At 44.1% G+C, this 288,358-nt stretch overlaps 1 protein-coding gene across 1 annotated transcript; it reads right to left on the reverse strand.

Moving 5' to 3' along the window:
- Window positions 1–110,087: 110,087 nt before the first annotated feature.
- ACAA2 (acetyl-CoA acyltransferase 2) lies at window positions 110,088–238,610 on the reverse strand. The gene is made up of 11 exons (XM_069219214.1): window positions 238,546–238,610; window positions 238,112–238,317; window positions 204,426–204,592; window positions 184,596–184,724; window positions 180,715–180,831; window positions 174,337–174,484; window positions 152,058–152,233; window positions 135,824–135,953; window positions 131,025–131,095; window positions 111,058–111,212; window positions 110,088–110,656 (listed from the first exon to the last, which is right to left on the reverse strand). Exons 1-11 carry the CDS (start codon window positions 238,593–238,595, stop codon window positions 110,572–110,574), a joined length of 1,434 nt encoding a protein of 477 aa, XP_069075315.1. The 5' UTR covers window positions 238,596–238,610; the 3' UTR covers window positions 110,088–110,571.
- Window positions 238,611–288,358: the final 49,748 nt, after the last annotated feature.

Below are 288,358 nucleotides of genomic sequence, written 5' to 3' on the forward strand. Positions count from 1 at the left end.
TCTAGTATCACTAAGAAAAACAAACTAGGAACAAAGAAAACAAGCACCTTGGAGAAATACAGAACTAAAAAAGATAAAACATCAAATCAGAAGGCTGCAACGAAACTGGCTCAAATCAAATAACATTCAAGACAAACTTCAGCTACGTAAACTTAACAGAATATACAAATCAACAATCAAAAAAGCTAAAAAAAAAGTACTAAGACAGAATTTGAAATGCTATATCTGCAAATAAATAATTTTATAAAATTCTCAACAAAATTTAAAAACCTAACTGCATGGAAGGAACTCCTCCCATTACCCAAGATTTCACAGACAAACTGGCAAATCGTTACACAACCAAGGCAGACACACTGGACTCCTATTTAAAACAAAGGAAAACCACCAGCACCAACCTGTTTCCAAAGATCCCCTCCAAGAGTAGCCAACCCAGCCTCTGCACACCTTCGAACAAATATCACAAATTAAATTTATGGATCTACATCTACAAGCGTTTCACTATTGAAATATTGAGGAAAGATAATATAATGTTATAAAAGTACACAAATAAATTAACGCTAAATACTGTAACTCTTGAAAGCCTATGTTTATACAATACAACTTTAAATCTCAATATATTATATTACTTACACATTTATACCCTTTAATATGCAATCATGTATATATCTATTTACTACTCTAATCCTACTGTGCAACATGAAAAAAAGTTACTCTCTCAAAAGCTATACTCTGTCTGACCATCTCCCTATAACTCTATCAATCTGTCCTCTATCTCCACTCTCTGACTCATCCCAAACCCATTCTCCTATTATGAGCTCCAAAATAACCCTTCCCAGACTCTTCTCTCCTCTTCCCCTGCCGGCTTACCCCAAACCTCAGTTTATGACTATGATCTGCCAAACAACCCTACTAAATTATTCCTCATTTATCTCTCCTCTGACTCATCCCAAACCTCATTTAACCACTATGATCTCCATAATCCCTTTCTACAGACTCTTCCATCCTCCACCACTCCTTTACTCAACCCAAACCTCATCTTACTACTATGATCTCTCAGTTAACACTTCTGGATTCTTTCCTCCTCTATCCGTCCATTATTCTATTCAAACCATCTAACAGACTCACATGTCCTCCACTCAAAGCACTTAATTGCCTCGCCTGGGGTAGTAAGCGCTATGTAAATACAATTACAATTAAAAAAGGATGAGCGGACCCAGCTAGATTCGAAAACATGACCGTAAGGTCATGCTGCAGATCCCTGGAGTGGATGTATTCGTTCACTGAGCCACCAAACTTGCTCCATGTTACTTTTATCCACATAAAGGGAGAATTACTCTGTTCCTTCTTTGTATTCGGTGGGGTGTCCTCTTTACTATTTTCTTGTGAAGTGGTTTTCAGTTGGGTCCACCAACCAGAAAGAAATCTGTGGTACTGGGTTTTAGTTTCCTTATTAAGAGACAACTATTTGTGTGAATTATGGTGAACCTGTAAGTTTGCACAGTATTTAAGGGTGTCTGGTGAGGCTTGAAGGAACAATGTATAGCGTGTGCTAGCTTCTTTTTGGGGGGGATTAAAGAGGAGGCTCATGTCCTGCCCTTTTTATTGTCCTTTACTTTGTGACTGAGATGATTGTGTGCCTTTAAATGGTCTACCTTTGCTGCCCCACACTTCATCTGACCTTTAGTTCACCAACCTACCCAAAGCATTTAAATAACTTTTTCTTTGTTGCTTTTACTTCACCCTACCCTCACTTTGTCTCCTATCCCTAAAACAATACTTTTGCCATCCGCCAAACCTTTAATCTTATTTATACATTGATTACATTTCACTACATCATATTTTATTAATTCCGACCCAGAATTAAATTAGATTAACATTTCCTAAATGATAAAATATAATTCACCATCTTATTCTGACACTAACATTTATCCCAACCAAATTATTTTGGGTTATTTTTATCATAATAAATCAATACCGGCTCCAACCCTACTCTTTTTTAAACGTAGTTTATTGCATTTTATGAAACAATAACAACCATCGATGTAATGAATAACAGCATACATTACGAATTATGATGACAGGATAGTGGTAGTTACTGAAATTGAGGACTAATCCTGACAAGTACATACCTAGGAAAAAATACATTCATAGCATTGAAACATAGTAAAATACTTGTCACAGAGAGGAAGCCTAGGAACAATAAACAATCCCCTCAAAAGTAGTAACCCCCTCCCGCACACCAGTACTACCCTACGAAGACGAGCACGATTCAGCATGTGTAAGAGGTTCACTTTCCACATTGACACTCAGATGGCTATGCACAGATCTTAATAGAAACATAGCTTTAAAAAAGTGTCTTTTTGTGTGTACAGGATGAAATTAATCTCAGTTTTCTTCTTGAGCCTTAAGTTGTTCCAACAGGGTATCCCATACCATAGCTATGGGTTGCTCACGAAGGCCGGGGTACTCCTCCCTAGAGGCGACTGAAGATAACTCCTGATCCTTCCCTAGAGGACCACTGAAGGCTCAAGCCAGATGCGTGACTATGGCTCAGCTCGAGGTCCTCATGGGCTGTGGAGCAGAAAATGAGCCGAGCTTTCATGTGGTTTATCCTGTCACCCCTCACTGTAACGTTGTGAATCGTGAATGAAAAACAAAGCATTCTTGAAACACAAGAACGAGATACCTTTCTTTAAAGGTGGGCATTCGTCTGGTGCCTGGTGCGTGATGCATGAGGCTAGATGTGGGCCGTTTTTACTCGTAATTTTGTCGGTGTTAGGGTCAGCTCAGCGCTGCGCCTTTGAACTCTAGAGGCTGCAGCAGCCACTCTCCAACCCAGCACATATTGTCAGCCGGCCCATTGTCTTTCTGTATAGGATGACAATTAGGCACAACATGTGATGCGCCTCCTTCCCAGTGCTTAATTTGTGAATAAAAACATGCCGGTGCCCAAAGCTCTCCTGTGAAACAGGCAGCTGCTGCAACTCAATATGCGAGCACAGAATACTGAGGCAGCATAATCCTGAAGCCATCTCGGGCCTCTTTAACCCTTTTACAACCACTCCATGCCCCTTCAGCTCACTCTTGCAGCTCTTTGCTTTCTCCCTTGGTGACGCATTTTCGTTTTTCTCTTCCTCCGTCTTTTCCATATGTGTCTTTTGCTCGCAGTAAATGCTACAAGCAGAAAGGTAAGTGCCGGACATAAAAAATAAGTCCCAGTGACCTGCACTAGAAACCACCGGCTCAAATTAAGCAGTCCTCCTCCCATCTCGACCAGGCATGGCCAAACCTTTAGGGCAGAAGGGCCACACCCCCTCCCACCTTTTGCCCCTCATGAAGAGTATCTTTCAGGCTGAACAAAGGTCAGCCTGACAGACACTCTTTATTTTCAGCTCAGACAGCCAGGAGTGAGACATGCGCGATTTGTGCAGACTCCTGGCTGCCTGAACTGAACTTTGCTGGGCTGAGGAGGTCACTGCTCCTATGGGTGTGACCTCCTCGGCTGAGCAAAGGTGTCTCAAGGCCCTCCCCTGGCTGACTTCGACCTGGGTACTTCAGGTTAAAGCCCAGGGCGAGTGTCAATCAGTGACACTTCGTCACAGAGTGTGGTGGGGTCAGCAGTCTCACTGACCCCATCCCACTCTGTGACGAGGCTGGGACTGCCGCCTTCCCTCATTGGCTGACCTTAGAGGCAGCAGTCCCAACCCTCCTGAGACCTTGTGGCTGAAGGTAAGTGTGTGTGTAATGTTTTAAAATTAATGTTTGGTGCGTGTGTGCATGTTTGAATGTTATGAGTGTTGTTAATGGATGTGCGTGCGTGTGTGTGTGAAAGAATGAGTGTGCGTGATCTTTCAAAATGAATGTTTGGTGCGTGCGTGCATGTTTGAATGTTAATAGTGTTAATGGATGTGCGTGTGTGAAAGAATGAGTGTGTGTGATGTTTTCAAATGAATGTTTGGTGCTTGCTGGCATGTTTGAATGTTATGAGTGGTGTTAATGGATGTGGGTTCGTGCATGCGTGTCTGTGTGTGAAAGAATGAGTGTGTGTGTGTGTGCACTTCCTGCCCGCCCCCTCCCTCCTAAAGCTGCCAGCCGCCACTGATCCCGACCTTAGCGTACAACAGGAAAGACCTCTACCATTGGCTTCTGAGCAGCAGCAGAGTTCAAACTCCCCTCGCAAGGGGTGGCATCAGGGGTTTTCGATTGAGTTCCTCTTTGGTCCCCACACTCTCATTCATGGTGGCCAGCAGAGGCATTTTTTTCTTTGTTGCCAAACGTGAAAGGAAACACATGCCTTACTTGTCTATTGCAGATTGGTCAGATAGAGAATGGGTATTGCAAATAGATGACCTCGGCCGATGCTACAGCACTCCAGCCTTTCAGTGAGTTTATATTAGTCAAAGGAGTGCCCCATAAAAAGTACTTATGATTTGTCAGCAAATGTTTGATCATGTAGTCCAAGAAAAAAAGCCTTTTCCAACTACACAAGTCAAACTGAAAGTGTTTATGGCCTACAATTTAATAATTAAGATAGCAAGGCAATTTATTTTCTCTCTACTGCAGCATGTTGGTGTAACCTACACTCTTCATTCTGGGCGCGGCTGACTTAACTATTCGCCTTTCTGAGGTAGAAAAATTTATCACAGAATTAAAAACAACAGTTAAGTTCACTGCTAAAAATGGCAGAAAATGCAGTGGAATATGCCCTATGGGTCAGATGTACGAATTTTTGTTTTGCAACTCTCAGTTTGTGATTCGTTTGGGAATGTTGGAGCACCCTGTTAACGATTCCCAATGTGGTTGTAATGACCTACCTCATCAATATTCATAAGGTAGGTTGCAATTTGCTACACCATTGGGAATGGCCGCACTCACAGGGATGGAGGCCTGCTGGGGACAGGAGACCACCAGGTCTGTGACTGCATTTAAATAAAGCATTTTTTTTAAAATGCAGCTCGTTTTCCTTAAACGAAAATGGTATGCATTTCAAAAAGAAAAATGAAGAGTTTTCTTTTCAATTTTTTAGAGTAGGCAGTGGTCTTTGTGACCACTGCCTGCTCTGAAAAAATATTTTCGTGATTATTCACAAAGGGGAAGGGGTCCCTTTGGAACCCCTTCTTTTTTGCGATTGAGTTACCACTAATTTGAAATTAGTGTTAACTACGATTGTTTTGCGACCACATTCACAGTTGAGAGAGAAAAAGGCAGAAACGGGGAAGATAGGGACTACTGACAAAGAGAGAAAGCAGGGATGAAAAAGACCTGCAAGAATAAGATATGGAGACAGGAAGTGTTAGGTGGTGAAAGTAAGAAGCATAAGAGGAAACCAAAATATGGGAGGGAGCACACTGCCTGGCATACCAGCACACAATTTGCCCAGATGCATTGTAGTAAATGCAGTGCATAAAAACACTCGCTTTAGTTGAGTCTTTAGTATTCACCATTGTTGTTTCAGCCAGTGCTGTGTATCTTTAGACACAGGTTTCAGGATATTTGTTCTTCTTCAGTATAGAATGGCTCATTAAATTTGGGGGTGCTGGTAATGCTGCTCACATTCTTCAAAGGTTTCTGTACTGATCAGAGTGTGCAATTGTGTTCCAATGAGCTCATCGTCCCAGTAACTCAGCAAGGGCCTAATCACAAAAGGGGGGAGGGAGCACACTGCCTGGCATGCAAACACACAATTCACCTATATGCATTGTGGTAAATGCACTGCATGATAACACTCACTTTAGATGAAAGTCTTTCGTAGCCACCATTGATTGACTCCCTTCTGAGGTTTTGGGCTTCCAAGGATGCACCTGCGCTCTTGGGGTGGTATAGAAACTCTAGAAGACTGTGAGCAGCATTGGCAGCACCCCGAGATTTTACTTGTTTCTCTCTGCTGGATAGGGACCAATGTAATGTAATGGGCACAAAAATAACACATCCGAGACAGTTGCGTGAGAGGTTAGAGGAACAGTTCCTGATGCTAATTCACCACTCTCCACCGAATACTGTCACTTTCATTGACACATGCAAACACACTCACACATTTCAATCAATCCCATTCACTTTCAAACACACTTACAAACACATATGTGCATGTACAGAGAAACATCTTTTTACTTACCTTGCTCTCTTTGCAGCAGAGCAGAAATCTGGTGTTAGACATTGGAACCAGCAAGCCATGATTCCCAACGAGGAGCCAGCCAGAGCAGCAAGGGCAGGTTGAAAAGGGAACACACCTCAGTCCCTCTCACAGCTTCTTGATAGGACTGGAAGCACAGCCCTATCAGAAGCTGAGACAGAGATAACCATCCTCCTGCTGCTATTCTGTGTGGCCTATCATTGGCCTCAGGAAGGCACTAATGTGCACCCTGACAGCCACATTTTAGTGGATGTACTGTGCTGCCTGTGGCACGTGCACTATGTCTGCTAAATAAAATAGCTTGTGGCTATGTGAGTGGACTACTGTTGAACTGCATCCCTCAGGCATGCACAATCCAGACATCCACCTACAGAGTGTTGTGTTTTTGCAGCACTCTGTAGTTGGAGCATGCCTCAGCCTTCTCAGTCACCCCCTGTCGTTGAGAGCCTGAAGAAGAGGCCAAGAGGGCTGCCCTGCACACCAGCAGTGCACATGGAAACACAACCAGTGTTATCAATGAGTAATGCCTTCACATGAATAATGAAGTAACAGCCAAAGCAGTGTACGCCTTCTAGCACAAACTAGATTACCACAGTAATAGGTCTTCCTGTTGGAAATAACCCTTTTTTGCAGGGTTAGCCCAAAACATTTTGCCTCTAACCTCCTGTTTTTGACTGTGTGCTTCATTCAGTTTCTGCTGGATTTAGGACTCTGGGTGCTTTACCACTGCTAAGGTGCAAGTGCTCTGTTAGACTTGGCATCCTTGGTGTGGTCTCCCCTAACTTTTTGCCTCTGTTTCCCAGGTTGTTGATGTGTGCTGGACTCTGTGTTTGCTGTTTTTGTTACTCTGGGCACTTTACCACTGCTAACCAGTGCTAAAGTGCAAGTGCTACAATGTAAAATGTATGTGTAATTGGATTTCCATGATTGGCATATTTGATTTACTGGTAAGTCCCTAGTACAGTGCACTAGAGGTGCCCAGGGCCTCTAAATCAAGTGCTACTAGTGGGCCTGCAGCACTGGTTGTGCCACCCACATTAGTAGCCCTGTAATATGGCTCAGACCTGCCACTGCGGTGTCTGTGTGTGCAGTTTTTAACTGCCAATTCCACTTGGCAAGTGTACCCACTTGCCAGGCCTAAACCTTCCCTTTTCTTACATGTAAGACACCCCTAAGGTAGGCCCTAGGTAGCCCCATGGGCAGGGTGCCGTGTATATTAAAGGTGGGACATATACTAATGTGTTTTATATGTCCTGACAGTGAAATACTGCAAAATTTGTTTTTCACTGTTGCAAGGCCTATCCCTCTCATAGGTTAACATGGGGGCTACCTTTAAATATGATTAAAGTGTAGATTACCTTTGGGAGCAGATGGACATGTGGAGTTTGGGGTCTCTGAACTCACAACGTTACAATACATCTTTTAGTCAAGTTGGTTTTGAGATTGTGTGTTTGAAAATGCCACTTTTAGAAAGTGGGCTTTCTCTTGCTTAAACCATTCTGTGACTCTGTCTGTTTGTGGATTCCCTGTCTGGGTCAGTTTGACAGTTGGGCTGTTGCACCTCTCTCTAGACAGTGACACAAAGGGAGCTGGGGTGTAGCCTGCATATCCTGATGAGCCATCTGTGCTAGGAGGAAGGGGGGAAGTAGTCACTTACAGTTGAAAGGGCTGTGCCTGCCCTCACACAATGCAGTCTCCAACCCCCTGGTGTGTGTCTGGGGCCTGGCCTGGGCAAGGCAGGATCTCACAAACAAGAGAGACTTTCCTTTGAAGTAGGCCTACTTCAAAGGCCAAAATGGGTATAAGAAGAGCACCCAAACCCCTGAAAAATTAGATCACTTCTGGACATCAAGAGGAGCCTCTGCCAAGGAGAAGAGCTGAGGAGAAGTGCTGCCTTGCCTGTGACTGTGCTTTGTGGAGCTATCCTGCAGTTGCTTCTTCTGCCTGTGAATGGGGACAAAGACTGGACTTTGTTGTGCATTTCTTCTTGTGAAGAAATCTCCAAGGGCTTGTCCTGAGTTGCCTCCTATTGTTGAAGTCTCAGGGCCATCAAAGACTTCCCCTGCCAGCACCTGAACTCTCTGCTGACACTCCTGCCAAGTGGTGCCTTATCCAGTTCCTGGGCCCTTGAAGGGTGAAGCTGGCAGCCTAAGACTGAAAATCCACGCACAGACCACCGTGTGGGGACATTTTCGATGCACCTTCTGAGACGCAGCTGAGAAACGACGTGCGTCGGCTTCGCAGCTGAAATCTACACTCCACCTGCATCGCGGCTGGAAGATCGACGCAACGCGGCTGGAAGATCGACGCAACGCGGCTGGAGAAACGACGCGCAACACCCGCTGACGGAGGCTGTTAACGTCGCAATCCCACAGAGCGCGGTTTTCAGATACCGTGCGACCGGATTTTCGACACAAACCTCGCTCGGCGTGGAAAACCAACGCAAAGCCTGCCCGGACCCGAGGTGCCTGCCTGTCCGGATCGACGCATCGCTCTCCTGTGGAGAGGAAAAACGATGCATGCCGACCCGACCGGAGGAGGAATGACGCACGGTCTCGCTTTCGAGTGAGAAATCGACGCATCGCTGGTCTTTTCTGACGCACACTCGCCTGTGCAGTGTTATTTTGATGCAACCCATGTACTTGCTCACGCTAACAGTGTTAGCACTGTTTTCTAAGGATTTAAGACTCTTTTTGCTTTTTAACTCATACCTTGACTGGTGTATGGTGGATTTTTGTCGTTTTGGTCTTGTTTTGTTTAGATAAATTTTACCTATTTTTCTAAACCTGTGTCGTGTCATTTTGTAGTGTTTTCACTGAGCTACTGTGTCTGTTGGTACAAATACTTTACACCTAGACTCTGAAGTTAAGCCTGCCTGCTTGTGCCAAGCTACCAAGAGGGTGAGTGGGGGTAAACTGTGGGTGATTCTCCTTTACCCTTACTAGAGTGAGGGTCCTTGCTTGGACCGCCAACCAAAGACCCCATTTCTAACATGCTCCCTCTCTAAATTGTATTGGAGATCGGGTTTTCCATTATTGGCATATTTGATTTACTAATAAGTCCCTAGTAAAGTGCAGTATATGTGCCCAGAGCCTGTAAATGAAATGCTACTTGTGGGCCTGAAGCACTGATTGTGCCTCTCATATGAGTAGCCCTGTAAACATGTCTCAGACTTGCCACTGCAGTGTCTGTGTGTGCAGTTTTAAACTGCCATTTCAACCTGGCAAGTGCACCCACTTGCCAGGCCGACACCTTCCCTTTTACTTAATGTACGTCACCCCTAAAGTAGGCCCAAGGCAGCCCCATTGGCAGGATGCAGTGCATTTAAAAGGACATGTACTGGTCTGCTAGATGTGTCCTGATAGTGAAATACTGCTAAAATCGTTTTTCACTATTGCAAGTCATATCTCTCCCTTAGGGTAACATGGGGATTGCCTTGAAATATATTTTAAGTGTAATTTCTCATTGGGAGCGGATAGAGATATGGGGTTTAGGGTTTCTGAACTCACAATTTAAAAATACATCTTTGGGTGCAGTTGGTTTTTGAATTCTAAGTTTGAAAATGCCACTTTTAGAAAGTGGATATTTTTGTTGCTTAGCCATTCTGTGACTCTGCCTGACTGCTGAATACATGTCTGGGTCAGGATGACAGTTGGGATGTTTGTGTATTCACTATAGACAGCTACACAAAGGGAGTGGATATGTGCCCTGCAGACCTCATGGCCCATCACCAGGAAGACGGGTCTACCTGAGTTACAGTGGTGGAAGAGCTGGATGCTGTAGGAGGAACTGTGTTCTGTCTTTGCTTTGTTGTGCTGGCCTGCTGCTTGCTGCTTCTGTCCTGAGAGTTAAAGGACTGGACTTGGCTTTCTACATCCTGTTTCCAAATGGATTGGACTGAGCTTGCCTCCTATTAAGAAGTCTCAAGGACATCAAAGACTTCATCTGACAGTGCCTGGGCTTTTCTGCTGAGAGTCCTAACTTGCCAAGTGGTGCCAACTCCAGGCCCTCGGACCTTTGAAGTGGAAGCTGGTGATCTCAAGAAGAAAATCCACGCATCAACACAATACGCCGGGAGAATCGACATAGCGCCTGTCTCACGGCTGAAGAATTGACGCAGCGCCTGCCCCACGGCTGGAGAATCAATGCAGTACCTGTCTCGTACCTTCAGAATTGACACAGTGCCTGTTTCACCACGGTCCCATCAACACAGCACATCTGGAGTTTCCGTGCATCGTCTCTGGGCACCAGTTTTTCATTGAACCTGCACCCCACTATGGAACTGGGTCCCTGTGTCCGGAAATCACTGCGTCGCCTTTCCTGCGAGGAAAGATTTGACGCATCACCTCACCTGCCAGTAAGGAACCAACACATCATTTCACCTGTGAGGAAAAAATTGACGCATCACTTCCCCTCTACAGTAAGGTGCTGACACATTGCTTTGTTTTTCCAGTGCCTCACCTCCCCTATGGCCCACATTGTCGTTGTTTTTGATGCATCCCAGGTACTTTGTGCTAAAGAGATAAATCCTTTGATTTCTATGGATTAAGACCTGCTTAAACTTTTAAAAATAGACATTTTGACTTATGTATATTTGATTTTTTTCGTTTTGGTCTTGTTTTACTCAGAGAAATATTGACTGTTTTTCTAAACTGGTAAGGAGTACATTTGTGGAGTTTTCACAGTGTGTGTGTGTGTGTGTGTACAAAAACTTTACATATTGTCTCTGAAATAAGCCTAACTGCTTGAGCCAAGCTACCAAGGGGGTGAGCAGGGATTATCTTAGCTGTGTGACTCTCTTACCCTGACTAGAGTGTGGGTCCCTACTTGGACATGGTGCAAACCACTGCCAACATGAGGCCCCATTTCGACCACTCCCCAACTCAGTTCGAAGTTTTCAACTAGCAGCTTTAAATCCTTTTTGGATAAGCAACCATTTTGTCTTCATCAGCATAACAGTTTCTGAAAATATTTTTTATCAAATACCTCCTCTATTTTGGCCAAACAAACTAAAATTGCTGAATTTCTTTTTGGAAAGAAGCATAATTTTTGCCATCAAAATGCCAGCTTTCACTTGTAATACATATACGGTCCTGGAATGTCATCTTCATCGGACTCACATGTACAAATGCTTCACATGGACAAAATCTGCTTCAAATGCCTGGCGTTATGATCACCACAATGCCAAGAATGCTTATAATATGCAAATAATGCTCACCATTATACCAGTGGGAAGACTTTGCCAAGGCCGGATACTATAACAGCCAAGATGCTCACTATGTCAATCATGGCCATTATTATGCCAGACGCAGGCACCACTATGTCATAGGTGGCGAAAGTTAGGCCAGTTATCTCAGTATTTTAGTGATAGCTGCATATATCCAAACCAGACCAGGAATGCCCAAACTATGTCAAGACTGACAATTATTATGCTACCACCATGATTATGATAGGAACAGGCAATAGTGCCACTGATAAACCCCAGATGATGGAAAGCAACATATACTTTAGGTGGTCCTTGACACCAGGCATAGCTTGCAGAGAGTTATATTGTTTATCAAGGAAAAAACAATGCCAATCACACTTGCAGACAGACACACACATAAAGGTGCACACATGAATACACATAGAGAGACGCAGGCATAGTGAACCTCTGAAGGGGATCACAACACTAAATACAGCCCCTGCTCTCCCCTGTTCCGGAGCTGTTCATGCTCCAAACTCACACACTTTCTGGGTCCTGTAGGCCCACACTTAGGTGACTCCACTCTGGCTCCTGCTGTGACTACTGCTGGCGCTTTTCGTTCCTAGCCCATTGTTCTCAAGGATAGTGTGACTGATTGTTGGGTCTAAACCAAGTTCAATCTCCTTGTGACTTTGCTAGATTGAGATTGGACACATTTGGTCGTCTTGCAGGGCTGTAGGCCAAACAATTGTTTGCTTGTGTCATAGTGTGAAAGCCTTTCATTGGTTTGGCTGGCTATCACTCTAAAGGCCATATGTACGAACACTTTTTCCCATAGACACAGAATGGGTAAAAACCTTTGCTACATCTGGCCCTAAGGGTTTTGAGAGGAGCAATATTGTCTTCTTTAATGTGCATGAATCCTCTAAATGATGTACTGGGCTGAATTTTATTTCAGAGGGTTACCTCAAGAGTACTGGTGAGCTACTAGTAGCTCCCTAGTACACGTTGGAGACCTATATGATCTTGGAACTCTTCAGTAACTAGCGATATCAAGAGGGTACTTTATTACCACTGGTATTTTGCCTCACATCTAACTGCTAACTCTTACTAAAAAACAGGCAACACTTAAGAGCAAAGGAAAAATAGATATTAGTAATTACAATTCTTGCTGTACTCTCTTTAAAGTCTTCTTGTATTTTAGCATAAAGTCTCTTAAGCAAATGGTGTGCTCTCAGAGACATGAAAAAAGACTAGCTGCCAAGGTCAGGCCCGTGGTTGTGGTAATCATGCATATTTTGTACATTGTTTTCATTGGCAGAACCTGCCACCATTTCAAGCATACTATAGAATATTTATATGTAGCATTATACAGCATATACTAGGGGGCATCAGAGCGCTTCACAAATGTGGGAAAAACACCCTGCGCTGTTCATTATAGGATACAGTAAGTTACTGAGGAGGTTTATGTCGCTGAGTGAGTTTATAAGGTCATATAGTGGATTGCATCAGCATTAATATTGCAAAATTAGGGAGTAATATATTTCTTCTAATACAATATGCCTTTTTACTTTCAAATGTTAAAGTGGTCCTTTTATAATCCCAGATAATAACAGTTTTTAAAAAAATATATCACACTTCACTCAAGTTTGATGTGCTATAAATAACAGTATTAGTATTCCCCAATGTAATGGTATTCAGTTACCCAGTTTTGGACGTAGGAAGGATGAGTCCACGCCGCTGGGATTCAGGCTTTTGACTTACGGTTTGCTCTCTGCCCAGCAGTAAGTGTTGAACTCAGTAAACCATCCTGAAATGCATACGTAGGGCTACACTTCTGAAACATTATTTGTGGGGGACGATTTGCTCCATTCTGCCCACCCTCCCCTTCCTTGTTAGCTACCTTGTTTTCACCTTAACCGTAGGGTGATGCTATCTTTTTTTAGAAGATGATAACTGATTTGATTTATGCCTGCTTAGTTACAGAGAACATGGTGACATTTGGTGGGAGAGACTGAAAGCACTTTCCTTGTCCGGAAAGGTTATTTTACACACTGTTGCTCTCTGAAAACAGAGGTCTTGTGAAGTCTCCCACTCTCCGGCTTCCCTGTGCTGTCTGAGTAAAGGCATGGTGACATTACTAGTGGACTGTAATAAGCATTTTCAGAGAACTTGGTTCGTCATTGTCATATTACAGGCTCATTGTGATGGCCTGGCATACTTTTGATTAGAAAGTAAACCACATATTCCAATATGTCATCATTTTTACTTGTAGGACGCTTTCTATAATTTAACAGGTATTCCCACATTGTCCAACTCATTGTTACTCACTATACACCTTAGACACATGAGTATTAAGACCTGGGGCCTGCACAGAATGGGTTAAACTTGTGGCCATCTGAAGGAACATAAGATGGGGGTGTTTAGTTGTTTTTGTCATTAGTAATGACGGCATGGGCTGTAAATAAAGAAAAAGACGCAGCTAGTTTTAATGTCCTATTCATACATTTCCCCTGGGTACCAATATAAGGAAGTTAGGTTTCCTCTATGTCTTGGAACTCATACTAGGGAAAACCCACCATAACAACTGAGTGAAAGCCAAAAGGGACTTTCCTGGATGTGATGTTACTTGTGAATTGTCCGTGCCCTTAATGCCTGGACTAACTGGCACATAGAAAAACCACATGTTCACCAGTCCAAAATCCAAAAGAAACTTTAAAGTGTTCACTCTGGTCTCTTGACAAGAGCCAGAGGTTGGATGTGCCTGGCATTTGCATACCGCTGCAGTTCTTATGAAACATTCTTACAACTAACTTAGGTTTTTAGATTTTTCGTGGGTCCCACGGCAAGGTGCTCGCTTACCAAAACTGGTCTGCCATGTTTCTCTTTATACTGTCATTTCGTCGCAGGGAAAATAATGTCACGTAGCAGAATATTTATTACATTCTTGCATGTGTGTGCTAAAAGGGGGGTTACAACATTATTCCGCAACCATTTCTTTTTTAAATTCTACTTATTTTATTAATTGCAGTTTTGAGTAGTAAACAGAGGGCCAGATGTAGCAATCTTCCAAATTGCGACTTGCAATTTGCGAGTCCCTGCGACTCGCAAATTGCAACTCGCAATTTGGAATGCAGTACGGTGTCTCAGACACCGACTGCGACTCGCTATGGGGTCGCAATGACCCACCTCATGAATATTCATGAGGTGGGTCGCAAATTGCGGCCCCATAGCGAGTAGAGGCACTCGCAAACATGGAGGCCTGCTGTAGTCAGCATACCTCCGTGTTTGTGACTGCTTTAAATAAAGCAGTTTTTTTTTTTTTTTAAGTGGAGCCCGTTTTCCTTAAAGGAAAACGAGCTGCACTTAAAAAAAAAAACCGAAACCTTTAGTTTCGGTATTTTTTCAGGGCAGGGAGTGGTCCCTTGGACCACTCCCTGCCCTGAAAAAATATTTTTGGGTCCATTCACAAAGTGGAAGGGGTCCCATGGGGACCCCTTCCAATTTGCGAGTGGGTTACCATCCACTTGAAGTGGATGGTAACTGCGACTCCATAACACCCCTTCCTATTTGCGAGTCGGAGATGCATTTTGCGAGTCGGACCCGACTCGCAAAATGCATTTCTGCATTCCGGTGAGGCTTTTGCGACTCGCAAACGGCGTTTTTGGCCGTTTGCGAGTCGCAAAACCCTTGCTACATCTGGCCCTAAATATGCTATATGTTAGGGCAGCATACAGCATTGTGCTCAGCAACACCCCCATGCCTGTGTCAATTATATGAAACTGACAGCTACTTTTATGTTACATCTGTGAATATGAGCCTATTCAAACTTAAAGGGTAACTGTGTAATATGGTCCTATATTGCCATTGTAAGTTTCAGGAGCCACCATAAACTATGGGGCAAAGGCTGAGTGGTTTATAAATGTCACCAAAAACTGAAATGTCAATAGAGCACCATATATCACGTTACTGTTTTGTATTGTTATGTTACATCTATATTTTGGGTAGTTCGTTTAAAAAAACCACGTTCTTCAAAGTGCAGCCAACAATGGTTACTGAAAAGTTTTAAAATGTTTGGGTTTTGTTTACATTTTTTAAAATGCATTTTTGTATTTAAATACATTTTTGTAGACTTATGTGATTTTGTAGCTTAAAGCTTTTCCTGCACAGTTAATGGACTTATCTTATTTGCCACATAAGTTCCAAATTTTACAAAAAAATATATTTCTAGCTCCAATGAATGAAAATAATATTGCCATAGAATGGTCTCTATAAATTGTATATTTTGCCATATAATTTGGATAAACTAGTCACAAATAATTTTAGCCTTTCACGTTGCATAATCATAGCAGGCCTGGCAATGGGAAAGTTGTGCAGAGTCATGTGGGGGCTGTCATTATGATGGTGAAATCTATATTTCCCATGGAACCTTGAAACAGTTTCCATATTTCAGAGTTACCCATGAGATATCGATTTCTTTACACCTGCATTTTGTTCAATAAAAGCACCTGCATATTACATGGTTTATAGATTTGCTATTCCAGCAAAAATAAATATGGTCATTAATACAAGTAAAAACATAATATTTATGAGAGGCATAGTAATAACTGCAAAGTCACAGTGCAAAGATCAAATTCCATGTTATTGCCATAGTACAGATTAACTGATTTTAGAAGAGGCTGCTTTATACCTTACAAATTCCATACTATAATCTCTTTGCAATGGAAAACAGCATAAATACTACTTGTGCTTTGGTTATTTGTTTATAATGATACACAAGAAGAACAAAACATCCCATAAACATGATAAGCAGGTGTGTAAAGTGTAAAATACTATTTAATGTTGTTGAGGGTGGGAAGGAGCATCATTACTCGCTTCAGGCTTCATGAATCATACCCCTCCCCACAATCCAGATTAGTATCATATCAAAGATAACCTGCCTTAGCCATATATACCTGCCCATAAAGGGCATTCTAGCATTATAGACAAAATCTGAAGGTTTTGGATTATAACAAGGAAAAGGGCCTTGAATGTCTGGCATAGTCTGCCATGGCACGCTCTAAGACAGTTGGAACATTCCGCCCCATGAGGGTAGAAAGTCCTCATTTATTATTTTTAAATGGTTCTATAGATGCATGGGGGGTTTCAGACCCCCTGCCTCCACAAACCATCTTCACAACTCTTGTGGGGTATGCCAAAGCATACAACTCTAAAACATGAAAATGGGCAGCAGTCAATCTCTAACTCGCCCTCAGCTCTGACAAACTATGGGGCATAATTAAGAGTCCCTAGCACCACCGGAGCGTCACTTTTCGTGATGCTCCGGTGGCTCTATGCCCTGAGCTGTATTTACAAGGTGGCATTAAGCCGCTTTTTGTGGCTTAACGCCACCTTGTAAATATGGCCCCTTTACACGCAGCACTTTGCATGGAAAGGGTGTGCAATGGGTCTTGCTGTGGGCATGCCACAGCAACACTCATTGCATTTTGACATTGCCTCAGATTTACGAGTTTATGTAAACCTGAGGAAGCGCCAAATTCTAACGCCACCCCCAAGGTTGGCGTTACAGTGGCACAACAAGGAGAAATGCTTTCATTTCTCCTTGTTTTTTGGCTCTTTCGATGTGTGCTGCATTTTGCAGCACATATAGAAAGAGCAAATCGCCATTTAAGATTATTTTGTGCAATAAGGTGTTCCTTCCTGCACAAAAAAAATATCCCCCACAACACAGCCATCCTTGCACTATGGTGCAAGTGTGGCTGCGTTGGCACACGGCAGCAAATTTAGCGCTGGCACAGGGGGAAACACAGGTGTGTGCCGTATTCTAGTAAATACGGCGCATCCCTGCGTTTTGAAAATGACGATGGGCGATGCTGCCAATTTTGTCGCAGTGCTGTTCACCATCATTTTCCATTAAATCTGGCCCCATGTTTCTTTGTTTGACAGAGCTGATAGAGACACAAGAGTTGCAGAGAAGTCCATCCTCACTTCTTCCATACTTCTGACACCGTATGCTACGAGAGGAGGGAGGTGGGAATGATCTCTTTGAGCCCTCACTCACATTCTCTGCCACTCTCTTTCCCCTTTGCAATCCACATATCTTGGAGAATCAGAAGAGAAGGGGAGAGTTAGACTGTGAAGTCGGGCATTGCTATGTTGAAAGCATCTGGCCTATGCTAGTGTTCATATTCAGCTACTGCTCAGTGTTCTTTAATGCAGCTTTGAACATGGCAATATGAAATAGAATACTACACTGTTTGTTTGCTTCTGCATATATAGCTGCTAAAGGATTATCCAGAAGGATGGGAATGTGGATTGGGTTATACAAATGTGCTTGATTCTAATGGGCAGTGGAATTATATGATGCTGAGATGTTATAAAGCACAATGGGTTATTGAAGTAAAAAATAAAGCATCTATGAGTTTTTAAGCAGTTTGCATAAAGTTTAAAACCCGGAATATCAACTCGAAGCATACAACACAAACAGTTAAATAATCCTCAAACTAGAAAATTGCATTAGTCTCTGAAAGGAGATTCACGAGCCCTCCTAAAGCCTTTGTCACCACCAGTAAATAATGTAGGTTAATCCAAACTGCTGCTGCAAAAAAAAAAAAAACAGGCTTATATTTAAACATATATGATTTTTTTTTCTCTATATTATTTTCTAGTTTTAGAAGACACATGCACAAAATATACCTTAAACTTACTATTCATAAGTCTAGCGCAATTTACATTTGTCAGCACATTTCTTCTGTTGTTCTGTTATGTAGGTGTTTATGTGCTGGTTAATAGTTAAATAGTTTGTCAAGTGGTACAGTTTTCTGTGATTAAATTGATTGATTGGATTGAAGTCTCCAGTGGTGGGCCAAGGAGGATTGTTGTTGCAGAAGTATTTAAGAGATCACTCTCTTTCAAGAGAATGTTGTATCCAGAATATTTCTCACACGTTCTTTGCAGTGTTGGATATACATTTACTTTTATTTTTATCAGTTTTTGTTGCTCATTTCTTTGCTATTGTCTTGTCAACTTTTTCTTTTTAATACCATCCTTCTGTTGCTGCTTATTGCTTCTGGTGGGTTGCTGCTTTTTAACTTTTGCTAGTGAGTTTTTAATTTTCTTCTTGATATTTATCCCTCTTAGATTTCTGTGTTTGTAAACGTTTCAGATCATGACTTTCTGACATCCTATTAGTTCCATATTTTCTTTAACTCCTTTAATTTACTGGCAGCTGGAAGGTTTTCATTGAAGAGAGTTTTTTGCTCTCAATGGTACCCATTTTTACCTATTAATTTCCAAAACCATGCAATACAATCATGTTGGTGCTTTTAATGATCATATCCATAGTCTTTTTCACAGCTGCACATTGTTTTGTTTACTGTAATTAACATAAAATACATAAATATTTTATTTCTACTGGCTTTGAAACCAGCTCCTATCAATGGATATACCAGATGGAGTTTGGCAGATTCATGACCCCCCAAAAAAATTGGTGGATGGGACATTCACCAATTGTGCGGATAGTCTATATCCTCAGAACTCTAAATGGCCATCTAAGTGTTTGCTTCTTAGCTGATGAAATTTGTATGTGAACCAACCAGGTTCTTGAAAGTGTCATCAGATTATATTTAAAATTAGAAAATTGTTATGTTGGAAGCTCCACTGAAGACAATGAAGTATAAGCTGGTATAAGTCTTCTGGGCCAACATTCCAATGTTTGTCTTTCTATTTCTCCCTTTCAAATTTAGAATATTCGACCATTAGTGGGTAGAATGTTCTAATAACCTTATAGGCCTTCTTCCTTGGGCTTTTCTGGTTGTTAAAGGCGCTCTCCCTTGTTATAGGCTTTTGTCCGTGGCTCGGGCATGGATCTCGGGTTCAGGACCTTTAACAACTGGTATAACCCTTGGCAATGGGCTATAATGTATTCTAACTAGTTCAGGCAATCGTATTATACTGTAATTGCACCAAAAGATAGGATAACCATATTTATTAGACCTGATTAACCAGTTGGTTTGATTTGTAGCTTTACCATAGCAAAGTAATGGTTCTTAAAGTTATCTTTCAGAAGTCTCAAACGTACATAAAATTGTAAGGATAAAAAAAACACAATTTAAAGTTTTACAAGCGTTCACCTCACCAATACATAAGAGAAATTCATTCTGATCTCTAGTGCAGTTTGTAAGATATTCTTTTACAAATATATTTCTAGATTTTATAGGGATCAAAGGAAACAACAAAAATGATAACACCTACTTTAGACCATCTAAAAAAACATATCACATATTCCAGTACGATTGGTTATAAACCAGTCGTACAAGGTGAATGACTTCAATCAGAAAAGACAGGTAAAATTGTTTTTAGCAATGTTATGTTGATTTGCATACCACACTAATCATCGGAGAGGGTATCCAGGTGCTTGGGCAAAGTGTGTAAGTGTGTTGTCCCAAGGTACTTATATGAAGAGTCAGCTCTTTAGCTTCTTGCAGAACTTAGGAAGTGAGGAGGAGGCTCTGATGTCTTGAGGGTTGTCATCCCATGTCTTCACAGTTTTGCTTTTGCAGATGTGGGGAGTGTGTACAAGTGACAGTGGAGCAGAGCATAGGTGTCTGGTGGGTTGGTGAAGGTGCATGTGGCTGTTTAGGTATTCTGGTCCTGTGTTGTGTAGGGCTTTGTTTGCGTGCATGAGGAGTTTGAATTGGCTGTACTAGTGACTTGGGAGCCACTTAAGCTTCCTGAGGTGTGGTGTGATGTGGGTGTGGCATGGAAGGTCAAATATGAGTCTTGTGGCTACTTTCTGGATGGTCTGGAGTCTGTCTGGGAGTTGTTTGGAGATTCCAGCGTACAGAGTGTTGCCGTAGTCCAGCCTGCTTATGAGGATTGCTTGCTGGTGGTCTGTCTGGTGTTCTGATGCAACAATTGAGGATCTTTCACAGCATGCATAGAAAGTGGAAGCAGGACATGCACACTGCGTTGACTTGAGCTGTCATGTTGAGCTTGTCATCTTGGATGATGCCTAGATTTCTTGCATGGTCTGTGGGTTTGAGTGTTGGTCCTAGCTCCAATGGCCACCAGGTGGAATCCCATGGGGAGGTCCTGTTGCCAAAGACCAGTACTTCCATCTGGCTGGAGCTGAGCTTTAGGCACCTGCTTTAAATCCAGTCTGCTACCATGGTCATTCAGTTGGTGAAGATGGTTCTGCTGGTGTTTGTTTTGGCCTTCAGAGAGAGGATGAGTTAGGTGTCATTGGAGTAGGAGATGAAGGTTATGTCTTGTGATCAGATGATGTTGGAGATTGGTGTCATGTTATTGTTTAAAAGAGTAGGGCTGAGGGACGATCCCTGTGGGACACTGTGTATCAGTTTCTTGGTCTCTGATGTGAAGGGTGGCAGCCTCACCCTTTAGGTTCTTCCTGTGAGGAAGGAACATATCCAGTCGAGAGCAGAACCTTGTATGCCAATCTTGTGGAGTCCTCTGATGAGGGCGTTGTGGGAGACAATGTCGAAGACCACAGTGAAGTAGGGCAGGATGACGGCTCCTGTTTCTCCTCAGTCCAGGGTGTTTCAAATGTCGTCAGTGGATATGATGGGTGCTGTTTCAGTGCTGTGGAGCTTTCTGAATCCGGACTGTGTGTTGTCTAAAAAGATTGTGAAGTTCGATGTGGGTTGGGATTTTCTTGTTAATGGCCTTCTCAATCATGTTGGCTGGATAAGGGAGTGGGGGAGGTTCAGATGTTGCTCTGTTGATTTGGATCGGCTGTGGCTTCTTGAGGAGGGAGTTGATTTCTGCAAGTTTCCATTCATCTGGGAAAGTGGCAATATAATAACTATGAAATAGTACATTAAACTGTTAACTGTGCATGTCCTAGTGTTATTGCTCCGATTAAAAATGCATTGATCAGTCATGCTTTCTTTATGTTCTTCTATACATTATGCTACCAAAGGAAGCTTCTATGCTGAAGCAGTTTCAGACAGTCACATAAGATTCTTCCCGGAAGTGGAACATATTTTCCACAGAAGCACTGCATAAGGCTCTGTTGATAGGGTAGATGGCATCAACATGTCATTTGCCTAGGATGGCAAATACCCATACAGTAACTTAAAATCTATTATGTTTTCAAAGCATATGCATGCCATCACCAACATGATGTGCTATGGTGAATACATGCTTTATGAGATCTCTAAACTTTCTGGAGTTTGTAGGTCAGAATATTGCACACAGAAATATAAATAAACATAAATATCAATCCAAAATAGCATTTCAAAAGAAGTTCAAATGGCTGTAGATTTTCTATTATTAACTCAAATGGACAAGATTGTATACAAAATATTTGGGAAACTATATTTTTTGTCAGAGAATCGTCTGACAATGATATTCCTAGAACATGCTAGAATGCCAAAGATTAAATATATTGCCTCTGAATCAGTGTCAAGTGGCAACTGCTTGGACACTGAAGAAATTCTTTATGCTCCTATGGGTAAAGATGAATGTAAACGAAAGTGGCTTAGAGAGAAATGATTTGCACCATACTAGCACTGTCTTGTTATTAAAGTTTTTCTTTCAAACCTACATAATTTTGTCCTTCTTGCTAAGTGTGGCTAGTTAAATGATTAAATGTCTAAGGGGGAAGATCGAGGTAGAACTATATTATCACATTGCTCACAATTGACACATCCAATACTTAGTTTTATTCTGTGTTTACTCACATCTTTGTGGTCGATGTGTTATTAAGTAAATGGATTTTCTGAACTGCACTGTACTTCATTTTGAAACATTTAATGATGCACTTTACTTAGCATTTTCATCTATTAAAATTAAAGACCCTAGAGAGTTGGAGACTGAAATAGTCTCATCCTTTATTACGGAAGATAATTTACGTACTCTAACACACAATTTTGATGATGAGGGAGGATGTGGATTACAAACATTTGAGCATTAAGCTGACTATGCAGATAAAAGAGAAAATATATTTGATCCGAAAGACAAGTAATTAGGTTTTGTAGCACAATATTTTACAGAGAATGTATTCAACAATATAACTATTCTAAATGAAGATGAAATTACATTTTCTGAAGAAGGAAGATCAGGGACCCTAAGAAGACAATATGTTTTTTATACAAAAATATTCTGTGCAAGCTGTCCTATTGCCTATTATTTGCTTTGCTGTTAGATTTAGAATTTCGGATAAGTCACTAGGGGTACTACAAGACTAACTCTGCTGCATTTACCAGTGCCCAATAACATGATTAACCTGTTATTCAAATGTAATATGTTCATAAAAATGTACACAACTATTCCAAAAGTATGAAACTACTGCTCCTATTGAGATGAAAGTATCAGTTATAACACAAAGATATACAGTAACACCCACCATCTAAAGGATCTTACAGAACCTGGTGCTGTTGCCTTTCATGCCAATGTTCCATAACGGAACAGGTAAATACTATGTTTAAGAGGAGAGATTTAATGAATGAAGTGCAAAAACATAGATATGTGATTTACTACTTGAAGAAATCCCATATTCGTGTTGAGGCACAATAATGCATCCAATATTTAAAGGAGGCGAGCGCGAAAGATCCATCAACAGCCTTTTTGGATGTTGAAGCCAAATATATTGCAGACCTCTTGCTTCAAGACCTTCTTTCCTGGGCCACAGAACATGGATTAATCATGATGCACCAAACTGGCTTCTGGCAGGGCTTGAGCACAATCCCAAATCTGATGGCGCTATCCTTAATTATAGAAATAATTTTTCAGAACTGATCCCTATTATATCTATGCTTTGTGGATTTTAAGGCTGCTTTTGACCAAGTACCCAGAATCAAAGAAGAGCTAAAACTTTCTTTCTTGCTGGGTAATACTCCCAAATTTTATGAAAGGCATCCTCCTACTGTGTTCTAATACATGGGTGCCGCTAGAAAATTGGATAAGGAGCTTCTCTTTTGGAAAATATACCTATGTCTGGTTTGAAGCAGGGGCGCGTATCGGCACTGTTATTATTTAACTTATATATATAGATGACCTACCAGGCAAATTAGATAAGATAAGCAGGCATACCCCAAATTTGAGTGGCGAGCCAACACCTTGTCTATTGTATGCTGAAGATGCATTGTTCCTCAGCAAGACCATGACTGCATTGCAGAGACTTCTTGCAAAACTGAGTGAATATTCAGTACAAATGAAATACAAATCAATTAAAAAAAAAAAAATCTTCTAGTTGGGAAGAAGCTAAAGAAAGAACGCAAGTGGTACACTGATAACGAGTTGATAGCAAAAGAATCGGAATATAAGCATTTGGGTGTTATTATTGACAACTATGGAACTTTTCAAGCCCCAAAACCAGTTAATTAAATCCAAAGCAAGCACACTGCTGATGGCATTTCTCTCAACTAACAAGAGTTTGAGGGGAACAACATTGGTACAGGTGGCAAAATTAATAATTGCTTAGCTGTTGCGAACAATAACTTATGGTTGTGAAGCACTGTGTGGCAAAGCTATACGCTTGCTGGACACCACTGTGACAAACACCGACAGAAAACTGGTTAGCCTTCCAACAAAATTATTGTCCACAAAAATTCGCCAGGAATTTGGTATAAAAGGTCATACGTTTGCAGGCCAAGGGATATTTTGAAAAACATGTACAATAAAGTGCATCAAAAGCTGAATGTGGTTCACATTGTCATGCAATATGGATGGAAATAGTTCATTCATTCATTAGCTTTATTTCGGTAAATATAAATACCATAAAAGCGCATCACACAAAAAAGGAACGGCAAGCTACATGATAAACAATTTAAGTCATAAAAGATTGAAAAGGAGAAAAAAAAGAAAAGAGAAATATTTACACATAAGCAGTTCCCTCATGGAAAATCGCACCTTATAGTTATGTAAAAACGCATTATAGGTAAAAGAATAAAATACAAGCCTGGCAAACCATATCAGATAAAAGGGACATTTCGATTTAAAAAATATCTAAGAAAAATAAAAACAGCAGGTAGGGGATGCATCTGAAGCAATAAAAGTTATATGTGCATGCAATGATAAATCCATCAATTGTTGTTTACCACATTCATTGTTAAATTTCCCTCTGCTTTTTTAAGCGTGTTCAATCTGATACGCCAGATTGAGTCTAAATATTTTGACAAACAACAAACCACTAAAACCGATGAATCAGATTTAAAAATTCTCAAAGCTAGCAAGCAGTTTTTAAAACCCTTACTTCTGCACAGAGGAATGATCCAACGGGCTCTTTGTTTGGAGTATGCGGGGCATTGGAAGAGAATATGAGTTACTGATTCTTCTCTAGCACAGCCCATCGGACACATCTTAGAAGAACAACTAAAATTAGGCCATTTATAAGTGAGGGAACGCAAAGGAAGAGAGCCCACCCTGAATCTAATGTATAATGAACGAGCAAACGGGGAAGATACTATATCCATATATTGTGCAAATTCATAATGACATTTAAAATATAAAAAGTTTCCCGTCATGGATGATGACGAGACAGCGGACAGTTGGGAAAGTTGAACATGGAGCCAGAAAGCATCCTTTAGAGTCTGGGTTGCGTTCTTAGGGATAGATAATGGTTCCTTCCAATAGGACCCCAAACCAAGAAGCGAGAGGGTCCTTTCTACATATGCACACCACTTGATTTTGGAGCTAGTGTTGTTGGCCAACAAGTTAGCTAGCGCACATCTATAATGGACAAGAGAATCTGATGACCATAGGCGAATCCAGTACAACAGGGGCTTGAGTGCAACAATCTGGCTGATAGAAGGGAGATTTAGGTCCATGCGTATTGGGAGCATTGGGGTACTGGAAGGAACTCTTAGCAATGACCTTAAAAAAGAGTTCTCCACTTTTATCAAATCATCCAGGCAACAGTGGCCCCACAGTTCAGCTCCATAGATTGCTCCCCCTCTTGCTTGTAGTTTGTAAATTTCTACTGCGGGCGTCATGGCAAAGCTAGGAGATCTAGCTGCAAATCTTGCAATGCCACTCGCTCGCTGTTGCAATCGTAAAGTTGCCTTCTGGATGTGGCGCTGCCACTTGTGCGAGTCTTCTAGTTTCAGGCCTAAATAATCAAAATCGCTGACTCTTTCCAGCGCGGCACCCTCTAAATAGATAGGTCGTCTCATTCTGCCTTTCCTATCGCCAAACACCATGCACTTGGTTTTTAATCGGTTGATTTCGAGCCCATAATCATTGCAATAGTCAATGAATCTTGAAAGCAGGGTTGATAGGCCTGTGGCTGTTTGAGAAACCAGCAGGGTGTCATCGGCAAAAAGAAGGCAGGGGATCTTCTGCCCTCCTATTTTAGGCGAGTCGTTAGAGCACTCCATAAGATAAGGGATGCATGCGTTTATGAAGAGAAGGAATAAGGTAGGGGCAAGAACACAACCTTGTCTTACACCTCGGGCAGTAAGGAATTTTTCTGTTAATTCACCTTGTGGGCCCCATCTAATTCTGCCATAGTTGCCAGTGTAAAGATCCCTGATAATATTTAAAATAGAACACGGGACTCCTATTTTAGACAGAACTTCCCACAGTTTGTGGCGGGGTACTAGATCAAAGGCCGATTTTAGATCTACAAATGCTACATATAGATGGCCTAAGTCAACATCGACAACTTTCCATTTAATAGAAGTAAAACGAAATATCTGATCTAATGTGCTAGTTTTTTCTCTGAAGCCCGCTTGTAGATGATTTAAGATTTGATTTTCAACTAGCCACTTGTTCAGCCTGCTCAACAACTGATAACAGAAAAATTTTTGAAGGTTGTCGAGGAGGCTGATGGGTCTATAATTACCCGGGTTGTTCCTCTCTCCTTTCTTATGGATGGGCACTATAATCGCCTCTTTCCATGAGTCAGGATAAATTCTGCTAGTCAAGATGGCATTAGAAAGTCTGTTAATATATGGGCCCCAGGTGTTCTGGTCCACTTTAAACATATCAGAGGGGATCCCGTCCATCCCAGGGGCTTTTGCTGCTTTCTGGGCTGCAATGGCCGACACAGTTTCGTTCAGTGTAAAAGGGGGCAAGAAAGCCAAAGGCTCGTCAAAAGTTGTTGGCTCCTCCGAAATTATGTCAGAAGTATGACTTGCCGACAATGGTCCATACAATTCCTTAAAGTAGGAGAGCCAGATGTCAGGAGAAATATAAGACTCCAGGTGAGATGCGCGGTTCTGATCACCACAAGAAACTAGGAGCCAGAACCGTTTTGAATCATGGACGGTAGCTGCCTCGAGTAAATTGCTCCATAGCCCCTCTTCGTACTCGAATTTACTTTTGTTGCAAATGGAAGCATAGTGACGTCTAGCAGTGATGATGCCTGATCTGTCTTTGGTCTTTAGCGCGATGGCCAAAGTATTTTTGGCCTCCCTGCACCTCTTGTTGAACCATTTAGTATGTGGTCGAATACAGGAAATAGTCAGTGGCCTTGGACGTTTAGTAAACAACTCTTTCAGAGTTGAAAAAAGGTCCAAATGAAGAGGCAATATTTCTAATGGAGCCAGAATAAGGTTGGTATCAAATAACTGGTGAGAAGAGGTTAGGGCACGCAATTTTCCTTGAAGCTTATTTGATTGCACAAAGGAGTCCCACCTTACTGTACGCTTATTACTGGACAGCTCCATAGCAGTAGAGGAGACAGGGGGAAGTGCGACCCCTACTAGGAGAGAACTCTTGTATGTGATCTGGAGGGGAGCATGATCACTAGTATGGGGAAGACCCACCTCTAAGTCTAGAATATGGTGCCATAGTCTTAAATCAAAAAGGATATAATCCAATTTGTTGCTATATGAGCCCCTGAAGAAGGTTGGTCTGGCCGGAGTGTCCGCTGGAAAGCGGCCATTACCCAAACGAAGGCCATGGGATATCATGAGGTCCACTATCTGTGAGGCCCTAGCGCTTGGTTTATATGAATTTTGCTGGGTAGAATGAAATGGGTAGGATGGAAATAGTTACTTCTGAGTGTACATCTTTGTTTGGAAAACATTTGCAAGCTACATAAGACACCTTACAAGCAAGAGGTCTATGGACCTTATCGGTTTCACTAGTCAAATTTTTAAAAAAATTATTGGGTTAGGCAGCAGCTATAAACAATTGAAGATAAAGACATTTTTTGGAAATACTCACACATGAATTATTCTAAATACCTACACAGTTCCACATACGTAGCCCAGTAGCTCATGAGCTTCTGCTGAATACATCTACCTGTGAATTCCTCATCTTCTAAATACTCCAAATGAGCCAGCATTGGACAAAAAGATTTCTGTTGAATGCAGGCGCATTGGGAGTATTAAAAAAAGGTGAGGAATCCACAGGAAAGCGTTACCGAAGGTAAGTAACTTTTTCTTCTGATGGATGCATCTACCTGTGGGTTCCTCACCTCTTGAATACTCCTAATGCACCAGCATCTGACGGAAATATTTTTGTTGAATGCTGGCGCATTGGGAGTATTCAAAAGGTGAGGAATCCACATATAGCTACTGTATCCACCAGAAAAAGCGTTACCGAAGGTAAGTAACTTGTTCTTCTGTTAGCTCTACAGCTACATATAAGTAGCTCTCCTGTGTGCAGCCCAGTCTACTACGTTAGAAGCTTTTGCTTGGTTGAATTTATATATATATATAAATTCAGTGAAAAAAACCAAAGGTTACAGGGACTTTATAGTTAGGTTCTGAATTCAGTCGTCTAAAACCCTAGAAATTCAGCAGTTACAGTTAGCGTTCTTTCAAGTTCTGGCCATGCACAGTTGTCTCATCAATAATTTTATTGTAAATGTGGCAGTGATAATATGAAAGATGGCACAGAAGATGTCATCAATGATATAATATGTGAAGTAATTAGCTGTGCATGGCGAAGCCACGAGTTATAGTTACCTGAGAGTGCAAGTTATAGTCACTTGAAAGAACTTAAACTGCTGAATTTCTATGGTTTTGAACAAGTCAATTCAGAACCTAACTATAATGTCCCTGTAACCTTTGGCTTTTTTTTAGTGAATTTCTATGTTTTTTTTAATATATAGTAATTTTTATTAGTGTACGTTAATCCAACCACATCCGCGCATGGCTGATGGTTGGCCACAAGGCCTGGCCGAGGCCAACCTCCTATAAGCGCCCAATCTTGCATCATGCATGGCTTTCGCCCATGCGCAGTAGGGGTTGACCGCAATGGCTGGCCTGCAGCCAGTCCCTGTGGCCAACCCCCTAAACACCCAACCCCATGCTGTACACAGAATTCTGACCGTGCCTGGTGGAAGTTGGCCACAACCTCTATGGGTGTGAGAAGCTGGATCGGTGGTGAGAGTGGCTGTCGGAGTCTCTGTCTGGGTGTGAGAGTGCATACATCAGCGTTTTAGTGGGTGTGTCAGTATGTGCGTGGGTCTGTGAGTGGGTGCATGAGGGGGTCAGTGGGTCTTGAGTGGGTGTGTGACAGTCTGAGTGAGTGGGTGTGTAACTGCCTGAGTGGGTCTGTGAGTGGGTGCATGAAGGTCTGACGGGGCTGTGAGTGCGTGCATGAGGGTCTTAGTGGGTCTGTGAGTGGATGCGTTGGTGTCTGAGTGGGTGAGTAAGAGTCTGAGTGGGTCTGTGAGTAGGTGCGTTGGTGTCTGAGTGGGTCTGTGAGTGGGTGCATGAAGGTCTGACGGGGCTGTGAGTGCGTGCATGAGGGTCTTAGTGGGTCTGTGAGTGGATGCGTTGGTGTGTGAGTGGGTGAGTAAGAGTCTGAGTGGGTCTGTGAGTAGGTGCGTTGGTGTCTGAGTGGGTCTGTGAGTGGGTGCATGAAGGTCTGACGGGGCTGTGAGTGCGTGCATGAGGGTCTTAGTGGGTCTGTGAGTGGATGCGTTGGTGTCTGAGTGGGTGAGTAAGAGTCTGAGTGGGTCTGTGAGTAGGTGCGTTGGTGTCTGAGTGGGTCTGTGAGTGGGTGCATGAAGGTCTGACGGGGCTGTGAGTGCGTGCATGAGGGTCTTAGTGGGTCTGTGAGTGGATGCGTTGGTGTCTGAGTGGGTGAGTAAGAGTCTGAGTGGGTCTGTGAGTAGGTGCGTTGGTGTCTGAGTGGGTCTGTGAGTGGGTGCATGAAGGTCTGACGGGGCTGTGAGTGCGTGCATGAGGGTCTTAGTGGGTCTGTGAGTGGATGCGTTGGTGTGTGAGTGGGTGAGTAAGAGTCTGAGTGGGTCTGTGAGTAGGTGCGTTGGTGTCTGAGTGGGTCTGTGAGTGGGTGCATGAAGGTCTGACGGGGCTGTGAGTGCGTGCATGAGGGTCTTAGTGGGTCTGTGAGTGGATGCGTTGGTGTCTGAGTGGGTGAGTAAGAGTCTGAGTGGGTCTGTGAGTAGGTGCGTTGGTGTCTGAGTGGGTCTGTGAGTGGGTGCATGAAGGTCTGACGGGGCTGTGAGTGCGTGCATGAGGGTCTTAGTGGGTCTGTGAGTGGATGCGTTGGTGTGTGAGTGGGTGAGTAAGAGTCTGAGTGGGTCTGTGAGTAGGTGCGTTGGTGTCTGAGTGGGTCTGTGAGTGGGTGCATGAAGGTCTGACGGGGCTGTGAGTGCGTGCATGAGGGTCTTAGTGGGTCTGTGAGTGGATGCGTTGGTGTCTGAGTGGGTGAGTAAGAGTCTGAGTGGGTCTGTGAGTAGGTGCGTTGGTGTCTGAGTGGGTCTGTGAGTGGGTGCATAAGAGTCTGAGTGGGTGTGAGGGTGGGAGAAATTTATTGAAAGAGAGATAAAGAGAGAAGGAAAGAGGAAGAGAGATAGAGAGTTTTCTAGGCTTTGAATGCACAAGATGCAAAGCGGAAACATGCCTATCCATGGAATTTGGACAGGGTAAAGAAGCCTATATCTGTGCATGTACCTACATCCTTTAACTGAGGAATTAAGGGCTAGATGTATCAAGCTCCCGGTTTGCATTTCTTGAGTAGCGAATTTTAAGAAATTGCTATTTAAGAAATGCAAAATGGGATGTATGAAAATTGCGATTCGGGAATAGCGATTTCTTAAAAATCACAATCGCCATTAGTGAATCGCAATAAGGGAATGGGACTCCATTCATCCCTACGGGCCTGCATGCCCATAGGTGTGAATGGTTTTGCATTTCCAAATTTGTGAATTCCTGTTAGGAATTTGCAAATTAGGTAATGCAAATCTCAGGGTGCTGGGGGCCTAAGGCCCCCTTTGATGCACCCCCAAAAAATATTTGTGTACATGTCATTTTTAAAAATGCATTGGTAATGCATTTTAAAAAATTGCACATGCTTACCACCAAACTTCAATTTGTGGTAATTGCATTTCCTGAATGCCAAATTCGCATTTAGGAAATGCATGATATATGTGCAATGGTAATCGCAAATAGGTATTCTCTATTTGCGATTACCTATTTAGGGAATCACAATTTGCGATTCCCTAAATGGAGTCGCAATTTCAGGGAATTGCTATTTTAGCGATTCCTTGAAATTGCACTGGGAATACCTTTCAAACATTCTGAAAGGCATTTTTGCATTCACAAACGGTGAAATTTTGCGATTCGCACCGTTTGCGAATGCAAAAATCTTTTATACATCTAGCTCTAAGTCAGTTGGGAAATAGAGTTATGTTCACATATCAGGTAAGTTCTGTACTTATGTCGGGCAGCTCTTCTTTCTTGCACATGTGATCTGCCAGCTCGTTGTTTGGTTGCCAACAGTAAGCAGTTCGATGGGAAATTTGGCCGTTGGTCCTGTTTGCAACCAGTATTACTTAGAGATTGGGAATGAGGCATTGTCATGTTTTCCTGAACAATAACGATCATCCTAAAGAACCACCACAAACAAGAACATTTGGATAATGATGTATATTAAACATTAGCTAAATTACAATAGGGCGAACATGAATATTCAGTTCATGATATAGAAAACCTTTTCCGGTTTCTATACCTTACCCATTTCCCATTTATTAAGGGATTTCATTTAGATTACATACATGAGGTCTGTGCTAGTGTGATGAAATTAATGCTCATGGTAGGGTTTGGGAAGCATTACCAGACGTCCTGCTTTCCAGCACATTCTTACGGGGACCTTGTTAGCAAGAGATTCCAGTCCCCCACTCAAAATATCAAGACTTATTCGTAATCCGTTTATGGAAATACTCTGAATACAGAAATGTTTTGCTCTTCTGGGGAATAGCCAGTGCTTAATTTGTAAATAAAACGGTGCCGGTGCCCAAAGTCTTCCTCGTAAACATGCGGCTGCAGCAATTAAATGCTGGAGCACGAATACTGAGGCGGCGTGTTCATGAAGCCATCTCTGACCTCTTCAAGCCATTCCCTGTCCCTTCAGCTCACTCTGGCAGCTTTCTACTTTCTCCCTTTGTAACGCTTTTTAGTTTTTCCCTTCCTCCTTCTTTCCCATTTGTGTCTTTTTCTCGCAGCAACTGCTTGAGGCAGAAGAACAAGCCGCGGCCCTCAAAAGTAAGTGCCGGTGCTCAGCACCGGAAACAACAAGCACAAATTAAGCACTGGGAATAGCTGATGTATTGCTAAATCAGTTATTTATACACTGCTGCCTTTTAGCAAATCTATTTACTTCAAAATTCTATTTTGACATTTTCAGAAATCGACTTGCTTATGTCATGATGTTTTCATAAACTTGTGGCTGGGAGATGGGAGCATAGAACATTTTAGTATGATCAGAATGTTATGATGCATTTGATGTGAAGGTTCCATGTAGAGACGGTTTGCTCTTGGCCTCTGCTGTAACTGCTCTGTAATCATTCACTCTGGATGAAACATCTTTTGTGTAAGGGTGGTCGGAATTTTTTATTCCACGGGTAGAAATAGAGGAATTTAGTAATTGCTCATTACTCTTGTAACACGGAATTACTAATAAATTATGCTCCTCTACCGGCAGAATTTGCTGATAATAGTGGCTCAGATAAACTGCACAGGGGCATGGTCTCGTGACACCTGGCTGACAAGTAAAGTTACACTGTTGTTGCTGCACGAGATGCACACACACTGCAGAGGAAGGGGTGGAGGCCCAAACTGCTTATTGGCTCTGGATTATTGGAGCCGGGTGCAGGAGCAACGCAGGGTGCAGAGACAGACAGCGGGAGCATGAGGACCGGGAGCCAGAGTGACACCGCCTGCTCTCTGCTCCTCACGTGGACACAGCGTACCCCAGCACACGCTGCCCCTGGGACAAAAATGACAACTCCTAAGGCCCTCCTCTGGCGACTTTTCCTACTCGGATGCATGCTGCATCTGGTTCAGGGGAAGGAATCCATCATCTGAGTAGGCTCTCCGTGGGTCCCCAGAAACTTGGCCAGTGGCATCAGCTACTTGTAAGTTTGTGCTTCTCTTCCTTCAGAGGTGCTGTGCTCCTGTTATTGCATTCTGTCTTTACTTTCTCTGTGAAGCTTGAGCAATTTACATTTAAGAAGGGCAGTTTCTAGAAGGCAGCAGTGATATGTTCCAAACCAGTGTGTACACACATTTGTATACATAACGTGGTAGGGAAATATCAGAATTATATTATATTATCAGATTGAAGTTTTAACTCATTACTCTAATGCAGTGGTTCCCACCCTGTGGTCCAGAAACCTCTGGGGGCCCACAAAGCCTCCTCAGGGGGTCTGCGACTGCTTAGAAAATGAAATATTAACAGATCAGGTCCCCAGCTTTTAGTAATTACTCAGTGGGAGGGTCCCCGGATTCCAATAATGATTCAGTGGGGGCCCATGGGTTCCAGTAAAGATAAAGTGGGGGCCCACAGAAGTCAAAAGGTTGGGAACTGCTGCTCTAATGCACTATATTTATGTGAATGTGTGTGTATTTCAAAAGATTAACACAGGGCACATTCCAAAGTGAAGCCACTTGGAATATCATCCCTTGAACGGCGCAAGTTGCAACTTACAACAAGTGCAGGTACTTTCACTCCATATTGTCTCACAGGCTCACTTATAAACTCATGTTTATCTAACATCTACACATTAAAGTTGACAGTTGTTGGAAGGGTTCAGTGAAAGCGATTTGCACCTGCCTTGCTTGTTACTACTCAGAGTCTTGACATCCCCCAAAAAAATATCTGGAATCCATTGTTGGATACAGAAACCTGTGCAATACCTTGAGATTGACATTACAGATATTAGTAACTGTGAGATATAGGAGACTTAGGTCCCTTGGAATGGAGCACTGAGGTTTAAAGCACGAATTGCAGCATTGGAAGCATGGATGTATTGTGTGTGGCCTGTAATACTTGTAAGCCACCGCTACCTGATGGGATGTGTTAGCATAAAATTGAATTGTACATTTATTGCTTTGAGACGTCAGCAGCACTCAGGACTTAGAACAACAACATATCACCATCCCCAGTGACGAGAACAAAGGTTGGCCACATATGCTCATTTGCTCTCCTCAGTTAGTACAAAAATCTTCAAAACAACAGCCCATCTCCCACCCCCTCCTTTTTATTTTGCCGAAAGTCCCTCAATCGTTTCCTCCCCCACCGGGACAGTTTTCAAACACTTTCCTTAAGCAAAAGGAAAATACTTTTAGCTGTACTATAAATATCGTGCAACACACCCCAGCAGTTAAAAGTAAAAATAAATCCTTCTAAGTAGACTATTTCAACTGCCTTCGTAGATTGTTTGCTCGTCAATCTATGGAAGTTACCTAAATATATAATAATAACATCTAAAGACATGGGACTGAAACATGTCAGCTGCCAAGTATTGAGTGCGCAGAGTTCCAAGGAATCTCACTGAGTTTTTATTACAAGAACGGAGGCTCCTATTATGCTTCCTTTTCTTGCTTTATTTGAATAGCAGCCAAGATAACATAAACAACAAGAACTACATATCCCATGAATCAAGAAAAAAAGATGTCATTCATGAAGTCATAACCAATAACCAATAGAAAACGCCCAACCCCAATAACTATCTTAACTGCGAACAACAAGCCCTCTTTTCTTGCTGCTCGCAGTCAAGATAAGTTCTATTTTCCCTCATTACATAATCTGTGTCGTGTATTATATGTATTTTGTGTTTTTATGTGTTTGATTAACTTTTAAATTGTGTAATTAGTCGGCTTTCGGTTTTTAAAAAGCGAGCGCATACTTCGCGCTTCGTTGGGTGAGCCGAACGCTCTTCAGAACGTTCGGCTCTCCCGCCTCGCTCTTCTGAGGTACGCGTTTCATTTGAGCGCTTACCTCAGGAGAGCTTGGCTTGCAGCGGCGACGCGTCTCCACGGAAACTTCTCCTTCTTCTTTGGAGATTCCGTGGCTCCTCAGCTGATCACTGAGCGCGTCTGGAGCATTTCAAAGGAATCTGTTCCTGCTTCGAGGGAGGCGAGGAGCGTGCCACGCCTCCTCTAACCTTTTTTGGTGGTTGGGGGAGTGTCATCCATTTTACACTCTTCTTCCACACGCCCACAGCCCAGAATATTTTAACCCCTTTTTTACTGGTTTATTTTTAAACTTCTGACTATCCTTTTCAATTTGTGAGCTTTCTGCCTGGCGTTTTCTTAATTTTTTCTTTCTTAATTTTTTCTTAATTTCTTATCAGACAATGTCTAAAAAAGTGACTGAACATTCTAGTGAGGTTGATATGGATAATTTTCGTGCTGATTTGAATTCTTTTATTCAAGATACTGTTCAGCAGGCTGTGTCAACGTCTATGTTGCATATGTCTAAAAAATTTGAATTATCTTTTAAAAAATTGTCCTCCCAGAATACCAATGTTTCTGAACCAATCAAAAGTAAGAAGCGTACTATTTCTAAAGTTCAAGCAATGTCGAACGCTGACGAGTCTCCCCAGGTTGCTGGTCCTTCCCCCCGTAAGGAGTTTAATACGGTGGAAAAGGGTCCCTCTCCTCTTAATATAACACAGTTAAGGGACACTGATGATGCTATGGAATATGATGATGGGGAAAATGACAATATTCAGGGTTCTGATGATCCCTGGCAAGGGCCTCTGGATAAAAGGCAAAAAATGTATCTTTCTGATTCAAGTCCATCTTCATTTGTTAATGATTTTACTGTTCTTGATGCTCTGGGGGAACCAATGTTTGATCCCACTTTGATACACCATCCAAACTCCACTGAATGGTTCCCGTCTGATCACGTGGCGGAATATGTTTCGCTTCATTTAAGACACTCTTTGAACAAAGCCACGAGAAATAAATTGCGCTCTGAATGTCCCCGTCCCTCCCTTCCGCACAGCATCACTTCCACGCCTGTTATTGATCCTAATATGGTTTTATTTTTCTCTAAGTTTGGTAAGGATCCTAAGAAAGGGGTCGACAGAGCATGGTCCGTTTGCCAAGACAGACTTTTAGACTTGGTTGGTCCTCTGACCAGGATTCTTGATTTGGCTGAAGATGCCAGGTTGGAAGGCTCACAAATTGATCCTGATACCCTTTCTAACTGGGCCCAGCGGGCAATTTGTATTTTGGGCAATGCAAACACAGCTATTTCCCAGGAGAGACGAAAGAGTCTTTTGCTCAAAATGGATCCTAAATTGGGCAGCTTGGCTGCCAGGGAAGAAGGACAGCAAGCTAACGGTCTTCTTTTTGGGGACTCGTTTATTAAAGAACTCAGTAGATACGTTTCTACCTTTGCAACACTGGATAAGGCTCAGGTCTCGATGAAGAAGATTTTCAGCTCCAGGGTTTTTGGCAGGGCCGGTAAAGGAAGGAGCCGCTTTACCGGCCGCTTCACCTCCCGTGGTGGCAGTTCCTTCCGAGGCTCCTCCTTCTACTCCCCTGAATTCAGACCTCAGTTCTATCCTCAAAGAGGGAGAGGGTTCAGGAGCAGAGGTTACCGTCAGAGAGGAGGACAAGTCTCAGGTAAGAGATTTAAATTTTGGCCCTCTTCCTGGGGGAGGTCGATTAGCTCATTTTCTTTCAAATTGGTATCAAATTACCGCGGACCCTTGGGTTCTTCAGACCATTCAGGGGTACTGCATAGATCTATATCAGGTTCCCAGCCAATCTTCCCCACCTCCCCCTCTAAAGTTTTCCCACGCAGTGAAATGCACGACGGGGCTGTGCATGGGGACCTCCGGCACCCCCATTCTGCCAAATTTTCTACGGCGGTGTGAACCGCCGTGGAAAGGTTGGCGGAATGGAACTTGTAATCCGGCGGGCAGCTCTGCTTGCAGCGCTGCCTTGGCAGATTACAACCGCCGGGACCGCCAGGCTGGAGGCGGTCTCTAGCCTGCGTTTCGGCCGTGGTTGGAATTTGGCAGATTGAACCGCCACTACCGCAGCGGTGCAATGGCCACCCCGAGTCTGGCAATCTCAAGACCACCAGACTCAGAATGACCCCCCCCCTCAGTGTGCAAGAGCTATGTTAAGAAAGGATTCTTTATTTGAGTGGACACAAGAATGCGAGAACATGTTCAGAAACATTAAGCAATAAATTGTACAAGTCCCTGCTTTGCAACCATTTGTAGAGGGAAAGCAAACTGTTTGATTCTCAAATTGATGGGAAAAGTGAAAACACTGTTGGGTTTGCTTCTAGAACTCTTCATCAAGTAGAAAGTAAATATTCTGTAAAATAAAAAAGAACGTCTGGTAGTGTTTGGATTGTCGAGAAGTTTAAGTCTTATCTTGGGGGAACCGTTTATCTTCAAAACAGATCATAAACCCTCAGGAGCCATTTTGTCTGGAAGGATGGTGAAGAAATCAGCATTCCACACTAGTTGTCTGTCAGCTAAGTTATTGTAGTTCACTTTTGTTGTGGAGTATATTCCTAGTTTGTAGAGCTGACTGTTTATCAAGATAGCCCACAGAGGAATTTAATGAACCAAATTGGAAAATGGAAATTGAGGAATGTTTTGTAGCAACTGTGGAAGACTCCAGTGTTTATAATGGTGAGAATGACTGGAAAAATTAGGTTGCCAATCACAAAGTTCAGAGAGATGTTTTGCTGTATGTCATATTGAAGGAGAATACTTTGTCACCTAGTTTACATGTTTTTAAAGTGTTCAATGAATTGTTTATGGAAGGAGACAAACTGGTGTGTGGAGATAAATTAGTTCCTCCAGAGTCTTTTAGACAAAAAATCATTGAATTTGCTCATTCTGTACATTTAGGATCAACTATCAGTAAGAGTAAAAGAAGAAGAGACTCTTGGTGGCCACAAATGGATGCTGAGATTGATGACTATGTGAAAAGTCGTGTTAGCTGTAATAGGAGTGATAAAGTACTTGTCACGGAATTCAGAATACCTGTTCAAGTGTGTGAGATTTGGGCAATTCGGTGGGATTATCAGGTGGCTGCTTATGGGACATTATACATATTGCTTTTGATCCTAGTATGAAAATAGGAATAGCAAGTGATGCGATGAGTTTGAGGAGGAATTATGAATCTGGAAGTGATGTGTGTACTATTAAGAGAAACTCATGCATTAAATTTAAGCTTAGGAAATTTAAGGATTTTGTTCTATCATTTTTTTTTGTTAAGGGGTAAATTTTAAAACTAATGTTTTACAATTTACTTTATGATAATTTTTTTATAATTCCTTGTATTAATCATTTTTGATTCAATAGGAAAGAAGTTATTTTTTGTATTTTGTTGTTTGCTTTAAGGGGAAGATGTGCCATTATGTTTGTATAAGGTTGTGGTTGGGATATGGCAGCATGGAACATTCTGGTAAGAACAGAGGGGCATATTTATACTTGTTTTGCACCGAATTTATGTCATTTGTTTCCAAAGCAAATTTGGTGCAAAACTAACCCCATATTTATACTTTGGCGCTAGACCCGTCTAGTGCCAAAGTTATGGAGTTAAAGTCATTTTTAGGACGTGGAAACCTACTTTGCGTCAATGAGATGCAAGGTAGGGGTTCCCATGCAAAAAATGACTATGGCCTTAGTGCCATATTTATCCCCCGTGCTAAAATCACGCACAGGGAGGAGGGGTCAAAAAAATTGTGCAAAGCTTGCTTTGCACCATTATTTAACACCTGGGTCAGGGCAGGCTTTAGGGGACCTGTGGGCATGTTTCCATGGTCAGTGAGCATGGAAAGAGCCTAAGGTGCCCTTCCCTGGCCCCAGGGACACCCCCACCCGCACCAGAGGGACACCGCAGGATGGGGCACCCATCGCAGGTAGGTCCCAGTAAGTATATTTTTTATTATTTTTTTCCCTCTTGGGGGCCCTAACCTGGGGCCCCCTGCATGGCACAGCCCCCAATGGCCATGCCCAGGGGACATTTGTCCCGTGGGCATGGCCACTGGGTGGTGGGCATGACTCCTGTCTTTACTAAGACAGGAGCCATGTCCATGTGGGTGTGCACCAGGAAATGGCGTTACTCTGCCTAGAGGCAATTTGTTTGCCTCTAAACAGTGTAGTGCCATTATTCAGCGCACAACCTCCGGTTTCCCCTACACCCCCCCACCCGGTTAGCGTCATTTACAATGACACTAACCGGGCATTACCGCCGGCTAGCGCCATTCCTGAAATATGGCACCCGGCCGGTGTCCAGGAATGGCTCTAGCCGGTGCTATCCTTTTACACGTAAGACTGCGCTAACGCAGTTTTGCATGTTAAATTATAAATCAGGGCCAGAATGTTATGATCTGTTTGGTGTTAAGTTTCCATGTAGAGACAGTTTGCTCATGGCCCCTGCTGTTGCTGGCCTGCACTTTGGCCCAGATTTATACTCTGTTTGCGCTGAATCAGCGCAATAATTTTTTAACACTAATTCCGCGCAAACCTAACTCCATATTCATATTTTGACGCTAGACTAGTCTAACGTCAAAATATCGGACTTAGTCATTGTTTGGATGCGTGAACCCACTTTGCATCAATAAGATGCAAAGTGGGCGTTCCCATTCAAAAAAGTTACTCTAAGGTCCTAGTACCTTATTTGTCCTTGCGTGCAAAAATGGTGCACGGGAGGGAGGCGGGCCTAAATAATGGCACTAAGCTTGCTTAGCATCATTATTTAACGCCTGGGTCAGGGCAAGTGTTAGGAGACCTGTGGGTCTATTTCCATGGTGGTACACCATGGAATAAGTCCACAGGTGCCCTCCCCAGGTCCCAGGGACACCCCCACCCACACTAGAGGGACACCGGAGGATGGGGGACCCCATCCCAGGTAAGCAGGTTAAGTATTTTTTTTTAACATTTTGTAGGTGCCATTGGGGGCCCTGAAATGGGTCACCCTACATGGCACTGGGTGCAATGGTCATGCCCAGGGGACACTTGTCCCCTGTACTGGCCTTGGAGTGGTGGGCATGACTCCTGTCTTTTTTAAGACAGGAGTCATGTGGTATGGATGTTTTTGTGCCAGGAAATGACCCTAGGTTGGTTAGTCATTTTTTGGACTCTAACCCGCCTAATGTCATTTTTTGGTGCAAAACCCTCTTCTCCCATACTGCCACCCCCACCCGGTAACATTTTCCATGACGTTAGCCCACCCTTTGCACCGGATTGCGCCATTCAATGTCTTTGACGCCCACCTGGCGTCCTGGAATGGGGAAAACAGGTGATATACTGTTTGACTCAAAACTGCATCTATGCAGTTTTGTGTCAAAAAGTATGAATCTGGGCCTTAGTCTCTCTGAATAAAGCATCTTTTTTTCATCACATTGTGGTGGATCTCGGTCAATTATTTTGAACAACTATGATGAGAGGTTCAGGACCATGAATATTCATCAGTTAGGGCACCTATCAGGCCTTGTACACCATCCTGGGCCACTCTTTACAAAAAAGTAAATAGTGACAGAGTGTGCCATAACTCAGGAACACAAAATGTAGAAATGCAAATTCTAAATAATGTGACACCGTTTCAGACCATACCTTTACTAAAAGCAACATGTAATAATGATGGAGAGATAGAAATTAGAATGAATAGACATATGAATCCATTGATATGTGTGGAAAGAATGGAGATAATGGGTGAATGTTTTTAAATGGGCAAAGTGTCTACCAAAACAGATGTTTCATTCTTAGCTGCTCAACAACACTTTCTATATACTTCAAATGTAAAGTAGCCTCATATAATAAAATAAAATTAAGGAAGGGTTATTGGGGTTATTGCCATGTGTATGCAGTAAAATGCAACAGACTTGTCAAATGGGAACAAAGTACAATAAAGTACCTAGAAATTTCAGAGATGAAGAGTGTTAGACTAAATCCAGGTTCAAGATATAAACCTTAACACTCATAATATGGCACTAATAAATGTGATACATTGTATAAACAAATATTCTAGTGACTGCAATGTCCATCCAGTTAATCCAAGTTGAAACCAGGTATTAGTAGTGTATATTTCAGAACTAGTAGGAAGTTCCTGCTTTGTTGATACTGGGAAATCATCATTTGTATGTGAATTCACAAGCCACTATGAGAGAGATTAATGCATGCTATTGTATTTGCTATTACCAAGAAAATAAATAGGAGCCACTTTCTCCTCTTAGCGAATTTAACTCAGTTGTCTGTGTTTTTTAAATCACTATGTTGCCCTCTGGATCACTGAAAATGATTCCATTGCAAGTTGTTTCAATGTGCCCGAGTTTTAAAAATAAAGGGCCATATGTATGAACACATTTTCCCATAGACACAGAATGGGCAAAACCCTTTGATACATCTGGCCCAAAGCTCTTTAGTTAGGTAATCGTTATCTCCTAGCCTTGCAATTCTTTCAACATCCTACGGTCTTTATTCTGAGAGCCCTTGTGATACATTGCAACAAAATCCATAGAAATCTTGCACAGTTAAACTTCAGCAGGTTTGACTTGCTGAAAATTATCCGGGGATTTTGACTTATCAAATTCAAATTTGAGGCATGTGTGTTTACTTTTGCAAAATATATTCATAATTACATGTTAAATAATGCAAGCTGTTATCTCTATCCGTAAGGAATTCAGTGTTGTATGTAATCATCAAATTACGATTTCATGTTAACTAAAATAGATTTCTGCTAACCATTTTGTTTAAAGAATTTTCATCAATATTGATACATGAAGGTGGGCTTTTATGTGACAGTCACTAGTTGCTTGAGAAAATTGTTCCTTGAGTTAATGCTAAAAGCCATGCACACTTCTAACTTGTTGCACACTTACCACACAAAATACTAAAGCACACAAACAGCAGTCTACATTTTGTTGGTAAGCATTCTATATTATTGAAAAATATGCATGCTTACATCACAGCTCCGGCTGCCTTCCTAATAAATATGAGGACATTCATTTGAGCAATAGGAGCATGCACAACATGAAAGAAATTCATGCAGGTTTGTGCTCTTGGTATAAGCATGACTAATATTATCTTGGAAGGGAAAGATACTTGCATTGTTTTTTTGGATATAGCACAGGTGGGGATAAACCAAATGGTCAAGTCCTGGAATGCATACCACTGACACATAAAGCATAGTACGTCTATTAATTGTGAAACTTATCTAATATTATTCTGGTTGCTGTACACCTTCACTTCCTTTACAAACTTAGCATTCTTAGGTATGTTTGGGATGCATCTAAAAGTGTGCTTGTATATGTGTTAATATCGTGATATGATGATATCAGTAACCCAGTCATACCATTCAGTTTAGCTTTAAGTGTTTGGGCAAAACACATCTTTTTACATATATCAACAGTAAATAAATAAAAAATAAAAAAGATTTGTATTCATAACAATCGCTGCATACTAAATGACGATTACAAGAAGAGAAATGCATGTTAGATATCATTAGTGATTAAGGATATACTAAATGAACACTTAGAAAACAAGACTGTGATTAGCAGTATGTTGCTATTCACCACAGCCCAGTAGCATTTGAACTGTTTGTATTCAATAAAGGTTCTGCACTGTAAAAGAAGATTTGAAAAAAGTATTTTCTTAGTATTCCATTAGTGTTCAAGAAGTATCCCTAACAGGAGGCTTCATACACTAGCCTTCAAAAAAAGAATACCATTGAATACTAAAAACGACAAAGTAGTCTTTGAATGCTATACGAAAACAAGTTAAATACTAGGGCTCAGTTTTACCAACATTTGGTGCGACACAGCAGGACAAGACAACTCGCTGAACCGCATTTATGAAGATATGGCGCATTCCTGCTCTCACTCTGCGCTGGCGCACAGAGTGCTATCTAGCACTAAAGCAGGCACCCTTGTGCCATGGTGCAAGGGTCCCTGGGTTACAGGTAAGATTGTTTTGTGCAGTAAGGGACACCTGCAGAGCCATTTTCCTTTGCAGCACATGTACAAAGAAGAAATAACTAGGGGATATAAACATATTTCTCTTTGTAACACCTCTGTTGGAATGGCGCAGACTTTTGCCAGATCAGGCACATTCTAGCTGCCTGGGTCTTTACCGTCTGTGGAACATGTCAATGGATTTCTGTGGCAGCCACGAATAGGTGATACTTACAGCAGTCAAAGGGTGCCATTGCCAAAGCGCATGTGAGTTCGATAGTGATCAGTCTGATGGAGGGCGGAACTTTTTAAAGGCAGGAGAGCTGAATGTTGAATAGGCCTGGGCGGAGTTCCGTGTCCGCAAAGAAACAAAAAAAGAATCAAAGGACATGTCATAGGCATGGAGTTATGTTTAATCCCTTCCATCATCAGGATTATAGTTGATCCAATTCACGGAGAGGAAACTCTCCTAACAGCCAAAAACGTCATCCAAGCATGAGATGACATTAGCTGGTTTTCAAGCTTCTTTAACAGCTTAAAGTGAATATGTGTGTCACAAGCAAAACAGACAAAAATGACATCAATGGGAAGGTTGGAGACTTTCTTCAATGCAGTTTTATTTCAGAAATATATATTTCAATATGTGAAACTTTAGCATGCGACTTTCTTTTTTTTGGTAATCCATGCTTTTTGTCTGCACATACCAGTGTTTCAGTTGAGGCCACCAACTATCCATCCTTAGAGTCTGTTTGTTGTACTTGCTCTGCTCCCACAAATCAAGCTAACATCAACCTCCTTTTTAGCTTCCAATTTCAAACTCCTTCAATTTCACAGAACTTTTTAACATTTCAAATTTTGCTTTTGTATTACAATTTGAGATATATAGCAAGTTAATCCACATCGCCATAATCATAACCAATGAAGCACTTACACAGAAAAAAAAATAGTAAGCATATATTAAAAACATCCTGTACGTAGAGTTAGTTCCCCCCATCAAGCTGTGATATGACTCTGAAAGTGCCCGCAACATTGATCTCAGGGCATTGCCCCCAGTGTACCCCTCCCATCGACATGGGGCGACCTCAGTCAGACTCCCCTGTTGATAAGTCCGACAGGCTCCCCAGATCCTGTGATGTTTGTTGGAACATCCTCTCGTCAAATGTACCTCCCTCTCCATAAGTGTATAGTGGTTCATGCCCTGACCCTTATGGTCAGGGTCGCTCTGAAGATCCACCTGCTGGCTATGTCTCTCTTAGCAACCATGCAACCAATCCCCAACACCATACGCTCACCTCTGTGGCCGCCCTCTTTTCTACCAGTCCCAGTAGTGAAAGTTTGTGAGTGAGCTGCCCTGGTCTACCCATTACCTTCCTCATTTGCTGCCCAACCAGCTCCTAGTACTGCACAACTCTGGAATAGACCCATGTGTAAGAAGCTCCTTCTACCCTCAGTGTACCTGGGGCAACCCGGCCCAACCGACTGTCCATTTTCCACATGAATTGTGGGGTGTAGTAGGTCCTATGCAAATAGTTTAATTGGATGAGTCAGAGGCTTGCAGAAATCGCAAGGAACCGAGGCACCATCAATGTCTCTCCCCAATCAGCATCTTCCAGGGTCCCAACATTTTCCTGCCATTTTGCTCTTGCACAAGCCATCAAGTTGGGAGCATTAACTACAAAGAGTCCCGAAACTCCATGTGTTCCAATGGACTCAATTATCAATCGGGTCGAGTCCCAAAAGAGGACTAGCAAGTCTCTGCAGAGAATCCAACATACTACTTAGTTGCAGGAACCTATAGAACTGTGAATTATGCAGCTCATACTGCTCTTTGAGTTTCTCAAAAGACCACATGTGTGAAACTGACCACACACTGCCCAGCCTGGAAAGTTCTGTAATATTACAATGTCTAAAGTCACTTGCCCTGTTCCACTGACAGTGCGCAGATAGGAGCTGGCCGAACCGCTCCTAGTGTGCTCCTCAGCGCAGCCCAGGCCGGAATCAGAGCGCGATCGTGCAGCCTCACCAGTCCCGCCCCTCTCTCATCAAGCCTTTCGCCCCTCCTACCTTCCTGCTAGTTGACACAGGGGCCCCTGTAGGCTCTTGCAGCGCACCTCCGAGGAGGGGTGGGGGGGTCCCACCGGCTTTTCAAAGGCCAGATGTTGCATCAGGACTCGGCTGCACCCCTACACTTGCCTTAGGTAGCACAATCCACCTCCTCTGCAGGAGTATTTCCTGCTAACTGCTTGCTCGTCACCGGAGCCCGCCATGTACACCACTCATCTGCCTGTATGCCCTATCAGGTCCCCCTGATGTCTTCTAGCTGTGGAGGAGCACTCGCCAGCCCGCCACTCCTCCCTCAACTTTCACAATATGGGAGCGTCCGCCATTTTAGGCTGCTAAGCCACACTACCCTACCATTTTGCTTTTATTATGTGTTAATTTGCTAATATTATTTAATTTTATAAACAGTTCTAGACCCTAACTTAAGAGCCAGTCAGAAGTTTTTTTTTTTTAAACTAATTATAAAAAGTCCTCTCAAATCAGCAGTGGAAGGGTACACCTCATGAGCAAGGTAAAGAAATCTCCAAAAGCAGAACACACACGGGATTAGGGAAGAAAGCCATCACATAAGGAGCAAGGAACTGGGACAGACAAGTCAGCCATCCAATCATGTGCAAGGGACTGACCCAAAGCCCACTCGGTCTACATATTATTATAGAAAAATGGTCCTTAGAAACAGTAGGTGAGAATACAAAAAATTAAAAAAATAAAGTGGTAGCGTTCTTTTTCTGTAACACAAGAATATTCCAAACAATTGAACAGGAGAGCTGGTAAACAAAGTGGCTAGAGCACTCAATTCTGGACCAGCACCTGTGAAACAAAATCTGTCCCAGAATAACAAGCAGGGCCGGCTCTAGGGCAGTGTGACTGGTGCAGATGCACCGGGTGCTGACCTGGAGGGGGAGAGCACTGACCTCAGGGTTTAAGCACCTGCTGCAGAGTTTCTTGTGCTTTGAGCTTTAAGGCAGCAATAAACATTTCAAGATAACTCTTGTGATTAATGTTCCTGCTAGAGAGAAAGCCTAGTGGCAGTTTTGACGCCATAAAGTAGCACAAAGGGTTCACATGCCTGCTAGAAAGAACAGATCAGTATTTTATGAGGGCCGCTGAGTTTATTAGTAATGCCAGCAGCTACCAATGCTTTAAAACAAATTAAATGCATATGTGAGAGGAGCAATTGTGAAATGAGGGGCACTTTTGCCAGGTGATAGTGAAGGAATCCAAGCAGGGGCGTAGCTTCAGAGGGGGGTGGGGTGGGATGTTACACCCCACCTAATACATTTATAATCTGATAAATAGTTGGATAGAGATGCTTTCAGTCTTCTATGGTGACGTGCCTGTCAGATTCCTCCAGTAATGTTTACATACACACAGACAAAAACGCACACACGCATTCTCCCTCTTTGTTTAGAAAGTCCTTGAAAATGTTCCGTGTTTTCAAAGCATTGTGTTTTTTCTCACTTAGCTAAAGACGGCCCTGATAACAAGAATATTTCAGCAGGTCTGTGGAAGAGCATGGATGTGTAAGGGTTACAGGTACAGTCGTGCGCAAATTATACCAAAAACAGAGTTACCTTTTTTAATCCCAAATTGCTACGCGGAGTCGCATTGCGTTTGTGCGCTTCTCAGTACGAAATCGTTAGTGTGGACTGGGGAAGCGAGACAGAAACGCTCCAGGGCAATTTGGGTTTAGGCCTGATTTACACCTACACTTACGGTGGCTCTTACGTTTTATATTTCAAGGATAACGCGGAGGGGACGGGAGTAGCAACGCTAATTACGTAGACACTGCGAGATAAGAGGGAGCAACTTCGTTCCTGGTGCCCTGATGCGCTCAAGAGCACCTTGAGTTCATTGATGGTTTATTTTAGGTGGGTAGGGTCTGCCACCTAGTGGTTGAAAGTGAGATTAACCAAATGCAAGGTTGACTAGGCGCAGATGAACGTTTCAAGGAAAGTACTGTAAATAAAAGTCGTTTTAGCGTCAGGTAGTTTAAATGTCCAGTAGCCTAAAATCTTAGCCTCTTGAGTTCAGTTCACAGATTGGATAACGAGATAGCTAAATGCCTTCCACCCTGAAACAATGCTATATTTGTTTTCTTTCACTGTCACTAACACGACGAATGATTTTGCCCTTTCCTATTTTTTACACTAGGGAAATCTCTTAACAGGGACCTGGAATGGTAAAATGTGGAGTTGGCAGATGGTTTAGTGACTTAAACACGAACTGCTGACATGAGGTTTGACCAACAGGTCTCACGTTTCAGGCATGGCAATGGTACCTCTGCTGTGTACCCTCCCAGTGACGTACGATTTGTACCATTAAATTGCCAATACACTTGATCCTCGTTTCCACTTGGAGCCAGTGAGATGCTTTAAGTGCTGGTGTGCAGGACTCCTTTCTGCCAGATCAGGCACATTCTAGCGTTACAGTCTCTGGAACGTGTCAATGGATTTCTGGGGCAGCCACGAATAGGTGATTTTTACAGTAGTCAAAGGGTGCCATGGCCAAAGCTCATGTGAGTTCGATAGTGATCGGCTTGATGGAGGGCGGAACTTTTTAAAGGCAGGAGTGCTGAATGGTGAATAGGCCTGGGCGGAGTTCCGTGTCCGCAAAGTGACCAAAAAACTCTGCCGTGCTACATGGAGTTCTGCAAGTGGCAAAGTCCGTTAAGTAGCGCCGTTCTTGCTGATTTTTTGCGCTGGGTGTTTGTCCTGCACTGTAAAATCATGCAACTGGCACCAGGCGCAGCACAAGAGGGTGCGTTTCTTTTCTGCCACCAAGTAGACCTTCTACTAGAGCAGCAGCTTCCTCAACAGGAACAAAGGTTTCTCAACGCAAGAAGTAGCGACCATCTGACTGCCTGTGTTGAGAAATCTTGCCAGAAGGTGGTCTGGAGTAAGTTTTTCCTCGTTCCCGGTCGCCAACTTAACTTTAGCAATGTAAATGAGTAAAAAAAGTAAAAAAACTCAGAGCGGCGCGGAGTTCACCGCCCACCCCTAATGTTGAGCTCTTTTGCCACGGCATTGTTTTGGGGCACCCCTCGCCATCGTAGATTATCTCCAGGTTTCTTTCTTGAAACTGCAGGGCGATCCTAGAATCGAAGGACATGTCACAGGCATGGAGTCAAGCTTAATCCCTTCCATCATCAGGATTATGTTTTGGTCCATTTCAGGAAGAGAAAACTCTCCATCAGCCAGTAGCGTCATCCAAGCACAAGATGATATTAGCTGGTGTTTAAGCTTCTATAACAGCTTGAAGTGAATTTGTGGGTCATCAGTGTGCCATTTGGAATTTCACCTGTTTCTGTTTGAGGAGCTGCAGAAAATGCTATACATGAAAACTGAAAATGTACATACGACACTGTACACAGTACTTAATTTGAGCCGGTGGTTTCCGGTGAGGGGCACTGGCACTTAGTTTTGAAGGCCGGCACTTATTATTCTGCATCAGGCAATTACTGCCAGCAAAAGACACATATGGCAAAGAGAGCAAAGAAACACAGAAAAGCGCAAAAGGAGAAAGCTGCAAGGGTGAGCTGAAGGAACAGGAAGTGGCTATAAATGGAATAAAGAGGCCCGAGATGGCGCTGCTTTAGTATTCTCTGCGCGCACATTTAAATGCAGCAGCGTGTTTCGGAGGAGAGCTTTGGGCACCGGCATGTTTTTATATACAAATTAACCACTGACTGTACAGGATAATTCAACTGATTGATTCTTTTTTTTTTAGTGTGAATAGATCCAGACCAAGACAGCTCAAGTCGTGTTTGTAGTTTTCCAGACTTTCCTGGGGTATTATGTGGCCTAGAGAATCTTAGCTGGTGGAGAGGTCTTGAAGGCTAAAGGCTGTTCTTTTTCGTAATCCATGCCAAAGATTTTATGTCATACACATCTCAGGGGGCCTCTGGACTGTCAGGGACTGCTGGCACCAACCATTATGGTGGAGGTCGTTTGCAACTGGTGCCCGGGAGTCCATCCTACTATGGCTCTGCTAACTGGGCCAAGTTTAAAGTGAAGTTATAGTGAACTTTGGTAATTAAACCCCCCAAAATGCTCACAAAAATTCCGAAATTCTTTTTAAAACAGTTAAAATTCAGAGTTACAACTTAAAACTGAGAAACCACTAAAATTCTCAATACATTTTATTACCGAAGTATATTATTTTTGAACATTACAGTGGGTCTATAATGTAATATTTGTTCAAGGTTTGTATAATGATCTTATAGGTATCTGATGCACTTTCTGAAATGCGTACGTTAAATGAACCCTATGTAGGTGTTCTTACTTATGGTAGTTTGACTATTTTTTTTCTAGAATTCATCAGTGAATGTATGACACTAATATGCTAATATCACATGATAGTGCTTCTAAATCATGGTGTGTATTTTACTACTAACAATAGTCTGTTTATATTGTTTGGTTTACAAAGGTGTACTAAAATTGTGATCCGTCACAATACTGGTATATGTGTGTTAAAACTAACTTTAGTTCTGATAAAATAGTAGAGGATCTATAAGTAAAGGAGACTTACATTTTTATAACAGTGGATACAGTATTAATACATGATTTAATAAAAGGCAAATTAAGTTGTTCCCACTTCACTTATTTGTGTGAAAGCAAACTATCATGCGGAAGCTAAACAAGGTATCTGTCTGGCAAGCACTGTGGAGATGAGTAAAAAAGCAACCAAAGTAATTAGCAAATAACGTTTTGACACACTGGCCTGACACACTGGCCCCCCTCTCGACCTGCTTAGCACATCTGCTTACTGCACTGGGCTTACTTTGCTAACAGCCTGCCAAAGTCATGCAGATTAGTTAAAGACCACCACAGCTATTAGCTTGTGAGATCATGTATGCACTGTGTTAACACTCCCCTCTTTTTGGATGGAGCTGCATGAAGCTTGACATACCCAAAGATAACCAAAAATGTTAAATGTCTGCCATATTTCATATGGCTTTGTTAACTGGTGCCATGGTTATTACCAGGTGAACATTTTCGACTCCCCTTCTTTTAATGATGAATCTGCAATTTTACAATAACAAGATTAAACTAAACATTCAGAGAATGTGTCAACTTTCTTTCAAATTTGTCCTAACATTATAAGCAAATCAAAAATCAACCTTTCCAATGGCAAACCCATCTCTAAAATGTAACCTCTGCATGCCCAGATCTGACCATTCTTTAAATGCTCATTTCTTGAAACTACTGAATAAATGTTACCAAACCAAGTAAAGAGACTTCCTTGAGTAAAGTTCTACAGGCATGCAAGTTTGGTGTAATTCAGTTCAACTGTTTTTTTTCTGTATTGAGGAGCAAAGACCCCAAGACAAAATTATTTACCTGCAGCAACAGCCTTTCTGGTGGATACTCCATTTACCTGCAGATCCTACACTTGTAAAATAATCCCTGGTGTCAGAATGGATCCGGAAACTTGGAAGCCCTCACGTTGCAGGTGGGGGCACTGGCTTCGTATTGACTCCGGAGTGGCATCAGACTACGTCACCAAAGTCATATAGTGCCACCCCAGTGCAACAACATCAGTTTCCATCTACTTTTTTTCAAGCATTCAAAGCGAGTAGATGGACTGGTATCAAGAGAGTAGTGCAGACCAAATTAAAATATTGGGATCTTACTAAACTTTCCCTATAACACAAACAAACAGAGAGGCGGAAGGGTCAACAAGGAATCTGCAGGTAGATAAAGTATTAGAAAGATCGTTACTGGAGGTAACTGGAAGAAGGGAGGATAACTCATCAAGTATGCCTCTGGGGGGTCCTAAATTTGAGTCACTGCCCCTGCTAGCTATCCCTGAGGTCCTGTCTTTACTTCAATTAAAATCAGGCTCACCGCTAGATCCACTTCCTTCATCCAAACTCTATCTTTTGGACCGACCTACTTAAGAGTAGTTGATCTACTCAACTCTTCACTGCGTGAGGGGTTTATCCCTCCAGCTTGGAAATATGCCATGGTCCTACCACTTCTATAATAATAAAATAAAATAAAAAACCCAGCCTCAATTCGAACAAATGGTTTTAATACAGACCGATTCAATGCTGCCCATCTTCTCCAAAAACTTGGAGAAGCATATGAACTCACACCTTACAACCTTTGTTGAAGAACAAAATTTGCTCTATCACAGTCAAGCTTTAGGGTAGGGCACAGCGTCGAACCAACCCTCGTAGGAGTCTCTGAACATCTGAGATGGCTCCTGGATGAGGGCGGTACAGTCGCACTGATCTTATTAGATCTCAGCACAGCCTTCGACACTGTGTCCCATACCATCCTCCTGGAAAACCTGACGACATTGGTGCTGCAGGGCAAAGTCCTGGCCTGGATGAGTTTCTGGACGGTCACTTATTTCAGGTCTTTTAAGCCAGCGCTAGATCAGCACCTTATGCTCTTACTGCTGGTGTCCACCAGGTCTTGGCCCTAAGCCCGATGCTCTTCAACATATAAGTACATCCTTTAACGACATTGTGGAAAGCTGCAGGCTAACTCTTCTCGTACGCATATGACACACAAGTCATTTTCTCGCTGTCATCGGCTCATGGATACAGCAATGGAGCATTAAACAGATGCCTCAGCAGGATTTCTACCTGGATGGGGAACAACGCACTCAAGCTTAACAGTGAAAAGACCAAGGTTATTGTTCTTGAAGAAAAAAAAGAAAGGTTATGGGGCCCTCAGCATTGGCTGGAAGCACTTAGAATCCTTCCGGTTTTGTCATCTAAGATAAAGAACCTTGGCTTCTGCTTGGATAAGAAGTTATCAATGAAGCCACAGGTAGCGAAGGTGACCTCCACATGCTTGCGATGCTGAGGTGTGCTAAAAAGGTCATTGGCGTTATACCACTGCCTGCCCAGAAAAACTGGTTCAAGCCTTGATTCTCTCGAGAATCGCCTATGGATACACCTTACATATGGGAGCAGATAAGGCAGCTATTCGGCGTCTACAGGCAGTCCAGAATGCTGTGGCTAGGTTGCTCTATTGCTTCTCGAAATGTGCATCAGTTTCAAACCTATCTGCAAGCTCCGTTTGCTGTCTCTGGATAAACGAATATGATTCAAGGCCTTGAGCTCTATGCATAACGCCAGATACAGGGCAGGCCCAAAACACATCCAACATCTGGTGGTGCCATACCAGCCTGTGCTCATGCTCCGATCTGGAAACTGGTCTCTCTGCAAAGTGCCTAGAATAGATCTGGCATCCACGGGAGGCTGTTCATTTGCCTACTTGGGCCCGAAGCTTTGGAATGACCTCCCGTAAGCCCTGCGGAGCTGTACCTCACTCTCTGTGTTCCATAAACACCTTAAGATCTGGTTATTTTAACATAGGGGGCGATTCATTCTACCTGATCTAATGCCAGGAAACAATGCAGGGTAGCTGCGCAATTTATAAGACGTAATAATAATTATTTTTCTTATGAGTCTAATAAATACTTCTACCTACATATTCCTTGTCTGTAGAATAGATTCCAAAGCAGTACCTTCCATGGAGGAGGGTTGACGGATGGTTAAATTAGGAAATCCTGAGCAACATATTGAGCATAGTGGCCATCTCAATGCACTTTGGAATCCACACATTAATAAATTAGTGAAAGTGCGCAGGGATGCTCAAGTAGCTGCCTTGCAGATCTCTGCAATCAGGATTCCTCTGGCAAAAGCAGAAGTTGTTGATTTGGCCCTGGTGGAATGGGCACTGATCCCTTCCCGTGATTCATACTTGCTCAAAGCATGTCATGTCTTCATTCTGAGGAAAACCAAAGGCACAGAGTCCATTTCTGTACCACTTTCCCATGAAGAGCTGGCCATCCAGTCATAAGTCCTTGGTGCTGTCTAGGTAGTAGTGGAACACCTGCCTATGATCCACCCTATGCAAACACAACCTCGTTTGTGGGATGGGACGGGGGATAAACAGTCTGATGGGTAATGGACTGACTCAAATAATAAGTAGCCACCACTTTCGGCATAAAAGCAGCCCTGGTTCACAACACCAATCTGTAAGGGAAGAAAAGAAAAGTTAAAAAAAAAAAGGTGACGGGTGGACAGGAACTCGAGGCCTGCAAGTCACTGACCTGTCTGGCCGAAGTGACTGCAACTAAAAATACCAGTTTAACCCCTTCCCTGCCAGGCCTTTTCCCCCTCAGGTGCCAGGACTTTTTTTCAGCTATTTGGGGTAGTTCGCCCTTAGGCCCTCATAACCTTTTGTCCGCATAAGCTACCCATGCCAAATTTGCATCCTATTTTTCCAACATCCTAGGGATTCTAGAGGTAGCCAGAGTTTGTGGGTTCCCCTGGAGGAGACCAAGAAATTAGCCAAAATAAGCAAAGAGTTTGTTTAAAAAAAAGAAATGGGAAATATAGGGCTGCAGAAGAAGGCTTGTGTTTTTTCCCCTAAAAATGGCATCAAATGCTAAAAATGGCTAAAATCACCATCTTCCCAGTTTTCAGGAACAGGCAGACTTGAATCAGAATTCACATTGTTCAACAGAATTTTGGCATTTTACTGGGACAAACCCCTTTTTTACTATTTTTTGTGCTTTTAGCCTCCTCCCAGTTAGTTACAGAAATGGGTGTGAAACCAATGCTGGAACCCAGACACCTAACATTTCCATAAAGTAGACAAAATCCTGAATTCAGCAGGGGGTCATTTGTGTAGATCCTACAAGGTTTTCATACAGAAAATAATAGCTGAAATAAAAAAATATTGAAATTGAAGTGAAAAAACAGCCATTTTTCTCCACGTTTTACTCTAACTTTTTCTTGTGATGTCCTGCAATATACCATTATGTCTACTGGACTCTTCTTGTTGTGGGGATAGATAGGGCTTGTAGGTTAATTAAGAACGATAGGTACCAAGAGCCAATAAATGAGCTGCACCTTGCAATGGGTTTTCATTTTATACCAGGTATACAGCAATTCTTTTGGTGAAATATAAAGAGTGAAATTTAGGTATCAAGGAAACCTTTGTATTTCCAAAATGGGCACAAGATAAGGTGCTGAGAAGCAGTGGTTATTTGCACATCTCTGAATTCTGAGGTCCCCATTCTATGATCCACCCTTTGCAAACACTTAACCTTGTGAATTACAGGGCATTTCTCAAATAGACGTCTTTTTTACACACTGTCCTACATTTAGAAGGAAAAAATGTAGAGAAAGATGAGGGGCAATAACACTTGTTCTGCTATTCTGTGTTCCCCCAAGTCTCTTGATAAAAATAGTGCCTCACTTGTGTGGGTAGGCCTACTGCCTGCGAAAAGAAACATCACATTTTTTACATTGAAATCTGACATGTTTTGGAAAAGTGCCTAGATGTGGATTTTGGCCTCTAGCTCAGCTGGCACCTAGGGAAACCTAGCAAACTTAAACATTTTTGAAAACTAGACACCTAGGGGAATTTAGAATGTGGTGACTTGTGGGGCTCTCACCAGGTTCTGTTACCCAGAGTCCTTAGCAAACCACAACATTTGGCAAAAAAAAACCTTTTCCTCACATTTCGGTGCTGCAAAGTTCTGCAATCTGAGAGGAGCCACAAATTTCCTTCCATCCAGCATTCCCCAAAGTCTCCCGATAAAAATGGTACCTCACTTGTGTGGGTAGGCCTAGTGCCCGCAAAAGGAAATGCCCCAAAACACTATGTGGACACCTCAAATTATCAAACAAAAAACTACCTGTTTTTGCGGCGGGCTACTGGTGGGAGGGGTTGGGGGGGGGAGGGGGCTACCTGCTTTTTTGGTCATGGGCTCAGCAGCCATCTAGGGAAATCTACCAAACCCAAACATTTCTGAAAGCTAGATACCCGAGGGGGTCCAGGGAGGTGTGACTTGGTTGGATCCCCCAGTGTTTTCTTACTCAGAATGCCCAGCAAACCTCAAATTTAGCAAAAAAACAAAAATTACATTTTTCCCACATTTATGTGTGGGATCACCACAACGGCACAAATTTCCTACCACCCAATGTTCCCCTCAGTCTCCCAATAAAAATGATACCTCACTTGTGTAGGCGGCTCAAGTGCCTGTGACAAGGAAGAGCCAAAAATATGTAAAAAATAAGTGGGAACAAAAGTGGGTCGAAAAGGGCAGTTTGAAAGGCTGAAAAGGGCTGACTGGGGGACGAATTTTGATCAGTATGGATGCGACAATGCTGGGTAGTGGGAATTTTGTGGATTCCTGCAGATTCAGGAAGGTTCCATCACAAAAAATGTGGGAAAATGTGTGATTTCAAGCAAAGTTGGAGGTTTGCATTGAATTGTGGGTAAGAAAATGGTGTGGGGTGCATGTGAAGCACACCACCCTGGACTCACCCAGATGCTTATTTTTTTAGATGTGTGTAGATCTTTCTACATGACAGCATCCCAAAATCCAAAAAGTGTAGCCATCACAATTCCAAGTGGGACGATTTTGAGAGTTAGACAAGCACACATGTCCCAAGTGTAAAACCAAAACCCAAAATAACCAAAGGTCCTCTTGCTTGCCGTGGGATAAGATGATTGAGTGTGCGGGTGGAGAGCTGAAAGACTGTTACCCCCTTCAGTTGGAGGGGGGCATAATCATGCCCATACTGGTTGGTGGCCACCACCCGTTATTTTATTTTTTTAATTCCCTGGCATCTAGTAGGCTTTCGGACTCCCTCCCCCCCGTGGAGAGGATCAGGGGGAAAATGCCCCATTTATTTGGGGTGGGTGAATGGTCATCCCCACACTCTTTTGTTAAAAAAAAAATCTTCCCTGGTCTCTGGTGGGCTTCCCCTAATAACAATGGGTCGGTATGTCCCTGGAGGGGGAGAGGGGTGCAAAAAAGGCTTAATGAAAAATTGTCCCCCAGGGGAGCAACCCTTGCAAAAGGTGGGAGTGTTGGAGGTCGGGTGGAAGGAGAAGCGATTCCCCTTCCATCCCTGCCCAGGGGAGGGGGGTGTGAGACTCTTGGGGGGGTTGGGTGGAGGGGGGGAGCGCTAGTGCTTCCCCTGAGGGCCCATTCCTGGACGAGGTGGTTACAGCACAGCAGTGGACGTAACAACCTCATCCAGGGCACCAGAGGGGTTAAAAATCAACATTCATATCCAGCAACAATGCCAAAATTAGAAAAGGTAGAACAAGCATAAGGTCCCACAGGGGCACAATAAAGAGTTGGTGGATAAAGATTATTCTACTCCTTCAAAAAATACATAAAAATATGGGTTTGAAAAGGGAAGGCTGGTATGGAAGACAAAGGAACGTCAACAACACAGCATAATACCCTTTAACGGTGCAGAGTGAACACCCCCTCTAAGCCAGGGAGAGTGCAAACTGCAAGTCCTGGGACAACTTGTTCCATCTCCCAGAATGACCTGGTTGAGTGGAGGGGTGATGAGCTGACAGAATGAAGTCAACCGCCTCTATTGACACCTGGAAGGAGGTCATATGTCCTCTCTCAATATCCAGGCACAATGGTGAAGGCCTCCAAGAATTGGATACAGTACCATTACCTCCGCAATGGTGGCAGAGGCGATCGGGTCTGAATGGCAAGTTGAGCATGGGACATACAGAGAAGCTCTGAAGGTCTGCATATCAAACCCTTCTTTGCCAATTTGGGGCAATAAGAATGGCATGGGTCCAGTCTTGGTGAATCTGTCTCTGAATTCATGGAATCATGGATATTTGAGGGGCCGGAGGGGCAGTGGAGGGAGTTTGCGTAGTGCAGCTGAAAGTGTCACCTCAACTAAAACGCATATCCCAAGCCATCTTTCAACTAATATTGGGGGCACAGTAGGGTAGGCACTTAGGGGGTCATTCTGACCTTGGCGGTCCATGACCGCCATGGCGGAGGGCGGCGGAAGCACCGCCAACAGGCTGGCGGTGCTTCCTGTGCGATTTTACCGCCGCGGTCAGAAAAGGGGAGCCGCCGGTTTCCCGCCGGTTTCCCGCTGGCCCAGGGAATCCGCCATGGCGGCGCTGCTTGCAGCACCGCCATGGGGATTCCGACCGCCTTCCCGCCAGCCTGTTTCTGGCAGTGTCCACTGCCAGAACCAGGATGGCGGGAACAGGTGCCGTGGGGCCCCCTAACAGGGCCCCACAAAGATTTTCACTGTCTGCTCAGCACCCACTGCACCCGTCACACCCCTTCAACTCCGCCGGCTCCATTCCGAGCCGGCTTCATTGTTGAAGGGGCTGTCCCGCTGGGCCGGCCGGCGGTCTTCTGGCGGTCGCCCGCCAGCCCAGCGGGAGAGCCGGAATGGCCGCCGCGGTCTTTTGACCGCGGAGCGGTCTTTCGGCGGGAACCGCTTGGCGGGCGGCGACCGCCGCGGTCAGAATGACCGCCTTAGTTTTCAGTAGAGGCTGACAAGTACACCGGAGGGGTGCCCCACCAGAGAAGGATGTCCTAATCTACATAAAATAGAAGTTGCCACTCGTGATCGGCAAGATAACACCAGCTCAGGATGTCAGCTTGGACATTCAGAGACCCCGCTAACTGATCAGCATTCAACCAGATTCTTTGGCGGTGCACCCAGGACCATAACCTCAACACTTCCAAGCAAAGGGGATGAGACCCTAATCCCTACTGCGTGTTCACATACCACATCACTGTTGTATTGTCCGTTAATATCTGGACAGATCAACTTTGGATGCAGGGGAGGAATGCTCAGCTGAAATACCCACAGTTCTAGCAGCTTGATATGAAGCACCTACTCTTCTGGAGACTAGAGGCTTCTGATCTCCAGATGAACCCCCCACCCACAAACTGAAGACATCTGCCACTACCCTAGCCACAGTCAGAGGGGAAGTGAAGATCATCCAGTAGCATAGGTTCACCTTGCTCCCAACAAAACAACTTCTGCTGCAGCACTGGGGGGAATAATGAAGGACTCCCACAGATCTCCCCTGTACTAGAGCCACTGCCTGCGGAGAAAACACTGCTGGGTCCTCATATGCCAAAATGCTATCGAGGTTAGGAGAATGCACGTAGCTAGTAGACTTAGCAGTCATCAAGACTGGAATTCTTGCACCCACTTGGAAGAAAGGAACCGTTTTCTGGATAGTCACAATCTTCTGAGTCTAGAAAAGGCACAAAGAAGGGAGGTGTCTACAACTGGCCCTATGAAATGGAGTCCCTCTGAGGGCCTCAGATGAGATTAGGACTCAATAATTGAAAAGCCCAGTTCAAACGGTAGCAAGACCGTCGACTGCAGATGGTGCAAAACAACCTCTGGCGACCTGGCTTTGATCAGCCAGTTGTCCAGATACAGAAAGGTTGAGATGCCTGATCTTCTGAAACTTACTACAACCGACACAATCAACTTTGTGAAGACTTGTGGTACTGAAGTTGAACTAAACAGGAGCACTTTAAACTGGTAGTGTGTAAAACTCACTACAAAGTACAAACACTTACAGTGAGCCGGCAGAATCGGAACGTTGAACCAGGCATCCTGTAGGTCAATATACACGATCCAGTCTCCAGCGTCCAGCACCTGTAATACTTGAGCTATGGTTAACATCTTTAACTTCTCTTTCATGAAAAAGAAATTCAAACCCCTAAACTCAAGAATAGGATGTAGATATCTTGGGAAACGGGCAATAACAGGAGTAACATCCCAGTCCCTTTTCTTGCTCTGGCACTAACTCCACAGCTCCTTTCTGTAGTTCTGCCATCTCTTTTTTTTTTTGCAAGCTGGAGAAGTGGCCTAAAGAACAGAGGAAGGCAGGAGCAGGATGAGGGATTGAGCCTCAAAGAATGGATGAGTATAACCTTTTTCTACAATTTGGAGGATCCACTGGTCCAAAGTAAAGACCTTCCAGGCTGGAAGAAAGGAGAACAAGCAATATCCTACAGGCTCTGAATGGGTTCAGAAAAGCAAACTACCGATGGCGCAAGAGAGGAAGAGGCAGCCTGCTGGACGGATACCCGGATTTTATCTGCGGCAATGCCCCTATATTTCTTTGGCCAGAGGATTGTGTTGTTGCTGGTTTTTAGGCCGACAGGGATGTTGCTGGTGAAAGGAAAATCATCTTGAGAAGCTGTGAAAATGCCAAAACAATAGCTGAATCCCTGAGGGACAGGCTGTAGCCTTGAATCTCTTCAAAGCCAAATCAGCCTTCTCTCCAAAACAGGCATGTCCTCTCAAGTGGGAGATCCATCAGATTGGATTGTACACCGGTGGAAAAGTTAAATGTTCACAGCCGGGCCTGTCATTGTACAGTGATGGAAGTGCCAAGAACACCTGCCACTGAGTGGGCACTATCCAGTCCCAAGTTGATGTGGTATGAGAAATTATTTCCTCCTGAAAATGTGTCCCCATATATGGAACATGCCGTATAGCCACCTGGGCCAGGTCCCACAGAGCATGGGTATACAGTACCAGGAGGCAGGTGGCATTGAGGAACTTCGAGGCTATGTTACCCACAGAGAGGGTTTCCTTTCCCCAGGCCTGCAGGAACTTGGATTTCCCTTCAGCAGGAACCCCTGGGAAGTTGGAAGCAGATGGCCCTGAAGAACCACAGACCTGGCTCACTAGGTTTTCTGGTGACAGGTGCGCTAAGGGGAAGAGAGGAGCACTTGGGGTAGGTCAGTATACCACCAGTCTATTGACTGCTGGGGCAGACATAGGCTTCTCCAAAGCAGCAATGACCAGGTGAAGCAGGGGCAATACAGGCTCCACAGTTGGTACTGCTGGAAGGAGGACCTTACTGAGTAAGTTTGTCTTCACTTTCACCATTTGGAGCTGGAGTTCCAGGACTTTAGCAGCCTTAGTCACTACAGAATGGAAGGACATCACTTGTGGCATAGAGCAGTGGTTCCCAAACTGTTGTCCGGGGACCCCTGGGGGTCCGCGAAGCCATCTCAGGGGGTCCGCGAGAGCCTAGAAAATTAAAAAGTATTAAAAAATATTGACAAATTGGGTCCCCAGCTTCCAGTAATGACTCAGGCGGGGGTCCCCGGATTCCCATGATGATTCAGTGGGGGTCCCTGGGTTCCATTAATGTTAAAGTGGGGGTCCACAGAAATCAAAAGGTTGGGAACCACTGGCATAGAGGGTTCAGTGAGAAAGTCTATCTCAATTTTTGGGGAAGTATCCAGCCTGCTTGCTGAAGACAAGCCTGTCAATCTGTAAACCTGATCATCCCAACTGTTATCTCCTGGAGCATGTAAATTTGAGGGGTCAGAGTAAGATCCAAACATGTCAATAAATCTCTGCTTGTATGCCTCTCTGCCTTGCATGAGTCATCTGGTCTGTAGTGCAGCTTGAGAGAGCAAGGCTGGAGGTTGCAATGGTGGCAGCATCAGTTGTAATGGAGCCAGACTTGAAGCAATAGGATTTGGCATCATATATAGAAGCACAAGAGAGAATTAAGGATCGGAATGGCACCGGAGCCAGAGCCAAGGGCATGAATATTGGTAAGCCAGACACCACCTGAAAACGCACTAGGTGGTGCTGAGGCTCTGGTGAAAATGAAATACATGCCATCGAGAAACAGGCTGGTCTGAACCTGGAGGCAGGAACTCTGGAAAGGTGGCTGTCTATGTTGGATATTCTGGGTATAAGGAACCTGGTGCCAATGGATCCAGGAATGCTGGTGGTGGAGCCCATGGAGATCGAGGTAACTCCAAGCCCTGTGGTGTCACTGGCATTGTACTGTTCAGAGAAGGACAAAACGGCTTCATAAAGACCAACTCTGGTTCCAACTATGAGCATCATGAAGGAGCTGGAGCTCATCTAGATGACTTACCTTTGTGTGTTTCTTTTACTTCTTTCAGTGTGAAGATGGGTGACCTGAAGTTCTGCCTCAAGCAATGACCGCTACACCTTTGATCTTGAGCAAGGGCTGTGAAGAGCTTGGCCTCACGTTACTTGATGACCTTCATTTGCACTCTGGTAGGAGTCACAGGAGTGCAAATCATGAGCTGACCACAGACACCAGAGGTACAGAGTGAGGTCAGTGACAGATATACATTCTTTTCAGGCAACATGAAAGGCTTGGGCACCTGCTGGACTGAGGAAGGCGTTCCCTGGCACTAAGTTGAGGACCGCCTCTAAAAAGTGTTAGATTTGCAGGGGCTGGACGTGGGATTTTGGGGAGTTGATGGTGGGCCCTAACGTGCAAAGAAGGTCTATTGTGGCCTGGGTGTGAGCCAGGCACTGGTGCTGGGTTATGCTCTTTATTAGCCAGTCGTCCAGGTAAGGGAAAACGTGGACTCCATCGTGGCAGAGGTGCGCGGCCACAAGTGTAAGACACTTGATGAGCACTTTGTGGGTGGTGGCAACCTAAAGGGCAGCCCTTTGAACTGATAATGTTGATCACTTACCTCGAACCGGAGGAACCAATGGTGAACAGGGTTGAAAAAGGATGCAAAAGCAGGCATTCTTCAGGTGTAGGGTGGTCATGAAGTCACCTTGCTGGTGCAGTGGGATGGAATCCTGGAGTGTGACCATGTGGATATGTTTGATTAGGATGTACTTCTTGAGGGGCCGGAAAACAAGTAAGGGCCTGAGAGAATTATCCTTCTTGAAAACGAGGAAGTACACCCTCTTGCCTTGCTCATGGAACGGCACAGGTTCTATAGCTCCCTTGAGAAGGACAACCTCTACTTAGCCTCGAAGGAGGCACTGATGTTGAGAGGAGAGGGTGGGTGCTTGCGGGTGCGGTGGTGAGCTCCAAACAGTAGCTATGGTGAATGAGATTTAGGACCCACTACTCAGATTATTTTCACCCACTGGAAAAAAAACATTACAGTTGACCCTGACAGATCCGATGGTTGTCGTGGGGGAACAAGTAACTCAATGTTTGTTGGGGGCCGCACCTTTGGTGGTGCTACCCTTGCCTCTGCCCTCGTAGCGCTGAACCCTGTAACCACCTCAGAAGACACAGGGAAAGACCTGCTGAGGTTGTTGCCTCTGAAAGGAGGCGGAGCCCTTGGGAGAGGGGGGTCTTGGAACTTCTACCGCACTGAGACCAGCGAAAGGAACCACAGGCAGATGGTGTCTGTAAGGCACTCATGGCCTTTGCTGTATCTGTGTTACTTTTTTATGTCAAGCCTAGGCAGCACGTATGCGCTGTCTGCATGCTGTATTCACTCTATGGACTTTAAACCACGCCCGGAATTGCCATTCTTTCTTCGTTGGACTTATCTAAAATGCTTCCTTTTAATTGGTGCATTTTTCTAAATGTCCCTCTCTTTGCACACTTCGCTCCTTCCAAGGCGATTTCACTAAGTGAACACTTTTGTTGGCCATCTCACTACATTCAAGCTTCTTCCTGTTGGAGCGTGAGATGGCCCCTCCACCCGGCTGTGCATTACAGCCATAGTATACTTTTGGTGGCACTAAGCGGCGTGGATAAACTTCAGGATCGTCTCTAGTCAGCCACCAGTGCGGTGTACATCAGCAGCACACCCACAACATCAGCAGCGGCCAAGAGTCTGAAGGAAGAATAGAAATGTTTGATCTGTCAGGATTCCATCTAGGACTGCAGTTGTTGGTTGGGATATTTTACCAGATTAGGTTCGTCCGGATTTGATGTGGGCTGAGGTATGTTTTATTTAGTAGTTTGACGTCTCATTGGCAGTATAGATTATCAGTGGGGGAATGCATAATTCTTTACCTAACTTTCTTTTCAGACAAAAAGAGAGTAGTTTCTCATTTATATCTCAGGTCTTCAATTAAAAGCTAGAGTGGCACTGCAGTGTATGAATGCTGAGAGCTATAGCAGCACCCTGGTATTAATAGACAGTTGTATTTTCTTGACACACCTGTTTAGGCATTGGTGCCCTATGTTTTGGGCTCCTGGTGGGCATACTTTGCTGGACCGGAACAGGGTAGTTGCAAATGAAGCAGTCCCTCTTTCACACTTGACCACATTCTGCGATCTTCGTGAATGTGTCTACCTTTCTACCTCCGGTGCCCTTATTTGTAAAATTGGAAGACGTTTTGTGTAAGGCACAAGTAAACTAAGGTAGGTAGGCCATTTTGATGTTGGAATTACATTGGCTTGCACGAGGCAAGTGTAGATACTGCCCGGTCGCATTCATGACAATTAAAATGTATCTCACTTTGGGTGAGATTAAAAGAAGTAGTTGATGTGTTCTTTAAAGAGGGCGAGGCTGATTTGACTAAAAGACAATATTAATTGATCAATGTATGAATTTGTTATTTATAAGCTAGGCACAAGTTTGTCAGTGCTCAAAAATTTATGTTTACAGATTACCTCCGGCTTTACTCTGTGGGTTTTATAATATTTTTTCAATTGTTTGATAGTCTTGTAAATAACACCTGCACCTGGTTTAATTTGGATCGAGGCCATGGTCGACATTTTCACCATCCTCTTGAATGGGTGATATTCCCCATTTCTTCCGTCTTGAATAGTTTTTAAACGTTGCTGTGTGTACAGCTGTAAAGTGCTGCAGGCAAGAGCCGGCGTTAGAATGGAGTTAAGGCATCTACCGTAGCCACCCATTGTCAAAGGGGTTCCATATTTGTGGAATCAATGGCCCTGGAAAGAACCAAGGGTTGAATGGGCATCCTAGTTGTGAAAGGATCGGCACTGTACAATTGGCGGTGTGATTCTACCTTCCTGACGGACGCTGGTCTACGGGGTGAGTTTACATAAAGGATTTGGTAGGGCAGCAGAGGCTGTCTGAAAGGAAAGGGGGTGAAGTAGTGAAGTTGTGTCTGTGTGTGGATGGGCTGGGTGTGCATGCTCTGGAGTATTGATGCTTGGGAGAATGCGCTGATGCATGAAATGTTGGCGTCTGTGTGTTGGATAACGCTGCAAACTCGCCAGAGGTCGAAAGCAGGTTTCTTGCCATCGGAATCCACCGTTTCATTTTCTGGGGCTTTATTCAACAAATCGGTGCATTTTGGGAGTTTTAGTCCTAATCTGGCTGCTTGTCATCCCTTTTTATTTAGAAGGCAGGCTACAGCCATCCCTGCAAACCCAAAGCCCAAATATTTATCCAACTTACCCAATGCTTTAAGGAAGCCGCAGGGTGATCAATTAATTTTAAAGGTGAAAAACAGTTCCACCCGAAGGAAGATGATTACCAACAGCCCTCTGAAAATCACAGAGCACCTTGAAATGCATGTCTGAATTTCAGAGTTATTGGACCGACAGCAGCTCGCGGCAGCTAGATGTTTGCTGTTGGGTAAACATTTTGTTATATTAAGCCTGTCCTCTGAGCCCCAAAAATCATTCTTTTATTACATTTATTTCTGTTAATGTTGAACTGGGTCTACGACCACAGGTATTTCCACGATGCTCTACAAAATATCTTGAACCTTGGCAAAGCCAATAGCCCAAAGCGAGACCTATTGGCAATGCCAATGCTTGTTCTTTTTCAGCACCTGGTCCACCTACGGTCCAAAAAGGTGTGCCTCATCGAAGGGCAGGCTGAAAAGATGCTGCTGGACCTCTGTCTCTGACGTATAAGCACACTGGAGATGATATTGTGCGCTGCGGGTTAACAGTGTCAAATGCACACCGGATGGTGGTGTTGGAGATGAGCTTACCCTCTGCAACAAGGTCCTTGCCTCATTTGCAGTATTGGTCAGGGAGGTGTTGGAGAAGCTCCTCCATTTCACCCTAGTGGGCCCTGTCATAATGAGGGAGCAACCCAAAAGAGTTGGAGAAATGCCAATGTGTGGCAGACTGGGCAGCATTGTGCTTACCAGCAGTCTCTCTTTTTACTCTCCTGTGCGGAGGATTTGGGGGGGAATGAGCAGCGAGGGGGGGGGGGGGAGAGTATCCCTGGTGCACTGGGCGTTTGCACACTTACAGGCAGTGTGACCCACTAAAGAGTCTGGTGGTAAATGACCACTGATGTAAGCAATATCTGAAGGGGATGTGTTGTACTTTTTGTCTACTTAGGGTGTAACTACCTGGGCTTTGACTGGCTCCTTGAGTACATCAGGAGCAGGTTCCAACATGCCTTTGGGCATGGGGAGGTACTGCATGGAGCACGGAGTGGAGGATAGAGTCTCCATGAGGAATCATCATCCTCTGGGTTTTTGTGCATTTCCACCTTATGGTAGGCGGCCGCCCAGTGGACTGTGGAGAAGCTCGTGGTAGGAGGTGGCTTCAGTCAGGTGGTGATGGAGGGAGCAGTGTACAGACTGGTCATCAAGTGGATGGGGCTCAAAGGGCTGGTCATAAGGGTAGTGGGCAGAGCATGGACTATGTTCCCACAAACCCAGAATGTTGTGAACCTCTGCAGAGAGGGATTTAGAGGGTCAAGAGGTGGTAAATGTGGGAGAGGGGGCAGGTCTGGAAAAGCGAGGGGAGGAGATTTTGGTGAAGGTTGAGGAATCAGGTGAGGGCTGGTAGCCTTTTTGTGTCCCTTCTAAGTCTTCACTGAGACTGGACATCTATAGTTTCCTCAAAGATGAGAAAGAGAGTCCTTTGGCTTCGGACGGAGCAAAGCGAGAGTTAAAACTGTGTGGATGAATATGGATTTGCTTTTATCAAGCATGTAGTTCCTCCTGCAGCCACAGGAGAATGGGCTGCTCCTGGTTTTAGCACCCAACAGAAGACAGCGTCCGATGCGGCAAGTGTTTCGGCTCAGAGGAGGCCTTGTGCACCAAGGGCTTGGAGTTTCAAGCGGTTTTCAACAAGGACTTCAGGTCCGACAAGGATTTTTGATGTTGGCGCAGAATGGCATGGCTTCAGCGCCACTGGATGACTCAGAGCCGGCTCAGATGCATGGTGGCCCAGAAGCCAGGTGTCTGTCTTCAGGACTCAAAACCAGACCCCTCCCCCACCCCCACGGTGTTGCTCGGCTTGTGTTTGATGCCAGGGTGGGCGGGGAGAGTGGGCAGTTTTACTCACAGCAGTTGCCTTTGATATTTGCCCCAGAAGAGACAGTAGTTTCTCAACCTCCGCATCGGAGCAAGAGTAGACTTAAGCCTCCTCTGCAGATGTTCCTGGCTGAGGATGGCCTTCGATGCCTCTTTCGCCAAAGAGATCCGAGTGTCATTGCTTTGTCTGTGTGCCATGGATGCAGACCAGAGGCATCTAGTGTTTGGCTCAGAGTGTTACAAGTTGTTTTTCTTCGAAGAAGTCTTTTCTCGAGTCACTGGATCGAGTGACTCCACCTCTCGGTGATAGTGCGCATGGGCATCAACTCCTTTGTTAGATTGTTTTGCCGCAGAAGGGTATAGGAAGGAGTGATAGAGTGAAAGAATGTAAATGAACAACTAAATGTAATAAGTAAATAATATGTCCATGCAAACGTAAATATATATACATATGTACAAATAAGTACTGCAATGACTACAGTCTTCCAGGGTAAGTGACCTTTTCCGTTAGGTGGCATGTGTAGCTGCAGATACACATGCTGTGCATAGACCAAAAAGCAGTCCTCCTACCAATAAAGCGGTGGCTAGCCTGTAGGGGTTGAAGTGATTTGAAATAGTGTCTTAAGTACTGCTTGACCAACATTGGCCTGTTGCTTTGATAATACAGCCACACAGTAATGTTTTGTGAATGTTTGTGGTGTGGACCATGTGGGAGCTTTGCATATGTCTGCCATTGGTACGTTTCCTAAAAATGCCATAGAAGCACCTTTTTTCCTGGTGGAAGGTGCTTTTGGAGTTATCAAAAGTTGCTTTTTTTCTTTAATGTAACATGTTTGAATACATCTCACAATCCATCTAGCTAGTCCTTGTTTTGAGATAGGATTACTTTTATGTGGTTGTCGGAAAGCAACAAAAAGCGGTTTAGTTTTCCTAAACTCTTTTGTTCTGTTAACATAGTACATTAGAGCTATTTTAAGGTCAAGTGTGTGAAGAGTTCTTTCCGCAGTTGAGTCTGGCTGTGGAATGAAGACTGCCAATTCCACTGATAGGTTAATGTGAAAAGGAGAAACTACTTTTGGCAAAAGTTTCGGATTTGTCCTAAGTACAACTTTATATTTGTGTACTTGGAAAAATTGTTCCTCTAGAGTGAATGCTTGTATTTCACTCACTCTTCTTAATGAAGTAATTGCTACTAAGAAAGCAACTTTCCATGTGAGAAATTGAATATCACATGAATGCATGGGCTCAAAAGGAGGTCCCATTAATCTTGTGAGTACAATATTGAGATTCCATGGAGGAACTGGTGGAGTTCTTGGTGGAATAATATGTTTAAGTTCTTCCATTAAGGCTTTTATGACAGGGACTCTGAAGAGAGAAGTATGTTGTATGGTTTGTAAGTACGCTGATATAGCCATGAGATGAATCTTAATAGAGGAAAAAGTTAAATTTGCTTTTTGTAAATAAAGCAGGTAACATACACTCTCTTGTATTGATGCTTTAAGTGGATCTATATTTTTGGGTTGACAGTAGTAAACAAAACGTTTCCACTTGTTTGTATAGCACTGTCTAATTGTTGGTTTGTATGCTTGTTTTAGAACTTCCATACATTCTAATGGAAGTTGTAAATATCCAAACTGCATGACCTCAGGGGCCAAATTGCTAAGTTGAGTACATTGGGATTGGGATGCCTGATTTGACCCTTTTTCTGCGTGAACAGATCTGGTCTTTTTGGAAGTTTGTGATGGGGTCCTACTGACAGATCCAGAAGTGTTGTGTACCAGTGCTGGCGTGCCCACATGGGAGCTATGAGTATAATTGTGACAAAGGTGTAACGCTGTTTGTTGACCAGAAATTGAATTAATTGGGGGGGGGGGGGGAGCGTAGGCAAATATCCCTGACCAGTTGATCCATAGAGCATTGCCCTTGGACAGAGGGTGTGGGTGTCTGGATGCGATGTTTTGGCATTTTGCGTTTTCACTTGTTGCGAAAAGGTCTATGTCTGGGGTTCCCCACATTTGAAAGTACTTTTGAAGTACCTGTGAGTGAATTTCCCATTTGTGTATTAGTTGCTGCGTCCTGCTTAGTAGGTCTACTAAGTGGTTGTGTATCCCTGGGATATATTCCGCTAGCCAGTAAATCTGATTGTGAATTGCCCATTTCCATATTGTTTGGGCTAGAAAGGACAATTGGGATGAATGTGTTCCCCCCGTTTCTTCAGATAATACATTGATGTCATATTGTCTGATTTTTATTAGCCAATCGGCTAGATAAGGGAAGACATGTATGTGTTGTCTTTTGAGGTGAGCTGCTACTACAGCTAGACATTTTGTGAAAACCCTTGGAGTTGTCGTTATGCTGAAGGGAAGTACTTTGAATTGGTAGTGTTTGCCCGCTATTACAAATCTTAGGTATTTGCAGTGAGCTGGATGTATGGGAATATGGAAGTAAGCATCTTTTAGATCTAAAGCAGTCATGTAATTGTGTTTTTGTAGTAGGGGAATTACATCCTGTAGAGTGACCATGTGAAAATGTTCTGACGAGATGTATAGATTTAGAAGTCTGAGGTCTAGTATGGGTCTGAGAGTACAATCCTTTTTTGGTATAAGGAAATAAAGTGAGTATAGTGAGTATACTCCTGTTCCTTGTTGTGATATTGGAACCCTTTCAATTGTTCCTTTTAGTAATAGAAATTGTACCTCTTGTTTTAGCAGAACATTATGTTCTGGAGAGAGTCTGTGAGAACGAGGGGGAATGTTTGGTGGAGTAGAAATGAGTTCTAAGCAGTAACTTGCGGATAATTGAAAGTACCCACTGATCTGTGGTGATGTTTTGCCAGTGAGAGTGGAATTGTTGCAGTCTTTCTCCCACAGGAGACGGGTGGGATTGTTGGATGTTGAGGAAGTCATGGTTTTGGAGGGAGTGGTGACACTCTTTGAAGTATTAAACTTTCCTCTGGCTCTAAAGTGTTGGCCTCTGTAAGAGCCTCTAAATGACCCTCTTGGACAATACTGCTGTGTTTGTTTAGGATGAGAGGTGGAAGCCTCTCTAGTTTGGGGTTTGAAACCTCCCCTAAACTGTGGTTTGCAAAAGGAATCCCAAAAAGGTGTTGTATATAGGGCTCCCATGGCTTTTGGAGTGTCAGAATTCTTTCTGAGTTTTTCGATAGTTATATCTACTTCAGGCCCGAATAGATGTTCTTTATCGAAAGGCATGTTGCACTGCCTGCTGGATTTCGGGTTTAAACCCGAAGGATCTTAGCCATGCATGCCTATGAATTGTTATGCTAGTGTTGATACTTCTTGCTGTAGTATCAGCTGTGTCACGGGTATATTCAATTTGATTAGTGATTGATTGTCCCTCTTCAACAATTTGTTGGGCTCTCTTTTGATGCTCTTTGGGTAAATATTGCAAGAACTCTTGAATTTCATCCCAGTGTGCCCTGTCATACCTTCCTAACAGGGCTTGGGAATTAGCAATACACCATTGGTTAGCTGCTTGTGTAGATTCCCTTTTACCCGCAGCATCAAACTTCCTACTTTCTTTGTCGGGGGAGGAGTATCCCCTTAAGACTGGCTATTAGCCCTTTTCCTTGCAGCAGTAACTACACTAGAGTCCTGTGGTACTTGTTGGGAAATGTAGACTGGGTCGGTTGGCGCAGGCTATTTTTTAGCGATTCTTGGGGTTAAAACCCTAGCCTTGACTGGTTCCTTAACCCTTTGGGTGCAGGCGTCGGCCAATGGCCGACGCCCGCACTACCTCCCTGGTGCGGATCACAACCAGTGGGCGACACCAGGGAGGGGGTTATTAAATCCTCGGGTGCGTCGCATCAGAGGATTTTTTATAACCCGGGAGACACAGAAGCTTTTCCGTGCCTACCCCGGCCTCCCCTCCCACCCCTTTGTGACGTCAGCAATTGCGGACGCTTCCTGCTCTGATGGGGAAAACAGCCCCAAACGGCCTTCCCCATGTTCGGGAAGGCCTCGTAAGAAAGGGGGGACTCTCCCCTTTCTTACGAGGCCTTCCTGAAAGTGTTTCCTGGCCCCCGATCAGAGCACAGCTGCGATCGGGGGCCAGGAAACACCACTAGACACCAGGGATTTCACTTGGGGGGGGGGTCGCCACCCTCGGAAAACGGGCCCCCCCCGGGGCAAAATTTTATTAAAAAAAAAATACAAATAAATGGACAGGGGGTTGCCCGTGGGCAGGGCGACCCCCTGTGGGGGCAATATTTATTTTTAGTTGTTGCAGGGTTTCCCTGGGGGCTGCGATCGGCCTCCAGGAAAACCAGACCCACATATAAAAGTGATATATATATATATATATTTGCCACCAGTTGTCTTGCAGTTGCAGCTTGCATCTTCAAAGCAATGCACATACTTCAACTGACGCATTTCAACTGTAGCTTTTAGGCAGCAATAAAGTCAAGTAAGTATTGTGATTATGTTCTGCTACAAAAGGGTCAGACTTTTGTCTAGTGGCAGTTTTAGTGCCATAAAGAAGCGCAGAAGGTTTATATGGCTACTGCAAAGAGCAAATCTGTATTTTATGTAAATAGCTGAGTACATTAGTAAAGTCAGCCATTACCTGCGCTATAATACAAATGAAATGTATGTGCGGGATGGAGGGCGGCTATGGAGAGAAGAATGGCACTTTTGCTGGGTGGTAATGAGGGAATCCGAGGAGGAGGGAGTGGGTGCACCAATAATGATTGTTGGACTGGGCGCAGGAGGTGCTAAAGACTGTGACGAATGGTATGTGACAAGGTGTTTTTTGAGTGTCTTGAAAGAACGTGCTGATTGAGGGAAGAAGTGCAGGTAAAATGGCCTCTACTGTTGCACGTATCTCACACACACCATCGATTTTGTGACTGTCTACGTAGGCTAGTGTTTTAGAGCAACAGTTTAGCCAATAGCAGAGATGGCATCTTGATGGATGACTGCTGCCGTCACTCGGGTTATAGAGGACAGTTCTGACATAGGATCAGATACTGAGACAGCAGCTGAGGGATAGGACAATGGCGCAGACTCTGGGAGTGATTTTTCAGTCAGAGGAGTCCCATTCGATAACTCCTCTTCCAGTAAATTATGAGGGAGGTGATAAGGACAGTCCTGCTGTCCCTTCGCAAGCACAGTCTGTGCAACGGGGTAATAGTGGGTTAGGCGGGCAGATCAATGCGGCGGCAATCAGAGAGAGAGAGAGAGTGCTCTCTTGGGAGCTCCCTAATTTAGTTCAACCCCAAATTCCTCCGCCCAAATCGTATTGTGGAAACATCAAAATTATCTATTGCAAAACAAACTGGTTTTGTAAGGCAGGCACCTGTGTTTTTGGTCCTGTGTTCGGCGGCCATATAGTGAAACACACTAAACCCATACATTCCTGAAAACTAGACATTCGGAGGAGTGCACAGAGGTGTGATTTGTGTGGATTCCCCAAAGTTTTCTTACCCAGAATACCCTGCAAAGCTGAAATGTTGATTAAAAACTCTATTTTTCTCGCATTTCTGTCACACAAACTACAGGAATATGCTGGGATCCACAAAATTGCTTCCACCCAGTGATTCCTCACCTGTCCTGATAAAAACACTACCCCACTTGAGTGCCTACACCTAGTGCCTGCGTCAGGAATGGATCAGCCAAGGGTCAACAGCTGCCTCATGTAAGGACCAACATTGACCGTTGTGTGATCTATTCCTGTCGCGGGCACCAGGCCTACCCACACAAGTGAGGTACCATTTTTATCGGGAGACTTGGGGGAACGCTGGGTGGAAGGAAATTTGTGGTTCCTCTCAGATTCCAGAACTTTCTGTCACCGAAATGTGAGGAAAATGTGTTTTTTTAGCCAAATATTGAGGTTTGCAAAGGATTCTGGGTAACAGAACCTGGTCAGAGCCCTACAAGTCACCCCATCTTGGATTCCCCTAGGTCTCTAGTTTTCAAAAATGCACAGGTTTTGTAGGTTTCCCTGTGTGCCGGCTGAGCTAGAGGCCAAAATCTACAGGTAGGCACTTTGCAAAAAACACCTCTTTTTTCTGTGAAAAAATGTGGTGTCTCCACGTTGTGTTTTGGGCCATTTCCATTCGTGGGCGCTAGGCCTACCCACGCAAGTGAGGTACCATTTTTAATCGGGAGACTTGGGGGAACGCTGGGTGGAAGGAAATTTGTGGCTCCTCTCAGTTTCCAGAACTTTCCGTCACCGAAATGTGAGGAAAATGTTTTTTTTTTAGCCAAATATTGAGGTTTGCAAATGATTCTGGGTAACAGAACCTGGTCAGAGCCCCACAAGTCACCTCATCTTGCATTCCCCTAGGTGTCTAGTTTTCAAAAATGCCAAGGTTTGCTAGGTTTCCCTAGGTGCCAGCTGAGCTAGAGGCCAAAATCTACAGCTAGGCACTTTGCAAAAAACACATCAGATTTCAATGTAAAAATGTGATGTGTCCATGTTGCGTTTCCTGTCGTGAGCATTAGGCCTACCCACGCAAGTGAGGTACCATTTCTATCGGGAGACTTGGGGGAATACAGAATAGCAAAACAAGTGTTATTGCCCCTTGTCTTTCTCTACATTTTTTCCTTCCAAATGTAAGACAGTGTGTAAAAAAAGACGTCTATTTGAGAAATGGCCTGTAATTCACATGCTAGTATGGGCACCCTGGAATTCAGAGATGTGCAGATAACCACTGCTTCTCAACACCTTATCTTATGCCCATTTTGGAAATACAAAGGTTTGCTTGATACCGATTTTTAACTCTTTATATTTCAGCAAATGAATTGCTGTATACCCGGTATAGAATGAAAACCCATTGCAAGGTGCACCTCATTTATTGGCTCTGGGTACCTAGGGATCTTGATGAACCTACAAGCCCTATATATCCCCGCAACCAGAAGAGTCCAGCAGACGTAACGGTATATTGCTTTAAAAAATCTGACATTGCAGGAAAAAGTTACAGAGTAAAACGTGGAGAAAAATGGCTGTTTTTTTCAGCTCACTTTCAATATTTTTTTTATTTCAGCTGTTATTTCCTGTAGGAAAACCTTGTAGGATCTATACAAATGACCCCTTGCTGAATTCAGAATTTTGTCTACTTTTCAGAAATGTTTAGCTTTCCGGGATCCAGCACTGGTTTCAAACCCATTCCTGTCACTAACTGGAAGGAGGCTGAAAGCACGAAAAATAGTAAAAATGGGTATGTCCCAGTAAAATGCCAAAAGTGTGTTGAAAAATGTGGTTTTCTGATTCAAGTCTGCCCGTTCCTGAAAGGTGGGAAGATGGTGATTTTAGCGCCAGAAATCCTTTGTGCATGCCATTTTCAGGGAAAAAAAACACAAGCCTTCTTAGGCAGCCCTTTTTTCCCATTTTGTTACAAAAAACGAAATTTCCACTGTATTTTGGCTAATTTCTTGGTCTCCTCCAGGGGAAACCACAAACTCTGGGTACCATTAGAATCCCTAGGATGTTGGAAAAAAAGGCCGCAAATTTGGCGTGGATAGCTTATGTGGACAAACAGTTATGAAGGCCTAAGCGCGAACTACCCCATATGGCCAAAAAAGGGCTCATCACTAGGGGGGGGGGCAGCAGCTAAGAGGATAAATATATCTTCAGCATGTCTAAGCATACCAGGCAGCATTGGTAAACACTGGCATTGTGAGTGGGTGGAGGATAATGTATTAAAAAGAAAATTCTCCTCCAATGATTCTGCATGCATCTGAATCCCATGGTATGCAGCTGCCCTAGAAATGACCTGAGTGTAAACTGTACTTTCCTCTGGTGGTGAAGGTTTGGTAGGTTAGAGATCTGGGTCATTTGAATGTATAGGATCTAGGTCATACAAGTCCCAGGGGTTCAATGCATCTCCCTGTGAGTAGGTGTGGGAGTGTGATGGTGAGGGCAGTGATGGTGGGGTAGTAGGTGGTGGAGAAAAAGAAAGCTGTCTACTGTACATAACCTCCAGGATTGGTTGGATATCAGAGTCCTCAGATTGATACTCAGATGGTTTTATGCCTTTAGAGGATTGTTCAGTAGTTGTATTTGCTATGTGCTTTAGACAGCTCGAAAGTCCTGTCTCTTCTGTGTAGAAGGATTTTTTCAGCTCCGAAATGGTACCTAATTTTTTCAGTCCTGAAGATATCCAGCTGAGATTTCAGCTCCGAAGCCGGACGTTGTATTTTCGACTCCGAAGAGTGTGGACGTCGGCTCAGCTCGGAGGTGCTTTTTATCAGTTTTCCCAACTCCCGCACCGAAACAGGCGTGGCCTGTTGATGGGGTGACTTGGCCTTTTTCGGCACCGAACCCGCAGGTCAGTCGCCCAAAACTTCTTTTGGGTGCAACCATGGCTTTCTGGCAGTGGTGCACCCAAGGCCTTAATAAGTTTCTTGGTAGTGGGCTTATGGGCAGGTGAACTCACATGCTGTGCCGCTGTGATAGGTTGGCTGTCTACATCTGAATCTGCTTCAAAGTCTGTGTCCTGAATCGAAACCGCCGCCTGCTACTTCTCTAAGGTGTTGGTGGACTCTATATTTTGACGCCATTTTGAGTCTTCTTGCTCTTCGGTCACGCAATGTCTTTTTCGACCAAAACGCCCGACAGCCTTCACAATCTTCCTCTCAATGTTCTGGAGAAATGCAAAGATTACATACCACGTGCTGATCAGTGTAAGGGAATTTCGCGTGGCATAGAGGACAAAATCATAATGGAGTCTGATCCAACATGCTATGGCGTGGTAAAGTAGGGCACAATCGCCCAAAAGGGCGTTTTCTTGATCCCAACGGTACTATCGGATCGATTGCAGATGGAAAGGCAATCGAAACAATACAGAAGATAGAATAAATTGAATATAAAGTTTCTGAATCGAAAGTCTCGGAGCAAGAAGAAACACATCCGAACCATACGGCAGAAAGAAAACAATCTAACAAAGGAGTTGATGCCCAAGTGCACTGTCACCAAGAGGAGTCACTTGATCCCGTGACTCGAGAAGACTACTTCTGCTTCGAAGAAAAACAACTTGTAACACTCAGAGCACAACACTAGATGAAAGAATATGCACAGCATGTGTATCTGCAGCTACACATGCCACCAAACATACATATATATATATATATATATATATATATATATATACACACACACACATATATATTTTAAATAGACTTGCAGGTGTCAAAATACCACAGCATTGATGGGAACTTTTCTTCTTTAATTTCTCAGCTTTATCGGAAACAAACACTGGACAAACTAATAAGCATATGATTTCTACCATCCAAGACACTGAGTTACTTTCACTTGTCTATGTAGAAAAGAGTGTGTGATACCAAGACATATACAACAAAATAGAGGGTAAAAGTGGTTGCAGCATTGCACTGTCTTCCTTGGCGGATTCCCATAACACCCGTCACCAGGTAACGTTTTAGATTTGTAGGTAAAAAGTGGCTAACGTAGTAACCTGGTGTTCCACCTATTATGCAAAATAAGTTACTTACCTGTAACTGCAGTAACTTAATAAAGCAATATATATATAGATATACACATATATATATGGAAAATGTCACTTACCCAGCGTACATCTGTTCGTGGCATGTTCCGCTGCAGATTCGCATGCTATGCATAGTCTGCCATCTAGTGTTTTGCTTGGAGTGTTACAAGTTGTTTTTCGAGTCATGGGATCGAGTGACTCCTCCTCTTCGGCTCCATTGCGCATGGGCATCGACTCCATGTTAGATTGTTTTTCCGCAGAGGGTAAGGTAGGAGGGATAGAGTATAAAGAAAAGAGATGTCCATTCAAATAGAATATATATATACATATATATATATATATATGTATATACACATATGTACAAGTGAATGTTGAACTTAAATGGCTACAGGCTCCCGGGGAGGTGGGAGGGTGCATGTGAATCTGCAGCGGAACATGCCACGAACAGATGTACATTTTCCATTTGATGGCATGTGTAGCTGCAGATACACATGCTATGCATAGACTACAAAGTAGTTTTTCCTCCCATAAACGCGGTGGTTAGCCTGTAGGAGTTGAAGTTGTTCGAAATAATGTTCTTAGTACAGCGTGGCCCACACATCTACACAGTAATGTTTGGTAAATGTATGTGGTGTTGACCAAGTAGCTGCTTTACAAATTTGAGCCATTGGTATATTTCCTAAGAAGGCCATTGTAGCCCCTTTTTTCCTTGTTGAATGTGCTTTAGGTGCAACTAAGAGCTGCCTTTTGGCTTTAATGTAACATGTTTGGATGCATTTTACTATCCACTTTGCTAAACTTTGTTTTGAAATGAGGTTACCAGTATGTGGTTTTTGGAACACCACAAATAAATGTTTAGTCTTTCTAAATGATTTTGCTCTATGTAATACATTATGGCTCTTTTAATGTCTAATGTATACAGAGCTCTTTCTGCCACAGAATCTGGCTGTGGGAAGAAGACTGTTTGATTGATATGAAACGGTGATACAACCTTTGGGAAAAATTTAGGGTTAGTTCGAAGTACGACTTTATGTTTGTGTACTTGTATGAATGTTTTTTTAATACTGAAAGCTTGGATTTCACTAACTCTTTGCAATAAAGTAATTGCGACTAGGAAGGCAACTTTCCATGTTAGGTATTGAATTTGACACGAGTGCATAGGTTCAAATGGTGGGCCCATAAGTCGTGTGAGCACTATGTTTAGATTCCTCGAAGGCACTATTGGTGTTCTAGGTGGGATGATGCGTTTCAACCCTTCCATGAAGGCTTTGATAACAGGAACTCTAAATAAAGAGCTGTGCTGTATATTTTGCAAGTATGCAGAGATTGCAGTGAGATGTATTTTTATGGATGAAAAAGCTAAGTTTCCTTTTTGCAAATGGAGCAAATAACATACAATGTCTTGTATTGATGCTGAAAGAGGGGTAATTTGTTTAGATTGACAGTAATGCACAAATCTTTTCCATTGGGTGGCATAGCACTGCCTGGTAGTGGGTTTTCTTGCTTGTTTAATTACTTCCATACATTCAGTTGGTAGTTGTAGATACCCAAATTCTATGACTTCAGGAGCCAAATCGTTAGATTGAGTATGTTGGGATTTGGAGGCCTGATCTTCCGTTTGTTTCGTGTTAACAGATCTGGTCTGCTTGGGAGTTTGATGTGGTACTACTGTCAGGTCTAAAGGTGTTGTGTACCAGGGTTGACGTGCCCATGTTGGCGCTCTGAGTATCAGTTTGAGCGTGTTTTGACACAGGATGTTGACTAGAAATGGAATGAGCGGGAGAGGGGGAAAAGCGTAAGCAAATATCCCTGACCAATTCATCCATAGAGCATTGCCCTCGGATAGGGGATATGGGTACCTGGATGCGAAGTTTTGTCATTTTGTGTTTTCGCTGGTGGCGAATAGATCCATGTCTGGTGTTCCCCAATGTTGAAAGTATACTTGAAGCATTTGAGGGTGAATCTCACACTTGTGTGTTTGTTGATGATCTCTGCTGAGAACATCTGCCAATTGATTGTGTATCCCTGGAATGTATTGTGCTACCAGGTGAATTTTGTTGTGGATTGCCCATTGCCAAATTGTTTGGGCTAGGAGGGAGAGTTGGGATGAATGGGTCCCTCCTTGTTTGTTTAGGTAATACATTGTTGTCATGTTGTCTGTTTTGATAAGGTTATTCTTGTGAGTGAGAAGAGGATGAAAAGCTTTGAGTGCTAGGAATACAGCTAGCAACTCTAAGTGATTTATGTATAACTGTTTGTGCTTGGCGTCCCATTGTCCTGGAATGCTGTGATTGTTGAGGTGCGCCCCTCAGCCAATCATTGATGCATCTGTTGTAAGTATGGTCTGAGGCACGGGGTCTTGAAATGGCCACCCTTTGTTTAGGTTTGTGGAATTCCACCACTAAAGGGACATGCATGTTTGGCGGTCCATCAACACTAGATCTTGAAGTTGACCCTGTGCCTGTGACCATTGCTGTGCAACGCACTGTTGTAAAGGCTGCATGTTTAGTGTTGCATGTGGGACAATGGCGATACAGGATGCCATCATGCCCAATAGTTTCATGATTAATTTGACAGTGTGCTGTTGGGCTGACTGTATTTGTGGCAATATATTGCGAAATGCTTGTATTCTTAGTGGACTTGGGCTTACAAGCGCTGTTTGCGTATTTAGTGTTGCCCCTAAATATTGTTGAATTTGCGCAGGTTGTAGGTGTGATTTTTTTGGTAGTTTATGGAGAACCCTAGGTTGTGTAGGGTTTGTCTTGGTTTTGACACTGTGTATGACTGTTGGATTTTATTAGCCAATCGTCCAGATATGGAAAGACATGAATGTGTTGCCTTCTTAGGTAGGCTGCAACTACCGCCAGGCATTTTGTGAATACTCTGGGAACTGTTGTTATTCCGAAGGGTAATACTTTGAACTGATAATGCTTTCCTTGAATCACAAACCTGAAATATTTTCTGTGCGCTGGATGGATAGGTATGTAAAAATACGCATCTCTGAGGTCTAATGTTGCCACGAAATAGTGCTGTTGAAGTGGTGGGACAACATCCTGTAGTGTTACCATGTTAAAATGTTCTGAAAGGATGTAAAGATTGAGGGTTCTGAGATCTAATATTGGCCTTGAGGTTCCGTCCTTTTTGGGAATGAGGCAATACAGTGAGTAAACTCCTGTTCCTAGTTGATTTTGTGGGACTGGCTCTATTGCTTGCTTGAGTAATAGAGATTTTACTTCCTCTTACACCAGGGCGATATGTTGTGTAGAGAGGTTGTGTGGTTTTGGTGGAATATTTGGTGGAGTTTGTGCCAATTCTATGCAATAGCCATTGCGGGTAATTGATAATACCCAGTTGTCTGTGGTGATGGGTTGCCAATTGTTGTGGAACGTTTGCAGTCTTCCCCCCACAGGTGAGGTGTGAATTGGGAAGGGATGGATCAAGTCACTGCTTTGGCTGTTGTGAGGCTTGTTTTGTTGAGTGATAATTTCCCCTGCCTCTGGGGTACTGGCCTCTGTAAGTGCTTTTGAAACTACCTCTTTGATATTGAGGTTGGTAGGCCAACTTTATTTGTGAGGTGGATGCCTCAGGTGTTTGGGTTCTAAATCCACCTCTGTATTGGGGCTTACGAATGGATCCCCTGTATTGTGTTGTTTATAAAGCACCTATGGCTTTAGCTGTGTCCGAATCTTTTTTCGTTTTCTCAATAGCCGTGTCTACCTCCGAGCAAAAAAAGCTGTTTTTGGTTAAACGGCATATTGAGGACAGCCTGTTGTATTTCAGGCTTAAATCCTGAAGATCTAAGCCATGTGTGTCTTCTTATGGTGACAGCAGTGTTGATTGTTCTAGCTGCTGTGTCTGCAGAGTCTAGGGCTGGCTTGATCTGACTGTTTGTGATAGCTTGCCCTTCTTCAACTATTTGTTCCGCCCTCTTCTGTTCTTTGGGGAGATGTTGTATTATGTCTTTCATCTCATCCCAGTGGGCTCTATCATATCTAGCCAACAATGCCTGAGAGTTGGCTACCCTCCACTGGTTGGCTGCCTGAGATACCACCCTTTTGCCCACAGCATCGAACTTTCTGCTCTCCTTGTCTGGTGGGGGTGCATCCCCTGATGACTGCAAGTTTGTTCTTTTTCTGGCTGCGCTTACCACTATAGAGTCCGGAGGCAATTGTTGTGTGATGAAGGCAGGATCAGAGGGAGGTAGCTTACTTTTTTTCTCCACCCTAGGAGTAATTATTCTAGTCTTAACTGGCTCCTTGAATATTTGGTCTGCATGCTTTAACATGCCTGGGAGCATGGGAAACAACTGATAGGTGGTATGTGTAGAGGAGAGTGTATTAAAAAGGAAGTCATTCTCTAATGGCTCAGTGTGCATGGAGACATTGTGATAGGATGTCGCTCTAGCTATGACCTGAGTGTAGCCTGTACTATCCTCTGGTGGTGATGGCTTAGAGGGTTAGCAGTCTGGGTTATCTGGAATGGGATCTGGATCATAAAGATCCCATGGATCCACATTGTCGTGCTGTGAATCAAATGAATGTACAGGAGATTGCACAGGAGTGGGACTAGTAGTGGGAGAAATAAGCAAATGAGGAGACTGAGGAGGAGAAAATTGAGGAGGTGGAGGTTTCTCTTTGGTTTGTGGCACTTTAGCTGGTGGCTGAGCAGTGTCCAGTTGTTCTTGAAAGGCTAATTTCCTCTTAGGCTTTAGAGGAGGTGCTGTTATAAATCTGCCAGTGTCCTTGTGGATGTGCATCTTGGCTTGCCTTTCATCTATTGCCTCCATTTGAGAGTGTTCCTCAGTGATTTTATGGCTTTGTCTGAGTACTTGTTCCTCCGTATAAATTGACCTTTTCGGCTCAGAAGCTGTTTTTTTCGATATCGAAAGGCTCGGGGTGGATGATGGCCTCGGCCCGAAAACGATTTTTGAGGTTTCGTCTCAAAGGATCGATGCTTGGTGGACTCGGAGACAGAGCCTCGGCTCGAGTCCGAAGGCTTGGGTGGCGTAGCCTTTTTCGGTGCCGAAGTTGTGGGTTGGTCACCAAAGGTCTTTTTACGGGTCGAGCCATGACCTTCCGGCAGTGGCATTCCCAAGGCCTTATGTTTGGGCTTGGCTGGGACAGGGGCAGGCGTACTCACGTGCTGTCCTGTCGTGACTGGTCTGTCCTCCTCAAACTCCTGCTTGGAGTCAGATCCTCAAACGGAGACAGCCGTGTGCATGATCTCCTCCTCTTCGACGTCGAGACGTTCGGTGCTCTTGGATGCCATCTCGAGTCTCCGTGCTCTTCTGTCTCTGAGTGTTTTCTTGGAACGGAAGGATCTCCAGGCCTCACAATTTTCTTACCGATTGTCTGGGGAAAGGAAGAGATTACAGACGAGATGTTGGTCTGTGAAGAGAAATTTTGCGTGGCACTGAGGACAAAAGCGGAATGGGGTCCAGTCCATGAGGCTTCCACGCGGCCAGCCTGACCAGGCCAGAGTTGGGCGCCGGCGACCCCAAAGGCGAGAAAAGATGTTTGACCCGACGGTACTGAAGTGTCGATAGAAGATAGTACGCGATCAAGACAATACCAACGAGAATTAGAGAGTTTTAGAACTTTTCTGACTCGAACTATCAGAGCGAAAAGAAATACGTCCGACCCCGATGGCGGAAAGAAAACAATCTAACACAGAGACGCATGGAGCCGAAGAGGAGGAGTAACTCGATCCAGTGACTCGAAAACACTTCAAAGAAAAACAACTTGTAACACTCCAAGCCCAACACTAGATGGCAGACTATGCATAGCATGTGTATCTGCAGCTATACATGCCATTGAACATATATATATATATATACACACATACATATGTACATAAGTATGTTTGTAACTTAAACGACTACAGGCTCCCGGGGAGGTGGGAGGGTGCATGTGAATCTGCAATGGAACATGCCACGAACAGATGTACACTGGGTAAGTGACATTTTCCGTTTGGTGGCATGTGTAGCTGCAGATACACATGCTGTGCACAGACTACAAAGCAGTTTGTCCTCCCATAAAAATATCTGTGGTTAGCCTGTAGGAGTTGAAGTTGTTTGAAATAATGTTCTGAGTACAGCTTGGCCTACTGCGGCCTGTTGTCGTGATAAAACATCTACACAATAGTGTTTAGTGAATGTATGTGGTGTAGACAAAGTAGCTGCTTTACATATTTCAGCCATTGGTATATTGCCCAAAAAAGCCACTGTAGCACCTTTTTTCCTTGTAGAATGTGCTTTAGGAATAACTAAGAGCTGTCTTTTGGCTTTAATGTAGCATGTTTGGATGCATCTTACAATCCATCTTGCTAAAGCTTGTTTTGATATGGGGTTGCCTGTATGAGGTCTTTGGAAGGCTACAAACAGTGGTTTAGTCTTTCTGAACGGTTTTGTTCTGTCTATATAGTACATTAAAGCTCTTTTGATGTCTAATGTATGTAGAGCTCTTTCTGCCACATAATCTGGCTGTTGGAAGAAGACTGGTAGTTCCACTGTTTGATTTATATGAAATGGTGATACGACCTTTGGAAGAAATTCTGGGTTTGTTCTTAGGACAACTTTATGCTTGAATTTTTATTGAAGAGACTGCTAAATCTGATTTTTGTAAATGAAGTAAATAGCATACAGTGTCTTGTACTGATGCTAAAAGAGGGTCAATATGTTAAGACTGACAGTAATATACAAATATTTTCCATTTGTTTGCATAGCACTGTCTAGTAGTGGGTTGTCTTGTTTATTTAATAACTTCCATACATTCTGATGGTAGTTGTAAATATCCAAACTCTATGACCTCAGGAGCCAAATTGATAGATTGAGTGCCTTGGGATTGGGGTGTCTGATTTGGCCTTTGTTTTGTGTCAACAGATCTGGTCGGTTTTGGGAGTTTGGAATGTGGTACTACTGACAGGTCTAACAATGTTGGGTACCACGGTTGACGTGCCCAGGCTGGTGCTATGAGTATCATGTTGAGTGAAGTTTGGCGCAACTTGTTGACTAGAAACAGAATCAGTGGGAGAGGGGGAAAAGCGTAAGCAAATATCCCTGACCAACTGATCCATAGAGCATTGCCCTTGGATAGGGGATGTGGGTGTATGGATGCAAAGTTTTGGCATTTTGCGTTTTCGCTTGTGGCAAACAAATCTATGATTGGTGTTCCCCACTGTTGAAAGTATTTTTGAAGTACTTGAGGATGAATCTCCCATTCGTGTGTTGGTTGGTGGTTTCTGCTGAGGATGTCCGCCAATTGATTGTCTATCCCTAGAATGTATTGTGCTACCAGGTGAATTTGGTTGTGGATTGCCCATTTCCAAATTTTTGTGGCTAGAAGGGATAGTTGGGACGAATGTGTTCCTCCATGTTTGTTTAGGTAATACATGGTTGTCATGTTGTCCGTTTTGATAAGAACATTCTTCTGTATGAGAAGAGGTAGAAAAGCTTTGAGTGCTAGGAAGACAGCTAATAACTCCAAGTGATTTATGTGTAGCTGTTTGTGTTTGGTATCCCATTGTCCTTGAATGTTGTGATTGTTTAGGTAAGCTCCCCATCCAATCATTGATGTATCTGTTGTAATTATGGTCCTAGGCACAGGGTCTTGAAATGGCCACCCCTTGCTTAGACTTGTGGAATTCCACCACTGAAGGGACATGCATGTTTGGCGGTCTATCAACACTAGATCTTGAAGTTGACCGTGTGCCTGTGACCATTGTTGTGCAAGGCACTGTTGTAAGGGCTGCATGTTTAGTCTTGCGTGTGGAACAATTGCAATACATGATGCCATCATCCCTAAAATCTTCATGACAAATCTGACAGCGTACTGTTTATTTGTTTGTATTTGTGTGATTACATTTTGGAATGCTTGTATTCTTTGTGTATTTGGACATGCTATCGCTTTGTGAGTATTTAGTATTGCACCCAAATACTGTTGTATTTGTGCAGGTTGTAGATGTGACTTTTGGTAGTTTATTGAGAACCCTAGTGTGTGCAAGGTTTGCATTACGTAATTCGTATGGTTTTGGCATTGCGTATGACAGTTTGATTTTATTAGCCCATTATCTAGATATGGAAAGACATATATATGTTGTCTTCTTAGGTAGGCTGCGACTACCGCTAGGCACTTTGTGAATACCCTTGGAGCTGTTGTTATTCCAAAGTGTAACATTTTGAACTGATAATGCTTTCCTTGAATGACAAACTGGAGATATTTTCTGTGCGCAGGATGGATGGGTATATGAAAATGCGCATCTTCGAGGTCTAATACTGTCATGAAATCATGTTTTTGGAGTAGTGGGATAACATCCTGTAGAGTTACCATGTGAAAATGTTCTGACAGGATGTAAAGATTGAGGGTCCTAAGATCTAATATTGGTCTGAGGGTGCCATCTTTTTTGGGAATTAGGAAATATATTGAGTAAACTCCTGTCCCTATTTGAGATTGTGGTACTGATTCTATTACTTGTTTGAGTAATAGAGATTGGACCTCTTCCTGTAACAGACCGATGTGTTCTGTGGATAGTTAGTGTGACCTTGGTGGTATATTTGGAGGAGTATTAATTCTAGGCAATAGCCATTGCGGATAATTGATAGTACCCAATTGTCTGTGGTAATGTTTTGCCAATTTGTGTGGAAGTGTTGTAGTCTTCCCCCACAGGAGAGGTGTGGAGTGGAAGGGAATGAGACAAGTCACTGTTTAGGGTGCTGTGGAGGTTGCTTAGAGGTCTGAAATTTCCCTCTATTTCTGGGGTACTGTCCTCTAATTGAGCCCCTAAAACCACCTTGTTGGTATTGTGGTTGGTAGGTTGGTTTTGCCTGTGATGTGGATGCCTCTTTTTGTGGTCTGAACCCACCTCGAAACTGAGGTTTCTGAAAGGATCCCCTGTATGGTGTTGAGTATAGTGCACCCATTGTCTTTGCCGTGTCTGAATCCTTCCTTAATTTTTCTATGGCTGTGTCAACCTCTGGCCCAAAAAGTTTATTTTTTATTGAATGGCATATTTAACACAGCCTGCTGTATTTCAGGTTTAAAACCTGAAGATCTGAGCCATGCATGCCTATGTATTGTCACTGCAGTATTGACACTTCTAGCAGCGGTGTCTGCTGCATCCAGGGCAGATCAAATTTGATTATTAGTAATGGCTTACCCTTCTTCCACTACTTGTTGTGCCCTCTTCTGGTGTTCTTTGGGGAGATGCTTGACTATGTCTTGCATCTCGTCCCAATGGGCCCTGTCATATCGAGCTAACAGTGCTTGTGAGTTAGCTATCCTCCACTGATTTGCTGCCTGGGATGCAACTTGCTTCCCTGCAGCATCAAATTTTCTGCTCTCTTTGTCAGGTGGGGGCGCATCTCCTGATGACTGACTGTTCGCTCTTTTCCTGGCAGCACTACCAGAGAATCTGGAGGAACTTGATTGGTTATGTAATCAGGATCAGAGGGTGGAGTTTTATACTTCTTCTCTATCCTGGGTGTTATTATACATGCCTTAACGGGCTCACTAAATATTTGATCAGTGTGTTTTAACATGCCTGGGAGCATGGGAAGGCATTGGTATTTTGAGTGTGTTGAGGATAGGGTGTTAAACAAGAAATCCTCTTCCAGTGGTTCCGTATGCATGGTGACCTCATGGTATGCTGCAGTCCTAGCTAAAACTTGATTGTACACAGTGCTATCCTCAGGTGGTGAAGGTTTAGAGGGATAGCTGTCTGGGTCATTGCTAGGGATGGGAACTGGATCATAAATGTCCCATGGATCCCCCATGTCCTGTTGTGAGTCGAAAGAGTGAGTGGGTGACTGCACTGGTGTAGGACTAGTAAGAGGAGAGGTAGGCAGGTGTGGAGAGTGAGGAGGAAAATGAGGAGGAGAAGACTGAGGATGTGATGGTTTCTCCTTCTGCTTTGGCACTTTTGCTGGAGGCTGCATAGTGTCCAATTCCTCCTGAAAGGCTAGCTTCCTCTTTGGTTTTGGAGGAGGTGCTGTCTGAATTCTGCCGGTTTCCTTATGGATGTGAATCCTGGATTGCCTTTCATCCATAAGTTCAAGGATTGGTTGTACTTGATACTCCTCTTCAGAGGTTTTGTGGCTTTCTTTAAGTTTTTTTGAAAGTCCATGTTCCTCTGTGTATGCTGGCCTTTTCGGCTCCAAAGCAGGCTTTTTCATGATTGAAAAAGATGACACTGTTGATGCTTTCGGGTCCGAAAGCGATTTTCGAATTTTCGACTCCAAAAAATGATGTTTGCTGGAGTCGGACGCTGAGCCTTTTGTTGCCTCCGATGTTTTGGGAGGAGTGGCCTTTTTTGGTGCTGAACTGGTAGGTTGGTCACCGGTAGTCTTTTTTCGGGCCGAGCCATGGCCTTCCGGTAGTGGCATACCCAAGGCCTTATGTTTTTGCTTTTGTGAGGGTACAGGGGATGCGTACTCACATGTTGTCCCGCTGTGACCGGTCTGTCTTCTTCTGATTCCTGTTTGGAGTCGGAACCTCGAACCGAAACCGCTGTTTGCATGATTTCTTCCTCCTCCACGTCGAGATGTTTGCTACTACTCGACACCATTTCAAGTCTTTGTGCCCTCCTGTCTCAAAGAGTCTTTTTGGAACAGAAGGATCGACGGGCCTCACAATTTTCTTCCCGATGATCCGGGGAAAGGCAAAGATTGTAAACGAGATGCTGGTCGGTATACGGATATTTTGCGTGGCACCGAGGACAGAACCGGAATGGAGTCCGATCCATGAGGCTTCCACGCGGTCCGCCCAAATAGGGCACGCGCACCCCAGAGGGCGAGTAAAGTTGACTTCTCCAACTGTACCGTTGTGTCGATGGAAGATGGAAACCCGATCGATACAATACTGACAAAAAGAAACTGTTTTCAAAGTTTTCCAAATCGAAATCTCAGAGCGAGAGGAAACACGTCCGAACACGACAGCGGAAAGAAAACAATCTAACAATGGAGTCGATGCCCATGCGCAATGGAACCGAAGAGGAGGAGTCACTTGATCTAATGACTTGCAAACACTTCGAAGAAAAACAACTTGTAACACTCCGAGCCCAACACTAGATGCAGAAGTAATGCACAGCATGTGTATCTGCATCCTCACAATTTTCTTCCAGATGGTCTGGGGACAGGCAGAGATTACAGACGAGAAGTTGGTCTGTGTAGGGAAATTTTGCGTGGCACCGAGGACAAAAGCGGAATGGGGTCCGGTCCATGAGGCTTCCACGTGGTCTGCCCGACCAGGCCTGAGCTGGGCGCGGGCACCACGAAGGGCGAGTAAAGATGTCTGACCCGACGGTACCAAAGTGTCGATAGAAGATGGTACGCGATCGAAACAATACTGACGAGAATTAGAGAGTTTTAGAATTTTTATGACTCGAACTATCAGAGCGAAAAGGAACACATCCGAACCCGATGGTGGAAAGAAAACAATCCAGCAAGGAGTCGATGCCCATGCGTAATGGAGCCGAAGAGGAGTCACTCGATCCCGTGACTCAAAAACACTTCTTCGAAGAAAAACAACTTGTAACACTCTGAGCACAACACTAGATGGCAGACTATGCATAGCATGTGTATCTGCAGCAACACATGCCATTGAACATTATATATATATATATATATATATATATATATATATATATATATATATATATATATGCAAAAAAAGAGAATAGAGAACTCTGGGTAGTTCCCAAGTTTAGGTGGAGAGCAGCTCTAGTAAGGAGCACCCTGCAACACCAGCGACACTCTAGATTTGCTCACCTCAAATGTCTGTTTATCTAGCAAAGTTTTTAAGCATTGGATCAGCACAGTGCTATCCACGCCAAGCTAGATAGTGACAAAGTCTTTTGCCATTTGTACAGCAAAGTCTTTAAGCATAGGTTTGACACAGTGTCAACCTTGCCGAGCTGTAAAATGACAAAAGCCATTTACCACTCCAGGCAGAGTATTACAGCTTTGGACTGGTAAAATACCATCCAAGCCAACCTGGAATGAGTAAAAGCAACCCCTGACACGTGTTTCGCTCTCATTAGAGCTCATCAGAGAGGTTTAGCTTTGTCCAGACACAAGGGAGCACCCAGTATAAGTCAAAACAAATCCCTTTCAGGGTTAGAGTGCCGCATAAATTATGCAAAAAAAGAGAATAGAGAACTCTGGGTAGTTCCCAAGTTTAGGTGGAGAGCAGCTCTAGTAAGGAGCACCCTGCAACACCAGCGACACTCTAGATTTGCTCACCTCAAATGTCTGTTTATCTAGCAAAGTTTTTAAGCATTGGATCAGCACAGTGCATCCACGCCGAGCTAGACAGTGACAAAGTCTTTTGCCATTTGTACAGCAAAGTCTTTAAGCAGGTGAGCAAATCTAGAGTGTCGCTGGTGTTGCAGGGTGCTCCTTGCATTACATTGGCTTACTGGAACACCCTTATAATTCCCTAGTATATGGTACTGAGGTACCCAGGGTATTGGGGTTCCAGGAGATCCCTATGGGCTGCAGCATTTCTTTTGCCACCCATAGGGAGCTCTGACAAATCTTACACAGGCATCCACTGCAGCCTGAGTGAAATAACGTCCACGTTATTTCACAGCCATTTTACACTGCACTTAAGTAACTTATAAGTCACCTATATGTCTAACCTTTACCTGGTAAAGGTTGGGTGCTAAGTTACTTAGTGTGAGGGCACCCTGGCACTAGCCAAGGTGCCCCCACATTGTTCAGGGCCAATTCCCCCGACTTTGTGAGTGCAGGGACACCATTACACGCGTGCACTACATATAGGTCACTATATGTAGCTTCACAATGGTAACTCCGAATATGGCCATGTAATATGTCTATGATCATGGAATTGCCCCCTATATGCCATCCTGGCATAGTTGGCACAATCCCATGATCCCAGTGGTCTGTAGCACAGACCCTGGTACTGCCATACTGCCTTTCCCGGGGTTTCACTGCAGCTGCTGCCAACCCCTCAGACAGGCATCTGCCCTCCTGGGGTCCAGCCAGGCCTGGCCCAGGATGGCAGAACAAAGGACTTCCTCTGAGAGAGGGTGTTACACCCTCTCCCTTTGGAAAATGGTGTGAAGGCAGGGGAGGAGTAGCCTCCCCCAGCCTCTGGAAATGCTTTCTTGGGCACAGATGTGCCCAATTCTGCATAAGCCAGTCTACACCAGTTCAGGGGACCCCTTAGCCCTGCTCTGGCGCGAAACTGGACAAAGGAAAGGGGAGTGACCACTCCCCTGACCTGTACCTCCCCTGGGAGGTGCCCAGAGCTCCTCCAGTGTGCTCCAGACCTCTGCCATCTTGGAAACAGAGGTGCTGCTGGCACACTGGACTGCTCTGAGTGGCCAGTGCCACCAGGTGACGTCAGAGACTCCTTGTGATAGGCTCCTTCAGGTGTTGCTAGCCTATCCTCTCTCCTAAGTAGCCAAACCCTCTTTTCTGGCTATTTAGGGTCTCTGTCTCTTGGGATTCCTTAGATAACGAATGCAAGAGCTCATCCGAGTTCCTCTGCATCTCCCTCTTCATCTTCTGCCAAGGAATCGACTGCTGACCACGCTGGAAGCCTGCAAACCTGCAACATAGTAGCAAAGACGACTACTGCAACTCTGTAACGCTGATCCTGCCGCCTTCTCGACTGTTTTCCTGGTGGTGCATGCTGTGGGGGTAGTCTGCCTCCTCTCTGCACTAGAAGCTCCGAAGAAATCTCCCGTGGGTCGACGGAATCGTCCCCCTGCAACCGCAGGCACCAAAAAGCTGCATTACCGGTCCCTTGGGTCTCCTCTCAGCACGACGAGCGAGGTCCCTCGAATCCAGCAACTCTGTCCAAGTGACCCCCACAGTCCAGTGACTCTTCAGTCCAAGTTTGGTGGAGGTAAGTCCTTGCCTCACCTCGCTAGACTGCATTGCTGGGAACCGCGACTTTTGCAGCTACTCCGGCCCCTGTGCACTTCCGGTGGAAATCCTTCGTGCACAGCCAAGCCTGGGTCCACGGCACTCTAACCTGCATTGCACGACTTTCTAAGTTGGTCTCCGGCGACGTGGGACTCCTTTGTGCGACTTCGGGTGAGCACCGTTTCACGCATCCTCGTAGTGCCTGTTTCTGGCACTTCTCCGGGTGCTACCTGCTGCTAAGAGGGCTCCTTGTCTTGCTCGACGTCCCCTCTACCTCCTGGTCCAATTTGCGACCTCCTGGTCCAATTTGCGACCTCCTGGTCCCTCCTGGGCCGCAGCAGCGTCCAAAAACGCTAACCGCACGATTTGCAGCTAGCAAGGCTTGTTGGCGTTCTTTCGGCGGGAAAACACTTCTGCACGACTCTACAAGGCGAGAGGGATCAGTCCTCCAAAGGGGAAGTCTCTAGCCCTTTGCGTTCCTGCAGAAACCGCAGCTTCTTCAGTCCAGTCGAAGCTTCTTTGCACCCGCAGCTGGCATTTCCTGGGCATCTGCCCATCTCCGACTTGCTTGTGACTTTTGGACTTGGTCCCCTTGTTCCACAGGTACCCTAGATTGGAAATCCAGCGTTGTTGCATTGTTGGTTTGTGTCTTTCCTGCCTTATTCCCCTATCACGACTTCTTTGTCCTTTGGGGAACTTTATTGCACTTTGCACTCACTTTTCAGGGTCTTGGGGTGGGCTATTTTTCTAACCCTCACTATTTTCTAATAGTCCCAGCGACACTCTACGAGGTCACATAGGTTTGGGGTCCATTCGTGGTTCGCATTCCACTTTTGGAGTATATGGTTTGTGTTGCCCCTATCCCTATGTGTCCCCATTGCATCCTATTGTAACTATACATTGTTTGCACTGTTTTCTAAGACTATACTGCATATTTCTGGTATTGTGTATATATATCTTGTGTATATTTCCTATCCTCTCACTGAGGGTACACTCTGAGATACTTTGGCATATTGTCATAAAAATAAAGTACCTTTATTTTTAGTATAACTGTGTATTGTGTTTTCTTATGATATTGTGCATATGACACTAAGTGGTACTGTAGTAGCTTCACACGTCTCCTAGTTCAGCCTAAGCTGCTCTGCTAAGCTACCATTATCTATCAGCCTAAGCTGCTAGACACCCTATACACTAATAAGGGATAACTGGGCCTGGTGCAAGGTGCAAGTACCCCTTGGTACTCACTACAAGCCAGTCCAGCCTCCTACATTGGTTGTGCAGCGGTGGGATAAGTGCTTTGAGACTACTTACCACTCTTGTCATTGTACTTTTCATAAGAGAAAAATATACAAAACAAGTTCAGTGTATATACACATTGCCAAAAAGTTTTGCATTTCCTCTTTTCACTCTTTTCTAAGTGCTGAAAAGTACTTCTAACTTTCTAAAAAGTTCTAAAAAGTTTAAAAAGTTTTTTTTCCAGTCTTTCTAATAGCTCTGACAAACTTTTTTCTCTTTTTCTATCACTTTAACTCTCTCTAAAAATGTCTGGCACAGGCCAAAATGTTGATCTGTCCAAACTTGCATATGATCACCTTAGCTGGAAAGGAGCAAGGAGTCTCTGCATAGAGAGAGGTTTGAGTGTAGGGAAGAATCCTTCCTTGGAACTGTTACTTAACATGCTTAGAGAACAAGATAAGGCAAGAAGTGCCCCATCTGTTGAAAAAGTAGCTAATGGTTCCCAATCTGATCCAGGGACTCCCCCAGGAAAAGATTCAGGAAAGAAACGTCCTAGCCTGCCCATTACTAGACAGTCTAGCATAGTTGGTAATGATGTTGAGTCCCACCATACAAATAGTGTTGTCTCACATCATAGCAAAAGCACTTATTCTCACCACAGTGGTACTGATGTTTCTGTAAGCCAAGCTGTTAGGGTGCCCTCTGTAAGGGACAGGTCTCCTTCTGTCCATTCTCACCATACTTCTGTTTCAAGGCATGTCCCTCCCACCCACCCTGATGACAGATTGTTACAAAGGGAGCTCAATAGATTGAGAGTGGAACAAACCAGACTGAAGCTCAAGAAGCAACAGCTGGATTTGGATAGACAGACTTTAGAAGTAGAGAAGGAGAGACAGAAACTGGGTTTAGAAACCCATGGTGGCAGCAGCAGTATTCCCCATAGTCATCCTGCAAAAGAGCATGATTCCAGGAATCTGCATAAGATAGTCCCCCCTTATAAGGAGGGGGATGACATTAACAAGTGGTTTGCTGCACTTGAGAGGGCCTGTGCTGTACAGGATGCCCCTCAAAGGCAGTGGGCTGCTATCCTATGGCTATCATTTAGTGGAAAAGGTAGGGATAGGCTCCTTACTGTGAAAGAAAATGAAGCTAATGATTACAAAGTTCTTAAGAATGCACTTCTGGATGGTTATGGCTTAACCACTGAACAATACAGGATAAAGTTCAGAGAGACCAAAAAGGAGTCTTCACAAGACTGGGTTGATTTCATTGACCATTCAGTGAAGGCCTTGGAGGGGTGGTTACATGGCAGTAAAGTTACTGATTATGACATCCTGTATAACTTGATCCTGAGAGAGCATATTCTTAATAATTGTGTGTCTGATTTGTTGCACCAGTACTTGGTGGACTCTGATCTGACCTCTCCCCAAGAATTGGGAAAGAAGGCAGACAAATGGGTCAGAACAAGGGTGAACAGAAAAGTTCATACAGGGGGTGACAAAGATGGCAACAAGAAGAAGGATGGTAAGTCTTCTGACAAGGGTGGGGACAAATCTAAAAATGAGTCTTCATCAGGCCCACAAAAACACTCTGGTGGGGGTGGTGGGCCCAAATCCTCTTCTAATCAAAACAAGGAAAAGAAACCATGGTGCTATTTATGTAAAATAAAAGGCCATTGGACAACAGATCCCAGTTGCCCAAAGAAAGGCACCAAGCCTCCTACCACTACAACCCCTACTGCTACACCTAGTGTCCCTACTAATAGCAGTGGTGGTGGGAGCAAACCTACTAATAGCCAATCCAAGGGAGTAGCTGGGCTCACTATTGGTAACTTAGTTGGGGTTGGTCTTGTTAGGGAGACCACAGAGGCTATACTAGTCTCTGAGGGGGCTATTGATTTAGCCACCTTAGTTGCTTGTCCCCTTAATATGGATAAGTACAAGCAGCTACCCCTAATAAATGGTGTTGAGGTTCAGGCCTACAGGGACACTGGAGCCAGTGTGACTATGGTGATAGAGAAACTGGTCCACCCTGAACAACACCTACTTGGTCACCAGAACCAAGTAACCGATGCTCACAACAACACACTTAGCCACCCCATGGCTGTTGTAAATCTCAACTGGGGGGGGGGGGGTTACTGGTCCAAAGAAAGTTGTGGTAGCTTCAGATTTACCTGTAGACTGTCTATTAGGGAATGATTTGGAGACATCAGCTTGGTCAGATGTGGAGTTGGAGGCCCATGCAGCAATGCTGGGCATCCCAGGGCATATTTTTGCTTTGACAAGGGCTCAGGCCAAAAAGCAAAAAGGACAGGGAAGCTTGGATCCTGGAACAATGGACCAAGTGCTCCCTAAAGCTAGGGCTAGTAGAAGCAAACCACTTCCTACTATCCCTCCCTCTACAGTGGATTCAACTTCTGAGGAAGAAGAATTCCCTCCCTGTGCAGAACCTACACCAGAGGAGCTTCAAGCAGACACTGCTGAACTTTTGGGTGAAGGGGGGCCTGCCAGGGAGGAGCTGAGTGTGGCACAGCAAACCTGTCCCACATTAGAGGGTCTCAGACAGCAAGCTGTCAAACAGGCTAATGGGGATGTCAGTGACTCTCACAGAGTTTACTGGGAGGACAACCTCTTGTACACTGAGGCAAGGGATCCTAAACCTGGAACTGCCAGGAGATTAGTGATCCCTCAGGAGTACAGAAAGTTCCTCCTAACTCTTGCACACAACATTCCCCTAGCTGGGGACCTGGGACAAATGAAAACTTGGGACAGACTGGTTTCATTGGCCTAGGATGTCTGAGGACACAAAAGAGTTTTGTAAGTCCTGTGAAACCTGTCAAGCCAGTGGCAAGACAGGTGGCACTCCAAAGGCACCCCTTATTCCACTGCCTGTGGTTGGGGTACCCTTTGAAAGGGTAGGGGTTGACATAGTTGGCCCCCTTGACCCTCCTACTGCTTCAGGCAATAGGTTTATCTTGGTGGTAGTGGACCATGCCACAAGATATCCTGAAGCAATTCCTTTAAGGACCACTACAGCACCTGCAGTGGCAAAGGCCCTCCTAAGAATATTTTCTAGGGTGGGCTTCCCAAAGGAAGTAGTATCAGACAGGGGAAGCAATTTCATGTCTGCATACTTAAAGGCCATGTGGAAGGAGTGTGGTGTGACTTACAAGTTCACTACACCCTATCATCCACAAACAAATGGACTGGTGGAGAGATTTAATAAAACTCTCAAAGGCATGATTATGGGTCTCCCTGAAAAACTCCGCAGGAGATGGGATATCCTGTTACCATGCCTCCTTTTTGCCTATAGGGAGGTACCCCAGAAAGGAGTGGGCTTCAGCCCCTTTGAACTTCTTTTTGGACACCCTGTTAGGGGTCCACTCACACTTGTAAAGGAGGGTTGGGAACAACCTTTAAAAGCTCCTAAGCAAGATATTGTGGATTATGTACTTGGCCTCAGATCAAGGATGGCTGAGTACATGAAAAAGGCCAGTAAAAACCTTCAGGTCAGCCAAGAGCTCCAGAAGCAATGGCATGATCAGAAGGCTGTTTTGGTTCAGTACCAACCAGGGCAGAAAGTGTGGGTCTTGGAGCCTGTGGCCCCAAGAGCACTCCAAGATAAATGGAGTGGACCCCACATAATTGTTGAAAAGAAGGGTGAAGTCACCTACTTAGTTGACTTAGGCACTGCCAGGAGTCCCCTTAGGGTGCTCCATGTCAATCGCCTGAAACCCTACTATGACAGGGCTGATCTCACCCTGCTCATGGCAACTGATGAGGGACAGGAAGAAGACCGTGATCCTCTACCTGATCTCTTCTCTTCCACAGAACAAGATGCTCTTGTGGAAGGTGTAGTTTTGGCTGATTGTCTTACTGCTGAGCAGAAAGACCATTGCATAAACCTCCTAGATCAATTCTCTGAACTCTTCTCTACTGTGCCAGGTACCACTTCTTGGTGTGAGCACACTATAGATACTGGAGACAGTTTACCTGTCAAAAGTAAGATCTATAGGCAGCCTGACCATGTCAGGGACTGCATAAAGCAAGAGGTGCAGAAAATGTTAGAGCTGGGAGTGGTTGAGCACTCTGAAAGTCCATGGGCTTCTCCTGTGGTACTTGTACCAAAACCCCATTCCAAAGATGGAAAGAAGGAAATGTGGTTTTGTGTAGACTATAGAGGTCTCAACCTTGTAACCAAAACTGATGCTCACCCTATACCCAGGGCAGATGAGCTCATAGATACACTGGCATCTGCCAAGTATCTAAGCACTTTTGATTTGACTGCAGGGTATTGGCAGATCAAATTGTCAGAAGATGCTAAACCTAAAACTGCATTTTCAACCATTGGAGGCCATTACCAATTTACAGTAATGCCTTTTGGTTTGAAAAATGCACCTGCCACTTTTCAAAGGTTGGTGAACACAGTCCTGCAAGGGCTGGAAGCTTTCAGTGCAGCATATTTGGACGATATAGCTGTCTTTAGCTCCAGCTGGGATGATCACCTGGTCCACCTATGGAAAGTTTTGGAGGCCCTGCAAAAGGCAGGCCTCACTATCAAGGCTTCAAAGTGCCAGATAGGGCAGGGGAAGGTGGTTTATCTGGGACACCTTGTTGGTGGGGAACAGATTGCACCACTACAGGGGAAAATCCAAACTATTATAGATTGGGTTCCCCCTACCACTCAGACTCAGGTGAGAGCCTTCCTAGGCCTCACTGGGTATTACAGGAGGTTCATTAAGAACTATGGCTCCATTGCAGCCCCTCTTAATGACCTCACATCCAAGAAAATGCCTAAAAAGGTATTATGGACAGCAAACTGTCAGAAAGCTTTTGAGGAGCTGAAGCAGGCCATGTGCTCTGCACCGGTCCTGAAAAGCCCTTGTTACTCTAAAAAATTCTATGTCCAAACTGATGCATCTGAATTAGGAGTAGGGGCAGTCCTATCACAACTTAATTCTGAGGGCCAGGATCAACCTGTTGCTTTTATTAGTAGGAGGTTGACCCCTAGAGAAAAGCGTTGGTCTGCCATTGAGAGGGAGGCCTTTGCTGTGGTCTGGGCTCTGAAGAAGTTGAGGCCATACCTGTTTGGCACTCACTTCATTGTTCAGACAGACCACAAACCTCTACTTTGGCTAAAACAAATGAAAGGTGAAAATCCTAAATTGTTGAGGTGGTCCATATCCCTACAGGGAATGGACTATACAGTGGAACATAGACCTGGGAGTAGCCACTCCAATGCAGATGGACTCTCCAGATATTTCCACTTAGACAATGAAGACTCATCAGGTCATGGCTAGTCTTATTGCCCTTCGTTTGGGGGGGGGGGGGGGGGGGGGTTGTGTAGGAAAGTACCATCTTGCCTGGCATGTTACCCCCATTTTTCACTGTATATATGTTGTTTTAGTTGTGTGTGTCACTGGGACCCTGTTCACCAGGGCCCCAGTGCTCATAAGTGTGCCTGAATGTGTTACCTGTGTAGTGACTAACTGTCTCACTGAGGCTCTGCTAATCAGAACCTCTGTGGTTATGCTCTCTCATTTCTTTCAAATTGTCACTGACAGGCTAGTGACCAATTTTACCAATTTACATTGGCTTACTGGAACACCCTTATAATTCCCTAGTATATGGTACTGAGGTACCCAGGGTATTGGGGTTCCAGGAGATCCCTATGGGCTGCAGCATTTCTTTTGCCACCCATAGGGAGCTCTGACAAATCTTACACAGGCCTGCCACTGCAGCCTGAGTGAAATAACGTCCACGTTATTTCACAGCCATTTTACACTGCACTTAAGTAACTTATAAGTCACCTATATGTCTAACCTTTACCTGGTAAAGGTTGGGTGCTAAGTTACTTAGTGTGAGGGCACCCTGGCACTAGCCAAGGTGCCCCCACATTGTTCAGGGCCAATTCCCCGGACTTTGTGAGTGCGGGGACACCATTACACGCGTGCACTACATATAGGTCACTACCTATATGTAGCTTCACAATGGTAACTCCAAATATGGCCATGTAATATGTCTATGATCATGGAATTGCCCCCTCTATGCCATCCTGGCATAGTTGGCACAATCCCATGATCCCAGTGGTCTGTAGCACAGACCCTGGTACTGCCATACTGCCTTTCCCGGGGTTTCACTGCAGCTGCTGCCAACCCCTCAGACAGGCATCTGCCCTCCTGGGGTCCAGCCAGGCCTGGCCCAGGATGGCAGAACAAAGGACTTCCTCTGAGAGAGGGTGTTACACCCTCTCCCTTTGGAAAATCGTGTGAAGGCAGGGGAGGAGTAGCCTCCCCCAGCCTCTGGAAATGCTTTCTTGGGCACAGATGTGCCCAATTCTGCATAAGCCAGTCTACACCGGTTCAGGGGACCCCTTAGCCCTGCTCTGGCGCGAAACTGGACAAAGGAAAGGGGAGTGACCACTCACCTGACCTGTACCTCCCCTGGGAGGTGCCCAGAGCTCCTCCAGTGTGCTCCAGACCTCTGCCATCTTGGAAACAGAGGTGCTGCTGGCACACTGGACTGCTCTGAGTGGCCAGTGCCACCAGGTGACGTCAGAGACTCCTTGTGATAGGCTCCTTCAGGTGTTGCTAGCCTATCCTCTCTCCTAAGTAGCCAAACCCTCTTTTCTGGCTATTTAGGGTCTCTGTCTCTTGGGATTCCTTAGATAACGAATGCAAGAGCTCATCCGAGTTCCTCTGCATCTCCCTCTTCACCTTCTGCCAAGGAATCGACTGCTGACCGCGCTGGAAGCCTGCAAACCTGCAACATAGTAGCAAAGACGACTACTGCAACTCTGTAACACTGATCCTGCCGCCTTCTCGACTGTTTTCCTGGTGGTGCATGCTGTGGGGGTAGTCTGCCTCCTCTCCTCACTAGAAGCTCCGAAGAAATCTCCCGTGGGTCGACGGAATCGTCCCCCTGCAACCGCAGGCACCAAAAAGCTGCATTACCGGTCCCTTGGGTCTCCTCTCAGCACGACGAGCGAGGTCCCTCGAATCCAGCAACTCTGTCCAAGTGACCCCCACAGTCCAGTGACTCTTCAGTCCAAGTTTGGTGGAGGTAAGTCCTTGCCTCACCTCGCTAGACTGCATTGCTGGGAACCACGACTTTTGCAGCTACTCCGGCCCCTGTGCACTTCCGGCGGAAATCTTTCGTGCACAGCCAAGCCTGGGTCCACGGCACTCTAACCTGCATTGCACGACTTTCTAAGTTGGTCTCCGGCGACGTGGGACTCCTTTGTGCGACTTCGGGTGTGCACCGTTTCACGCATCCTCGTAGTGCCTGTTTCTGGCACTTCTCCGGGTGCTACCTGCTGCTAAGAGGGCTCCTTGTCTTGCTCGACGTCCCCTCTACCTCCTGGTCCGATTTGCGACCTCCTGGGCCCTCCTGGGCCGCAGCAGCGTCCAAAAACGCTAACTGCACGATTTGCAGCTAGCAAGGCTTGTTGGCGTTCTTTCGGCGGGAAAACACTTCTGCACGACTCTACAAGGCGAGAGGGATCCGTCCTCCAAAGGGGAAGTCTCTAGCCCTTTGCGTTCCTGCAGAAACCGCAGCTTCTTCAGTCCAGTCGAAGCTTCTTTGCACTCGCAGCTGGCATTTCCTGGTCATCTGCCCATCTCCAACTTGCTTGTGACTTTTGGACTTGGTCCCCTTGTTCCACAGGTACCCTAGATTGGAAATCCAGCGTTGTTGCATTGTTGGTTTGTGTCTTTCCTGCCTTATTCCCCTATCACGACTTCTTTGTCCTTTGGGGAACTTTAGTGCACTTTGCACTCACTTTTCAGGGTCTTGGGGTGGGCTATTTTTCTAACCCTCACTATTTTCTAATAGTCCCAGCGACCATCTACGAGGTCACATAGGTTTGGGGTCCATTCGTGGTTCGCATTCCACTTTTGGAGTATATGGTTTGTGTTGCCCCTATCCCTATGTGTCCCCATTGCATCCTATTGTAACTATACATTGTTTGCACTGTTTTCTAAGACTATACTGCATATTTCTGGTATTGTGTATATATATATATCTTGTGTATATTTCCTATCCTCTCACTGAGGGTACACTCTGAGATACTTTGGCATATTGTCATATAAATAAAGTACCTTTATTTTTAGTATAACTGTGTATTGTGTTTTCTTATGATATTGTGCATATGACACTAAGTGGTACTGTAGTAGCTTCACGTCTCCTAGTTCAGCCTAAGCTGCTCTGCTAAGCTACCATTATCTATCAGCCTAAGCTGCTAGACACCCTATACACTAATAAGGGATAACTGGGCCTGGTGCAAGGTGCAAGTACCCCTTGGTACTCACTACAAGCCAGTCCAGCCTCCTACACCTTGTAATCATGTCTCAGACCTGCCACTGCGGTGTCTGTGTGTGCAGTTTTAAGCTGTAAATTCGACTTGGCAAGTGTACCCACTTGCCAGGCCTAAACCTTCCCTTTTCTTACATGTAAGGCATCCCTAAGTTAGGCCCTAGGTAGCCCCAAGGAAAGGGTGCAATGTAGGGTTAAGGTAGGACATATAGTAATGTGTTTTATATGTCCTGACAGTGAAATATTGCTAGGTTCATTTTTCACTGTTGCAAGGCCTAGCTCTCTCTTCGGTTAACATGAGGGCTACCTTTAAATCTGATCAAAGTGTAGATTCCCTTTGGGAGCAGATAGACATGTGGAGTTTGGGGTCTCTGAGCTCACAATTTAAAAATACATCTTTTAGTAAAGTTGGAACAGGGGTTTTCCCAGAGAACGAGGTTGGGGCAGGGGACGATACAGAGGCAGGAAACTAGTACGTTTCCAACAGGATGACCATGGAGAGATTCAAACCGGGAGACAACACTACAGGTTGTGAATTTATCGAACCTGATGGTGAATTTATCAGTCCATCAGTTATCACTTGAGGAAGAACAGGTTTTATCTAGAGGATTGTCATTTGTGCCTACCAATTTACCTAACTCCTTTAATCTTAAAATGGAGTTACATAAGTTTTTTCGGAAAGTCAGACTTAAGTACTACTTTAATAAAAGAAGGCCCCCCTACCTCTGTAACCTGTATGCAAACACCGTCTACTTTTACTCATCCTGCTCATTTGATGTCACATAAAATCTTGACCTTTGAACAGGTAGTTATGAGATGCGATGAATATGATCTCCAAGGAGAAATATGTTAAGTATAACATCACTAAAAATGAGAAGGATGCACTATGCAATTTAAAATCAAACAGGGAGATAGTGATCAAACAGGCGGATAAGGGAGGAGCGATTGTTGTACAAAATACCAATGATTATAAAGATGAAATCCTCAAACAACTGGCAGATCCAGGTAGCTATGTCAAACTAGAACGCGATCCGACCAGTGAGTTGAGAGATTTGATTAAGAGGGTCACTGATGAAGGGCTTATGTTGGGTTTTCTATGAGATTTGGAATATGAGTTCTTGAATAAAAAGAATCCTCGTACCCCCTACGATTTATACACTTCCTAAAATCTATAAAAATCTCTCTAAACCACCAGGCCGCCCAATTATATCAGGGTGTGGCTCTATTCTTGAACCAGTTTGTAAATATGTGGATTTCTTTTTGAAACCTTTAGTACCTATGACTGAAGCTTACCTTTAAGATACAATGGATACTATTAAAATGATTGAGAATTTACAATTTGATAGTCAAAAGCAAATTTTAGTGACAATGGACATTGTTTCATTATATACCAACATCCCTAAGGGACATGCTTTACAGGTGAATGAAGAAGTTTTGGATGGGAGGTCACAGCCATCTCAAGTACCTACTAAGTTCATCTTAGAGCTATTACATATAGCTATGACTAGAAATTTCTTTGATTTTCAGGGAGATTTCTATATGCAAACTAAAGGTGTCGCTATGGGAGCAACTTTTGCACCTGATGTAGCAATCTTATATATGGATAATTTTGAACAACAATTTATCTTTGACAGGACTTTACCTTACTTTACTCAGATAACTTTATGGAAACGATATATAGATGATGTGATAATGATCTGAACAGGGACCCAAGGTGATCTATTGAGGTCCCATAAATGGTTAAATGAGAGATCACATGACATTCAATTTACTATGCATTGTAGTCCGTCTGAGATAGATTTTTTGGATGTAACAATTAAGGTGGAAGATAACCGACTCTACACTTTGTTATATAGGAAGCCAAGTGAGAGGAATTCCCTTTTACAATATACAAGTCATCATCCCCATAATTTGAGGAATAATCTACCATATGGGCAATTTCTCCGCCTTAGAAGGAACTGTTCCCGCAAACAAGATTATTTTGAAGAATCTGAAGACTTGTTTAATCGCTTGATAACACGCGGTTATCCTAAAAGTATAGTAAGGAAGTCACGCAAGAGAGCTTGGTTTTGTCATAGAGACATCTTACTTGAACCAAAGGCACGCACAGATAGGGACAGTAACAGGTTGATGTGTGTTACAACTTACTGTACCAGAAGTACTGAAGTCAAAAAGATCATCAACAAACATTGGAATCTGATTGCAGACGAACTTGAAATACAGGCTTCCCCCATGTTTGCGTTTAAGAGAGGCAAGAACATCAAAGACTGGGTGGTGAATTCTCTGTTAGCAGACCCCCCCAAACCCTCTTTGTTATCAATGTTCAATTTACCTAAGATTGTGGGTCATTTGAAATGTGGGTCATGTAAAGTCTGTATCCAATGTATGGAGATGAAAATATTCAGGCACAATCGTGTAAATGTACAACTGAAAGAACATACCAACTGTAACAGTGTGAATTTTATTTATCTAATCAAATGCCCTTGTGATTTGATATATGTTCGTCAAACTAAACAAAAGATTAAGGTACGGATTCTACAACATTGTAGCTGTATTAGATGTAAAATGCAAGGTGCGCCTTTGGTTGAACATTTGATTGCATTGAATCATCCAGTAGATTCCTTAAGATGGGGGGTGATTGATAAGATCATAGTTAACCAGCGAGGAGGTGATGTGACTAGCATATTGAATCTACGAGAAGGATACATTTGTTTGACTCTGTATCGCAGGGCCTTAATGAATATGAAGAGATAGCCAGACAGACTGCAAGTCTAGCGAATGGCTGGAGGGAAGTCATTTTTCTTCTTGACATTTTACGTGGGGTACAGCGTAGCCACTATATGAGATTTATAGGACTATAAGGATGATGTGCCTTATTTTGTCCCTAGTAATTGTTACATTGATATGGTGAGTTATAAAAAGTGGGATCTGTTAAGAACTAATTATAATATATTGAGTTTTGGTAGGATCAATGGAAATCCACTTTTGGTTTGTGACTATGGCACATAATGACCATTTAGTAGATCTCTCCACAAGTAATATGTGGCCATATACCAAATCGACTTTATGTTGAATAATATGGCATTAGATATTTTTTTGCTTGTCTGTTGCTGTGCAATGATATTATGCCTGGAGGTCACCTTACGTTTTCCCGTGATGGATGTGGTACAACAGGGCATAATATGTATCAAATGATCATTGCCCTGTGTCTAAGCATAGGTATATATATATATTTTTAGGGCATAATTAGAGCATGTTTTTTCTCCCGGCTCCGTTTGGGATGTGTGGGTACCTCCTGTGTTAAATTTATTGGCGTCTCTTTGCACGAGGCTTCCTCCCCTTTTGAGATGAGGCGATTTGTGGCCCCGTGTGAGGGCTTGATGGCGAACGGGAGTTGAATATTTATTGATTCCTTCTTCCCGTTGCTGCTAATGTGGTTGGCTTTGGTGTGATGGTGATTGTTTCGATGAGACCGGATATGACAGAATCTACAAGGAAGTTTACTCGTTGATTGGCGTTGCGGAGTCTGTGGAAACAGTCGGACCAGAGTGGAACAACCACTTTGGTCTCATTGCGACATTTGTGCTCCGACGCGATCGGCTAAACCGGAAATGACGGGAATCTACAGGGATGTTTACTCTGTTTTGATTGGCACTGCGGGGTTTGTTTGAACAGTCGGACCAGAGTGGAACTACTACTGTTTTTCCACACCTGTCCGGCATTTGTATGTAAGTAAGCTATAAAAACGCGGAGGTTTTGCTACCGCGCTCATTGATGGATTCTGCAATATGAAGAGAAGCACAAAGTAATTGGAGATAAAAGGTACTGGGTGTTTTTAAGTGATTGGGTTTGGAATGGAATATTTTTGTTAAGTTAGTCTATTTGTTTTCTCGGGAGATGAATAACAACTAAGTAACTTGATGGATGTATGTAGATACAGATTCTCTAATTTACATTCTCCTAAGAGAAAATAAATATTTCTTGCATATATGGGTTATTTGTTATGGCTTGTTGTTTTTAATGGTTGGTTGTTGTGTTTTTAAGGATTCAATTTTGAAGAGTTGGTGTTAACATGAAGAAAGAATATCCCCATGTGTTTGGGGTAAGAATTTTGTTATGGCGAAAATAATTATATTGACTAAAATAAAAAAAGGTTTGTTTGCTATAGAGGTATTGTTTGTATGTTATAGATATAAAGGCGTTGTGGAGTTTAATTGAAGAGGATTGTGGCCTTAAGAATTGAATGATAAGTGTAAGTATGTTTATATATAGTGTACAGCAGTATTGTAATTGTTGGATTAGGGTTACGTTTTTATTAATTATTTTTGTTTGGATTATTTGTAGTGGTCCCCTATCTTTTTAGTCCTGATGAATACCCGTATGTGAGCCCGGAACTAGCCCGACAGCCAGAGGGGGTCGAAACGTCGACGATGATGTTAGAGCCTGAATGTGTTCGTTTTTGTATTGGTTCTTTAGGATAAAAGAAGGACTCTATTGGGGATTTATTACTCTTACAATTGTATCAAACGATTCAATGTGTTAAAAGTTGAACCAACAGGCTGTTTTGTAATTCTTGTTTTTATTGGTTAGGTGTGAGATTGACCTTCTTCTTGAACACGCGCACTGTTTCTTTTGACACTTGTTCTGTCCTTCTTATTTTTCTGATAGCATATTCATCTCAAAATACCCCTAATTAATTTTGTATGTAAATAAAATAAGTTTATTTAATTATTGTTTTGTGATGCTGCATTTACATTTTAGTGTTTTCTATGTTAGATTTGGTCCAAGAGTGGGCAATATAGTCTGTTGACCACGCTTTTACAAAGTGAGCATTTTCTTGCTTAAACCATTTCTGTGACTCTGCTTGTTTGTGGATTCCCTGTCTGAGTCTGTTTGACAGATGGGCTGGTTGAACCTCTCACTAGACAGTGACACAAAGGGAGCTGGGGTGTAGTCGGCATTTCCTGATGAGCCATCTTTGCTACGAGGATGGGGATGAGTGGTCACTCACACCTGAATGGGCTTTGCCTGCCCTCACACAATGCGGTCTACAACCCCCCTGGTGTGTGTCTGTGGCCTGGCCTGGGCAAGGCACGATTTCACAAACAAGTGAGACTTTTCTTTGAAGTAAGCCTACTTAAAAGGGCAAAACGGGTGTAAGACGGGCACCCAAAACCACAGACTTTAGAACACTTCTGGAAACCAAGAGGAACCTATGCCTGGAGAAGAGATGAAGAGCTGAGGAAGAAGAACTGCCCTGCCTGTGACTGTGCTTTGTGGAGCTATCCTGCAGTTGCTGCTTCTGCCTGTGGTAGAGGACAAAGACTGGACTTTGTGTGCCTTCCTTCTTGTGAAGAACTCTCCAAGGGCTTGATTTAGAGTTTGCCTCCTGTTGTTTGAAGCCTCAGGGACAGCAAAGACTTCCCTCTGCCAGCACCTGGAGCCTCTGCTGAGACTCCTACTCTGCCAAGTGGTGCCCATCCAGTTCCAGTTGACTTGTGTAACGTGGATTTTTGTTGTTTTGGTCTTGTTTTGTTTAGATAAATATTTTCTATTTTTTCTAAACCTGTGTTGTGTCATTTTGTAGTGTTTTCATTAAGTTACTGTGTGTGTGTTGGTACAAATACTTTACACCTAGCACTCTGAAGTTAAGCCTACTGCTCGTGCCAAGCTACCAAGGGGGTGAGCGGGGTTTAGCTGAGGGTGATTTTCTTTTACCCTGCCTAGAGTGAAGGCCCTTGCTTGGACAGGGAGTGACCTGACTGCCAACCAAAGACCCATTCCTAACACTGGTGATCAACGGTTGGGATTGGACTTGTATTTGTACTGGACATACAGTGATTAAGTGTAAACTACTGTTTTGAGTGCAGACCACTACGTGACCACATATTACTTGTCTTGTGATTTTTGCTTTTTCTTGGATTTTTCCCTACATCCATTTTTGTGGTAATCTTTGATTGACTTCTGAAGTTCATTGCACTTTTGTTGACTTTTCATCATGTCCCAATCTGGAGATGCATCAGTTGGGGTTGTTTTTGACTTGGAGAAATCAGAGAGCTATACAAAGGTTCAGTTGAAGCAGTTCTGTAAAAAGTTTTGACTGTCCCATAAAGAGCTCATCCAAGAAGGAGGAGCTGCAAAAGGCGCTGATGGCCCGGGTGACAGTCAAAAAAGCACTGAAGGGCACACAGAGGATGAGGAGGAGGAAGAGCATTCCATACACAAAGGTATTGTGGGTGGGCCTGTTATGTCCAGGGAGAGGGTCTCCAGGGCAGGTAGCAGTGTCTCACCTAAGGGTCTGACCCGTGAAGAATAGCAGGACAGACCGGCAGAGAGGGAGCACCAGAGAGAGTTGGAGAAAATGAGGATGGCCATAGAGGAGAAAAAGTTGTTGTTGGCTCATGAGCTCAGCTTAAGGGAGATGGATAAGAGGAGCCAGTCTAGTAGGGATGGTGGCAGCCACATCACAGTGCAGCCTGAGAGGAGAGTACACATTCCTAAAGATCTTGTGAAGGATTACAAAAGGGAGGATGACATATACTTGTGGTTCAAGGGCTACGAGTCTGTTCTCCACATGAACTGGGTCCCTGAAGCGCATTGTGGGTGGGGGTTTGGGGGGGGGGGGGGGGTCTGTGGAAGCACTTTGAGGTAGAGGGAGGGATACACTGACAGCCTTAGGGGATGCTCAGAATCTCACCTACACTATCATGAAGGATGCCCCACTCACAAGATATGGTCTCACCCCATAGCAATATAGGGATAAGTTTAGGTCCTATAAGAAGAAGGAATCCCAAACATGGTTGGAATGTGTTGATTCTTTTTGCAGGTCACTGGATGGTTGGGTGAAGGGCAGTAAGGTAACAACGTTTGAGGGGCTTTACAATCCGATTGCTTGGGAGCACTTGTATAGTTTATGTTTTCCAGAGCTGCGCCAGCACCTGATTGACAGCAAGATGATTGATCCCAGGAAGATTGCACAGGAAGCGGACCACTGGGAGAGCACCAAGGTCCAAAAGAGGTATGGGGATACCACGCCAAGGGTGGGCAGGCGCCCTCTCAGAAGAAAGGGGAGGGGGTAAGGGTAAACAGGGGGAGTTCCCTAAAGGGCCTTAATCTGATTCCCAGCCCCCCCAGTGAGAAGAAGCCATGGTTCTCCAAAGGGAAGCCAGTGGCAGGGGGTCCCACACATGAATGTTATGCATGTGACCAAGTGGGTCATGTTAGGGGGGGGCCCCCAAATACCCCAAGAGTACACCGGCACCCACTGGTGCGCAGCCCCATTGTTTGGCTAGTGTAGCGCTTGGGGAGGAGTTGGTTCCAGGTGGGTGGGAGCCAGCTGAGATGACCATCTCACTAGGGGACAGTGAGATGGTCCAGGAACCCTCGTGCCTGAGAACACTAAAAAGTTGGTACAAATACTTTACACCTAGCACTCTGAAGTTAAGCCTACTGCTCGTGCCAAGCTACCAAGGGGATGAGCGGGGTTGGGTGAGGGTAATTCTCTTTTACCCTGACTAGAGTGAAGGTCCTTGCTTGGACAGGGGGTAACCTGACTGCCAACCAAAGAACCCATTTCTAACAGTCCAACAGTTGGGGAGTTCACATGAGCTGTTTAGTGCTATGTAAGTAGAAACTTTAGATATCACTTGATACCTAGATTATTAATAGACCTCTCGGCTGGTGATGTTGAATTCAGGAGAAAAGTCTGAAGTATTATAGGCTCATTGAGGCAAAATCTGAAGGAACCATGGGAATAAATCTGTGGATTGGTTCGGAGAAGAACTAAATTGCCTGTGAGACGCAGGAAGGCTTTTGTGTTGAGAAAGCCTGCATCTTCTCTACCCTACTTTTCGAGGTGAGCGACAGTAACAAGACGACCTTCAATGAGAGAAATAGTAGGTGTGCTCTGACAATGGGTTCGAATGAACTCTTCATGAGTTGAAATAGAAGTTTGTTCAACTGCCAGTACGAGGAAGCAGCCCTTTCTGTAGGAAAACACTGAATAAATCTTTTATGAATTCTTTGATGATTCTGCAAGACTAGAAAGTAAAAATGTGATGAACAGCTATATCTTGATATTGCTGTAAGCTGTACCTTAACGGACGCATGTAACAACTGTGACTGAGCTAGTAATAGGAGATAGGATAGTTATTTGCCAGATTATGCTAGTAGGGGATGCAGGTTTGATTTTCTGGCACCACAGGCAGAAACCTTCCCATTAACGTTTACGTGTCCTTATCGTGGCCTCCTCCTTGACTTGGAGAGAATACACCTGCCGTTCTGAGGAATATTGAGATCTTTGGATTTATGTAATTTAGGAGCTGTGCGCCTAGGAGGAGAGAAGTCAGGTCAGGATGAAGGGCCTGGCCTCAGTTTATCATCAAAGGTTTACAGAATGTTGGTAGGTGAATGTGGTTGTATATTCGGATAGCAGGAGAAGCTCAGTAAACCAATGTTGAACAAGCCACCTGGGGGCTATCAGGACAAGACAACACTGCTTTGCCTTCGTCCTGGTGAGAATCTTTGGTATTAAAGGTATTGGGGGGAAGGTAGACACACATCTGGAGCATCTGTTAAGGCATTCCACCAAGATCCAGGATGTGGATGCCAACTTGCATAGAACTGGCATTTGCCGGTGTTGTTTGTTGCAAAGGGATGTAGAGACAGTTTGCCCAGAACAAGAAGATCATGCTTAGAGCCAGTGATCAAATTCCCCTTCTTGGAGGCGGTTCCCAGTTTTGTTTAGCATGTCTGCTATGAGATTTCTAGTCCAGGGACTATGTTCAGCCCGAAGTGTTATCCTGTGTGTCATTAGCTGACACCAAATTTCCTGGTCTTCCTTGGACAGTGCCAAAGATCTTGTGCCGCTTCGTTTATTCACGTTATTGCATGCGGGTAGTACTGTCCTTGAGAACTAACACCAAAGACTCTGCTACACTGGCAAGAAAATTTGGAGACCGAACAGCTGGCTTTGAGATCTAGTTGAGTGATTTGGATGCTCTTCTGGAGCAGAGATCACTTTCCTCAAATTAGAGGTTCTGTAGAGGACTGCTACAGCTTTCCATGGAAGTATTTGTAGTCTGAGACTACCAGACTAGAGCTTCCATCACCTATGTGAAAATTCATCAGGCCCTGACATAATTTGTCTGATTGAATCTACTGTTTTTGTAGCTGCACCTGTTAGGCATTCATTTTCAGGTGTACAAGAGGGATCCTATTGATCGCCAAGGACCTGACGCCCAAAAGCTAATTGAACAGAAAGTATCTTCTTTGATGGAGGAGTTGATTAGCTCTGATAATTCACAAGGAGACAGCCTTTGAAACAACTTTAGGAAAGCCTCTGTGGCCTTGGACTCCTGAAATGCTGTTGATGCTTTTATCAACGAGTTGTCAAAGTTGGGGAAACCCTTCTTGAAAAAGCTGATCTGAAGCCAAATGGAAGAACTGTGATGAGTGGGAATGCAAAAACAAAAATACCTGTGCTGAACGAGACCATATAAAAGGATTGTTTCCAGAAATACTTGTTAATTTTTGGAGGTGTATGATGGATGGACACTCCTCAGTTTTCTGGTTTAGGAGGCAAAACCAAGAATAAAAGCCTCTTCTTTGCGGAGAATGTGGGTTTCTCTCTATGGAACCTTTGATCAGAGTAGCTAGCACTTCCTTCCGAAGGTAGATGGCAGAATTTGGGTGAACTGCTACATATATCATATGTGACCAGATCCAGGACTTATTTGTCTGATGCTATTTTTGCCATAGATGACAACATTTTTGGAACGTTTTTTCCCACAGGATGGTGTTATCAGCACCAAAAAGTTGTCACTGTAGGTAAGCTAGCCTAAGTGCTACTGATAGAGCTGCTAAGTCAGATACTTATCAATGGATAATTATCTTTTTTGGGTCTCTCTAAAGATTGTTACATTTGAAATTGTAATGCCCCAAAAGATCATGCAGTGTTGAGGGTCACCGTTGACTGTATGCAAACAGTTGTCAACATGCATGGCATACAGAGCGTCGGCATGGTACTATAAAATATTAGATATCTTTGTACTTCAAATTTTTTAATAATGTGGCCTTGATCCGTAATATCCAAGGACCACTGACCCTGCCAGTTGTGGGAACACAATTGGAGCTTTATCTATAGCACAGTCTATGCTGACATCTCACTCAACTACAGGAGCATATTTCTTTTCCATCTTCTGGCAAACATTTTTATTTATGTGGCCGTGTCTGACCACACCTGGTGGCTATACCTGCCCCATATTACCAGTGAATTGGCACAAACTAATTTCTTGTTTGCTATAGGAAACTGGAAGAGTTTGGTAGCTCGCTTCGAAGGGTATGGAAACCCCCAAAATAAATCTGGTGAGGAAATCCACCAGTTGAGGCTCTAATCTGTTCTGAAGCTCTAGTATGAGATACACGGACCTGACCCATGCTCTTCAGTTGGAGGCGGAGTGGTGTAATTGCTCCATATATTGCCCCTCAATAAATTGACTGTTGAAGACATGCTCATATTGGTACCTCAATGCTGGACACCAAATTATTCTGGATTATGGGTGTTTTGCTCTTGTTGACAATTTCTTTTTTTTTGTCTTAATTTGTATTGCGATCAAGTTTGACGAGGCAGATGTAAACGACTAGGCTCATGTTGACAATGTTTGTTGTTGATGAGGCCTTTGCCGCAGACGAGGCCTTCGTAGAGGATGCAGTCATAGACAAGGCCTTCGTCGACAAAGCATACAGAGACAAGGCCATCGTAGATGTGGTTCCGTAGACTAGGTAATTGTAGGCAAGGCCGTAGTAGTAGACAACCATCAGAAGAGACTGTTGCAGATGAACATCGTAGATGAGACTGTCACAGATGACTATCATAGAAGAGGCCGTCATATATGACCATCGTAGACGAGGTTGTCATAGACTGGCATCATAGATGAGGTTGCCGTAGGCAACCGTCATAGATGATACTGCCATCATATATGAGGCTGTCAGACAACCGTCACAGATGAGGATGTCGTGGATGACTGTCTTAGATGAGCATCGTGGAGGAGGCCGTCGTAGATGAGCAGCGTAGATGAGGCCGTCGTAGATGAGCATCGTAGATGAGGCCGACTTAGATGAGCATCGTAGATGAGGCCGACGTAAGCGACCATCGTAGATGAGGCCTTCGTCGATAACCACCGTAGACGACCACCATAGTGCCAGGGTTAGAGATATGAAACAGGAAATATAATCTTGGATGATCCAAAAAGAAGTAAAAGCTGAAGAACTGAGCAGAGCTCAAGGAGACTCCCTTCACACGACGTGCGGTAGAAAATCTGAGGGACTGAGCCTCTGTTGGGAGTGTTCTTGAGGGTGCCATCACCTTATTGGTTATAGTTCAAGTTTTGTCCTTTATTAAAAAAAAAAAAAAAAAAAAGGACATGGATAGGCTATTAAACTGACCTTTTCATTCCCATTATAGCCTATGATAGTGATATAAATACTGCTTTATTAAGTTACCAGGGACTCCCATCTCGACAACTGGGAATGATTCAAGCATGTGAATCTATGAAAGATCCAATACTGGATAAAAAGCAAAAAATAAAGTAGGCATCTTATCTAGATAAGCCATGGTGCCCAGAGACAGTGTATATCACCAAGTAGACGATCTGAGGTGAGAACCTTTATCGGTGTAGATTCAAAACAGCAAACCCTATATGTGCAAACAGCCCCAGGGTAACATGTGGCACATTAGAAGTGGGCTTCTTACCTCTTGCTTTCTTTCCATCTTCATGGCAGTTCACATAAGCATCCCTCACAGAAACAACAGTGCTTTGGAGTCTACAAACCAACAGAACCAGCACAGACCAGCAGAACCGAAGAAAGTCATCCTCAGTTGCAGCTGTCCACAATTATCCAAGTACTGAACATAAATAATTAGAAGTTTTCAAGAAGTAAAGTAGAATAGTTTGTCAAATATTCTCATGTTTTAATCTTAAAAGTACCTTAATTGAGGCATTTTTTTTCTTTCACAGAGAAATTATGTGATCAATTTTGCAGACATAACACTAACCTGCTTCTGAAAAACTACGTACGTTTAAGAAGCATATGCAGTTGTACAGGTAATATCAGCTACCGCCGTTTTAAGGTTTGCATTAGTTAGGCACTTTTTGCAAGGTAGGTTTTTTACCAACCTAATCGTAGACACACATTTTGGAAGGGGCTTGGGCTTGAAATCGGACTGCAGATTGACGATTTTTGAAAAGGCACATGTTTTACACTTGCTTTCTTCTGGTGTATTAACGTAATTACACATTTTTTAAGGCTGTGTGTACAGACATTCCTTCATCGTTAATACTTCGCTTTTTGCCCGTCTCCAGAACTGCCAAAGTTTTTCAACAGCAGCCAAGTAGGAGGCGCAGCCAAGGCAGGCTTTTGAGGTTGTCCATCCTTTATGCCGAGGCTTCAATGATTAAAGCGATTCCTTGGCCACCGCCTATGCAAGCGGATCCTACTGCATACTTTCCACCACGACGTCTAAGGAAGAAAGCACAAGGAGAGTTACTCACTACCTCTTTGCTTGTTAGGCTCCATGAGGAAGCCATTATAGACTCTGCATGGTCTTTAAGAAAGCACATTACAGATCTGCTATAGAGACCTCCTCCTTGTGAACCAAAGCAATGTCAGCAAAGCAGTAATGCACAGTTTTCCATTTTAACCAATTTAGCTATCCCCTTGTCCTACTTATTCAGACACATGCTCAATCCTGTTAAAACATTAAGGCAATGCCTTCTGGGAGCAATGTGGTGCACCATCTACAGGGACCGAAGAGCGTTCTGGTGCCAATCTCACCTCACATCTGTTGGGACAACAGGCTGCAACTAGAGGCATGAAGTACGGCAAAGCTCTGAGTCAGTACTTCACAAATGCATACTGACCTTAGCTCATGAACAAGGTGAGCAGTAATTCTTGATCCCGATGCTCCTAGTGGGTGACCCAGCGCAATCGCACCTCCACTGACATTGGTCTTTTCAGGGTCTAGACCTAGATCCTTCTCAACAGACAGATACTGTGGGGCAAAAGCTTCATTTACCTTCAAAAGGGAGAAAACAGCATTAATTAAAAATATATATATATATATATATATATATACCACTTTACTCACTAGGAAAGCCAACAATGGTTTAGTATGGAGTAACTGGCTTGTCGTACTTTTATATCACCTCCTTATGCACAGATGAACGATCACTGATGTAACATGTTGGTTGTATATTAGAGCTTATAACTGAGATTCTTAAAACCAGCCTCTTTCCGGAGATGCTAGAGTGCAGGGACAACGAGCGCACCTCTTCATAAGCTCTTCACCCCTTACTCTATTCGCTGTCAGTTACACCATACATTCCAGAAGGACACACTGAACCTCCATCTCTGAACTAATGCAGGGACTCTCAAGTTCTATTCGGGTTGCAGCACGTCACTGGAGTCTTAAGATGTGGTCACAGTAGTATTTGGACCACAACAAGAGTGTATGAATTGTGAGTGAAATGTTACCTATCAGAAGGCCCAGCACTGATGCACCCATCCCGCTGAGACAGAGAAGGTAAGTACCCAGGGCGGATTGCAAAGAGGGGGAATTTGTGGATGGTGTCTTGTGCATGTGCTTGCTCTGCATATTCACTTAGGGGAAACCCTATGCTGAGATTAGCAGAGGGTCACTCTGGATGTCCTTATTCCAGTCCTCACATGGGCTGATAGGCTAGTCCTGTTGCTACTTGTGCAATAGTTTGGCTCTTGCAGAACTGTCAGACAGGACCCAAGTCTTGATGTGTGTCAGGGGGCTGCTTAGAAAGTGTTCTTGTGGGGACTGACAAATATAAAACTGTAAATGTAACTTGGACTAATGACCTCTTAGGAGAACCAGGACGCCCATCTTGAAAAGGTGGAGGGCCATCCAGAACTGACTGCTCAAACATCCAACTCTACTTAAACCCAAGAAACCGCCACGCAGCCCCAGACACCTTAAAATAGTCAGATATATCAAACTTACAAAACAATAGTTTTTTTTGTTTTTAAAGAGCTAGACTCACAAAAGAACGTGCTAACATCATGTCTGACAGGTAGGACGTCTATTTGTTGCATGCATGGAATGTCTCTCTACTCCACTCAGTCTTCAGCCATTTCTACAATGCTACTTTTATCTAGAGGATGATCACTCAAAGCCTCATGAGATCAAAGAGTCAGGACACGAAAATCGTCTGGAATAATTTTCACTCCACTACAGATTGGGGAAAATAGCCTAAGAATCCTAGACTCACTCTCCAGCATTAAGGACCAAGGTGCAAATAACACGCATCAACTCACCTGAGCACGAGAAGGCATATGACAGAAGTGAAAGCATTTAAAATGTGACTGACGGACCCTGGCAAGACACTTGCTGAAACGAGCATTTCCTAATTAAATAAGTTTTGTTTTGCTGAACCCTCCTCGGAAACCAGGTTATTGGCAAAGACTTATCTCTCCTGGATTTTGGAAATAATGATGCTTAAGCAAGTACACTAGTACTTGTTTCTCTCTTGGTTGGAGCCTGCATGGTAAGTAATGAATACATAATGACTTACCTTACTTTGGTGCCGTCATCCCAGGCCTGCCCACAAATAAGGGGAATTACTACTATTAAGCCTCATTCAGTATTTTGCCAGGGTGAGGACCATCATGTTATGCATGCCAATACGTCTTGAACTACCACCATAATTGAGTGACCAGCACTATAGCACCTGTGGGTGTTACAGAAGCCCACAGTATGTCAAGACATACCACCATTGTGCCCTTGAGTGCACAACATGGCAACAATTACCACCATACTGCTAGAACTATGACTGCCATGTATGCCCACATTATGACGGGAATTACTATCAGTGTGCCAAAATGAACATTACACCAAGGGTGGGCACCACTGCGCAAAAAATGCCTCCGATAGGTCAAGAAATAAAACCATAATACGGCATCCATTATGCCAAAGTGGTGACTAATGGGCATCAGTCCATGGATTCCCACAAGTTGCCAAAAATACTAATACTGTGCCAGGGCTAGTGTTTTACCAGTGTTAAGCACCACGCCACAGAAGCCCAGAAGTAACTAAGAATTACTACCATTATGCGAGGGCAGGCATTCATCGTGGGTGTGCAATCCTCTGTTCACCTAGGAAAACCGCTGGCCCCTGCAGAAGAGTGGTGATTCTCAGCTAACACAGGCATGTGCAGACTCAAGAAGTAAAGCACAGGAAGTGGGAGTGCAGGATTCTCTGCACAGCAAAACACAGCCACCAACATTACATGTGTTTTACACACAAGAGACACCAGAAATGTAAGCTTTCCTCACACACAACATGGGAACAGCAGTGAAGGGGGAGTACAAGCTTCCCACAAGCAGATACAGCACAGACCGCAGTTTAATTTATTTACAACACAGGTACAGAAATACGCAGTGCAAGCTTCACTCATACACAGATTGGGTACAGAACAGAAGGCAGAAATGCGAGCTTCCTTAAACGTCATAAAAAGGATTGCAACCTTCACTCACAAAGCAAGATCAGGAACAGTTGACTTAGCAGCAGTGCAGCCTCCAGTCACACACAGGCCGGTGCAGTACAGACGGCACCACCACAAAGCGCATTCACATACAGACATGGATGGGACGATTCAAACACACACAGTGTAAGCATATCATGGAAAGAACCGGTGCAGGCTTATAGAACGTATAGCCTGGCCAGCAGCAGTACACAATTGTCACACAAACGAAGACGCAGGAGCAGTGCACGAGCCACGTCACAACACTCACCGCCAACAAAACAGGCAGAGCAGAGAGCAGCAATTCAAGACCCACTCACACACAGTGAAAGCACATCCTGGCTGCCCTCGCCCAGCAACCGAGGCAGCCGAAGTGGAAGAGGTGTATGAGCTTGCTTTAACAGCAGGAGAGAAATGAAAGAGCAGGTAAAACACGACCAGATTCTTGTCTAAGAAAGTACAGGGGTTTAGAACGTGCACAAACGCCACTGTGTGCACAAACGATGAGCAGCATTTTCTGCCAGTAAGAGGCGTGTTCCCAATGAGTGAAACTCACTGCCGATGTAAGCAGAGAGAAAAGAAATACGCTGTTTCATCCTTCAAGGTTGCAGAGCAGAATGTGATGGCGATTGGCGGCACAGAGTTCAATGGTTAAATACAGGTTCATCAACAGGCCCATGACAGGTAAAGCACAGACCGTGTCAGAGCAAGCTTATTTTATATACAGAGCAATAACAGAAGCCAGAGGTAGTTCAAGCTTCTCTGTCACCCCTCCGCCCCAGACAGCAATGCCATTGTATCTCACAATACAGGCAAACAGCAGAGGCAGAAGTCCCTCATGCACAGGGCAGCTACGGTGCAGACCACAGTACAGCAAGCTCCCATCAGACCCAACAGCATGTCCACTCGCTAAAAGTACATACACGTGAGAGAAGCCTTAACCAAGGCTCAATGTGATGGTGGGAGAAGCCAACTGGCTTTAGGAGGACTGGGGCGGGGAATAGAAAAGAGCAAGCCCATTGGGCCACAATCTGGGATTGCTCGGTGTTGTGGTGCAGAAAATAGGTATCTTCTGCAGGAGTGAGGGCAAAGGGAGTATGAGCTCACAGAAGCAGTAGGGGAGTAGGGAATAGGCAGGCAACATGAAGAAGCACCCACCTCTCATACTTAGGGTAGATGTGTAGACAACTACAGACTCACTCTAGATACAAGTTTTTGATATACCACAATTGCTCTGACATGAATGGTTGTTCGTTATGGGACTGTCAGATCTTGATAGCCGCCCTCCACTAGATCATGCTCTGAATCTGGATACGATGAGAGAACCGGCTGTCACGGTTGAGCCTCCCTATAAGTCGCATACAATGTAAGCTGTAGCCATTGTAGACACGAGTGTGCAATGTGTTTATATGTAAATTACAGGAGTATACATCTACTGGAGATGCTTTGTCTGATTGTTCCTGATTATATATGAAAAAGCATAACTTAATATTTAAGGGTAAGAAAACCCTACACACTGTGTCGCCTAGTACTGTACCAACTAAGTGTTCCCCATCACACAGTGGCACCTGTATTGATGGGTCATGAAGTACCTAGTTTGCGAACGTCCCTGCACATTGCTAGGCCTTTGCCCAACCCATTACTGTCAGCCACTCCCGCAGCATACGGCTTTCGACTGTGCGCATCAGTGGCTCGGTAAAGGGTTGGGCTACGGGACATTCCACAATACTACTCGTCCATAGTCCACAATACCAACACACATGCACTATGTACATAATACCAATACAAATAACAAAAAATTCTCACCCATCTCTACCTCACATATTCCAAGCAACTAGCTCACCAACCACACGGTCCACATACACACAACATATGTCACACACCCGCTCATCATCCTTGCAGAATTCACAGCCAAAAAAAACGGACCCTCATGAACCATCACCTCTTATCCATACCCCTTCCATCTTTAACTTACGCAAAAGAAGCCCACTTATACCACTTCATAATCTTGCATCCCTTCCTATTTTCTGACGTCCAAACAGGATTCTGTACCAGTGAAGGCACTGAATCATCCCTAATCCCATCTGGGATGACCTCAAAAACACAGTATATCAGAATGGAGATGCAGAGTTATTTCTCTTCGATCTTTCAGCTGGCTTCAACACAGTTGATCCTGGCACACTAATGCTAAGACTCAATGAAGCAGGCATAGAAGGCACTAGTTTCACATTTGTCTCTGCATATCTACAGAATAGAACAAGTAGGATCGATACCCTTCCTTTCTCATAAAAACCGCAAACCATAAAAGCATAAGTCTCTCATGGCTCTATCATCTCACCCAGCCTTTTTAGCATCTACATGAAATCCCTACTAGAAGTGATTAATGATTTTGACTTCATGAGCTATGTGTAGACAACACACAGATACATCCTAAATTGGCAAGCCCAAAGGACACTGGAAACTCAAAAATGTCCAGTGGTAACATGAAGCCACCTCACACTGAACACCTCTAAAAATGAAATACTCACCAGTGGCGAATGGAAAATGTATGGCCATCTCTGGTCTGACCATCTAGGACTACTATCAAAAATATCCAAAGAGATAAACAATGAAATTATCGTGGATTCCAAGCTCTCCATGAATACCTAAGTGCTTAAGCTATCCAAATCAAGTTTCTTATCATGAAAACACATTTCCCAAACTTAAGATTTGGACACAAGGTCCAAACAACCATCTCTATCGTCCTATCAAAACGACATTACACTAAAGTTCGGTCTACATCATGGCTCACCCTTATCAACCACGAGAAGTTTCAAATAATTCAGGACTCTGCTGCCACACTACTCATTCATGTAAGGGCACAATCCCATACCCTCACCTGCCAAGGGCCTTCACTGGTTACCAGAAGAACCTTGTTCAAGTTGCTTTGTATCACCCACAAGACCATGAGGGCCTGATTCTAACTTTGGAGGACGGTGTTAAACCGTCCCAAAAGTGGCGGATATACCACCTACCGTATTACGAGTCCATTATATCCTATGGAACTCGTAATACGGTAGGTGGTATATCCGCCACTTTTGGGACGGTTTAACACCGTCCTCCAAAGTTAGAATCAGGCCCTAAATGTCAAAGGACCACTTTTTCATCAGAAAGACAAACACAAAATACATCCAAAACAGGAACCTACGTGCTAAACTGGCACCTCATCTCAAATCTCAGGATATAAGAAACAAACCATGGGTGGAATATCTTCCTCTGTGTTTGCAGACGAACTATAGAATTAATTGCAGCCAAAAATAAGGTCCACTGAGAGCCATCTCCAAACCAGAAGACTAGTCAGGAGCTGGCTCCTGCGTAAATGATCACAATACTCACAATTTACAGCAATAGAATAAACAAGACATTAAAAAAACAAAATATCTGTACTCAGTATAGAACAATGCATGTATATTTATACCGTACACATTTACGTACGTCTATGTATAGAGACAGTAAGGAGTATGCATCTTTGTTTTTTAAAAAAAAGAAAAAAGTAGGTCTGCTATGTATGCAGCAATGTTTGTATAATCATGCTTTATGTAAATATGTATATCTGGATTTGTAACTACTGTTATGTGCATGGATATGGGTTTAGTCTTTAGGTATGCATGCGTGTTTGTGTGTGTGTGTGTGTATAATATATGTAAATATATCTATGTGCATACATATATATTTTTAAAAATGAGGACTAAGACTGCATGCATGCATGTTTATACATTAGATGGACCACGATGCCAATGATGGACACGGAGTCGACCAATGTCACCTAAAGGCACACAAGGGTACTGCCTAAATAAAAATCTTTGGATCCAGACTGACGCCTGGAGGAAATTCTAAGGTAAGGAATCTGCAACTAGAAGTCTGTATCAGATGTGTAGGGCAACCCCAATTTTTCTAAGTGGAGTAGATACCAAATTATGCCTTGTCAGTGCAGGCCTAAGAGGGTTTGTGTTTATGTACTTTGTAGTACAGTATGAATATGTCCATGTTCTCTTGAAGTAGGTCAATTTAAAAAACTCCAGGACCTCAGGAACCAAATCAGCAGGTTGAGCTGTCTGGGGTTCGAATGGCTGGCTTTGCTGTGGTTTTGTGTGGGAAGGTCCAGCATGTTGGGGAGCTTCTTGTGAGGGGTGATGGACATTTTCAGAAGGGTTGAGAAACATGGTTGTGTGGCCCACATTGGAGCCACCTGAATGAGGGTGAGGGATGTTTGCTTGAGCTTCCTGACTATGTACTTTATCACTTGGAGCAGAAGAAAAAGAGTATGTAAAGATCCCTGACTAATTTATCCAGAAAGTATTGCCCATAGACCGAGGTGAGGAAACCTAGCAGTGAAGTTTGGACATTTTTCGTTTTCCTGTATGGAGAAAAGGTCTCTTTAGGGTACCCCATTTCTGAAAGTAAGGGAGTATGACTTGTGGGTGGAATTGTTGCTGTGCAATGCTGAGTAGGTCTGCCAAGTCGCTGCCCAATTTTGGATGCTACTTTGCCAGGAGACGAACTTGGTGATGGATGGTCCAGCACCAGATTTGCTGCACTAGCAAGCACTGAGACAAGTGTGTACTCCCTTGTTTCTGAAGATTGAGACAAGGCAGTCTTTTTGTCTGTGCACATAAAACGTGCCTCGCCTTGAATCTGTTGAAGAAAGGCTTTGAGGGCTGGATGAATGGCTAAGAGTTCCAAGTGGTTGATGTGAAAACTGCTGATGAGGTAGCCGTTTACTGTGGACTATAATGTAGTTAAAGCATTCTCCACAGGGGGCTAGAATGTGTCTGTGGTGATGGTCACCTGTGGAACTAGGTCTATGAAGGACGTGCCCTGCAACAGATTGTTGCTGTTCCACAACTGAAGAGAGTGATGGTTGCTGGCCTTACCAATACTAGATCCTCCAACTGACAGGTGACCTACTGCTTGAAAGGCACTCCTGAAGTAGGCACATATGGAGGCTTGTGTGGGGCACTATGGCAGTGCATGAGGCCATCATTCCCAGAAAGCACATCACTATGCGAACTCGTAGTGAAAAGAGTGGCTGAAAAAGAGGGGAAAGTTGTTGAAATGCAGGCACCCTTTAGCACGGGAGAAGGGTGTTCCCAAGACTGTGTTTGGACTAGCTCCAAGTGTTATTTGGTGGCATTCAATGTGAACCCCAGGCTGTGCAGAAGGGAAATTGCAGACTGACTGTGGGTTAGGCATTCCTGTGTACTTGCACTCTTGATCAGCCAGCTGTCCAGGCAGGGAATGATGCGAGTTCCTCCCCTCCTTGGGTGAGCAGCTACCACCACTGAACATTTGGTTATCCATGGTTGCGCCTAAGGGTACTATCGTGAACTGGTAGAGTTAACCACTTACCATAAGGCGTAGGTAGCACAGATGAGCTGATGAAATGGGATGTGAAGGTAGGAGTCCTTCAGGCCAACTGTGACCATAAAGCCACCTTTGTGCAGCAGCAAGTGACATCCTGTAGAGGGACCATGCCAAAATGTTCTGGCAGGATGTATCTGTTGAGAGGATAGAGGTCGAGGACTGGTCTGAGAAATCTGTCCTTCTTGGGGAAAAAAGCGGTATAGGGAGTATGCAACCTTGTCCTGGTGTTCACAGGTCCCTAGCTCAAGGGCTCTTTGAGTAGGAGTGTCTGAACCTTCTCTTTCAATATTATGAGATGTTCTGGGCCGAGGGCGCGGTGTGAGGTGAGACATTTGATGAGGTTGAGATGAGCTCTAGGCAGCGAGGAACTCAATGATGGCTAGGACCCATCTGTCTGTGGTGATCTCCTCCCAGTGGGGAAGAAAGCCCTGATATCTTTGCTGGAAGGTGTTGTGGATCGGTGGGGGGGTACACAGGGCAGTTCAGTTCTTTGAAGTCGAGGCTCCCTTACTGGGAGTACCTCTGCCTCAGTCTTTGGAACAATTTCCCCCCAAAGGAGCACCATGAGAAGCGTCTGCCATGCTGCTGGAAAGAACCTCGCCACTGGTAGGACTGGGTTGGTTCTGGGGAAGTGGCCTTGGATACAACTCTAGCCTCCTGCTTTTGAAAGGAGACCCTGCCAGAAGGAATCTGGAGGGCACCAAATGCCTTAGTGGTCTCTGTGTCCTTAATTTTATCAAACAAGGTGCCTAACCGAGGGCCGAACAGGTGACCTCCATTTAATTGTAAGCTGACAAGGTGCTGTTGCACCTCTGCCTTGAACCCAGAGACAGAGGCAGGAGTGGTACCAGAGGATGATGTGGGTTTCACTCCTCTAGCTGTTGTATCACCTGGTCCTAGGGCACACCTAATAGTAGCACTGGAGATGGAATTCCCTTCTTTAATGAGTTCCTTCCCCTTCTTCCGATATTTGTCAGGGAGGTGCTGCAAGAACCCCTCCTCCTCCCAGTGAGCTATATCATAATGAGAAAGGAAACCTATGGAACTGGAGATGTGCCAGTGCTAACCACACCCACAGCACCACCTTTCCCTGCATCATCAATACACTTGCTCTCCTTGTCGGGAGGCTGAGCCTCACCCAGGACACTTTTCCTAGCAGTGCTGACAACAAGGGAGTCTTGGTTGGACAGGACCCCTAATGTGCAGCAGGTCGGAGGGTGCTGGCTTATACTTATTCTCTGTAAGAGGTGTGAGTACCCGGGATTTGAACGGGTCCTTGAAAACATGTAGGTGGCATACTCTGTCTTTGAGAATGTCTCCACTAAAAGGATGTAGAGGTCCAACTTTATGGTAGGTGGCCACTCCTTGAATAACACACTGAAACATTGTGGTGTCATCCTGTGGAGAGGCCCTTACTGGGACGTGTTCTTGATCTGGGTCTGTCTGAGGGTCCATGTCATAATCCTCCCAAGAATCTTCAGAGGGGCCAGGTTAGAATGGGACAAAGCCCTCATCCAGGGAATAGGGTCTAGGACCGTCAATGTCGGAGTATCACTCTGGTGATCTCTGAAGGGAAGTCATATGAGGAGAGGGTGGAGGCGGAAGAGGAGTAGCAGAAGTTTTGCCTTTAGGCCTCTTAAAGAGCACAGGAGTGCCTGGTGGCGAGACTTCCTAAAAAGCCAGCCTCCTCTTCTCTGGCAGGGTCTTCTCTGAAGGCAGAGATTTTAACTTTGCATGGGTGGATGATGATTCTTCTGTCTTTGGTCCACCTCCTGCTGCTGTATAGTTTCTCAAGGATTAGGCTTTTATCGACTGGGCTTTTTATCGACATCGTGAACAGAGGGCTTCAGAGCAGACAGTGGTTTCAGCCTTGAGGGTGGAGTTTGATTCGAGGGTCCAACATGAGACTCCGCAAACCCAAGGCCTGACAAGGGTCGAGTCTCCTAGAACAGTGTTGCTTCAGCACAGAGGCCTTGCTTCTGTGTTGATCAGCGCTCACAGTCGGTGGTGCACAGGAATGTGGTGGTGGCTAGGCACAAGGTTTGACAGCTGTCCCCCCAAGGGGCGGTGCTCTGCTTCGATGTGCGGCTGTTTCTGGTCTCTAGAGGAAGCTTGGATGTTGACAGCACTTGCGAGGCATGTTCTTCAAATGAGGGCCTCGGACTCACCGAGGTGGATGGTGCATTCTCTGGGGACTCTTCTTTAAGGAGCTTTATCTCCTCTGGCTTTGAGGCTGAATGGATGATCTCGGGACTGGGCTGGCATGCTGAAAAGTCAGATGAATCTCCAGAATCCTTTTCTTCAGTGTTGAGTAGATCAGCCTCACCGAAGACATCCAGCATTTCAGAAGAGGACTTATAAATTCTGCTCTGGGCCCATCGTCTATCCGGTCATTGATGCATGGGTTTCCTGCTGTGGAGAATGGTATTTAGAATGGCACTGCAGGCATCTCCTAAAGAGTGTCAGGTCCAGCATCTCAAGTGTGTCCTAACTCTACGAAAGGGTGCTGGAGGATGCAGTGGCCCGAAGGGCCTTGAAAGCAGAGAGGCCAGGTTGCTCAACAGCGATGACCTCAAGGAGTACAGTAGCTGCCGCAGGAGTGAAAAATGCGTTGATGAGTCTTCTCGTGAATACAATGGACTATAAGGCTACAAGAGGCAAAGTGCAGGCATTTTGCGTTTCTGTGGTGCGAAGAGGCCTATTTGAGGGAACTCTCCTCTGTGGAAGTATGGGAGGAGGACTCGGCAGTGGAGTTTACACTCGTAGACTGGTTGCTGCATCCTGCTGAGGTCTGCAAAATCGTAGTATGTGCCCAGGAGGCATTCCGCTAACAGGTGACTGTTGTGATGTACAGCCCCTCTCCAAATGGTCCGTGATAGACAAGATAATTGTGAAGACCGTGCCCCCCACTTTAGTTTTGTACATAGTACAAAGCCGTAATATTGTTTGTTGCACTAGGACAACCTTGTGAATGAGCTGAGGTAGGAATGCTTTTAATGCTAGGTGAACTGCTTGAAGCTCGAGGTAGTTGATATGAAGACTTCTGTGCTTGGCGTCCCAGAGACCCTGCACTGTGAGATCCTTCAAATGTGCACCCTGTCCCATGAGTGATGTTCCCATTGTGACAGTGATGTGGGGAAAAGGGTTGAGAAAAGGCTGCCTTTTTAACAGGCTTTTGGTACTCCACAATTGCAGAAAGTAATCAGTTTGGAGGTCTATCAACATTATACCTTGTGACCGAGATCGCTGTTAAGCTAAACATTCCTGTAACAAGCGCTTAGACGCATGTGTAGTCAGGCATGAGAGTACTATTACAATGTAGGAGGCATTCATCCCTAAGAGGTGCATAACTGTCTTCACTGAGTCTGAAAATGAGGTGACAGTGTCTGAACATTATGGGTTCTTACAAAACTGGGATAAGCTAATCCTATTTTTCAGTTTAGAATATCAGCTAGATATGGCTGAACCTGTAAAGGGTATAGGTGGGACTAGGTATTGTTGATGGTAAACCCCAAGCGGTGGAGCAGATGTATTGTAATCTGAGTGTGTTGTTGACACTGTTGGTGAGTTCTGGCTTTCATCAGCCAATCGGCCAGATATGGAAATACGTGGAATCTTTGCCTGTGTAGATGGGCAGTTACCACCAATAGGCACTTGGTGAATACTCAGGGTGCAGTAGTCAAGCCAAAAGGGAGGACTTTGAACTGATAATGTTTGCCACTTACCACAAACGTCAAATGTTTGCAATGAACTGTGTGTACTGGTAAATGTAAATAGGCGTCCTTTAGGTCTAGTGTAGCCATAAACTCATCCTGTTGGAGAAGTTGGATCACGTCTTGTAATGTGACCATGTGGAAGTGCTCTGATAGAATGTTCTCGTTCAGTGGCCTGAAAATCAAGGATTGGCCATGTTCCGTCTTTTTGGGTATTACAAAGTATAGAAAGTAAACTCCTATGCCCTGGAGTTGCAGAGAGACATGTTCTGTAGCTCCTTTGGGAAGAAAAGCTTGGAATTCCTTTGTGAGCAAAGTTTCATGTTTCAGTGATAGCCTGTGAGGTGGAATGATATGAGTCGTGGTAGCGCGCTCCAGACAATCACCATGTTGGATAATGGGTAACACACACTGGCCATATTTAATTGCTTGCCATGTAGGTAGAAAGTCCTGTAATCTGCCCCGACAGGTGTTAATATGATCGGAAGTCAGGTGAGGGAAGTCAATGTACCTTTGGCATTGTTGCTTCTGTAGGAACCACGTCAGTGGCCCATGAGGAGGCACTTTGACCCTGCTGACATTGACAGGAGGTGGATGAGTCTGAAGTCACCTTTGAGCACCCACGATAACCAAGATGTTGAAAGGTACCCCAAGGAGCAGGTGTCGAAAGGGCCCCCACTGCTTTCGCCAACTTTATATCTTTTTTTTTATCTTTTCCAATGTGGTACCTTCTTGGGACTTAAAGAGATGTTCCTTGTCAAAGGGCATACTAAGTACATTATGTTGTACTTCTGGATTAAGTTGAAGTTGAAGTGAAACTAGTGCTGGAGGTGGTGGTGGAGATGGAGGTGGTGAGGCTGTGGAGTGGGCAGATGGCTGGTGGCCTTGTCCACTCTTCTGAAGTTTTGGAGGAACCAGCTGTAGGAAGTTGGCTCTGTATATACTATTTCAAAGTAAGAAATAGTGTGCACAGAGTCTAAGGGTTCCCCTTAGAGGTAAGATAGAGGCAAAAAGAGAGAATTCTAATGCTCTATTTTGCAGTAGTGTGGTCGAGCAGTAGGCTTATCAGAGGGTAGTGTTAAGCATTTGTTGTACACACACAGGCAATAAATTAGGAAAAGACAACTCCAGGCCAATAGGTTTTTATATAGAAAAATATATTTTCTTAGTTTATTTTAAGAAACACACGTTCAAGATTTACAAACAATACTTTAAATGAAAGGTATTTCACTCAGGTATCTTAGGAACTTTGAATTATCACAATAGCATGTACAGTCTTGGCAAAAATGGCAATAAGCTATTTCAAAAGTGGACAGTGCAAAAATCAACAGTTCCTGGGGTAGGTAAGTAATTGTTAAGTTCACAGGTAAGTCAAACACTTACAGGGTTCAAAGTTGGGTCCAAGGTAGCCCACCGTTGGGGGTTCAAGGCAACCCCAAAGTTACTGCACCAGCAGCTCAGGGCCGGTCAGGTGCAGAGGTCAAAGTGGTGCCCAAAACACATAGTCTTCAATGGAAATAGGGGTGCCCCGGTTCCAATCTGCCAGCAGGTAAGTACCCGTGACTTCAAAGGGCAGACCAGGGGGGTTTTGTAGGGTACCGGGGGAGACACAAGCAGGCACAGAAAGTACACCCTCAGCGGCACTGGGGCGGCCGGGTGCAGAGTGAAAACAGGTGTCGGGTTTTCAATAGGAATCAATGGGGAGACCCGGGGGTCTCTTCAACGATGCAGGCAGGCACGGGGGGCTCCTCGGGGTACCACCACCTGGGCTAGGCAGAGGGTCGCTCCTGCACTGGAGTTCGGTTCCTTCAGGTCCTGGGGGCTGTGGGTGCAGTGTGGTTTCCAGGCGTCAGGTTCCTTGAAGCAGGCAGACGCGGTCAGGGGGAGCCTCTGGATTTCCTCTGCAGGCGTCGCTGTGGGGGTTCAGGGGGGTCAACTCTGGCTACTCACGGGCTCGCAGTCACCGGGGAGTCCTCCCTGTAGAGTTAGTTTTCCGCAGGTCGAGCCGGGGGCGTCGGGTGCAGAGTGGAAAGTCTCACGCTTTCGGCGGGAAACGTGTGGTCTTTAAAAGTTGCTTCTTTGTTGCAAAGTTGCAGGTTTGTTGAACAGGCCCGCTGTTCTAGGGAGCTTCTTGGTCCTTTTAGATGCAGGGTAGTCCTCTGAGGCTTCAGAGGGCGCTGGACCCTGAGGGATGCGTCGCTATTGCAGTTTCTCTCAAAGTGGGGAGACAGGCCGGTAGGGCTGGGGCCAAAGCAGTTGGTGTCTCCGTCTTCTCTGCAGGGCTTCAGGTCAGCAGTCCTTCTTCGTCTTCAGGTTGCAGAAATCTATCTTCCAAGGTTCTGGGGGCCCCTAAATACTCAATTTAGGGGTGTGTTTAGGTCTTGGGGGTTAGTAGCCAATGGCTACTAGCCCTGAGGGTGGCTACACCCTATTTGTGCCTCCTCCCTGAGGAGAGGGGGACACATCCCTAATCCTATTGGGGGAATCCTCCATCTGCAAGATGGAGGATTTCTAAAAGTCAGTCACCTCAGCTCAGGACACCTTAGGGGTTGTCCTGACTGGCCAGTGACGACTCCTTGTTTTTCTCATTATCTCCTCCAGCCTTGCCACCAAAAGTGGGGCCGTGGCCGGAGGGGGTGGGCATCTCCACTAGCTGGGATGCCCTGTGGCGCTGTAACAAAAGGGGTGAGCCTTTGAGGCTCACCGCCAGGTGTTACAGTTCCTGCAGGGGGAGGTGAGAAGCACCTTCACCCAGTACAGGCTTTGTTACTAGCCACAGAGTGACAAAGGCACTCTCCCCATGTGGCCAGCAATATGTCTGGTGTGTGGCAGGCTGGCAAAACTAGTCAGCGCACACTGGAAGTCGGGTATGTTTTCAGGGGGCATCTCTAAGATGCCCTCTGGGTGTGTTTCACAATAATATGTACAATGGCATCAGTGTGCATTTATTGTGCTGAGAAGTTTGATACCAAACTTCCCAGTTTTGAGTGTAGCCATTATGGTGCTGTGGAGGTTGTGTATGACAGACTCCCAGGCCATATACTCTTATGGCTACCATGCACTTACAATGTTTAAGGTTTTGCTTAAACACTGTAGGGGCATAGTGCTCATGCACCTATGCCCTCACCTGTGGTATAGTGCACCCTGCCTTAGGGCTGTAAGGCCTGCTAGAGGGGTGACTTATCTATGCCATAGGCAGTGTGAGGTTGGCATGGCACTCTGAGGGGAGTGCCATGTCGACTTAGTCATTTTCTCCCCACCAGCACACAAAAGCTGGCAAGCAGTGTGTCTGTGCTGAGCGAGGGGTCCCCAGGGTGGCATAAGACATGCTGCAGCCCTTAGAGACCTTCCCTGGCATCAGGGCCCTTGTTACCAGGGGTACCAGTTACAAGGGACTTACCTGGATGCCAGGGTGTGCCAATTGTGGAGACAAAGGTACAGGTTAGGGAAAGAACACTGGTGCAGGGGCCAGGTTAGCAGGCCTCAGCACACTTTCAAATCATAACTTGGCATCAGCAAAGGCAAAAAGTCAGGGGGTAACCATGCCAAGGGGGCATTTCTTTACACCAGCATGTCCAAAGCCTCTTGAAAAGTGAGTCTCCTTTTAGATGGTGGTGGAGGCTTTATGAAGGATACATCCTGTGTGAGGCTGGGTGTGGATTTGTTTTTGTTGGAGTCTATGAAGAATGGACTCTACTGATGAGTCGGAACCAAGTTGGAACTGTGGTTCTAAGGTTTCGGATCTGACCCAGGTTTCATTTGAGGCATCGAGGTGGTAGACATCGACGGCAGTGGTGGGCTCGGCACTGATGGTCAAGTAGGCTCCGGCTGTCATTCCAGGGCCCAAGTGCCCGATGCCAATTGGAGTTTTAGCACCAAGCCAGAAGGCAGTGCGTCCGAACTAGTTGCTCAGTGCCAACTATGGCCGGAAGGAAAGGGTGAACTGAGGGCCTCCGATTGTGGATCCACAGGGGCAGAGTTTCTCTTGGAGGGATCAACACAATGTAGGGGGAAGGGGTTACTGTACTCACGGATTGTTGAGCTGATGTAACGTCATCCATTTCCAAATCAACCTTGAGGTCAGAATTGAAACAGCCCTCGATGTAAAACGCCTTTTCCACAGCTGGAGGAGGAGGGTGGCCTTCCTCTTCTTCAGGATGATCCTGACCGAAGATTTCTGGAGTGTTGCAGATGGATCTCCGCAACATTTCCAGGCGACACGCTTGACTGTACCGAAGAGTTTTCTTTGAGCGGAAGGATTTACAAGCATCACAATCCGCTTCCTTGTGTTCAGGTGACAAACAGGTTACAGAACAAATGCTGGTCGGTTTGGGGATACTTTCTGTGGCAACACAGGCAGTAACGGAAGGGCATCTGTTCCATCTAACATATGAAACAAGAAAGTATACACAGTTCCACTAAAGAAGCAAGTTCCTATGATTCAAGAGTTCCTGAAAATCAAAATTTCTTGGCACATGAGCCCTCACTCACCGTTTGGTGACATGCTTCATCTTTGGGCTATGCTCCTCGTCAGGCCGGCACTGCAATGCCTGACAGGCCCCACACGGGGGCTCTTTGCCGGAGATCTTTTGATGATGAATAATAGCCGGTCAGTGTGTGAACTGATGTAGGATTGGTATGAAAAAAGAAAAAGTGCTGTTAAAAATGACTAGAGGTGAAATGTAATTTATTAAAGTATCTGACCTCTGTCATGTTTAAAAACAAAAGTGTGGGGAGGGAGTAGGATAAGGTCTAGTCTCCCCAAAACAAGAAAAGTGTTGGTAGCGGTCACTAAACCTCTCAATTTAGAGTGTAGTGAATATAAGTACAGGCTCACTGTACTACTATTAAATCTAGGTCGACATGCTTCTCGCTTTTCAGTCTATAAGATCGAATGCGATTCCTCAGGACCAATAAACCTACCTAATACTGAAGTTGTATGGAACCCATAATCGTGTAATGTCACGTTAGGCAGGAACCTAGAATATAGGAAACGAAAAGATAAATCGTACATAGATACAAAAACTTTTAATAGTGTGCAGTGTGTAAATACAATTAATCAGCACACATGTGAAATCTCCCCTTTGTGATGTGCATATAAAACAGGTGGATAAAAAAAGCTGCTAGTCGTCAAATGTGCTTACCCTCCTCATATTAGTGGACGGGCCTCCCGGGTAAGGCACCAAGCTTGTGTGGTCCAGCACGTTATAAATGTATAGATATAAATAGAGTAAAACTGGTTAAGTTATAGCAGTTATAGGCATGTATTGTGTAATTAGATAAAAAAACTACTGAGTTAGGCAAAAAGGTTGGGTCACACTCCTAAAAGCCATGTATTTATATGTAATCATTGTCCCAGAACAAATTCTCCCACAAAGAGTATATAAGCATGTCAATTGTCATACCGATATACTCTGTGTAAAGTTGGCAATGTATTATAAGGGAAAGTTCGTCATAAAGGAAAAAATGTCCGAGCTAATTCGCCAGCTTTCAATATGCAGGTGCCTCAATATAGAGAGTCTCAGTTTACAGGCAAGTGAATCCCTAAGTGAAGTACTCTTAAGAGAAATGTAAGTAGAATTACGACCAGCGGTTAAGTGTAGCTACAAGAGCGCGTTCGGTTAAACATTTGGACCGCGTTACATGATTGCAAAAATAGCGCGTCACAACAATGCCTTCCGGCCGATCCCCATACTTCCGGGTGCATCGAGCCGGGGTAGGTGAAACTGCCAATGTTGGAAACTAGCTAAGTAAGTGATTGCATAAGTAATGAACGCCAGATTACCGGGACTCTGTTCCTGGTATCCGGTTATTCTTTCAAACCTTGTTGCGACGCAATATCGAACATGGCTGGACTAAATCAATATATTTAGGTTCATGATTGTGCCCCAATCTGACCATGGGCACCACCAGCATGCTGTTCACGTATTCAATTTGCAGGGAGTAGAGCAACCCAATCCCCCACTCCCCCAAATTAAAAGACAAATAAATAATTAACACTATAATTCCTGGAGTTAATATATTAACATGACCCAAGAAAAGTTGATAATATTTTTCAGCATGTCCAGAGCTGAAGTTTTTCTTCTTCAGCTTGGAAATGCAGGGGCCCCCTGTAGTTGGGCTAATGGCTCAATTATGTGCCTTGAAGTGTAAAAGAAAGACCCCCAACACATTTACTGTCTAGACACAGAAATTCACCAGTTATACTTAGCAGAGTTAACTATAACTAATGCTCGCCATTCACTGCTTCTCACCTCACATATTATATCACTCATGACATTCTCTGGCAAGCTTCTTTTGTACATGTTGCACTATATACAAGGGTATAGAATTAAACCTATGAAAGTAAGTGCAAAATAGCTCAGAATAATACGAAGCATTATTTCTGCCATTATACATACAACCCCCACAGGTAAAGCAAACTTGTGTCATGTGTAACGTTGTCCCAATAGCGCACACTTCATGGGTAGCCAAGTTCATGTTGAACATGAACCACAGTTAGAAGGGGAACGGTTCCTGGTCTTAGTGTCCAATCTGCATACATCTGTTCAGGGAAAACCAAGTTTTTACAGATACAGAAACCTTGTTGCATAACTAATACCCTACTATGGACAGTCTTTGCCTGTATCAAACCCCAGATAGTCACTGAACCTACACTGAGAAAAAGAAACGGATAGAAGTTGAGAAATAAGTATTGTCAATAACACCGTTTACTCTATGAAGAGACTTTACTCAGTATCACACTGTTTGCAGACTCTGTATCACATTGTTTGCAGACTCTGTATCACACTGTTTGCAGACAGTCAGATTCTCATGATAAATACACCACAGGGTATTAAAAGGTATCCATTAGGAATAGTGTACACTGTATGCAAAACTTGTCCAAAGAGCAACCGTTCACTTAAATAACCAAGGCCTGAAGATGCTAAAGATCATACTACCTGCAGCCTTCATACTGTGGTGAAAACTTTGCATAGCCCATTTTCTGAAGCAAAACAAGCACATGTACATAGGTTGGTACCTGGTGCACACATCATCTATGTTAATTGTAAATTGTCATGCTGAGACTATTTTGTCTAATAACGTAAGGCTGTTTACAATGCTTATGTTGCACCTAGAATCTTTGCCCTGCTGGAAACATTTTGTGCAGTACTAAAAAACTTGTGCTCATTATGCCAGCACTAAAAAGGTCTGTCCACCTATGCACCTGAGATTTAGACTCCAGGTGGGGGGCCCAGTCTACAGTTATCCGTCACCAGTGCGTTGAAAGTTCAAAGTTTATCAAGTGTTACAGAGGGGCGGGTGTGAACTCTTAAAGGGAAGATGAAAGAGCTTAGTAAATGATTTAGGGGTATAAACCAGGTAAACCTTTCATGTTCTAGAATTTCCTTTAATGTAGTATTCTGCATGCCTGGTGGAAATGCATTACTGAAAAATGGAGTAGCTTCCTCAAACCGTCTTTCACTGAGCAGGCAGCATAGCGATCCCCTTGCCCAGGCGACTACAATGAGTGACGGCATCCACTTTCAAGAGGATGTCCATGGGACCCCACTTACAACACCAAGAAGGCTGCCTTTAGGGACGTACTGACTGCAGAGTCTATTTTGTGGTGCACAGTCCGTACGCCTCCAATGGCTTCTCTGCCAATGAACCCCCATAAATAATATACAATTATAGTATAAAGTTTTACATGAATTAGTAGGCACATTTTGGTATGCCCATTATTTGAGAATCGTGCTTGACAGGAAGCATCTTTCGCCAAGCCTAGGTGTTTTGATAGCAACTCTTACTGGAGAATGAGAAGTTGGGCTAATACCTCGATATAATGTCAAAGGTTTTAGATGGCTTTCCGCTCCTTAGGAAGTATAACCAAGCACTGGAATCAACAGATGATCACAGGATAGAGAATTTCTCACAGCAGATGATGCTGCAACCTCATTTATGGCATATGTAAAGATTCAATACTATTTGGGAGATAATATAAACAGTTAACAGGAGTATTACTTTCAACGTTTAAGAGAATGTAATTGTTCACCAATCACACCAAATGTTTAACTTCCAGTGAGGAATTGTAAACAGCTTGCCTGAACAGCAGCAGAAATTTAGATTAGATGCCAGAGACAAACACCCACTAAAGCTCAACATTGATGCAGCTGCTCCATATTGAATACAGAACTCTTCCATAAGCTTACAAATGTAACAAATTAATGTACACTTTCTTACCTCTACCAAGTCCATGTCTTTCAGAGAAAGTCCTGCTTTCTTAAGAGCTCCATTAATAGCTGGTACTGGACCTAATAAAAGGCAGGTTTAGTCATTTCTAACTATTCTGGATTTTTTTATCCATTCTAAAACATATTTCTTTAGCATTCTGTAATTAATATCTATAAACGGTTTATAACAGGGCTGCATGCTGGCACAGATTCTGTATAAATATTTGTGCTGGACTTTCCAGGCCCTTTTCTGGATGGTATAAATCCACCACATTTGTGTAACTCTCGATTTAAAGATCTAGAATGTGTAACTGACTGTAATCATGCACAGGATAGAAAAAATAGTTTAAAGGCATCTAAATATCCTGAAGGCCTATGGTAACAAAATCGAACCTGGTTGTTGTTTACCTACATATGTCAGTTGATAAACACCAAGTAGAATTTGTGATAACGATAGAATACATTCAGAGGCTAAACAAAGTTTATTTTAACATTCACATATCCATAATCTGAGCATAGGAAGCTAATTTTCTCGTACAACCTTTGTATGAGACATTGGGTGAATCAAACCTGCCCTTAATAAGATAATGCAATATAATTCATGAAACATGTTGCATTTGGCTTGACTTTCAGTACAAGTTCCACTGTTATGTCCCCATCTTCAAAACGTGAATTTACTGTGGCAGAATTTAATTTTCGGAACCAGAAGGGCCACCTTGAGGCTGATGACTGTGGTAATATGTATGCATAAAACATATGACGTGTGTGCTTCCTAAATCAGCAATATCTCAGAATGGTGATGGAAGTATTGAAAGAAATGTGATACTCTGTGGAACTGCACTCTTCCACTTTATTGATAAGGTTAGAGATAAGGACAGTTTAAATTTACAGTCAAATGGAATCTGTGAAGGTTAGTAAACCCATGATCGGTTTACACCGCTACATCCAGGAGAATTTCTGAAATACAAATATAGGCAGCCTGAGGGACATAATGTGTCCTTCAGGGTGTGTTAGATTCTCCTGTCGGAAACAGAATGCTACAAGTGCATTTAACAGATGCAAATACTCTTTAAATGTTATTCGGGAACCTGTCCTTATGAACCTGGGTATTTTGACCAAGACTGGGAAGGCTTTCAACCCTCAATCGCACAGGGCAGGGGGCTTTTAAAGTCTGCATTGCAAATGCTCGCTCACGCCTTAAAAACGCGCTACACATCTTTCAACATTTCACAGTCATGAACTTAGACTCCTTGTTTCGCACTGAAACACAGCTACATCCGAAATAGAATAAGGGTTTAAGTCAAGAAGTCCCTCCTGGTTACATCATCTACAGACAGGGTAGACTGGAGAGTTTAGGTGGAGCAATTACCAGTATAGTATGGCGCTATTTCCTTGCTCCACCATTCACCACAACCACCTGAAGGGAGCAGAAAGTTTGGGTGCCTGCATGTTTCTGGGGTCCAAAAGCTCATTTGCAGAAGTTCTGAGAGATCGTCCGCTGGAGTAAGCAGTCGAACTGCTATTTCCTTGGCAGCTTTAAAATACGCAAATTTTACAGCACTGGGTGATTTCAGTCTGCACGTGGAATCAATTACAGATACATTAGGCCAGGCTGTAGTTGACTCCTGCCAGGCACTTGGATTGCAGCAATTTGTTTCAGACGCTACGCATTAGGACATACATTAGATATTATCTTCTCTAATCTCCCTTTATTATTAGTGAGGAAGACTCTTCTTGTTTGGTCAGACCACTTCCAACTATTTGCGACTATAATGGTGGGGGGGGGGGGCAATGCTGCTATGAGGAAGCGGGGGGAAAGGGGCAAAGCATGGGGGAAAGCTATTCCTATTATTGGTTCACCTCAAAGCTAATTATTCTCAAGAAACATGTTAAGCAGCTGGAGAATAATGGTGCTCAAATTATTGTCAGACCAATAATGAACGTTATAGGTCAGCACTGAAAGATTACCATAGGGAAATTATGAAAGCGCAGCGCACATCCTATAGGATCTAAATCAACAGAGCTGAGAACGTCCCTAAGGAGATCTTTAAAATCAGCTAACTCCTTATGAACCCAAAGGCTATTACTCTGAGCATACCAGCCTTGTGGATATTTGTGAAAAATTTGCCGTTCTCAGGCTAACTTTTGCCCTCCTGCTTACCTAGCCTCTTAAGCTGAAGTTATATTGCCTTTCCTCACTAAGCTTTTTAATAGTTCTGTTGACTTCGCAGTGGTGCTCCCTAGATGGAACAGAGCAAAAGTACTTCCCTTGCTGATAAAAACATTTTGCTGACCACTCGATCGTACACATTATCCTCCCCATCTTGCTCCTGCCTGTGCAAAAATGCTGGAAAAGTTGGTCAATGATCACTTCTATGGTTTTTCGAAAAGAATAATCTTTTACACCATACTGAACCAAGCTTTCATCAGCAGCAAAGTAACGAGACAGCCCTACTTGAGGTATCTGAGATAATTAAATTTACTCTGGATGAAGGTAGAGGTGGCACACTTAAAATGCTCTATTTATTTGAGGCATTCAATACCATCTTGCATCCAATTTTCTTCAAACGTGTAGAGGAGCATCACAGCCCAGGCCTTGAGGTAAGTCAAATCTTTATTTTTATTTTTTAGAGGAAAGAGAGCAGGATATTTGGCTGGCGTCCTACAAGTCGCTCACAAGTAATGAAGGTTTGGGGTGCCACAGACCTAGTCACTCAGCCCCACATTATTTAACATCTATGACAAGCCTTGCTAAACTTCAGCAACGGCTCCTCTGCAATGGTGGAAGAGCGTCGCCCCACTAGTTCGGAGCCAGCAGCTGAAAAATAAAACGATAATAAAATATTGTTTTATTTTTCAGCTGCTTGCTGAGCCAGAGTGGACATGGAGAGGCGGGTCCAGGCTATAAGAGGGGGGAGGAGGAGTGGAGTGAAGTCCCTGGAGTGCACTTAAAAGTCAGTTTGGCCGGCTGTCTTAGGTCGGCAAAACAGACATACACATTTAGGTTTCTCCACCCCAGCTGTGTTGCACAGCCGGGTTGGAGAAACAGTACAGACTCCCATGCACTGTCAAGCCGCTCAGACCAATCCTGGTGCTGTTCTCATGCTAGGTATAGCATGAGAGCAGCACCAGGATTGCGTGGGGAGTCTCGGGAGAGCTGTGCTGGTGTCCCAGGAGAGAAGAGGAGCGAGGCTGCTGGCAGTGTCAGGACACTTTTTTTAAAAATTATTATTATTTCCATAATCTCCTTCCTCTGCCCCCAGTCCCTGAGATTTGCGACGGCCGCCACTGCTAAACTTATTGAATGCTTTGGGGTGGTCACTATCTCATATGCTGAGCTATGATGATGAAACCCACATGCTCTTGACATTTACTCCCAACTTGACAGTCACATTCTTCACCGTTCATTCATGCCTGGCAAACACACGGCATTGTAAATGGCTCTCTTGTAGCAGGTTCAATGGTGATCAAACAGATTCTTCCCTTCAAGCATGTAGGTGTACAGGGGGTGTAGAGCTGTAGGGTTGAGGGATTTTCAACCTCCCCACCACCAACTTCAGTTACTAAGACTCTTGAAGGCAAATCTGACAACAAGCTGGATTTTCACTTTCAGATCCTTTCGGCAGCCGGGACTTGTTTTGGCATGGTGCGCTCAATTAGAACCTTTTTAGGTCTTCTTCCTCTGTCTGCTGGTCGGACAGTTTCCCATCCATCAATAACTGCCATGTGGGATTACGGGACATGCTTGCAAAAACTAAGTCTTCACGCAGGTAAGAGGAGATACGTTTATTCCAGACGTGACCGGGAGGGAGACTCTCTGCAAATGCCGAGCTCCTCCGTTCCAAGCCCCCTGTGTCTCCTAGAATCCTCACACATTATTCTACAGCACGAGGCTTTATCGACATAACATAAATAAAGAACATTAAAATGCTCTACTTGGGGCACCCCTCTTATATGGTTTAAAAGCCTACAAACTTTACCAAATGTGGTGGCATGCCTGTTTCTGGACAGGAATGGGTTACTAGATTTTGTTATGAATTACACAGGCTCCCTCTTAAGAAAAGGATCCCCTTCAAGGCTTTGGTTTTATAATACATGGGGCCTTCTATAAACATGGACCTCAACATTTTATATACAGGATTCACCAATATCACCCTTCCCTCTGCTCTTGGTGTTTGTGTGTGTGTGTGTGTGTGTATGTATTTTTAACATAAAAATGTATTCTCTGTCCACTGGCCATGGCAGACCGTATTCTAGTGAATTGCATTTTGATATGGACAAAACAAATGTGATGCCCTTCATCTATACAGATTAAGTGTGTATTGATTACTCTCACCTAATTAAAATGATTCCTTTGGATACAGTGAAACTGCTTTTAAAAAACAAGTGGCTGGTAAGTAGGTACAATGAGAAGATTACTACGAACCACAATCGGTATTGCTTTTTAGTCTATGAGAAATTCTGAAATATAAAAAGTACGGTTTCTCAAATTTTACATTCTTTTTTATATTCATGTAACATGGTACATGGTGCCAAAAGGAACCTTAAGAACGTTTTTAGTGCTTCTGAGATGGGTTTGGCAACTGAAACAGTCTAGTTGCACACAATGTAACTCTCAGGAATATCAAGTAGTGAATTACAAAACTGGTGGTGATTACTGCAAGAATAATCACCAATATCTTCACCATCTATCAAATGGATGTCATAGAACAGAATTTATAAAATCCTTGGAGCAGAGAACGTCACCTCTGTTTATTCACATTACTACTATTGTGTCTCAATCGCAATTATATTCCCAATAAAACTTACCAATGCCCATGATATTTGGGTCACATCCAGACACATGATAGGCTACAATTCTAGCCAAAGGAGTAAGTTTATGCTGCTTAATTGCTTCTTCACTGGCTACTATGACCGCACCAGCTCCATCAGACACACCCTAAAAATTAAAAGATAAAGTTAAATATTGCAAACAAGTAACTTAACCGAAAGCATTTATTTCATAGCTAAATAATGTCAGTCTACCAGTACATGAATTATTAAAGGAAAATGTTATTTACCTTGTAACATTCTGTTCGTAGCATGTAGTGCTGCACAATCACATGTCCTGCGCACTCCTGCCATCTAGTGTTACCACTGGCAATTACTCTAGGTAGTATTCCAACCCACTGCTGTTATGGCCACTATGTCTTCTCAGATCAGACCCAGCCATATACAAAGTAACCTTGGCCCTTTCCAATACAACAGCCCGGCACAGACTGCCAAGCCAGTTCCTCTCTGGACTGTAAAGCAAGCAAGCCAAGACTGGTTTCTCAAGACTACTAGACAAATGGTGTCTACAAGCGAGTATAAAAAAACAGAACAGCCTTTGAGGAAATGAGTCCTGATGGTACAAAGTAGAAACAAATTTAAGAAATTAAAACCACAGTTCTGCATATATTAAATTTGACATAAGAATGGAATTTGAGCAATAGTTTAGGCCAACCATGGTCCATATATCCCATTACGAAATTCTCATTAATTTAGTTCATTGTTTACAGAATCTAATAAATAGATCCTTTTACATCCACATGTTTTCAATATACGCCCAATATTGCCCCCATGGTGTATTGATGGTCTTTTTCTATTACCAACCATCAAAAGTCCTCTGGATAGAGGTTAGTTGCCATGAAGTGTTCCACTAGAAGGGATCCAGGTATTTCACATCAAATCCTCTGACACTGCTGAAGGATATGTAGTTTACGTTATGCTATATTGATTTGCTTAGCGCACTAAATCACCCAAAAGAGTATCCAGGCGTTGGAGCATGTGTGCAGTTTTGAGGCCCTCAAGGTGCTTATATGAAGAGGCAATTCCTCAGCTTCCTAAGGAACTCAAGAACTGAGAAGGAGGCTCTGATGGGTGGAGGGAGGTTGTTCCTTGCCTTGGGTGTGGTGTCAGAGAATGAGTGACCTTCAGTTTTGATTTTGCAGATCCAGGGAATGCGTGCGAGGGAGTGTGAGGCACAGTGTAGGTGTCTGGTGGGTTGGTGAAAGTATGCAGCTGTTCAGGTATTTTGGTCCTATGTTGTGTTGGGTTTTGTATGTGTGAGCGACAAGTTTGAAGTGGATGCACTTATTAATGGGGAGTTAGTGAAGCTTCCTGCGGTGCAGTGTGATGTGGGTGCATCGTGGGAGGTTGAGTATGAGTCTTGCCACAGTGTTCTGGATTCTGTGTAGGAGTTGTTTGGAGATTCTGGCTTAGAGAATATTGCCATAGTCCAGCCTGATGGGGATGAGTGCTTGCTTGAGGGTCCATCTGGTGTTCTGAGGCAACCATTTGAAGATCTGTCACAGCACGCATAGGATGTTTAAGCAGAAGGTGCACACTGTATTGACTTGAGCCAGTCATGTTCAGCATGTTGTCCAGGATGATCCCTAGATTTCTTGAGTGGTCTGTGGGTGTTGATCCAAGCTCCGACGGCCACAAGGTGGAGTCCCTTGGGGAGATTTTGATGCTGAATTCCATTTTGTCAGAGCTGAGCTGCAGGCAGTTGATTTGCATACAGTCTGCTACCATGGTCATGCAGTTGGTTCTGATGGTGGTTGTTTTGCCTGTCTAGGATAGGATGAGCTGAGTGTCATCACCATAGGAGATGACTGTGATGTCTTGTGATCGGATGATGTTGTTGAGCAGTGTCATGTATATGTTGAATAGGGTGAGGCTGAGGGACGATCCTTGTGAGACTCTGATTATCAGTTGTAGTTGTAGCCTGACCATTTGGGTTCTACCTGTGAGGAAGGAACAGATCTATTTGGGAGCAGATCTCGTGAAGTTTTCTGATGAGGGTGTTATGGGAGACAGTGTCAAATGCCGCAGAGAGGTCAAGCACGCTGAGGGGCGTCATTTATCCTCGGTCCAGGATGATTTGAATGTTGTCATCGGTGGCCACGATCAGTGCTGTTTCAGTGATGTGTTTTTTTCTGAATCTTGACAGGGTGTTGTCTAGCAGATGGTGAAGTTCGAGGTGGGTTGTGAGTTGCTTGTTGATGGCCTTCTCAATCACTTTGGCTGGATAGGGAAGCAGAGAGATGGGTCAGAAATGTATCTCTAGGGTAAAGTGCAAGTTATAGTTACTTGAAATAATTAACTATAACTACTGAATTTCTATGGTTCGGTACTAGTAAATTCAGAACCTAACTATAACATCTCTGTAACCTTTGTTTTTTTCGATGTTTTTTTAACAATTTGTAGTAATTTTAATTACTATACGTTATTCCAACCACCACTGCATAGTTACCTCCCAAACCCGTGCTGCTCATGGCCTTCACCATACACAGCGGGAGTTGGCCACAGGGCCTGTTTGTCACTGGATCTTTGAGTGGGTGTGTGAGTGTCTGAGTGGGTCTGAAAGTAGGTTTGTAAGTCTGAGTGGGTCGAGTGGGTGCATGAGTGTCTGAGTTGGTGTGTGACTGGGTGCATGAGAGTCCGAGTGCATGTATGAGTGAATGAACCAGTATATGAATGAGTCTGAATTTTTATTTGCATATTCTCGAATATCCAAGGATTTTGCGAATATTCACAAATATCGCGCGTGGTGACAAAAACCCATAATATGACCCTCAAGCACCCCTATATCACATCCCTGGGGGTCAGGGTACTCCCACCCTAACCCTTTGTGTCACCTTGAATTTTATTTTTCAGCCCTGGGGACCGTGTCCTGTTACTCAAAATGGCGGGCACAACTTCCTGGTTAGATTGCAGGCAGTCAATCACAGTATTCCTGCTGTTGCATGCATCTGCAAATTCACCAAGATAATCTTGAAAAAGTTGCAATGGATCCGCCGCTCTAAATACACAAATTTATTTCCCCAAAAATATCTTTAATAACTACTGAACGGATTTACACCAAATAAGCGAAAGCACAATCTGCATACCAAAGACTAGATTACTGTCAAATTTGGTATAATTGCGTCCAGTGGTTCGGGCTGTAGTTGTGTTCAAGTCCTATGGAAATTAACATGGGAAATGCTAGTTTTTTTTTTTACTCCCCGCCCTTTTTCTGTGGCCCCGCTTGACGTATCAACCTATCAACCTGAAACTTTCCATACGCAACAAGAATCACAGCACACTTTTTTTTTCTTTTTTTTTTTTATTAATTTCGTGAAGATTTGTGAAACAGTGCCAAAGATATCAAGTCAAAAAATAATTTTTCTATTGAAACATGGTCCTAACTATAACTATCTACTGGTGACAAGTAGGTAATACATATAGATATGTAATTCCTGTGGTTGTTTTTTTTTTTTGTTTGTTTTTTTTGTTTGTTTTCTGTTTTTTTTACAGAGTATCACAGAGGTCCCTTTGACCCCGAATCAACTTATCTGTGGGTAAGTAAACATTTGGGCTTAAGGCCATTACAGTTGTTTGTTGATGACCACTTTAATTTTCACAGGGCACTTGATGGTGGTCTTTTTGGGCAAACAGGCAGTGATCAAGCCCCTTAATGATACTCATGAGTTTACACAATATGCCCATGTAGCCTTCTTACTTGCCCTTTGGAGGCAAGCCCCTGCATACTAATCAGCTAAAATTAACGTTGACACTTAGACACCATTTACATTTTCTTTTAACATTTCTTGTCCTAAAGAAGATCCAGTTCTCCAATCATCCCATGTAGGTCGAGATAGCGATGCTAATATAACTAGATGCTTGTTATTTACATAACACTACTCTGAGGGAAACCTTTGGTTTAACTGTTCTTTTTTCACCTCGATGACCACTATGCCACAGCACCAACATTACTCATATCATGGGGCCCCATCATGTACTAAAATAACAAATAGATTTCTTTTCTGTACAAGGCCTATATTTTGTGTGTATATGCACTTCATACTTTTAAGATTAGGACTTTCCCAAGATCACTTAATGATTTATAAATTGTTTCCTTAAACATTATCCAAAATAATCATTTTATTATATATCATCATTGTATTCCCAGATTCTGAGGATCATTAGGTTAATCCAGTGTCTTAAGGCTAGTCTCTAAAAAAGGAGCACCAGCTTTCGCAATGCCCTCACTTGCTCTTGGTTGGGGTAGGCTTTCCCCATGACAATTTTATAACAGTTTCTAAAAACGGCTAGACCTGCTGGGGCTGGAGAAGGGATTTTAGGCAATGATGGTGAAACCTAACTTGTGCAAAGAAAAACAAAAAACAGTACTGTCTGAGTGTGTGCTACGCATGACTGAGTGCAGAACTCGTATCTAGGGAAGCAAAAACCAGCAGAAAATGGAGACAGTGGAGTATGCAGAAACTTATTTCAGTAGCATTTTACAGCAGTGGCTAAGAGGTGATTACTTGAGCGTTCTGTGTTGGTCAGGGAACTTGATTATGTATTTCCTGCTGCAATCAATGCTATTCTACCCATGAAACTACTACTTTAATTTTCCAAGACCAATAATCTATTGGCTGGGGTGATATTTAAGTATAATGTGGTCTTATAAGCATCATCTCCAATTTTACTTTTGGCTCAGACCATGTTGGACCATCAACTTGTTACATAGCCTAGGTGACCGTGATTTATACCCACGAACAGCAGATAGCACATTCTCCTGCATGGTCTCTGATTTCATTTATGTTTAAGTGGAAAGTTGACAACTAGGGCCAAGCTTTTGTTAGAACACACCCATGCCACCTTAGAACTGAACATTGTGGTGTGACAAACCTTCTGTAGTACGCAGTCAAACCAAGGAATGCCCCAACTTGGGTCTGGGTGGTTGGAGCTTCCCAGTCCATAATTGTCTGGATCTTGGGTTGTAGTGGTTGAACTTGGCCTCCACCTACAAGGTGACAAAAGTATACAACCTTGCCCTGCCCTATCTTGCTTGCCTGGGTAGTGAGGGTTGTACTTCTCAGTTTTTCAAGAACCTTGCCAAGGTGTATCAGGTGATCCTGCTAAGTGGAGCTAAAGACTGCAATATCATCACAATATGCTGCACTAAAGGCTTCCAACCCAGCAAGGATTTTATTCACAAACCTTTGAAAGGTGACAGGGGCTTTCTTTAAACCAAATGGCATAACTGTGAACCAATAATGTCCTTCTGAGATTGAGAATGCTGATCTTTCTTTTGCTCCAGGGGTCAGACCAATCTGCCAGTGCCCTGATGTCGAATCAAAAGTACTGGGGAACTTGATTGGACCTAACCAGTCAATAAGTTCATCTGTTCTTGGGATAGGGTGTGTATATCTCTTGGTGACAGCATGGAGAGCCCAATAGACCACACAAAACCTCAGATCTGCTCTACCTCCCTTGCAATTAAGTTTGTGGACTAAAACCACTTGGCTGGCCCAGGGACTGTCAGAGGGCTCACTTACCACTAACACCAGTGTAGTGCTTACTTCAGCTCCTTCACTTGGTCAGACTATATTTTGGTTTTGACAGGCAGATGGCCATCAGTGTCTACATAATGGAAACACCAGTCTGACCAGGGATGAGGGAAAAGAGCTCAGCATAGTGCTGTAGGACTTGCCTGCAGTCAGCTTGCTGTTTGGCAGTGAGGGTGGCTGAAAAGACCCCTCCATCAACTGACCCATCTTTGAGACTCTCCCTGACCTCCTCTCCCACAGCCCCACTCTCTTCTTCCTGATCCTCATCAGTGACCATCAGCATGGCCACCTCAGTCCTGTCATGGAAGAGTTGTAGGTGGTTCACATGGATGACCCTGTGAGGGTTCCTGTGAGTGCCTAGGTCAACGAGATAGGCGACCTCACTTCGTCTCAAGCATAGGGTAAGGGCCACTACATTGGTCCTGGAGTGCCCTGGGAGCCACAGGCTCAAGTACCCACACCTTCTGCCCTGGTTGGTACTCCACCATGGCAGCCTCTGGGTGCATGTATTAATAAATCTATCATCAATGAGGGTTTAATAATACAAGATGTTTGCTACCAAACATCTCTCTTTTCAGTGAAGCCATCAAGTAGCTGGGAACCCGTATTGACCAGTGTTCAGCACATGTACTTAAAATGGCTTCCCCGTTCACTCACTATGTATGAGAATTTAGAACGACAGCAGGGACATATTTGCTAATGCAGGTATGACTTCACATGCAACGTAAGGCACCCTGCCTTAAGGCCTGCTGTAGGGGGACTTACATAAATTACAAGCAATGTTTATGGGACATGGCACACAGACTGTGTGCCATGTCTTGTTTTTACTTTTAGCTGCACCAAGACACGCAGGCTGCAAAGGCAGTCTGCACGTGATAGGTGAGGGGTCCCCAAGGGTGGCACAATACATACTGCAGCCCTTGGGGACCCTTCTTGGTACCCATGCCCTAGGTACAAGGGATACCATTTACTAGGGATTTACTGGGGCCAAAGGTGCTGCCAATTATAGAGCAATTGCACAGTTTTAGGGAAAGAGATCTGGCACGGAGGACCTGCTTAGCAGGAACCCAGTGCACTTTCAGTCAAAACTGCATCAGGTACCAGGCAAAATGTGGGGATGGCCATGCCAAAAAGGGGCACTTTCCTACACTTAAAACCTGAGGGATCACCTAAAATAGATAGTATATCTTCAAGAATTAAGTTTCGATATCAGCAAGGCAAAATCAGTGCCAAGTACAAGTCAGCAAATATAAATTTTGGATTTTCAAAAAAATTCAATATTAGTCCAGTTGCAACTTCCAGTCACAAAAATAAAATTCCCCCAAGAAGCAAAACATGGATGAAATTACTTTAAGTCTATTAGCTCTAATTCATCGATCAAGGCAACCTTGCTGGGCAGTCTCCAACAAACAGCCCACCAGAGGCTGACGATACATCTTCTCAGTGGGCTCGCTTACTTAAGCTCTGATTGAAGTGTAGGAAGACAGCAAAACAGGACATCTGTTGGTGGATGGAACACATGGAGACCTACAATGACACAGACATTTTTGGACATGCTCAGCAAGTTTGAAACCAGCAGATGGTGCTAGAATTCCAGATGCAACTCCCTCTCTACAGGAGTTTGCTGGATGTGCGAAAGAGCTTGAACTCAACATAAAATGCCTAGAATTACTGGCAGGCTCCTTCAGTATCAAAATCTTATCACCTTAGAAGTCAAACTGTTGCATCCTCTTGAGGCTGGCCAATGGTCCAGCTGTCGAATATATCAAACAGAGAGGCACAAGGTTCCAAATCCTGATGGAAGACCAAGCCGGATTTCTGCCATTATTGCCTCCAACATCGCTTACTGGTTACAGCAGAATATCATCCTGGTCAAATAAATCTAGCAACAGATTGGAAAGCTCTATATCTGAGAGAGGGCAATGAGAGGCTGCTGAATTTTCAGATCTTCCAGGTGTTAATGAAAATATAGGTGCCGTGTTTGAGACTCTCCTAAACTCACAACTTTTGTCATTCTTCAGTTGGTGATCAGACCTGAAAGCCCAAGCAATGGATGTGTGGGAGTCAATAGTATGTTCTTCCTTAAGTCGTGTTGATCTAAAGAGTGGCATTGCAGACTAGATGGCAGATCTAGACCCGGTGACCCCAATTTGGAAAGAACAGCATTGTTTCCCAGTTCTCCTGGCGATATTATGGACTCCCCTTATTCCAATCCCTATTTTCCGCATAATCGATTTGTTCTAGTGGGACACTTCTATCTATTAGTGGGGCAGGTCTGCTTAACCTCTTCACTTGGGGGAGTATTTGTGGGGTCAATGGCAAATGCGAGGACTTTCAGAACAAGCTGTATTCTAGATCAAACAATTCTTAGCTATTGGTACTCAAATAATATTCTTCGCCCTGGAAAAGAGGAGTATGCTGGAGTGTTGAACATGGTTTGGATGCTGTGAAGGCACATGTGTCACAGGTCATAAACTTCTATTAATTGGCATCAGAAGGTCTAGCATACAGAAGCATGAATGCTTTTAGATTGGACATTTTTGACAGGGCATCTCCTGTTAGCAAACAAGTCAACTGGTGAACATCTGTTTGCAAGCTGCTTAAAAGAACTGGGTTGTTATGATCCCCAGAACAAGGTAGTCAACATCATGTGATGTCAATGTAACTCTGAGGCTTCTTGAAACATGCTTGCGAATTAGGATTTAACAGGCAAGAAGCTAACCGCTTGATGATGCTGTAGTGTTTGGAGTCAGCTGAAGAGTATCCAATATCAAGGCACTCGACTTAACAGGTGCAGTATATTTGCCAGAAGGCATCTCTTTTAGAGTTTCACAAAAAACTAAAAGCTAATTCTAATTCTAATAGCATGATGTCTTCTTGTCTTAGGCGTGGTGCCCTGCTGCTCACTCTGAGACCAGTTTGGGCTTATTCGAATATGGGTGGGTACTGTAGGGCTACAGTTTCCTTGGGAGATTACCACAACACAGGACACCGTGTTGCTTTCACTGTGAAGAGGAATCCTTGATGATTAACACCAAGAGTTCTAGTCCCACTGGGCTTATCAGGATTCAGGTAGTGAGGCAAGATATGTGTATATGAAGGAAGGTATGTAGAAAAAGCCAATACCAGTCAAGTATGATGGAGACCACATAGTTCAGTGTACACACAGAGGTCAATGGATTCTGGAATCATACATGAAGGACAGTGGGTATTTATTCAAGGGTGACGATGGCAGTTCTTCCACAGGGGTACAGTTAAGGTTTGTCCCCCTGAATACAGATCAATTCCCACAGTCATCCGCACAAGAGGGGGACACTTTGGGTGCCCTCCTGAATTCAGAGCCCAACACTGATGTCTCAAAGTAAGTTACATAACAAAGCCCTTAGCAGGTAAGCAGGATTATCAAATTCACATGCAGGGATGGAAAAATCACAGGGCTTCCCAGAAACACTCAAGGCCAGAAAGGAATAATTTCACAAACCCATAAGAGTAGTTGTGTACCAACAATATGAAGACTTTACTTTTATAGCTTACTGGGCTTGTAAGAAACCAAAGAAAGTTAAGGTAATGATGTAGGCGTTTTGAAGAGCTAAATAAATCACTTTGCAGCACTTTGTTTCGGATATTCAGAACTAAGCCAAACATCCTTGAGTTTGTGATGGTAGGCAAACTATGTACCTAGAGGTCAGTGGAAGGAATATGGGAGGTGTTCTAATATTGATTAAAAAGAGTACCCCCTTGTAAAAGATGGTGAATTCAAAGAATTTCCTGATATTCGGCTGCCGCTATCCAAAGCTACTATGAACCTGGGTCTACGCTTTGGTGAATCTCTTATGGATCAACAGCAACAAAATTGTTTTTTGTGACATAGCTGGGAAATTTAAAAAATAAAATAAAAATAAGCAGCCATCAATAATTGCAGGGCACTTCAGTGCAAGACTCTAAAATAATATTTGTATTTGGAATATTCTGGAAGTTGAAATAGGGTTCAAACTAAATCATTTGCTCCCAGTGAGTTGATCCCCAAGCAAAAGACACAAATGATGGGAGAAAATGTTGGCATCCTTTAAAAATCAACAAGTGTTTAGGCTCTGAATGGGCGGTCTGCTGGAGACCTGTAGGTCTGGACTGAACTGCTCCATGATGCATGTTGTCATATATCTTTAATAATGAACATGTGAAAGTAATGAAATATATTCACCCATACTTATAAGTCATGCACTGAGGAGTGGTGTCATGATTGGAGGCAATGTCTGCGCCATCTTCTCTTGTCAAAGCTTCCCAAAGTAAAGGCAGTTCCTTCCTGTAGCCAATGTCTTGTCACTGAAGGGAGGAAAAAGCCAAGCAGCATAGAAAAATCTCCAGCCAGACAGGATAGCAAAGGCAGAGAAATGTAGAGGAGCTTGCTCCACTAAACCATATTTTCACTTCAACGTTGGGGCCTACAATCTCATCTACAAGCACCCATGTGTGGACTTTAGAAATGTTCTTGTTGAAGTCATCCAGTTTTGTAAACCATTTGATGTAGGAGCCAACAGGGCAGTTGCATTGATGTAGAACAGGAATATGTATATTGTGTTATTCGGATTGGATGAGTAAACACTTAATTTTTGTATTATCTTCATAGAAATCTGTTAAGCATAATGTAAACTGCAAAGCAGGTGGCATACCTTGTCTTACCCTTGTATTCAGGGAAAATGTAAAGTATCATGTCAGTCCTAAGTAATAAAGCAGCAGAGGTATACTAATAAAGCAGTTCACCTAGATAAAGGAAATTAAAAATTGTCCTTAGGTTACCGAGTATCGGCCAAAGCACTTTCCAAATTGGAGTCACCAGGTCTAGATCTGCCATCTGTCTCCTGGTCTACAAGGGCACCTTTGGCATCAACATGAATGGGGAAAAGCATGCTATTGACTCCCATGCATCCATCACTTGGGCTTTCAGGTCTGGTCTCCATCTGAAGATGGACAAAATTTGTCAGTAAAGGCAAGAGTCAAACACGGCCCCCATATTTTCATGCCTGTGTGAGTCATAAGCTTGTGACAAGTCTAGAAACTCCAAATTTCCAAATCCACGCTTTTCCCTGGTTCATTTATCAAGAACTGCTGGGAAGACTAGGCAGCAGTCATGTGACAACGACCTACATCTAAAGCCTGGGTCAGGAGGTTGAGCAGGCTGGGTCCTATGCTTATATGGCGGTCACATTCTTCAGTACTGTCAGCTTGGATTCATATGATAGGAGTGCATGTAAGAAGGCACTTAGATAATGGAGGGGGGCTAAGATGTATTTACTACAAACATGAAGGTAAGATCAAATTTCACACTAATGCCTTCAGATATTCAAAGTGAAAATAGTAACAGTAATAGCTGTCTCTAAAAGGCAAGTGGTATGAGGCCATAAAAAAACTGAAAATGAGGCACACCACAGCAAAACTTTGAATCTTTTTATACAACTGGTGTTGTGAATTTTTAAAGCATTGAAAATTTCGAGTACTTTTAATGGTCAAACGACTACCATTGCAGTCAATGGGGAAAATCACAGTGTGCAATCGGTCCCTTGTGGGGGAACCGACTTGGAGTTAAGGTCTTGCAGGTCGCTAGACCAAGCCTCAACAGTCAGTTTCTAGTTACCTTGCCCAGGGAGTCCTGGTGCAGAGGTGCACTGGCTGTCCTTGGTGCTGAAGGGATCCGCAGGCACAGTCAAAATTGCAGCACTTGACAAAAACCCACCTCGGGGTGGAATCACACTCTAACCTTGGAAAGTAGAGGCCTTTAGGGTTCCAAGATGTGGATTCCACAGCTGGAACTTCACCACCATGTCTAGTGGCTCTGGGTGCAGAGGTGGCCTTGCAGCTGTCAATCACCAGACTGGTCGTACAAAGATGCTTTGCTGCTCCTCTCAAAGTCGCATTCTTCATTTTGAAAGATTTCAGGAGTGGGGGGTCATTGGCGTTTTCGGTCACTATGCTGTGAACTGCTCTGGAGTCGGTGATGTCTGAGAAGCAGTTGGTTATCGGGCTGGCAATAGACTACTCTTGGCAGCGGCAAAAGCAGTCCACGGTTACTTCGTCGGCAGCAGGTCATCCAGAAGAGGGTAGAGGCTCGAAAGTTGGCGAGATCCTCACTACCACTCCAGGGGTTTAGGTCAAGGACTTTCTTTGGGCTCAGTCGAGAGGCCCAACAGGTAGCACTTCTTGTGACGCAGCATGATGATCCTTCTGTAGGTTGCAGGGGACTGGTTCCACCAGTCAGGGAGTCTGCTTTAGTTTCTGGCATCCACTGGAGTCGCTCTTGTTGGGAGCAACGACTTTTCACCATGGGTGTAGGAAGCTGGCCTGTTGTGGGGTGAGCACTTATGGTGTTATCACTTTATACCAGGTCCAGGTATCCCCTTATTAGTGAGGTGTAGTCCGTGTCTAGGAAGACAGGCTATCTAGAAGTAGCTGTGGATGAGCAGCCAAGATTTATCTAGGAGACATGCAAAGCTTATGCAATACCACTGTAGTCACACAGCACTTACACACATGAAAGAACCACACAGTGTTACAAAAATAAAGGTATTTTATTTAAGTGACACAATTACTAAAATACTATATAGGCAAAACCCAAACTGGAGGTAAGTATAAAACACTATTATATGTACAGTAACAGTCAGAAATTAGCATAGGATGCAGTAGAAAACAGTAAAAGCAAGACAATACTGAAGGCCTACATGGGGACCAAACCATATACTAAAAGTGAAATGCGAAAGTTGCCCCCCCAGCCCGCAAGGAAGTGGAATCTGTAGAGGGGAGCTGGAGGGACCAGGAAACCCAGAAGGTAAATACCAGAGTGCCCCCTAGCGACCAAGATAAAAGAGGTAAGTAACTGGTTCTCCCCAAACCCACCAGAAGGAATTCAGAGAAGGATAATGCAAGACCCAGACAAGACTGCAAGAAACCAAAGGCTGATCATGGAAGAGGAAGACCTGGAAAAGAAGGGGACCAAGTCCAGTTCACGTTGAAGTGTCCGGTGGTGGCAAGAGCCACTACCCACCCATCTATGGATGCAGGACCAGGTCGACGGTGTGTGAAGACAGTCTGTAGTGCAGCACTAGAGCATCTTAAGAGTTCCTTGAGCGATGCAGTCGACGTCCCACGCCGGAAGAAGGATTGCAGTCAGTCAGTGGTGTGGAAAAAACACCAACAAGCCTTGGCAAAGGCAAATGTCATAGACGAAGAAAAGTGGAGCTGCCGGGGGACCAGCAAGGTCCAGGGGGACTCAACCCACTTAGGGGAGTCCCCGGTGGCCCTCAGCAGTAAGGAGAGTCACAGGAAGAGGAGGCAGCCCCCACAGGCAGGAAGTACAGGAGTTGGGGTGAGGCCCACTCAGCACACCTAGAAAGGAGCCCCACGTTGCAGGAGAAGCACGCAGAGTGCTGGGACTACAAAGAGCCTTTAGGTCCCTTGGAGGAGATGCCAACAAGCCTTGCTAGCTGCAAAAAACGATGTGCACAAGGGTACTGTCCTGCGTGGAAAGGCAAAGATTTACGGTCTCCCAAGTTCAATAGATGAGAGAGAGGACCGAGGGGACCATTCCAGACCACCACCTGTGATGCAGGATCTAAGCAGCTCTGGAGGAGAGAAGACCCAAACAGCCTGTCATCACTGCAGTTGGTGCCTGCAGATGCAGGGGAGTGGCTCCTTCACTGCAAGGGAGATTCTTTCTTGCTTCTTCGTGCAGACTGAAGACTTGCCACCCTCAGAAGATGCACAGCTGGGGAAAGGTTGTAGTTACTGGAAGGAGCCAGAGAAACAATGTTGCAGAGCATTCTCATCGCTGTAGCTGCAAATTGTAGGCACCTGTGAAATCCACTTACAGTGTCTAGAAGTCAAAGTAAACGTTGCACAGGAGTCCGGCTGGAGTCTTGCACGTCGAATCTGAGGACCCACCCAACAGAGAGACCCTAAATAGCCCTTTAAGGGGGACTGGTCACCTAGCAAGGTACCACCTATCAGGAGGGGGCTGTGACGTCACCTGCCTTACTTGCCCACTCAGATACTCCCAGAGGCCTCTTCCCACCTTGGATTAAAGATGGCAGAATCAAGTGGCCACCTTGAGGAGCTCTGGGCACCACCCCTGGTATGGTGATGGACAGGAGAGCGATTACTCCCCTTTCCATTGTCCAGTTTCGTGCCAGAGCAGGGACTGGAGGTCCCTGAACCGGTGCAGACTGGTTTATGCAAAGAGGGCACCAAAAGTGTCCTTCAAAGCATACCAGTGGCTTGGGGAGGGTACCCCTCCCAAGCCATGTAACACCCATTTCCAAAGGGAGAGGGTGTTATCTCCCTCCCTAATGGAAATCCTTTGTTCTGCCTTCCTGGACTTGAGCTGGTCAAGCAGCAGGAGGACAGAAACCAGTCTAAGAGGTGGCAGCAGCATGGGCTGCCCAGAAAACCGGTAGGAGCAATGCTGGGGGACCTCTAAGGAGCTCGAAGAGTGCATAGAATCATACAACCAATACTGACAATCGTATTGGGGTATGATTCTGACATGGTTGATACCAAACATGTCCAGGTTTGGAGTTACCATTACGTAGCTGGACCTAAGTAGTAACATGTGTCCAGTACACGTGTAAAATGGCGTCTCAGAACTCACGAAGTCCAGGAAAATGGAGCTGGAGTTCGTGGGGGCACCTCTGCTCATCTGCTAGTCTTTGGGAGGAGAGGGGTGCACACATCATGAATAACTCTTTTTCCCGCCTGCCCGCTTGGTCAGGGCAGAGAGGTCATTGTCCTCGAGTGGTGGGGACAAGAGATTACATATCAAGGGTGGTGAAGCCTTTGAGGTTCACCGCCCTTATTACTGTAAATACTAGCCATGTTGGGAGGGTGGAGGTGTGATCTCACTTTCTGCCCAGGTCCTTTGTCTCCGTCCTGGGGGAAGTGTCAGCATGACCAGCAGGAGGACAGACTCTTGTCTTGGCGGTAAATAGCTCAGGAGAGCCTGCCAAGGCAGGGGAAAGCTGGTATCCTGGTGGGAATCCTCTAAGGATGCCACCAGGGAACAGGATAGTGAACCCTGGGCACGAGAATCGTGCTCAGGGTTAAAAAGCACATAGTTTGACACCAAACACAGGGAAAATCGGCCAAGCCACCATAAAAGCTGGGCATCTGGGACTGCCCGGGTGCCAGCCCATCTTATCCTATGGACCGTCAGTCATTTTCGGCAGCATTACGTTTTGAATGCAGCCACAGGGTCATATATGCTTGTGCACATATGTCCACACTCCTAACACAGTGCACCCTGCCGTCTGGGCTATAGGAGGCCTGTCTTGGGGGTGACTGACCTGTGCTATGGGCAGTTCAGGGACTCTGCCTGCACCTGGTGTGGGCAAAGTTGAACTAGAGCAGAAAATCTGCTCGTGCAGGCCAACATAGCAGCTCCACAGGCTTTACTTTTACATAGGTCAAACAGGGTGGCGCAATCAGTGCTGCAGCCCTGGTGACTCCTTTACCATCCCTACCCTGGGTACCAGTGGTACCGTTTACTAGGACCTTACAGCGGTGGTAAAGCCCTTGTCAACTAGGTTTGCCAAATCTCAGTACAATTTAAGGCAAAGAGCACTGGTACCGAGTCTGGTTAGCAAGCCTCAGTACACTTAAAGGGCAAAAGCAACAGCATCCCGCAGTTAATAGTGTGGGTGGGGGAGTGGAGTGCGGAACCATCCAAAAAGGAGACTTTACAACAGCAGTTATAAACGCAAAAATCAAAAATATAAAGGGGTTTCCATGAAATGTAGAAGAAAAAATGAGATTGCAATAGGGCTTTCATTTATTCTAATCCCATCTGATAGGTGCAGATGAAAAATACTCTTTAAGCTGAAACATTTTTGTATACCCTGAAAATGAGAGACTAACTCCAAAGCACACAGCTGGGACAACATCAATCACCCCAAACTATTGTGCTCTGGGTGTAGTGGAAATCCTAGAATGTTTCCTACTCATCTGTCCGTATTCTTCCAACCTGAGGGCCATCATGATTTAGACTAACTGATGCAGACATTAGCTGTATAGAAACAGCTTCCTCTATGATTTAGGGCAGTAAAAAACAAAATATAACTGTTAAACCAGCAGAAGTCACTAAGGTAGCACTGACCACAAGGGAAACACTTGCCCATCAATAGCACATACCAATGTGGCAGACGCAAATGCTAAAAATGACTTTCCTAGTGCCGACCTAAAACAAAAGTGAGTAAATAGGACAAGGAACATGCAGTGAGTTATGGCCTCAACAGCTACGAGGCAAACATATTATGCCTACTCTCTAAATTACAAAACCTTAGCACAGAGAAATCTATGTTACACAGACATATGTTGAGCATCTACAGCTCATAGGAAGACAGAGCAATCCAGCAGGAGTAACTGTGTATACTGCGTGATGCTAAAGCAGAGAGATTTTAAAATGTAATATTTTTGTCTGGAGAATTAAGTAATGCATATACATAATTTACACTTAACTTTCTTCGTGCCCATCAATGCTGGTGGGGAAATAGGACATGCTGGTGTGAAATAGGAGATAACATCGCATCAAAAGGCAAGCAGATTGCAATACATATGCAACATCTAGATAACTATAATCATTTCAGCAGTAGAGAGGAACAGCATTAATGCAAAAACCCAATGTATTCAATGCTTACTGAAGCGTTGCCAGCAGTGACGGTGCCATCTTTCTTGAAGACTGGAGCTAGCTTTGCCAATTGTTCCGCTGTGACCTGCGGTCTGGGGTGCTCATCCTGCTCGACTTTTTGGGATCCTTTTTTTGTTTTAATTTCAATTGGAGCCATCTCAGCATTAAAGTACCCTGCGTCATTAGCTGCAACACAAACGCATGGACTACTCAAATCCAAAAACAAAATAATGAACTGAACATACACGTATGGAGGTGTAAACTTGGTGGTTTTTGACCGAAAACAAAAGCAACATTCTGAAGTCCACTGTGTCTGTGATAAGTTCTAACAAGCATTGGCATAGCCAATAGGTCTCACCTTTAGATGTGATTGCATATTTTTTTTGTTATTGTTGTGTATTAATACGACATATTCAATTCTAATGTTATTTATGCATGTATATGTTTAAGCTTTGTTGGCGTGTGGCACAGTGTGTATGGTGTATTATTAAATAAAAAAAATGTCTTGTTTTTTGTTAAATGTTTTATTTTTCTAGTTTTGTTTTTAATTCACTTCTTTGGTATTTGTAAGCAATGTTTTTACGTTATTATTTACAATAAACACACAATAAACACATTTGTACGTGTAATTGTTGAGAGTGTTTTCAAAGCCTAAGAGTGTAATTTCTAGGATTTAGGCAACCTTTAGCCCTTCAAAAGAAATGCAGAGAATCGCACCTTTTGTAACAACCCGGAGCCAAGATGTAGCAGCACCAGGAACAATTATTTAACCGCACGTATCCACCATCTTTAAAATACCTTTAATTTCTTCATTAAAAATGCATGTGTGTGCAATGCTTAATTTGTGCTTGTTGATTCCGGTGCGGAGCACCAGCACTTATTTTTGAGGGCCGGTACTTATTTATCGGTCTTAAGCATTTACTGTGAGCAAATGACATGCGGGAAAGACAAGGAAGAGAAAAACGACAAAGCGTCACAACAGAAGAAATCTACAGGAGTGAGCTGAAGGGGCAGGGAGTGTCTTTAAATGGATTGAAGAGGCCCGAGATGGCTTAGGATTACGCCGCCACAGTACTTTGTGTTCGCAGATTTAATTGCAGCAGCCGCGTTTTTAGGAGGGCGGCTTTGGGCATCGGCACGTTTTCATTTACAAATTAAGCACTGTGTGTATGGCTTTAACTGATATTCTGTTATCTGTCTATAATCCCAAAATATGTTTGTTTTAGAATTAAACAAATATTAGCCCTTTTCAATGTAAATATAAACCCCTCTGCCACAACTCGCACTTGTAAAATAACGTGTCCAGAAAAGTAAAATCGCTATTCCTGAAAAAGCTCAATTTGCATTAACCTGTTCTGTGCCTTGGACGAGGTCACCTCGTCCAAGGCTACAGTTCCCGTGTGCCTTGGACGAGGTCACCTCGTCCAAGGCCCGGGAACTGGGGGGGGGAGCGCTAGCCGACCCCCCCCCCCCGGCAATCTGATGATGTCAGCGCGCGCACAGCACGCCGACGTCATCAAGTGTTGCCGGGACGCGCTGGAAGCCATTTGCTTCCAGCACGTAGAGGGGAAAGGAGCTCAAAAGGTGAGTCCTTTCCTTTTTGGGGGGGAGGGGAGGGGAACAGACACGGGGGGAAGGAAAGGGTTTTTCCTTTCCCCCTGTGCCTGTTTTCACTAGATTCCTGCTCCACGATCGCGGGCGAGCAGGAATCTCCACTAGACACCAGGGATTTTTTTTTTGTAAGTTTCTTTTGGGGGCGACCCCTTGGGCAAGAGTCACCCCCCTGGGGGGCTATTTTTTTAGTATTTCGCCCCCCCCCCCCCCCCCCCCGGGGGCAGATCACCGATTTTTTGGCCGATCTGCCCCCGGGGGGGGAGGGGGGAATCCACTAGATACCAGGGATTTTGTTTTTATTGTTTATTTTGGGGGCAACCCCTTGGGCAAGGGTCGCTCCCCTGGGGGGCTATTTTTTTTTTCTGTTTCGGCCCCCCGATGGCAGACCAGCCACGTTTTTGGACGATCTGGCCCCCGGGGGGGTCGAAGCACACTAGGCGCCAGGGATTGTGTGGTGTGTGTTTGGGGGCACCCCTTGGGCAACGGTCACCCCCCCAAAGTGGGGAAAGTTCATATTGGTCATCTTTGCCCCCTTTGGGGGCAGATGGGCCTATTTTTGTAGGCCCATCTGCCCCCAAGGAGGGCAGAAACCACCAATACGCCAGGGATTTTTTTTATTTTCCCTTTTTTTTGTTTTGTGCTGGGGGGCCCCCTTTGGGAAGGGTCGCCCCCTAAAGGGGGCACAGAGGTGTTGCCCATTTCTGCCCCCCTTGGGGGCAGATTGGCCAATTGTTTTACGCCCATCTGCCCCCGAGGGGGGCAGGATCCACTTAGGTACCAGGGACAATTTCTAAGTTCTTGGTGGTGGGGTGTTTGTCAACTGGCAAAGTATTTGTATTTGTGATTATAACAATGTATTTCTTCTTTTTCTTCTAGTTCAACGCTTTTGCTTCCTTTGCTGTGGATCCTTGCGGTTTTGGCATAAGTTGTCCTGCGGTTTTCATAGTTGCATGTTTTAGGTAAGTGAAAGCAATTTACTCCAAAGGAGTATTGTTGACATGCATGAATGACATGTTTGTAGGTGGTGTACTAAATGCAGTATTGTGTGTGAAATTGTCCTTAGATTTGAGCACAATGATATTTGTGTTGTCATATGTCTAATTTGCTTTTTTCTTTTTAGTGGGATATCACTGATGATTGCTGTGTCTGTGCAGAGTAGTTGCTTGGTGAGTAGCTTTTTCAGGCAAGTGAGTGATATAGTTTTTTTAGTACATAACTCTTAGTGATAAAGCTACACTTTGTTTATTACTTATTTTAGTGCTAGTTGTTGGCAATCCATTTGTTGTTAGTGAGGATCATGGCTAGCCGCAGAGTGACCGCTCAGCAGGTTGTTCGCATGCTCTTTGAGTCGTCTTCAGACCATGATTACGAGACTGACTCTGCATCTGAGGCAGAGGAGGAAGCGGGAGATTCTGGAAGTGAGTTTTCTGTCCGAGAGTATTCTTCTGATGAGGAAGCTACTCTCAGTGCAGATGAAGGGCCTGTTGTAGAGGAGGACATTGATGTGCCAAGAGTGCAGCAGCCTGGGGCTGAAGGGTTTCCCATTAGAAGACCTGACACCAGGATTGCCCCAAACATGGAGCAGCCACAGTTACCTGCATTTACTGGTCTCCCATGGTGTAGAGTTAATACGGAAAACTTTTTGCCTGTCCATTTTTTTCACTTGTTTATGGACGATGTCTTTTTGGAAGAGATTGTGGAGCAGACTAATTTGTATGCAGAGCAATATTTGCGGGACAACGCTGCCAGACTTAAGCCTCAGTCTAGAGCTACTCAGTGGGTTCCCACATATCTGGAAGAGATGAAAAAGTTTTTAGGTTTGTCTTTTTTGATGGGGTTGATCAGGAAGCCGTCACTGGCTTCTTATTGGTCTACTAGTCCCTTGATGGCAACGGCTATATTTCCTGCAACTATGACACGTAATCGCTATTTGCTTCTTCTTCGTATGCTGCATTTTGTAGACAATGCTTTAGCCTTGCCACGAGATCACCCTGATTGTGACCGTCTTTTTAAGATTAGGCCTGTCGTTGATCATTTTGTAGATCGGTTTTCAGAGGTCTATGTTCCAGGCAAAGAGATAAGTGTGGACGAGTCTTTGGTCCTTTTCAAGGGGCAATTAGTTTTTAAGCAGTACATTCCTAGTAAGAGGGCACAGTATGGGATTAAATTGTATATGCTGTCAGAAAGCAGTACAGGATATGTGTATAATTCCCGGGTCTACACTGGTAGAGATTCCAGTATTGACCCTCCTGGTTGTCCGGCCACTTTTGGAGTTAGCGAAAGAATTGTGTGGGAACTTGCTAGACGGCTGTTTAACAAAGGTCACCATTTGTACGTAGATAATTTCTACACTGGAGTGCAGTTGTTCAAGGAGTTGTTTAGAGTGGACACTGTTGCTTGTGGCACAATCCATTCTAACCGGAAAGGCTATCCAAGGGAGCTTGTCTGTAAAAAAAACTTGAGAGGGGACAGTGCAGTGCCTTGCGGAATAATGAGCTGCTAGCTCTGAAATTTTCAGACAGGAGGGATGTGTACATGCTATATACCATCCATGATGAGAGTACTTACCCTGTGACGGTTTGGGGTCAGGTTGCAGAAGTGCGCAAACCTGCGTGCATTTTGGTCTACAATAGGCACATGGGTGGTGTTGATAGAGTAGATCAGAGGTTGGAACCTTACACTGCTCTTCGTAAGTCTTACGTGTGGTATAAAAAGTTGGCCCTACATTTATTTCATTTGGCAACTTTTAATGCCTTTATTGTATACAAGGATTGTTCACCTGAGTCAAGGATGACATTTGTTAAATTTCAGGAGTCGGTGATAGAAAGCCTTATTGTGGTGGAACCAGTAAGAGTTCCTAGAGTAGAAGTGGTGGAGGATGTGGCTAGATTGAAAGATCAACACTTTCCAGATCACATTCCTCCCACTCCCAAAAAAGACTTGCCCACAAAGAAATGTAGAGTATGTGCCCGGAGATTAATCCGGAGGGAGAGCCGGATGTACTGCCCCGAATGCCCTTCAAAGCCTGGGCTGTGTGTGCCCAGCTGTTTTAGAAGTTACCACACAAGGAAAAACTTCTGGGAAATACCGTGAGCGTAAGCGGTCTGTTTTATATTTTCATATGTTTCACGGTTGGCATCTCTGTCATGTATTTAGTTAGAGCTTTTGTGTTTGTAGTTTTGTGCTTATTTTATAATTAGTTAGTGGTTTCTTTGTTGTTTATAAACAACAAAAAAAGTGATGGCGGTGTGCGTGGGGTGGCGCTTGGCTGGCGGTGTGCTTGGGGTGGCGCTTGGCTGGCGGTGTGCGTGGGGTGGCGCTTGGCTGGCGGTGTGCGTGGGGTGGCGCTTGGCTGGCGGTGTGCGTGGGGTGGCGCTTGGCTGGCGGTGTGCGTGGGGTGGCGCTTGGAAGGCAGTGTGGGTGGGGCTTGGAAGGCAGTATGCTTGGGGTGGGGCTTGGAAGGCGGTGTGCGTGGGGTGCCGCTTGGCTGGCGGTGTGCGTGGGGTGCCGCTTGGCTGGCGGTGTGCGTGGGGTGCCGCTTGGCTGGCGGTGTGCGTGGGGTGCCGCTTGGCTGGCGGTGTGCGTGGGGTGCCGCTTGGCTGGCGGTGTGCGTGGGGTGCCGCTTGGCTGGCGGTGTGCGTGGGGTGCCGCTTGGCTGGCGGTGTGCGTGGGGTGCCGCTTGGCTGGCGGTGTGCGTGGGGTGCCGCTTGGCTGGCGGTGTGCGTGGGGTGGGGCTTGGAAGGCGGTGTGCGTGGGGTGGGGCTTGTAAGGCAGTGTGCTTAGGGTGGGGCTTGTAAGGCAGTGTGCTTAGGGTGGGGCTTGGAAGGCAGTGTGCTTGGGGTGGGGCTTGGAAGGCAGTGTGCTTGGGGTGGGGCTTGGAAGGCAGTGTGCTTGGGGTGGGGCTTGGAAGGCAGTGTGCTTGGGGTGGGGCTTGGAAGGCAGTGTGCTTGGGGTGGGGCTTGGAAGGCAGTGTGCTTGGGGTGGGGTTTGGAAGGCGGTGTGCTTGGGGTGGGGCTTGGAAGGCGGTGTGCTTGGGGTGGGGCTTGGAAGGCGGTGTGCTTGGGGTGGGACTTGGCTGGCGGTGTGCTTGGGGTGGTGTTTGGCTGGCGGTGTGCTTGGGGTGGCGCTTGGCTGGCAGTGCCAGCCAAACACCAATCCACACTCCCATCAGCTGGTGTGATTCTTGTATCAGGCATGTGGATGTATGTAAGTGAAGGGCCCTTGAGTGGCGCGGTCTGTCGATGTGAGTGTTGTAATGTGCTGGGCCCGTGGCTGGCGGTGTGAATGGTCTTGTGCGTGTCATGTATGAAAGGTGTGTGAATGGACTGTAAAGCGGTTGGTGCCTTGTCGCTGCTTTACAGCTCACGAGCTGTGAGTCATTGGTTCAGTTTTTTGCCTTTCAGTTATTAACAGTGCATTTCATTTTTGTGAAATCTCTTGTTAATAAAATTTGATCCACTGAACCATCACTCACCCTCGTGCCAAATCCAACCAGTATGTGTGGTAAAAATGACAAAACCTGCTCCGCTGTAATCAGGCGTCGCAGCACACCTGTGACACGCTAGGTGCCTCGGGTGGGACCCCGATGACGAAGCATGCCACCAACTTGGTTGGTGGGTGAGGGGTCTTTTTCCCATAACCTAAATGCGTTTTTCACAATTTTAGTGTTTGGCACATCAAAGACGTATGTGAACACATCAAAATGATATTACAAAACTACCTGTGTTTGGGGGGGGAGGGGGCACCTATGTTTGAGGTCCTGGGTGCGGCCTTCATCTAGGCAAACCTACCAAACCCAGACATTTTTCAAAACTAGACACCCCAAGGAGTCCAGGGAGGTGTGGCTTGCGTGGATCCCCCAACATTTTCTTACCCAGACTCCTCTGCAAACCTCAAAATTTGCTTAAAAAAGCCTATTTTCCTGACTTTCGTTTGTATGATCACCGCTCCAGCACAAAATTCCTACTCCCCAGCGTTCCCCTCAGTCTACCAAGTAAAATGACACCTCACTTGTGTGGGTCCCCAAAGCAGAGTCAGTCTAAAGATGTATAAAAGAATATGTCCTTATAAACTCGCTGTGCTATCCCCTCTATCTCTACAAGTTGTGGGCCTTATTCTGTTGCAGGCACCTGGCCCACCCACACAAGTGAGGTATCATTTTTATCGGGAGACTTGGGGGAACGCTGGGTGGAAGGAAATTTGTGGCTCCTCTCAGATTCCAGAACTTTCTGTCACCGAAATGAGAGGAAAAAGTGTTTTTTTAGCCAAATTTTGAGGTTTGCAAAGGATTCTGGGTAACAGAACCTGGTCAGAGCCCCACAAATCACCCCTTCCTGGATTCCCCTAGGTCTCTAGTTTTCAAAAACTGCACAGGTTTGGTAGGTTTCCCTATGTGCCGGCTTAGCTACAGGCCACAATCCACAGGTAGGCACTGTTTTCTATGAAAAAATGTGATGTGTCCACGTTGTGTTTTGGGCCATTTCCTGTTGCGGGCGCTAGGCCTACCCACACAAGTGAGGTATCATTTTTATCGGGAGACTTAGGGGAATGCTGGGTGGAAGGAAATTTGTGCCTCCTCTCAGATTCCAGAACTTTCTGCCACAGAAATGTGAGGAACATGTTTTTTTTAGCCACATTTTGAGGTTTGCAAAGGATTCTGGGTAACAGAACCTGGTCAGAGCCCCACAAGTCACCCCATCTTGGATTCCCCTAGGTCTCTAGTTTTCAGAAATGCACAGGTATGGTAGGTTTCCCTAGGTGCCGGCTGAGCTAGAGGCCAAAATCTACAGGTAGGCAGTTTGCAAAAAACAGCTCTGTTTTCTGTCAAAAAATGGGATGTGTCCACGTTGCGTTTTGGGGCATTTCCTGTCCCGGGCGCTAGGCCTACCCACACAAGTGAGGTATCATTTTTATCGTGAGACTTGGGGGAACGCTGGGTGGAAGGAAATTTGTGCATCCTCTCAGATTCCAGAACTTTCTGTCACCATAATGTGAGGAAAATTTGTTTTTTTTAGCCAAATTTTGAGGTTTGCAAAGGATTCTGGGTAACAGAACCTGGTCAGAGCCCCACAAGTCACCCCATCTTGGATTCCCCAAGGTCACTAGTTTTCAGAAATGCACAGGTTTGGTAGGTTTCCCTAGGTGTTGGCTGAGCTAGAGGCCAAAATCTACAGGTAGGCACTTTGCAAAAAACACCTGTTTTCTTTCAAAAAATGGGATGTGTCCACGTTGTGTTTTGGGGCATTTCCTGTCGCGGGCACTAGGCCTACCCACACAAGTGAGGTATCATTTTTATCGGGAGACTTGGGGGAACATAGATTAGCAAAACAAGTGTTATTGCCCCTTGTCTTTCTCTACATTTTTTCCTTCCAAATATAGGAGAGTGTGTAAAAAAGACATCTATTTGAGAAATGCCCTGTAATTCACATGCTAGTATGGTCACCCCGGAATACAGAGATGTGCAAATAACCACTGCTCCTCAACACCTTATCTTGTGCCCTTTTTGGAAATACAAAGGTTTTCTTGATAGCTATGTTTCACTCTTTATATTTCAGCAAATGAATTGCTGTATACCCGGTATAGAATGAAAACCCACTGCAGGGTGCAGCTCATTTATTGGCTCTGGGTACGTAGGGTTCTTGATGAACCTACAAGCCCTATATATCCCCGCAACCAGAGGAGTTCAGCAGACGTAACGGTATATTGCTTTCGAAAATCTGACATTGCAGGAAAAACTTACAGAGTAAAACGTAGAGAAAAATTGATGTTTTTTTCACCTCAATTTCAATATTTTTCTTTTTCAGTTGTTATTTTCTGTAGGAAACCCTTGAGGATCTACACAAATGACCCCTTGCTGAATTCAGAATTTTGTCTACTTTTCAGAAATGTTTAGGTTTCTGGGATCCAGCATTGGTTTCATGCCCATTTCTGTCACTGACTGGAAGGAGGCTGAAAGCACAACATTTTTTTTAAATGGGGTATGTCCCAGCAAAATGCCAAATTTGTGTTGAAAAATTTGGTTTTCTGATTCAAGTCTGCCTGTTCCTGAAAGCTGGGAAGCTGGTGAGTTTAGCACCGCAAACCCTTTGTTGATGCCATTTTCAGGGGAAAAACCACAAGCCTTCTTCTGCAGCCACTTTTTCCCATTTTTTTTTAAACAAAACTAAATTTTCACTGTATTTTGGCTAATTTCTTGGCCTCCTTCAGGGGAACCCACAAAGTCTGGGTACCTTTAGAATCCCTAGGATGTTGGAAAAAAAGGACGCAAATTTGGCTTGGCTAGCTTATGTGGACAAAATGTTATGAGGGCCTAAGCGCGAACTGCCCCAAATAGGCAAAAAAAGGCCTGGCACAGGAGGGGGAAAAGGCCTGGCAGCGAAGGGGTTAATATTAGCTGTGAACATATATTTGTTTTATAAACATACTCTGTATTTGCTAACTATTTATGTCCAAAAAAAATCACTTCAGCAAGTGAAACAGCTGTGCACACTTATTTTTACAACATTTTATTAGAATAAAATGGCCAGCTAACGATATACAAAATGTTCTACCTGTTACAGTTGATACACAAAGTCTGTTTGAAATGAAAATGTAAATAAACATTTGTTGCGAGAATTTTCAAAGCACTAGAGTGTAATTTCTAGGCCTTAAACAACCTTTAGCCCTTCGAAACAAATGCACGGAATCACACCTTGTGTAACAACCCGGCGTCAGGATGCAGTCATAAATGGCCATAAAGGAAGAATCCTTGCAGTACTGCTGTGAAAGGGGGGTGCTTCATGACTTAAAAGAAAAACATTAACATACCCATAAAGATTACTATCACGCTTACAAGCAACAATTCTGTTGTTGGCAAATACAAAGCATGGGCGCCAGCGCTATAAAGACTCAAATAAATAGCTAAACGACAATGGAGGCGCTGTGTAGGATACAAATAGATACTAGGCCTTAATTTGAACTTAGTTTAAATGTACAGCGTGCAGGTAAGTATTTCTTTAAACATAATCTTACAAAATGCAATACTACGCTGGTTATTACCCCCACACCCGCCCACTTCTGAACACAAATTTGCTTATTACTAGACCCTGTGAAGACCATACTTTTTATTAAAACATCAGCTAAAAAGAACTGCACCTCAATAAAGGCAACTGCCTGCGTTTGTTCCGTTTAAAAGCTGTATCCTAAAAGGACACTATTGTCCACAAGCTGTAAAAAAATCCATATGTGAGTGAAAGATGTAAAAGGAGCTGAAGCCTTCGTGCCAACCTCAGTAAATGGAAAACAGTATATGAATATGAAACACATGAGTTATGTTTCACAGCTTTCTCCTCAAATACACTAATTCGACCACAAGCTGTAAAGAAGCCTTTAAATAAACTATGCAAGTGTATTTAAGCAAATAGCGCCATTAAACGTGAGAAGAAACATAGCAAGCGCACTGAACGCTTTAAAAAAAAAAAAAAGTTCCGAAGCTCGAAGTAAACTAAAAAGTAGCGCAGGACTACAAGTCCTAGGGCGATACTCCATGGGAGTAAACAACTTCCAAAAGGAAACCCAAATGAACCACTAGCGAGCAAAATAATTCAAGAAGACAGCCCATGAACTAATCCATGGGTACTCGCAAACATTTTCCCAGGGGCCACAAAGTTTGGTCTGTGGTGCGACCGAGGGCCGCATTGATGCTAGCAGCATGCGGATCAAAGGGAGGAGGGGGCTCTGGATGGGGAGGGGTTGTGGCGTTATGGTGGCAATAGGGGGCAGCAAAGCATATAGATCTAGTGGCTAAATCGCGCAATGTGAAACCAGAAAACCTGGCATTAATCCCAGCTTCCCAACCTTACCAAACTGTGTGATCCTATTCAATTGTTTTATTTCACTTTCCCTTCTTTTTTTTCATTATTGTATGTAGGAGGACCTCACAATGCATGACTTTGGCATGTGCGCTGTGCAAACCATTCTCCTGTGTTTGATTTAATAAACTATAAAGTTGTTCATGTATAATAGCAAATCAGGCCAATCAAAGAGTGCAGATAACAACTGACTTGCCTCTTAGTTCACTATTGGCATTGTTATGAAGGTGGGGATGAGAATGAATGTTGGGGGTGGGGGAAGAATGAAAGTTTCTGAATTTATGTTTGAAACCTTTGTTTTAAAAAAATAATCCTCCATGCACTGTTAGATTAAATGGTTCTGTGTGTAAATGAAATACACGTTTTGATGTTTTTAAGAACACTTATAGACATTTGCTGCAAGATTTCTTAAAGAATGAAAGTGTTCCTGCAGTTAAAGCAAGGCAGGATAAACTCCTTACTTTCTTTCCTTATCTTCTATCATGTTTAAATAAAGTGTCCTCTGTTAAATCCAGTAAACAGCAGCCTAGTGCTACTGCTGCTCTGGGGGCCGCATGTAAAGGTTAAAAGGGCCGCATGCGGCCCCCGGGCCGTACTTTGAGTATCACTGGACTAATCAAAAGCAAGGGGAGGAGTCACAAGCACCATACTGAATACAACAGCGCTGTCTAGGCTCGACCTAAAAATCAGACCACATGATGCCCACCACTATTCTGGGTCAATAAGGTGTCTTATTTCTCACAATGCCACTATAAATGGCAATTCAGTCGCAAGTAAGAAATGTTCAGTTTGTCTGGGGTAACCAGCTAATAACGCACCTCAAACAACAAATTTGAAATCCTACTTTTGTGGGTAACAATATCAATCGACCAAGTATTTCCGATCATTTCTGACAGAGCAGCAGAGTCTTAAAAAGGTTCCAAAAAGCTGGAATACTTTACATATCAACCTGTGTTCTCTTTGAGGCATGTTTTCAAGTATTAGGAACCTAAGCCAAGCAACTGGTGTATTAAACTTTATGTTTGAATAACTTATAGTTCTAACAGCTAAACTGTTTTTATTGCCAAAAACTGACAATTGTGGTGGTTACAGACGTGGCACCGGTCTCCACAATGTTTGATAAGCCTGGCTGTTAAGATCTGAAGACTGGATCCAGATATGTTGCTCTTATGTTTCTTTGAAGAGTAAAGAGTGGATGATCAGCCTACCAGATACCTTTACAACTGCTCAATGCTACACCAAGACAAGTTATTTCTAAAACTAACTTTAATCATGAGATTCTTGCAAATCATAACACTATACAATATCCACGGTCACAAATGAAGGTCTAACAACTTTGGCCCTTCTTACTTAATTACAATGATATCAACGATGTAGCAATACGCAACACTAGAAGACATGGTCAAACAACTATTGCAAGGGTATAGATATTTACAGGTGACACGAAAAACAATCACCATCATAGTGTCATCCGCTCTTTTAGTAAAAGGGGCAGCTTAAGTGGACGTATCAAAAACACTCACAGAACAGGGAAGTAGGAGCAAGATATTTTGCTTACTTATTTCACAGTGCAGGACAGTTGTGGCAATACATTTGACACCAGTCTTCAGAATATTTGATCTACCTGTCAGTATGTTATAGGATTTCTGAGAATATTGACACTAGCTCTCGGGTTTGTTTCATCTTAAGGTCTGAAGACCAGCTTCTCATGCTCCACGACAACTGTACAACTGCAAAAAGAATTCCAAAAGTGGACTAATCTTCTGGGACCAGTTAAATCGATTAACCTAATGTCTCCAACACTTCTGACTATACAGTCACCAAAAAGCAATATTCAGACCGAGGTACTCAAAGGAGCCTGAGGGAAGGCAGCGGGGGCATGAAGCAGCAGGAAAACAAAGGTCCTACACGAAAACAGATCTTTTAACACGCCCACCCTCCTGCACAGCTGAAACTAATCCCCCTTCTCTTCTGGGTCAGGCAACTGCCCCAAACTAGTGGGGCTGCTAAACAGGGAGAAAGCCAATTACAACTCATAATTATCCTTTACAAATAATTCATTTGCAGATGTAAAGTTTTGTTGGTGTGTGAGAAATAGTGTCAAGGTAACTCCTGACTGGACGCTGCTGATCAGAACTACGCAGACAGGGACTCCAACCCCCAGAACCCTCAACAAAAGCAAAGGCCATAAAGCACTGCGCTACACCTGCGGAACGGGATGCTGCTGATCAGGAAGGGGCGGAGAGGAACTCCAACCCCTCACAATCCTCGGCAAAGGCACTGAGCACTTACTGAGCGCCCAGAGGTGCCATAAAGCATCGTGCTACACCTGCTGTGCAGGACGCGCTCGGGTGAAGACCGGGCCAAGAGCAGGCCCATCTGCAGACAGAAGAGGCTGGGCTTGGCTAACCCTCTTGGTTGAGTGGCATTGAGGATTGTGGACTTTGAGAAGATATTCATTATTCCATTTTATGTTGCCCGCTACTGATGACTGTAGGAGTAATCCTATTGACAACACAGTATGCCGAAGGCCCTCAATGGTAAACGTAAGCCTGCCCTTAGAGCTATACCCGGCCCTCAGAGAACAAGCATGGATAATTTTTTAACAAGGGCAGATGGCATTATAGACAAGGAGATTGAGTTGGCAGAGCGCTGGCTCTCCCTTGCTTCACAACCTTCTTCCCCACTTCCCCAAGAGATCCGGGGGCTTCTCCTTCCTGTTTAGATGTTGCAGTGTCTATCTTGCAATCTGAAGGAGCTTCGGAGTTGCCCTCAGCCGACGCTGCCCTACCGGGGGCCTATAGGAGCACCCTTGTGTCATAACAGGCACAATCACAAGTCCCTGTCCCTTTGGAGCCGGAAGTTGTAATTGTTGCCCCTAAACCTAGGACGGACGACGATTTGCAGGGACGGGGGGTGGGAGAAAGCGGTAGGAGCCCAATAGAACACTGAAGCGCCAAAGGCTTAGCATCACCCACACCGCCAGGCAGAAGGATTAATCAAAGGGGGATGAGCTAGCACCTCTGCCTGACCAGGGCCTCTTGATCGACCAGCTGAAAGATATGATACACACAGCCCTGGACCTAAAATTGAAACTGCTTGCAAGCTTGTGGATTATCTTCCTCTTGCTCCATGATAATGATTGGATCCAAGAACATGGAGCAGAGGGTAGTCAATGAGGCCCAGGCATCATGTGGGACTAGTGCTGTCCATCAGTCCTCTGGGAATTCCCAATCGAGAGGAGGGAACAGGTCTCCTAGTGCTAGTAATGGGTCCAATGAGGGCAGCCACTGGAAATTACTTAACGCTCCTTCTACTCTCATAACTAGGGATCCAGAAGGGAATCTCATAGGTATTGCTTGTGTACAAGAACCCCTCCTGATCGATTCGCCTGACTTAATGGGTATCAAGCTAAAGTTTCCCAGGGGCCTGTCACTAGTTCTATTGAATGTATATGCTTGCTCTATGCCAGCTAAGTGCGATTTGCCAGTTCTAAGTTTGTTAGACAACCTAGTTGGGACCTATAAACAGGACGCCAAAGTAATAGTGGCTGGTGTTTTTAACAATTCATTTGAGCCTTGTTATTGTACTTAATTTGGTAACAGAAGAAGAAGTTGAGCACTGGGGAGTCCCACATGTGGCAGGCAACCCGGAGAGCTACTACACCAATGCAGCCCTGCAAGTAGCCTTTGTGGTGATTGCACATAGTTTGCGCGCTTGGAACAGGAGAACTAGATCAGATTCAACCAGAACGTTCACATTCAAAAGAGGCTGCCAGAAGAGTGTCATTGATTATGTGCTGGTGGGTGTTCGGTTGTGGCCGGACCTTAGCGACATGAGGGTGATGAGTACTACTGTTAGTGATCATAAGCGCTTGGTTACCTCTTAAAAGGGGAGAACAATTCTTTAGGACAACCTGTTTAAGAGTTTGCAGTATTGCCTCACCCTATTGCGACAAATAACTGCAGTAGAGTAGTGTGGCCTAGTGTTATGGCGGACCAGGAACTGCATGCAGAGATCTATCAACTCTTTGTCCGATTCCTGTCGTAATTTGAAGGAACTTCTGTGGATCCTGACCCTATGTTGCGTACCCACCAATTATATTCCAGCCATAGAACTGACCTTCCGTGCTGGGAAGCAGTTTGGTGAGAAGAGGCCCTATGGAGTGGGGATACTCCCAGCTCCAACTGAGTCACCGGGAATTTCCGTTTTTTATCTGATTTTACTGTTAATTCACTGGTTGTACTTACTAGTTAATCCGCAGGCTTTAGGAGGCGGCGAGGGTTAGGCAATTAGATATCAAAAACCCTGCCAGTCTTGTCTTAGCCAGTCAGGTGAGATTAAATAGAAGACCAAAAATGTAAGAAATAAGTGTTTTTTTAGGGATTAGTCACTGTTTTTTCATCCCGTGTTTTAATTTATATAATTATCAGCACTGGGCGATAAAAACGATATTTGTATATTGGGTTTATTGAATTTTAATGTTTTGAAAGACTATATTCAGATCCCTAGGAGTTCGTTTTAAAAAGTCTACATCGATTGTATTTCTGCATGATTTTATGTAATTACTTTTTTATGTGCTTTTATGGCCGTATGTGCCGATATAAAGATCAAATTCAAGTCCTGACCGGAATTAAGACGAAAGGAACTCATCATCTAGCAAAGATTTCAATATTAATAGTCAATAGTACATGAACTACATGGATTTAGGAGGGACTGCAATGAGGAAGGCCTCGTACGTGTGCTAACTTAGTCATCCAGGAACAAAAATCACAAGTGACAGAGTATTCACTCTGAGAAAGAATTCGAAAAGGCAAGCAAAAAATGTACTAAAAATAAATAAGGGACAAGCATTTGAACTGCCAGACACTGCCCCAACGAAAAGGGAATTATTTTCCCATGTTACACATGGAAGAAGGTGGATGTAAAAGCACATTAATTTTAACACTATGCAGCAGTACTTTGACCAAATAATTGTGTTCCGCTAGAAAGGTCAGCTGTTACCCAAACAACATTCAACTGATACATCAGAGGAAACAGGTGGAAAGAGCATATACCACAAGATCAGTAATAGAATAAGAGTCCAGTTCTAAACAGGTCCAAGAAGCCACGAGTTTAAAGTATAAAGTACATTTTTGAAATTATCCTTTATTCTTTTCACAACAGGCTGAAAGGTACAGCAAACACGTTTTATCCCAGAAAATAGAAGTGACTTCTTCAGGGCTAGAGAAAACACTTCAAATCAATCAGTTCTCATGATTTGTAATGCTGTACATGGCATTTTGTTAATGTATCAGTTCTCTGTCTCATTTTCAGACAACGTCCCCATCTCATCAGATACTGGTACAAACACTTTTTAAGTTGATATCTACAAACACTAGTCAAAAAGGCTTTTGAAACACGCCATGTTGCTACAGTAACACATCAGTTTGGCTTTCTATAGAGCAACTTGTGTGTGTAGATATCAAACAGCCAAAATATATCAATTGTAATCTTAGTTTGCCTTCACTGATCTTATCAGACTGACAAATAGGTGAAAGCAATACTTTGTTGGTAAAAAGTCCAGGATTGGAAACGTGTTCATTGTGAACTTAGGCGAGGCAGTCACTCTAGTGGGATCCTCCTGATGCCTGTTCTACAATATGTCCAATTAGATCTTTTCTAGAGGTGATTGTTGTGTTACATATTTATTGCATTCTTCTACAAATTTGGACGCAACTACTTACTTGAATTAAGCATTGTAGGAAGCTAGCTCCTTATATGGTAGATCAAAAGGGATAGACCATGCTAAGAGTCCAGGGGTTCCCTTACTAGTGGACAGGGGCTTGTTTTTGCAATCCCAAGGTGCTCTTTTAAGGGGTAGTGTGGTCGAGCAGCCTAAGGCTTACCAGAGAAGCGTGTTAGACATTTATCACACGCACACAGTCAATAAATGAGACACAAGCGCTTGTTGTTGTTACCTGGAAGGGGGACTAGGTCTATCAGCGATCTCTGGGCCCTTTGTATCCCCAAACCTGCACTGGATTTGCTGGCCCCGCAGGACTTCCCATGGCACGGGACCCACCCAGGCAAAGCCCGGGCCCGTCCTGCACCAGTCAGCGCACGGAAGAGGCTGAGCTGAGACACACCTCTAACATTTGCCGTAAAAGAGCAAGGAAGACTAAAGCCTGTATGGCCCTTTACAGTTTTGTGCAACTGCTGTGAGTAACTCCAGCTCACACCTACTTGGTAGAGGAGGTTGGGGCACAGCATCGGATTACTGAGAAGTATAAAATTCTGTACTGGGCGCAATTATTCCTCCAAAGGGGAAACGTAGGTCAACTACCTGTCTGAAGCAGCCTCGTACTAACACCTCGCTCAACGGCTTTTTATAACAAGGCGTGGGGCTGATTAGCAAATAAATCAAGCTAGCAGAACAACAATAATCTCTATCCACACCGCCTAGCGAGGTGTGCCTACTTTCGTCTGGGGGGAATCCTGATGCAGGAGGTGAGTCATGTAGCACATTGATTCTAACCCGCTGTTACCCCTCAAGCTATTTTTATCCAGGTGCCTAGTGCGCCGTTGGAGCCTCATATTGTTATTGCCTCCCTGGTGGGTACCGGTTCTAAAGGGAAAGGGGAAAGGAAAAGAACAGAAGAGTGCCACAAATCTAAACGCCTGCGGATAGCACCCAGGAACTCCCAGGGGGACACAGAGTATCGACTTAAGGACATGGTTGAGGCTATGCTGGGTACAATTTGAGGTCAGTTTAATAAGTGAACTGGAGGCAAAGCTGACTCCCATCAAAAAGCGTCTCACCACCATTGAAGTTGCACTTGGAAAACTAAAGCCACCTGTGACACCTCCTACAATGCCTATGCTTACCAATATGTCCGCTCTACCTACTACAATGTGTAATCCCCCTGTGCCTACACTACCAACAAGCAGGGTTGATTATTGCATGGAGAACTGTTCCTTATTTAGAGTTGGTGCTCCCCCTTTACCCTCCAGAAGTAGGGAGCAGAAGGACCCTCAGCTGATTCGGGAGGAGGGGGGGGGGGGGGGGTAAAGCAGGGCAAGGGGGCAATGAATCTAGAGAGGATAGAAGTTCTGGCCAAAACCAATTATCAAACTCCGTAGTGCTCGATCTCCCACCCGAGGCATGCCCCTATGCGGTAGTGATATTCAATGTATCCCCTCTTCCCAGGAACACAATTGAGTCGTCTCCCAGTTAATGAATAAGGAACTTTATTGGTTGCACAAAGATGCTAGCTTCCCATTCCTAATGTCCCTAAGTATATTTATAGTCCAAAGGGTAAGGTGGGTTGGTGCATTGCCAAAGAGTTGTACAGGGGGATTGCATGATCGTAAATTTTAATTTCCCCGCTATTGTCTGCAATATTTTTGCTAATTTCTTTTCAGGTGGCAGCATCCAGGTGGGCGTGTCACTCAGTCAACTAGACGTTTTCTGTCCACCACAGAATCATGTGATTATCCCTCTATGCAATTAAAAACAGAGGAGGGCCAATACTGAGAATGAAAGCAGAGGTATCTGGCTGAGGAGACTACCAGGGTGAAGAAAGGTCCATTCTTCCCTGTCTGAGGACGATTGACTCACCTGTTTTGGCCTATCTCACATTGCATTTAAGGTGGATTTTGGGCAACCCCGCAGGCAACAACAGCTGGCAACTATTGCATGTTCAAATTTGGTTACACTTGGCGCTAGCTGAGATTCAGAATCCGCAGAGCCTCATACATCTGACTGATGTAGACCTGGCCCCGTGACAGGGTCTGCTGGATTTTTGAAAATTTCTAGTATGGACAGCTCAGAGATCTTTAGTGGTGTCATCTTCTAGGGAGGAGGGGGGGGGGGTCAGTTTCTCACCAGTGTTACAACTGAGGGCTCTTTTATCGTGCCCATACTGGGAATTAAGGAAATGTGAATATTCTAAGCTGGAAAATCGCAGGGGTTAGGTCCACAATGGAAAATCTATCATGGGGGGGATTCATTGTTAAACATCCAATATGTCTATTTCAGGAATACTGGGCCGTACTTGCAATATATAGGGGTGGCTACAAGGGTTTCTGGATCTCAGCTAGCGGACCGGGAAGGTTGCTTGCGTGGGTGAGCGTATCTCTTTGTTGCCCTGTAGCTGAACTCAAAGTGGATTCCAGAGATATCTAAGGATTTTTTCACCCCACCTTAGGGCGCACCTATTGCATTACTAAACATCTAGAATAGAAGCACAGGGAAAAACGGTGTGCCTCCTACACTGCATATATTGGATAAGATCTTGGCGGACCTTTCTGGTTCCCATTATGCAACAGTCTTGGGCGACTTGAATCTAACCCATGAACTTAATACTATATCGCAGGATACATCCGGGTATCCCAGAGTTGAGAGGCTCCCCAATTTTTTTTTTATCTAGGGCTGCTCTACAGATGCAAGATATCACTTTAGTCCATTGACTGCAAGCATATAATGGCAGGCCGCCCTTAGACGCTACACCTGTCCCAACATTTAGGCGGGGGGCTTATGAAACCCACACTGACTACATTCTGTTGGATATCAGAATATGGAGGCATATGTGAACATGACTGTAATCCCCCGGGGAGGAGAGTGCTCACTACCCTTTAGTGTTGTGAGCCCACAAATTAGGAACACTAGTTCCTCCAGTATCTACCGGGAGTTAATCATAACTTACAGGTTACCAATAACTGCAGGAACGTGAAGTGGGAGACTGTAAACTGTTCCCCAGAAGTTACGTCACATTTGTATTTGTAGCTTACTGTACACATGGAAGCTATGCAGGACAACTGGGGGGACAGCGAGAAGATCATGGTGGAACATCTAAAGTTTTACAATAGTTTGAGGGACCTCTTTGTATCAATGAGCAGCACCACAGGATGCAAAAGCACGGATAGTGGATGGTTTAACGACTCCTGCAGGAAGACTAAAAGTAGCCTGTTAAAAGCAGTTAAGGGCATGAACACAAGGGAGAATAGGGTGGCTAGAGAAGAGTACAGATGGGAAGTGAAACAAGCAAAGGTAGCTTAGGAAAACACATTTTGGGATGAGATGTTGCGGGTATCCTCATCTAAAGATTCCAAAAACGCCCGGCGGCTAAATCAGTATCGGCAGTGGGGACTCCCGAAAACCGGCAGGATCCTGCATACTTCCCTGTGAATGGGTGGTCCATTTTGGCAAACTGTATTCAGGTGCACCAACCTGTGAGTTGTCCCCAGAAGCATCTACATCTGAATTTTCATCTCTTCCCTTGGTTGGAGGAGCATAGTACTTTACCAAAGTTTTCCCTTGAAGAGAATGCTCTGGCAATCCAAACATTAAAACAAGGGAATGCGCCTGGCTTGCATAAAATTCTGGGCGATCTTTATGATCCCAACAGCAGTATCTGGGTCCCATATTGTGAACATCATCACAAATGCATTTGTCACAGGCGCGCCAATCCTGCCTATATGGAGAGGGGCTGAGATTGTGCCTATTTTCAAGAAAGGGAACCCTGGTGTCCCCTCAAACTATCACCCCATCAGTCTTCTGGATTATTTCCCGCAAGTCTTTTCTAAGCAGATTCTTGAACGGCTAATGGAGTGGATGGACAAAACTCATGTACTATCCAATTTGCAAGCAGGGTTCAGATCTTCAACCAGCTCCAGTGATCAAGTATTTTGCTTCTTGCAGATCATATATAGGACATTGGATGTAATGGGCGGTGATCTCTTTGTGATATTTGTTGCCCTCCGAGCTGCTTTTGACCTGGTGCCAGGGGAGAAGTTGTAGATGACTGTGAGAAACAGGGATTCTAGGATAACTGCTAAGAATCATAATTCACCTCCAGGAAGGAAACTTTGCCAGAATCTGCAGCACTAAAATGGAATTAATTGACCCAATCCCAGTTAAGAAAGGTGTCCATCAGGGATGTGTTCTGGCCCCTACCTTCTTTTTAATGTATATTAATAATTGCCTACAGTATTTAACTAACTGTGCCAATGACTCCTTCGTTTGCGAGGCAAAAAATTCCAGGCCTCTTTTACGCATGCAATGCTCTTCTCCTAACTAAAACCAGGACAGGTATTCAGAACTTGGTTGATAGCTTCTGTGCATTCTGTAAAGATTATAGTTTAGGGATGAATGTTGCCAAAATGAAGCTAACGAGGGGCAGTCACCTACTATAATTGCACATCACAAAGGCTCTGCCTAAGCACGGTCACAAGGTTTGACACTGGTCTTTTGTAATCTCTAGATAAGCTGGTGCCAGGACAGCAAGGAAAGGGATGCTCAACACCTCAGGGGGGTAGAAACCTCTAGAAGCTTCCTCTACTTCAAAATGGGCATCAGGTATGAATAATGAACCCTTAAAATCCAACTCTTCAGTACACTTCTGGAATGGTGGATACTCTGCCAGGAAAACTGAATGCTGTGCTACTGAAGGAACTGCCACTCTGCTGCCCGGAAGGACTGCTGCCCTCTTGCCTGGGTGAGAAGGACTGGACATGCAACTCTAAACCCAAGACCCCAGAGTGACTCCAAGGGCTAGCTGGTTGGCCTCCTATTCAGAAGCCTCAGGGACACAAAAGACTTCCAATAACCTCGAACCCAGCACCTGGACTCTGCCATCTGAGTCTTTCACTACCAAGTGGTGCCACCCCAGACCTAGACCCTTAGAAGTGGGCCTGCAGGTGCTCTGCCAACACATCTGTGGATTCAGCAGACTTGATGAATCTCCTTTGTGGCACATCTCCTGCAGAACTGGAGCATCGCCTTTGCTGCTTGACGCATCGCCATCAGAAGAGACACATCGCCCCTGCTGGGCGCTCTTCCCCAATACAAGGACTTTGCACTGCCTATTGCAGCCCATCAGAACTGCTGCAGAGTAACACATCTCCACGCAAGGATATCACACTGCACTTCACATCTCCCCAGAACTGCTGTTGCACAACATTTCCTTGCCCGTACCTCGCATCACTTCTGCTGCGTGACGCACCCTCAAAGTGGGGTCTGCATCACTTAGCAACCAGGATTAAGGTACTGTGTTCAGCAGACCTACATGGGTCCCTCGCTACTTTGCGGTCGGCCTCAAATTGTAACTTTGCACCAGTCTGCTGTGACCAGATAACCACAGTTGGCGCTTTGTGCTTTTTCACACTATTTTCAGTTAAATCTTTCAAGTTGCATATCTCCACTTCTACGGATTGGATTTTTGTCCTTTTGGTCTTGATTCATTTAAACTTGAATCTATTTTTCTAAATTGGTTTGGGATTTTTTTCTTGTGTCGCGTTTTCACTTTATTACAGCTTGACGTGCAGCATAAATACTTTACTCATTGCTTCTAAGTTGAGCCTGACTGCTCTGTGCAAAGCTACCAGAGGCCTGTGCACAGGTTAATTTGGGGTTTGCTTGTGACTTCACCCTGAAAAAGTGACAAGGATTTTGTTTGTTGCTTGAGTAGGTTTTGAACCAGCAACTCAATTTCTTACACCAGGAAAAGATATCTCTTCCTTCCCAACTCATTTTCTTCCACAAGTTTAGAGTCAATTTGACTGGCGCACTGGTTTGGAGCACAACACTTTTCTCCTGGAGTATGCCCAAATCTTAACATGTTTAGGTGCACAAGCTACTTTTCTAAAGTGTGACACATTAGTAAACACTACAGAATTGCATTGATTGAGTTCTCACTTGCTTTCTAGCTTTCTCACTTGGTACAAGTTCCTGAAACGAAGAAAAATTACATTTTACACAGTCTAGATGACAACATCAGTGTAAAGGGAAACCAGACAGAACACACAAAATAACAAAGGGCAAACTCCCCACATCTGAATGCTCACCAGCTTTCCATCTTTGCTGTGTTTTCAGTGCATATCTGTCACAATCTTCTCTGCTGATCTTGTATTTTTCAGCCAGGTTTTCAGCAGTGACACCCATTGGGGTTTTAATATGTAAATCAGTAAGGCCGGCCCACAAAGTGTCTTCCAACTAAGTAAGGAGTAAAGCACAAACAGATTTGTGTCCTTAATCCACAAGACAAACCACCAACAGTTTAAATTTGATTCCGAAAGAATAAACAGGATTTTGAGAATAACTCAAGCATATGTTCATAAGGGTAAATCTGTAAATGCAACATTAATTGAAATAATAAAGGGCAAGAGTAAAGTAGAAAATTACAAGAGATTTCTAGGTTTGTATTAACGAAGTGTAATAAAAGGCAAAAACGCATTCAAAAGCAAGTCAGATTGTCTGCCAAATGTATATATTTTTAATACGCCACTCAGCCACCCCTGTGTACAGTTATATATGGGTATGGCTACAAAGTGTCACAAGTTATGTGTAACACATACAAGTTGTTTTACGCTTTTACCTAATTAACCTGTTCATTCTGGCTTTCTTTTACCATTATAATTAAGGGATTAGAAGAACCAGCATGCAAAATGCTAAAACACCAGGACGAGGTAAATAAGTTTTTATATATATATATATATATATATATATATATATATATATATATATATATATATATATATATATATATATATATATATATATATATATATAAGTTATGCATGTGTGCCCCCTAAGTGTTTTGTTGAATGCATAGGTGCCTGAGCTTATGGTTGTATGTGCATTATCAAGATATATGGATGATTGGATTTAAGTATTGGTTTGTGTGTATATAAAACTTGAAAATGTGTTACTTTGTCTGCAAAAATAGGTCCAAGCACACATGCATATTGTACGTTTGTGGGAGTATGCACTAAATAAAAGTTAAGCCAAGGCCTCTGGTTTTCTCAAAGCTTACTCAGGATTGAAATCTCTGGAGGCATTGGAGTCACTCTGCTTCTTAATTTAGAGCAAACTCAGGAAACAATACCACCACATGATAACATTTTCTACACTTTATATGGCCCACCATTTCTGATTCCCTTAGAGGGTGCTAGTGTAAGTAAAATGGATTATGTGGAAATAGGAAACTTAATACAAGGCAAATATGTTTCCCTGTGATAATCCAGACCTGAGTAGATATTGTTCTGTGGGATACAAATGCATGTGCACAGCAGAAGAGGTGGCATGATGACTGGAGGGTTGAAATATATACGATACACCAACAGTGCCCTACGGCAATGAAGCACATGCGTGGCCAGCCCTATAGACCAAATGCATGAAGAGCAAAGTTTGTCAATTAAATACTACAGCTGGGGCACTTTAAAACACACTTGCCCACAAAAGGTGAACATATTTTTTTATTATAAATGTTTAAGGGCTTTTGCCATGTTACCGTACAGTATGTATTCAGCTAAACTTCGGACAGTCTGACTTTGGCTGCATTCACAAATACAAATGCAAATACAAAATCCTATGACAGAACAGGAATAAGTCATAACTACAGAAGTGGATACGTACGTGGGAAGAGTTGGTTTAATCTGGACATATGAAGTTATGATAGGGCAGGAGTTAAAAGTTCACAATTTATGGTTTGCCTTGCCTTCTGTGTAAGAGGTGGCTGCGATAAATGGGTACAGGAGCGTGGTGCTAAATACTGCTAGTTATATGGTGGCGGTTTCCATGCCCACATCAGATGACCATGCTGTCTATTTACTCCTACTCAGCAGAATGGACTCAACTGAATCCTCTTTCGGGAATTTCACTAATGCTTCCTATTATCTACAGGACTGCTAGGTACAATGCTTATGAACACATTTGCAGATGGGTTTGCAACTAGACTTGCATGCACCATGTCTTCCAGCACTTCTGGCAGCGGCGTGGTGGGAGTTATTTTATCACCAGTGTGATGAAGCCCACTTCCCTTTGCTTGGTGTGCCTGAGGCACATGGAGCCTTTCTCACTGGTAGTGGGGCGCCCAACTTCCTTTCATGAGATTTTGAGAGCAGATGATCTGATAGAGTAAGGGCCCTTCGGTCCCAGATCTCCCTCGCTCTCCAGGTCCATATTCTGCAGAGATGCCCATCGTCACTAAATACTGGACAAGTATTCAAGATAAAGTGGCAAGGTAAGTAGGAATCTAATTAAATTCTCAAATATCCACAGTAATATTGGGTATGTGGGAGACAGGTACATCAAACTATTTCTGTACCAATGTGTAGTGGTGGCCAAGAGGGACACTGTGCTGAAATAAGCTAACCCAGAACTACCAACAATTAGACAAAGGAGAAGTAATATGGGAAGTACCTAGCAGCAGAAATGTAGTACACACTGGGAGGGGCTTCCCCAAATATTTCTGAAAAGGTGTGGGGCACTTGGATAGAGCATCACAGGTTATGATAGAAATAATTTGATGTGACTGAAACTGACCAAAGAGAAATATCATTTATACAATAGGCTCAGGTTAAGGGTGGTTTCCAAATATGGCTATGAAATTAATGCGCTGTAACTATTAGGCCACATGGAACAGAGGGTCTATCTCGAGGTCACTATTACAAAAATGCTTACTAATGAAAAATTGTCAAAGTGACAACTGCACTACCCTGTATATTTCTCCCTAAAAGCAGGTAGCAGTGCAGGTCCTGCACCTGGGCTCACGTTTGCAATGCTTCATGAAGCTAGTGTGAATGAAATGGAGTTTCATCCGCTGAAACAGAAATGCATGAGAGAACCACAAGCCAGAAATGCTTTTGAAAACCTGGCATGGCATTTTGGGAAAAGAATGCGTGAATCATGCCAACAGTTCTTATATCATGAACAGAACTCCGCTGCCTTTTGGCTAGGTTCACTCTATAATCACTTACAAAAAACAAAGGTTACAGGGAAGTTATAGTTAGGCTCACATTATAAACATACAAGACCACAGAAATTCACCTGTTAGAGTTATCTCAAATAACTATAACTCATGCCCTAAGGTAACTATAACTCGCGCCCCTGCTGTGCACAGTTTTTTCATCAATAATGTACTGTAAATATTTCATTGATTTTATCAATGATGTTATCAAAGAGGTCACGAGTGCCGTAATTTGTGGGGTAATTATCAGTGCATGGTGAGGGTGTGAGTTACAGTGTACCTTTGGTGTAATTCCGTTCAGCGGTTTCGAGTGTAGGTGTGTCTAAATACCCAATGGAAAAAAATAATGAGGGATAACGTGTTTTGGGAGCCCCCCCCACCACCTTTTTCTCTGCCCCCACTTGATGGATCACCCTGCAACTTTTAAGACAGCAGCTGAATTGATCAAAGTATAGGTTTTGAAAAATTCGAGAACATTCATTAAGCAACACCAAGTTTATTGGCAAAACAAAAAATGCACACTCTATGGAAACTACGTCCTAACTAAAACTACCTAGTGGCGACCACCACTATATTATTATATATATTTAGTAATAGAATGATCTCAAAGTGGCACTACTGACATTGTATGCACTGGCCTTGTTTCTGGGCATACTCGTCCCACTTAGGGCATCACACTGAAGTATATAACAACTTGATGAACGGGATGCTTGCATTATTCGAATCCACAGACGTGAATTCTGTGCACACTGGGACACTGGAAGCAAGCTATAGTGGATTGATGAGCCCTAATAAGGGCAAAACATGTCTTGGGTTGCTTGTGTTCCAGTTCAGGGAGGACATGGCCTGTCAGTTCAAGCTGGACTGTCCCTATTGGAGCAGGGTCGAGAATTACTTCCATTGGGCTGGGTTCAGAAAGAGGCAGCCTGGAGTGCAAAATAATGATGAACTGGGATGCAGCCTGATTAATAATCAGTAGCTGAGATTAATTCAAGCATTCCCTCCATCACTTTTTGTATGTGTTACTGCTCATAGTGAGAAGCATCTTGCAGGACAGCATTCCATATATTTCTAAACCGGAGTACTATCCCAAGACTAGGGATTGGGACCTCATGTTTATGAGAGGAGGTTAGGTTGAGCGATGCCTGATGCCTGATATTTCACATTCATGCTCTCAGGAAGTAATGAGGTAGGCAGGCGAGCAGGATAAATTTGATCACCTGAAAAATGTGATCTGAAATCTTTTTTTTTTTTAAATATACACAAACTTAATTCATTGTAGAAGATTGGTTAAAAACATAAAACCATGTCTCTCTGACAATCAGCAATCAAAGTCCTCAAGTTTCATCTAGGAATTGTATATTAGCTAAACAAATACGTTTGTATGTCCAACCTAACTAGGCATGTGCAAAACTAATGTCATTTGTTGTAGTATAATTACATAAAATCACACATATTTATGCAAAATGCATCTTGCACTCAATTACCAGAACACTTTGTTTCAGAAAACCTTCAATACAAAAATTTAACTTTGAGCAGATTTTTGCTCGCTCCCATTCAAAACACTGTTGTTCGCGTTCAGATTTATAGTCTTGAGGTCGAAAATGACCTTAACAGTCCCCTTGGGTTAAAAAAAAAATCTATCTGAAATGTTTGTTGACCGCTCATGTTAAAGAAACTGGCATCTGCATTTAGAACTTAGTTTTGTGCTAAAAAATTACCTGAACGGTCTAGTCGGATAAAACATCTACCTTAAATGCTGCTCGCATTCAACAATTACCTGAACTGTACGTCTTGAATTAAAACTTCTCACCAAAATTAAGCGCTGTGGGGTGAGCTTGGTAATTTTATGTAAATCTTGTTGAGCGAAATTACCAAAATTATGCCTGCATAATTAAAATTTTGCTCAGGCCTAGTTTTGACACCAAGTAAAGCATTTTTCATTCCAGTCTCTAAAGGCAACAGAATTCTATAATTACAAACTTGGACAGAAAATCTTTAGTCCAGTAAAATCAGGTGGTTAGGGAGCCTAAATGTTCTTGCCAGGATGGAAGGCAATATAGTTTATCATGAATATAATGAGGGTGTTCCTTGCATGCTCCTGTGTGCCAATTATAGTAATTCGTAAAGAATTCATCTATCCACCAAGAGGCAGTGCAAAGACTCACCGCCCCATTTATATACTATAATAATTGCTTATCTTGAACACCATGCGAGTCATGCTGTTCTGCATCTGCTGACGCAGGGCTATTTAAAATTGACAGAACTTCCATATAGGAAACTTGTAAAATCCAAAATTGAGTTGATTTCAGTTTCCACTATTGCTTGATTGTGAGTTCTATTGATGAAAGATAAGCCATACTTTAAATCGAATGAACTAAAAAAGCATGAGTTTTCAACTGAAATGATATGTGCATCAAAGATTGTTTCTGAATTCCAAATTACTCTCAACATAGAAAGAATACCAAAAATATCAGGTGTCAGATGTCATATGCTTAGGTAACATATCTGCTGAGTGGCAAGCAACACCAACTTGGTGCCCTTCTAATTTCAAGCTACTGTGGTTCGTCCATATAGTTTTTAGTATTTGAAAATCCTTATGCCGCCCACTGATCCGCAGACAGACATTGCCATATTAATGATAGTTTACACCATCAGCTCATATCAATCGAGAAAAAAATTGAATGCTTCAACTATTGATCATTAATTTGGTTAGTACGCTCTACTTCCCTACAACTGTGTGCCTATCAAGAGTTGTCACCATGCAGAAAAAAACCTAGTTTGATTAAAAAACAATTCGAATTGGAGTTATGACATTATTGGTAATGAAATATGGTAATCAAAGCAATAGCTCTTTATTACTTACTCATCTCAGCCCTTACATCATGAAGTTCTATCAAAGAAGAAGCTACCGATATCGATCACCCACTAACATTTCTAAGGAAAGACCAAGTCCAGAGACAAACAAATTAAGGACTGTAAGCAGAAGGTCAATAAATCCTAAAGCCAAAGCAAGTACTTGAAGTTCAAAAATCATAAGGCACAACAAGTGATTCCAGAGGAGCAGGCCCAAAAGAAGGAAAACCTTCAATACCTGACCAACATGAGGCAACAGGAGTGTTAAGGAAGAAGGCAGCTACCAGACAAGCAACCAGCAACAGATGAGGGAAAATAAACCTAAAATAACTACAACATGGTAGCAAAAGGGCCTCAAGCAGAGGCAGACAGATCTCACCCAAAGCATAAATGGCATCATCAACCACAACTCAAGAGGGCATATGGGAAAGTAAGCGTATTGCCAAACTAGACGGCCAGGTAAGCATGGTAGGTAGATAAAAGATATGAGTTTAAAGTCATTATGTGTATTTCATACCAAAAAAAAATGGTTCTTTTCCTCAAATGATGTGAAATGATGTGCACGGATTCTTGAGCCAAAGTTTGACAAGCAATCAACTTGAAGAGAAAAAGAACAAACCTTCTGGTCCTGTCCAAATTTTGTCCCAAATCGGATGTTTCGGACAGCATATGGAGCCTGGCTCATACTTTCAGATCCGCCACACAGAACCACCTCCGATTCCTTAAGGCAAATTTCCTGAAGAAAAAAAAAACGGAGTCCAAACGAAGACACGTTACATTTCATCGTATTGGTATATGAACAGGAACGAATGAGCACAAAGTCAGAAAATCCTGGAGCTACTTGTATCACATGCAAAGCCACAAATATTAGAAGGGAGGTTTGCATTTTGTTTATATTAACATAGGAAAAGAAATTAAAATAAAGGATCAAATGAATTAGTTACACCCAGGCTAATTCTGCAGTTTAAAGAAGAAGAAAGTTAACTGGCAAAACAACAGCAAATGCTTTCTCTGTACCACCTACTGGTCGTATAATGTGTTTTTTCACTGACTTGACAAAGGAGATTCAGGCTGTACAAATATATTACAAATCTGAAAATCTCAGGAAGGTAAATACTTGCGCCACATTGTGCTACAATCATGCGCGCACACTACAACAGACTACCTGCAATGCTGCTGCTCTTAAAGTATCAACCAATCAATCATATCTCCTCAGACCAGTTTCATGCGTCTGCAGGAACATTAGTTCTCCCGTTGATGACAGGCAATACATTTTTTCAGCAGGGACTGTGATGTTTCTGTTCCCATTACAAAGAAGTCATTATATTCTATCACCAGGGCCATATCTACCTTTAGATTTGCTTAACATCACTGAGTCGCATACAAGTTTGCCACTGTCTACAAGCAAGTTGATCAAGTGATGTATTCACGTAATTAATTGTAATGCACATCTCAGAAGCTGTGAACTAGCCTGCAGCCATCAATATATCCAGGTGCGCAAAAAGAAAAAACATTGACATCTTGGGACCCAACAATGCAGCCTGGAGTGAGTATCAAGGGAGAAACGATAAAGCACATTGACTTTTCAGAGACAATATTGTTTAAATTATGTTCTGGAATTTATGTAGTTCATACTAAACCAAGGGAGTCACAGGGCTTCAACAGAAAGTAATATTTTATAAAGAAGTGATATAAGTGAGAAAGTACAGCATCCATGAACAAAAAATAAAATCAAAGACACAAGCAAAATTGAGTTAGAATGAAATTGATACAAATGATCTGTGTTAGTCATGTCTACAAAGAAGAACTTTTTAAGACAGGGTAAGATGGAGTCAGTTTAAGCCAGGTGGCAGTGCATTCCAAATCCTAGGTTGGTTTCCCGCACATACTTGTTTAAGAGTTGATTTATTCTTGAAGATTATTACTTTCTGATGCTTCCCAGACCTCAAGCACCACTAGATATTATAGGTTTGGGTGTAAGCTACTAAACGCAATTTTACATTTGTATATTCAGCCCTACAAGCTGCAACCCCTCGAAATGGTTGTGGTCAAAAGAGTCGAGTCCCCCAGGGCTCCTCCCTCAGTCCAACCCTGTTCTATGTTTACATGGCACTTCTCGCCCACATAATAAGAACCCTCAACATCAACATTGTCTGCTACGCCAATGACACTCCGCTCATCCTCTCACTCACGGACATGAACACCACCAACAGGAACAACTTCACCACCTGTACATTGGGCAGAGCAAACTGGATGCGAGAGAACTGTCTCCAACTCAATATGGATAAAACAGAGATCCAGATCTTCGGAAATAAGAATTCTCCAGGGACTTCTTCTGGTGACCACCTGACATGGGCCCAATGCCAGCTCCATATATCACACCAGAAACCTCTGCATCATCCTGGACGACAAGCTCTTGATAAACAAGTCAATGCCATTATCGCATCCTTCTGCCACATAAGCAGAGTGCTTTGCAATATCTTTAAATTGCTCCCCACGCAACCAAGACACACAGTCACCCAGGGCCTCACCATCGGCAATGCTCCACACATCAGCATCTCCAGCCATCTCATGCAAACACTCCAAACTATCCAGACCACCTCTACCAGTCTCATCCTAAACTTCCTCAGAAGCACACACATCACGCTCCGCCTCAGAGAACTGCACTGGCTACTCATCCAGAAGTGCTGCTAATTCAAGCTTCTCGCCCACTCCTACAGAGCCCTCCACAACGTAGGACCAGCCTGCCTCAACGACCGACTCCAGCTCTACCACTCCTCCAAAAAGCTACACTACACTTCTCTCTCCCTCTCTCACACATGAATCCACTGCATCTGCAGAAGCAAGACAGGAGGTTGTGCTTTCTCCATCACAGCCAAAAGCTGGAACAAACTACCTCTACATATCAGGACGACCACTCCTCTTCCCAACTTCTTCAAGAAGCTGGATGTTCAACTAGGAGCACATCCAGACCTATGCTATTGCTCCGGCACCTTCATACCCTCACAGGTGGTAAGCTTTGGTACTTTTTTTCTCTCCCTCCACTATTTGTCCCTTTGTCACGTGAATGCCTAATGATGCCACACTGTAACACATATGTACCATTTTTAACTGATTTATCAGGTTATTTTTGAAACAATTATATTATACCTTAGCATTTCAACACATCCTGCTTTTACTGTTATTCAGATGCATCCTTAAAAGAAAAAAAAAAACTCAATAAACAGATTCAAACAAACAAAATTGATTTATTTTTATGTCGACTATTCCTGTATTGTTTTTCCTTTCTGCTATGAGAATGATCAAGTTATGGAGATGGAGAAATTTCCTCCAGCTGCATTCTGCAGCTCTTAGATTCTTTCATTTACATTTGACTTTTCAGAGACGAGCAGTGGGCTGAATTAGAATGCATTGTGAGGCGAGAACGCTGGCGGAGCAATATGGCATATGTTACAGAAGGCAATTATCAGAGGTGGATCTTTGAGTTATATTGAATAAAATAATATTGTCACTGTGTCCATCCCAGGTGTGCCTCACCTATGAAGGTTCATCAAATTCTGGTACTCATATTCCAAAGGATAGAGATACAGCTGGGATATTGCAGAAGATACCCAACAGCCTGCACTAAAATTTCAATAATTAGTGATACAAGAAATTCACTTTATAGAGAGGGCGTCAGACATTTAAATGTGTTTGGAGTAAAAATACATTCGAGAAAGCAAGCAAATTTTGGCATAGCTATAGTCCTAGAACCAGAAGCCATGGGATAAGTCTGTTAAGTGAAAGATTCAGGGAAAGCATACCAAACTCATTAATATAATTAAATTGTGTCTAGACCACACACAGGATGGTAACTGCAGAATGAGGGAGGCTCTCTATTATGTCAGTATAAAAACCAGAAGTAAGCAGTGTCCGTGGCCGTACATGAACAGATATGTAGGGAAGTAATTGCTGCTCTAACTCATTGCAAAAACAAACAGGGACCCTTGTTGAACTTTACTTTTGCAAGTCAATGTATAAAAGCAACGTTTTTTTTTAAAGCAGGTACCAGATTATTGTGTTGTAATACAGTTTAAGGTCCACATCCCAGGTGAAAAACAAAGTTGTCTTGGCTATGTTACAAACCAATCCAGTTTTACTAAGAAACACAAATTCCAGAACTATATTTTCCTACCACACCATTACAGTACGTAGGATTCAATATTATGATCCATGCGCCATCATCTACATTCATATTTACAAATCAAGGGCCAATATTTACAGTTCTATGATAAAGCCCAACCAGGCATAGAAGAAATACATGAGAAAAAAAATAAAACATACTAAATCAGTCTACATCCCTAATGTAGGACGATGCAATGGTACCCAATTTCATAGTTGATAAATGCCTGATGGCAGTCTTTCCATCCTCAAAAATATCAGGTTTAAGGAAATCAAACGATAGGCTCTAAGGCCGAGTAAAAGACAACTGCAGAGCTCCATGAACAAAAAATCTTATACCTGGCATCCATTAACAATGGACTGGAAACCAGACCCACAGAGTCTGTTAACGGTGAGGGCAGGAACAGGGATAGGCAAGCCAACCCTGAGACCGACGTGCCTTGCAATGTATGCAGCATCCGAGGAACTCTGGAAGACAAAATGAGACACAATTAAGCTCCACTAAAGCCAGAAAACATTTCCTGCAGTTAGAAGATTTGGATATGCTCTCTGATTCGGCATATTAAAACAAATAATATATAAAACTCTGCTTTGCACCACGATCTCTACTCAACAGCTGCAAATTAATTAAATGGATATTTTGACAATTAGCAAAATATTTCTATTGTGAGTCCCTCTCACAGGAACAAGACAAACACCCTTGCTCGTCCCGATAGAAGGAAAGTCGTACCCTGGAATATAAACTGTTGGTGCTCTGCCTCTGGTTGCACAACAATCACCTGGTCTTCTCAGCTGTCAAGACTAACCTTCTGAGATGTGCAGATTGAGCAACTCAAATGTAGTGTTGCCAATGTTTTTATTATTGTATATATAGCTACATGTAGGGACTTTTGGTCTGTTAAACTGCCAGTCACACTTACCGCACACAGCATACAGCAGTGGGTCAGACCACTTCAGCCACTGCTTCTCCTCTATGAGAGATAAAGCATTTAGCCTGTGTACCAGAGATCTGGATTTCATTGGCTATTGAGTGCCTGAAGCCCTGTTTTTGTGTGTGTAAATTTGGTGCTGAAGTTACAGTGTATGCAGTTGTTACTGGAGGCAGTCGTGCTGTTGTGTCGTGCACTACAGGTGGGATATTGTTAAACAATGTATTGCTTCTAGCTGCTTTGTAGACTGTGTGCTGTGAACATGAAATGTTATTTGCAGGATTGCTGTACTTCATGATTTTTCCCGATTGAGCCATGTAGGTGACTTAAGCACCATGAATCTTAAAATGCTATTTTATTAATTTATGCGAAGAACTGTATTACTATACTTTACTTAAGGCTGCCCTCAAACTATTATTATTCCCTCCTCATCCTTTTTATGAATCCTCCAAACACCAGCCATTTTGAAAGTGACTTGTATTTCACGTATCACATTGTAATGTAGCTGCCTATATGAGGATTGTGATCGTTGTCTCCCCTTCGACCACAATACAGAACACAACATGATGTCTTGCCAAATGTAATTTTACCTGTAAGATTATATATTAATACTACTGTTGATGTTGTGGAGATGCTTGTTATGATGACATAGTAATCCAACTGATGTCCTGCTGGACTTGATAAGAATGTCACTGAATGAATTGCTTAACCTTTCCTTTTCTTTTTCTCCTTCCTTTCTCCCCAACCAGAGAACTTTATCACATTTACATCTATTACGTTTCCTTTTGTTACGTATACCAGATCTGTCTCTGTACAAATTTACCCTCCTGTTCTAATGCTTGTTCGTGTCAAATGTAATGACCACAATGTTATTGCAATTTGTTACTTTATCCTTTTTTTATGGTTAATGTAGAACGCACACAAGTGTTGCTTGAGAACTCCTTGCTAGGTTACATGATTACTGTATGCGTTTCAATATAAATGCAATAAAAACTGATTTAAAAAAAGAGGATTGTGATGTAATGCCTCAATTACTCACTGGTAATCTCCCTTACTCTGATTCTTCAGATAAAGAAGAACTGGAGTACTAAAGATTACCAGTAAGCCAAACATTTCCTCCACACTCCTCTCTAGGCCAGTTCCTTACTTGAAGGCGCATATACCCAAGAAATATGCCCTTGTTTCAGTCTGACCTACCTCAAGATATACCAATATGACAGACAACCCAGGAGTTCACAAAATCTTTCCTTTTTATTAAAACACTCCCAAGTAAAAAAACAAACATCATACTATCAAACCTTTATGAAGAAGCTACTTTAGATAGAATCTTCAAACCGGAGTCTAATGTATTTCCATGGGCCAAATTCAAGCTATAATGTGAAATACATGTAGGAGAGTAAGCACAATGAGCAGTTACGGCTATATCCAGAATGGAAACCACAAGCCATTCTGCCAACAGCCAGACATACTCCTGGTACAATGGGCTTGCACTGTTTCAGGGAATTATTTTCCAGAATGCAGGTAAACCAAGGAAAAAATTGTCTTAATCAGTCTACTTAGCATAGGTGTAAAATACTTACAACCTTTCTTTAGCAGATAAACTATTGTGAGATTACCTATATTCAGCTGTACTACAAATATAAACCTTTAGAGTTCTTAAAACATCTAAAAGACAGAGCTTAGAAACGGAGTCAGCAGAAGAACTGACACAAAGTTAGGAGGATAATTTCCTGATCCCTGAGAAAAGCTGAATTTAGCAAATTCCATGAAAAATAAAGAATATGAATCTTTGGTCTCAACAGATCAAACCCCTTCAAAGTCTTATTAGAAGGGAAGGGACTCTGGAGAAGATAATTCACTACAAGAAGATGATATGGCCTTAACAGCGGACCACTGAAGCCTCAAGGTAGCTAAGTACAATTCTTGTCAAATCTATGCTGCTAATTTGAAGAAAATTTACTGGCGAGTGATTATTAAATCACACCACTGGTGATTATAACATTTTATGTAGTCCCCTTCTAAGCCCCGTACTACCTGGGAAACAGAAAGACCCTCATGTAAAAGTTCCCTCAACTCCAATGTGATAACTTCAAGCAACATAGGGTGACAACGGAATTGCTGGCTGAGAGGTAAGGGTATAGGGGACAATGGAAGAATCCACTAATTTTCCACTGAAAGGAGCATAAGATTGGTAAACCAAGTTCTCGAAGGACAAAAACAGGCCACAAGTTCCCTAGGAGTCTTTTCCAGAGGTATACAGAACAGACTTCAGCCACAGATTCCGGAGAGAACCAACCTCCATAGCTAGAGGACTGCAGAACCTTGAAAAGTACAGCATAAGTAGGATACTTCTCTGGTCTGCAAACAGCCCACACTGAGGCAGAAAAGAACGGATAACCTAGTCCTGGCAGCAAGGAAATATTCTGCTCATATGATCTGCTTGTCTATTGAGTATCCCTTGAACATGAACTGCTGTAAGAAAAAGACTCTCCTCGGCCCAGGAGCAAATCTGGTGATCTAACCAATTTAGGGCTTGAAGCCCTATGTCAAACTAATGACTTAAATATGTGTTCATCACCATGTTGTCTGTGTGTAAAATGAGAGCCGTAAGCCTGAACTGATCCGAAAAAACCCGAGCTGCCATCAAGCCCCACCAATTACGGTTTCATATATGCTGTCCAAAGTCTCTGGGCTGACGGGACCCCCAGAACTGCACTGTCGGTACGAAAATTTCATACGTCTTGGCGAATGGGGACCAATGATGAAGGATGTGTAGACAGACCTGGCCCGGGTGCAAGCATGCCCATGGAATGCTGAAGCATGTTGCTGCCTAAACAAAAATAGAGGAAAGGAATTTTAGAATGCTCTCCTCTTTTTTTTCAAGTTTTCATGGTGAGACCTCTGTTATGAGGGCCTAAGTCCTAAAAAAAAAGAAGTGGGGGGAACTAACCTAGTTAGGCAGTATGCAAATGACATCATGGCACGTGCTATCACAGTGCATGATGCCATGACATGTGACAGTGCACGTGAGGGGATTTCACTGGAGGTGACATCGGATATTAGGACCTCACACGTATGTTTATCAGGAATGTCATGAGCGCATTGAAGCACATTATTAGATTTCACAAATTCGATTTTCCATCGGGCTGTACCAAAAAAGTGGAGCAATTCCGCTGCAAAATCTGGGCCTAACTAATACATTTTTTTTTTTTTAACCCTGCCAAAAAGATATTGGCATCGAGGAGAAGCATGGTAGTAGATCTATTCTGCTTAAATTGGTTGCAAAGTCTGCATTTAAAAATATTCTATGAGGTTAAGGCATCTGCTGAAGAGGTGTCCAGGAAATCTCAAGGAATAATGGTGAGATAACTCTGGAGGTTAACACATTTGTTAGAGAGATGTGTTTTATGCAGTCCCAGATTTTAATCAAACTACGATTGAAAGTTAATGTCTCCCGCAAAGCACATCATGTAACATGCAGATGATATTTATTTTTTTAGCAAATAAGTGGGTTTCTGCTTTGAGCACAGAGATCCTTTTGTTACTTGCAGTTCATAAATTGTAATCCTTCTAATATAGAAGTGTGAGCTATGGGGAACATGTGCCTCCCACACCTTGTAACCCTCCCTTTCTTATGTAACCCATCTTGTACATTGATTTACACACTTACCTGATTTATTGTCAATGTTTAATGTGTATGTTTCGTAAAGCGCTCGGACACCCTGAGTTGGGATGAGTAGCGCTATAAAATAAATAAAATAGCGCTATTTAAATTGTTATTTGTGTACTTACTGGGACAGACCGGCACATCTGACAATCTCACAGTGCATGCACTTATATGCAGGGACTGACACCTCACCTCCTCTGGGGTAGTAAGCCTATATAAATGCATCTCTCTCTTAAGTACCTGTGAAGAGATAAGAAGCTGTGTACTTTTGTTTCCTCCTCTGTTGCATTTGCATTTAAGTGAAAGGGATGCATTTGCATTTAAGTGTGAGGTTCCAGGACCGGTCCAGTCAGGATACTCGATCAAAAGAAAGCCTGATGGCCCTCTTAACTTTGGCCTTTATCTTCGGGCCCAGCTGGAGGTGAAAATAAAAAAGCCCCACTGGTTGCGTACATGTTGATGCTGGGAATGGAAAGCAGACAACATGCAGGTGCTGCTGATTCTGGTGCTTGAAAATTACACCGGGACAAGTTCTGCATATTTCTGTAGGGCCCAACTTCTTGGAGGGGGAGGGGTTGGGGGAAGGGAGGGAGCATCCACCCTGCAAAAATACTGGGTGGACACCGTCCACCTGCGTCGACCCCCGACTCGTACCCTGACCATTATCCTCCAAATTACCATATTTCCTTGAACCCAAAGCTGTGTCCTTGCTAGCGCCTCTGCTTTTGGCATTGAAAGTTTTAAGTGATTTTTCAGCTTTTACTTCTGAGCTACAGGAAGGAACACGTTCCCCAGATCTGTCCTGAACCAATATTCTCCATGCTCTGAGAAGAAGAAGAAGAAGATGGCCTTTCATCTAACTGATTAGGTACCCAAACTCCTGGAAAACCTGAGTTATCAAATTGGTGTCTTTTAAAGTCTGGCAATAAAATGGGAAACGTATAAAAAGATCATACAGATAAGGATGTACTTTCAACCAGTGGCTGCGAAGATAGGCTATCATCATGGCCAAGATCTTTGGGAAAACATCTGGTGCGGCCTTCAGCTTAAAGGGGAGCACTCAATCTGCCAGTGCTAATCCCCTACAGCAAATCTAAGGTTCTTCAGATTGGAGTCTGCTATTGGTACATGTAGATACCAGGGTTGTGGAATTCCTATCGCCCGACGCCCGGGACATCTTGTTTGGGGTCAAGGGCAACAAGTTTTTATGTTTACTTTGTCCTTGGGACAAGTAGGCCCAACCCTCTGCAGCACAAACCCTTTGGCTGCCTGTTTACAGAGAGTGGAACTCTCTGCAGTTGAGGTAATGTTTCCAAAAGATAATGCTGTTCGAACTTGTATTTATGGTTCATTATTTGAAAGTCTTCATTATTAGGGTGAGTGCTGTAAATAAATGTTTTAAGGTCACACTTCACTACTGACGTTGGTTCCAGTACAAAAAAAAAAAAACATGTATACACATGTTTGAAAAGTTTAGGCTATGAGGCTAAGTATAATGCTCCCAGAATGCTCTCTGATTAGATGCAAATGAAGTGTCATTTAGTAAAATGTGTTGATGCATGCTAGTATTTCCCAAAAATATTTCTAATTGAAAATCAGTGTAACCATTTTCAACACGATTATGGGAAGCATGAAAATAAACAAACACTGACAAAGCCAACTGATCTGACATTTTTCTAAGTCTTTCAGTTTCATCAATGCGTGTCTTGTTTTGACATGGCTTTTGTAACACTTTATTGTTGTGGGAGCTACCAGGCCCTCAACATTGTAACAAACAATGGCAAAAAAAAAAAAAAAGTTTTTGAACTCTAAAAGCACACGTTGCCACCAGTGGCATAACAAAGGCTCCGCAGCCTCCCTCCAGGGGGCCCCTTCAGCACAGCACCTGCCCTGAGTGGGTCTGGAGAGGGGGGCTCCTCCATGTTCTGTGCAAAGGGGCACCCTCCAGTTTCGTTACGTCACTGATTGCCACTGTAGTTCCCGACACTGAACAAAACGACTGTGTGCCAATATGCTCCTTGTGGAAGAGCAGAGTGCGATCACTCACAGTAAAGCCAGCCGAAAGAGAGAGAAATAGAAGTTTAATAAAAACAAAATGTCTTTGTTAACACCAGACCTAATTAGGGACCAAGACCCACATGTAGGTAGCTTTTTTGCATGTCGCAAACAGCGACTTTCTCTGTTTGCGACGTGCAAAAAGCACACTGCGATGCACAAACCCAGTTTTGCGATTCGGTAACCTGGTTACTGAATCGCAAAACGGGTTTGCGACCCCTTCCTAATTGCGACTCGCAGTGCAATGTAGGATTGTTTTGTGACCGCGGGCGCAAACCAATCGCAGTTTGCACCCATTTCAAATGGGTGCTAACACTTTTGGAAAAGGGAAGGTGTCCCCGTGGGACCCCTTCCCCATTGTGAATGTCACTGTAAACATTTTTTCAGAGCAGGCAGTGGTCCTGCGGACCACTGCTTGCTCTGAAAAAATGAAACAAAAACGTTTCATTTTTCGTTTTTGTAATGCATCTTGTTTTCCTTTAAGGAAAACGGGCTGCATTACAAAAAAAACTGCTTTATTGAAAAGCAGTCACCAACATGGTGGTCTGCTGTCTCCAGCAGGCCACCATCCCTGTGAGGGCCGCCATTCGCAAGGGGATCGCAAATTGCGACCCACCTCAAGATTATTCTTGAGGTGGGCATTTACGAAGCCCTTGCGAATCACAGATGGTGTCAGGGACACCATCCTACATTAGGATTTGCGACTCGCAAATTGCGAGTCGATCTGACTAGCAATTTGCAGGTCGCAAATCTGAACCTACCTACATGTGGCCCCAAATTCTTAAAGAAAGTCACAAAAGTGCACCTATGGTATCTGCCGTACCCCTATAAAATATTTGTGAACTGTATTTTAGCATGGGTAAATACGCATGTGTAGATTTGCTCATGTGAAAATCTATTGAGCATTTGCAAGTTCATTTTCCCTCCAGCCACTTTCTTCCCAACCCTGGAAGAAGTTCTAATTCTGCCATTGTCAGGAGTAAATGTCCAACCTTTCTTATTATGGGAAAATATTAGAGAGAAGCTGGTGAAAATCTTGCAGGTTAGTAGGTTTGCGGACTCAAAGGCATTCCAGTCCTGGAACTATTGCTTACTGCTTCCTCCAGCCCCAGTATGCAGATCTGCAGAAAGGTGGCAAAATAAGGAAATTGCTACAGTAGGGATTGAAACTGCAAGTATTCAAGCCCTACTATGGTAGTAGCCCTGGCATAATCAGAGAGGCTATTATCCGAGCTCTTACATAATGAGATTGCTGCTATAATTTGTTGCCACACTACATGGCACCAAAGGGACAAGTAGATCTTTTTACAGGACAAGTAGATTTGAGAAGCAACCTGTCCCCTGGACAAGTAGATATTTTAATAAATTCCACACCCCTGAGATACGTACCATGCAAGTCTATCTTGACCAGAAAAATGTCCTTTGTTATCAAGTGAATCCCCGGTTGAAGTGCACTCATTGTTGACGGCCTGAAAGTCTATAATCATTTTGTGATGCCTACTAAACCAAAAACACAATTTAATACCATCCTGACCTCTCCTGTGGTGAAATTAGAAGAATGGCTTGTTTCCTCATCAGGGAGATGCACTATCCTGTAAAGCTTACCGAGTTCTGGTGCACAATCTGGGAGCCTGGAAGGGTGGGGAGAAAGGTTATCTCATCACCGGGTTTTTTGCCAAAATGGGAACCCAGAAGGGTGGAGAAAAAAAATCTTCCTCATAAACTGAGAAACTATGTCCAAGGCCCAACTGTTGGCTGTCAGACCAATCCACCTCTTTGGAAACAAAGCAAGGCATTCCCCCACTCATTCTTAATCCTCCATGTTCTCAGCACAGTCAGGGACACAGTGTAGGAGTCTCTCGACCCCCCCTCCCCCTCGAACCCTCCTAGATTGACTAAGCCATTGCCTTGAATGCCTTTTGGCTGAAAGTGGGATCTGTTAAATGAACAATCTTACTTTTTGAGTTGTCCCTCTTAAAATGAGTCTTACTTTTTTCTTTTTTTTAAAACGAAAAAAAAAAAAGAAAAAAAAAAGTGGCATCGCTGCACTGATGCCATGGCTGATGCTCAATGATAATCACAAACGAAAGCGGAGAGAAACTTTGCTTGCATCTCATTGTGGGCCTGTAATTCAGAAATAGCCAACCCCACTACAATAATTTAATATACAGTCTGGAAATCCTTAACATGGGACTGGGAAGCATAACTTTCACATCTCATAAATAAGCTTATATGAGCATAAGCTCTGTTTAAAGCATTTTTAGCCTTTTTATCCTCTGGGTCCAATATAGGTCCTCTGTCAAAAGAGAGGGCTGACCCACCACAATGGCCAAGTGAGGATCTATGAAAAGGGATTTGACAAGAAAATATAAAGTGCCCATAAATCTTGGAACATACATTAGCAGAAGCCCCCCATTCTCTCTTTAGAAATCGCAAGATAGCTGGGGACAGCAACCTAAGGAAAAGCAGGTCCCTGTAGCTGGCAAAACTATCTCACATTAATACCAGATTGCTGTTCTTCTGTAGGTAGTTGACAATTGAAAGAAAGGTATGAAATCACTGGTTCAGGTTCCTCCTTCTGTATCTATTTCCCTCTAGGAGCAGTTAAGAAAAGTCCAGGAGTAACAAGAAGGTGATGAGGAAACTGAAAAGCGAGACTCAACCAAGACAACAGAAGAATGCAGACATGCACAAAACCTCTCTATCTATCAAAAGCATCAGACAGGGAATTAACCTTTTCATGACATCTCCTCTCAGACACAGTGATAACAGTGAGCTTCACCTGAGCTTGCCTCTTAACACTAGGGGTGCAATTCTTCTCAAGAGACAGGGGAGAATAGTGATGATTCTGATGCATGCACTTGCCCACCTTACTCAAATGAAACAGACCAACAGATTAAAGATGCAAAAAAGGAAGCCTTTAAATAATAGCAATGGGTATCAAGGATCAAGTGCAGCACACTTCACAAATCACTTGCTTTGTTTTTTTATTTTCTCTTTTAGAAGAGCCAGGAACAATAAATGAATGAATAAAATGCTGCAAGACTATGGTGTGTGTTAACCCAGGTAGGCAATTACAGAATGTGTTTTATTTACATGTTCTGCACTTTTTTTCTCCTCTTGATGAAACTGTCATGCTACCACCAGAAACCTACTGCTCTACGCAGGCTTCCAAGGAATTGCAGCAAGGGGGTACAAAACAGTTTGCAGTAACCTACTGCAGACTAAAGAGAGTCAGTCCCGCTATGTGGACACACTGAACCTCTGAATTACTGTAAATGCAGATGAAGGATGAGCTTTCACCCAACCAGAGTCCAGGACCCACACCCATCCTGCGAATCCTTTACTGCAGTCATAAATGCACCAATATCATGAGCACTTCCATCTTAATAACAAGTCTAACAAAATCAGAGGCTCTGGGAATCATCTTAAGTAAAGAAAGTTTAGCCAAGTAGACAAAAAGTGCCTTTATAACTTAAAGGGACGTAGCAACAACTATGTGTTCACAGAAAAAGAAGAAAGTTTGGGGAAGGTAGTGAAGGATTGACTGCTTGAGACTTCTTCTCATTCAAGTAAAGAATGGAACAAAGAATTGCAATTCACGTGTTGTAATTATTTATGCTTAAAGGTTCCATGTGTTCATTAGAGACTATTTATGGCTTACTTTGATTCATTCCTACATGCGTCAATTTTAATAACAGTTTTGTAAAGGACTATATCTAAACGCCGTTGAATGTTTTCATTACACAATTTATTTCACCTAATTTACTAACATGTGGAAAGATAGAAGCCGTACTTTCTCTTGCCATGAATAAAACTCAACCTCCTGTACCCAAGATTACAGAAGGGCGATACTGTAGTTGGCTCTGCCATGTCGCTAGTGCCAAAATATTGCCCCATTGATTTCATGATCAGCTCAAAGCACTTTTACAACGTATGTCCAAGTACTTACTTGCACTAAGGTTTAGCACAAATAGGAGAGCAGACATAAGATAAATGCTTTAAGTTTGCTTTAATCTTCTTCACAGTGTCATAACAAAATCTTTGTCTGTTTTTTTGTTCTTACTGTTATAAATGCACATGGTAATGCGACAATGGTTGCATTTGCTTTCAATAACACCAGTCCCCAGACAATTAGAACAAAAGTAGCGATTCTTTAAAACATTACACCATTGTCTGTATACCCCATAAGAAATGGGCTTGTGCTATCCTTCTCCCTGAAAAGTGAAAAATAAACGGTTTTCTACACGTTTATGATCATGTACATACCCACCTACATTGATTTTTTTTTTTTTTTTTTTTTTTTTTTTTTTTAACATAAAAGGAGTTTTCATACTCTTCACAAGGCACTATGCTGTTATTTAGGTTTGTAACATGCCTACTATAACATTTTGCTCTTGAACTTTAGTTTACTTTGTGCAGTTCAACTTTGTGTTGTTCCCGCCCTCGCTCTGCATATGGAGGCCTTCTCTGAGACAGAGCACGCGCGGTCTCTTACAAGACATTTTATTAACTGAAAGGAGTTTGGAGCCCGCCCACTGCTTACCATTCCTTGGTTTCACTGTCGCTCTTATTTGCTGGCTCCTGATTGGTCAGCGCATCCCATGTTCAGTTTCTCTTTGTTCATTTCCTCTTTTCATAGAGCATGGACCAAATACTGATTGCTTCTTTTTGGTTAGCATGCTTACGCTGAGAGTGCTAGGATTGAGGGTTCTTTTATTTATTTATTTGTCTAACTTTCTTCCTTCCCGTCATTCTTGTTGTTTCTTGTTCCTCCAATCCACTTCCTGCGATAGCATGAGTTGTTGGGTTGTCTTCCGTCTGGTTTTGCTCCACACTGTTCTTGTCACCGCTAGTTTTGTTCCGTTTTTGTTTTCACATACTTTTTCTATGCGTTAGTGCAGCATAACACCACCAGTAGGCAGCATCACTGACAAGTTGTTAGAGGCGCATTGTGCTATTGCTATTAAGTAATCACTTGTTTATTTTCTAAGAAAGGGATTTCTTGGTACACGTTTCATGATTTATAAAATGTCTTGGGCAGGATTACCATGTTTTATGAAAAACATAGTATGTTTGAAATTGGTTTGTGTTTGCACAATTACATGTTAGAGCATTTAAGCATGAAAATGGCACACTGTAAAGCATCTTTCTGTTTGCTTGGATGCTTCTATAACGCTTCCTCTATTAGCAAAATATGTACATTGTAAAAAAGATTACCATATTATACAATGACAGGCCAGACCACAGAATACTATACAATTAGAGTCCATGCCATACCACACCATACAATAAGAGGCCATACAATGACAAACCATACCATATAATGCCAAGCCACACCATAACATAATAGACGACATGCCACACTATACTGCATATTGACTGGGCATACCATATACAATGATAGCCCATACCACACTATACACGATGACCTGCAATAGCGTACTATACAATGAGAGGCCATAGCATACAATTTCATGACAGGCTATGTCATATTATACAATGACATATCATACCATAATTATACAATAACAGGCCACACTATACCATAAAATATGACAGGCCATACCATACTGTACAATACAATGACGGGTCATACCATACAATGACAGGTCATACCATACCATCCACTATAATGACAGGCTATACCATATCCTTCTATACAATACAATGACAGACCATACCACACAATGATAGGCCACACCATACTATATAATGATGAACCATACTATATACCACAGAATAGAATAGAAGGCCATACCATCCCAAACTGTACAATGACAGGCCATAACATACAATATATACTACACTATACTAAACTATACTACACAGTGACAGGACACACAATATAGTTGAGAAGTTGGGTTGTTGGTTGAGGAGGGAGGGAGTCCTAAAACAACAGCTACAATTCTAGTCTGAGTGAACAACAAAAAGTAACTACATCAACCTGTGCTTGACCCTCTAGTAGCTTGGGACAAAAGCAATCAGGTTTAGCTTAAAAGCAAAGTTTTTATGCAGCACTCAAACAGTAATAAGGTGAAAACATAAGAAAAGTCCCAAACCATTAAAAAAAAAAAAGTACATTTTAATAAATTATTTGGCACTAGAAACAACAAAAAATGTAATCATTAGAACTGAAGATATACAATTTTAAAGATATCACATAACTATAGGACCTAAAAGCAAAAAGCTTAATTCTCTGTTATCTGGTACTGCATGACCAGGTGAAAGTCACAAGTTCAGGTCGACCGTGAGCGCAGACTGGATACAAGAACCAGGTAAGTCCCGCTGAATAAGTTACCTTCTGAAGTCTAGCGTAAAGATTTCTGGTCACAGTGGAGAGGGCCGCAAGGAGCAGGGAAAGCATCACGGATGGTCGTCGCTGTAGAGAGAAGAACATGCTGGGCATTGAAGAGGGTCATCTCTATAGCGCCAAGAACCTTTCTGGCGTCACAGATGGTCATTGCAGGAGATTCACTTTGGCAGTCACTGTGGGATATTGATGCTGTAGTGCAAAGTACAGATCTCACAATGCCGGACGTCATTGGTGGTCGTGGAGGTTGGCGTGGGCAGCAAGCTCTTAGCATTGGTGGTCATGAAGAACCCAAAACATCAGGATTTCTCATTTTCTTCAAGGAGGAGCTCAAATGATGCCACACCAAGGGCCCAGGACATGAGGAGCACCTCTTGAGGATAAGGAACCCATTCCAGCAGAAGCCAGCAGGATTCAGGCAGGTCCAGTCGCAGGTTCAATGCAACAGGTCAGGGCAGTTGCAGGGAATCCTCTGGAGGTTGTTTTGTCCGTCAGCTGACTCTTGAAATCACTTCAGCCTGGGATGAAGATCGCAGGCCACTCTTCCTTCTCAGCAAGCAGGGCAACCTTAAGCAGTAGGGCGCCTCCTTCTGTAGTTTTCACAGGTCCAGGAGTGCACTGAAGAGTAGGACTGAGGTCACAGCCTACCAAACACGGCAGCTGTCTGGTCTGCTAAAGATATCTTGGGGAGTTTCAGGGGGGTTTGACCTGGGAATGCATTCTGCCCTCTGCTCTGAGGTTTGTAACTCACGCTTTCTTGCTTTCCATTTGTGGGTCAGACTCTCCAGGGTTACTTAGTCCCTCCTGTTGCCCAAACCTTATTAACAGTATTCTTCCAAGAGCTCCCTTTCTGTAAACAGGCCTGTAAATCTTGTTCTTATCTTGTCACTTTTGCTGTCCTTTCAAAGACAGAAGTCAAGCTGTGTCTTTCAGAGAGCTGTTTATTTTGCTTTTCACTGACTTTAAAGTGAGTGCGTTTATAGGAATGAGGAATGCAGATTACACTTCACATAGAGTCCGCTTGGGCCCTTCTTATCCTCCATTTACAGGCTGTACATTGACCATCAAATAGCACATAATGTAAAATGTGGATGAAAGATTTATTTATTTTTAGGCAGCGAGATAAGTGACTTCCCCAGAATCACAGGATGTTGCAGCAGCGACATCGTCCCTGCTTGTTTATTGTACAGTATTGTGATACAGGACATACCACTGAATGGTTTATAGTCAGGTAGCAGGGTGCACCATGGGAGATCTAAATCAGTCCCACCAATTTGCTTTATTGAGTCGTTAGATAGTGTGTACTGCCCCTCCGAGGCAAATGAACGTTTTACAGTCGGTTAAGAAGGTGCTTCATGAAAGACTTGTATCTCTGTCCGTTTGGGCTGCTCCCAAGCATTGTATATGCATGGTGAATAGTAGCAGGCCAGTCCTTCCTTCGCATGCACCCAATAGAGGCAGCTGGGCATACGTCCTGATCTACCTTTCTTGTGCGTCTAGTGCATTTTGTCCCCATCATAGATCAGCAACAGCAGCACATTTTTTCTTTTTTATAACTGTTTGACACTGTTTATTTTAACAAGAATAATTGTAAAATAAAAAAAGGGAGCAGTTAATTTTTATGAATTTTGAGTCATTTGACTGATTTTCTCTGTGTTCATGTGTTCTGCAAAGTTAATATTATGCAACACATGCTTAATGGACTTAAAACTTCAGTGTGGTTTTAAAATCCAAGTCATAGGGACCATGCACCAATTCCAGGGCCCCATCTACTGCCTGCCATCCCATCTCTTAGCATTCCCTTTTCACCTTCACCAGAGAGGATAGAAACCTGCCCTGTGGTAATAAGTTCAGCACACATGAACCTCAGGAGTCCTCCTTCAATGCGGTCTTTGTATCAGGTATGGATCTTGACTCTTTGGCTGCATAAATCTGCTCTTTATTCACAGCTCTGCTGGTAAACGTGGTTAGGGGAACACGAGAAGCACGCAAAGTTTTACTGATCTGCACACATCCTGCCTCTGTCATTCAGAGCACTTGCACTCAGTCCGCTGCTGTTTGCTGGTCAGTGCGGATTTAGCCAAACATTAGTTTGCCACTGGACTGTGGCTGTCATGATGCCAGCAGCACCCTTGTAGTGCCTTACTATATAGTATTCGGGAAAACTCTAATTTAACGATAGTTATTTGCTATACCAACTAAAATAGAAAAATTGTAGCATCAGCAATATTTTAAGAACATACATTTTGACAGGGTGTGCTTTTACTTCTTACGGAGTAATAAACGCACTCTCCGTTTTTTTTAGGCTGTTCTCTCACAGCCTGCGTTTTTGTAATAATTAATGGTTAATGATCTTTTATATTTATTTCATTTTTTTGTTAGGTACAGTACATTAAGGAGAATGTTGGGAGCTGCGAGAGCCAGATTACAGACATTACAGCTAAACATGTTAGATTCAACCCGTCGGAACATAAGCACATCTTGGTGGAAAATGTTCAGTTTGGATGGCTCTGTAGGATTTTAGTAGCAGATAGTTTAAACAGCGTGCCCTGGAAACCAAGAGGTATTTGCATGAGAGTGTGGGATGATTGCTGTTTCGCCCTGGCACAGCGAAAGTGTGATGGTGGCTTCTCAGCACATGATTGTTGAACATGTGCATCATGCAGTATTGTGAAACAGGACGTATGAGTGAAAGTGACCTACGGCCTTCACTTTCTTAGCACAGGAAAGTCACTTAAAAAGCACTGAAAAATACAATAGGTCTCGCCTATGCAAGAAATATTGGTTTTGCAAATGTTTTAGCCATGTTACACACCAGCGTTGCTACCATACAACATGGCTGGAAGTAAGAGGAAAAAAAGCGTTACGGCACGGCCAACATTTAGCACATCACAGCGCTTTTATTTTTTATTTTTTTTTACTTTCAGCTACTAAAGAACGTGGCTAAAAACATTGACAAATCCAATAGATCTTGCAAAGGCAAGACCTATGGCTTTGCCAATGCTTGTTATAACTGGTGCCCACTATTAAGTGGGAGAAGCTTCTGGAGTTTCCTCCTAAGGCGGTGTCTGAAATTTCCAGTCTCCCTGTCCTGGTTCCAGTCTGTCTAGTGGCACAATAGCTAGTGTTACATCATGAGTGAGATTTTTAGATGCAAGTCTGGTAAGTAACAGCTCCGCCCCATGCCTTTTTAAAGACAGGATGGCCCATTCTGCCAACACCCAAACTTTATAGTTATGGTGTCAGTGAGGAATACAGAAGGGCCAACTGTCAAAGACATCTAGGTATGTGACCCAGGAATAGGTTGCAGGTACCAAATAGTTAGGACAAGAAACTGTCAACTTTCCTAAAGTGGCATTTTCAGAAAAGCAACTTAAAATCTGACTATCATTAAAGAGGGTTTTAAATTATAATTCCCCAGACACCAAATATGACATTTCTACCTGCTCCCACACAAAAGTTATCACTTACTAAATATAATTAAGATAATCTAATGTTATCTTATTGAGAGATAGACCTTGAAGCAGTGAACAACAAATTCAGGAGCTTTTCATTACCAGAACATGTAAAACCTAAAAGTACATGTCCAAATTTTAAAAAAATACAATGCATCCTGCCTGAGGGCTGTTTAGGGACCACCCTGGGGGTGACATATGTAGTACAAAGGAAGGTTGAGGCTTGACAAAAGGTTTATTTTGCCTGTTCGACCCAGTAGTTAAAAACTATACACACAGGCTGAAATGGCAGGCCTGAGTTATGTTCAAAAAGACTACTTAAGTGGGTGTCACTATCAGTGCGGCAGGCTCACTAGTAGTGTTTAATTTACAGGCCTTTGGTGCATGTAGTACCGCTTTACTAGGGACTTATAAGTAAATTAAGAGTGCCAATTGGGTGTAAGCCAATTTTACCATGTTTAAAGAAGAGAGAACAGGTACTTTAAGCACTGTTTAGAGGTGGTAAATCACAAAGTCCTAAAAGTCAACAAAAACGTGTTCAGAGTTCAACAGGGTTCAGGTAAAAAGTTTGGAGAAGAACCCACAAGTCCAACATCATACCATACTGTACCATACGACAGACCATAACATACCATACAATGACATACCGTACCAACAGGCCATACCAAAAAAATAACAGGACATACCATACTGTACAATGAGAGGCCATATCACACTACAGAATGACATACCATATTACAGAATGACATACCATACTATACGACATACCATACTATACAATGACATACCATATCATGCTACACAATGGCAGGTCACCCCATAAATCTTATATGACAGGCCATACCATACTATACAATGACCGGCCATAGCATACCACACAAAGTACCATATCATCTCATACAATGACATGCCATACCATATGGTACTATAAAATGCCAAGTCATACCATAAAATGACAGGTCATACCATCCCATACAATGGGCAGGCCACACCATTCCATAGTACAGAATACAATGACATATCATAACATACAATACATTGATGGGTCGTACCATTCTATTGAATGACATACCATACCATATAATGACAAGTGATACTATACAATAACATACCAAACTATACTATGACAGGCCATAACATATTACACCATTCTATGCAATGGCAGGCCATACATACCATGCCTTAGTATACAATTACAAACCATACCAAACTATACTATGACAGGGCAAACCATACAACAGGCGGTACTATAGTCTTACCATCCTATACAATGAAAGGCCATACCATAAAATGACAGGCCATGTCATACTATACCATGCATACTTTACTACATTAGAACAACGATGCCATTCCATACTACACAATGACCGGCCATAGCATACATACTATAGAATGACAGGCCCTGCCTTTCCATTCCACACTAATCAATGACAGGCCATATCATATACCATCACAGGTCATACCATAACATATAATAATGACAGGCCATACCATCCTACAGAATGCCATATCATACAATACCATGGAAGGCCATAACAAACTATGCAATGACAGCCATACCATATAAAAGACACCATACCATTTTATACCCTATCCTACCATACAAAATCTATCATACTACCATACTATTATATATATTCACTGAAAAAACAAAGGTTACAGTGACGTTATAGTTAGGCTGACATCTCACCTGTTCAAAATCATATACATTTATCAGTTACAGCTATGCTTCTACTTAAGTAAAAAAACTAGAACTCGTTACTTTCCAGCACAAATTATAGTTTCTTCAGATAAGTACAACTATAAATATATCTATAATTGCTGAATTTGTATGGTTTTGTAAGGGTAAGACGTCAACCTAACTATAACGTCTGTGTAACCTTTAGTTTTTTCAGTGATAGTCTGTGTTTTTTAATGTGAAGTAATATCTACTCACCGCACGTTAGGCTGTGAGGGGGTTGACCGCAGGGTCTGGCCTATGGCTAGGCCCTGCAGCCAACCCTCTCTCAAGAACCCAAACCCATGCTGCACCCAGTAGTGGGTGTTTTTTTTTCTCCTTAGGATCCGCTTTTCCTTTGTAATTTTATACTAGGGGTCACGCCGAGCCCCAATGTGGATCTGCAAATTGGACAAAAAATAAATAAACTAGGCAATTTATTTCCCATGAGGGGTCCTTACTCCATGTGTCCTATGGGGTCAGGATACCTGTATCCTGACCTTCTTATGTGCTTCTGCACTCTTGTTTTCTCACCCCCCAGCCGATGTGAGAAACAAAACAGCAGCCGCAGCTTTTCTGTCCGGTTGCGGCCAGACAATCAGGAGTTTACTTTTCCCACGGTTCCTCCCTGGGTGGATCCATGGAGGATCCACCTGCCTATGTAGCTATATTTTTTAACCTTAAATAACTAACTCTAAAACTACTGAAAAGATTTACATCAAGTTATAAAAAGCACGCTTTCTGGACCAAGATCTAGCTTTCTGCCGATTTTGATGTAATTACATTCAGCGGTTCGGGCTGTAGTTGTGTTCAAAAACTGAAAAAACCCACAGACATAGAATGGGGAAAAGAGTTTTGGGGTCGCCTCTTTTTCTCAGTCCCCACATTACAGATCACCCTGAAACTTTCAAGAAATTAGCTAAAGTGAATGTCGTATTCGTTTTGAAAATTTCATGAAGAGATTTCAAACGGCGCCAAAGTTATTGGCAAAACAAAAAACGCCCTGTCTTTGGAAATATTAGGTCCTAACTCGGACTATCGCCAGTAGGTTTTATATACAAAATTTGTACAACATGGCTAATAAACATTAATAAAGTGATAGATCTCGCTTAGCCCAGACATATTGGCTTTGTTAATGCTTGCTCTCTTTATGACCCACTTTTCCGCCACTATTATGTAGTAAGGGGGCTACCTACAGAGTGCATCTTTTTATTATTTTTTAAAACAACACATTGCTTTGTCTGATGCCATCATGTCTTCTTTTTGTCCATAGTGTGGGTTACTTAGCACCTTCCTACTTTTTTTAAACATGTAAATGCTACATTTTCACCATTTATGAGAAGGGTAGTTTCTTTCTGTATGATTTTTAGGAGTCTGTTTTCGGGCTTCTGCAGTTCCCTAATGGTTCTCTTAAGACATCTCTGGCATACTGGCATTTTCGGATGATTTGGCTGCCCAAATGTATAGCGTGGTGTACATTTTCTTAAACATCAAATTAGTGGCCTTTACCCTTTGCAGCCATAGTATTTCTTACTCAGCCACCTTGCTGTGAATATGAGAGGTCATTATTTCTTCATTTATGTAAAATATTTCTGTCCTTTATGTCTTAGCCACCTAATTACAGATACTAAGTGCTGTGAAAAGTTTCAAAACACCACATCTGTTAAGTTGCCTACTTCATTACCTTCTGCAGAAGCATTCATATTGTTTGAGGGAGTAACTTGGGTGGCATACTCCACATCATAAGAAGAGCTCTAACTATTTAGTCACTTTGTTTATAGATACCGTACCCTAATAATCTGTGGGTCAATGGCCCTCCATTCTCACACCCCTCACTGTGCAGTGCATCACTGCGTCCTTGATTGGTTTGCAATACAGAAATACCTTTCCTTACTAAGTGCATGTACAATTTATACATACATTAAAGAAAAGAAAGAAAAAAAAAATATATATATATATATATATATATATATATATATATATATATATATATATATATATACACACACATACACACACACACACATACCTACCTGCATTACATTACCAACAATGATACTGTCCACCATTTCTGGAGCCACCTTGCCAGCAGACAGTGCAGCTTTTGCAGCAATTGTGGCCAGGTCAGTGGCTGTGTAGTCTTTCAGAACTCCCCCATAAGCCCCAAAGGGTGTCCGCTTGGCAGATACAATAAAAACTCCTATAAAGGAAGGCAAGTTAATAATTACATTATGAAATTCGCACACTCTTATTAATAAATAGTCTCAGTATTTTCTAATACTGACTTCTGTAGCCACATAAAAATGTAAAGCTGCATGTCATTGCATTAAGTTAAATTCCCACCTAGTTGGACCATAATCAAAAGCACTAAATACATCAAACAAGGAAAAGCACCCATTTGTAAAGCATTTAGTGTAAAAGATAATTTAATGATACAAGTAAAGATCTTGGTTAAGACCATTTCTTAAAAATAAAAAAAGGTAAAGTCTGTATTAACCCAAAAGCCATTAAAATAAAGTGTATCAGAACTAATTTCCCACCAAATAGGTTTAACCCAAAAAGTTGTGCTATATAAAAAAAATCATTTAAGACACGAAAAAACTAATTTGTTAAACTAAAAACTACCAATATGTCAAGACAGTTAATTGTTTCTAGAAAGCAATTCATATTTTTATTTAAAATTAGTTTTCATTTAGTAAGTTTCTTAACTTGGGGCTTTAGATAAAATGCGGACGTGGAAGTATTTTAGAAAATGCATTTTGAAGGAGAAAATCGTATATGTTTTCCAAAAGTGCAGATTTATATAAAAACAGTGTTATTTCTACTAACAATGCGTAATCATTAAAAGTAGTTGCATTCATTAGAAAAGAAAGTTTTACCTTTCAAGCCCTAAAGCTCGGGTGGTTTGGGCAGAAGCCTCTGCGGATGATGCCTGAACTAAAGCAGTGCAACGAGGACATTGGATACAACTTAAAGGCTGCGATTATAATCAATAAGTCTTAACATGCGACAAATTTGGCCTCTTTCAACATAGCCAGAGATGTTAAAGAGGAGCAACCACTGGGCACCGTAATGTACGTAACGCCCACGATGTACAGGCTAAAATACTAAGATTACCCAAATTTTGCTATAAATCACAGTGATCCTGAATATACAAGGGTTTTAAAAACACCCTTAAAGGCTCTGCTGCTCACTTGGGACAGTGCTTACTCCACTCTTCCCCAACTCACTGGGGATGAGAGGCAGCTCTGAATCCACCCAAGGGATCTGCACAGTTGTCACCTGGCCAGAGGGCTCACACATTTCAGATAGAAGGTGCTCACTTCCACAAACACATAACACCACACAAAGGTTGACAATATTACCAGCCTGAGAATGAACTGATAGCAGTTTGCCTCCCTGACTCCCACACTGCCTAGCTAACAGAACTTATCATTCAACTTTCTCACAGGCGTTTGTGAAGTGATCAACAAAACTGAGACCAGAGGGAGAATAAAAACAAAAAGGCTACCAGTTACATAAAGAAAACAAGGGTAAATAAACCAGGCCCCCCACAAGTGCTGAAAGAAACAGCCCATTGAAACATCAGAATGGTCTGGGAGCTGGGCATCCATACACAGAGTTGATTCTGCAAGCACTTGATGACAACAGGGCTGCCACAGAGATGAATACTGGTCAAAAAGATGGGTGTTGCTCTGTTGTGACATGGCTTGCAAAATGTAGTGGATCAGGTTGCAGAGGACCTTATCTAAGAACTGGCGGATGGTGTGAGAACTCCACAGAAGGCATTGCAATAGGTAGCCGCAACATCCCAATCTCTAGAAGAGGAAAAGGGGTATGCATGCTGAAATAACCAGTGTGTAGTGGGTATACCAGAAGAGACGGAGGGAAGATGCCATACAATTTACCAGAGAACTAGCTTTGTACACTTGTACCAGCTCATGACCTCATCTCATGCGTCACTGTTGAACAGGTCCATGGATTGTTAGTGAAGTGGCCACCAATAGATGTCCTCCCTTGCAAACTTCCTTAAAACAGAGACACGGTCTCAAAGGCTGGCCCCACGCTTCAAGCATTGTGTGTCATGTTTATCCTGAACAATACCAAACTCCTACAAAAGAAACAAAAATCCCTTGATGAGCTCAAAATAAGGAGGGTACCAATGAGGGTACCAATGCCCTTGGAATACATGCTCCTCTTCCCTCCTGCCTCAAAATCCTGCACAATTCCAGGACTTTCTTTTTAACATCCACATGGCAGCATCGGATAGTGTGGCACAGTGCAAAGTCCAGATACTGCCAGAAGGAATTATTCAGACAGACTTGAGAACTGTAGACCACCCAAATACAACGTCAAGGGGACAACGCAAGAGAGCAGGACAACATTTCTTACACTGGGACGGCAGCACTTGGGAATCCATCTTATGGAAAGATGGAAAGAGGGTGCTATGGTCTTGCTTCTGTGATGCCAGTGCAGACACAGCTATTCAACAGAATGTGTGTTCTTTAATGAGCACATAAACACTCATACCTTCATTAATATAATGTTTCTTAGTGTGCCCGGAATTGAGGGCCGCCAGACTCCAGAGCGGAGAATGTGGTAAAGCTACTTCTGTGAGTGGGCAAGGGACTGTAATGATAAACCCTTAGGTAACTGGGGTATTCTTGAGTGCAGCAGAAAGCGTTTTCAACAAACGTGTGCATGCAGCAGCGTGTCAGTACTCAAAGGCTAGTGAGCGAAAGATGGAACCTTACAGGAGCCATCTTAGTGAGTTACATATTTGTTAAAGAAATACATACGCAAAGCTTAATGTATTTAGGAAACTTAATGCATAAATTTATCTCAGCAATCCATTGTTATAAAACTATAAAAAAAAGGTGAAGAACAGCTTCAAAGTTTACCTGGAAATGTTTATTAAAAAGGAAGAACAATAGTTGAATTAAAGAAAGTAAAAGTGACCACAGGATAGGTCGTACGGTTTAGTACTTACTGAAAGGACCTAATAAGCACAATAATTACAAGAAAAACTACAACACAAGGATAGAAAATTGGGCTACACAGGAGTGCAAAGGCATAGTGTACAAGACGTCAAAAACTAAGAGCCCAAATAATGACGCTTGAATAACCAACACAATGCAACCTGATAAACTCAAAAAATTCGTAACGGCAAGCCAGGGAATGCACAGACTAATATGAGAACGAAAAAAGAAAGGTAAAACGCTCTCTGTTCAAAATGTTCTCCCGGGCCTCTCACCGCTAGCCATGATTGTTCATGCTCTTTGATGCAGTGGCTTTTTACGATTTTTTCACCTTTGCAGTTCATTTCAATTATTCTTGGGCTACCTTGCTACTTTAGTACATGCTTCACTTTTTCCTGCTACATCAAGTCCTTAATCTCAGCACTGTTTCACTCACGGGTGGCACCTTATTTTCAATTTATGAGTTTATTAAAAAAAATAGGTTAATATCAACTTTTGTACATTTGGCTTCATGTTGTTTTTCCCCTTGTAGACAACCAGGTACTGCCTTTAGAAGTACTTAGTATATACTTTTTGATCCAGAGTCGTAAAAGTCTTAAATGGTGATATCTCTCACAAACAATGTTGAATTCTCTATGCAGCGCTTTCTTTTTTCTGATGTTCGGTTATTGTAATGACCTGTTGAATCATGTAAGTTTGATTCGCCCTGGAAAATATGTCAGCTGCAAAAGAACTGGTTTATCATTTAATAAACAACATAATTTTGTTGAATTAGGATTTTAAAAAAACATTGCTGCAATTATTTTTTTTCGCCATCTTTCTGTGTAAAATCCATTTGCACTTCTTTGAGCATGTTCTTTGCACATTACACTTGGGACACTTTTTCAATGCTGCTTAAAAAAACCAACCATTAAATACTGAATATATTGTACTATCCTCCTTGGGACATATTTCTCTATATGACTATGAATTACCTTATGTCATGCCAAATTTATGATTTTTGCTTTTGAATAATACCTTTGAGACATTGTTTTTGTTGCCAGATCTAGGGCAAAGTTACGGCGTTCCTTGGCATGGTAAGGCTGCAAAACAAACACCATTATTGGTTGGTACTGTACTAGCTTACCTCCAAATTGGCAGATTTTCAGAGATGGGATATCATAGACATCTCAAGAATCAGAGCCAGAGGAAGAGGGGAACATGACATTTTTAACCAAATGCAAGACATGCATGATTTGCACTTCTATCAGACGTTCTAATACCTGCAACTGTGATATGCTCTGGCAATATGATCAACAGAATGGTCTAGTATACCAGAGCTGTCCCTCTGACCTCCCCCATCAAATAATATCAGACGAACTAAGCCGCTAAAAAATAATAAAACTGGATGTGAGACAGCCTTAAAGGTTCATGGAAAATGGATTTCGATGCAATGGTCAATGTCTACCTGGAGGCTGTCATGGTGCATCCAAGAATAGCAGTGATAAGGGGCAGGCCTATTACCAATTGAAATGAAAATTCTGCACAGAGCGTACTACAACAGAGGCATGCTGTACAAAATAGGCATGGTGACAAATGTGCTTGTGAAATGTGAAGAGGATGAGGGCAGGCTTCTGCATATAGTTTGGGGATGTAGCATTATCGAAGGATCATGGACTAAAATAGTGAATGCACTCTCAACTGTGTTAGGTACTAGTCCCATTGATTTCATAATTGATCTCAGTATTCCCAGTGAAATAACTGTACCTAAGAATAAACTCATGCTCTGTTCCCTAGGAGGAATAATTGCAACACAAGATACTGCATGAGAATTGGGTAATCAAATTAGACCTACAAAGTTGAAGCAGTGCAAATACATGGACCACCGGGTATAACCACTTAAAAAACATGATAAATGTAAATAGACAACTATGGAAATTCATGATAATAAGGAGGTCCATGGAGGAATCACTGGGAATTTAATACCCCTGTGGGCAACGTGCTCCAACTACCCAAACTGAAATAACTTTTATATCACTGGGGATGCAACAAGTGGCTTCCATCTCTGGACTGTAAGCAGGTAGAAGAATAATTATCCTTGGTTACTTTGCTCACATATGTAATCTATGCCACTGGATTCAAGCTAGCCTGGGTGATGAAAGGTGATACCCTGAAACCGGTCCCAGGATGCTTGTTTCCGGTCCAGGGAGGACCTGGCCTGGCAGTTCGGGCTGGACTGTTCCCATGGGGAGCAGGGTCAAGACTAATTTGCATATGGCTGAGTTCAAACTGGGGTGGCATGGTGAGCAAAATAACTGATGGATTAAACCCAGATTTGTAACCAGGGGTGAATGTTTGATTGGTTCTGCATTCCGTCCATCATTTGTGTTTGCTTTGCTTTTGTTGCCATAAGTGCGCCGGGTATGCCCAGACGTGGGTCCCGGGCTTACTATGCCACTGGATTCAAGCTAGCCTGGCTGATGAAAGGTGATACCCTGAAACCGGTCCCAGGATGCTTGTTTCCGGTCCAGGGAGGACCTGGCCTGGCAGTTCGGGCTAGACTGTTCCCATGGGGAGCAGGGTCAAGGCTGGTTTGCATATGGCTGGGTTCAAACTGGGGTGGCATGGTGAGCAAAAGAATTGATGGATTAAACCCAGATCTGTGACTGGGGGTGAATGTTTGATTGGTTCCGCATTCCGTCCATCATTTGTGTTTGCTTCACATATGTACTCTAATCAGAATTGCAGTGAACAATATAATGCTTCAATCTGTTTCGGTTGTAAATATTTTTTATTTTGTGCAACAAAAAGAAAAAACTATTTGAACACAGAGGGGCTATTTTTTAAAATAAATTTACACAGAGGCTAATGTACATCACTACATTTACTACAAAGTGTTTACTTACATGTCTCCAAACTCCTGCATTCATAGGGATGGAGCTAAATTTACGAGTGTACAAATTACTACTAGTAAACCTTCACACTGTGAAACTGACATGAAAAAGGCTGGCAGAGAACCAGGCTGTAATCAGCAGGGCCCTGGCGGACTGCAACCTGAAACTGATGTCAGCCCGTTGAGATCACTGATCCCAGCGGAGACGTACCACCTGGGCCGTCATGTGGCAGTTGGACCACCACAGCAGCGGCAGTCCAACTGCCACGCGGGTCTGGTTGTCCTAGGGCCTCCAGACTTGTAATTAGGCCCATAATCTTGGCTCTCCAATTTATGGGATGTGTTTAAATTGAATGCACCACATTTGAGCTGCTGGCTCAATAATGCTGAAAGCAATTGTGCCATAAATGGCCTCAAATGAGACATTGGTTAAAAGTGCTTACTGCTACCTCTAGCAAATGTAGTGGTCTGGTAATCATGAAAAAAACAATTCTATATATTGCCTTGGCTACATTTAAGCAAATGGTTTACTAGAAATGTAAAGAAACAGCAGAAAACCATCATGATGTGGACAATACTCTAGACAACTGGGATTTGTGGAAAGCAAGCTCTCTAACATATTTTGCTTCATTTCTTTTGCCAAATGCTGCATGAAAAGTAAGTAGACTGCAGGCCTAACGGCTGTAGACACAATAAACAAACAGTGAATGTAACTAACTGCATTCTGTAGAGATGTAATGTATTACAATGTGCAAATAAAATGAGAATTTATATTCATAACAGTCGATCATTATTCTGCCATGCTTGACAAAAGTTTGCAGAACTCAGCTTTGTATTAAATAAACACTGCCTCAAAAGCCGAATAACAGACGTAGACATGATTGTGTTGATATCTTATTTCACACTGCTTGACCACGATAGATGTTGGTGGCCTCCACTGAAGTATTTCATAAGAAGATGGCAAAAAAAGTTGATAACACTTTGTTTGGAAAAGGTCAACTAGGAAGAAGCCCACATAAAATGTATTTCAGATTTCATTAGATACCTAGTTACGTAACAATAACTCTTCTTTCAATGGCAGATATTTAATACAGAAGATGGGATGTGCAATGAGAACAATGATGGCACTACAGTGTTCCAACCTTTTCATGTTATCAGACAAAAGGACATCCTTTCTCAGGCACCAAATTAAAATAACATACTGATCTACCTCAGTAGGTAGAACAGGTACTTAAGTAATTAAGATGTTCGATCCTACTTCCAACCACACCATAGAATATTGTAGGATCATTCAGCTCATGGACTTCACCATAATGACACAAAAGATGATAGATATGTGGGAGGCCCAAAAACAACATATCCATAATAGGCATACATGTGCCTTAAAGATAAAGAAAAATGATGTGCTTTCACACTATTCCTATGGTTGGAGGAAAGGACAAAACACCAAAAACTACTTTCACTTTGTTTCCACACGGACACTTTTACAGACAAATAGACACAGAATGTGACTGTGCACTGACAACACCCAGACAGAATTTTATTACAGGGCTGAAGGGTCTTATAATGCAGCTCTTTTCCTGCTGTTTAGTTAGATCCCACGTTAAAGCATAACATATTTCCAACAATCCTGCTTCCTTAGGTAGGAAGTAACAGAAAGGGAAAAAACACACTCAACATATAAAGAGGGGCAGTCCATGATCAACTGATCCCTTTTCTTGCTGCTAATTAAGTACTTGAGCCTTTCTACTAAACGCAAATAATACAAAACTCATACTCGTTCTCTCCCGGACAAGACCCCCCCAACACCAGGACCAAGTTCACTGCCTACATGACAAAAGTCGCTAACTGGATGAAAGCCAACAATCTAAAGCTCCACTCCGGCAAGACTACAACTGGTGCCTAGCAGAACTCAGACCCACACCCAGAACTCACACCAGGAACCTCAGAATAATCACTGGCAGCAAACTGGACATGACTGCACAAGTTAACACAATCACTGCAACCTGCATCCACACTCTGACAATGCGGAGGAAGATCTTCAAATGGTTCCCATGCAACACCAGAAAAACTGTCACCCACACTCTAGTAACCAGCAAGCTAGACTATAGAAACAATCTCTACGCTGGATCACCAAGCAACTCATTAGAAACAGCCTGGTATTGGCAAGGCTGGCAATCGGCCACAGGCAGATGGGCCTGCAGTTGAGGCCCATTGGTGGGCGTGTTTCTGTTGGTGCCCCTCTCAGTCTCCACCACAAGGGCACAACTACAAAGGCTGTAGTTAAAGCCTTTGCATACATATCTATGAGCCCCACATTAAGGTCAGGCTGCTGCACTGTCAAAGGCAGAATGCCAATGGGCTGCTCCAGCTGCCACAGCATGAGGTGTGCATGCCCTTTGGCTCCTTCCAAGTGTGACAGAGTCCTCAAGGAGCTGCTGATGAGAAACCATTAGCATTTGTCTGCAGCGGACTAGGGGAGAGGACTGGGGAGGGCTATGGGGACCAGCAGTAGGAGTATCTTCAGTTATTTTTGTCTCTCTCCCTTGCTTGGAACAGGCAGCAATAAATCAGTCTCTGGTACTCTCCTTTGCCTGCCAGAAATCAATTACTGTAGTCAATAGGGAGAGATTGTGGCCTTAGCCCACTTTGAAACTGAGATACCATATTTGAGCCCCAGCGTCAGCTTAAAGTCCTGTGATTCTGGTCAAATCACATAATTTACACAAGCCAAAAATATATATCTCTGACTGTCTAATGTTATCAGGTGCTTATGTAAAGCACTTTAATGTCTCTGCCCCAATTTGGTGTTATATAAAACTGCATGTATTTGAGAAAATTGACACTATATTTTTTCCCTCAATTTTTTTTTATTGAGTTTCACAGAATATTGTAAGCGAAGCATAGAAACCATTAGTCACATACAGAAGCTAATAAGTCCAGTGTCTTATAGAATTGGTCTCAATACAATGTACTTCACGATGCGGGGAGTAGCACCACACATACTACCACACTATCATGTCAATGAATTACTTTTAATTATATAACAAACAAAAAGAAAAATACAAGAAGAAAACTAGTATGAATTGTGTATCCATATCAAACGTTTTCAGGAGGGTAGTACCCTCCAGGCAGTATGGAGGGTTTTTCGTCGCGGTGGCTGGGGGCATGGCATACATCTATTGAGTTATAGATTTTAGGTCAGGAGGAGATACACTGCTCTTGTGCGTGTGGCGCATAAAAGGAGCGGTAAGCCCTTTGAGAGAAACTGTACCAATAGTCCCCATATATAATCAAAACCGATATCGGATATGAGTTCCATGGGGAGGAATTGCCAAAGACGTGTGCGCCAAAGGACAGTGGAAGAGTAGAATGGGAAATCCCAAAATGTCCTTTATCTGTGCTAGGACCTTGGCCCAAAAAGGCTGTATCGTTGGGCAGTCCCACCATTTATGTTTCAAGCCGCCCAAGAGTCCACACCCCCACCAGCAGAGATCAGATGTGTTTGGAAATATTTTCTGAAGCTTTGCTAGATTTAAGTACCACTCAAAGCATTTTTTAGTTGGCTTCCCATAAGCCAATGGAGCGACCGAACCTGGGGATGTCTTTCTAGAGTGTGTGCCATTGTTTATTAGTGATGGACAGTTCTAGTATTCGATCCCTGTGAGACATGTAAGGTAAGTTGTGTACATTTGCAGTGGAGGCTAGGAGGAAGTACAGAGATGAAATACGTACTCAGATGGTCCCAGGTCTCCGTACAAATTACTCAGTAGGCAGCAGGTATCTAGTGCCAGCTAATCTCATGACTGGTTGTAATACCCGGTGTTTAAGTTGGGTGTAATGGTATATTTCAGGGGGTGGGGGGGTGACAGAAGGAATTAAAGCTTGGACAGCAGTTCTTAGAGGTGAGTATATTCCACCCATGAAACAGGTCGGATATGGTGAGGCAACCACCTTCCTGCCACTAGTCAAAGGGGCCTAAGACGGAGGCCGGTTTAAAGGCTGCATGATAATGTATAGGGGTGTAGGGAGAGGGTAACGTCATCAGGCCACGCGTCTTTTGGACACTGTGCAAGTCAGTGTGCTCAGATATGCATTACAGGGGTCTGTAATTTTTTGGTTTCCACAGGATGTCCCATATTGTGCCGCCTTCCACCACTCCATCCATGTGGATCCAATGTTTATCCGTTTGCTGATGGACCAGTTTGATATAACCCTCAATTGTGAGGCCTGATAATAAAGAGGGAGGTTTGGAAGTGCAAGTCCTCCAGCTGATCTAGGTAGGGTCAATATTTTGTGTGATAGTCATGCCCTTTGGGACTGTCATATAAAGATTGTAATTGATGAGCTGACATTGGTTGAAAAACTCTATGTCCACTTCTATGGGTAGTCCATGAAAGATATAAAATTTGCAGGAGCACAATCATCTTTACGGCGTCGATACGGCCCAACCAGGAGAGGTATAACGGGCCAATTTTTTAAACATCTGCCTTCAATTGTTTAAGCAGAGGGGGGAAATTAGCTTCATATAGATCAGTCACCCTAGGGGTAACTTTGATCCCCAAATACGTAATTTATTTCTTTACCCATTGAAAGGGGAAGGCTGGTGCAGTATTTTCCATATCATGAGTTGAGACCATCAGGTTAAGAAGGAAAGATTTATGTAGATTAACCCAGAGCCCTGCGACTGCCTCATTGTTTGAGTTCTGATTGGAGGGCCTGTGAAGAGATAAGAGATAACAGATTAAGTTTATGCTCCTCCTAGCCAAATGTCAGGCCTTGAATAGTAGGGATTTCTCAAATCTTACCAGCTAATGGTTCAATGCGAAGGGCAAATATTTGTGGGGACTGAGGAGGGATCCCTGTCGTGTACCGCACATCAGGTGAAAATAGTCTGAAGCCGTTACTAGACCTGCATGACGAGTAACTTTAATAATATACTCGAACTAACTATAATGTACTTGACGTGTAAACGGGTCTCAAATTGTGTGATCCTAGGCAAATAATTTATTTTAAAGAGTCGCCTTATCCTTCATTCTCACATGAGTGCACCTTCAAATATGTGAGTTCAGCATTTCTGCTGCACAAAAAAAAACTTGTTTGCTTAAATATACTAAGGCCCAGATTTACAAGTGGCCTGTGCGCTACTGATGCGTCACTTTTCTTTCTTTTTTTTTTTTATTTTTTTTAAATACGCATTGGCGGCACAGGTGTAGGAAAGTACCATCTTGCCTGGCATGTTACCCCCATATTTCACTGTATATATGTTGTTTTAGTCTATGTGTCACTGGGACCCTGCCAGGCAGGGCCCCAGTACTCATAAGTATGTGCTCTGTATGTGTTCCCTGTGTGATGCCTAACTGTCTCACTGAGGCTCTGCTAACCAGAACCTCAGTGGTTATGCTCTCTCTGCTTTCCAAATTTGTCACTAACAGGCTAGTGACTAAATTTACCAATTCACATTGGCATACTGGTACACCCATATAATTCCCTAGTATATGGTACTGAGGTACCCAGGGTATATTGGGTTCCAGGAGATCCCTATGGGCGGCAGCATTTCTTTTGCCACCTATAGGGAGCTCTGACAATTCTTACACAGGCCTGCCAGTGCAGCCTGCGTGAAATAACATCCACGTTAGTTCACAGCCATTTACCAATGCACTTAAGTAACTTATAAGTCACCTATATGTCTAACCTTCACCTGGTGAAGGTTGGATGGAAAGTTACTTAGTGTGTGGGCACCCTGGCACTAGCCAAGGTGCCCCCACATCGTTCAGGGCAAATTCCCAAGACTTTGCGAGTGCGGGGACACCATTACACGCGTGCACTATACATAGGTCACTACCTATGTATAGCGTCACAATGGTAACTCCAAACATGGCCATGTAACATGTCTAAGATCATGGAATTTTCACCCCAATGCCATTCTGGCATTGGGGGGGGGGGACAATTCCATGATCCCCCGGGTCTCTAGCATAGTACCCGGGTACTGCCAAACTGCCTTTCCGGGGTTTCCACTGCAGCTGCTGCCAACCCCTCAGACAGGTTTCTGCCCTCCTGGGGTCCAGACAGCCCTGGCCCAGGAAGGCAGAACAAAGGACTTCCTCTGAGAGAGGGTGCAACACCCTCTCCCTTTGGAAATAGGTGTGAGGGCTGGGGAGGAGTAGCCTCCCCCAGCCTCTGGAAATCCATTGATGGGCACAGATGGTGCCCATCTCTGCATAAGCCAGTCTACACCGGTTCAGGGATCCCCAGCCCTGCTCTGGCGCGAAACTGGACAAAGGAAAGGGAAGTGACCACTCCCCTGACCTGCACCTCCCAGTGGAGGTGCCCAGAGCTCCTCCAGTGTGTCCCAGACCTCTGCCATCTTGGATTTAGAGGTGCTGGGGACACACTGGACTGCTCTGAGTGGCCAGTGCCAGCAGGTGATGTTAGAGACTCCTTCTGATAGGCTCTTACCTCTCTTGGTAGCCAACCCTCCTTCCTTGGTAGCCAAACCTCCTTTTCTGGCTATTTAGGGCCTCTGCTTTGGGGAATTCTTCAGATAACGAATGCAAGAGTTAACCAGAGTTCCTCTGCATCTCCCTCTTCACCTTCTACCAAAGGATCGACCGCTGACTGCTCAGGACGCCTGCAAAACCGCAACAAAGTAGCAAGATGAATACTAGCAACCTTGTATCGCCTCATCCTGCCGGCTTTCTCGACTGTTTCGAGGTGGTGCATGCTCTGGGGGTAGCCTGCCTCCTCCCTGCACCAGGAGCTCTGAAGAAATCTCCAGTGGGTCAACGGAATCTTCCCCCTGCTAACGCAGGCACCAAAAGACTGCATCATTGGTCCTCAGGGTCCCCTCTCAGCCTGACGAGCGTGGTCCCTGGAACTCAGCAACTCTGTCCAAGTGACTCCCACAGTCCAGTGACTCTTTAGTCCAAGTCTGGTGGAGATAAGTCCTTGCCTCCCCATGCTAGACAACATTGCTGGGTACTGCGTGATTTGCAGCTGCTCCAGCTCCTGTGCACTCTTCCAGGATTTCCTTTGTGCAAAGCCAAGCCTGGGTCCCCGACACTCCTTCCTGCAGTGCACAACCTTCTGAGTTGTCCTCCGGCGTCGTGGGACTCCCTTTTGTGACTTCGCGTGGACTCCAGTTCACTTTACTTCCAAGTGCCTGTTCAGGTACTTCTGCGGGTGCTGACTGCTTCTGTGAGGGCTCCCTGAGTTGGTGGGCGCCCCCTCTGTCTCATCCTCCAAGTGGCGACATCCTGGTCCCTCCTGGGCCACAGCAGCACCCAAAAGCCTCTACAGCGACCCTTGCGGCTAGCAAGGCTTGTTTGCAGTCTTTCTGCGTGGGAACACATCTGCAAGCTTCATCGCAACGTGGGACATCCGTTTTCCAAAGGAGAAGTCCCTAGCTCTCTTCTTTCTTGCAGAACTCCAAGCTTCTTCCATCCAGTGGCAGCTTCCTTGCACCCTCAACTGGCATTTCCTGGGCTCCTGCCCACTCTCGACAATGTCGCGACTATTGGACTTGGTCCCCTTGTCTTACAGGTACTCAGATCCGGAAATCCACTGTTGTTGCGTTGCTGGTGTTTGTTCTTTCTGCAGAATCCCCCTATCACGACTTCTGTGCTCTCTGGGGTAGTAGGTGCACTTTACACCTACCTTTCAGGGTCTTGGGGTGGGCTATTTTTCTAACCCTCACTGTTTTCTTACAGTCCCAGCGACCCTCTACAAGTTCACATAGGTTTGGGGTCCATCCGTGGTTTGCATTCCACTTTTGGAGTATATGGTTTGTGTTGCCCCTATACCTATGTGCTCCTATTGCAATCTACTGTAATTCTACGCTGTTTGCATTACTCTTCTTGCTATTAATTACCTAAGTTTGGTTTGTGTACATATATCTTGTGTATATAAAACTTATCCTCATACTGAGGGTACTCACTGAGATATTTTTGGCATATTGTCATAAAAATAAAGTACCTTTATTTTTAGTACTTCTGTGTATTGTGTTTTCTTATGATATTGTGCATACAGGGAGTGCAGAATTATTAGGCAAATGAGTATTTTGACCACATCATCCTCTTTATGCATGTTGTCTTACTCCAAGCTGTATAGGCTCGAAAGCCTACTACCAATTAAGCATATTAGGTGATGTGCATCTTTGTAATGAGAAGGGGTGTGGTCTAATGACATCAACACCCTATATCAGGTGTGCATAATTATTAGGCAACTTCCTTTCCTTTGGCAAAATGGGTCAAAAGAAGGACTTGACAGGCTCAGAAAAGTCAAAAATAGTGAGATATCTTGCAGAGGGATGCAGCACTCTTAAAATTGCAAAGCTTCTGAAGCGTGATCATCGAACAATCAAGCGTTTCATTCAAAATAGTCAACAGGGTCGCAAGAAGCGTGTGGAAAAACCAAGGCGCAAAATAACTGCCCATGAACTGAGAAAAGTCAAGCGTGCAGCTGCCACGATGCCACTTGCCACCAGTTTGGCCATATTTCAGAGCTGCAACATCACTGGAGTGCCCAAAAGCACAAGGTGTGCAATCCTCAGAGACATGGCCAAGGTAAGAAAGGCTGAAAGACGACCACCACTGAACAAGACACACAAGCTGAAACGTCAAGACTGGGCCAAGAAATATCTCAAGACTGATTTTTCTAAGGTTTTATGGACTGATGAAATGAGAGTGAGTCTTGATGGGCCAGATGGATGGGCCTGTGGCTGGATTGGTAAAGGGCAGAGAGCTCCAGTCCGACTCAGACGCCAGCAAGGTGGAGGTGGAGTACTGGTTTGGGCTGGTATCATCAAAGATGAGCTTGTGGGGCCTTTTCGGGTTGAGGATGGAGTCAAGCTCAACTCCCAGTCCTACTGCCAGTTCCTGGAAGACACCTTCTTCAAGCAGTGGTACAGGAAGAAGTCTGCATCCTTCAAGAAAAACATGATTTTCATGCAGGACAATGCTCCATCACACGCGTCCAAGTACTCCACAGCGTGGCTGGCAAGAAAGGGTATAAAAGAAGGAAATCTAATGACATGGCCTCCTTGTTCACCTGATCTGAACCCCATTGAGAACCTGTGGTCCATCATCAAATGTGTGATTTACAAGGAGGGAAAACAGTACACCTCTCTGAACAGTGTCTGGGAGGCTGTGGTTGCTGCTGCACGCAATGTTGATGGTGAACAGATCAAAACACTGACAGAATCCATGGATGGCAGGCTTTTGAGTGTCCTTGCAAAGAAAGGTGGCTATATTGGTCACTGATTTGTTTTTGTTTTGTTTTTGAATGTCAGAAATGTATATTTGTGAATGTTGAGATGTTATATTGGTTTCACTGGTAATGATAAATAATTGAAATGGGTATATATTTTGTTTTGTTAAGTTGCCTAATAATTATGCACAGTGATAGTCACCTGCACACACAGATATCCCCCTAACATAGCTAAAACTAAAAACAAACTAAAAACTACTTCCAAAAATATTCAGTTTTGATATTAATGAGTTTTTTGGGTTCATTGAGAACATGGTTGTTGTTCAATAATAAGATTAATCCTCAAAAATACAACTTGCCTAATAATTCTGCACTCCCTGTATGACACCAGTGGTATAGTAGGAGCTTTACATGTCTCCTAGTTCAGCCTAAGCTGCTTTGCCATAGCTACCTTCTATCAGCCTAACCTGCTAGAAACACCTCTTCTACACTAATAAGGGATAACTGGACCTGGCACAAGGTGTAAGTACCTCTGGTACCCACTACAAGCCAGTCCAGCCTCCTACAACAGGCTGCTGACCCATATGTACAAGGCCACGCAAAGCAACTTTGCTCGGCTTTACATGACCTTGCAGATATGGAGTAAGGCACATAAGGCAAGTTGTTGCATTGTCTTACTTTGCACCAGGGAGGTGCCTTCATGGGTTTTGCGTGGGTGTTCCTACACAAAACCCAAGATTTTGACGCTTTCCTAGATTTACAAGGTTTTGTAAGTCTGGGAATACGTCAAAAACTTACACCACTCCAAGGGTGGCATAGAAGTGGCGCAACAGGGAGAAATATCTTTGTTTCTCCTCGTTTTTTCCTCTTTGTATGTGTGCTCCAGTTTGAAGCACACATAGAAAGAGGAAAACTCCTCTTGGGTTAGCTTTTGTACTAGAAGTTGACTCTTCAAACACAAAAAGAATCGTCCCCGCACCGCAGGCACCCTTGCATCATGGTGTAAGGGTGCCTCTTGGTGCACAACAGCAATTTGTGTGCCAGTACAAGGGAAAAGGACAGGAATGCGCCGTATGTCAGAGATACAGCACATTCCTGCTCTTTTTTTTACTTTTTTTTTAAACACAGGGCAGCGCAGTAAGAAGGCTTGCACCGCTGCCCTGCACCAAAACATTGTAAATCTAGCCCTAAATGTTTGCTCCATGTATAATAAAAATCTAGCCCACATGGCTTGCCTAAGTTTTCTAATAGTATTGCCTTAAGGGCAGAAATATTTGCCAGTTTATGTTTAAACAGCCACTTTCAATAAAAAAAATTACTAAAGCATAATGTGGTAGCACACTGTGATTTACAAACAGTAAATTTCCAAGAAATGTCCACAAACCTTCCCACTAACTTGCAGCTTTACTGATAAAGCTATGTAGTGTATTAATAATCTGTGAAAACTGGGTTTCAGGAAACATGTTTATCATTTGCACATCACCAATTAAAGTTTTCCTAATTGTTTTCAACCTGTTAAAATAATTTTCACACTAAAGAACAAAAAATGGTCTTTGATAGCTACCAACATGTATTTTGAAATGTATGTACAGTTGACTTAGCTATATAAATGTTGCATATTAGGAAAAATCCACCTAGCCTTTCATTTCACAGTTTTTACAGCAGGTCAGACATGTCCCCCTACACATTCCTGACATTTTAGTAAAATGTGTTGATGCATACTAGTATTTCAAAACCATATTCATAATGGAAACTCTGTGTAACCATGTTCAACAAGATTTTGGAAAGCATGAAAATAAACAAGCACTGGCAAAGCCAACCAATCCGACATTTTTTGTGGGTCTTTCGGTTTTGTCAATGAGTGTTTTGTTTTGACATGGCTTTTGTAACACTTTATTGTTGTGGGAGCTACCAGGCCCTTACCATTGTAACAAAAGTGGCAAAAAGAAAAAAATATGTTTTGGTCTCAAAGAGCACACATTGCCACCAGTGAAGTAACAAGGTCCCCGCAGCCCCCCTCCAGAGGGACCCTCAGCATACCACCTACCATGAGTGAGCCTGTAGAGGGGGGACTTTGCTGGGTGCCACCCACCCCAAAGTTTGCTTATGCCACTGACTGCCACAGTAGTGCCTGGCACGGAGCCAAACTACTTTGTGTGCCAATATGCTCCTTGTGGAAGAGCAGAATGTGATTACTCACAGTAAAGCCAGCCTGTAGTGAAAGAAATAGAAGTTTGATAAAACCAAAATGTCTTTGTCATTATCAGACCTAATTAGGGACCTAATTCTTAAAGAAAGTCAAAAAAGTGAACCCGTGATATATGTCTTTGAATTTATGGCTTCAAAAGAACATACAGAAACAGGCCAGGAAATCATACTCCTAGAAAATATTTGTGAACTGTATTTTAGCACAAGTAAATATACAAGTTCACTATCCCCCCCAACCACTTTTTTCCCCCCAACCCTGGAAGAACTTCTACTTCTGCCAATGTCAGAAGTAAATTCCCAACATTTCTCATTATGGGTAAAGATTAGAGGAGAACTGGTGAAAATCCTTAAAATATGCAAATTTGTAGGTTTGCAATCTCAAAGTCATTCCAGCCCTGAAACTATTGCTTAGTGCTACCTCCAGCCTCAGTATGTAGATCTGCGGAAAGGTGGCAAAATAAGGAAATTGCTATAGTAGTGATTGAAATTGTAAGTATTCAAGCTTACTATAGTACTAGTCCTGGCATATTCAGAGAGGCTACTACCATCACCGCACTACATGGCACCAGGACAAATAGACTTAAGAAGCAACCTGTCCCATGGACAAGTAGATATTTTATTAAATTCTACACCCCTGCCGTATGATTGAGAAAAATCAGTCCCCAAAACCAAATTTACAAAGGGTTATGAAATAGAAAATGCCAGTCCACTCGGTTGAAGGTTTTCTCTGTGTCCAACACCAATAATACCGCTGGTATGCACTTTTTTGTTTGTCTTTTCAACCCGATAAATCACCCGCCTTGGGTTATCGTGGGTTTGCCTTCCCATAATAAAGTCCGGTAGAATGTCCTCTAATCTGTGGGGCAGTATTTTAGTGTACAATTTAGCATCAAAATTAAGCAATGCAATCGGTCTACAACAAATACACAAGTGGGGATTCTTCCCTGGCTTTGGCCACCCATAGATGGAGTAACAACAAGGGCGTCCACGACATGGTTGAAGAGAGCAGTCAGGTATGGGGTTAAGTCAGCACTAAACGTCTTGTGGAATTGTGCAGTGAATCTGTTGGAACAAGGCGACTTATGGAGCTTAAGAGAATCTATGGCAGTTTGAACCTCTTCCGCCATTATGGGGGATTCCAAAGAATCCAAAAGGGATGAGGCAACCTCCGCAAGTATGCCAAGTGTTCATTATCAAGGGTTGGTTCTGAGGTATAGAGGTACTAGTAGAATTCTCTAAATGCCTGGGCCTTCCCCTCCTCAGTATTCCGGATCTCCCCTTTATCCTCTAACCTGTAGAATATATTCCTTTTCTAGCTTAACCCGCAGTTGCCTCACTAACACTGCACCTACTTTACTTCTTTGCTTATATGTAGTTCTCTGGAGGCGCAGCAAATGCAGTTCTGCTCTATTAGCGTAAATAGCTTTAATTTCCCCCCCCCCAGAGTGCTGTAACTTTTCTTTGAATGGATAAACTTGGCAAAGCCTTGTAACCTTGTTCAGCGAAGGGGCGTACAGTTTCTAGAGCTTGGTGTTCTTGAGAGATTTGTTGAGTGAGGGTAGTCATCAGAAATATACATTTCCCCTTCACCGCTGCTTTAAAAGTATCCCTGGTGATTGAGGGGTTTGTATTTTTGGGTTTGTTCAGTTGGAAATATTCCCTGATAGGCTTGCACAAGTCATCTCTTAAGAGACAATATCGGGTGAGCGCAGTAGGGAAAACCCACCTCCTGATAGAGGGGTTCAGACTACTGCAACTCAGCACTAATTCCACTGGAGCGTGATCTGAAATAGTAATAGGGTGGACAGTGGCCGCTGTGATGGCTTGGTGTAGCGGCTGACTAACGAATATGTGATCCAGTCTAGAATAGGTGAGTGTGTGAAAAAAGGTGTAATCTTAGCAGTGGGGTATAAGGCCATCCGTGCATCTAATAAGACTAACTGGCGTAGTGCCGTCTTGGTACTCTTATGGAAGATACCCGCTTAGGATCAGTAGGTGAAAGTGCTGTCGCGGGTGGGGTCCAAAATAAGGTTGAAGTCTTCCATTAGTAAGATATCCCCTTTGGCAAAACCACCCAGCAGTTTGAGAGAGGAAGACAGGAAGTCAGATTGTCTACAGTTGGGGGCATACATGGTTGCTATGGTGCAGAGGCGACTCTTTATATAGCCTTTGACCATTAGCAGACTCTATTTTTGTCCGACCCACTGCCTACAATTTGAAATTTTAGGGAAGAATGATAAAGAAGGGCAACAACATTGTGTTTGGTTGCGGCTGATGATCAATATATCAAAGGATACGATTTATGTTTCAGCCTTTGGTCCTCACTTTGCTTAAAGTGCGTTTCTTGTCAGGTTACTAAGTCAAACTGTCTATAAAGGATATATTTCCAGACTAGTTGGCATTTATTCCAGGAATTTAAGCTCTTAGTGTTCCATGATATGTCGCCAATTATCATTTTCGAGGTGGATAAATAGGGTTCCTAGTAACCTGCCCCTGGACATCCTTGAAAAGAAAAAAAAAAAAAAAAAAAAAAACTCAGATTTATTCCAACTTCCCCCCGTCCCAGCCCTCCGACCAAACACCTCCTGTAATGACAATAGCATAAAACCATTCACATAGTAAACTAAAAAACAGTAAACGATTTGAAAAAGGGAGTATAAATTCCCCAAACCAAAGAGATATTGCACACATCTCAATGAGTGAGGTGTAGTGGACACAATTCTGCTAGTGTTCACTACAAATTGCCTGAGTGAGGCATTGTTGTCTGGTCCTCAATGACGTGGGCCCTATGGCAAGGGAGCTGAGGTATATGAGGGATTCAAAATATAAAGATAAATCTCAACTTATAAGTAGCAAGTTGGACTGTCATAGGCATGAGGGAATACACAATTTGTAAGCATCAATCGCAAGCCTTTAGACATTAAAAGTCCGGGGTAAACCATTGTCCCCCCCAGAGGTTTTTGTGAGACATCGGGGAAAGCAGTATTTCGGAACCAGAGATCAATGTTTGGTTATTCCGCTTTCCCTTCCTTTTTGACTGCCATGCATGGACAGAAGCCCTGACCCCATCAGACCAGGAAGGCGCTCTACCCCGTAAGGCCAGAGTTGAATCATCTGACAGGTATAGGCCCAACAAGGAGGCGGCCTCTCCGAGCTCTGTAAAGTGGTGCAGTTTGTTGTGGAAGTCAAATGTGATGCCAAAGGGTTAAGATCAGCGATATTTAATGTATTTTTTCCGCAGGGCTTCATTTACTGGTCTGAATTGCAGACGTCTTGCTAGGGTGGCGGGTGAGATGTCCTGGAAAAGTGAACATGTTGTTCCCTGAAAGGAGACAGGATCTTTCCGCATAGCTCACTGAAGGATCAAATCCTTAGTTTTGTAGGAATGAAGCTGGACGAGAATGTCTCTGGGTCTTCTCCCACCTCTGCAACCCTACGGCACCACTATGTGCACCCTCTCTATCCGCACCTCTGGTTGTTCTGTGCCCAAGAGCTCAGAGAAAATGCCGGTAACAAAAGCCTCCAGGTCAGATCCCTCGATACCCTCTTCAGTCCATGAATTCATGTATTGTCTCTTCAAGAGTGATTCTCCAGAGCTTCGCATTTTTGTAAGGCTGAGCGTAGCTGAGATTGGAGATGTGCTGTGGAGTGTTCAATCGGCCCTAGGCATTGTTCTGGGTCTTTATGTTTGGTGTCTAAGTCCAGCATCTGGGCCCCAGCGGAATCTATGTCAGTTTGAAGCGACGCTAGGCAGGTGCCTGAAGGCCTCAACCGAAGCAGCCATGTCCACCATGAGCTCATACTCGAGCTCTTTCTTAAAGTCTTGCACAGAGGCACATAGATCTTCCTGGGTGAGCACCATTGTTGTCTCAGTTAAAGTGAGTGACCTGATCTCGGGGGTCCACTGTGGCAAAATAGTTGGACACTTCATTGCTCTGGGCTTACTTAGGCGGCATAGAGGATAGGTTTGTGAGTTGGGGTAGGTCGGACTGAGCTTCTGTCATTGGCGCCTCAGCTGAAGGAAAGCAGGGCAATAGTGATACACCCAGGTACAGCTGTCACAAAGATAGATATCAGAAGCAGTCATTAAAGCAATTCACTTCTGCAGGCAGGATCCTCTGGATGATCCCCCAGGGCTTGCAATCCCCAGGCCTCCCTTCCTGGCACTACAGCGAGAACACTGCGCCAAAATAGACCTTCCAGTGTGAAGACCAAAGTGCCCGAACTGCAGTGGGGCCTAGCTGCTCCAATCACTGTTGTAGTGAAAATGTGGCACTGGAACTCTGACAGTTGAGGGGGAGGAACTCACTAGGCCCACTAGTTATCAGAGTCCAGTCTGTGCCAGATAAAAAGAAAAAAGACTGGGTCCTCAAGGTTGGTCCATGGGGAATTGTCGACCCAGGCACATGGCGTTAAGGATGATTCTGCAATTTTATGTCCTCCTAGAAACAACCCCAATGGGGCACTCATTGCCTCTTGAGGGGTGGGGGTGGAGTTTAGTCTATAATCTTCTGATCCCCAGGAAAGGGGCTTGACTTCAACAGATCCCTTGCTCCTGCATTTCCCTAACAAACTCCAGATCAGGATGCAGCTGATGGGCGCCAGACATTGGTGAATCTGCAGGTTACTACGCAGAGCCTCAGTTGATCACATCCACTCGGCCATGACATGATGGTTTGCCACACCCCCATCAACACAATATATATATATATATATATTTTTTTTTTTTGTTGTTGTTATTTTTGCATGTACACACGAACATTGTTCCCTTTATTTGAACTTACGTGATGTTAGCAATAAAACAACAATATATATATTTTTTTAAAACACATACACCTTTCACCAGTATCTGAGCACAGGAGGGCCTCTCAAGTACTGCAAAAAAGAAATATGTAAAAGCTGTGTGCGAGTGTAAAAGTTAGTCTAGGACAGTGCCATTACCGCAATCAGTTCCAACACTTAGCTCCGTGATCCTAACCAGGCAGTTTCAAGCAAACAATTACGATGTGCAACTGTGGGCTACTTTTGGTTTGGCTGCCCGGGCCTAATTATGGCCCCAATCCAACCCTGATTAGAAGACTGCAAATCATCCACAAATCGGCAGCCAGACGCATTCTCAACCTCCTACACAGAACTCACATCACACCACGCTTCAGGGAACTACACTGGCTCCCGATACACAAATGCACTCAATTCAAACTCCTCTCACACATTCAAGGCAATACATAACTCAGGCCACACCTATCTGAACAGTCTCACAAACTTGCACCAACCACCAGACACCTCAGCAGGACACCTACTCATACCCATGCAACGCACACACAGAACCAGATCAAGAGGATAGGCATTCTCTTACGTCACTCAAAAACTGTGAAATGACCTGGCACTCCACATCAGATCCTTCTCTTCTCGAATTCCCCAAGAAGCTGAAGATCACAGCTTTTCAATTAACCAACAACAGGCAGGGCTTGGCTCAGCACTAGGATATCTCAGGGATGATAATGTGCTTTACAAACACACACATAACATTTTGCATTTTTACTTATTATAGGGGACCGCTACACTAACTGTGTGTTCCACAGTTTTGTGGACTTGATAGAGGCAGAGAACCTACTGAGGTTCCAGTTTCTCACAAATCACATCACCTGCTAGAACTCAAGTACTCTCTCCGCACAAATGATCACACTTAACTCCTAACAATGAAACCCAGAGCAAAGAATCTGAAGTAAATGCATGGTATGGTTTCCTTAAGAGGAGATACCCCTAAACCCAGCTGAGACCAGGAGGCACTGCAATAACAAACACCACCTCAACAGGTAGTAACGTCACAATTAATTTTGATGTGATTAAATTAAAAGAAAGGAAGCATCAATAAAAAAAGATTGTGGTTATATTTCAAAAACAGAACTTAAAGGCAATCTCAACATTGCTTTGCAAATGTGCAATATATAGAGAACACACAGTGCTTGTGAAAAAACGGCACAAGAGAAGCACATGAAAAAAGTGCAGATAACAGCAAATGGACAATGGTTTTAACCAATATTAGACATTAAAATAGCAATTAGCCGCTTTCACAAAATCATGTTTTAAGTCTGAGCAGTGAATTTGCTGTATTTTGTAGACGGCATTTTGGTCTTTACAATTTGAGATCATCATCAGGACAGAAATGCACATACACAATTGTTTGCGATAGGAAAGAAGGAAAGAAAGATGTAAAATGAAAGATTAAAATAGGCCCGAATAGAAAAATAAGTCATAATGGATGATATCCTGTGGTCAATATCTGGTAGCAGTTCCATTTCAGGAACCATGTGCCAAACCCTGGTGAGACCTTCTCAAATAAGGTAGTGAGTGGAGCAACAGTTAATGTTATTCAAGTAAGGGATGGCAACAGTTTCTGAAAACAAGCACTGGCAAAGCCAATAGGTTTCGCCTATATAAGAGCTACTGGCTTGGCAATGTGTTTTTTTCCATGTTGTACACCAATGTGGCTGCTGTTTAGCATGGCTAAAAGTTAGTGGTGTGAGGTGTCAGAGTGGAGCAGAAGTGTAGTTTGTAGAGTGTATTTGTTGGAGTAGTGTCAGAGTGAAGTAAAGGGAATAGAGTGTCATCAAGCGGAGTAGTGGGGAGTAGCGCTCAGTGGTTCGGTGGCAGAGAGTTTCTTAGTGTAGTGTCGGAGTGGAGTGGTGCAGAATAGGGTGGAGTGAGTTGGAATTGATTGAGGTTGTCTGGTGGGTTGAATTGGAGTGCAGTGGATGGACTGAAATGGGATGAGGTGGATTGGAGTGGGGTACATTTGAATGCATTGGGGTATGTGGACTGTATAGGAGTGATAGGGGTGGCTTAGAATGAGGTGGATTTGACTGGACTAGAGTGGGGTGGATTGAAATGGGGTAACATGGATTGGACTGAACTGAGATGTGGGTTGGAATGGGGTAGAGTGGGGTGGATTGAAATGGGATGGGTGGACTGGGGTGTAGCTGCTTGGAGTGCATAGAATTGGAATGGGTAGACTGGATTGAAGTAGTTTGCACTGAGGGGGCTGATTAGAGTGGGGCAGGCTCTACCCTAACAAATGTTCACAAGTGGTTCATTCTTTGTGTAATTAATTCTAAAAAAAAAATTCAGGTTTCCCATACTAGCACACAGTAGAGAGAGAGTATAAAATCAAACATCCTGCAAAGCACCTCCTTTTTCTGTGCTTGGAGCAATATAAATAAATGTGCAGTGGATATGGGGTGAACTGTGTCGTTTGTGGCAGAGGTCGGTTTAAAAGCATCACAGAAGATGGTAATGAAACTAATATGTAGTGCTTGGTAGTTATGAATGAAAAGTAGCCTGTCTCGTAATTGAGTTACGGTTGGACGTGGTACAGGGAGGGCACCTGAGTAGCTGTGTAATCAGCCTGGAACTGGATTATATACAAGATGGGAGGTATGGTGCAGAGACATTTCCTGGCGCAGGAGTGTAAACAGCAGGCTTAAATGATTAGCATTTAGGGCATAACGCAACGATTAACACAAAATATTCAAAGCCAATCAATCAGTAAGCAAAATAGTCACGAGTCAAAATGGTAAAGTGGTAAACACTTGCTCATTAATCACTAGCATGACCTTATGCCTACAATCACAGGACTGGAAGGGTTAATGGAGGCGTCTCAGGTTTTAATCAATGTGCTCTCACTGGGTTCTACAGTTCAGAGGAAGAATGTTAACCTGGTTTAACCAGGAACAATCTAGAATAGTGGTTTCCAACCTGTGGTCCAGAGACCCCTGGGGGTCCACGAAGCCTCCTCAGGGGGTCCGCGACTGCTTAGAAAATTAAATAATATTAACAGATTAGGTCCCCAGCTTCCAGTAATAACTCAGTGGGGGGTCCCTGGATTCAAATGATGATAAAGTGGGGGTCCCTGGAAGTCAAAAGGTTGGGTACCACTGAGTTCTAGAACAAACAGCTTCTAATAAACAAGTCAAAACGTTTTAGGCCCATTAAGACTCGGAATCCCTAGGCGCTCTATTGCATTCGAGTTTCAGCACTACGTATGATAATTTCACATCTACTATCAGCCATACAAAAATTCTAGATGTATATTAACAATAGATTTCACAAGCACTGTCCGGGCAAAACCTAACAAGAATTTGCAATGCAAAAGGTCTTGCATTTGCTTGAGGTAGAGCTATGGGCATTGTAAATACATAAATGGATTTTTCTTGCCACATAAACTGGTCAACCCTGCCTCATAATTTCATCTTTTCCTGCAATATAATTCCAGTGGCCCTGCATATAAGCAAAGCACTTCCATGTACCTTCTGTCTCTATCTGCAGCAAAAAATTTATATGTTACCACTAAGCATCCTAATTTAAATCTGTCTTGCTAATTCCGATAGAATACCACACCGCCATCAGAGTTGCTGGCTGGCTTACACACTGACTATAATCAAGGTTTTTACAAGTGTGGCCAATGCGGGGTGTGTAAATGGGCTTGGCATGGTAGGAAAGAATATGTTGATCGGAAAGGTAATAGCTGCAAAATAAGATCATACATGACGTGGAACAAAGTTTGTGATATACATTATGTGCAAATGTGAACGCATATATGTGGGCAGTACAATTTGTCCTTTGAGAATAAGAATTGGTGAGCATCCGAGAGCGATGAAACAAAGTGATGATAGATATCCAATTGTACAACATATACAGTCATGTGTAACACAGAACATATATGATAAAGTAAAATTCTTTGGTTTGGAACATATTCCTGTTGACCCCAGGGGAGTTAACAGAGAACTGCATTTGAGGCGCAGGGAATCATTATGGATTATGAAATTACAAGCAGTGGAGGACGGTCTGAACTCAGACCATAAGGTAGAATATTTTTTGGGATTATAACAGATAATTTTGGAAGGAGGAACTGTTGAAAGCTATATCTCAGTGAACACGGAAAGACAGGATCTAATAGAACAAATTAAGGAGTAGTATGGACAATATGATGTTATGTAGGGTACATGCACACACGTTTATAATGAAAATTATGCAGTTTAAATTAATAATACTATATACATACATATATACATTGCGCCGTAACTTGAGTGGATATAGAATATGAATTTGGTATCATTACTACAATGGAGAGGCTATGGAACAGGAAGTACATTTTGTACAATAAAAATTGAATATGTGTGAATCTTTATCATTAGCTACAGGATGAAGAGGATTTGATATGGATAAAATGAATATTTCTCTACATCATTCATATACCTGAGTGTAATAATCAGATTTACTGACTTAACAGCTATAGCTTGAGAGAAAATAATGGGCTAGATAAACAGATAAAGAAAAGACTAGTCAATCCTGCTCTATGTTTACTATTGAAAGTAGGACAATTAATACAATTTAAGATATATCAAGCCACAACATAGCGTACGACGTGTACGTACATACGGCTATGTATATGGAAAGCGGCAGTTCAGACAGGCCATATGAGCGTGCTCTCATCAGAGTAAGTTGCTATAAACTTACATTAAATTAAATAAATAAACAGATAAGTGGGTGGAATAAGTAGTTCAATAGCCATTTCTGAAGAAAGACAGGCTACATAAAATAGATTGAGCAGCAATGGATAGTCCTTCCTCTATGTTTAGAACTGAAAGGAGGACAACTAACATAAAGGTAGGACTTAACATGAAGACAACGGAATGTACGAAGTGTGAGTATAGACGGCTATTTAATTGTAGATCGGCAACTCGAGCGGGTTAGATGAGCGTACTCGCATTGGAAGATAGAGTTGTGGACTATAACTGAACAAACAGGTACGCGGATAGAGAAAGCTGAGTGAATTTTATGGCAAGACCGGAGGCTCCTATTATCCTTCTCTAACTTGCTTTATTTTGAATAGCAGCAGTCAAGAAGAAAAACTACATTTCCCATGAAGCTAGGGGAAAACAGAAGCCAATGGGAAAAAAGAACGTATCGACATGAATACCAATGGGGACAGAGAACGTACTTATAAACACTATACTTGACTGCGACCAGCCCTCTTTCTTGATGCTCGCAGTCAAGATAAGTGCCTCATTCCTTCTTTTTCCTCAAATTGTTTGCGTGTATATTAATTTATTCGAATTGTACATTATTTGTTTATTGCATGTTTTGCGCGCCGCTCCGCTCCCTCGGGGCTGCTTCATTAACGCTTTTCAGCGTCCCTTTTCCTCGTTTCTCCTGACGCTCCCCCCGTCCTTCCTGGTAAACGCGTGAGAGTTCCAACGGCTGTTTTTCCCTCACGCCGTTCTTATTTAACGTCCGCTTACTTCAAACGGACTCGCACCACCGCTTCGGCTGCGTTTTTTTATCGTCCGCGTCGTCCGGTAACAGCTGCCTCGGCTCTCTTCATCTCCGACCTTTCTCCTAATTTTCAGCAAGCTATATCCCTGTTTTTTCTGCTTCGGTAACGCCCCGGGGCGTGTATTTTCGTTTCTTCTGGACTATTAACCCTTCCTTTCCCTTCACAAAAAAATGTTTAAAAACAATATTCCTCAACAACAAAGTCATGATAATGAAGTCTTTGATCAAGACCTAGATAATTTTATTAATGAGTCTGTGGCAAAAGCCATTTCTAATTCTATGGGCAAGATTACAAAAAACATTGAATCCTCTGTAAAGGATATGGTTTCAAAATCCTTACTGGCCCTTTCTGCGGGGGAATGCAGAAAAATAAAAATTAAGGATTTATCTGCCCAAAAAGCCCACAATATAGTCACCCCTGATGGCGCTGATTTGACTGGTGAAACCTCTTCACCCCAGATTGAGGACAAGTCTCCTCCAAGGCCTCCTTCTAAGGAGGGGAAACTTAAACTTAAATGTTCTGAAAAGATCAAGCATGTTACGGCTGTGCCAAAAAAGATTATTGTTTCACACATCTCCGACACAGATGATGACATGGGTGACTTAGATGATCTGGATGATGACACAGATATTTGGGGCTCCCAACCTCAGTCCTCCCCTCAAGAAAATGAAGCTTGATTTGCCTACAAACTAATTTTAGATCCCAATGGCAATCCCATGTTTAACCCTTCCTTCCTTCACCACCCTAATTCCACCGAATGGTTCCCTTCCTCTCATGTAGGTGATTACATCGCCTCCAGACTAAGACTCCCTTTAGACAAACCCACAAGAGCCAAATTAAGATCTGGGTGTCCCAGACCTTCCCTTTCTTCTAACATTACCTCTACCCCCTCTATCGACCAATCCCTTCTTACTTTTTTCTCGAAATTCGGTAAAGACCCCAGCAAGGGCGTCGATAAAGCCTGGTGCAACTGCCAGGACAAACTTTTAGACCTGGTGGGTCCGATGGCCAGAATCTTTGGTATGGCAGAATCAGCCAGAACAGATAATGCGGACATTGATCCTTCAGAGCTATCTCTGTGGATTCAAAGAGCCTTTTGCCTCCTCGGCAACGCCAACTCAGCCATTATACACGAGAGACTAAAAGGTCTTCTACTTAAATTAGACCCTAAATTGGCCAACCTCGCTTTCATCGACCCTGGTATCAAGGCGGACAGACTTCTCTTCGGGGATTCGTTTATTAAAGACTTAGGAAAATTTGTCTCCACCTTCGCCTCCATAGATAAGGAGCAACAATCGATCAAAAAAGTGTTCAACCAACGGGTTTTTGGAAAGGCCGGTACAGGCAGGAGCCGCTTTACCAGCCGATCTTTCCGATCACAAGGATCTAGAGGCTCCTTCAATTCCAATTATGATACACAATCCTTCAAGCCTCAATTCTACCCCCAACGTGGCAGAGGCGTCCATGGTCATGGACAACTTGGTTCCAGATTCAATTATCAACAAGGTAAGCCCCAATTCTGGCCTTCCTCCTGTAGGGGGTCGACTTCGTCTGTTTATAGCAAAATGGAAAAGTATTACTATGGATCCATGGGTACTCAACACAATCCAAGGTTACACAATAGAACTCTATTCAGTTTCTCATCAAAAGTCCCATCCCCCCCCCTCTTTTTCTCTTCAGAAATGTCGTCCCTCATCTCAGAAGAGATTCTGTCGCTTCTTTCCAAACAAGTCATCCAAATATCTCATCCGGACCCTTCTGACTTTCTCAGTACTCTCTTTTTAGTCCAAAAGAAGAACAAAAAGTTAAGACCAGTCATCAACTTAAGAAATTTCAATCGCTTTGTTGTATACAGACACTTCAAAATGGAAACTATTGTCCATTTAAGAGATATTCTTCTCCCTCACGATTATATGGTTCGACTGGACCTTCAGGACGCATACTTATCCATCCCTATCCACGTAACTCACAGAAAATTCCTCCAATTCCAGTGGCAAGGGCAAACTTACCAATTTTCTTCTCTTCCGTTCGGCCTCTCGTCAGCACCCTGGTGCTTCACAAAGATAATGAAACCGGTAACGGCTCATCTCAGATCCCTGGGAATCAGATTGCTGATTTACCTAGACGATATTCTCTTAATGCACCAGGACTGTCTCTCTCTTCAGCGGCACCTCCAAATCACCTGCTCCCTCCTATCTCAACTGGGATTTCGCATCAACAAAGAGAAATCTATCACTACTCCTTCACAAAGAATAGAATTTTTGGGGTTCATAATCGATTCTTCATCCGCTATTCTTCAGCTTCCCCAACAAAAAGTAAGATCCACGAAGTTAGAGATTCTGAAACTTCTTCGGAGTTCTCAAATCTCTCTCACATCCCTAGCCAGAGTCGTGGGTCTCCTCGCCTCTTCAATTCAAGCCATTTTTCCCGGTCCCCTTCATTACCAGGCTCTTCAAAGGTTAAAAATTTGCCACCTCAGAAGAGGACTTTCTTATTCGGAAACAATCAGTCTGGACCAGGAGTCTCGTTCAGAACTCCAATGGTGGATAGACCATTTAGATGCCTGGAACGGCAGGACTATCTTTGCGTCAGCCCCAGATATTGTGTTAGAGTCAGATGCAAGTCTGACGGGCTGGGGAGCCCGATGTGGCGCAATCTCGACTGGAGGTTTCTGGTCTTCAGAGGAGTCCAAATTGCATATCAATTATTTAGAGATGCTTGCGGGCTCCTTTGCAATCAAAAGCCTCGCAAAAAACAGGGTTCAGTGTACCAACCTCCTCCATATGGACAATGTGTCAGCTGTCTGCTACATAAACCATTTAGGAGGTATCAGATCAAAACCACTAGCAGATCTGGCAAAAAGCCTTTGGGAATATTGTCTTCGCAATGAAATATCCCTTTCGGCAGAGTATCTTCCCGGTTCCCTCAACGACGTTGCAGACTGGCATTCTCGTTTTCTCAGAGATTCCAGCGACTGGAAGCTCCACCCCTCAGTTTTCCAAACTTTCCTTCACAAATGGGGTCCCTTCAAAATAGACCTATTTGCGTCCTGTCTGAACTCACAACTCCCTCTGTTTTTCAGCTGGCGTCCGGATCCTTCAGCTCTGGCTTCCGACGCTTTTCTTCAGGACTGGTCATCCTCGCTCAACTACGCCTTTCCCCCTTTCATAATGATTACCAGAGTTCTCGCCCAGGTCAGGTGCCAAAAAGCTTCCTTAATTTTGGTAGTTCCCTTTTGGCAATCCCAAGTGTGGTTTCCCCTCCTCCTCGAATTGACTACCGACTTCCCAGTTCTGCTCCCGACTTTCCCTTCTCTTCTTCGGAACTCCATGGGCTTTCTTCATCCCCTCATTCTCAACAATACCCTCTCTCTCTCGGCTTGGAAGGTTTCGGGTATTCCCAACCTCCCATCCCTACTTCGACAGAAGCTTCAGACTTCATTAACAAAGCCTGGGCTCCTGGTACAAGGAAGGCATACAAATCCACATGGTCTCTTTGGTCAAGCTGGTGTGTGGGAAGGGACATTGATCCCTTTTCAGCCGATCTAAATTACATTATCAACTTCCTCGCTGCCCAAGCCAGTGCAGGTAAGTCTTACAGAACAGTCAACCTATATAGATCAGCTATTTCTCCACAACACGTACACATCAATGGAAAACCTATCGGAAAACACCCTTTGATCTGTCGCCTACTAAAGGGAGTAAAGTTTTCTTTCCCTCCTTTACCCAAATATTCAAAACTATGGGATGTTAATGTTGTCTTAAATTTGTTTATTTCCTGGCAGGACAATTCAGACTTATCGCTAAAAATGCTTTCAGCCAAACTCACGATGTTACTACGTCTGGTTTCTATTAAACGTTTATCAGATGTCAGAGCGCTAGGTACTGCGTCCCGTCAATTTTCCCCTACAAGTGTTTTGTTTTCTATCAACAGACGTACCAAAACTAATATACGGTCAGTATTTTACCCTTATTTTCCTAACCAACCTAAGTTATGTGTAGGACAATGTCTCAAAGTCTACGAAGACCGCACAGCCAATCTCAGAACGTCCTCATCTTCTTAACTCCTCATTTCTTTTCGTAAACCTCACAAACCTGTGACATCTGCTACTCTAGCCAGATGGGTGCGTTGGGTCATGTCTTTAACAGACATAGACACGTCAATGTTTGGTGCTCACCCTTCCAGAGGAGCTATGGCTTCCAAAGCCTTTTGGGTAGGTTCTAGACTTGAGGACATTCTGAAATCGGCTGACTGGTCTAATGATTATGTTTTTAGAACTTTTTATTGTAAACCAGTTCATACAGCAACTTCCATAATAATTAACATGCTTTAAAAAAGCATAATAGGAGCCTCCGGTCTTGCCATAAAATATAGATTTTCCTAGTAATTTATGACGGAAAGTCTTAATTTTATTAAAGACACGGAGGCGAGTATTATCCCACCACAGATTCTTTAACCATTGTTTTGTCGATTCTTTTCCCTCCCACAGCATCGTCTACTCAACCTCAGAACTCATCCTGATCGTCAGATGATGCCTCCGACATCGCTAAGTTCGACCATCTATCCTCCTCAAACTCAACATAATCTGCGTTCATCTCCCTGGATTCTCCCTCTCTTCAAGTCATGGATGAACTTTTGTCAAGAACTTTGTTCTCTAATATTGACAGTTGCCATTGTTGTTTCTATTATTCCTTTACTCTCTCACACGATCTAGCCTTCTCACATCAAGAAAGAGGGCTGGTCGCAGTCAAGTGTAGTGTTTATAGTACGTTCTCTGTCCCCATTGGTATTCATGTCAATAAGTTATTTTTTCCCATTGGCTTCTGTTTCACCTAGCCTCATGGGAAATGTAGTTTTTCTTCTTGACTGCTGCTATTCAAAATAAAGCAAGTTAGAGAAGCATAAAGCATAATACTTGCCTCCGTGTCTTTAATAAAATTAAGACTTTCCGTCATAAATTACTAGGAAAATCTACATTAACATCTCTCGTTACTAAGGTGGTGCGGAAGAGAAGAATATTTTGAATAAATTGTTTTACGTTACTTGATTGGTTCTAACTAATAACGATGTTGAAGGGATGTGCATTACGAAATTTAAGTGATATGGACTTATTGATTTAACGTATACGGATATTATTTGTGAGACAAATATAATAATTACATGGCAACCGTGGCTACCAATACATGAAGAATAAGTAAAATGGTCAGGACATAGTAAATCATCAGATTGATTCAAAACAGGTGACTTATTAATAAGAGAGTTTTAGCCCATACTATAGATAGGTAAAATAATTTAGAAATCTCACGTGTGTGCATGCACACACAGTGAACTGCACTACAAAATGGAAATAAAGTATTTAAAATAAATATGATTACATAAGGATTTGGATATAAAAACTTAATAGAAGCTAATCACCCTATTCACAAAGAAGGGAATAACAAGATGGCCATATGAAATATACTGATCTTCACAAATTCACACAAAGGGGTAACAAGGGTTAAAGTGATGACATGATATATTATTAAGCTTTGTATTATCTTATGTATAATTACAGCCCTGATGAAGTCTTTTGGGATATTTCCCTGACGAAACAAGTGTTTGCTTAGCTTGGATGCCGAGAGGCTTGGCTTGGATGCTGAAGTTACAATTGGAACTATATTGAACTATATTGAAAGACTTGCCATGAAGGAATGAACATTACATAAAAGTGGTCATACTCTACGAAATATAATGGACTGGTAATGAATATGGGTTGGATGTGTGCATGAACGTAAAAAATGCTGTGACAGCTAGGATCACACGAAAGGCATAAGTCCTTACTAGTGCCAGTAATATAGATAGGACGGTACTCTCCACTACTGAGTACTTGCAAGTCTTTAATTTGAAACTGACAAGAGCAAACCGGTACTCTGGACAGCGAGTACCAGCACTTCTATATTTCCATTTAAAAGACTGACTAGGGTTAAAGAGGGGAGAATGCTGTGTAAACGGTCACTGGCGGTAATGCGAGCACGCGCAGGATAAATGATCCTACTGAGCGCGTTTACTAGGCAAGGGGCAGGCGCGCTTACCCGGTTACCTTGCAAAAGGGAGTAAATATGCACTAACTATCCGTACCTCTCAGGAGAGCCATGGCGTCGTTGCTGCTTCGTTCAGTCTCACTGCGAAGGTGGACGAAAACCGCGCACGGTGCCAAACAGCTAAACCAGCGTGTGCAGAATGACTTCTCTCTCCCTCCCTTCAGCCTCTCCCTGCCTGTAGGCAAGTCCCGCTCACAGGCCCGGCGGCGCGCCCGCCATCTTGAAACGGCGAGGGCTACATAACTGGCAAATGAAGGTTCAGGGTCGAAACTGAATATTAAAACGTTGAGTTTTTCTAAAACAAAATTTTACACATACTCTATTCGTTATTACAATTATTATTCCAAAAATCATCTTTATTTTTTTTTTTTAACTGACGGTAGTAAAAAGTAATTGTAACGGGACGTACATAATACGTTCCGATTTACAAAAGTGGACAAAAATTTCGCGTTTAAGATACTGATGTCTTACTTGCTCAGTCTGTTCTCACAACTGTCTTGACATCTTAAGATGGTCGCCATATTTATCGACTTTAGAGCTTGTCTCCCAAGGTACTCTATGTGTTTCTAATCTGTTAGCAATTGGGAACGAGCTCTAGACCTTTAACCTACTTAACTGAACTCCCCTTTCCAAACAGTTCTGACACGAGTAGCCACCGTGTTGTCCTTGTTCCTCCGTCAAGAGCAAAGGTCATTCCAAGGCCCTTCAGAAGCATTCTGGGTGGTGTTACGAGAAACGTATGTTATTTGACACGCCAGTCTTTTCCATTACATTTTCGTTCGATACTTTGGAGCGTAGCTGCCAAATGTCCCAGTTTCAATTGTGACACTCATATCTTTAAAGCGTTACAGGACTCTCATTTTTTTTACACATCTGTGGAACTGAGAGAGATTTTTCTGATTAATTATTATTTCAGGGATGTATGAGACACTACATTTCTGGGGCGGACAGGCACCTCGAGGACTTTTGATTGACCCTATAGAACAGTGGTCTCCAAACATTTTAATGCTGCGCCCCCCAGTTGAAAAATAAAAATCACTGGGCCCCCCTTCAGATTTTTTCACAATTATTTTATAAAGATGGCAATGTTTAAATATCTCTAGACCTATTCAAACATTGCATTTAAGTACGGTTACCTTTTTAAAAATGCAATAACATGCTTCTGCTTAAAACAAAGGCCTGTTATCTGTATAATGCTTCTTTTAGCCAGAGTCTGGCACCCACCCCTGGGATCACTTGAGGCTCCCCTTAGGGGGGCCTGCCCTCCAGTTCGAAGACCTCTGCTATAGAAGGTGCCAGTTGCCTAACAGCAGCAGGCTTCAATAAATGTATACTGTCACCTAGTTCTGAATAAATGTATACTGTCACGTAGTTCTGAAGTGCAACAGCAAGAAAAAAGTGAAAATATGTGAAAAAACAGGATACTTGCTTCTTTATGCAACAAAGTGGGAGGGTGAAAAAGGAAGAACAATCATAAACCTCAAAAAGCAAGTGGATTAATCAGAAACCATTCTTTCTGCTGCAGGCAGTTATAATAAAATCCCGAAATTATGTTTGAAAAAATAAATATTTTCTTGTGCCACTCAGTGTGAAGGACAAATTAATTTGCTATTGTCTGTATGTCAAATTATTCCATCATCTCTTTATATATGTTGTATATGGCATGATCCAGTCTTTTCTGGGACATAAGTGACCTTAACCAAGTTTTCTATCGGTGGAGGCCAATGAAGTTTCTCTCAGCCTCAAAAAATTATAGTGGGATAACTAAGGACCGACCTGTTGTAGGCCCTCAATCTATGTCAAAAAACTCTCTCGCTTGAAAACATTTTTTCAAAATATGACTGCAAGTTCTGGCCTTCAAGAGTACTTAAACATACATGATAATACAGTTAACCAAGGTAGGGGTAGAAAATGGTCAATTTCTTGGTAGCGAGCAATGGTGTCTTGTGTGTGTCTCTGTGCCCATTTTTGAGGTTTCATTCCATGCCATCATTCTCCACAATAAGTCTTTTCAAAGACAAAGCTATATCAATCATTAAATTATGTGTATGATTAATGTATCATGCTATAAGGAAGTCACCATCCCTCTATTATCTCAACGAAACCTTGACTACCCACTGTTGCAACTCTTTAAGAGTGAGTTGTATCAAGGCTTAGTGAATTGGAATTTAAGAGTGTCTAGGCAATGGGACACCAATAAGTATCTGTTGTACTTGATCCTCAATGCAGAGTCACTTTGAAACTTTTTGCCTTTTTCCCCCTCTTGTTTTCTGAACCTTATTTTGTTGGCCATAAGGACTCTGTGCACTTTACTACTGATAACCAGTGGTACAATTTATTTACTTAAAAGTCCCCTGTAAAGTGGTACTATGTGTCCACAGGGCCTGTAGATTAAATGCCACTAGTGGGCCTGCAGCACTTATTATGCCACCCTTATAAGCAGCCCTTTCCAATACGTCTCTTACCTGGCTCTGCAGTCTGTATTGACATTTCAACCTGGCAAAGTAAACCTTTTTCCAGGCCTAAACTTTCATTTTTAATTCATATGTCACCCCTAGGATAGCCAATAAGGTGGGGTGGAATGTATTTAAACTGTTGCCCATATGGTTTTAAGTTTTACGTGTCCTGGTAGTGAAAAACTCTTAAATTTATTTTTCACTACTGAAAGGCTTGCCTCTCCAATTGGATACTATTGGGTCACTTACTTTTAATAAGTGATAACTTCAATGGGGAACAGGTAAGAAGGTTACATTTGGTGCCTAAAGAATTGTAATTTAAACTCAGTTTTAATATTAAAGTTGTATTTTAAGCTTAAATTCTGAAACTACCACTTTTAGAAAGTTGGCATTTATTTTATTGTCCTAACCATTTGGTGCCTGCAGCCTGTGTCCTGGATCACATAACTGGATGCAGTTAGCAGCTGGCCTTTGTGTATTCCTCCCAGACATTAAGACAAATGGTGATTAGGTGTTGACAGGATGGGATGGATGGAACTGTTCCCTGGCCCAATTAAATTTTGAAGGGGCTGCCTCAGCACACCCACAAATAACTTAACACCAGTCTATTGCCACCCCACTTCTCTTGCAATCTGGCAGGAGAAGGAAGGAAATTCCAGAACCAGATGTGTGGGAAATCTAGAAAGTTCTCCCACTTCAAAGTCTGGCACCAGCTATAAATACTGGACCCTCAGATCAACTCTTCAATACACTCTTGGTACTGTGGAAAACTACAGAAGGATTGCCTTGTACTCCAGGGTACTGCCTTGCTGCTTGAGGCCTGCCTTGTTTCTCAGAGGTATGCCCTGCTGCTTGAGGCCTGCCTTGTTTATCAGAGGAATGCCCTGCTGCTTGAGGCCTGCCTTGTTTCTCAGAAGGCTGTCCTGCTGCTTGGGGCTTGCCTTGTTTCTCAGAGGACTATCCTGCTGCTTGAAGCCTGCCTTGTTCTCCAGAGGACTGCCCTGATTCTTGAGGCCTGCCTTGTTCTTAAGAAGACTACCCTACTTCTTGAGGCCTGCCTTGTTGCTTGAAAGAGAGATGACCATCTAATCGTCAGGTGGCTTACCTCCTTTTATGAGTTACAGGGACACAACAAGCTCCAGGGGCCTCACTACACCTGCCAAACGGACCTGTTGCAACTGGCCCTTCCTGGTCCTGCAACTGGACCTGACTGAGCCGTGCTGGTCTCTTCTGGAATGAGTTTTGATCCCCAAGAGGTCCCCACCGCAGGTCCTGGACAATTGGCTGGAATTAATTGAGCTCCTCCTATGAAATCCTGATTTGTTGAACTCTGCGCGCATGAGTTTGAGGAGGTAACCTTTTCCAGCAGGACTAACCTTGTCCCTTTATCCGTCACACACTCCATCTTGTTCAGCCTAAATGTATGACTTTGTTCCAGACTACCAATCGGATAGCCACAGTTAGAGCTTTCTGCTTCTTGGTGCTTTTTTTTACTTAAACCTTTATAATTGCACATCTCCAGTTCTACTGATAGGATGTTTGCCATTCTTGTCTCATTTTATTTATTACATTTTACTTTGTTTTCTAAATTGGAATGGGGTTTGTCTTGTGTTTTCACTTTACTACAGTCTGAGTGCTGCATAAATACGTAGCGCAGTGCCTGTGAGTTAAGCCTGGCTGCTTTTGCGGCAAGCTACCAGAGGGTTAAGCACAGGTTAATTTAGTGACTTCTGTGGTTTACCCTGACCAAGATTGTGGTTGTTGCTTTAGAAGAGTTTTCACCTCACTCAATCAAAAACCCAATTTCTCACAGTACCCATCATCCAATAACCTCCTACTACCCCAGGCCTCTAGAAGAGGCATGTCAAGGAATGAAACCACTTGAAAACAATGCTATTAAAATATCCTTGACCAGACCTCCAGTTGGCAATTCACTAGCATTAGCAGACTGCACCACTCCATTAAATGTGATCCTCTGTATATGTTTTAGCCAAATAACTAAAAGATTTATAATCCCAGCTTCTCCCTTTTTTAACGAAAGTATTATGTAATAAGCACTGCATTAAAATCTGCATAAGACTCCCAACAGCGGCATTGGTCCACGAAGGCAATCTCTAGGAATTTTCCTCAGAACCTACCTCACCATAACTGCAGTGCTGTGGGGAATATGGAACCAGGAAAATTGATTATTATTCCCAGCCTCCCCATTAAACAATGGTGTGTTCATGGTCAATCATATTTTCAACATATTATTCTGCTGCCATTTGGTTTATCATTGCACAAGAGGGGGAGTGAGGATACAACCACAGACTGCTGAACTGTATTGCTTGCTCGCCTGTGGCAGCAAGCTGGAGATTGAGGCACTGTTTGCACTCAAATGCAGCACAAAAGAAAACACACAACAAACATTTTTTAACTTTTGCTGTCAAATCTGCTGGAAGAATAAGTGCAGATGGATGCCATGAGTGTGGAGTGGTCACAAACTGTAAAGCTGAAGATGCAGATAAACGTGACATGAAATATGCTTTCTGTAGGAAATGCTTGCAAAAGGAGATGCACAGTGTGTGTGTATTGGAGACAGATGCTTTACAAATGTGAAAAACCTGATGTGAAAGAAAGAGATACATAAAGCCTAGTATGTGAGATGCCTTCAAAAACAAGATGCAGAGAGTATATTTGTGTGTAATATGTTCAGAAAAACGATATGCAGTGTGTGTGTGAGAGACAGGTCATACAAATACATAACACTTACTGTATGAGACAGGGTACCATACAGTATGTCATGACATGCTTGAAACAATGAGAAATGTGGCACAGGCTTGTGAGATGCTCACTGAAATTCAGTATAGTAAAATATGCCAAACAAGATAAGTGTGGGTGATGCTTGGTTAATAAGCAAAACTAAGGTCCCCTTTGGAGCCAGTAGAGGCTTTAATTCATAGAATCATTGGAAGATTGATGTTGTCAGAGAGCTATTCTTTTTTGAAAGGCACTCTAAAATGATTACCAGTCCAGGAAAGGTTTGCACTAGGTAAAATCTCAATGTGTTGTGCTAAAAAATACTTTTAAAAGCCCTGTAAGCCATTAAACATTGAGGGGCAAATTTGTAACCTTTGATGAGACATAGCACAGTAACCAAAGTTGCTTTCCTGCATCAAAGGAGAGAGTAGAACAGCACCATATCAGCTAAGATATGACGCCAGTTTTATCGCTCCTTGCACTGGCGCACATTTGTCTGCCCTGCAGCAGTTCACACAGTCATGCACTTTAGTGTACAGGAGTGTGTGTTTGATGTCAAGCATAGGTTTTTGTAGTGTAAGAGGTACGCTTTTGTACAAATACTATGCTTTAACATAGTTTAATATTTTGACCACTCTATGTATTCTGTAAAGTGCTGTATATAAAGTTTCAAACGTTTATGGAAAATAAAAGTTTACTCATTCTTTATGCCTGTCTCGAGGAGGTGTAGATTTTTGGCACAACGTCCTAGCTACCTTTATCTTTTAAGTAAATAAGGCTTTGCACCAAAAACCATGGATGGTTTTATGGAAGTAATAGGTGGGCGAGCCACTGAAAGCTCAAATTAGCCTCGAGCTGGAAGCCTGCCCCTGGCTCAGCTCGAGTGTAGGAAATTGGCTCTCTATATACTATCTCAAAGTGAGAGATAGTGTGTACAGAGTACAAGGGTTCCCCTTAGAGGTTAATAGTGGCAAAATGAGATAATACCAATGCTCTATTTTGTGGTAGTGTGGTCGAGCAGTATGCTTTTCAGAGGGTAGTGTTAAGCATTTGTTGTACACACACAGGCAATAAATGAGAAACACACACTCAAAGACTTAACTCCAGGCCAATAGATTTTATATAGAAAAATATATTTTCTTTATTTTAGAACCACAAGGTTCAAGATTTGAGGTAAGTACATAAAATGCAAGATACGTCACACAGGTAAGTATAGAACTTTGATTTAAAACAGTAGTACACACAGTTTTGGTTAAAATGGGAATAAGCTATTTTAAAAGTGGACACACTGCAAAAATCAACAGTTCCTGGGGGAGGTAAGTTTGGTTAGTTTTTGAAGGTAAGTAAAGGACTTACAGTCAATCTCCTGGACATAGGCAGCCCACAGTTGGGGGTTCAAGGCAACCCCGAAACCACAGCAACACAGGGCCGGTCAGGTGCAGAGGTCAAAGGAGGGTCCAAAACACATAGGCGCCTATGGAGAACAGGGGTGCTCCGGTTCCAGTCTGCTAGCAGGTAAGTACCTGCGTCCTCGGGAAGAAGAATAGAGGTCTTTTGTAGAGCACTGGGGACACACACACAAGCACACAAAACACACCCTCAGCGGCACACGGGCGGCTGGGTGCAGTTTGCAAAGTAGGCGTCGGGTTTGCTGTAGAAAGCAATCGCGGGACCCGGGGGTCACTCTGGCGATGCAGGTAGGGCACAGGGGGGCTTCTCCGGCCAGCCACTGAATGGGCTAGGATGAGGGCCGCCTGCTGGTCACTCCTGCACTGGTAGGTGGTTCGTCTCGGTCCTGGGGGCTGCGAGTGCAGTGCTTGGTCCAGGCATCGGGTTCCTTTGTTACCAGGCAGTAGTGGTCAGAGGGAGCCTCTGGATCCTCTGTGCAGGCGTCGCCGGGGGGGGGGACAGGGAGGTCGACTCAGGGTGTCCAGGTCATTGGAGTCGCCAGGGAGTCCACTCTGCAGTGTTGGTTGTCCTGGACTCGAGCCGGGGGCGTCGGGTGCAGAGTGTGAAGACTCACGTTTCTGGCGGGAAGGGAGAGTCTCTTTAAAGTTGTTTTCAAAGTTGCAAAGTTGTTGCAGTTTCTGAACAGTGCCGCTGTTCTCGGAGGTTGTTGGTCCTTTGGGTGCAGGGCAGTCCTCTGAGTCCTCAGAGGTCGCAGGTCCCGCTGGATGCGTCGATGTGCAGGTTCTTTGAGTATGGAGACAGGATGGTAGGGCTGGGGCCAGGTCAGTTGTCGTCTCTGTCGTCTCTGCAGGGCTTTCAGGTCAGCAGTCCTTCTTCGTTCTTCAGGTTGCAGGAATCTGATTTCCTGGGTTCAAATACTAAATTTAGGGGTGTGTTTAGGTCAGGGGGGCAGTAGCCAATGGCTACTGTCCTTGAGGGTGGCTACAATCTCCTTGTGCCTCCTCCCTGATGGGAGGGGGGACACATCCCTATTCTTATTGGGGGAATCCTCCAGCATAAAGATGGAGGATTTTTAAAGGCAGGGGTCACCTCAGCTCAGGGCACCTTAGGGGCTGTCCTGACTGGTAGGTGATTCCTCCTTGTTTTCCTCATTATCTCCTCCAGGCTTGCCGCCAAAAGTGGGGGCTGTGTCCAGAGGGGCGTGCATCTCCACTAGCTGGGATGCCCTGGGGCGCTGTAACAACAGGCATGAGCCTTTGAGGCTCACCGCCAGGTGTTGCAGTTCCTGCAGTGGGAGGTGAGAAGCACCTCCACCCAGTGCAGGCTTTGTTCCTGGCAACAGAGTGACAAAGGCACTCACCCCATGTGGCCAGAAACTCGTCTGGCTGTGGCAGGCTGGCAGAAACTGGTCAGCCTAGCACTAGGAGTCAGACTGGTATTCAGGGGGCAACTCTAAGATGCCCTCTGGGTGTATTTTACAATAAATGCCACACTGGCACCAGTGTGCATTTATTGTGCTGAGAAGTTTGATACTAAACTTCCCAGATTTCAGTGTAGCCATTATGGAACTGTGGAGTTTGTGTTTGACAAACTCCCAGACCATATACTCTTTATGGCTACCCTGCACTTACAATGTCTAAGGTTTGGCTTAGACACTGTAGGGGCATAGTGCTCATGCAACTATGCCCTCACCTGTGGTATAGTGCATCCTGCCTTAGGGCTGTAAAGCCTGCTAGAGGGGTGACTTACCTATGCCACAGGCATTGGGTTGACGGCATGGCACCCTAAGGGGAGTGTCATGTCGACTCAGTCATTTTCTCCCCACCAGCATACACAAGCTGTGAGGCAGTGTGCATGTGCTGAGTGAGGGGTCCCTAGGGTGGCATAATACATGCTGCAGCCCTTAGAGTACCATTTACAAGGGACTTATCTGTGTGCCAGGGCTGTGTCAATTGTGGGAACAAAGGTACAGTTTAGGGAAAGAACACTGGTGCTGGGGCCTGGTTAGCAAGGTCCCAGCACACTTTCAATCATAACTGGCATCAACAAAAGTCAAAAAGTTAGGAGGTAACCAGGCCAAGGGAGGCATTTCCCTACATCGACCTCGAGCCCATAACAAGCTGAGCATTGGCTCATGCCTGCGCCCTCTCCCTACCCAGGATGTGACGTTATGGTCAGAGCTGCTGAATGTGGAACTGGGGAACTACGTTTAAGTCTTGCATTGGCTCAACATCCTGTGATTCTGGGCTAATCACTTGAACTCCCTATGCCAGTAAACAATGCATTTGATCTTCTATAATGTAACTGGTGCTCATGTAAAGCACTCCAATACCTTTGGGTTGAGTTTCCGATATATATTCAAACAATTGCAGAAAAATGCACTAAGAGATCAAAATAAAGCTGTAACATGAGAATGAACAAATACCCATTTAATGGCTGATTTGTACAAAGTGAAACCAGAAAAGTTGAATTAATCACAGCTTCCCCAGTTAACTTGTGTGATCTGAGGCAAATATTTTATTTCACCAAAACTATTTGTCCTTCATTATAGCCAGGGCCACTGGAATAATGCAATTGTGCGGCCGCAGCGATTTGCTGCATTTGTCACATAATCCATCATCTACCGCATTATCGGCAGATTTTAACAAAAAATCGTTTCTAGCTCAAATTTTTCAAAAGTTAGAAAAAATGCAGCACGTGCGTTGCTGCACAGTGGAAGGCCCTTTGCAAAGTTATATCTTTGTGGCTATATTGGTACTAATGAGGTCCAGCAATGCCCAAACAATGTTGACATTACCTACTCTGAATAGCACTCTCTCTGCTAACATGACTAGCTCTAAACAGTACTCTGACCACTAACATGACCAGCTGTGGAGAGTATTCCCAACTTAGCTAACAAGTCTGAAAATGACAAAATAATACCATAAAAAATATGCCACGCTATGCCACATAATTTGCCTTTCCATGCCGCATAACATTTTCAACCCTGCCGCAAAATTCCTGTGGCTCTGATTATTGCACTAAGAGCACATTCAAATATGTGAGTTCAGGCTACCAGTGGTAGAAAACTATCACTTTTAGCAAGTACTTCCCAGTGGAGTGTTAAAATGCTCCCTGTTATTGTCAAAGCTTCATCTTAAAGAAATAAACTATTTTGAAGAGACTTTATCATATTTTATGTGGTTTGTTGTATGATTTACATTGGAAATATTTTTAGAGCTTGGCTCATACCCAGGCTCTAAGATGCAAACCAGACCATTGCCTCTGCTCTGGCTCGGCTCTCCCAGTTAATTGGTTGCTGTGCCCACCTTCATACTAACCAACTGAGGTTTACTCTTAGAATAGTGGATTGTGACCGCACTGACTAAATTATGCAGCAACAAAAAGCAAACTGTGCTGCATAATGTGACACTTTTTGTGATGGTATTACTTTATATTGCCATTTTTACAATTATAATACTGTATGGGAAAAGGTTTCACCTCAGTAGTACAGGCTTAACATCCAAATGCTGCATATGTGTTATATGTGATGATCAGAATTGTGGTCCCACCACGTGGTTTGGTTGCTCTTTTGAATGAATTTGAGGTGAAAAGGATAGGTTGCTCTCGACTGATTGTTATGTATGGATGGAAGTGTGTGAGTGCCTTGTGGCCTATGTTTGAACTATTTTGGTACGAGTTGAGGGGTACCATCCTTCAGAGGTGCAAAACCAGTGTTTCATGTAGTTAAAAGGCCCATAAGTTCATCCAATCCCTCTCAAAGCATCTTTCATAGAAGGAAAATACAACATGCACTTTACAGTGCAACAGGGCCTATAGCACTCATGATATACTTTGTTAAATGCAACAATTACCTGGAAGGAGAAGAGTGGATGGGCATGGACGGCTGGGCCATTAAAAAAAATCAGTTATTGAACCTGATGGCAGAGTATAATGTCTTTCTTTAAAGTTTCTGATTAATTAGTGTCTTACGTTACTAATGGTTTCAAGGCGCTAAGAAAAACAAAAAAAACACATTGACATTTATATTCTGTCACATATTTATGTTACAGCTCCTTGGGACTCACAAGGAATATGAAAGCTCCATAGAAATACCATTATAATAATACAATGTAACTGTGTTGCTTATTTATATTTTAAAGGACATTTTGTATAACCTCTCCTTTGTAGTCGTTTAGGGTGTGACAAGGTAATACTGCAGTGCATTTGTCAATGAGGAGACATATGACAATGGAGCCATTCATCCCTGTTTATCTTTCTCCGCCAAGTCTTTAAATGACACCTTGCAAGTGGGCTGAAGATAGGGTGATACTGCAGAGGACACAAGAAGCAATTAAAAAAACACAAAGCCTTCTCTAAATTTGAAAGGCCTTTGAATGACCTATGAAGTCCAGCTCAGGTCAGATAAGAATCTTCAGTGTCAGGGAAGCTGCAGCAGCCTGGGCAACCGGAGTCCCGAGCTTTGATTCAGAAAAGTCAGCAGCCCGGTTTAAACTTCATTTGTTTTCCGTTTTCATGCTTTTAATGCACTGAAAAACGAATGAAGTTTAAACAAGGACTGCATCACTGTCTCGTTCTAAACTTCAAGGTTGTTTATCCCGTGTCCCCCCAACGCTTGTCCCCCGTGTCCCCTCACCTCCAAAATCTGGAGGGATAAATCCCCTGTGCCACCCACAGTTCCTACGCCCATGATTCTGCTCATAATTCTCATTCTGCACACTACTCATAAAGAGCATTCTGAGGTATTAAAATTGTGTGTCCTATCCTTAGGAATATGTTTGCACTAAAACGAAAATGTTGTACCCAGTATTTTCCTGTGCTTGGCTAAACGAGGCCTGACTTAAACCTAAACTCCATCTTGAATTCTGTTGCAGCCATGATGCGTGTTTTCATTTCTCCTGTCATCACAAATACCAAAGTGTGCACTGTTATAATGCATTGTGTTGATGCGCTGTTCCCGAAGAACTCCAGAAGAAGCCTTTAGCTACTTTCAGTAGCAGTCCTCTTTCTTTCTGTATTACCGTAGCCCTATTCTTAAATTGAGACTGTCATTGTTTTAAGTGTAACTAGATTTGTTCAGACACATCTGATGACATTAGGTCAAAAAGGTTATTCTAATTTTCATTTAGGGGAACATTTTTGGATGGTGCTAGACAATAATACTGTATTACATTCTGTATTCTGGTTTGTTGATTTGTGAACGTATGTATAATCACCTTATGCTGACACTGTGAGTTTCACTGTGTATTTTCTATACATAAATACTACTGGAGGTGAGGCAGAGTCTGGTTTACCCGACTTTAGAGAGAAGACCTACATCAGTCTGTGTCTTGCTTAGGACTTTGAAATATTTTTCTATTTTTTTCTCTTTTTGGTGCATTTAATTGAGATTTATGCCAATTCTCTATACCGATTTACCAACATTTGACTAGCTATTGTTTTTGCTTTCTGCAATGATCTCTACTTATTTTATAAACCTTCATGGTTTTGAACTGAAAAAAGGCTTCATGTCTTTTTTTGCTTCTAGACTTCTTTAAATTGCAATGCTGATTTAATTTCTTTTAATCTGTTATTTGTAGGGGCACACTGCCTCATATGATTAGAAGTTAACACAGTCTCTGATCCTGCATAAGTGCTTTGTCTTAGATTCTCAGATAAAACAGTGTCAACACTTTAAATACAACGTTTGCTAAATTGGCCATACAAGGTCACCCATGGCCTCAATTCCATCTTCAATTTCTACATGTGACTGTCTTTTCATTTCTTTCTTTCCCAGCACATTCAAAACATACACAAGTCTTCCCCTTGAATGTAACAATTCAAGGTTCTTCTGTTTATACTGCTGGAGAATCTGTGGACCGAGTCATTAAATAAATCATTCAATGTTTTGTTTGTAACTAGATGTGTACTGTCACATCCGACAACATTAAGTCAAAAGTGCGATTATCAAAAAACATTTAGTTGGTGATGTTGAGATGATGATATGCTCTTTTGCGTTTAGAATGTATTATGATTGGTAGCGCACATGTAACATTTTGCTCATGGTATTCTGAATGTTTGATTTTTGTTGTCATTTTTCAATAAAAAGGGACTCACCTAGAAGTGACCGACCAGTCGCTTGCCCGACTCTATGAGTGCAGACCATTGTCAGTCTGTGCTGTGCTTTGAAGTTTGAATATTTTTGATTCCTTCGAGGGTGGATTCTGTTTAAGTCAATGTGAGAACTCCTGCTGCATTTGATTGGACCTAATGCTAATCCTCTATGACCTTATTATGATTTGCCTAAACTGAGCTAAACATACTGTTGCATCTGTAATTTTCTGATTCATCTTATAAGACTACATGGTTTGAAATTTTCCGCAGCCTCTGGTAGGCTTATTTCTTTATTGCTATTTGATGTCATTTGATTCCTTGTCTATCATATTCAGTTAAGGGAACATTTTCTCATGTATTATTGAGGACAACACTGTCCCCAATCCTGCAAAGATGCTTTATCTACTATTTTATCAGATTATCAAAGATAGCATCATCCTAACTTTCAGAATGTCACCTAAAGGGCTACCATATATTGCTTGAAGCTATATATACGCTCCTAATTCCAAGGAGGCTGTGTTCTTGGAAACCCTGTCCGGGGCTCTGTCACAAAGGGGTGGGCTTCTCTGGATGCTTGGAGGGGACTGTCATGAATGGCTCTCGCCTCTCAGTGAGACTGCTGGAACGCTTTTGTTCATGGGTGACTGTGCCACTCCTACGCCAGTTAGAAGCTGTCTGCCCAAACCTCCCGGCTTTCTAGCAGTACCTCACCCAATCACCCTAAGTAGTAAAGGTGATTTCTGGCAGTCAAGTGCATGGACTCTGGAGACCTCTCAGGGAAGTCGTGGTCTAACAAATCTTACCCCTTTTCTCTCATTAGAAATAAATCTCTTACACACACACACAGGCAATGAAGAAGATACAGGACAGTTTTTAATATATTTATTGGAGAGACTGCAATCTATGATAAAATGTATGTGCGGTAATGATTATGACAATGAGAAATAACAAAAGCAGAATGGTGAGGATAAAAGTGGTAAATATGAAAACCCCCAACATATTGCAATAATATGAAATATGCAGTTCCTAGTAATATGGCCAGAACCCCATCCTAAACCGAGAGCTGGGCATGATAAGCCTAATCTTCCAGTACAGTGTCCATGAGAAACGCCCCCAACCCCGTTACCTTAGGATGAGATTGGTCCCTTAGTCTCCAGATCAGGAATTGTAGAGACACAAGGCTGGGACGCGGACCACATAGGTGCATAATTGAGATGCTGTCTTTGTAGTAAGTGTGACTACAAGGGGCAATTCCAGACCAGAGGCTACCCACCATGTTCGTACAGGGCCATACCCCTTAAACAAAATCAGATAGGCCCATTTTCCTTTTGAGCATTCACTTTTCCTCTACGAGCATTTCAGTCAAGCTCCACACCTTTTAGGGATCCTCGACCCTGAAGAAAGCCCCAGACCGTCTAAGCTCTTAGCGCGGGCAGATACATGTTGGTCCCCACCTTTTAGACACCTTGAGCCATTAGACTCAAAGGTGTCCCATCCCCCTTTTAACCTTACCTACAAACACCAATATTAAAATTTCAAACCAAACTGGTGATTTGCAAGGTAATTTTATCTATCACTACTCTTAACTGGATCCCTTGTATTATCCAGCAAGATAAAATGCCAGCACTCCCTCTGAAGTTCTTTTAACAACGAGGTTGAGTCCGCCCAGGTAGTATCATCTTACCTGGGTGGGGCTAGGTGGTCATATGATGAAGCATGACACTATAATGTGTGTGAGACCACCTAGTCCGTAAAGGGAGCTCCCTCAAAGGTTCATCCATCTGTCACACCCATCCCTCCATTCCCACAAAGGCAGTCACCTAACTGGCGTACATTGAATAGGCCATAAGAGACCTGTTCCCCCAATCCTCCCTCACACCTTGTGTGTTAGCAGTTTCTTGATAAAACGGGAGTCAGTGTGGGGTTGGATTACTCCCAATACTCTCCTTTCGTGTTTTAATAATTATTCAATATACAACCTTCAAAATGTTTTATTCACGTAGTCAGTGCACGTTGTTTTGTGTGTCTTTTAATGACTTGATTACCATACCTGCCAAGTTTTTAGGTTTCTTATGCGTGACATTTACATGGTACTTTGTGTGGCAGGATATCGTGAGTACAATAAATCATAATGTTTCCAACAATGTACGTCATCTCAGAAATTACTCCTTTTGTCTAATTTCATGACCTGGACTGTGTTCCAGGCAGCCTCAGTGCTCATGTTCTTTATGTAATGTCAAACATCTCCTTTCCTAACAAGATCATTATGGGTTAATTATTAGAGAAAGGTAAAGAGAGTCCACCTGTCTCTAATAATGCTACATTGTCCTAAGCTGTATCCTATCCATTAGGGTGGAGTAGCATCAACCCCCTCCCCCCACCCCGCCAGCAGTGGCAGCTGCAAACCTTTTGGCAAAAAAACAATAATAAACTGTGTTTATTATCGTTTTTTGGTAAAAGGGGCGGAGCCACAGGTTGTGACGAGCACTGAGGGGAGTGCACAGCATTCCCCCTCAGTGCACATGTATGTGTGGCCGGCCGTCTCAGGGTCTCTCCAGGCCGGCAACACAGTTGCCAAGCTGGAGAGAGCATGCACAGGCTCCCAGCTTTGAGCAGCGCCAGGATTGGCCGCAGGGCAGGCTGGGAGTCTGTCTGCAGTCAGCAGAGGAGCGGATGGAGTGGTGCAGCGGCGACGATGGAGGTTAGTGTTTTTTTTTAATGATTTTTTATTAAATTTTTATCCTTGCTCCACTGCGCCGGCCCGCCCCTTCTGCTTGGCGCGAGTCACGACTGATCCTATCACTGCAAGAAGAAAAACTGTTCTTTACACCTGCTGATGTGACTGCTTGGCTTGTGTGCACTGGCATGATGTTCTAGGTGACTCACTGTGCCATGATGTGCTGTTTACCTCGTCTTCGTTGCTTGATTTTGTTTGAAAGAAAGTGTCACTTTTAGTTGTTGAAATGTCATTCATATTTATAGTGAAACTATGAAAATGTCACACACAGCAATCTGAAACCTTGGCAGCTATGTATAGCATTCGTACTAAACATCTTGTTAGTCTAAATCTTTGAAGTCATTGCATGGAGAGACCATTGAAATGACAATCTCTCTCTCTTTCTCTCTCTCTCTTCCATCCCATAATGAGAATGGAGAGAGAGAGAAAGAGAGAGAGATTGACAGGATTGCGGGGGAAGCCTCAAGGCCCCCACGGTCTTAGCCCACTCCCTGTGTCCTGCAGGAGCCAGCATTGCTCCCACAAGCAGGGAGCTTCTTTTGGTAGTAGCTCCCTGCTTGCAGGAGCAATGTTTTCATCTGTCTTCCCCACACGCATATTTGGCATATTGGGATGGAAAACCTGAAACAGACCTCTTTTCTTTTTTCATGTTTGCCCTGGGGAGGTGGTTGTCCCCAGGGCTGCTGGGGGCTGCACAGCCCCCCTCATTGAAATAGAAGGAAGCCCCGGGGAGGTGGCAGTCCCTGAGGCTGCGGGGGTCCGACCCCCTTTCTTTTCTTTTATGCTTCCCCCAGGGAGGTAGTGGTCCCTGGGAGTGCATGGGGGCTGCATGCCTCCCTGCATTAAATGAAAAATAAGGCCCAGGGAAGTGGCGTTCCCCGGGACAATGAAAAGGCCAGGACAGGGGCCCTGTGTGCCCCCCTCCTTATTTATTACTTTGCCCCAGGACCTGGCCCACCGGGGGCTTTAAAAATAATTAGCACAGGAGCCTGCTCTTGTTTTGTTTTAAAATATTTGCCAAGCATTCGCAAATTTGCAGAAAAAATGTTTTTAAAAATGCTTTTCTGCCCTGGCAGTGTCCCTATGGGACCCTAGGACCACAGCTCAGGGATCAGGGTGTCCCTACCCTGGCCTGTTATCTATTTTTCACATTTTCTGATGGACTCTGCACTGAGTCGTAAGATGGCTGCCAACACTTCTTGGTTGGCAGCCAATCAGAGCTGTGCATTTCCCTGCACAAGCTCGTCACTGTTCGCAAAGTCATCACGGCCAGAGATATACAAATATGGATTTCCTTACATTTTTCAAAAACTGCTGAACGGATTTACAACAAATAAGCAAAAGCACAATCTGCGCACCCAAAGCCAGCTTCAAAGGTCCTATGAGAATTAACATGGGAAACACAACTTTTTTCACCCTGCCTCTTTTCACACCCCCGCCTGATGGATCACCCAGCAACTTATAGTGCACAACAAGAATCACTAGGGCACTTTTTTTGGAAAACTTCGTGAAGATTCATCAAACGGTGCCAAATATATAGGCAAGTAAAAAAACGCTTTTTCTATGGAAACATGCTACTAACTATAGCTACCTAGTGGAGACCGCCACTAGGAAGTACATATATATCTATATATGCACACACACATATATTTAAGTTTTTAGTTTTTGGGATGGGTACGGGTATAGGATGGTAAAGGTATTTTAGGGTTTAGGGGTGAGTATCAGAATAGGGTGGCAAGGGTGTTTTTAAGATTTAGGCATCGGTAAGGGTATTGGTTGGAAAATAATTATTTACAGTTCAGGGGATGGGTATTGCGTGGTAAGGGTATTTATAAGTTTTAGGGGTGGTTAGGGGTATTGGGTAGTAAGGGTGTTTTTAAGGTTTAGGGGTTGTAAGGGTAATTAAAAATAACATATAAACTTAACCTACTAATACTTGCCTTAGATAGGCTAAGAATGCATGCTAATGTCATGCGAGGTAAAATCATATACATGCTAAAAAAATGGGGTAAAAAATGCGATCTAAAGGCAGGCAATGTGTCTCCCTACATTTTTTCCCTCATACAACCATTCCTTCGTACCAGCCTCCTCTGTTCCCGCGTCCTCATCAGGAGGTGGAAACAAAGGAAGTGGAAGTATAGATGTGAGGGCAAGGGTATTTTTAGGGTCTAAGGTGGGTATGGGTTTTTGGGCGGCAAGGGTATTTTTAGGGTGGGTATGGGTTTTTGGGTAGCAAGTGTATTTTTAGGATTTAGGGTGGATGAGGGTTTTTGGTGGCAAAGGCATTTTTAGCATTTAGGGTGGGTGTGGGTTCTTGGGTGGCAAGGGTATTTTTAGGGTTTAGGGTGGGAGTGGGTTTTTGGGTGGCAAGGGTATTTTTAGGGTTTAGGGAGTGTTGGTTTTTGGATAGCAAGTGTATTTTTAGGGTTTAGGGTGGGTGTGAGTTTTTGGATGACAAACGGATATTTAGGGTTTAGGGAGGGTATTGGTTTTTGGGTGGCAAGGGCATTTTTAGGGTTTAGGGTGGGTGTGGGTTTTCGGTCGGCAAGGGTATTTTTAAAGTTTAGGGTGGGTGTGGGTTTCTGGATAGCAAGAGTATTTTTACGGTTTAGGGCTGGTGTGGGTTTTTGGGTGGCAAGGGTCTTTTTAGTGTTTAGGGTGGGCGTGTTGGAGTTTATGGGTTAATAAGGCAGGACATATACATATCTATGTTTTATAATATATATATTTATATATATATATACTCACATATATATGTATGTGTGTGTGTGTGTATATATATATATATATATATATGTATATATATAAAAAATAAAATAAAGGGTTTATGAGTACTTGTAAAATACTTATATTTTCGAGGTTCAGGCATGCATGTTAAAGTCATATGCGTGATAAAACAATTTGTTGTAAAGGCATGAATGGTAAAGCCACATGCGCTGTAATGGAGCCGTTATAAAGGCCTGTGTGGTAAAGGCATGCATGGTTCCGTCATACAGCCACAGGGACTTGACACCAGGAGAATCAAGGATGGGTGACCCAATATTAAGGATCTTCACTAAAAAGGACGATGACCCTCACTCCTCACTGTGGTAACATCTAGTTCCATACAGCAGGCTCCCCAGAGCTCTTTTGTGATGAAGAGATGAGTACATAATTACAGAGGATGGCCAGGATAAATATGTGTAAGGAAATGGAAGATACCTGAATGAGTTTTAATTTCCCTGCTATCACATGATTTAAAAACCTTTTGCTAGAAGGACTGCTCAATGCAGACCCCGACTCTGTTTCTTCAACACATTATTCTCCGTTCTTCAAAAAGAGTTCCAGAGAGAGCCCACCATGCGGATCAAATCTGCCATTTAAACCCCAACGCCACTTTACTGCATATGGAAAACCTGATCAAGCACTGGTGCTGAAAGGCATGCGGTAAACTCTGAATAAGGGAGTACATTAATTCCTGCACCCTGCACAGCCATGCCAAGTGTCAGTCTCTGCCCCCTGGAGGGATGCATGACAAAGTTATAATTCGAGAGGTGTGAGCCTGGATAGAGCTGGTTATTACCTGTAATTGGGACTTCTACCGAGCTACGTGTGACGTTATGAATTGTCATGAAGTATGAGGCTCTGATTAAATCATGTGTGTGCCACATATAAAAGAGAAGTTCGGGATTAGAAACATGATGTGGCCCAGTAATTGTCATTACACCGAGAAGGTCGCGGTGGGATTATGAGGGTGAGCTGTGTCCTGGAAACAAGCACACACGTGATGCTTTGACACGTAACAATTTTGAGCCCCTTTCCAGCAGACAGAAAGCACCTCCCCTCACCCAGCAGTCCAGTTTGTGACACACAAGCAGTACCACAAGATTGTGATGAGGAAATCTAGGGCTAAGTGTAACATGTATAAGCAATAAGCAAATGGCACATTACCACTTCACCACACTTTGTCTTATAGATGCAAGTACTAATTATGGTTACTTCTTTGACCTACACCCCACGGTACTGCCAAGCCCACTGGGAGAGCTGCTTACTAAAGACCTACCGGGTAGGTAAGCTATTAATAGTGAACCATGAAATCACTGATCACAGAAGACGGTCACCCATATTTAGAGACAATAAAAAAATTCTCTCAAGAGCACAACATTGCCAGTAGATGACATCGCACCACAACACAAAACCACCAACATTGTCAAAGGAGGTTCACCTAGCGTGCCAAGTTAAGTGAAGTGCTACATTTGAGGAAAACCAAAAAAAGAAACAGCACAAACAAATTTGGGCCATTAGTTTTGTCATGTGCCGAGGGCACAAGGTTCTGGCAGCTAGTCACGGGATGCATCTGTTGTTGTAAAATTTGTTTGTTACAATGAGTAGATAATTAATACCTATCAGAACACACCTCGGGTCGACTTGTGCTGAATAAAAGGTACAGGAGATAGATGATTGTCAGAGGCTGTTTGAGAATGCTTTTAGAAAGTTGTGAATACACAGGACACTGGGGGCCTGATTTAAAGAAAAGTGGCATAGCACGGTGCTCGCCAAAATTGGCAGCACTTCTTCACTTTAGAAACGCTGGGATGCGCTGTATTTAAGGGAATACGGTGCACCCCTGAGTTTCCCCTGCGCTGGCACTAAATTGAACTGCCAACGCTGGCATCCTTGCACCATCGTGCAAGGATGTCTGTGTTGAGGGGTGTGATTGTTTATGTGCAGGAAGGTGTCCCTTCCTGCACATAAACAATCACTAATGGCGCTTTGGCACTTCTGTGTGTGCTGCACAATGCAGCACAAACAGAAGTGCCAAAGTGTCATTTTCAAATGATTGTTTATGTGCAGGAAGGGACACCTTCCCGCACATAAAGAATCATTTCTGGCATTTTGCTTTTTCTTTGGGTGCAGCAGAATGCAGCACGCATAGAAAAAGCAAAAAATTAGGAGGAATAAAAGTATTCCTCCTCGTTGCGCCCTGCTAACGCCACTCCTGGAGGTGGTGTTAGATTTTGGCGCTTCCTCAGGTTTAAGACATTTCATAAATCTGAGGCAGCGTCAAAACGCAATGGGTGTTGCTGTGGTACGCCCACAGCAACACCCATTGCACGCCCCTTCCACGCACAGTGCTGTGTGCGAAGAGGCCGTATTTACAGGGTGGCAATAAACCACAAAAAGTGGCTTACCGCCATCTTGTAAATACGGCACTAAAAGTGATGCTCCTGTGGCACTAGGGGCCTATAAATACGGCCCTGAACTTGCTAAGATGTGGCAGCCTCTGTGAGGCTTCAAAATGTCAAATACACCTGCACAGCTTTAACAGTTCATGTTATGTGATTTATGCAACACTGTGGTAACAGTGAGCTCTCACAAATGTACAAATCCCATGCATACGGAAAACCAGATTTGGTGGTCGGCCCTTCTCCTACATCGCTCCTAAGGCGTGGAATGACTGCCGATACACATAAGAGTCTCCTCCTCTTCCTCACTTTTTGAATTCCGCAAGAAGCTGAAGACCTGGCTTTTTGAGTAGTATCTCTAGGACCTAAATATGGTAGACTCACACCTGCTCAGCATCAGTATACCCTCCCGGGTGACAATGCTCTCTGCAAATCTGCACAACATAGCTTGACATAATATGTCATGCACTAGGATTCTCTTCCTGTATCGGATCTGTTGGCGTGTATGTAGTTTACTTTTGTTATGACCTAATGCATTAGTGTGCAAAATTCACATAATTTGCTTTCTCGTAATTATGCAAAATTGCATGTAATTACGCAAAATGCAAATCCATCATTTTCTGCTATATTTTAGTGTGAAATGCATCTTTGCGTCAATTTTTGGCACGGGGATGCATTTAAACAAGAGCACTGTGAACAACAGCTGTTTTTTGCATTTGTGGTTAATTTGTACAGCAAACTACCACAGATTGTACCATTTGTAGCAAATATATACAGCAAATCGTGCAATATTATGAGAAGGTGCAGAATTACATAATTTTGGGAATTTTAAGTAACACAAAATTACGCCAATTACGCTGGTGTGATTTAAATTTCACCCAGGCTCACATACTGAAATATTCATTACACCATCATAATGTGCGCTTGCGGTATGCATGAATATCTTCATACTAATATGTACACAGAACTCTTCTATCCTGATCTGCACCATTATCACAGAAGTGAGACATCAACAGAGCTCTAACAATATACGTCTGTCTTACCCTGCAACAAGCAATTCTATCTGTTTAGTGAAACAGACACAGAGCTCTTACAATGCACCTCTTTCTTGATCTTCACCATTCACTGCTATCACAATATCGAGATTATGTGTTAAGCCGGAGGCGGGTATTCACCCCGCTGCGTCACATTCTTTGCCCGCGGCGAGGTCCGCAGTCCGTTTACCGGGCCTTGAGACCAACCGCAGGCAGTGTGTTCAGATGCAGCGTTTTTCTTTTCTCTTGTGGTGGGGTTGGGGGCATGGGATCCTGCCGCGGACCTCGCCAGAGATAACTCAAGGCCTGCTGTTGCGTCACGGGTGCCCCCAGCAACGCCCATATAATTACTTACCTGTCTTTGGATTCCTTGGGACTTTGTTCTTGTTTCTTTGTTTCTTTTACCTCTCTACCTCCGTACATTGGAGCCATACTTCTTCTTCCCAGAATGATAGTCTTTTCCCAGCATGCACTAGCATCTTTTTCTTTTTCCTCTTTCAAGATGGTGTCCTGTCCAGTTTTCTCCAAGGCACGTTCGCAATCCAAGATGGCATTTTTTTTTTTCTGCTTGTCATTTCTTGTCCATCGTAATATAAGGAGCCTGGGTTCTTTTCTTACTTGCGTTGCAACACTCTATATTGGTGGTGGTCCTCGCTCTTGCTTGTCGTACCCATGGAGTCTTTTCCTGCTTGTTTCTCCTGCAGCCTCCTGTTGATCCAGTCCTTGAAGTCCTGGTGTCCTGACGCTCTATCCTGCTTATGGAGTTCCTGCATAGAGGTTTTTTCCCTTCAGTGTTTTTCCTCTGGGACTGGAGGGCACAGACTGCTTCGGCATCTACCTTGTCAGCAGCACCGTGACAACCGGAAAGAGCCGCCCATATCTTGGCCAGACCAGAACGTGCAAGATTCAAAGTCGCACCTCAGTTCCATCCGACAGAGGCGGTAAGAGAAGGGGGGCACCTGTGTGCTGGCATGCAAGATGGCCACACACTTGTGAGGCTCTTTCGACCTGGGAGCATAATATGGAATAATCAGCTGCAGTTCGTGCCTAAATCAACCACGGAACAGCGCAGCATGTTTCACTGATACCCTGCGGTCGGAGGTGGCGAGCGGACCGATGCTGCATTGGCCAAAACATTAGCGGGATCACCAGACATCTAAGATGGTGGACACGGGGAGTCTGGGCTGCAGCTGAAGCCAGCGAGTGATACCCGGTGCGGCACGATCAGAGTAGGAGCGGAGGCAGGCGTCACTCCTGGATCACGTCGACAAAACGTGAAACAGCTAAGTACCTTTGTGGTTGCAGTGCCGCAGCGCGTACAGGCTTGAGTTGGGCCTGCGTTGTCGGGCCATGATCGACTGCTTATGTACCCGTTCTGGTGAAAGGCCAAGTTAAACCAGCAGCAGGCACAGAGGGAGAGTGTAGGCTAGAGGGTAATAGTGAGGAGGCAATCTAAACACAATATAACCCCAAACGACTTGCAGTGGAGGAATGGAAGGTGTCACCTTTACACGACTGTGAGAGCGCGAAACGGAACTCTGTGCACATATAGCAGCTGGGTGCGTACACGATCGGTGTATAGCTGTTGTGCGGCTTGGATTTTGCAGAATAGTGTTAACATAGCGCCTGATCAAAACTGCTTCCAGGAAGAAAGGGGCAGATGACGGCTGCATTACCACAGACGACAAAGGTGCAACTTGGATGCTGAGCTACCCAAATAAACTATGTTATAGGGGAATAAGCCCCATTTATACCAGCCGACCGAGGCCCCATTGCGCCTTAGTGCAGGTGAGAGAAATAGACGCTACTGAGAGTGCAGGATGCAGCATCGCCAATATGGGAAATCTGAGGGGAGACAAGCCAAGCTGCAGTTTGAACAGCACAAAACAGTACGACATACGTCTGAAAGTGCGCCGGACAGTGAAGATCTGCCAGTAGACAGCCCCCAGGAAGAGATAGACATAAAAATGCTGCTGGTTGCGACGAACGGTAGCCCAGCTTTGACCGACTCCAAAATGGACTGTATGTGCTCTAGGTTGGATTTAATGGCACAAAAACATGAGAGACATGACGGATGGCTGAAATAAGCGGAACAGCGGATATCGTAGGTTGAAGGCACTGGAAACTTGCACAAAGTACAGCTCTCAAATACAGACAAAGTAGACGCTAAAATGAAGATCTAGAAGCGTGCTCAAGGCGCAACAACCTGCGCATCATGGGAATACCCTAGTCACCAAATACAGGACGACTGGAGGACTACGTGGAGAGGCTCCGGTTTGTGCTATTTGACATTGGATCCTTCTCTAAAGTATTTGTGGTAGAGAGGACACATAGATTGCTTGCAATGCAACCTCCCCCAGGGGCCCCTGTATGCCCAATCATAGCACAACTCCTAAACTACCAGGACAGAGACACAGCACTACGACTTGCACAAGAACATCATACGCTGAGCTTTGAAGATAATGCAATATCTATCTCTCCGGACTTTTCTCCTGTGGTACAGGAAGCCAGATGAAAGTTCACAACTGTAAAGCATAGACTATGCCACACACAGATCCCATATGCAATGCTATACCCTGCCTGTTTGCGAGTCACCTACCAGGGAAAAGATCGAATATTCACAAACCCTCAGCAGGCCCAAGACTTCTTGCGAAACATGGATATGGACACTGGAAAAAAGGTTCCAAAGAAGCGCAACCTAGGCCGGTATCACCTATTTCGGACATAGATTGATGGCAGATGCAGGCTCTCACTACGGGGTGTCGTATGTACATTTGAGATCTACTGTGCTGTAGGGTGCGAAAGACTGGAATGGCGATGCATAATGTTGAGATATAGGCAATCTGCTAATGTTACCGACCAAGCCTAGGTACCCCTTAAGTAACTAAAGGTGTCTCAGTCTGGCACTTGAAAGCCCCCACAGGCTACCCCTCTTGTGTTCCTTAAGCTTACTGTGTTACATTGGTAGGAAAAGTTGACGGTAGAGGGAGGGATTATATGTACATGGCGGGATTGGGCCTTCAGAGTGGGAGGTGGGTGGGACTGGGGAAAGTGTGTGAAGATTTATGTTTTATTCTAAACCTACAAACAGCACGACTGAAGAATGTGCATAGACATAATGATTGAGCGAGTTGTTATCTAACATGAAGTTAGCTCCATGGCACACATGAATAACCAACACATTGCCGGGGGCACACAAGGTTGCTGAAGACGTTTTGCCCCCGTGGCCCATCACGTACCCTAGTGTACAATGTGGACGCAGCAGATGCCGCGGTTGAAGCTCACCTTCTTGAAAGGACGGCCCACCCTGGCTCTTGGGCTTAGCAGGGATGGGGCGGGGCGGGGCTGTGCGCTCAAAGATCCCATGGCGGAGGGGATCTGGAATCCTTCCTGGAGGTGAGCTGATGATGTGCTGGAGCGTGGTCTGTGTCTGACTGGGACGTGCGGTTTCTGTCTTCCTCTGCTGGAGACAGAGTGGAGGGTTTCTCCCTTTGTGGAGCACCTGTAGGCTCCGCCCGCTGGGCCACGCCCCGTCCACCCTCGAGGTAGGTGGGGGAGTTCCCGCCTTTTTTACCAGGATGATGGATGGACGACTAAGTATTTTTACCCATGTTTCTAATTATGTATTGTATGTGCAGATGTGTGTGTATAGTCGTGTGTGTGTGTGTGTATAAATATATATATATATGTGTATATGTTGTTTCTGTGCCTGGCATGTTTCTATGAATTTCTGCTCTCTTTTTATCACACTTATCTACTCATCGCTCTTATGTCATATCTCTATCAAACTATCCTCCATTCTCACTCGGACTCATCCCAAATCCCTTCGACCACTTCCATCTCCTAAATATCTCTGCCTAAGCTCATCCCTCCACCCCCACATCTAACTCACCAAACCTCACTCTACCTCTGTGACCTCACACACAACCCTACTAAATTCTCCTGCATTCATCTCACCCTGCTACTATGCTCTCCCTAACCCTTCCACATCCTCTTTCCCCTCCGCCCCCCTTTTATTCATCTCAAGCCTTTGGATTGAGCAAATGAAGGATAAACTCCCAATTAACACTTCTGGATTTCTTTCCTCCTCCACCCCTCCATTACTCCAGTCAATCTAACTAACAAACTCTCATATCCGCAACTCAAATTAACTCCTAATAATACTAAAACTGTACTCCTTATTAAATTATACTAATCCATCACTAATTCTTGTTGGGTACCGGAGTAGCGTGCTACTCATCGAAAAGCGCTTCGACGCCTCGTCAGGGGTAGTAAGCGCTATATAAATACAATTACAATTACAATAGCCGGCACAAACCAAACCCACCCCTGAAAGACATTGAGATGCCTGACATGGAATATACATGGCCTGGGAGACCAGAGAAAGCGGAGACATATCTTAGCTTACCTGGAAATACATAATATACACATAGCACTATTGCAAGAGATACATTTCTCGCCATCTCAGAGGCCAACATTTACAACGAAGTGGGCTGCATATAGGCAGTACTCGTCCTATGCTCAAGGCACTATCACAATTATACGCAAGAGAATTCCCTTTCCCCCTCAGGGTTTTATTAAAGACGAACACGGTGGCTACACTATTATTTGGGGCAATCTTGGGTCTCACCCTGTAATTATAGCCAATTGTTATGGGGCGAATACAGCCGATCCTGCCTTTTTTGACAAAGTTTGGGGTCTCTTAGTGGACAATGGACCGAGCTTGTTGACCTGGCGTGGAGATTTCAATGTAGCATTAAATGATGTGCAGGACAGTTCAGGTCCATCATCCACCTCACACAATACCACTGCCAGATATCTCATAGATACCATGACGGAACACTCCCTGATTGACCCATGGAGGATGCTCAAACATGAAGACCGAGAGAGCATGTTCTATTCCGGGGTAAATAATAGCTGGGCCCGCATAGTTTACTGGCTTATATCCAAGATAATTGAGCCATGGGTGAAAGAGACACAACATCTTGCAAGAACATACTCTGATCACTCTCCAGTGCTGTTGGTCTTGAATTGGCCTGCGGGTGTTGGCTGTAGGGCTTACTGGTGGCTTAACCCTGAGGGTTTACTGGATGCACTGTTTCGGGGGGAAACGAAGCAGGAAATCGAAGACTCCTTTAGCAGAAATATTGTCTCTGTTCCCTCGAATGGTGTAGTGTGGGAGGCCTTCAAGGTCACAATAAGAGGAGTGTACATATCAAAGAGTTGCGGAGTACTGCGTGCGCTCCGCGCAGACCATCAAAACATAGAGTCTGAGCTGACTCAGCTTGGGTCGCAACTGGCGATCGCGGACTCTGCTGATGTACTAGCTATTATGAGAGACACATTAGCTGAATAAAATGAGGTGGCGGAGAGGGAGCAGCTACATGGGGGTAAATATGCAAGGGCCAGTGCATATGGTGAAGGGGAGAGGCCAGGGTGGACGCTAGCTGCAATGGCGCGTCAATCCTCCATGTCGCACACCATCCTAGAGATAGACACGAGAGGGACATATCTGCCGCAACTCCCCAAATATACAGAGCACTTTTGCATGCTACTATGAAGAGCTTTATGGCATGCACAAGCAGCAACGGGTAGAATTTGATGAATGGCTGAATGAGGTAGTGCTGGGCTGGCTAAGCAGTGCCCAGCGTGAATTTTAAGCTGCGGATCTCAGTGAAGGTGAAATTAGGGAGGCGATCATGCAGCTGCAGTCTGGAAAAGCCCCTGGCCCAGATGGCCTCCCTTCAGAATTTTATAAGGCTTATGTTGACTTGCTGATCCCTGTGCTGGTCAAGGTGTATGAGGAGTCCAAGGAGGCAAGTATAGTCCTGCCAACCATGAGGGAAGCGCTGCTACTTGCCTTGCTGAAGCCAGGGAAACCACAAGAAGAATGTGACTCTTATAGGCCTTTGTCACTTATAAACTGCGTCATTAAACTCTTGGCCAAAATACTCGCCAATTGCCTCTCTCAACTTCTCCACTTCCTAATTCAACCGGACCAATCTGGGTTTGTCCCAGGAAGATCAACTTCACACAATTTGCGTACACTTTTTGCAGTGGTAAATGACATTGATCCAGTGTTAGACACAGTAGCCATATTCCTTGATGCTACTTAGGTGTTTGACTCCCTTGAGTGGGACTATCTGATGGTGGTGCTCCAGAGGATGGGGCTCCCGGAAGGATTCTTAAGTTGGGTAGCCCATTTATATTATCAGCCTGTGGCCAGGGTGTAGGAAAGTACCATCTTTCTTGGCATGTTACCCCCAATTTCTGCCTGTTTGTCAGTGTGTTTGGACTGTGTCACTGGGATCCTGCTAGTCAGGACCCCAGTGCTTATGGTTTGTGGCCTACATGCCAGTATGTTTTACTGTTTTGTCAGGATGCTTGACTATGTCACTGGAGTCCTGCTAATCAGAACTCCAGTGCTTTTGCTCTCTCTGTTTCCAAATTTGTCACCATAGTCTAGTGATTACATATTTCACTCCAGATTGGCATGCTGGACCCCCTTAAAAGTCCCTAGTATATGGTACCTAGGTACCCAGGGCATTGGGGTTCCAGGAGATCCTCATGGGCTGCAGCATTTCTTTTGCCACCCATAAGGATCTCATACAAACACCTCTTCAGGACTGCCTTTGCAGCTTGAGTGAAATAGTGTAAACAGTATTTCACAGCCATATCCACTGCACCAGGTCACTAATAAGTCACCTATATATCTAACCTTCAGACCCTGAAGGCTAGGTGCATAGTACCTGTGTGTGAGGGCACCCCTGCACTAGCAGAGGTGCCCCCACGTCGTCAAGGCCCATTTTCCCAGACTTTGTGAGTGCGGGGGCGCCATTATAAGTGTGCACTACATATAGGTCAATACATATATGTAGCTTCACAATGGTAACCCCGAATATGCCCATGTAAGGTGTCTAAGAACTGAGACTTGTACCCCCATATGGATTCTGGTATGAGGGGGCTATTCCATGCACCCTGGGAGCTCCATCATGGACCCCCAGTACTGCCAAACCAGCTCTCCAACGTTTGCCCTGCAGCCCCAGCTACTGCCTCCTCAAAGACAGGCTTCTGCCTTTCTAGGGCTTGAGCAGCTCAACCCCAGTAAGGCAGAACAATGCATTTCCTTTAGGAGAAGGAGGCTAGAAGGGACTCCTGTTACTCCTGGACTCTTCAGCTGTTCTTGGACTTGGTCCCCTCTCTATGCAGGTCTTCAGGTCCAGGACTCCATCATTGATGTCTTGCAGTGTTGCTTGGTTTTTGCATAATTCTTTATCACAACTTCTAGTGTGTTCTGAAGAAACTTGCTGTACTTTACTCCTGCTTTCCTGGGCTCTGGGTGGGGTACTTTACTTACCTTTGGTGTTTTCTTACACTCCCAGTGCCCCTCTACACATTGCTCTTGCCTAGGTGGGAAACCGACATTCACATTCCACTATTTTAGTATATGGTTTGTGTTCCCCCTAGGCCCTTTGGAACCTATGGTGACTTTCACTATTTGCACTATTTTATGACTGTTTACTTACCTGATTTTGGTTACTAGTGTAAATTTTACGTATAATACTTACCTCTTAAGGGAGTATAGCCTCTAAGATATTTTTGGCCTTATGTCACTAAAATAAAGTAACTTTATTTTTGGTAACACTGAGTTTTGTCTTTCTTGTGTGTAAGTACTGTGTGAATACAGTGGTATTGCAAGAGCTTTGCATGTCTCCTAGTTCAGCCTTGGCTGCTCTGCCCACAGCTACCTCTAGACAGCCTGGCTTCTAGACACTGACTAAATTTCACTAATAAGGGATAACTGGACCTGGTATAAGGTGTAAGTACCTTAGGTACCCACTACAAACCAGGCCAGCCTCCTACACAGGGTGCACATAAATGGATTGCACACAGAACTAATCACCATATCTAGGGGCACAAGACAGGGGTGTCCACTTCTATTTGCGCTAGCTGTTGAACCGTTGACAGCGAAGCTGAGACCGCGGCACTGGGACTATGCTCTCCGACACCCCTTGAGACACTTGTTCATAGATATGTATGCAGATGACATTACACTATATCTGAAGGAACCAAAACAAAGTCTAAACCCCATACTACGAGAGTTTATCTATTTTGGAGGGCTATCGGGTGTGTAGTTAAATTGGGGGAAATCCTATATTATTCCGTTGGCATCATAGGTGCTACCTGTTGAGCTAAACTATCCATTGCAGTGGTGTTCCGCAGAGGTTAAATACCTAGGTATTAGTGTTACAACTGACAAAACCAAAACACTCACAGCAAATTATGGAAGGGCTATAACAGAAATAGCAGACAAAGGGGGTCATTCCGACCCTGGCGGTCCATGACCGCCAGGGCCGGGGACCGCGGAAGCACCGCCAACAGGCTGGCGGTGCTTCCAGGGCTATTCTGACCGCGGCGGTAATGCCGCGGTCAGAAAAGGGGAACCGCCGGTTTCCCGCCGGTTTTCCCGCCGGTTTTCCCCTCGCCCAGGGAATCCTCCATGGCGGCGCTGCTTGCAGCGCCGCCATGGGGATTCCGACCCCCTTCCCGCCACCCTGTTTCTGGCGGTTTTCACCGCCAGAACCAGGATGGTGGGAAAGAGTGTCGTGGGGCCCCTGGGGGCCCCTGCACTGCCCATGCCACTGGCATGGGCAGTGCAGGGGCCCCCTAACAGGGCCCCACAAAGATTTTCACTGTCTGCTTAGCAGACAGTGAAAATCGCGACGGGTGCCACTGCACCCGTCGCACGCCTGCAACTCCGCCGGCTCCATTCGGAGCCGGCTTCCTCGTTGCAGGGGCTTTCCCGCTGGGCCGGCGGGCGGCCTTTTGGCGGTCGCCCGCCGGCCCAGCGGGAAAGTTGGAATGGCCGCCGCGGTCTTTTGACCGCGGGGCGGTCATTCGGCGGTGACCGCATGGCGGGCGGCGACCGCCGCCCGCCGCAAGTGACAAGATGGATATCCCTGCCTTTGTCTCTGGCAGGCCGCATAAGCCTAACAAAGATGACTGTACTCCCTAAATTGCTATATTTAATACTTAATATACCATATTGTCCCAGGCATGCTTTTTTCAGCGCACTACGCATGCAGATGATTAGGCTGGCGTGGGCGGGGAAACTCGTACTCTCCCCTTCTCACAGGGAGGCTTTGAAGCATCAGACTTCGAGCTTTATTATCACTGTGCACAGGCCCACTACACAATGGGGGTCATTCCTACCCTGGCGGTCCGAGACCGCCAGGGTAGGGGCCTGAGGAAGCACCGCCAACAGGCTGGCGGTGCTTCAGGGGCTATTCTGACCGCAGCCGTAAAGCCGCGGTCAGAAAAGGGAAGCCGGCGGTTTCCCGCCGGCTTCCCGCTGCCCCAGGGAATCCTCCACGGCGGCGCTGCAAGCAGCGCCGCCATGGGGATTCCGACCCCCTTCCCGCCAGCCTGGTTTCACGGGTGTCGTGGGGCCCCTGTGTTTGCTCTCGTATTCCCCATACTTCCAGTCACACAAGAAATAAAATGTAGACGGTTGCTAGATCGGTTAAACTATAACATGTGGCGATCTTTACGTGAACGGCACACTCAGAACCAGGGAACAGTTTTTCGCAGAATCCCCTCTCTCTGCCCTAGATGTATTACTCTATACCAGACTTCGCCTCAACGTGCGGGCAGCAAATCCAGGGTTCCCTGATGAGCCTCCTGTGCTGAATGCTTTACATACCCTGATGCAAGAACAGGCAATGAAGTGACTGATATCCACCTTAGACTACACTATGAAACAGAATCACCTGTCGGTACCCTTAAGGTTCATCAGAGATGGCAGGCTGAGCTGGGGATAGACCTGACGGATGACATATGAAGGGAATGTTGCACTCATACTTGGTGGGTTTCATCCAGCAGTAGCCTTCGCATTGTCCATTATGAATTCCTACACAGAGTCTATTACACACCGCGTACAATGTACAGATAAGGTTTGAGGAGGGCGATAGGTGCCAGAGATGCAGTATGGCAGGAGCACATTTTCTGCATCTGGCTTGGGAGTGTGGCTGCATAGGCGAATACTGGCATGATGTAAAACAGGCATTAAAGGAAATGCTAGAGTCCTCGTTTCAGCTTACACCCTTAGCATCTTTATTGGGGTACACACAGCAGATTAAGCCACACTACAGGAGAATTACAGTGCTGGCTCAATTGCTGGCTAAACATAGAATAGCTTGTCGATGGAGGAGTGGCTGGCGGGTCTCATTTGTTGTGATGAGCAGATATCAGTCTATGCAGAAAACCTGCCTGTGAGTTCCAGGACACAAGACGTTTGGGGGCCATTACATCACTATCTGTCAGCAAATTCGAATGACCCCTGCATCGAATGACCAACTTCCAGCCCCCGTAGACAATGCAGCACTGATGCCATGCTGGGCATGATGGATGGGGAGAGACTTAGGCCCTCATTACAACCCTGGCGGTCAGTGATAAAGCGGCGGTAATACTGCCAACAGGCTGGCGGTAACAAAAATGGAATCATGACCACGGCGGAAACTGCCCACACAGAGAGCCACTTTAACACACCGACCGCCACGGCGGTAGCAACAAGCACCACAGCGGTAACCGCCAACAGCCAGGCGGAAGACAATGTACCGCCCACACTATTACAACAGGCCTATCCGCCACCTTTTCCGGGGCGGTCCAACGACATCAAAAGCACGACGGAAACAGTACACAGAAGGCAAAGGACTCACCCCTGGAGACACAAGGAAGAACCACACCGCCATGAAGCCCGAGTTGCAGGTGCTCCCCATGCTCGTCTATCTCCTTCTTCACTATGAACACCAACGCCGGCAAAGATGACCACCGTGAGTACTGCCGCCTAGCAAACAAGGGAGGGGGGAGGAAAAAGAGAGTGACACACACACACACGCAACACACAACACCCCCACCCCCAACACCATACACATAAACTTATGCAGCAATAAAACATATTTACCCCGTACTCCTCAGGAATAATGCAAGGACAAAAGGAATTGATTAAGGTGAGTGTAATAAGATAAAATTGTAGAAAATCATGCCTCAAAATCAAAACAGTATATACATATATACATTTGGAGGGACACAGTCTAGTCCACAATGTCCTTGGGCCACAGGGCCACATCACATAGGCCAAGGCACCACCTTACTCCTGCAACAACACGGAGAGAACACCGCAGGGGCATCAGGTTGAAAATACACAGGCACCTCAGGGGACGCGGAACGGGATGGCACCTCAGGCGGAAGATGGTACAACACCACTGGTCCTGGAGGGGGCAACATGCCCATCACTCTGTCCTGGGCAGTGCAAAGCCACAGTCTCTCAAGTGGGTGGTTTGCCCACTGCTTGGTCCTGGGGAGTGCAAAGCCACCGTCTCTCAAGTGGGTGGTTTGCCCACTGCTTGGTCCTGGGGAGTGCAAGGCTACAGTCTCTCAAGTGGGTGGTCTGCCCACTGCTTGGGCCTGGGGAGTACAAAGCCACAGTCTCTTAAGTGGGTGGTCTGCCCACTGCTTGGTCCTGGGGAGTGCAAAACCACAGTCTCTCAAGTGGGTGGTTTGCCCACTGCTTGGCCCTGGGGAGTGCAAGGCCACAGTCTCTCAATTGGGTGACTTCTTCCACTAGTTCTGGAGGGGGCATTGTGCCCAGTGAGCTTCATCCTGGAGAGGATGGGGTGAGTGGATGTCTTCTCCACTGGTTCTGGAGGGGGCCTTGTGCCCAGTGTGCTTCATCCTGGCAAGGAGGGGGTGAGTGGCTGGCTTCTTCCACTGGTTCTGGAGGGGGCCTTGTGCCCAGTGAGCTTCATCCTGCAGAGGATGTGGTGAGTGGATGGCTTCTCCAATGGTTCTGGAGAGGGCCTTGTGCCCAGTGTGCTTCATCCTGGCAAGGATGCGGTGAGTGGCTGGCTTCTTCCACTGGTTCTGGAGGGGGCCTTGTGCCCAGTGAGCTTCATCCTGCAGAGGATGTGGTGAGTGGATGGCTTCTCCAATGGTTCTGGAGAGGGCCTTGTGCCCAGTGTGCTTCATCCTGGCAAGGATGCGGTGAGTGGATGCCTTCTTCCATTGGTTTTGGAGGGGGCTTTGTGCCCTGTGATGCAGCACTTGGGGAGTGCAAGGTCACAGTCTCTCGCCTGGGTGTCACACCCACAGGATTTGCAGGGTCCAGGACGCACTACAGTCCATAGAGGCAGGACTACACACTGCCCGCTGGTGGTGACGGCTGCTCAGTGGTGGCAGTGGCGGGGCTGGTGTCGGTGCTGGCAGTGGTGGGGGGAGGCTCCAGCCCATCCCCTGCAGCCTCGGACAGCTGAACCGCCATGGTTGGTGTTGGGGGCTCAGAATCAGTACCCAGCACCAGGCCTCCTGTCCTTCCTGTCTGCAGGGGAAGGCACCTTGACCTTGCCCTTCCCAGCTGGTGGTGCCTCCTTGCCCTTCCCAGCTGGTGGTGCCTCCTTGCCCTTCCCAGCTGGTGGCGCCTCCTTGGCCTTCCCCTTGGCAGCTGGTGGTGCCTCCTTGTCCTTCCCCTTGGCAGCTGGTGGTACCTTCTTGCCCTTCCCCTTGGCAGCTGGTGGTCCCTCCTCGCCCTTCCCCTTGGCAGCTGGTGGTGCCTTCTTGCCTTTCCCCGTGGCAGCTGGTGCAGGCACACTGTCAGTGCTGATGGCTGGTTCCCTGGAGCCTCTCCCACCTGCACTAGCTGCCGACACTACTGTGCCGTGGACTGGGTGGCTGAGGTGCTCAGCTGGGTTCTGACCACCCTGGCCCGACGTGTAGGACAGGGGGAGGGGTAGGGAAGAGGTCAAGGGCAGAGAGGAAAAGCATCTTAGGGACTCTGCGGCAGGAAGAGGGTGAAGGTTTGGGAGTGGAGAAAGAGGGAGGGGTTGTAGGAGGTGCCAGTCTGCTGTGTTTGGGTACAGGTGCATGGGCTGGATGCTGTTGTGAGGTGGATGGCTGTTGGGTGTCTGAGTGCTTGCGTTTGTGTACTTTGGAAGGAGGGGGCACAGACACAGTGGGAGAGGACACAGAGCACGTGTGCACGGATGTGGGGTGGTGACTGCCAGCGAGGAGTGTGTAGTGATAGGCGTGATGGTGATGGCGGTAGTAGATGAGAATGTAGTGCATGCAGGTGTGAGTGGAGACGCTACTGGGAGGGTGGCGGATGAGGAGGAGGAGGAAGAGGACACAGTGGAGGCAGTGGATGTTAGTGTGCCTGCATCTGGATGGTGTTTGTGTGACTGCCTGTGGGATGATGTGTGGTGCTTGTGTTTGCCTGAGCCACTCCTGTGTGTTGTCATGGGTGCATGCTGGTCTGAATGTGTGTTTGGGATAGGTTGGGGTTGAGGGGAATGGGACTGGGTAGAGGACGTTGGAGGGGGAAGGCTAGAGACAGGGACAATGGCTACCATCAGGGAGGAGGCCAGAGCCTGGATTGATCTCTGTTGGGCCACCATGCCAGAGTGAATGCCCTCCAGGAATGCATTTGTTTGTTGCAAATGGGCTGTCAGCTCCTGGATGGCATTCACAATGCTTGACTGCCCAACAGAGATGGATCGCAGGAGGTCAATTGCGTCCTCACTCAGGGCAGCAGGGTTGACTGGGGCAAAGGAGATGCCCACCCTCCTGGGTGAGCGGGCATGAGAAACTCGCTGAGGGGCTGCTGGGAGGGCAGTGCTGGTACGGGAGGTGGCGGCTCTACCTGTAGTTGGGGTGGGCACAGAGGTGTCCGCCACCACCAGGGAACTTCCATCGGAGGAGGTATCACTGTCTGAACTGTCCCCTACTGTCTCCGCCATGGTGCTTCCCTCGCCCTTCGTCCCACTGGTGCCCTCACCATCAGTGGATTCGGCCTCATGGGCCATGTGGGATGCAGCTCCCTCCATCGTTGGTGCCTCTGCTCCTCCGCCAGATGATACTAATGCACATAAGGACACGGCGACAAAACAAAAGGGGGGGGAGAGAGACAAAGGATACACTTGGTTAATGGCTGCCCCAACACCACCGTTGGCGTACACAGCACCCTCACACAGGAAACAGGCCTACGCCATGTGCAATGGACTACCAATCACAATGCTAGGCACCAGCCCAAGGCCAGGAATACCTAACGCCAATAGCAGCATACCTGACACCCACAGACCCCTGCCCAGTAGTGGATGCCTACTAGTGTGGCTCAATGGTTAGAGCGGCAGACCCTGAAGCAGAGATCTGGCTCAAGACCAGGGTTCAAGTCCCGCTTCGGCAGGTCTTGGGCTCAATTCCCCTTGACCAGATAATTCTCACCTCGGTGCCTAATCTAATTCATGGGTCCCACTCTGCAACTCTGGGCAATAGCTTGCTTAATCTCCACAACGGCCCCAACAGCGCTTGGATGCCTGGCTTCACCCTGGGGGTGCTCAGGAGTGGGCGCCTCACAGGGAAAAGCCAGGAGGGGTTCCATAGCGGTATGAGTCCAGCGCCTTGAGACCCTAATGGGTGAGTAGTGCGCTATACAAGTGCTAATTTACATTTTTACATTTTAGCTTTGTAGGAGGTGGTGTTCATCAGTCCCTGCCCAACATGGGACCTACCCTGCAATGCCTGGCCTGGCCTAGGGGCACCCACAGCCCCACATCCCCCACCTGTAGACCATCCCACCATGAGCAAGTAGTAGATTTGGAAACTGTACTCACCCCCTTGTGGCTGCTATGATGCCCTCAAGCTCCCATTCAGCTCCGGATAGGCCACTGCCAGTATGCAGAACAACAGGGGTTCAGGGTTCTACGGGCACCCCTTCCTCGTTGGGAGGCCGTCCCCAGCTGGGCCTCCTCCGTCTTCCTTGCCCACCGTCTCAGGTCCTCCCACCGTTTGCGACAGTGGGTGCTCCGCCTGCCATAGAGCCCCAGGGTCCGCACGTCCTTGGCGATGGCACGCCATATACCCTTTTTCTGATAGGTGCTGACCTGCAGACAAATAAACATAGAAAAAGTATCAGCCATACCTTCCGGCCTCTTAAACCCATGGCCCAACATAGCTCTCATATCCCTATTAGCACAGACATTGCCCACCATACATGCAGAATGCTGTCCAGAATCCTTCCACCAACTCCCCCCTTACACGAGGCCCTCACACACAGCACTACATTCATTCATGCCCCATGCATCGTGCTCACAGTGTACTCACCTGTTGGTCTGGAGGCCCATACAGCATTCGGTACTGGGGTAGGACCCCATCCACCAGTCTCTTCAACTCCACAGCGGTGAAGGCAGTGGCCCTTTCCCCAGTGACTCGAACCATGGTCAGTTCCAGGCACAGGTCACAGCAGCACTTACAGTGTAGGTCCTCTCCTGTTGAATGTCAGGTAGCAAGTGAGAGAACAGATAGTATGCACCTCCGCGGACGTGACTGCCATTTTCTGTCACCACTGGCGTACTTCACCGCTGGCCACTGTAGCCCATAAGGCCCAATGACAACCAATGAGGAGTTGCACGCGGGACTCAACGGCGCACAACGTCAGCTACATTACCTCATTTCCACATGTCCATCCACACAGGACATGCGGACGCCATTTCGGGGGGGGGGGACAGGCCATGGCACCTAACTGCGTCACAGTACACGTGGGCACCATTTGGGCCTATCCAACATACTGATCCTGTCACAACATGCAATGCAGTGTACAGTTTGGAAATGTGGAATACTGACCAGCTGCTCCCCTTTTTGCCCCCTAGATTACAACCACTGCAGATGAATAGGAGATGGAGACATCCCCCCGTGTACAGACCCTTGGTGGACTTGGCAACAATGAAGGACAGGCACATTATCCTCACCTACAGACTTGATAGGGTGTAGTGCTTTCCTCTTATCTAGTTTCTAAGCACTAACATAACACAACAGAAATGCACTTCTGAGGTCAAAGAAGACTTTTATTGTTGTTAATTCTTCCCCAACCACAATATTTTATGTATGACGAATTAGTAGCTTTCAAGTCCGCGTTAATCAAACAAAATATATCAGTTTGCAATATACACAGCAGGTTATATTTATAAGATATTGAATGCAAAGCAAAACAAATACTTCACCGTGTGGGAACTATTCACAGCTTCATCTTTCTAAGGTCTGCAAGCTGATGACCCCTGTCAGCCGCGAGAAAGAGAGATTCATCTACCCACACGGGATTGCTGGCAGCTGGCGCCAAGCTCCAGCACGAGGTCCGGCAGATTCGAATCTGACCCTCTGCAGCCTGTTACATTCGTTACAAAGGTGTGCCCCCTCCTCTCAGACCTGGGAAACTGAGCAAGCCTTTTGGAGACTGGCCAGGTCTCCAAGACTACTCCTGTTCCCAAGCTCAAGCGAAGAGAAAACAACACCCATGTACTCTCTCTTATCATGTCTAGTCTACTGTGAGAAAAACATCTTGGTTCTCTGGTGCAAAAACACAGCTTGGAAAAATACAGCTTGGATTCTCAACTGCAATGTCTAACTCCACGTTAAAGGCAATGGGCAGCTAACCTAAATATCAAATGCAATGTCATGTTAAAGGCAATAGGCAGCTAACCTAAATATCAAATGCAATGTCTAGTGTCATGTCAAAGCCAATAGGCAGCTGAGCTGAATATAAAATGCAATGTATAATATCATGTCAAAGCCCATAGGCAGCTGAGCTGAATACAAAATGCAATGTATAATATCATGTCAAAGCCCATAGGCAGCTGAGCTGAATACAAAATGCAATGTATAATATCATGTCAAAGCCAATAGGCAGCTGAGCTGAATATAAAATGCAATGTATAATATCATGTCAAAGCCAATAGGCAGCTGAGCTGAATACAAAATGCAATGTATAAGATCATGTCAAAGCCAATAGGCAGTTAAGCTGAATACAAAATGTAATATATGATATCATGTCAAAGCCAATAGGCAGAATATCTAATAGCATGTCAAAGTCAATAGGCAGCTAAACTGAATACATCATGTCAAAGCCAATAGGAATGCAATGTCAAAGCCAATAGGCGGCTAGACTGGATACAGCATGTCAAAGCCAATAGGCAGAATACAGAATGTAATGACTAATGCAATGTCAAAGCCAATAGGCGGCTAAACTGAATACAGAAAGTAATGGCTAATGCCATGTCAAAGCCAATAGGCAGAATACAGAATGTAATGACTAATGCAATGTCAAAGCCCATAGGCGGCTAAACTGAATACAGAAAGTAATGGCTAATGCCATGTCAAAGCCCATAGGCGGCTCAACTGAACAAAACATACCATGTGCTACTGGTGAACATTGAGCAACTAATATGCGCAGTGGTGAAACACAAAGTCATTGGTCAAAACAAACTTTATCAAATGGCAGTACATTCCGCCCTTTGACCAATGAATTTTTGTTTCACATATCTCCTGTTTCAAACAAAAACAAAAAAAAACATCAGATCAAAGCAATCCCTGTAAAGCAATAGAAGTGGATTAACACATTGATTTCATAACCTTTCACATCAGATACATCTATACAGAAAAGACTGGGCAATTTTTATACTCTGAATGAGTCTCTAATTCAACAGCGTTAGCAATTTGATGTGGCATGAGTTCTACTCATGTAAAGGTGCACGGTCCACCTGAAAGGTTTGCTGGAAGATAAGCAAAAGTCAGAGTTCCATACGAGAAGGGAAAAAAAAAAAAAAAAACACAGCTTAGTTCCCGTGGAAGAATGCAATCAAACAAGTTGAACTTGAACTGAAGGCGCAGTTTGCGCAAAATGGATCCATGGTGCTGGCACTTTACTCAGCCAGGTTCAGGTTGGGGGTTCGGTCCCTTCCCCGACCCCACACGCACACACCGGAAGGGGGACCACACAGCACACTCAGGGACAGTGGCGAAACGTGGTAGGATCTGCAAAAGAAACAAGTATGACTTTTCTTGCAAATAACATTTTTCATTTAAACTGCACCCTTCCTCTTTCTTTCCCTGTTTTATGATCAGCAGGACGTTTTTGGGGCCCTTTGTTATATTCACTGCAGGTTCTGGAGGATCACTTGGGGCTTCAGCCCACACATCAGCACTGAGGTTTTTATCTGCTGCGCCACAGCTTCCCTTTTCTTGCACTGTCAGAAGGGCTGGGGCAGACTCCTTCTTTACCAAACCTCCATTCACTGCATTTTTGTCAAGTTGGGCCATTCTGTCTCCAATTTGTATGAATAAATCAGATTCTTTTCTAGGTATCAGCATAATTTCGATTTTTCCTTGGTAATTTTCAGCAATCACTCTCCCTAAAACCTGATCAATTTGCCATTTCTGTCCTGGTAACTTTCCTCTCCCCAACTGCTCTGTGACTGCTTGCATGACAGATTGCTTTTGTGCGTGCTGCACAGTTTTTATCAAATCTAGGGGAATGTGCATCTCTCTCATCTCTGCCCACCTGTAAGTGGCTTTTTCTCTCAGCTGTTCACATTTCTGGGGCACCCACTTAGCCATCCCCACTAAGGCAGAATTCTGGGTGAACACTTCTCTCTCTGAATTTTTCTCATTAACATCTGCAAGGTAATTGAACCAGTTAGGTACAAGCCATATGTAAAAACAAACAGCTAAAACATTAGCAATAAACCAAAAATCAGCATAAAAATGACACATCTCACGTAGCTCTTGCGTTAAAATCTGACACACATTATACAACGCTGTTCCTTCTACTGTGCCAGAAAACAACATTTCAGTCAGTGAATCATTAGTAAAACAAACATGCTTTTTATCTTCAGTGGACACGAATTCAAATGGTGCACACAATTTCATTGGTAACTCTTTTATCTGTGGTACTCTAGCCCTGTCTTGCAAGTACCAGATCCATTGTATGATTCTAGCTAGGGGCACTATTTTCTTTCCTTGTTCTTGATTTACATGTACATAAGTATTTCCTTCTTGCACTGCGCAGAAACCTAAAGTCTGCATTATTTCATTTGCCAAATCACAAGCGCGCAGCTGCATATTATTTTTCACAGTGGCCATATATAAAAGTGTTAGGATTTCACTCAAATGAGGGATATTCTTTTTCCAAAAATCAAACAAGCTAATGAAAGTCGGCTCTTGCTCTAAAATCTTTCGTTTTACTTGTGCATTTTGCAACGGTAACTCGTAAATCACATTCTGGTCTCTCTCGTCCGTGTTATCAGTTAAGGAATGCATTTTGGCTGCCAAAAACCCTGGCTCACACGAAAACTCAGTGCAGCTCGGAGCCGTCTTAACCCCCTCATTACTGGAATGGGACAAGAAAGATTCTTCAAAAACAGCCTTTTTATAACTTTCAGTCGGGCTAATTTGCTCACGTAAATTCCCATTTTCATGTTCCAACTGCCTACATTTCTCCTGCATTTCTCTGTAAGCAGATAAAGGTATCCAGACCTTTCTGTCATCATTACTTCCAAAAGACACGTTTTCTACATCAGGCATTTTAGCTACACATGCATTTTCTTCTGTAATTCCCCAAACAGAAAACAATTCACAGTTTTTCTTAGCACCATCAGGCAGTTTAACAACACATGACATGGTCTGCCGTGCTACTGTGATTCTCCAAACAACAAACAATTCACATTTTTTTGTAGCACCATCAGGCAGTTTAACAACACATGACATGGTCTGCCGTGCTACTGTGATTCTCCAAACAACAAAAAACAATTTCTGTAACTCTCCAAACAACAAAAAACAATTACACTTTTAAAGTGTGCACTTAACAATCTACTAACTCGTCAAACCCCTTCTTAATCACCTCTTAATGACCGACACCCCACGACCTCTGGTACCAATTGTAGTGCTTTCCTCTTATCTAGTTTCTAAGCACTAACATAACACAACAGAAATGCACTTCTGAGGTCAAAGAAGACTTTTATTGTTGTTAATTCTTCCCCAACCACAATATTTTATGAATGACGAATTAGTAGCTTTCAAGTCCGCGTTAATCAAACAAAATATATCAGTTTGCAATATACACAGCAGGTTATATTTATAAGATATTGAATGCAAAGCAAAACAAATACTTCACCGTGTGGGAACTATTCACAGCTTCATCTTTCTAAGGTCTGCAAGCTGATGACCCCTGTCAGCCGCGAGAAAGAGAGATTCATCTACCCACACGGGATTGCTGGCAGCTGGCGCCAAGCTCCAGCACGAGGTCCGGCAGAGATTCTCTGCCGGACCTCGTGCTGGAGCTTGGCGCCAGCTGCCAGCAATCCCGTGTGGGTAGATGAATCTCTCTTTCTGCGGCTGACAGGGGTCATCAGCTTGCAGACCTTAGAAAGATGAAGCTGTGAATAGCTGTGTATATTGCAAACTGATATATTTTGTTTGATAACGCGGACTTGAAAGCTACTAATTCGTCATTCATAAAATATTGTGGTTGGGGAAGAATTAACAACAATAAAAGTCTTCTTTGACCTCAGAAGTGCATTTCTAGTGGTTTATGTATGTGCTGAGAAGCTAGATAAGAGGAAAGCACTACATAGGGCCACAATCATAGAGCTGTGTGCCCAATTGGAGCCAGACCTGATATCTGCTATCCGTCACCCCACTGGGATTCCCCCTCTTGTGCAAGTCCTATCTGTGCTCCATTTCTTAGCAAGTGGTCCTTTCCAAGTGACAGTTAGCTTGGCAGCAGGAATGTTACAGCCAATGTTCTCAATAGTGCTGACGAGAGTGTTGTCTGCCCTGAATAAACACATGTGCAGCTACATTGTTTCCCCCCCAGGTTGAGGATTTGGCCACGGTGAAAGCTGACTTCTATGCAATGGGACATATTCCCAACATAATTGGGGCTATTGATGGTACACATATTGCATTTGTCCCCCCTCCACCCGGAGAAATGAACAGGTGTTGCACTTGATGAATGTGCAGATAGTGTGCCTGGCGGACCAGTACATCTACCATGTCAATGCAAAGTATCCTGGGTCTGTGCATGATGCCTTTATCCTGAGGAATAGCAGCATCCCATATATGATGGCTCAATTCCAGAGGAACCGGGTGTGGCTAATAGGTGAGCCCTTGGTTCCCACCCAGTATATGTTGTTGTATGGGTATGGTGTTGTCCCTAAGGGTTAGTGTTTGGCTAACAAGTATCCATCAATATTTGCAGGTGACTCTGGTTACCCCAACATCTCATGGCTACTGACCCCAGTGAGGAATCCCAGGACAAGGGCAGAGGAACGTTACAATGAGGCACATGGGTGAACACGAAGAATAATCGAGAGGACATTCAGCCTCCTGAAGGCCAGGTTTAGTTGCCTCCATCTAACAGGTGGTTCCCTGTGCTACTCACCCAAGAAGGTCTGCCAGATCATCGTGGCATGCCAGTATGTTGCATAACCTTGCCTTGAGACGCCAGGTGCCTCTTTTGCAGGAGGATGAGGCTGGAGATGGGCGTGTGGCAGCAGTGAACTCTGTGGACAGTGACGAAGAGGAGGCAGAGGATGAGGACAACAGAACAGCAATCAGACGACAGTACTTCCTGTGACACACACGTAAGACACTGTAACTTCACCTTCCATTGACAGTTTTGTGTTGGACATTGTACATGGCAGGCTGATTTTCCCACTACTTTGGCCACTTACTGTACCCTTTGGCATCTCTATTTTCAGATATCTGTGTCCCACTCTGGCTCCTGGTGTGTTGACTGCAGCCAACTACAGGTCATACCTATGTATATATTACTGTACATTACAGTTGAATTGCAATGTTTACAGCTTGTTAAACAAATACATATTTAAATCAATCAACAGACTCCATACTTGTATTTTTTCCAAGGGTGTTTATTTAGGTGCTAATAAGTGGAGGGGGTATTGCAATGGGCAGGGTTGCTGATGGAGGAAAGTCCAGGGTAGAGTCCAGTGTATTTGTATCACAGGTGCATTGTCCAAGGGGGCATAGGAAGTGGAGCAATGGCAGTTCAAGGTGGACGGGGTGACAGAGTGGGACACAAGGGTGACATTCAGGAGAGTCTTATTTCCTGGTCTTGGCAATATTCTCTGGCTTGTGTCTGGATCGCAGGGACCGTTTGCGGGGTGGTTCTCCTTGGCAGGGGAGGGGTGCTGGTGGCCTGTTGTTCCTGTGGCGGGGCCTCCTGTCCACTAGCAGCAGCGGAGGTGAAGAGCTGTTCATCGGTGTGGCTAGTGTCAGGGGCCCGTTGGTGTGGCACTACCTCCCTCATGGTTTTGCCCATGTCTGCCAGCACCCCTGCAATGGTGACCAGGGTGGTGTGGATGTCCCTCAGGTCCTCCCTGATCCCCAGGTACTGTCCCTCCTGCAGCCGCTGGGTCTCCTGCAACTTGTCCAGTATCTGTCCCATCGTCTCCTGGGAATGGTGGTATGCTCCCAGGATGTTGGTGAGTGCCTCCTGGAGAGTTGGTTCCCTGGTCCTGTCCTCCCCCTGTCGCACAGCAGTCCTCCCAGCTTCGCTGTGTCTCTGTCCCCTGAACCGTGTGCCCACTGCCACTGACCCCAGGTCCCTTATCGTCCTGTGTTGGTGGGGTTGCCTGGGGTCCCTGTAGTGGTGGACACACTGCAGATTGACGTGTCCTGGGGACAGTGGTATGGGCCCGCTGGGTGGGTGCTGTACTGGTCTTACCTGACGGGGGAGGCTCTGTGGTGGTATGGGACTGTGCCTGGGCAACCGACTGTCCGGAGGTCCCTGATGGGCCAGGTTGATCATCCAGATCCAGGCGTCCAAAGCTGCTATCATCACTGTGGGCCTCTTCTGGGGGGGGACTGGATGTTGCTGGCTGTGGGGATGTAAATGCAATGTTATTGTTTCTGCGTGTGCCATCTTGTGTATGGGTGTGTTGCCCTCTAGGGTTGTTATTGCCCTGGCAGCTTAGCCTTGTGCGAGCAGTGATTTGGTGGGCTAGGTGATTGTCTTAAGTGTGCATGCTTTAGTGAGGTGTGTCCATGCAGGTCTGTGATGGGGGTCCGTTCACTGGTGCTATGTGCAGGGCTTGGCATTGGGATGAGTGGGTTGTGATGGTGAAGTGTATGTGAGGTGATTGGGTAATGGGGGTGAGGGCCGGGGTGGGGGTATGTGATGGCATGCAGGTAGGGGGGGTGATAGTAATACAGAGTTGACTTACCAGAGTCCAGGCCTCCTGCTACTCCTGCCAGGCCCTCAGGATGCATGATTGCCAAGACTTGCTCCTCCCATGTTGTGAGTTGTGGGGGAGGAGTTGGGGGTCCACCGCCAGTCCTCTGTACTGCTATCTGGTGTCTTGCTACCCCGCAACGCACCTTCCCCTGTAGGTCGTTCCACCTCTTCCTGATGTCATCCCTTGTTCTGGGGTGCTGTCCCACAGCGTTGACCCTGTCCACGATTCTCCGCCATAGCTCACTCTTCCTAGTGATGGATGTCTGCTGCATCTGTGCTCCAAATAGCTGTGGCTCTACCCAAATGATTGCCTCCACCATGACCCTTAGCTCCTCCTCTGAGAAACCTGAGGTATCTTTGTGGTGCCATGGGTATAGTGTGAGTGGTGTGTGTGGGGTGATGTGTTGGGGTGTGTGCTGCAAGGTGCGTGGATGGTGTATGGGTGATGGTGTTTTGTGGCTCTGGTTCTGTGGGTGCTCTTGGTCTGTCTCTCTCAGTTGGCAATATTTTTTTGTTTTAAGGGGTTGTGGGTAGTGTGGGTGTGTGTTTTATAGTGGTGTGGGTGTGGTGTGTGTATGTGTGACAGATGTGTGTAGTTTGAATTGTCCAATGTGGTGTAGTTTTGTATGTGTGTGTGTATTGTGAGCGCAGCAGTATGTACCGCCAATGGTTTACTGTGGTTGAATGTCCGCCGCGGTGATTCGTGGGTCATAATGCTGTGGGCGTAGTTCTGTTGGTGTAACGGTGAGGGTTTTGGTACCGCCAATTTATCACTGACCTTTGGGCCGACGGACTTGTGTGTGTATCTGTATAGTGACAGATTGCTATGTGTGTGTCATAATATGGGTAGCAGTAATCCACCGCAGCGCGGGTATGTTGGCGGCGGTCGGCATGGTGGTAAGCGGGACTTACCGCCAATGTCAAAATGAGGGCCTTAGTGCTGTAAAACTGGGTAGCTTTGTAAGAGAACTGGACAGCATCTTGATGGTATGACTGCTTTTCAAACTGCTATATTATGAGAGACCTATGTGATCAACTCCAGGATTCTGCAAAAGTTAGATGCAAACTGTTAGATTGCTCTGGGGGTGGCTGCATGCAATATCTGAATTAAACTGTGATATATTGGAGAAAGGCATGACTTGCCAACTCACATCTGATCATACTTATGTCACAGTAACGCTGCTAATGGTAATTAATATTTAATATCAACATGCTTGTATGATTGTACGTTTGTTGTTTTTATGTTGTTATTGCAACTAATAAAAAACGATAAAAAAAAGAGAAGGGCGGAGCGTGACAGTACGAGCCTTCCCAGAAGAGTTGGCTAAGTTTTCCAGTGCAGCTGCTTCAAAGATCTGTGTAATCTGCGGAATCACAAAAATGAATCCTATATTGGTGAACTTATTCTTTTTATCTTTCCGAAGCTGACAGAGTACCATTTACCTGGATAATAATAGAGCTATCTAATTCATGGGTACTCACAAGCATTTTACCAGGGACCACTAAGTGTGGTCTGTGGTGTGCCCGAGGGCCGCACTGGTGCCAGCATGGTGGGAGTAGGGTTTTGTGAGGGGAGAGGTTAAGGTGGGTGCCATTGCTAGCTTTGACAATTCAAGCATAAAAAGATACTAACTTGAATATTGAATTTGAATGAAATAGAATTGCACAATGTGAAATGAGAAAACCTGGTATCAACCCTGCCTTCCCCACTTGACCAAATGTGTGATCCCAGAAAATTGTCTAATTTCACTTTGCCTCCTTTTAGTTCATTATGACATATAAGAGCACCTTGAAATACTTGAGTTCAGGATATGCACTCTACAAAAACTTCTTGAGTGTTTAATTTAATAAACTATAATGTTGTCCATGTATAATAACAACCCAGTCGGTTCTATGTGACAACTGACTTGCCTCTTATTTCACTATTGGCTTTGCTGTCAGGGTGGGCGGAGGCATGAATGTTTCTACATTCATTTTTTAAAACTATCAGTTTTAAAAATACTTCTGAATGGACTGATATAATGTAAGATACTAAGGTGAAATGCATATTCGCACTCCTGGAATGCATCAACTCCTCCATAGACAACACGAAGGAACTTTTCTCAGTCATCAAGTTCACAAATCCCCCCTCCAAAGCCACCAGCATTCCCCGTTGCAAGACCTCTGCGACAAACTTGCCACCTTCTTCCACTGCAAGATCCAAGACATCTACAACAGCTTCCTCCCAGAAAAACAACTCAGCACCAGAACCTATGACCAACTCCCCCCCTCCAGAACCCACCTAGACCATCCACATCTGGTCCACCCTTGCCACAGAGGAAACAGAAAGCATCAAGTACCCACTCCAGAGCCCCCACGGACTCTTTCCTACACCACATCTACGTCAGAGCTAGCACATCCATCACCCCCAAGTTCCGGAACACGATGAACTGCTCCCTCAACACTGGCACCTTCCCCAAGGACTGGAAATACGCCAAAGAACGCCCCCTCCTGAAGAAACCCTCGACCGACCCATCAGAACTAAGGAACTTCCGGCCCATCTTGCTGCTACCCTACCCGGCCAAAGTACTGGAGAAAGCCATCAACACACACCTACGAAATTTCATTGAGGTCAACCACTCTCTGGACAGGCCCCAGTCTGGGTTTTCGCAGCAACCACAGCACAGAGACAGCTCTTCTTGCAGCCACCAACAACATCCAATCACTTCTAGACCGCGGCCACACCGCAGCATTCATATCCTCGACCTCTCAGCGGCCTTCGACACAGTCTCCCACAGCACACTATGCACCAGACTCCACGACGTAGGAATCCACGGAACAGCCCTGAAATGGATCCACTCCTTTCTCTCTGGAGGGACTCAGAGGGTCAGGCTCCCTCCCAACACATCTAAACCCATAGGAGTCAGCTGCGGAGTTCCCCAAGAATCCCCTCTGAGTACAACTCTTTTCAACATATGCATGATCCCACTCACAGCCATCCTCAGAAGCCACGGAATGAACATCGTGTCATACGCCAATGACACACATTCATTATTTCCCTCACCGAAGACCCAGACACGGCCAAAAGGAATTTCCACTCGGGAATGGAAGCCGTTGACACTTGGATGAGAGAAAGCTGCTTCAAGCTCAATTCTGACAAGGCAGAGCTCATCATATTCGGAAACGCCACCTCAGCATCAGACAACCCCTGGTCGCCCACATCTCTCAGCACCCCGCCGTCACTGTCTGAGCACGCCTGCAACCTAGGCATCATCCTCGACTCCTCCCTATCTATGACCTAACAGGTAAACTCAGTCACCTCCACCTGCTGGCACACCCTCCACAAACTCCCAATTTTTTTCTAATGGATCCCAGCAGACAGCAGCAGGACAGTGACCCACATCTTAGTCACAAGCAAGCTTGACTACGCTCTCTACGCCGGCACCACAACAAGAAACATCAAAAAGCTGCAACTCATGCAGAACGCCACCGCCAGACTTGCCCTTAACATCCCATGCCAAGAACATATCTCCCAGCACCTGAGGACCCTCCACAGGCTCCCGATAAAAAAACGAATCACCTTCAAGCTACTCACCCACATGAACAAAGCCATACATAACGTCGGATCAGCCTACCTGAACCACTGCGTCTCCTTCAACACCCCCGCCAGATCCCTCCGCTCCGCTCAACTGGCTCTGGCCACTATCCTTCGCATTCAAAAAACCACCACCGGAGGATGATCCTTCACCTACATCACAGCAAAGCGCTGGAACAACCTGCCCCTATACCTCAGACAAAGCTCATCGCTCACCATCTTCAGGAAGAAGCTCAAGACGTGGCTCTTCAGCTGAGGCTCCACCCTCCCCCACCCCCAGCACCTTGAGACCCTCACGTTGAGTAGCCACGCTTTACAAAAACGAATTGATTGATTGATGTTAGTGAAATATATATTTTTTTAATTTTGAAGAGACTTTGGCCCTCATTACGAACTCGGCGGGATTCAGTGCTGGCGGTCTAAAAAAGACCTGCAGCGTGTCGAAGACCCCGCCGCTGACATAAACAACATTCCGCTGGGCAAGCGGACGGAAACAGTGTTTCCGCCAGCCGGCACAGTGGAATGCAGGGCCTGTACATTGATGCCGGCTCCACATGGAGCCGGCGGCAATGTAGCTGTGCGGCAGGTGTAGCAGCAGCCGTCGCGCAAATCGTTGCCGGTAAATCGGGCAGTGGCATGCGTGACGAGGCTGTGCACGGGGGCTCCTGCACTGCCCATGCCAACTTCATGGGCAGTGCAGGGGCCCCCAGGGGGGCCCCAGGGCACCCATTCCGCCAGCCTTTCCCTGGCGGGCTAAACCGCCACGGAAAGACTGGGGGACAACAGATACATTATCTGGCAGGCAGCGCTGCTTGCAGCGCTGCCCTGTCGGATAAGTAACTCCACCATCGCCAGGCTGCCTGGCGGCGTTAGTCTGGTTGTGGCGGAGTTCTGCCAGTGGTGGTCTTGCTATGTACATAATATGGCGGTCCGGACCGCCATGTTCATAATGAGCGCATTTATATTTCCACACTTGTTGTAAAATGTCTTAAACAAAATTAATGTGTTCCTAAGTTACGTGGTGCAGGACACCTTATTTGCTTCTCCTCTTCTTCTTCAGTTAGTTTAAATAAATGCTTGCCATTTATTTGACATCTTTCAGAATGTTACTGCTCAAACAAGTAAACAGAAGCCCACTGCATGTTAAGCTCAGGAGGGCTGCATGTGGCCCCCAAGCCGTAGTTTGAGTATCACTAATCTAGTTACTCTATGTAATTCAGTTTAAATGCATCATAACATGTTTTTCTATATAAACCTTATATCCGGGAGTAGATATAGTGCTCTGCATAGAATATGGTGAAGAGAAATACTCTAGATCTAGAAAAACTTGGTGCATGAAAAAGCTTTTAATGTGCTAGTTAGGTAACTATGAGTTGAGCCCATTTTGCACTTGTTTCAACCCCACTAAGAAAGCAAATGAGACTAATATGCTTGTTACAGAGATCTGTTTGCTGCCTGCAAGTTATAGGTTGCAATTATAGTTAGATAGCTTACATGGTTAATGTAAACTGTACACATCCCTAAAATGTTGTGGGTTGGTCCCAAAAAGTGATAGACAGCCCAAGAAGTCAATGCCTGAAGACTGTTCACTCAAATCAGGTAATGTCTGTGAGGGCTGACCCAGCACTCCTTCCTGAATTTCCCTGTGTATATGGTGTGTTCTGTGTGATGTGTAGTGTGTTGATTGAAATGATGACATGGTTTTTGCCAGACTGTTGCAATTCCTTAAAAGGAAAAGAATAGTAAAGGTAGAAAAAAAGACTGGCATTAAGAATATAAATCCAGCACCCCTTTTGGCCTAACCTAACACCTACCATAATCTGATCTTCAACATCCTATATCTGGCATTTCCCTCTTGGAAAACGGCACTGTGTATGTCTCAGTTGCCACCCCAATTCTAAATGAACGAGCACTACATTGTTTGTTTGGAAACTCAACTTCCTCATCTTTTTCTGAATTACTCTAAATACCTGAAAACTGGCAAGAACCTGCTATGATT

This window comes from Pleurodeles waltl, chromosome 1_1 (genome assembly GCF_031143425.1).
Source record: "Pleurodeles waltl isolate 20211129_DDA chromosome 1_1, aPleWal1.hap1.20221129, whole genome shotgun sequence".
Classification (NCBI taxonomy): domain Eukaryota; kingdom Metazoa; phylum Chordata; class Amphibia; order Caudata; family Salamandridae; genus Pleurodeles; species Pleurodeles waltl.

Excerpts from the sequence above, each read along its gene's own strand:
- ACAA2 (XM_069219214.1), bottom strand. The coding sequence starts at position 238,595 with ATGGCGACCATCTTAAGATGTCAAGACAGTTGTGAGAACAGACTGAGC. Across the intron at positions 180,832-184,595 it reads CCATTGTTAATGGATGCCAG|GAAATTTGCCTTAAGGAATC; the intron begins GTATAAGATTTT and ends TTTTTTCTTCAG. Across the intron at positions 174,485-180,714 it reads AATTTGGACAGGACCAGAAG|TTGGAAGACACTTTGTGGGC; the intron begins GTTTGTTCTTTT and ends CTCCTTACTTAG.